Source organism: Sciurus carolinensis, chromosome 3 (genome assembly GCF_902686445.1).
Source record: "Sciurus carolinensis chromosome 3, mSciCar1.2, whole genome shotgun sequence".
Lineage (NCBI taxonomy): Eukaryota > Metazoa > Chordata > Mammalia > Rodentia > Sciuridae > Sciurus > Sciurus carolinensis.
Window position 1 is genome coordinate 22,767,983 of NC_062215.1, and position 288,358 is coordinate 23,056,340.

General features: G+C 40.9%; 7 protein-coding genes, 1 long non-coding RNA gene and 3 other non-coding genes across 29 annotated transcripts in view; 5 read left to right on the forward strand and 6 right to left on the reverse strand.

The window, feature by feature from the left end:
• Positions 1-3,388: 3,388 nt before the first annotated feature.
• Cdk12 (cyclin dependent kinase 12) lies at positions 3,389-80,274 on the reverse strand. Of its 7 annotated transcripts, none has more exons than XM_047543366.1 (18): positions 78,651-80,274; positions 71,526-72,416; positions 61,419-61,595; positions 60,190-60,329; positions 57,054-57,224; positions 53,672-53,861; positions 46,604-46,660; positions 45,892-45,993; positions 39,044-39,121; positions 37,089-37,205; positions 36,507-36,638; positions 34,486-34,697; positions 32,784-33,236; positions 27,913-28,330; positions 15,546-15,649; positions 15,014-15,107; positions 11,081-11,185; positions 3,389-7,100 (listed from the first exon to the last, which is right to left on the reverse strand). In XM_047543366.1, exons 1-15 carry the CDS (start codon positions 79,691-79,693, stop codon positions 15,646-15,648), a joined length of 4,185 nt encoding a protein of 1,394 aa, XP_047399322.1. In that variant the 5' UTR covers positions 79,694-80,274; the 3' UTR covers positions 3,389-7,100; positions 11,081-11,185; positions 15,014-15,107; positions 15,546-15,645. The 7 variants fall into 7 exon arrangements, with proteins under 7 accessions (XP_047399322.1, XP_047399323.1, XP_047399321.1 ...); XM_047543367.1 differs by having other exon boundaries at positions 3,390-6,474; XM_047543365.1 differs by lacking the exon at positions 3,389-7,100 and having other exon boundaries at positions 8,270-11,185.
• Positions 35,919-36,022, reverse strand: LOC124981490 (U6 spliceosomal RNA). The gene has a single exon (XR_007108012.1). It is a non-coding gene; the product is annotated as a U6 spliceosomal RNA (small nuclear RNA).
• LOC124981484 (U6 spliceosomal RNA) lies at positions 41,726-41,828 on the forward strand. The gene has a single exon (XR_007108007.1). It is a non-coding gene; the product is annotated as a U6 spliceosomal RNA (small nuclear RNA).
• A 9,023-nt stretch (positions 80,275-89,297) lies between the features above and the next one.
• On the forward strand, positions 89,298-119,652 carry Med1 (mediator complex subunit 1). The gene is given in 19 exon segments (XM_047545709.1): positions 89,298-89,519; positions 93,201-93,307; positions 97,644-97,722; positions 100,544-100,598; positions 100,704-100,836; positions 101,489-101,517; positions 104,519-104,590; positions 106,020-106,094; positions 107,208-107,281; positions 107,652-107,741; positions 108,914-109,025; positions 109,523-109,651; positions 109,945-110,062; positions 111,116-111,317; positions 113,178-113,273; positions 113,384-113,489; positions 114,893-115,932; positions 115,935-116,294; positions 116,297-119,652. Coding segments are annotated over 19 exon segments (4,755 nt in total). The 5' UTR covers positions 89,298-89,494; the 3' UTR covers positions 118,150-119,652.
• Positions 119,653-122,342: 2,690 nt separating this feature from the next.
• Fbxl20 (F-box and leucine rich repeat protein 20) lies at positions 122,343-221,508 on the forward strand. Of its 7 annotated transcripts, none has more exons than XM_047545701.1 (15): positions 122,343-122,719; positions 174,804-174,865; positions 190,591-190,645; positions 194,026-194,100; positions 196,089-196,183; positions 197,875-197,943; positions 203,513-203,608; positions 205,468-205,594; positions 207,552-207,626; positions 211,353-211,483; positions 213,787-213,847; positions 214,734-214,778; positions 216,969-217,025; positions 218,111-218,323; positions 219,739-221,508. In XM_047545701.1, exons 1-15 carry the CDS (start codon positions 122,672-122,674, stop codon positions 219,844-219,846), a joined length of 1,317 nt encoding a protein of 438 aa, XP_047401657.1. In that variant the 5' UTR covers positions 122,343-122,671; the 3' UTR covers positions 219,847-221,508. The 7 variants fall into 7 exon arrangements, with proteins under 7 accessions (XP_047401657.1, XP_047401662.1, XP_047401658.1 ...); XM_047545702.1 differs by lacking the exon at positions 122,343-122,719 and adding an exon at positions 123,244-123,532; XM_047545703.1 differs by lacking the exon at positions 122,343-122,719 and adding an exon at positions 145,758-145,801.
• LOC124980291 (cytochrome c oxidase subunit 7C, mitochondrial-like) lies at positions 142,722-142,913 on the reverse strand. Its single transcript, XM_047545708.1, has one exon. It carries the CDS (start codon positions 142,911-142,913, stop codon positions 142,722-142,724), a length of 192 nt encoding a protein of 63 aa, XP_047401664.1.
• Positions 217,960-234,088, reverse strand: LOC124980293 (uncharacterized). Its single transcript, XR_007107776.1, has 3 exons — positions 233,966-234,088; positions 218,509-218,647; positions 217,960-218,303 (listed from the first exon to the last, which is right to left on the reverse strand). It is a non-coding gene; the product is annotated as an uncharacterized LOC124980293 (long non-coding RNA).
• On the reverse strand, positions 218,836-218,908 carry Trnav-cac (transfer RNA valine (anticodon CAC)). Its single transcript has one exon. It is a non-coding gene; the product is annotated as a tRNA-Val (tRNA).
• A 14,085-nt stretch (positions 234,089-248,173) lies between the features above and the next one.
• Stac2 (SH3 and cysteine rich domain 2) lies at positions 248,174-261,426 on the forward strand. 3 transcript variants are annotated; one of them, XM_047542816.1, is made up of 11 exons: positions 248,174-248,634; positions 255,184-255,490; positions 256,001-256,098; positions 256,265-256,355; positions 257,506-257,618; positions 257,714-257,786; positions 257,880-257,941; positions 258,342-258,439; positions 259,101-259,152; positions 259,472-259,609; positions 260,147-261,426. In XM_047542816.1, exons 1-11 carry the CDS (start codon positions 248,545-248,547, stop codon positions 260,249-260,251), a joined length of 1,227 nt encoding a protein of 408 aa, XP_047398772.1. In that variant the 5' UTR covers positions 248,174-248,544; the 3' UTR covers positions 260,252-261,426. The 3 variants fall into 3 exon arrangements, 2 of the variants coding, with proteins under 2 accessions (XP_047398772.1, XP_047398773.1); XR_007107572.1 differs by lacking the exon at positions 259,101-259,152; XM_047542817.1 differs by lacking the exon at positions 248,174-248,634 and having other exon boundaries at positions 255,184-255,288.
• Positions 261,427-268,190: 6,764 nt separating this feature from the next.
• Rpl19 (ribosomal protein L19) lies at positions 268,191-273,012 on the reverse strand. Its single transcript, XM_047545157.1, has 6 exons — positions 272,961-273,012; positions 271,940-272,046; positions 270,709-270,831; positions 269,350-269,470; positions 268,902-269,012; positions 268,191-268,381 (listed from the first exon to the last, which is right to left on the reverse strand). Exons 1-6 carry the CDS (start codon positions 272,963-272,965, stop codon positions 268,258-268,260), a joined length of 591 nt encoding a protein of 196 aa, XP_047401113.1. The 5' UTR covers positions 272,966-273,012; the 3' UTR covers positions 268,191-268,257.
• Positions 273,013-275,864: 2,852 nt separating this feature from the next.
• Cacnb1 (calcium voltage-gated channel auxiliary subunit beta 1) overlaps positions 275,865-288,358 on the forward strand; it is a 19,866-nt gene continuing 7,372 nt past the window's right edge. For 2 of the 5 annotated variants that reach the window (XM_047546322.1, XM_047546324.1), the window contains exons 1-10: positions 279,967-280,043; positions 281,654-281,773; positions 284,293-284,415; positions 284,952-285,088; positions 285,302-285,378; positions 285,759-285,913; positions 286,974-287,054; positions 287,478-287,536; positions 287,656-287,765; positions 287,919-288,070. In XM_047546322.1, coding sequence (XP_047402278.1) covers positions 280,014-280,043; positions 281,654-281,773; positions 284,293-284,415; positions 284,952-285,088; positions 285,302-285,378; positions 285,759-285,913; positions 286,974-287,054; positions 287,478-287,536; positions 287,656-287,765; positions 287,919-288,070 — 1,044 coding nt within the window. In that variant the 5' untranslated portion in view covers positions 279,967-280,013. Of the gene's footprint in view, positions 276,175-278,565; positions 278,653-279,966; positions 280,044-281,653; positions 281,774-284,292; positions 284,416-284,951; positions 285,089-285,301; positions 285,379-285,758; positions 285,914-286,693; positions 286,714-286,973; positions 287,055-287,477; positions 287,537-287,655; positions 287,766-287,918; positions 288,071-288,358 lie in introns of those variants that run through there. The other 3 variants (XM_047546321.1, XM_047546320.1, XM_047546323.1) reach the window with 3 other exon arrangements.

Here is a 288,358-nt window from a genome sequence, read left to right on the forward strand (position 1 = left end):
AATGAGAGGTCAGGTGAGAACTAGAGGACAATCTCTTTTGTGCCCCTTGGCCACCCAGATGCCCATCTCCTCGACCTCAAGTCCACCATTGTCAAGACCCAAGAATGGCGATATAGAACATTAACGTATGTCAAGTATAAGTGAGTGGCACCGAGGGGCATAATCTGTTTTTCTAATATGACCACAAGCAGAGTGTTAGAAGAATTAGGCCGACAGCTGCTGGTTTTTCCCCCCTTTCTTTCCCCCCCTCCTCACTCTCCCTCTCCCTTCCTCCTCGGCGTTTGCACACACCAATGGCAGCCGAGCCCTGCTCGCGATTTCTCTTAATCTTCCTCCGCCATCCTGCGCTCTTTCCGCAGGCGGTGCTGCGAAGCCGGCAGAGCCCCGCGTCACACCTTACTGCTCTCTGAGATTGCTCCACAGAGAGCTCAAGGAGATGGCAATTCGGCGCTGATGCCGGCTGGCAGCAGTTGGGAAAGGGGAAGGAGAAGAGAGAGGGAGGAGGGGAGGGGGGAAAAGTTGGCACAGATACCAAGTTTTTCCCTAGAGAGATATGGAGGGGGGGAGTAAGAGAAGAGAGAAAATGACACAGAAAGAAGGAAAAAGAGGGAGAGAGAGGGAGGGTGGGGGTGGCAGAGAGAGTGAGGGAGAGGAAGAGAATGAATGAGAATGAAGTTCTCTCAGACATCCACATGTGGGCATGCCAAGCCCACCTGACTCATGACCCTCTAAAGATCACACCACCCAGTTGGGGTTCCACCTACCACACACACACTCACTCCCAGCCAACCTGGAAGTCAAGAGCAACCCAGGCATGTTGTGTGTATTCGTGAGTGTGGTGTGTATGTGTGTGTGCGCGTGTGTATACGCCTGTATGTTGTCTCTGTTTTGGATCGCAGTAGAATGCAGTATGTAAATGAGATGGTTATTACCGCAATGTTCATCAAGCTGAGCCGAGAAGACATTAATAGCCTGATGAATATGCATGTGAATTTGTTAATTAAGTTAATTATTCTGCTGAAAATGCATTCGTCTTCCAAGGACATTTTCCCAATGATTTTTACATGCTCTAGCCATTAGTCATGCTATATTTTATCAGGGAAATGAGTTTGCTTAAGTTGTAAAAAAAAAAAAAAAAAAAAAAAAAAAAAGGAAAAGAGGAAAAAAGATGGAGAGAAAGGAGGGGAAAAAAATGAAAGAGGAAAATGCACTGAAGTTGAGAAGGGGAAGGCATCTGAGGCTGGCCTGGAGTTGGAGGCCCAGCTGGGCTTTTGAAGCCTGCCCTCGATTTTTATGGGTACCTCACTCTACAATTTTTTGCCCTTTTTTTGATGACAAACTTTTTTTTTCCAGTGCCAAATTTCCAACACATTAATTAATTGTTGTAGCCAATTAACTGTAGTTGTGCAAATGAGTTTAGCACTAATTACCATGCAGTGCCTGTAATCACATAAAAAACTTGCTGAGAGAGAGAAGAGAAAGGAGGAATGGAAGGGAGTAGTGCCAGGAGAGGAGGATCCTGGACTAGAGAAGCAGCCAAGGAGAGGGGACAAGAGGGATCCCAGGATCTCCCAGTTAGGAACCATCCTGGCTCCAAGGAAAGGGACTAATTTTTTTAAAAATATTTTTTCTAGATGTTGATAGACCTTTATTTTATTCATTTATTTATATGTGGTGCTGAGAATCGAACCCAGTGCCTCATACATGCTAGGCAAGTGTCTTACCACTGAGTCACAACCCCAGCCTGGGAAGGGACTATTTTACCAGTCATTTTCTGGACTTCTGAGAGTCAGGAAATCTCAGTGCAGGGAGGAGGAGAAAGAGCCAATAAAGAGTGGTCTCCTTTTGTCTAAGAACTTCCAACCAAAAGTCTAGGAATGGATAGCTCCAGTTGTTTCAGTGATGCAGTGAGTCCCCTATATAATCTCCATAATCCTCATCCCAACTCCCAGCCTCAGTGTTTGTCTCCCCTAAGGCTGGAATTTCAAAGTAGTGATGGGGGCCACTGGAAGAGATGCTATTAATGATGGGCCTATGTAATCTCAGAATGGTTCTAGTGCTGTAAGTGGGGGAAACTGTTATGGATCCACAGCTACTGGGAAAGGCCAAAAGAGCAATGGAAACATCGACTATAAAAAAGTCATCCCTAGTAGGAAGTGGGAGGTAGCAGTCTTTGGGTAATACAGCTCCCAGGAGAGGAGCCAAACCTCCTCTCCAGAGGTTTGTCCCAGAGATTGAGGAACATCATCAAACAATTTCTCCAACTTCTCCTGATCTAGCTGTTCATGATGATGTCAGTTGGAAGAAAAGAGCAGGAGTCATGACTAAGCACTGGACTGGCATTTTTGCTTCCAGTCTGCTTGTCCTGCCTCTACCATGACCCAGACACTGAGCCTGCCCAAGGTGTATGTGTGTGTGTGTGTGTGTGTGTGTGTGTGTGTGTGTGTATGAAGGAACTGTAGCTCCCATTACTGAAAACAACGAAGTGCTATCTATATCTTCATTACCCCTCTAGAATAGAGGGCTTGCTTGTCAAGGACCTCAGTTTCCTCAGACCTCAGAGACATACTCAACTTCACACTTACGAGAAGAACCTTTATCACTCATCCTCTGACAAATATCCAAAGGCTGGATCCTTCCTTCCTCATTCAAGTGTGTGGGAAGATTGTTCAAGGCTCAAGTCACTTCAGACTTGTTCTTATCTGCCTAAAAGGAAACAATTTTGAGGGCACATATCATAGTGTCCCTTGCCCTATGACAGTGCTGCTCTTTTAATCTATGAACCAAAGTTGGCTGTGAGGACCTGAGTTGACTCAGGTTGCTCTGGTGCTCTCCTTGCCTCTCATATCTCTGCTAGTTCTGCCTACACTCTTTCCAGCAACATTTTTCAAGTGTAGAAAAGTCTCCTGCATGAGAAAGTCTAGTGTGGTGGAAAGAGACCTACTATTTTGGGTTCCAAAGTCTTCTTTGCCACTTAACAGCAGGTGATATTGAGGAAATACCATGATCCTCAAGTTTCTTCATCTACAAAATGGAGATAATAGTAGTGCCATTCTAAAGGGATTAAGAAGTTTAATGATTATGAATATAAAACATTCAACAAGTTGGGCATGGTGGTACCTGCTTGTAATCCCAGCTATTTGGGAGCCTGAGGCAGGAGGAGCTCAAGTTCTAGATCAGCCTGGGCAAGCTAGGGAAACCCTGTCTCAAAATAAAAATATAAAGGGCTAGAGATGCGGCTCAGTGATTAAGTGCCCCTGGGTTCAATCCCTGGTACCAAAAAAAAAAAAAAAAAAAAAAAAGACTGAAGATGCTGCTCAGGGGTAAAGTACCCCTGGGTTTGATCCCCAGTACCAAACAAACAAGGCTGGGAATGTAGCTCAGTGGTAGAGTGCCCCTGGGTTTGATCCCCAGTACTGCAATAAAAACAAAACAAAACCCTCAGCAAACCAAGTGAATTGAGCTATTTCATTCATTGTTAGTAAGTACAAAGTGAGAGAACTTTGCTGATGAGCAACTTAGTAATGGTAAAAAGTGTTTATGTTCACACAAAAATCTGTAAATGAATGTTTGTAACAGCTTTATTTGTAATAGCCAAAACCAAATCAGCCCAGATGTCCTTCAATAGGTAAAAGGTTAAACAATGGTACATCCACACCATGGAATAAATAAAAGGAATGAACTACTGATATACACAAAAACTTGGATGGATCTCTAGGGAATTATGCTACATGAAAAGAGTCAATTAAAAATTGGATACTGGATGATTTCATTTTTTATAACTTTATTGTTTTTTATTAGTGCTGAGGGTTGAAACCAGTGCCTCACATGTGCTAGGCAAGTGCACTATCACTAAGCCACAATCCCAGCCCAGATGATTCCATTTTTGAAATGACAAAATTTAGAAGAGAACAGATCAGTGGTGCAAGGGTTAAGGAGATGGGTGGGATAGGGAAATAGGTGTAATAAAAAAACAACATGAGGAATTCTTGTGATGCTGGAACTATTCAGCATCTTGACTGTAGTGAAAGATACATGATTTTACACAGGTAATAAAATTGTATAGCACTTAATATGCACACACACACACACACACACACACACACACACAGGAATAAAACCAGAGAAATTTTTACAAGACTGGTGGATTGCATCAAGGTCAATGTTCTGATTGTGATATTATACTATAGTTTTGCAATATGTTACCATTCAGTGAAAGTGGAAAAAATGTACAAGGGCTTTCTCTGTATTATTTATTTTTTTTATTTTTTTTTTTAATTTCAGGTGTTGATAGGCCTTTATTTTATTGGTGTATTTACATGTGGTGCTGAGTCTCGAACCCAGGGTCCCACACATGCCAGGCAAGTGCTCTACCACTGAGCCACCGCCCCAGCCCCTCTCTGTATTATTTCTTACAACTGCATGTGAATCTACAATTATCTCAATTTTTTTAAAAAAAGCTATGATAAATTGTTAATGCTTCTGCTAGAGATTGGAGGCAGAAGGGGCAGCCCTTGTTTCCACTGTGAAATTCCAAAGAGGAAGTTTAATAAATGTTATTCTCATTAGGGTACATCAATAAAATGATCATAACCATGGGGGGGATATTTGTATCTGTTGACCCAGTAATTCCACTTCTTGGAATTTACCATTAAAAATACATGAAGTTTTATGTGCTCAGATATTCATTGTGGTATTATTTATAACAGTAAAAATATCTAAATGATTTAAAACAGGGGATAAGTTTTATAAATTATAGCACATCTAGGTGATAAAATACTCTATAAACTTCAAACATATTTAAAAATATATCCAATACAATGCTTGGTGCATAGCAGTCACTCAATAAATGGAGTCTGCTTTTCTTTTTTGGGTTATTCTGGATATTTAAAGAGCTAATGTAGGCATGTACTTGACAAACTTTGCCTAACAAATGCTAGTTGTTACTATCCTTCTAATGGCTATATCTCCCAGTTCCATCCTGGATGAAGCTACACTTTTAGGCAGAACAATGGCTAAGCAACAGGTGAGAGTGGCCTCTCTCTTGGTTAGCAAGGCATCGAAATGAGGGAACTGATTTCTTGGGGAATCTGAGTCAAGAAATTGGGGCTACTTCCTTTCCAGGGGACTATATTCCTACTCTACATCATGAAAAAAAATGTGGACATTCTCCCAAGCACATGCGTGTGCATATGCGCACATGTGCGCGCGCACACACACACACACACACACACACACATATATATGGCTATATATATATATATATATATGGCAGTAATCTCAGGGAATCATGGAGTCTTTGAAGCAATGTCATCCCTGCTGACATAAAAGTAACAGTGTTCTACTGCATCAAACACTGCTGACTGGGCACATACTGAGTACCAGGTACAGTCCTAGGTTCTTTACAACATAGTTTTGCAAAATTTTCACAGCAACCTTAGTGGGTAGATGTTTATCTGCATTTCACAGACAAGGAAACTGGGCCTCAAAAGATGTTAATTGACTTACCAAGGCAGCTGGTAAGTGGCAGAGATGGCACTGGAACCTAGGGCTGTCTGCCTCTAAAACTTGTGATCTAACTCCACATACTACATTTGAAGGACTGAAGAAGGGTGCACTGTGTGGAAATCGTGCTGAGGCTGTTGGGAGGAGAGCTGGAACAGTATCCTTGTTCTTCCAATAGATAGAACAGTATCCTTGTTCTTCCTTGGATAGATACAAACTTAACTCTCTGAAGAGAGAAGCAGACCCATTCTAAAGTCTTTCATCCTGTTTCCTTTCTGTTAAAATTCAATCCCTTTTCCTCTCTTCTGTTTCCAGTAAGGATGGTGAATAGATGACAGTACTCCAGCATGAAAGGTCCTAGGTCAGGAGGGCTTCTCTTTCCCTAGCTCTGTTGAGGCCATGCCTAGGATGCTTCAGTCTCCTGGGTCTTTTGGATCTGTCCCAAGGTATTAAACTAAAAGATAAGCAGGAAGAACAAGCAAAAAGCAGTAGCCCAGCCAGACCAAGGCCAGTTTGGAGAATGGTCCTGGAGTCTCTTGGGACCTTATTGCTGGGCTCAGGGTGAAGTTAAGGTGGGCAATTTTTCCCACCAGGCTTAGCAGTGGGCTTCATGTTTGACATCTGCCCAGCTGTAGAGGTCTGGCCAGCATCTCTACAGCCAGAGCCTCTTGTCTATCTCAATATGACATCTCTATAGTTACCTTTCTCTAAGACAGAAAGGAACGGACTGGGGATTCTCCCTCTGTACATTTCCCTTCCTTTTCAATATCACCTCACTGTATTTGGTCCAGGTATAGGTAACCCAACTGGGTGCTTAGAGATGCTCATGGAAAGGAATAATTTTGTCAGGAGGATGCTGAGATCCCAACGCTAGGTCCAAAGGAGCTCTTCCAGGATCTCAAAGCCAGATTGAAGCTCTTTTCTCTTTTTTCTCCACGTGACAGCCAGGAGGGCAACTGGGGCCTGAGACTAGACACATAGAATGGAGGGGTATGTGTTATTCCTCCTACTCTCCTCCTGATTATTAGTCTACCCTGCTGGGGCCCAAGTGTGCTCACTGCTCACTTTGGCTCCCCTTGGTCCATCTACCCTATGGACAGGAGAGAGTTAAAGGCATGGTATGGGCAAGCTATAAATTTCCCATCAGTGTAGGGAAAGCAGGATTGTTGGCAGGGAGGGGGGGCTGGGCTGGGGGGGGGAGGGGGAGCTGGGAAAAAGCCAGGAGGTTGTCTCTAGGTAACAATAAACACTGCAAGCAAGGAGCAGCTGTTACACTTACTCTCTCTGCATCACAATGCTGAAATAACACTAATAAACCAGTGTGCCCAATGCACAGGCAGACATGCATTTAGGGCTAGGACCCCAGTGTACACCTAGGGCTGCCCTCTGTTCCAAGGCCAAGCCATTAATGCCAGTGGATATATCAGTCCTGGCCTGGGTATACTTGTGGAAGGATGAGGACTGATGAGTCCTTCCCACCTCAATGGTATTTTCAGGATCAGGGTAGGATAGCAGAGGCTAAGGATCCTGGGTTCAGATCCTGGAGGCATTCACTGGTGGAAAGAATTCAAATGCTGGTGGTTCTCAGTTGGGAGCTGGGAAGAGAGGAAGAGAGTGAAAGAGATAAAAGTATAGGGAACATACAACTATTTATCATATTCTTTCAGACTGGAGGGGATGAGGTGGCCAGAAATGGAGATAACTAATGGGAGGTCAAAGAAAAAGGAGCACAAAAAGATGTTTCAGAAAGAGGAGGATTGCTGGGTGCTGTGGTGCACACTTGTAATCCCAGTGACTCGGGAGTCTGAGGCAGGAGGATCACAAGTTCAAGGCCAGTCTCAGTAACTTAGTAAGGTCCTAAGCAACTTGACAAGACCCTGTCTCAAAATAAAAAAAAAAAAATAAAAAGGGTTGGGGATGTGGCTTAGGGTTATGTGCTGCTGGGTTCAATCTCTGGTACTAATCAATCAATCAATCAATCAATAATAAAGAGGAGGGATAAGCAGCATGTGGTATAGAGGAGTGATTCTTATATCTCTTCTGGGAATGACTCCCCCCACCTACCTACACCCTACCTGATACACCCAGACTTCCCCTCACAGTGCTACTTTTATACCTAGGGACAGGTGATATGTTGACAGTTCAGGACTGAGCTTTATTATTGGGTCCCTCAGCTTCTTGTGTTCCAGAGAGAGGAATGAGTAGAGTTAGTTCCATCTCCCTGCACAAAAAGTGATTGGTCTGTCTCTTTCTCCAAACACAGCCATCTCTGGATCACCAGGAGCATTTGGGCAGAGGGCCTTCACCCTGGCTGAAAAGCAGAGTCACCAGTAATGGAAGCAACAGAATAGGCAAATGAAAACGGGCTCTGTCATAGAACTCCTCTCTTCTTAGCCCATCCTTCTTTAAATTTAGAGGTCAGGGTGTTTATCATCACATGTCAGTACACCAGCATCCAATATCACTGGTTTTTTCCCTTTGCCAGTTCCAGTCATAGGCCCCCAGGACTAGGGTCACAGGCATGGATAGTTGTCTAGTCTACCTTCTGATCTCTTTCTATGTGATATGCAGCACAGCACCCTATCATCCCAATTCAGAAAGGATAGAAATGTATACTGCCCACCTGGCCTGCGAGGGAAGAGGGCATCAGCACTTTTAAAGACACGTGTTTCTGCACCCCTGCCCACTCTGTACTGACAGCTTGTTCTGCTAACCTAAGTACCCCTAGCTGCTCCTCTCTGGTCCTAGGTGTCTCTTTCTAGGGAGAGAAGAATACTGAGAACAGGTGATAATCCTTTCATGTTCTGATCTCATAGTAGTGTTGTTTTTTTTTAAATAATTTTTGAAAATGTAGAGTCAGCTGGGTACACAGTTCACAGGTGAGGCAGGCAAGTGAGGGCAGGGAGAAGTAGTTGTATACACTTGGAAAGCCTCTCTTCTGGAAGGAACCCAGAGATACTGGGATGCCCTAGCACACATGGATGCCTAGTATTCCCTGTGCAATCCATAGAGACAGTGGGGCAAGAACAACTGGCCTCTCCTAGCATTTCCTTATGGGAAGCTGCTCCTCTGAGAATGTTCAGCTTTTCCTGCACTCTTCTCCCACTTCCCTCTTTTTTCATAGTTTTTTTTTTTGGGGGGGGGGTCCCTCCTAATCTAGATGAGAGGTTTTCATCCACAGAGTTCAGAGTGGGGAGAAGGAGCAAAGAGAATTCTAACAGGCCTGGGCTCCCTTCCCCTCTGTTGTTTTTATGAGCCACCCCCACTGCTGTGAATCACTAGAACCTCAGGCTCTGCTGAGCTTCCAAGCAACCTTCTCCCTCCCACCTCCTCCAGGCAGGCAAAATGTACCCAATGGGCCCCAGAGTCCACCATCTTCTTGCCCATAGGACCACAGTCCTCTTTCATCCCTAGTAATAGTAATCTGTAACACACTGAGAAGAGTGAGCAAAGGAGTGCGAGAGACCACAGCATGTGCTCTGTGCTGGGGCAGAGCGTTGGCTGCCAGCTCCATGGAGCAGGATCACCAGCCAGGAGAGCTGGCACACTCAAGCATACAGCCCCATAGGCATGCAAGGGGAAGCAGGAGAGGATGGGGTAAGTATGCTGTTTCAGGAGCAGGCATCTCCTTCTAACTTCCTCTCTGGCCAGTTTCTACTCCTTGGCCTTTCTCCTTGAGTGCCAATGGACACCATAACATAGCCACCTCTGTCTACCCCTTTTCCTTCCTTCCCCGTCCTCCATAGTTTTGGGAGTTACAGAGAGGAGACCTGAAAATCAGCCTTCCAGGTGTCAAGGTGAGAGGTTCAGATTTTGAGGTCCTTCCCACCAAATCAGTGGGAAAACTGGGAGGAGGAAAGTGGTCCCCCTAGAGTAAAAGTTAAACTCTAGGCCAATGCTGAGCACTGTGACTAGTCCCTTTTTCCCAGAAGGCAGAGAATTCTGGGTACTGCTATCTTTGCCTTCCAAACATTGCACATCTACTCCTCTTCCCCACAAAAGGCTCTGGGCTTCTTCTGGACTCCAGGCTGTTGATCTGGAACCCTTGGCTAGACCTTAGGAATATGAAGTAAACCTGGTAGGGCTGGAAGAAGAGAAGCACCCAGAACCTAGAGTGAGTGCTTTAAGGACCTTTCTGCCCCTTCAATATGCCCCCAATATGTTGGAGTAGAGATGAACAAAGGGTAACAATGAGCAAGAGAAAGTGTGGCTAACTTTTAGAGAAAGCCTGCCACCATCTCTCCTCCCTTACTGCATGCTCTTCTCCATTGCTCTGCATTCCAGAGTAGAAACAGCAGCCACCTAAAAAATCCCCCAAACAATACATACTATGACTGTCCTGCCTTACATTCAGCAGTCAGCTCCACAAGTGGGACTACAGGTCTCAGTTTCCAAATGTTACCTCTCTATCTTGTATCTTTGCAGTCTTCCACCTTATCTCCCCCAACAGAAGACCCTTCCTTTACAGTCCCTGTCACAGTTCTTCCTCTACCAACAACCCTGAGACCCTTGGAAGCAGGCAGAGGTCCTAGAATTCTTTCTAGTCTATCTTGGTGGAATCTGAGGGCCTTCTCATCTTGCCGGCAGTGGAGAAGGCAAAGGATCAGATAGCTGAGGGGCAGATTCTGAGGGTCTAAAGGCAGGTCAGGGTGAGGCTGGGGGCCACTTACAGAGGCAGATCCTGCTCTTCCCCTGGGGCCTGGGTACTAAGCTAAAGGAGAAGACAGTTCTGGGGGGTGGGAGAAAAGATGTGGGGAGCATGGAGAGTGTGGAAAAGTTTCTACTGGCACTGCCTTTCACTTTGTGTCCATCCTTACCCTTACCCCAAGGCAGCCTCATGAAGCACAAAACAAAGAATATTGAATATTTTCAGAAAAGATGGATGCCAAGAAATTTCAACTTTGGCAACCTGGTGGGAAATCCCCCATTCGCCTTCATTCTTCCCTCTTTAACCCTAGATCATGAATAGTGATGGAAGCAAGCTGGCAGGAATGGGGGTGGTTGGAAACTTGCTTTTTTTTCCAGGGTACATCAACTATGTGAACCAGATGGGACTTAACCAAGAGCCCTAGGGTCAGGGCACTACATGAATTCAGGGGCATTTCTAATTCAGCCTTCAGGGCCTTAAATTTGAATTCTAGCTCTGTTCTAGACATTGGACAAGAGGTATAAGACCACCCCTTACTATACTTTTTGGCATAACTTTGTCCAGTGGTTTATGTTATAGCAGGGAAACTTGTGATAAGATTTCTAAACAAGTTCCATATTTATTCTTGATTGAAGGATTTATCTGTAGGTTAAAGAGTTGGAAAAATTGGTTTATTTCCTTCTCTTAGAAGTTATGGTAAAATTCTGGAATGGGGACTAAAGGAAGTCTGACTGATGGAAGCAAGGGAATGGACCTGTGGAACAGGCTTTATGAAGGAAATGTCCCCCAGTAATGCTCCATAGAAGATGTACCTGCCTGACTCCCTAAGTTGCTTCCCAGACTCAGGGAACAAAAACATGAGGCTTCAGGCAATGGAATATAATGTCCTGCTAACTCTTCTTTTGACTTCCCTCCCTCCATACCTACCTTTCCTTTCCCAGTGTTCCCAGGAAATTTCTAAACCCAGGAACACAAAGCAGCTCCAAGACAGGATTCAAATGAATTCCCCTCTCTGGGTCTTGGTTTCCACATCTGTAAAACAAAGGGGTCAGGCAAGAGAAGCTCCAAGTTCCTTTCCTCACAACAGAAAATATTCTCTGATTCAGACCCTAAAAGGTACCAGACTTAGTTTGCATGCCATTTTGCATGTAACTTTGATGGCACTATTTCAAGTCAAATGTAGAAAGGCTGGGGATGTAGCTCAGTGGTAGAGGTTGCCTAGCATGTGTGAGGCCCTGAGTTCAACCCCAAGTATGGGGGGGGAGGAGAAGACATATAGAAATATCTCTGAACTCTGCATTTCTCTTCCCTCTCACCACAGTCTGGTTCCATGGTTCCTAGCTCTTGCACTTTCTCTTTAGGGACCTCAAACCTCTGTCCCCACATTCTGTTCACAATTTTACAGCACTCCTTGGGATAAAAACCCAACTAGACAAAACCCCAGGGGCAAGAAAACAACCTTACCTATTATTCTGGCTGTAATTTTGGGCTCCAGATTTGAGTCAACCAGCACAGTTCCATCCCTTTTGGAGGTCCTGGCAGTTGGGGGGAAATCCTGGCACCTCTCCCCAGCACCTCCCCTCCTCCTCCACCTTGCTATTCTCCATGCCAGAACGCAAAGTGGCCAGTGATTGATGGGCCCGGGTTCCCGGTAACCGCACCCAGTGGCCCAATCCTCCTCCCTTACCCAATCCCTCCCCTGTCCCTATTCAGAGATCAGATTGTCTCATGTTGGTCCCTGAGGTCCCATTAATTAAAAATACATCCAATTAAATGGCAGGTGAAAACGTGCTATTGGAGCTCTACACCCCCTTGCCCCAGCTTGGTCTCTTCACCCCCCAACCCCCCTCCTAAGGCTCAGCTGTGCTTTGAGCTGAGAAAAAAGTGTGGGGGGGGAGAGAGTAGAGGAAGACATAGGGGTGGGGGGTGTGATGGGGGGGCTACTTGAACCTCTGCCAGGGTAGCATGTGCCAGCCTGGGAGGGTGGCACTGTGCCCTGGTGTCTAATTTCTGGAGGTGTGAGTAGGTTCAGTCAGCTGGGTACCCACCTTCATTTCCCTTAAAGGGACAGAGGGCAGTCAGAAGGTGTGGTTAGCTGTGCTGCACTGCTTCTGGGCTTGGTAGGTGAAGGATAGAGTATAAATGATAGAGGGGCCTTAGAATGGTGTGTAATATTAGGGGTTGGGAGGATCTGAGACTTCCATTCTTGGCATATCTCTGCTTATTCCCAAACTAGGAAGAAGATAACAAGGAGTGAGGAGCCGAATGGGACCCAGGTGGCAGGGCATGGCGATGCTCCTGAGTCTAGCTGTGCCTTTCCTGCAGGAAAGCTGAAAGAGGGAGGGAGAGGGAGGGAGGAAGAAGCCATAATTTGGGTGGGAGCAGATGGGTCAGATAGGATCAAATATACAGAGATGGATGTTCATGTGGGCACCATGTCCCTATGTACTTAATGGGAAAGAGGGTTTAGAGGGATCTGTTCTGTTTACCCTTTCTTTAGTGGTAGTGGGAAGTCACCTTGGCCTGGCTGCCTGGCAGGCTGTGATCAGGGCATCTCCCTAGACAAACTCTGACTACTCATGCTCCTCCATTCTTAAGAGCCCCAGCATTTTGCCAGGTTATACACCTGCCCCACCCCACCCCAAGCCCTCTAGCCCCAAGTGATACAAGGCTAATGGGTACTTAGCACTGTCGAAGAGGAGTTAGAGAAGAAGGGGTGATGAAGAGTGGCACTCAGAATCCAGGCAGGAGTGGGGTGCCGACCCAGGGCCCCCACCTGGCCTCCTTGGCAGCCTCAGCACCTCCTCACTTCACTTTAACGCTAATTGGAGATTTTAATCTGCGCTGCTGCTCTGCTCGGGGTGCTGGGGGGAGTGCCAGCTGTGCAGTAATTCCAGCAGCACCGACTGTTTAATCAAGCTGTCCTCCTGGGGAGGGGCCCTCAGGCATTGGGGGAGGAGGAAGAGGAGGACCTCTGTCATCTCCCTGAGCCTATTCAGACTGGAAGAGCTTCATGGAGACCGAGGGTCAATTGTGGGGTCCTCACTTCTATAGAAGCCTGGGGGCCATTTGGCATCACTAGCAGAGGCATGACTTTGTACAGGGTGGGTATGAAGCACATGGACCAAAGCAGCCCCTTTTCTCATCTTGTTTTCTGACACCTTTTCTGGCTCAGAGCCTAGAGGTATCCTGAGTATACTCCAGTCACTCAGGCTGCACACATCTACTAGACTGTCATTAGTTCTTCAGGTCTGTGCTGGAGATGATGGGGTGACTCACTTTCAGTCTCCAGCCCCCCAACACTTTCTCACTAACAAAGACACTTGGAATACTTGTAGGAGATTTTTTCCCCTGAAAACCATAGACACCCGACCCTCTGGGCCAGAAAGCAATTGTCAGGAGTCAAGGGGACAATGGGGTGGACAGCTGGAGCCTGTTACATCCTAAAGGAGAGAGCACCTGTGTGAAGTGCTCAGTGCCTGGAGATAGGGCTTTCTAAGCACAACTGGGAGTGCACTGAGATAGCAGGCCACTAAGGCAGTGTTTAGGGTCTCAAGCCATTTTAAAGGAATAACAAGTGGTTCCAGCTATTCTTCTGGCTCCTTGGTCCTTAGCTCTCAGGCTCTCTGTGGGTGTCTCTGACAGGTCAAGGGTAAAGAGTGCCCTCATCCAAACTATCTGCTAAGGTGTGAGTTTTAATTGGTCAGCAGTGCCCTCGTGTGGCAAAAACCAAGATTGCAGCTACCCAACTGGTAGGGTTGCTTTGAGGAATAGTATATCCTGGTTGACAAGGTTGAGTTGTAAATATTGGTACTCTCTGTGCCATCAAGGTAGCCCAAACATATGTACTACATGACTACTTCCAGGGACATTTCCTGCTTTCTAACATCTGCTTTAGCCCTCTTATCCACCCTGTTTCACTTGCTCCACTTCTAACTCAAAGCATCTGCCCCAGGGGAAGCAGCACCTTCCTCAGCAAAGGTGCTTATTTGGGAGTGCTGTTTGAGCTATCTGGGTTGCAGGTATAAGAGGGGCACTGCTGAGAGAGGAGGCCAAGGGTCAAGAGGAAAAGATGATGTCTCTCCAATACCTAGTAGGCAGGAAGATGTTCTGACCCCCCCTGTCATTCTCTAAAAGCTCCAGAGGGGAGCTGACACCCAAATTCCAGAACAGCAATATCCAATGGCTGATTCTTCCCTACAGTCATCCATTATCCATTTCCAAGGGAGATCTGGGAATAAGTAGAGACAGAAAGACTCTGGGAGCCTAAGATCTTAATCCTGGGAAAGAGACACCAAATAAAACACCTTTCCCTGAAAAGATATAGGTACTCTCCTAATATGTACATCTTGGGCTTCAGACTTCCAGCTCTCAAGAAAAGAATGTTCTATCATTAGACCCTTCCCCTCCAGTATCAAAGATCATCTGTTTACTGGTCCTTTTCCATACCCACCAAATGGGGGGAAATGTTCTGAACTACAGAAAAAGAAATGGACATTTGATAGTAGGAGGGACTCTGAATTGAAGGACTTGGAAGTTATCAAGACAAGGAATTAAGTCTTCTTGTTGGAGGTAATAAAAAACAAAAATACCCCCAGACAAGCCAGACACACTGGCACATGTCTGTAGTTCCAGCTACTTGGCAGGCTACTTAGCAAAGATCGCTTGAGCCTAGAGGTTGAGAGCCAGGCTGGGCAACATACTGAGGCCTAGTGTCAAAAAAAAAAAAAAAAAAAAAAAAAAAGGAATTACTCTCAGAAAGAAATATAGCCCTATTTGGGATTAGGGGGCGCAGGGGGAGCAGCACACCTACCACCAGGGAAGGAGGATAGGGGTGGGCACTGGAGCCAGGTGACCCACCTGCTTTGGGCATTGGGGATGGAGGAAGCAGGCTGCAGGCATCTACTTCTGGTATCTCACACAGTGTTTGGACAGGTGCAATCTCCCACTGAACCTAGAAAGGAGGTGAAAAAGCTGGTTAGAGGAAGGGAGAGGGACAGCACTGCTCTATCTTGACTTGAAGGAATAGAAAATAGCTTTTGGGGAAAGAAGAAGTATTGTGTGTATGATGGGGTGGTGGGTGAGTGGGGCAGTCATTCTAGAGAAGAGGGCTGAAAGTGAGTAACAATTTCAGTATGGAGGAATATCCATTAATGTAGCTGGCCAGGAGGAAACAACAGGAATGAAATGACTGCTAGTGCCAAGAAAGGGAGTCACTCATTCTAGCTGGAAGGAAGAATTTGTTAACCAGAATGTGGTCAAATTAAAAAGCTAAGGAAACTCCTCTGGAGATCTCTGGGGCTGAGAAACTTCACTAAGACCAGAGTGCAGTGAGACTGGGGTATTCCATTTAAAAGCAGATGGTGGCCTCTGATTGGCCTTAGGTCCCTACCTGGCATTTAGTTCTGTGGAAGAGACTGAATTTGCCAGGTTCTGAATGCAAGGTGTCTGATGGACGTCACTGAATTCCTCAGGGGCCACCCCTAGTGCTGTCACCTGTAAAGGAAAATGACATGCTACATTAGACATGACACAAGGGACTAGACACCAAAGAGGGTCTTTGGTCTTTAACCTAGGGAGCATGGGGTTGGTAGATAACAGAAATAGTGGTGGTTGCCATTTCTCCAATTTCTTCAAACCTGAATTCCCCATGAACCTTAAGAATGTTCCCAGAAAGTTGCAACGTTTCCAGATTTGTCTCCCCAGAACAGGCTACCAGATTGATATATAATCATAGTCCCTGTATTCAGAGATAGGAAATTCAACAGAAATAGAAGTAAGGAAACCCAGAATTATAAAAGACAATGGAGGTTAATGGCTCATATAAAGTTTAGGCAAGAAGGTAACTTGGAGGAGATCACCCAATTTTAGATCAGATCACCAGCTTGGATTTGAGACCCTCTTGTCCATCACAGTTTCTTTGAGAAGGACTCTGAGGCACAAAAGGGTCTTGACTATAAAGCAGAAAGGCTTGTAGGACAACAGACTTGATGCAATTTGGGCAAGTAGGTCTATCATACATTTCCCTGGCAGAAACAAATTTGCATGGGAACCAACACCATATTTCCCCTATGCTATCAACTAGGGCATGATGGACAAAAATGTAAAGAATATGTACTGGGATCTGTCTGTCATCCTCATTCATTTTGCAGATCCCCTGCACCCCCTGCCAACCTAGATCCATAACTCCAAGCTGTCCAGTCGTGCCTTTCTCCCTTCAGCATTGTCCTCTCTGCTCATTGGTGGCTCCCAATTTCATATGCTCAGAGAAAGCAAGTGATGGAACTGTGGATATACCCAGGAGGGTTCCAAGAGGGGAAGTGAGTCTCAGTCCCAGAGCAAGATGACTTACAGAACCTGCCCTGCAGATTAGACAACTGAGCATACTATTTTCGGTTTAGCCCACCATGAGGCACACTACCTTCCAAACAACTCAACACTAAAAAAAAAAAAAATTAAAAAAAAAATTAAAAAAGTAAGGAAAGGAGAGGGGAAGAGCCCCCTCTCCACCCACCACGACTTTCCTGTTATCTCAGAAAGTATGTTGAGTTCTCTAATTTATTTTTATTTTTTTTTATAAGTGGTCTAATTTATTTAGTGTCATTCAGAGACCCCCGCTTCTACCTTAGTTTTCTAGAAGATTAAATATGTTTTCTTTCTTCCTTTCTTTTTACTAATTTCCCCCATTATTTTTGGAAAAAAATAAATGCCACGAACCTGTGGTAACTTTTCTGACACCTCCTGCTTAAAACCTAAAAGGTCAGAAGGAGGATTCTTTACAATATAGCTGTATCGTAATGCAAAGGAGTCTGAGTTGAGATTTAGGGTGAATTCCTCTTGTTGCCTTTGAGATTCTATTCCACCATTCTATAGAGATGATGGCTAAGCACTCTGAAATTTGGAAGGATTCTGAGGGCATCAGGGTCTTTGGCTGCGGCTGCCACTTGCTTCCCAATGAAAAGGAACTCTAATAAAAAGTACTTGTACAATTTACATGTCATTGAGATATATCCTTTAAGATATAAATACAAAAAAGTCTAGGTTTTCTATTAATGACTTTTAAATCTACTTTTCCCCCTCAATCTCTGTCCCTTCCCCCTCAAAAAATCTCACAGCTTCCTTTTCTGAGGATGCACAGGGTCCTCAGGACTAGGTGATCTTAAAGTTGGAGGCTCTATATTCATATAGGTTATGATTCTGGTCTCTTGGATCTAGTACTAGCTGGTTATACTAACTGAGATTGTGGGTGAGGCACTGTGCATCCTTAAATCTGTTTCCTGTCCTGTAAACTCAGAGGCTGGATTACATGAACCTCTTTTCTAGCTCTGGCAATCTATGATTCTCTAAGAGAGAAGACACAAGTATCCATGCATCCAAAGTGAAATATTCCTGCCCTTCACACCTCTCTGGACCACAGTAGAGAGAAGGTCCCCTGTAGATGCCTGCCTTTTCTTCTGCAGGCTTAACTGAAGGGACAAGTGAGACCCAGTAGGAGGCCTTCCTTTAAGTGCCAAACCCTTTCTATTAGGAGGAAATTAAGTAAGGAGAGGCTCTAACTCTGACCCTGAATCTTGATAAATAAAAGACAGAAGGCAGGTATGGGGCAGGGAGGAATATGATAAGCATGTCCCCACTTCAGATTGGGCACACTTTCAGCTTTGCCCTAGGGAGCCCCCTGTAAGTAGTAGCTTCTGATCTAACATAACTATGTAAATGGGAAGAATAGGCAAAGGACATGTAAATAATCCACAGCATTGACATCAATGTCCAATCAATACCCACACACTACTGTTCATCCTACTTTAAGCCTATAGGTACCTATAAGAAGCCATGGTGGCGAGGGGACACACCATTCCTGACTTCCTCCTTCCCAAAGTCGAAAAGAAGAGACAGTGAGACAGGAGCTACTTGGCTTCCTATAAATTGTTTTGTCCTTCCTCACAGCTGCAATCAGAAGCTAAGGGCTCCCGCAGGCCTTGTTCTGATCTGCTGCAGGCGATGGAGGGTTTTTGAAACGGAGAGGACTTGGCTGCAGCTCCATTTCAGCTGCCGCTGGGGCTGGCTAATGGGCTCATTCGGGAAGACCCCCGCCTGCCGCACTAAAGAGTCCCCTGCCGACCCCCTCCCCAGTCCCAACCCAATTAATAAATGGGGGCTCCCACTTTATGGCTCTAGGAGCAGGAACCAGAGATGCAAATGACCCCCAGGGAGGGACAGGAAAAGGCCTTCCAAGAATCAAGCCAGAGAATTGTGCATCCACAGGCACATGCTGCCACAGGCTAGTCATATCCCATTTTCAAGGCATTAAAGGGGAAGAAATTGACAAACCAAAACCAAAAAAATAAATTTTCTTTCCCAGATCCAGAGTAGACTAGCCTTCTTGAAGTTTGTGGGCACACCTCAGCAATGGGACTCTCTTGCCTGGTTCTCTAACATGAAATGGGTGGGGTGCAGGTTACACCATCTGGACACACTGCATGCTCCACTGTTCTCCAGGGACAGAGACTCCTGCTAGACTGCAATACTGAACACAGGCACACCCATCAGTTGGCTAATAAATGCTTATTCCTTAAAAAACAAAGCTGCCTCTTGCCAAACTTTCATCATCAGCAGCAGCAAATGTGTCCTGGGATCATCATCTGGAGGCCATCTTTGTCTTTTCCCCTCACATCCAAAACTATGAGCAAGCCTAATTTCTATGGACCCCCTTCTTCTGATTTCCCTTTTCTTAGTCTAGTGCAGGCCTTACTACCTCAGATGTGGGCAAGAACAACATTCTACAGAACTCTGCAGTGGCATAGTCCTTGGCATAAGTTTCACCTCATCATGCTCAATTCTCTGTTACTGTTTACCAAATCAAATTCCAACTCCTCATTCAGAGGGACTGGAGATGTGGTTCAGTGATAGAGCATTTGCCTGGCATCTATCAGGCCCTAGATTCCCCACACCACAAAATAAACAACAACAACAAAAATCCCAAACAAAAAAACCACACAGCTCCAATTCCTCAATTCAGGCCAAGAAGATTGCACCTCCAATATCATTTCCTAACACCCCTTTCCCATACCATCTTAGACAGTCAAATCATTTCCCTCTGCACAAAATACATTTCCATGTCTCCTTGCTCTGTTCACCTTTCTTTCACTTTAAAAGAATTGTTTCCAATTAACTCCACTTTTTCTAATTATTTGCTTTGGCTTCCTCTTGTTAGTATACTCTTACTTTATAACTTGCCTTAATATGCTGACTTAAAAATATGGATCCCCATTCCCCACCCAAGCATAAGACTCATCTCTCACACTTGGCTCAGAAGCTTCCTAAAAGTGGGACCTCCCTTCAACCTCCTCCTACTCCCAGATCTACTATACTCAGAACATAACTCTGCTAATGATTTTACCCCTCCCCACTGAAGCAGTCTTCATGATATAACTCCTGGGATATTATACCAAACAACCAAGAGGCATACAATCTTAACCTGTCCATTTTCAGATTCCTACCTGCCCAAACTTAACACTATTCAAAATCACAAATTGTTTCATGACTTCAAGATGTTATGAATAAACAAAAATCTAAAAAAATAAAAGTACAGTCACCAAAGAAATTTATCTCCTTGATTCATAGTGTAAACGCTATTTTCTCTGAGGACACCTTAGGATGAAAAGGTCTTATTTTGTTCTCTTAAGATTAATCCTATATTCTTGGTTCATGACTTGACTTTCTAGAATGAAAATCAATCTCAGTGCCAAGAGTAAGCTTGCTCACTATCAGACCTGTCTCTGATCATCGTTTTATGAAGTCTCTAGGAATGGAGAAGTTAGTCACCTTTCAATTGTCTGGTTCCTTAGATTAACCTGAATCTCAAATGCTGACTCTTCATTTCCTCTAGGTTAGTCCTGTGTGGTAAGAAAGGAAAAAGTGGTCTACCATTTCTCTTTATCTTCTATATATTGCTCAGAACAATAAAAGGGATGTCTTTTCTTTCCAGTCCTTGGCCTCAAGATGCCTAAGAATTAAGACACTAAAAGTAAAGCCCTTAATACAGTGCCTGACACATAGTAATACTTAAGGTTAATTTGCTTTTTCTTCTTTCTTCCAACACCAGTTTGTCCACCTTTCTAAAATTCTTTTTATACTGGCCAAAGATGGCATTGAACTAAACAAACTAATGTCCTTTTGTAGCACAAACATTCTGGAACTCTGTTTTGTCTGCTTTTCTATGCACTGCCCTCATTCATCAAAAATAAGGGGAAGAGGAATAACATTAGTTTCCAGGTTGACCTAAAATATATAAAGTACTTGGAGAGTCTTAAAACTTGAAAAATACAATTTTACCATGATGACCTTTTCTTACTCCTGAATTATCCTCTTCAACTAGGTAGCTAACAGTGCTAAGCAAATGTCTCACAAGTTATTTGCTTAATATTGTTTATATTCTCTATTTTCTGTAGAAAAAATGTCTTTAAACTATGCCCCAGCTTAAGGGTTCTAGGCCCATCCTCCAACCCTAAAGATAATACTCCTGTGAATCAAGGGTAACTCTTTACTCACAGAGGTACCTTAGTGGAACCTCTAGAGCAATCACCCCCTAAAATTCACTAGCCCAACCATAATTTTTCTTTCCATCCCATAATTTTTCTTTCCATCCCATATCCCTCTCTTTCTGCAGACCAGCTACCAGACTGATCTATTTCTCCCTTCTTACCCTTATTTCTGCCTCCTTATATTGCTTCATTTATATGTGACCTTAGTCCTTTAAAAGAAATTGCAATTAGTGCAAAGTCAAACTTAGAAGTTCCTGAATTAATTAAAGAGACCAGGCTCTTAAGTTTTCTCTAAGTTTAAAATTTTATCCTGTTTTCCCCAGGCAGGAATACATTTAAAATTGCATTAGTATGGTGCAATTTTTTGTCTGTAAGCTGATCCTCACCAAGGATGTTGCTCATTAGGTATTGTTGAAGTTCTGAGACATAGAAGGGAGAAGGATCTCCTCCCAGAGACAATCCATCAGATAGGCCCCTCAGGTAGAGAAGAAACGATCCAAGATCCAGACTTTGTTCTTCACTTAGCTTACAACAAAGTGTTTGTGATCTTTTTAAAGGCTTTTTCATGCTGCCTTCCTCAAGGATGGTTTAGCATAGATAAAATATCCCTTATTGCTTTGGAACTATCAATACTCTCCTTAGTTTACAACTATGCCAGAGCAAGACATAAAAAAACTACTTCCAGATCCAAGGGAACCTATTTCTAAATTAACTGACTTCATGGCTATATCCTCTCATTCCAAAGAAGTATTTTATAAAGCTGAGGACTACATGATGAGAAAACTTCACTAACAATTACCCATCTAGAGGGTATTAAGGACTAACTCCACATTAGCCTCTTCATTGCAAACTCAGATGACTAACTTTTGAGATAAGAGATATGAGAGCAATCCAGTGGTCAAAGCATTTTAGCATCCAAAGTGATTAATCACCAGGGCAAAAAACCCCGTAGGCCTTATCGGTTTTCTCTTGGATATCAGTCTTTTTTTCATCAAGCTTTACTTCCCACAGACACCATCTGCAACTGAACTTAGAAATGTTACAAGCAGAAGCAACAATTTCAGCATAAGGGAGAACATGATAAAGAGGTGAAGGTTCAAAGAGGGGAAGCAGGAAAACTGAAAGGACTCCCTGGCTTCCATGACCAGAAAAACAATCTTTTGTGCCCCACATAACATGAATTAAAAGCTCCTTTCATAGCTCTTGGCTATGAAAGATAGTATGGTTATTTTGCTCTTTTCTACCAACCCATAAGTTGAGGATCTGAATAGATATTTGTCTTCTGAATCACCTCTAAAAGGTGCTTCAAAATGATGAAACAAGGCAGGCGCGGTGGCAAACTCCTGTAATCTCAGGTACTCAGGAGGCTGAGGTAGGAAGATGGCAAGTTTGAGGCCAGCCTGGACAACTTAGCAAGAACTTGTCTCAAAAAAGGAGGGGAGGCGGGGCTGTGGATATAGTTCAGTGGTAGAGCACCCAATCCCCAGTATCACCAAAAAGCCAAAACCCAAAACTAAGACAGCCATAATTAAATACCCAGCAGGATTAAGTAATCAATACCTATGGTAGTGGTTCATCACTCTAGTTGGATGGTGAGTACAGCAAAAACAAGAAAAAAGTGGGTGAATAGGTGAGAGATAGCTACCTACAATTAGAAGTGGTAGAGTACCCCCAATGACTCCTGCAGGTATTATACTCCCCCAAAGTCTTCCAACCCTGACTGGCATACTCTCCCACCTAGAGTGTTCACAAGGCTGTAGAAAACACTAGAGGAGTTCCTCCAGATGAAAAATGCCATACGCTGGACAAGAAAATCTACCAAAGTGCCCAGGAATGCTCACCTTGCCTCTCAGAACAACCAGAACACTTGGCAGTCCCTCTCCCTTGGAATGGTAGCATATTTCCTCACTGACGAATTCCCCCTTGCATTCCACTTAGCCCTTGCAAATAACTATACTGTGAAGTCACTCAAAAGCTAAAAAGAGACAAGTTATAGGGTAATCTTTAATAATAAAAACAAAAATTCCAGTTTAGCACTAAGCATTCACTGTTAACTTCTTTGAGGCAGTGGCCTTACCGTACTAAGGATGCTTATCTGGGAGAACAGTGCCTAAGAAATTTAGGTACTGAAAAGTATGGTTTCCTAATCAGAAATGGCCTTGGGTATGATAAAGAAAAATGACCAGGATAGTTAGGTTCTCGGTCTTTAAGCCCAGATTTGAAAAGACAGCCACCACAATGAAGTGAGAACAATATGAGCTCACATCCCTAATCATGAACTTGTAACATATAGATATAAAACTGGGCTGGGGTTGTAGCTCATGGCAAAGCACTTGCCTAGCATGTGTAGACACTGGGTTCCATCCTTAGCACCACATAAAAATAAACAAAATAAAGGCATTCTATGTACAACTACAAAAAATATTGATGTAAAACTAATTATTTTTTTTCTGGAGACTAACCCAGAACACCCGATTCCAGGAACAGGAACAATCTTGAGCTCTCCATTCTCCTGGGTAAACAGGACATGACTTAACCCAAAGGTAAGGCAACACCAAAACTGAAGATTCAAAAACAAGCTGGCAAACCCAATCAGCAATTTTTAAATTCAACTTCCTCCTAATTCCCCTTGTTCTCGTGTACCCCTTGAACTTGTACAAATTGTTTGCCCCACTTAAAACTTCCAGATACTTATCCTCCTATTCCTTTCTCCTGATGGCTTTTATCTGTCCATTGCCTATTGTCATAACTACCAGGATTGTAGTACAGGAGAAAATTTATCCTCAGTGTTCTAAACCATTAAAGGGTAGGGAAAATAATTCTCTGCTCAGGTGGAGATAGAAAAGATTTTAGAAATAAAATTTTGCTTTTTTGGTATTGGGGATTGAACCCAGGGGCACATAACCACCGAGCCACATCCCCAGACTTTTTTTGAGCCAGGGCATTGCTAAGTTGCTTAGGGTCTAAATTGCTGAGGCTGACCTTGAACTTGAAGATCCTCCTGCCTCAGCCTCCTGAGTTGCTGGGATTACAGGTGTGTGCCAACTTGATTTTGGAAACAATAGGGACTTTAACCTTTAAACAACACTGATTCACTTCCTAGATTGGCAGTGTATCAGGAAATCTCAAGAGCTACTAGGTACACTAATGCCCATCCTGACCCTGCTGTATAACGCCATGGGAACTGGGTTGGGGTGGGATGGTGGGGAACCTGGTTTAAGAGACTATTCTTTGGATCTAAACAGCTTCTTACCAACTTCCCTTGAAGATTGTTGAGCTCAAACCCACTTACCTCTCCTGTCAGGAGGAGTTAGGGTACATGAAGCTCAACTCTTTTGATGGCTTGGTGCCACCAATATTTGTGTAACTGTTTAGTTCTACTTTTAAAAAAAAAAAATCATGTTTTATGAATTTCCCTAACTCTTTTTATTTTTATTTTTTTATTCTCTAGTTTCTAGTCTAGTTTTTTCAAGCACCTCTTCAAAAACCCTGGGAAAGTTTTTTGGTAGTTTGAGTCTATAGCGATTTTGAGACAGAGAACCCCTAAGATAAAGTGGAGGAAAAATGTTCTTTATACACAATTAGATATGCTCAGAAGGTACAGAAATTAGAAGTAAATGCAATGGAGCAAAAGTGGTATAGTAACAGGAAATATTTAATTTTCCAATCTCCACTTTCCATTTTTATAAACTGAAAGAAAAAATTTAATATATTACAAAATATCTGTACATAGACAAGGTACACCCAATGGGGGGGGGGGGGGCAAAAACAAGAGAGAGAAAGGAATACAGTGTCAGGAACCTATAAATCAGGGAGAATGAGGTGGCAACTGACACTTTACTGATGCAGCATTCTCTCTCAAAACCTGCTGGTAACCATTTTAGCACTGTAACTATATATGCATATTATATACACACACACATACAAGTGGTTGGGTGATGTCTATGGCATAAGCTAACAGAAGTCCTACTTACAAATTTGTGCTAACTGCCCTGCTTTAAACATTTAGATCTGATGTTGTTTTCAAATCCTTATGGTTCCTATGGACAGTTGAAGAAAATACTAAAGAAACTGGGTCAAGCAAATTTGTTTTCAAAATCATGGTCAAACCAGTTTTGCCTCTCATTCACGAACAGAATCAGATTTCTCATCTGTTCAAAGTAATGTATTTAATAGACTTAATATCTTCCATGGTACAATAGTTAAGACAAAATCAAAACCACTTTAGAATGGAATTAATCGGATTTGTAACTTTCCAATAGTCAAGTTGAAATTCAGCCAAACCTTTACTTCCATCATGTTTATAGATAACATAAGCTGAAAATTATGAAATACCTTTTCTTCCTCCACACAGATTCCAGGATATTTAAATGAGATCTTTTTCCCCTCTGCTTTTAGAACTAGTCAAAAATTCCCATTTTTTTTTTTTCCCATTTTAGAGGTTAGACTCCCAAAATGGGGGTGGGGGTGAGATGGGACCATACATACACATACACACATTCACACACACACACATACACACACACACACACGCCCTTCCCTATCAGGGATGGGGGAATGGAAGCTTAAGTATATTATTTAGAATATTTGGCATAATTAAAAATAAGGAGTGGGAGAGGGGAGGGAAAAACATTATTGGTGACTGCTGATAACCAAAATACAATGAAAAATATAGAGAATTTTATTCATATTTGATGGGAAAACAATTCTTTTTTTCACTGAACAGATACTTTAAAAAGTATCCTGGGCTCAGCTCCTTTAATCAAAAACAGGGGAGGGGTGCCCAATACCTCAAATTCAAATATTGTAAAATACAAAGGCCCACGTCTGAGGACTAAGTCAACAGACAAGAGGTTTAGATGAATTTTAATGCAATTTACTGATAGTATATCAGTGTGCCTACCAAATCTAATTTGACACACTGGTTTAAAAAGTCATAAGCCAAAATGGCTAGAAGGTTCTCTTATTAATCAATGTTTGGCCCTGAGGGCCAGGCCAGACCAAAAACCAGAGAATAATAAACAAATACACACACCAATATCTACCTATTTCAGTAACAGGGGAAAATAATCTTCATGTACGTATCTGAAGAGGGTTCTTTTTTTCATTTAAGTTTTTTTTTTAATTAATGCACCTTTCTGTCATAAGTAGATTTTATTTTTTAATATAAGAACTTGGCATTGAAACATGAAACTTCACTTTAGCTTTGAAAACTATTCTCCAGATTCTAAAGAATGTTTGCCTTTTCTTTGTAAAAGGGGGTTAACCTACATTTCACAAAGGTCTAAGTCTGTGCAGATAAATTATGACATGTATCTGTTTTTAAAATACTCCATATGCTGGTACTCTTAGAAATGGAAGCCAGAATGAGAAGCCTCCCAAGTTATCCAATCCTGAGAGTTTTTCTCTTTTCCATTTCCTGCTTATGATAAAGCAAAGTTCTTGCCAGGATGTCACATTTTAACCCTTTTACCAAAACCAAAACCAAAAACCAAATCTCTCTGGAGGAAAATCCCTAAATAATTGAAAGGCTATACATGCTGGGATGTGTACATGTCAATACTGTTTTTTCTTTTTCTTTTTTTTTTTTTCACAGTATGCTGTTTTTAAATTATTTTTTAAAAAAGGTATCAGGTGTTGATGTATCTTCAAAAAAATACCACCCTAAACTAGGTTACATTTCCATGTATTTTCAGGATTTTTTTCCTCTTTGACAATATCACAATGCTCTGTTTGAAACTTTTTTTTTTCTTTTTTTGACATAAAAATATATGTGTAAACAATACGCTAACTGCTCTTATTAGCCCTCTAGGTATATGGAGGCATCATCTTTATAACCATAGCTCAGCAGCAAAGTCCTAGGCTGTCCACATTTACAAATCAATTTCCCCATCAGAACATGGTTTTTAAAAAACAAAACATTTTAGAATTGAAGAGTTACAGAGAACAATGTAGGAGTTTGAATTTCCTTTCCTTTATTAAAAAAAAAAAATTATTCCAGGTTCTTGGGCATCTCAACCATTTTTTTCCAAACAAATGCCTCAAAAACAGAGAGAGGGGGAAAGAGTGAAGGAGGTAGAGGAGGAGGGGCCAGAGGTAAAAAGAGCGACAGTGTGTGGGGGGGGAGCAGACATGAGATGGAGGGAAAGAAAATGGACAAAAGGAAAGTAACTGGGCAAGTTTACCTACTTGCCCAAGAATGCCACTTTCTACAACCTGCTTTACGTGCAGGGAGAGAGGCATATCTTTTGTCAAAGTGGAGTAAACTTTAAGGATGAGTAATTTATTTGGAAAAAACTTACAGTCAAGATGCTCAATTGGGGGGGGGGGTGTTCACTTAAAAGCAAAAATAGTGAGATGGTGGAGAGGAAGGAAATATTTATTTAAATCAGCCAGGCCACTGTTTCCCTTCAAGCAAAAGCCTAAGAGCAGTTCAAATTTTGTGAACACTATTCTCTTTAAAGGGGAAAATTCTAATTAAAATTCAAAAGAAACCATTTTAAAAAACAAAAACAAAACCAAAACCAACCGAAAACCCAAAAACTTTAAAAAACCAAAGAGAGCCTCTCCTGAGCCATCTCAAAACAAACTGTTCTCTCTTCTGCTCAAGAAGTGCAGGCAATAAGCTAATATAACCTTTACTTTTCAATTTAATGACCCTCTTCCATTTTCTCTATTATATATCCTAGGCAGAGTTGAAGTACATGTTCCGGTTATAGCCCATCCAGGGGGAACTGGTGCCCACATCATTATTTTCTAAGTCGCCTGCTAGTAGCAAGTGAGCAAGGAATACAACGGACAGCTTTGCAGTAGCCAAATGCAGATGATTACCTCGCTCTGGCAAGTGATTTCATTAAAGGTTCAGAGGACTGGATGAAAAGATGGATAGGGAAGGAATCTTTCAGAACACTGAAGTTTCTGGGTTAGTAAGGAACTCCTCTCCCTCTTCCCCCTCTTGGTGGGACTCTTGTAGGCCCCCGATAGAGTTTTCCATAAGTAGAAGACTGAGTTGGGGCCCCCCAGGGAAGGCTTGCTCCTGAGCTGCTGGCCCCAGTGGTTCCTGGCCCCAGCTCCCCATAGTTTTGTAATTTGGTCTCTGCATGTACCACAGAGTTGCTGCTTCCCTCAGCCTTCAGGAATGGTTGCCCGACCACCGAGTGTAATGCTATGGGAACCCTGGCAAAACGGAGGTCCTGGTCCCCTGGGAACTGCACTGACCCTGTGCCCTGGTAACTGCTGGACTCCCCAAGGTGGCTCACAGAGCCTGAGAAGGTCCTGTTCTTCACCAGGGTCTGGACCAAGGATTCTGTCAAGGCTGGACCAGAGTTGCGTTCATCAGTGTCAGTGGCACTGAACCCTGTTTCAGGCCCATCAGTGTTTCCATAAGTCCTGTTTGGATGGGGTCGGGTGGAGTACTCCATTGGTCTCAAGGCCTGGTGCTCATGTGGCAGGTGGCCAGGAGGCTCTGCTTCAGGCTGGGATAAAAGTTGCAGCAAGGCGGCTGTCACGGCGGGGTTCAACTCCTGGGGGGCGCTGGAAAGATCGCCTTCAACCAGAGGGGGTGGAGGTGGCGGCGGTGGAGGTCCAGGGGGTTCAGGGGGCCTCTTCTCTGGTGGAAGAATGTGAGGAGGACATGCTGTGGAAGGGTTACTTCTTTTAAACACCATCTTAAAAATCACATGTGATTATAAACACAAACACACACTCAAGCACACACTGACACACACTGCCCAACATAAACAAATATCAAAACAAGTAATCAGATATATATAGAATAAAATCTTGGGATCAGGGAATTGTAATTTATAAATAAAACCAAGTGATTAAAGTAAGACAGATGCATTCTGGCCTAAACAGTTGGTGATCAGGTTTCAAACGATTGTCCTGATTTTTGTCTGAGATTTCCTCCATTTCCTTAAAGAACTGTTCTAATATATAAGACTGCTGGCAACCTCCCCATCCCTTTTTGCTGTTGGAGCAAAACATTATTGAAAATAAAGCAGTAAGAAAGATGAGAGGGAACAATATACATGCTGTGGTCACATTTCTAGGACATAATCTTGCTGTACAACAGACACCTTGCATGGACTTGGCTAACACATTTACAAAACATTTGATGATATAAGGTTAACCTGAAATAGAACTTAAAGAATATACAGGAAAATGAGATAAAGTGAAACTTCTCATTACCATCATGTATAAAAATACACTTGCTTCTTGAAACTTCAGTTACCTCTCCCCAACTCATATCCTCAAGAAATGGATATTAACCACCACACTGTCATTCAGTTTACTTACTATGTTATAGCTACTATAAAGACTAAAGTACTCTTCTATCATAATTTTCTATTTTGTTTTCCTACCTTCAACATTTTTTCCATGCTATGAAAAAAATCACTATAGTGGTGTCATGCAGAATGGGTTGCTAATAAACATCTGTTTATCCTGGAGACAGTCAAGAACTTAGTCTTCAGAAATGTATTGAATTGATACTACAATCTGCCTTTAGAAAGGTTTTTGTCTTTCTTGAATCACTTCCCCAGACTTTGTTTTTTCTACTGCTGCCTAAATTTGCCTAAGTTTGGCAATCTTTTGGCTGATAATGATCTCCTGCCTTTGGCAGGAGAGGAGACAAGTAAAATGGTGTGAGTTTGAGGACATAAAACCACTAAAAGAAGTACAGTCAGAACAATGCCTTTAGAGAATGGGGAGTCACTCTGCTGAAGAAAAGGCTTAATATTTTGGATATCTCCCAAATGATCAATTTTTCTTTTCCCCATGAAGGCATATTTCAAAATAAACATAACGTGATTCATTCATTATCTGACCTTGGGATGTAAAGTCATTCATTAGACTATTCAAAAAGTTTTTACTTATAAGTAGATATTTTCGTAGCATATTTACCTTGATTATATTTTGTAAATACAATCAGTAAACAAGTCTGCATTCTGTAAGCATGCAGATAAAAGCACTCTGAAAACACTACAAAATTTTTAAGGTTGTGCAGTATTAGGATTAATCAGGTGCTATATGTAACATACAAGCAGGATGACCAATCGTCCCAGTTTTCCTGGGATTGAGGGGGTTTCCACTTGAAGTGTTAAAAAGAAGACAGAACAGGGATGAGTTGTTCACCTCATATGTAGTACCCAAAGAGTTACTTGTTGACTGACTGGTTGGTTGACTAGGTGGCAGGGGAAAATGAATCTGAAGAAAATAATAGCCATGGAAAATCCACAAATTACAAAGCAGATATCCTGAAAAAAGATGGGCTAAATGCAGTATAAGCATCCATGATTTTAGAGCCTTTTGATGTCAACACTACATATCTTTCCACATACAGATATCAAAACCCTTTTTTTTTTTTTTTTTTTTTTTTAGTGAAAGTGGGCTGGGGGAGTACTGGAAATGAACCCAGGGGCACTCTGCCACTGTGCTATGTCTCCAGACATTATTTTTCTTATTAAGTTGTTGAGGCTGATCTTGAATTAGTAACCTTCCTGTCTTAGTCTCTTGAGTCAGTTCCTGGGATTACAATTGTGTGCCACCATGCCAAGCAGTACCTATCAGTATTAAAAGTATTTCAGCGGGCTGGGGAGATAGCTCAGTTGGTAAAGTGCTTGCCTTGCAAGCACAGATCCCTGGGTTCGATCCCCAGCACCGCAAAAAAAAAAAAAAAAAAAAAAAAGTATTTCAGGGCCTGGGGATATAGCTCAGTTGGTAGAGTGCTTGCCTTGAATGCACAAGGCACTGGGTTCAATTCCCAGCACCACAATAAATAAATAAATAAATAAAATCTCTAGATTCTGAAAATAATGACTATAGCAAACACATTTTTAAAAAATGAAAGTATTTTGGGACTCTACATAGACTGGAACACTTTTTTTTTTTAAATACTGAGGGTAAGCAACTTGAAAAATGCGTAATTGCAAAAGTGGGTAAATCTAAACTTATATTCTTTCAGCTATTCAATTTTTCATATTTCAACTCTGCCTTTTATATAGATGTCTGTTTCTCAACAGAACTAATTTGGGGGAATCAAATTCTTTCACACATATAAAATGAAAATTCTATTTCAAAGTAACAAAGCAGATGGATTGTGAAGAACTATTTAATCAAATTTCTTAAAAGAATTAAAAATAAAGTACGAATTACAAATCATATTGCTCTTAAAGTGTTCATGCTGCCAATCCTTAACAGTTCCATGCTAATGGAGGGAGGTATTAAGTAAATATAAAAAATAACTTCAAAACTTTTGACTCATTGAATTTCAACCATCACCCTTTCCCAACAAGTACAGAATAACTAAACAGTAACCAAACTGATAGGTGTCACCTTCTCTTGTTTACACAGTCTGCCCTCTGGTGGAAGTGCTAATGAACAGTGAAATGGTCAAATAAAAGGCATCAGGAGAAATAAGAACACAGGAGACACTGTAGAGACAACTGGATAATCAAGGGGTGACTACAATAATTATTTGTGGCACTTTTCTACTCTGAGATGTAAATCCAGTGATTTCTAGTCATAGGCCAGGTTTTAATCTTAGTTCAATTTCATCATGTGGTTGATAGTATGTTGGCTCAATTCTGGGTAAATTTCTTTCAGTCATTATATTTAATTTGACCCACTTCTTTCAGGTATTTTGATTAGAGCTGAGTTTTAGGAGGGTGCAGTGGGGGCGGGGGTGTCAGAACCTTAGAGATGAGACAAACAAGATTGCTATTTTTTTTTGTACCATGGACTGAACTCAGGGGGTACTTAACCATTGAACCACATCCCTAGCCCTTTTTTATCTTTTATTTAGAGACAGGGTCTTGTTGAGTTGCTTAAGGCATAAGTTGCTGAGGCTGGCTCTGAACTTGCAATCCTCCCGCTGCAGCCTCCTGACCCTGTTTTAATTCTACATAGCTTTATCCAGTTACTCCATGTCCTGGAGTCTCTTAAAACAATTGGAATACAAAACAAAACAAAAAAAATTTGAATCGTGACAGAGTGGCAAAGTGATAAAGAGAAGTATGAGTACATGAGTTTTAGTTTTTGCCTCTCCTAATAATCAGAAGAGGTACCATAGGTGGGTTTATTTAAACTCCCTGGACTGCAGTTTTCCTATCTGTAAAGTAAGGGGTTAATTTTATTATCTTCCAGTTTTAAAAATCTTACATATGAAAAATAGTTTTATGTATTTGATCTCATAACCAGTGAAAATAAAGAATATACTTTCTGCACCATCCTATATGAAATGTGAATGCAGGACCCTAAAGTTGAAGGTTAGTATATCTCTTCAGCCCTTGTGCCTCTTCTTATTCCCCAATTCATGGGGTCTTCATGGACAGTGAAAATTTCCAAAAAGTTGAAAACACTTTCAGAGAAGTAAGATTTTGCAAATAGACTGTAAATCAGAATTGATTAGAGAATTTAAATATCTTTTCCCTCTAATAAACTGCATGTTATGGTCATATGACATTGAAGTAAAACATTCCCTTTTTCACCCCGCCCCCTCCCCTATAATGCTTACTTCCTGAACTGGGGTCCATTCCATTGTCTCTTTCAGGAACATAGATTTAAAGGAATCATTTTTATATGCTATTTTGGGGGGAAAGGAAATGTATGGTATTAATGATCTACTTAGAATCATTCCCAACTTATTCTTCAGAAAATTAAAATGATATTTTATTAGGGTTTTCTTGTCTGTATCTTCCAGGTAAGACTTGTATCAGCATCCACTCCACTAGAAGTAAAGAAGTACAATCTGATAATGGTTTGTTTGGAAGTGAGATTTTCTAGCACAAGTGGCCACCATACACAGTGGTTCAAGATCCATCACTAGCTATGGTTGTGGTTTCCTTGGGAGGAACACGGGGATTTTACTTACCTACATTCTATGAAGTAGAAAAATAACTGAAAGGTGCTTTGAGAAGTTTTGAAACTTAAATAAAAGAAGCTGGATAAGAAATACATCATTTGATGCTATGTTCTCCTGTAGACTAGGTTACAGAAAAACTGCCTTTTATGTGAAAAAGAAAATGTTAGAGATTTTAAGAGGATCAACAGCACCTGAACTCAATGAGATTCATGACCGGTCTGTTTACCTGCTGCCTCCTCCTGTGGCATTGTGGGAGTTCTTCGGGGCCCCTGTGGCCCACTATTCTTGTCACTGTTGTTTTCCTCCAGGTTGCCTGCTGGCTCCTGGGTTTTCATCAGCTGACTCAAGAGAACTGCCAACATATTCTGCATGTCAGCTGGTGTGCTTGAAGCTTCAGGGGTTGTCTGTTCTGCTGAAGGCAGGACCACAGGAGCAGGAGGTGCCTCTTTCAAAGACTCCTCTGGGGCTATGGACTCTGAGTCTTGCTGCTGGGAAGTGGCTTCTGTCAGGGCACTGATAGATTGGTTCAGGGCTTCCAGCTGCTGTTGCATCTCTGGGTTGGAGTGGATGTTAAGCAGCTGTGCCATCTGAGGGATGCTCAGGTCAGTTTGGCTCTGTAGCAGGTTCAATAACACTGCCAATTCACTTTGATTCAGCTGCTGTGTGATGTCACCAAGGCCTGTGGGGATAAAGTGGAGCCAATGTAAGAGAAGGCAAGGGTCAGTGAAAGGCAGACAAGGGCCCTCTGCCTTCTTCAACTAGCAAAGTGACTATATTATTTAAGGAATAAAGTTTTGTTTTGACTATCTCATTTTTCATGCCTTGAACTATCATGATACCATTTGTCTTTCTTTATAATTTGCTTAAATATATAAGGATTAACTAAAACATCTCTGTATTGTGCATAAAAGTGATTTCATTTGAAGGGCTGGGGATGTGGGACTGGGGATATGGCTCATGGTAGAGTGCTTGCCTAATATGTGAGGTCTTGGGTTCAGTCCCCAGTACCCAAAACAAACCAACAAACCAACCAAATATATATATATATTTCATCTGTATATATATATTTCATCTGAATATATATATTTCATCTGTATTCTCTTTTTTTTTTTCTGTATTCCCCTTTATTTGGTGATACTGGAGGACTGAACTCAGGGCCTCGTGTTTGCTAGGCTAGGCAAACCAAATATAACCAAAGGGTTATATTCCTAGGCCACTTATCTATATTTTTCAAGATCAGTGATTTTCAACCTTTACTACACATAAGAATTTCTAGGAAAGATTTTAAAGTTCAGATGCTTCAAGCTTTATCACTAGAGATCTGGCAACTATTTGAGGGTATTTATTTTTAAAGCTTCCTGGATGATTCTAATGTGTAGCCAATGTTGAGAACCACTGTTGGAGGTGAACGAGGAAGGGAAAGTGAATCAGAAAAAGATCTATGGTTCAGAGAAATTGATGGTACTACAGAAAAACTATTTTGTTATGATATTTCAACAGCTTTAGATAGATCAAATAACTATCTACAGAACTAAATACATTCAGCAATTGTGATTTAACACAATTAGATTCTAAGGTCTTATCAAATCTAATGTAGATGGGATTCTAAATCACATGTGTTATAAAGTCATGGATGAATCCTAAATTTTGCTTATCTAATTCACTGGTTTATATCACACATCTAATTAAGACATAATATTCCTTATTTCAAGGACGAAAAATGGTACATCCTAGACTTTCTGAACCATATATACAAAATTTGTCTTATATTCTTTCCAAAAATGAGAATATCAACCTCTGTTCTATTGCCTCACTTGACAAAAACTAAAAAGACACAGAAACATAAACTCCATTCTCCTTGCACATGACCTTCAAAATCTGCCAAAATGTGCTTAATTAAAGCACAAAGATCCCATTCCAGCACTGACCTATTGCATCCCCAGCCCCAGGCTCCACCTTGCCAGGAGCAGGCTGAGGTGGTGCTGGGCTACTGTTCTTCACAGGCTCAGCACTTGTCCCTGAGGTAGTTTCTTTCCGAGAGGCTTTGGATGGAGGTGGCTCTTCTACCACAACACCACTTTGTCGCTGCCTTCGCCGTTTCTTACTCCACAATTCATGGCAATCCTGCCAGTGAGGGAGGCTGGAAAAGGACAAAGCAAAGTAGTGAGTGAATGAAGGAATAAAGGATTAAAATGGGAAAGCAAAGGGCATAGGAAGTGGGAAGAATAAGGAAAACATAGAAATTAGTAGATAGTAGCAATATATAAAGAACCATGGCAGATGACAGTCTGAGGAAATAAAAGTCCAAAAGCCCAAAAGATTTTATACAGTAGGAAATGAGAATCTTGCTAATACTAGGGATACACCTGCTATATAAACTTCCACGTTCTATATATTGCTCTTCCTTGACATACAGGAATAAAGGAGAACATTATTGGTCAAGTTTCAGCTGGGAATAAATAGAAGGATCAAGATTACTGGCTTCCTAATACCTATAAGTCTAAGAAAGGTGGTGGTTTAAATCTTGAAACCATGTAAATACATCATGATTAAATTACTCTGTGCAAAATCAATTTGTGTTATTTGGTCTGTGTGAACTGAAGATAGTTCCTTCCTCTTCCTGTCCACTAAATTTCCATATCTAGACATCAACTTTTTCATATGTAGGGTTTAATACTATGTATTATTTGATGTATTTCCAGACCCCCCATACTCAATAATGCAAACAGTACAAGTATGTCAAATCTTACTAACAATCCCTATAACAGGAGTTCCCAAATTTCAACAAAAAGCTTAGATATTTCAAGTCACATTCAGTGTATTGAAATTCTAGTCCCATAGATGAAGCTGGACATTTCTTTAGAACAATTGGATTTTATTACTACCTAACTCATGTACTAAAATATTATCCATTTCATTAAGACATGCAATCTTTTTTAAGGTAAGAAAATACCCAAAAAAATCTGACACAAAATCTGTAACACTGTCAGTGATAAATTCAGAGATAAAAGACTTCTTTTGTCTGTAGTGCCAGGATCCAACCCAGGTCTTTGCACATACAAGAGAAATGTTCTACCTCTGAGCTACATCCCCAAGCCTAATAAGATTTTTTTATGTTCCAGAATGTGGGAGATGAGTACAGAATCCCTGGAAATCCCACAGAATATAGAAAGTTCATAGGATTATGATGACAGAAAGACACAAAGACCTTATTTTTCAATCAATATGCAACGACCTGACAGTGATGCAAACTATTTGAAATTAGGACTATTCCTCCAAGTATGAGAAATACATGCTCACCACAGATATAGGTGATTCCAGAAGATAGAATGGTTAAGAACAAAGATAAAAGAAATACTTTTAAAATATGGAATGCTTTATGAATTTGCCTGTCATTCTTGTGAGGGGGCCATGCTAATCCCTGTTTCTTTCCAATTTTAGTATATGTACTGCCGAAGTAAGCACTAGAAATACTTTCAAAGAGATTGTAAAGGGCAATATGCTGGGGATCCAGAGACAAAAAAGATCTTGAATTAAATCTAGAACAAATATGATAGCTAAACCTATTCTTTGGTGGGTTTTTTTTTTTTGGGGGGGGGGGTGAGGGGGACTGGGAGTTGAACCCAAGGCACTTTATAGTTGAGTGACAGCGCCAGTCCTTTTTATTTTGAGACAGGGTCTTGCTAAGTTGCTGAAGCTGGCCTTGAACTAGTCCTGCTTTAGCCTCCCAAGTAGCTGGGATTACTGGCATGTGACACCATGCCCAGCTCTATTCCTTGTTAAAAACAGCAAAACAATCTTCCTTATCAACCATAAAACTCAAGGATTCCTCTATATGTGAAACTTACTTAGCCATTTCCAGTTCTTTTTAAAATCCTATTATTTTGAGTTTCTCATATCCTGAGGTCTAGGGGAGGCTTAGGGTCACTACACAGTTACCAGCACTTACTCTGGAGGAGCCATTTTGCTGAGCTCAACATCTTTAAGGAAGTCACTTTGCAGGGTCTGTTCAGCTGTGCAACGCTTGCTAGGATCTAGTGTCAGCATGTGGTCCAATAAATCAAGTGCTGCTGAAGGAATGCTGTGGAAAGAAAAAAAGAAAGGGTTAAGTCTGCAATGATCCCACTGTTCTCAGACCTTTTGTCAAAAGGTCTCTGAATTTCCAGCTTCATGTAAAACTGAGGAAAGGGAGCTAAAAGTTGGCTAATGCAAGCAAACAGATTTGCTCTCACACAGGATTTAAGAGATGCTACAATCCAGGTTAAAAAAAACAAAAATAACAATGCCTTTCTCTCATTCCTTGAAGATCAAAAGGAAGGACGATGAAGAAATTTATTATTTGAAACAAAGCAGTTTTTTATTATCTAAAGCCTTTAAAAAATATGAGGGCTACGATAAAACTGACATACTGTTTAAAAATAAAAAGTTTGCCAGAGTAAACTGGGACAACGATAACTCCACAGGCCAGGAAAAAGTCAAGTCTTAACACAAATCAAACCAAAATTGAGATGTACATTTTTGCCAAACTCACAAAGAAAATTCTTCTCGCAAACGCCTTCTATATTGCTTCTTCGGTTTCATGGTGTTGAAGTAGGGTAGCTTGATAACATCAGGCCACACAGCTGGACAAGGGCTACCACAGAGACGGCTGAAAATGAAACAAAAAAAAGAGTAAAGAAATGAATCAACATCATGTATTCTGGAGGGTCTACAAACAGAAATTATTACTTTCTATAGTGTGAAAACTCTGCTTATTATATTAAAGGGTACGCAGAAAGGTAAAATATGACCTTACTGCTTTAAGGATAGAAAGAACCGGTTATAAGATGAAACAAAATAATGGCATAATAATCCAAAATAATCCACATATTTGGTTTTAAAAAAATAAGAAATTTCCAGTACTGGGAATTGAATCCAAGGGTGCTTTACCACTGAGCTACATTCCTAATTCCCAAGTTTTGTTTTGTTTTGTTGGTGGTGCTAGGAATTGAACCCAGGGCCTAAGGGCCTATGCATGTCAGGCAAACACCCTCCTGCTCAGACACATTCCCAGCTCTTCCTTTTTCCATTTTATATTTTGAGACAGGGTCTTCCTAAATTGTTCAGGCTAGCCTTGAATTTGCAATCCTTCTGCCTTAGCCTCCCAACTCACTGAAATCAAATGTGTGACACAGCACCCGGAATAAAACATGTTTCTAATCCCTCACACAATTTTCACTACCAATTTCATTCTATTCGGTTAGTATTAAGTTGAAATACCAGAAATAGAGTTAATCTTATATAGTCCCTACAGGAAAAGAAAGAGAACACAGCCTACAAGTGAAAAATCTGATAGATAATTGCGAGTTTACTACATAATAATGAGCTATATATTACCTATAAAATGTCTACATTTACCTGTTGAATTCCTCCTTTCAATTTTATCAAGAGGGGAAAAAAGACTTAAATTTCATTCTAACCCCAGGCCTTCCCTAAATCTTCTATTATAGGTTTTATTTTAGAACTCTTTATATGTCATAAACTTTACTAAACTGAGGTTTTTGAAGGCAGGGACTTATTTGATTTATCTCTGAGTCCAAAAGTTTAATAGAAAGAGCAATTGACTGCATAACAGGCTCAATGTTTCTTTTCATTTCTTTTTTTTGGTGCTGGGTATTGAATCCAGAGCCTCGCACATGCTCGATCACTGAACCACGCCCCCACAGCCCATAAATTTAATGTTAATTTAACCTAACAATCAAACAAACATCTTGAAAATAGCATTCTTTTCTTTTTTCTTTTTTGGTTTGAGATGAAGTCTCACTACATTCCAGGCTGGCCTGACCTCCCAGGATCAAGTGATCCTCGCACCTCAACTTCCTGAGAGGGTGGGACAATAGGTGCCTGGTTAAAAAAACACTTTTATATTATGAAGAACTAATAAAAATATGCAAGATAAGCTGGGCCTGGTGGTGCACACCTGTAATTCCTGCAACTCTGGAAGTTGAGGCAGGATGATTGCAAGTTTGAGGTCAGCCTCAGCAACTCAGTGAGGTTCTAAGCAATTTAGTGAGACCTTGACTCAAAATAAAAAATAAAATAATAAAAAGGGTTGGTTGGATATGTAGCACAGTGGTAATGCACCTCTAGGTTCAATTTCCAGTACCCCACCCCACCAAACAAAGAAAAGGAAAAGTTAAAACTTAAAAATTAAGTGAAGGGTCTAGGGATATAGCTCAATAGTAGGATGCATGCTTAGCATGAACAAGGTCCTAGATTCAATTCCCAGCGCCATAAAAAGAAAAAAGAAATAAAGCTTCCATAGATAATTTCTCTAAGTGAAATACAGTTTCTTTACATACATGGCCTAGAACAAAATAGAAGGTAAATTTGAGCAAAGAGAAAACTTTTACAATCATTTAGTAGAATGAATGGAAAGTGTTAGAAATTAAGAGGATTAGATTACCTATCACACCTGGGTACTCAATAGCACATGCACAGCTGTACCTGATCAGTTCTAGCTGAGCCAGTTCCAGATTGGCTTGAAATATAGGCTTCTTTGTGAACAGTTCCCCAAGGATGCACCTGTAAGGAGTAAAATTGAGAGGTCAGAAGAGAAATCCCTGGAGCCTATTTAAAGTGTGTCTCAATAAACGTTTATAATATTGAACTGTATCTAGTATACTATGTTGTAAACTAGCCCAGAACTTCAGTGTCTGTGTTTCCTAAAACAATACAAAAAAAAAAAAAATTTTTTTTTTCTTACAGTGAAAACAGACAATATTAAGATTTTTAATTTGCCAGCAGATCAAACTTCCATTTGTAAAGGACAGTCCATAAACACAGAAAGGGTGACAATAGTCTTTATTCCTATTATGCCACTGCAAATTATTAACTGAAGATGATTTTACAAGGATGCAGTTTCTATAAGGGCAGTTAAGTTTTTGTCATTAATCTGCTCTGTATAATATGTACTATATTATAGTCCTCTTGGCACTGTACTTGCAAAAAAACAATAATTATCAGCTAGAATCAGTTTTAATATGATCTTCAAGTAGATTATGCTTACACAAATACTTTGCCATTTTGAAAAGGACATTCAAGACTATATGAATGTATTTACATAGTCTCAAAGTATCTCCCTAAAAATTACTTTATTAACTATAAGAGGAAAACCAGTAAGTTTAGTGGGGGGAAAAGACAATGTCTTAATCAAGTGACAAAAATTAATATCACTACTAAAAACAAACAAAATCCATGTAAATACACACGATACCCTAAGAGAAGTATAATATTGCTAATGGTCAGGCACAGTAGTACACACCTATAATCCCAGTGACTTGGGAGCAATTTAGCAGGACCTTGAGCAACTTAGTGAGACTCAAAATAAAATAAAAATGAAAAATAAAAAAAGGGCTCAGTGGTAAAGCACCCCAGGGTTCAAATCCCAGCATAACAACAACAAAAAAATGCTTAAGAAACATTACATTAAAAAATGGGTAACCTAGGCTGGGGATGTGGCTAAGTGGTAGAATGCCTGCTGGCATGCTTGAGGCCCTTGGTTCAATTCCCAGCATTGAGGAAGGAAAAAAAAAAACTGTGTGTAACCTGAATCTATATAGTAGAAGATTTATATTCACCTATAATGCAAATGCCATGAAAAACAAAGAAAGGTTACAAAACTGTTGCAGAATAAAGAGTTTTAAAAATGACAACTAGCCAGGTGTGGTGGCTCACATCTGTAGCGTGAGGAGGCTAAGCTGAGAGGATCACTTGGGCCCATGAATTTGAGACCAATCTGAACAATACAGCAAAACACCATTTAAAACAAAACAAAACAAAACAAAAAAACTAAAAAACCAAGACAACTAAGTATAATTCATGAACTTAGATTGGCATATTCACCTTCCCCACAGGTGCTAGGGATTGAACTCAGAGCCTCAAGCTTGACAAGTGAACACTCTATCACCAACCTATATCACCAGCCCTCATGATCCTAGACAGGACCCTGAATTGGGGGTATTGTTTCTAAGATATTACTAGGGTACTAATAAAACTGAAATATGAAATGTACAGTATTAAATAAAAATAGCTTATCAATGTCATATTTTCTGGATTTGATCATTGTACTGTAGTTATACAAGAGGGTTCCTTTGTTTTTAAGGGCTATACATTAAATATTAAGAGGGAAAGGGCAAGATATATGGAACTTACTTCAATCAAACAAGTCTGGAAAAAATATGATAAAAAATATAAATTCTATGTATTTATGTGTTACATGATATATACCTGTGTGCAAATGTGGCAAGATGTTAAAAATTAGTGTTTCTAGTCAGGCTTGGCGGTGCATATCTATAATCCCAGCTACTTGGGAGGATGAAGCAGAAGGATTACTTGATCCCATGAACTGGGACAACAAGGTAAGTTTCTGTCTCAAAAACAAACAGCCATTACAGAGGCTCAAGCCTGTAATTCCAGTGACATGGGAAGCTGATCTCAGGTTTGAGGCCAATCTCAGCAACTTAGTGAGACCCTGCCTCAAAATAAAAAATTAAAAAGGACTGGAGATGAAGATCAGTACTATAGCAACCCTGGGTTAGATCCCCACTACCCAAATGAACAAACACAACAACAAAATAAGTGACTCTAGGATGAATGAATCTCAACTGATGCTGAGTAAAAAATGCCATATGGGGGTGTATACATTATGATTTCACTTACATAAAACTTCAGAAATAGAAATTAGTGGCAGAAAACAAAATAGTTTGCCTGGAATGGGATGACATAGGTACAAGAGAAGGATTATAAAAGGGTATGAAGAAATTTTTTAGGGATGATCATTATTTTGACTGTGGTGATGGTTTCACTGATGGGTACATTAGATAAAAAACTTTCAATTGTATAATTTAAACATACGCTGTTTATTGTACACTTCAATAAAAAGCTTTAAAATTTTTAGTCTGGGAATGTAGCTTAGTGGTAGAGTGCTTGCCTACCATGTGTGAGTTCCTGTGTTCAATTCCTAGTGCTGCCAAAATAATTTAGTGAATCTGGGCAGGTGTAGGGGGCATATATCTGTAATCCCATCTCCACAGGAGGAGGAAGGAAGAAGATTACAAATTCAAGGCCAGCCTGAGCAATTTAGCAAAAACCTGCCCCAAAATCAAATTTTATTAAAATGGCTGGGTTGTGCTTGCTTTGGCAGCACATATACTAAAATTGGAAAAATAAAGAGATTCGCATGGCCCTGCACAAGGATGACATGCAAATTTGTGAAGCAATTCTTTTTACTTTTTCTTTCTTTCTTTCTTTCTTTCTTTTTTTTTTTTTTTTTTTTTTTTTAGTACTAGGGACTGAACCCAGGGGCACTTTATAACTGAGTTATACCCTCAGCCCTTTTTTTCAATTTTGAGATAGGGTCTCACAAAGTTGCTTAGAGACTTGATAAACTGCTGAAGCTGGCTTTGAACTTGTGATCCTCCTGCCTGAACCACCTGAGTCACTGTGATTACAAGTGTGTGCCACTATGCCCAGCATAGCAATTAAAAGAAGGAGGAAGGGTCTGGGAAAGCAGCTCAGAGGGAGAGTGCTTGCCTAGCACGCAGTCTACTCTGGATTCAACCCTTAGTACTGGCAGTGAGGGGAAACACATCTAGATAAAGGCTATGTAAAAGTTCTATGTAGTAGAACTTACAACTTTTTAACAAGTTTGAAATTATTTCAAAGTAAAATTAGAGGAAAAAAATATACTTTTTGTGTGCCTGGAATGTTTCATTTTTTAAAACAGCATGTGAAAAAAACAATGAATCTCTTCTAACGTGTGTGTGTGTGTGTGTGTGTGTGTGTATGTGTGTGTGTGTTTAGGAGGCATTGGGGACTACTCTACCCCTGAGCTACATCCCAGGCCTTTTTATTTTTTATTTTGAGACAGGGTCTCATTAAGTTGCTCAGTCTGGCCTCAAACTTGTAATTCTCCTTCCTCAGTCTCCCAAAAGCTGAAATTATAGTTGTGTGTCACCATCATGTCTGGTTTGATTTATGCTTCTTTTTTTTTTTTTTCGGTGCTGGGGATCGAACCCAGGGCCTTGTGCTTGCAAGGCAAGCAGTCTACCAACTGAGCTATCTCCCCAGCCCTGATTTATGCTTTTGAAATGAGATTTATTTACAAATATTCACAGACCCAAATTTTATAGATTTATTGTCAAATTCTTTAGCTTGGCTTACTCTGAGAAAGAAAAACAAACAGCTTTTAAGAAATTAGCATGTATTACCATTTATTAATCTCAAATGACAAAAGATAACTTTTTTTCTTCCAATATTCTCTCAAACTTTAGAGATGGAAACAGTAAAATTTAATTCTATTTCCAACAGAACTAAACATTAATTGCCAAATCAAGTTTCAGTGTTGTAGGGAGGCTGAGGCAGGAGGATTCCAAGTTCAAGGTCAGTCTCAGGAACTTAACAAGTCCCTAAAATAACTTAGCAAGACTTGTGGTAAAGCACCCTTGGATTAAATCCCTAGTACCAAATTAAAAAAAAAAAGAAGAAGAAGAAGAAAGAAAAAAAAGTTTCAGTGTTACAACAATTGGAAATAAGAGGATAAAATAAATAGGAGACAAGATAAAAGAAAAACAAAAAAATAGCAAGGTTCCAATTAACATAATTTGTTGTACTAGTTTCTCCCCTGATTTGTACACTGACCTGCTATACTAATTTTTTGTAAAGAACATCCTTTCATAAATTTCTTCAGAGAAACTACCATGGAACATCAAAGTAGTAACTTCACTTCAAAAGTTAAGCATAATCTTGCAATTTGAACTTTAAAGAAAGACTTGTTTTCTACAGTTTCAATTTCTAATTGTGTTTTTGTGTTTTCTTTTAGTTTCCAATCTTTGGGTGGGGAAGATATTCATTATGTAATCAACTCTTTGCTACTGCAGAGGTGACAAGTTGCACAGAATAAAATAATAGTACCAACAGAGCTATGAACTTTCCCCATGCATCTTAATGGGGTGTTAATTTTAGAGCCTAGTTGTGACAATTTAAATGCTAATACTTGCTAAAGCAAATAGTCCAGAACACAAACATACCCAGCTTGAGTCAGTAAAACTTAACTAAAGCTTCTTTGGATTTGGGTAAGCTGCCATGAAATTATGCTTTTTCTCTACTATTCTTTTCAATTTTTTAAAAATAAAACCCCTATCGTGCTGACACTAACAGAGGAAGGGAAAGATTGGGATATGCTATATTATGAAGTTTACATGTCAAAACCATAAAGCATGGAGGTCAAGGACAGTGCATCATACAATATAAGAAAAAACTAACAAACGTGACCCATTTAAAGATGTTTGTTTCCTAACACACAAATTGTGGTCTCTATCATTTTCCATGAAGGAATGAGGACTTTTTAGAGAAATGGCTGATATCAAGTACTGGGCAGAAAATGAACAGGATAAGCCCAGAGTCAGACAATAAGGCAGGTTATCAAAGACTACTATGAAGCCAGGTCCAATAGTGTATGCCTATAATTCCAGACACTTGGGAGGCTTAGGCAGGAGGATTGTACATGTGAGGCCAACCTCAGCAATTTAGTGAGGCCCTAAGCAACTTGACAAGACCCTGACTCAAAATAAAAAATGTAGCTCAGTGGTAAAGAGCCCCTGGGTTCCATCTCCAATATCCAACAAACAAACACACAAACAAAAAACCCCACTATGATTATCAGGAAAACTCAAGAAATAACCTGACAAAGCTCCCACTGGTCAAAGACTAGATAGTTAGAACAGGAATAAGGATAGTAACCATAATCAATTAAAACACATCAAATATGTTTAAATCCAGGAATTTGTAAAATGAAAGTAAAAAATAAAACAAAAATACCTCTCACTGGTTATCTCTGGAGAAAGTAGGAAACTACATCATTATTTTGAAAACTCGTAAATAAGAAGAATTAATCTAAATTTTTCTATGTGGTTTGTACATGGGGTATTATCTTTATATAAGTATTCTAGTAAAGAATGGGGGGGCTGGGGAGATAGCTCAGTTGGTAGAGTGCTTGCCTTGCAAGCACAAGGCCCTGGGTTCGATCCCCAGCACCCAAAAAAACAAAAAAAAAACAAAAAACAAAAAAAAAAAAAGAATGGTATGATGAGAATATTATCATCATAAAATGACCACAAATGAATTAAGGGGTGTGGGCAATGATCATCAATAGTTAATAATATTATCACAAAAAGAGACAATTATAAAAAAATAAACAAAGGCCACAAAAATAAAGAGACTTTATAAAGTGGGGTATGTGTGTAAATTTGCACTGATAGAGATTAATATTTTATGAGGCACTGTTTATAGCTGTCCCCATAATGCCATAATCAAAAGCTACCAATTTGTAATGAATTGCTTCATTATTTTTAAATTATCCACAGATAACACAATCATTCATTGCTTGTTCTCTTATCAGAGGTTCCTATCACTTGCTACCCTCAATTCTGATCTACCACTAATACAAAACTTCTGTTAGAAGTACTCAAAACCACCTGTAAAGTAGTTTAAAAGAGTCAGTGGGTGGTTCAGAATCAATCCTGAATCCACCTACAATTTACAGAAAATAAAAGGGATAAAGAACATGAGAGGGGCTGGGGCTGTAGCTCAGTGGCAGCGTGCTTGCCTAGCCTATGTGAAGCATTGGGTTTGATCCTTAGCACCACATTAAAAATAAATGAATGAAATAAAGGTATTCTGTCCACCTACAACTATGAAAAAAAAGAACATGAGAGAGCTGAGAGTAGTGGCACACACCAATAATCCTAGTAGCTCAGCAAGCTGAGGCAAGAGGATCTCAAGTTCAAAGTCAGCCTCAGCAACTTAAAGAGGCCCTAAGCAACCAAGTGAGACCCTGTCTCTAAATAAAATATATAAAAGGGTTGGAGATGTGGTTCAGTAGTTAAGCACCCCTGGATTCAATACCCCATATGGGAGTGGGGTTGGGGGAAGCATGAAAGAGATAAAACAAACAAAAACATCTAAAAAGGATATAATCAGCAAAATTCAGGGTGTGAGAAGTCTATAGAACCAATTACCTAGTTTCCTGTAAGGAAATTTTAAGGAAACAAAACAAAGAGAGATGGAAGGAAGATGCCTAATTAAAAGACTTGAGATAATCAAGTATAATCTGTGGATCTTTATCATTTGAATCCTAAAAAGACAACTGAGGAAATGTTTAAAGAAAAGGTATATAACTGATATTAATACTCAGTAGAAAAACTTTAGAACTTTAGAAGAATAGCCAAAAGCCAATGTAGAGAGAAAACAGTACAGATCAATATGTGAGTTACAAAGTATGAACAGAACCTTACCCACAGCTCCAGACATCTATGGCTGGTGTATAGCGCTCTTCTCCCAGTAGCAGCTCAGGAGGTCGGTACCATAGAGTAATGACTTTGTTTGTGTAAGGGCGACTGAAATGTAAAACCATCATTATGTAAATTCACATAAGTTTTTGATGATAAATACTTCCATAACTAAATGCAAATAGAAATACCTGCCAATTGAAGATGAAATTTTTAAAACATCACAACCTAAAAGTCTAAAAGTAAACTGGATAGAAGTGGGAGATGAAGAAATAACTTCTATTTCAATTTAAGTTGACTTATTTCAGTCAAGGGGTAATTCAAGAATTGAGGCAGAATTGACTATAAAAACTGAGACAATACATTTAAGTAATTAGGGAACTCTTGACGATTATATTGCAATCTACAGAATATCCAAGAATAAAAAGGATTCTTTTCTATTTGCCACAAATAATTTTGCTATTTTTATTTTTTGAGGCATGGTCTATATTGATCAGGATGGCCTTGAACTCAAAGAGATTCTTCCCACATGTAGTTTTTTTTGGGGGGTTTACTGGGGATTGAACCCAGGGGTGCTTAACCACTGAGCCAGCCCCTTTTTATTTTTTAATTTTGAGACAGGGTCTCACTAAATTGCTTGGGGCCTCCCTAAGTTGTTGAGATTACAGGCATGTGCCACCGTGCCCAGTCCCACGTGAAATTTTGATGACTGTCTCACCTCTCTTCAGAGTTATAGAGCCGAGCAAGTCCAAAATCTGCTAGTTTGATTTGCCCACTGTAAAACAAAAAACAATTATTTTTGTAAACAATTGGCAGTAATCCCCAAACTATACTTGAAAAGTCAAGTGCCAATAACAGAATTAAAAGAATTACAAAACTTTTTTTTTTTTTTTTTTTACAAAAATGAATTTTAATCTCTGTTCTCTCATTTGTATTCTTACCTGTCACTCTCCCCGATTAAGCTAGTTTATAATGCCTCAGGCTTATGTTTTTAATTTTTTACAATTATTACTGCATTTTTGGATTTGATTTCTTAATTTTTTTTTTTTGTTTTTTTTTTTTTTTTTTGGTACCAGGGATTGAACTCAGGGGGCACTCAACCACTGAGCCACATCCCCAGTCCTTTTTTGTATTTTATTTAGAGATAGGATCTCCTGAGTTGCTTAGGGCCTCACTAAGTTGCTGAGGCTGGGTTTGAACTCATGATCCTCCTTGCCTCAGCCTCCTGAGACACTGGGATTATACACATGTGCCACTGCACTTGGCTTTAGTTAATTCTTAGTCAAGGTTTTTTTTTTTGTTTGTTTTTTAGATATGCACGACAGTAGAATGTATTTTGGCATATTATACATATATGGAGTATAACTTATTCTAATTAGGATCCTATTCTTGTGGTTGTACATGATGTGGAATTACCCTGGTCATGTATTCAAATATAAGGATAGGAAAGTTATGTCCCATTAATTCTACTGTCCTTCCTATTCTCCTCTCCCACCCACCTCCCTTCATTCCCCTATCTAATCAACTGGACTTCTATTCTTCCTCTCCCCACCCTCCCAAGTTTTTTGTTTGTTTGTTTGTTTGTTTTAAATATCTGGATAGACCACAGTGCCTAAACCTGCTAGATTAAATAGTTAGTATTGAAAAACAGAATGGGCTATTCTAGATTTTTAAAAATTTAAGGTTGGAGCCTTAAATTCAATATAATTCTTAACTGATTCTGGCTTGAACAAACTAGCTACAAAACACATTTTTGAGATAACTGAAAAAATATAAAATATGAACTGGTTATTAGAAGATACTAGGAAATTTGTCAGGGTATTTAGTATCAAATGTAATGGTGTCTATAATTCACTTTAAAAGAGCTCAAGTAGAAAGATAAACAAATATGGTAAAATACTCATGGTTTAAGTATTAATTATTAACTATTTGTTAGTCTCAATTTTCTTATAACTTTGATATTTTTCATAATAAAAAGTAAACCACAGGGGGTGAGGGTTAAGAATAGAAATGCAGTAGATTAGACAATGAAGAAAGGAAGGAAGGGAAGGAAGATAGGAAAAGACAGTGGAATGAATCTGACATAATTTTCCCATGTACATATATGAAAACAACACAGTGAATCCCACCATCATTAACATCCATAAGAATGGGATTCTATCCCAGAGGCCGGGAAGGCAGAGGCAAGAGGATCAAAGCCAGCCTCGACAAAAGCAAGGCACTAAGCAACTTGTAAAACTCTCTAAATAAAATACAAAACAGGGATGGGGATGTGGCTCAGTGGTCAAGAGCCCCTGGTTTCAATCCCCTATATCCACCCAACCAAAAAAGAATGAGATTGTAACTATAATAAGACATTTTCTATGCTGGTATAATTATATCAGAATGGATTCTGCTGTCATGTGTAACCAAAATAACCAATAAATAAATAAATGTAGGGAAAAAAAGTAAATCACAAAATACTGTAGATATAATGGATTTTTAAAATGAATTAGAGTTATGGCCTGAGCAAACATTTTTATAATGAAGCACCTTCTACCAACATATTGCCAAAGATATACTATCATTTCAGAGGGGTTCTCAAACATTCACCTGGAGAACTTGTTACAAGTTCCAGGCCCCATTCTCACAGAAGCTAATTTAGCAGGTCATGGTTCGTGAATCTGCATTTCTCTCTTTCTCTTTTTTGTAGTGCTAGAGATTGAACCTAGAATGTCATGCATGCTAGGTAAGCGCTGTACCACTGAGCTATACTCCCAGCCCCAGTTCACACTTTTCTAAGGGGCAGAAAAAAGGTTATGCTAGGAGGTGCTCCCCCAAAGTATGAAAGTCTACATTAAATAAACCCTTACCATTTCTAGTAAAGATTATGGACACCTCACCCCAAATATCATTACATCATTATATTTCTAAGTTCAATTTATAAGCAAATTCTGAGAAAAGAAAAAAGTAAAGAGTTAGGGCTGGGGAGATAGCTCAGCTGGTAGAGTGCTTGCACAAGAGCCTGAGTTCGATCCCCAGTACCGGAAAAAAAAAAAGTAAAGAGTTATATTAAAACAAAGAGGGAGGCTGGGCATGGTGGTTCTGTAGGAAGATCACTAAGTTGGAGGCCAGGATTAGCAACATAGTGAGCCCTAAACAACTTAGCAAAACCTGCAAAATTAAAAAGGACTAGGGATGTAGCTCTGTGGTAAAGCATCTCTGGGTTTAATATCCTTACTCCCTTACTCTTGATTCACAAATCAAGGCATACAGAAAGACTGAAAGTTAAAATGCCAACAAATATTTAGTAATGGAAATTAGACCAAACCTAAATCTCATGAGCAGCAAGCATATTTCCTGCTTACCCCATATTAGGTATTAAATAAATGTTTTGTGAATGAAATTAATCTGTTACACAATATTGTGGCAGCATATTTACTATTGCTTTTTTCTTCCAACTAAACTATTAGGGTGATATACACAATAAGGAAGTATTGATAAACTTTGACAATATAAAACAGAAAAGAAATAGGCTATTTATGTCACGAATCACAGGAAAAAGATGCATAACAAGATACAGAATAAATCTGGGGGCTGGGGAGATAGCTCAGTCGGTAGAGTGCTTACCTTGTAAGCACAAGGCCCTGGGTTCGATCCCCAGCACCCAAAAAAAATAAATAGCAACCAAGATACAGAATAAATTCTTCTGAGACCATGGTTTGTTTATTTGTTTGAGGGGGGTATACTGGGGACCGAACCCAGGGACAATTTACCTCTGAGCTAAATCCCCATCCCTTTTTGTGATCCTCCTGCTTCAGCCTCCTGAGTTGCTGAAGGGAGGGCATGCACTACTATGCCTGGTGAGGGTTTTAAACTGCTCTGACAATATCTCCAAGTACTGGATGTTTCCATTTCCTCCAAATTCAGCCCTATCTCCCATTATACTTCCTTCCCTAACTAGCCTGGAACATTGGTCAATTAGCCAAACTATCTTCATAGTTCCTTCACTTGTGACCTTTTTATATATGTAATCCTTAAGTACCTAATGCATGCTAGATCAATGGATAATTTGCCTTCCCTACTCTAACCTAGAGAACTAAACAAAAGCTTAATATAAAAAGCACACAATCTTATATCATTGGTGCCATTCCAAATTGTATATTTTCCCCTCTCAGTTAAGTCCTGAATCTGCTGGTTTAGTCCTTTTACTTGATGATTTCAGTCAGCAACCTCTTCTATTTTGCTTGGCTGTCATAAATCTTTGGCATTCTCCTCAGTGCCTGAATTCATCCCCTACCCTCTCACAGTCAATAACTGTCATTGGAAAAAAAAGTCATTAGAACCAGGTGTGATGGTGCACACTTGTGATCATAGCATCTCCAGAGGTTGAGGAAGAAGGATTCCAAGTTCAAATCCAGCCTCAGCAACTTAACAAGGCCCTAAGCAACTTAGTAAGATCCTAACTTAATGGTTATGTGCCCCTGGGTTCAATGACTGATACCAAAAAAAAAAAAAAAGTCATCAGGTGGGACACCTGTGGCCATGATTCCATGTCTCCTAGAATCTTGCCCTTTTAAAATTATTTTAGTTCTTTCTAAATCTTCAACTGCTCCCTTTCTACTGATTTTCTTTATTCTAGCGTTTACACGTTCAAAGTTCTGCTATCCTTGAAATAAAAAATTTAAAAAATTAAGACATTCCTACTACTTCCTTCCCATCATGTTACACATTCACTTACCCCTCACCCTACACTAATGTCACCTCTGGTCCTTTAATTTGTAAATGCTCTTCTTAGGTCTTAATTAGTCTATATTATCTGATATCCATGACCAGTCCTTTCTTAAATTCGACTATCTTCTACTGATGGCATTTTCTCTTATCCTTCCTCTTTATTTCTCTTAGGTTCCACTTCTGACATTTTTTTATATACTAACTTCCAAATCTATATTGATAGCTTCAATTCCCACATGACCATATGCCTATTAGCTATCACTATCCTAAATACACAATAGAATTCAGAAGAGGTTCACTTTTCATCCTCATCTATCCTGCTCTTTCTTTTGCATTAGTGACTGGTAGTACCATCCATCTAGCTGGTTTCTTAAAAGTTAAGAAATCTTTGAGTTATCTTACTTTCTCATATTCAGTATTCATTCCCCATCTTTTACTCATTTACCCAAGACTACTTACTCATCTATCAAACCCATTCTGTCTACACCTATTAGCAAGGCCTTGGTTAGTTTAAGCACTGACCATTTTTTATGGGGTTCTTGATAGGTCTTCCTGCCTCTCATCTATGCCAGATGGTGATTATTAGTGCCCTTTCTAAAGCAGAAGACTATCTCACCTCTATCTAAAACAATTTGATTTTATTTATATACTTGGGTAATAAAAATAAAAATGAAGAGCATAAGCTCAGCCTTATAGTCTTCTCTCTCTCTGTCAACTGCTCTTTTCTCCTTGCCCTGCTGATACCCTCTCACCATTTTCCCCTGACCATTTCACCCAAAAGTCTCAGAGTTGACAGAATTAAGTGAGCAAGGGTATAGGATTCATATGTCCTGTATAGCAACCTGAACAGGCAGTTCAATTTAGCTTGGAACCTCCTAAGTGTCTACGCTAAGGGAAGTAGGGGACTGGGAGAGGGTCCAACAAGAAAGGATACCAAGCAGAACTGCAATACTTCTTGTGCTGAAACATCCCCCATGAAGGAGGGGTAAGGGGAACATAAGGAAATATACTAATACTATAGGCCAAAAAGCTGCAAACTGATATCAGAAAAAAAAAAATTTTTTTTTTGGTACCAGGGATTGAACCCAGGGGAACTTAATCCCTAGCCACATTCCCATTCCTTTTTATTTTTATTTTGAAACAGGGTCTTGCTAAATTTCAAAATAAAACTAAATTAGTAAGTTTGGCCTTGAAGTTGTGTCGATCCTCCTGCCTCAGCCTCCCAAACTGCTGGAATTACAGACATGTGCCACCATGCCCGGTCATCATCAAGTTCTTTTTTTTTTTTTCAGTAGTCAATGGATCTTTTATTTTATTTATTTATATGTGGTACTGAGTGTGGAACCCAGGGCCTTGCACATGCCAGGCAAGTGCTCTATCACTGAGCCACAACTCCAGCCCCCATTATCAAGTTCTTGATGAATCATTTACTATGGATGTAGAATCACCAACCTTTACCTTTAATGGGAATTGTGAGCCACAGAAATAGAAAAAGAAAGTACTTATTTATTTTATTTTATTTTCTAAGGTGGGGTCTTGCTATGTTGCCTAGACTGGCCTCAAGCTTCTAAGCAGCTGAGATTATAAGTGTATGCCACTGAGTCTGGCTTATGGACTAATCTTTTAACATGTTTAGTCTCATAATAAAGATATATAATTATAATTTAAAATAATGTATTACTCATAAAAAAAAAATGAAACCAACACCTTTCAATGATCCCCCTGTAAGCTCCTTAGAAGGGTATACAATAACTTAAATTGGCTCCTAGTAACCTTCCACCTTCATCTCCTGCTGTTATGTGTTTCACTCTTCTTGTTCTAGTTAATATTGACCTTTTTATAGTTTTCTAGACATAAAATGCCGTTTTCATGTTCAACTGTTTTTGTGTATACAGTTTCATCTGTCTAGGAATTTGATACCTACCCCATTATCATTATTTCTAATAAATTCCAATTAATTTCTTGAGGCTGCATCTTTTCAGGTACTCCCCACTTTAAGGGGAAAAAATGGGCTTAATAAATAGTTACTTGAATAATTTATTTATCTAGCTCCCCTAGTAAACTCTGAGCTACATAGTGTCCAACTATTCCATATGAGATTTTAGTACAAAGTCAGGAGAGTCTCCATTAATCCTGTGTGTTTGGTTATTCCATTTCACAAAAACAGGAAATGCTGGGAGCCAGGAATATGGCTGAGTGGTACAAACTTGCCTAGCAAGTACAAGGCCCAGGGTTCTATCCCTAGCATTACAAACGAACAAACAAAAAAAGGGAAAAAAAAAAACCCAGAAAATATGTCATAGTCATGTCATACTTTTATCTAGGTAATATTTGTTAGCATTTAACAAAAAAGTAAAAACATGATTAATTCAAAATGGACTCAAAACCCCAGCTATCTAAAGAACCAAACAATGCCTTGATTTCAGTGGTACCAGACTTGTTCTTCACCCCTCAATAGGTAGGGATATTACTAAAGGCTAGTGAGTATAATATATCTGATATCACCAATACAGTGTGGGCAAATAATCAGAAAGGAAGAAAGCAGATAAAATCTTCTAGAGAATAGCTGTTCATCACCAGATTCCAGACTGTTTAGACCATTAAAACCTACGAGAAGTAACAGCCAGAGAGGCCAAAAACCAACTAAATCTCTGTTTTCTTGGAAAGGCAGTAACCTCTAAAGGTTTATGAACAGTTAAAGAAGCAGGCATGTTTTTCTTCACTCAACAAGGGGACTATCACTAAGAACCCAATGTGTATTTAAGTTCACTTAAGGTCACAACATTATTTACTGACTATGGCAAAGAGCTCTCTGAATATTCCTATAGGATCTGAGTCATTCCCTATAATGCTTATAAGAAATATCTTTATAATTCTTCTTCTGTTAATTCCTTGCCAATATTGAGTCTGGTGACTCTGCTGATCAGAGTATCCCTATCATAAGAAGTTGTTCCTAATATACAAATATCACAAGTATGTAAAAGGAAAAAACTGTATTACTGGATCTATTTATAATCCCAATTAGCTGGCTGAGAGAGAGAAAGTGCTTGACCTTATTTGGTTACTATGTTACCTGTTGTTCAGCAAAATGTTAGAACACTTAATATCCCGATGCAGGAAATTCTTTTTGTGACAGTAATCCAATCCTTCCATTAGCTGTTTCATGAACGACTTGATATGGTCCTCAGAAAAGTGCACCAAACCAGATTCTAGTAATCCCATTAAGTCATGGTCCATATACTCAAATACAAGGTAAAAGGCACCTACATAACAAGAAAAAAATTAAAAATTAGAAGTACTAGAAGTACTTTTTGAATTTGATCTTCTGATTTCACTGCTCTCTACCTATTTAACTCTTTAAGGGACAACTATCATAATAAGATTGTATTGAGAGACTTTATATGATCTAAATCACTTAGGAAATCACAGACCCTGGGCCAAATCCAGTCTGTTGCGTGTTATAAATAAAGTTTTATTTGTAATTTAACCCTGCCCATTTGTTATATCTTGTCTAAGACTACTTTTTAAAAGGTCTTTACCTTAGTTAATAGGCAGCAACAGGGGCAGTACAGTGTATTTAGTATAAATTATTAGCGAAAGTCAAAGTACTGAAAAATCAAAAGCAAGTTCAATCACCTAATTCAACTTCCTAAATTCAGAAGGAGATTTAATTAATTTATTAATTAATTTTTTTTTTTTTGGTACTGGGAATTGAATCCCAGTGCACTTAACCACTGAACCACATCTCTACGTCTTTTTAATTTTTGAGACTAGGTCTCATTAAATTGCTAAGGCTGGCTTCAAACTTGTGATCCCCCTGCCTCAGCTTCCAGAACTGCTGGGATTATTGGCATGCACCAATGCCTGGCCAAAAGTAGATTTTAAAAGGAGTAAGAAATACACTAAGAGAATACTTATAAACAATTTGAAGCCCACACTATCTTTTCACCCTTGGCAGGGGACATTAAAGAGGCAAATATTGCAACAAAAGAAATACTAGAAATAGATAATGCTCTATCCAGTCTAAAATACTTTTTACTAAGAACATAAAGGTACGGGTTTTGTTTTTGTTTTTCAGGGATCAAACCCAGGGTCTCATGAATGCTACTAGCCAAGTACTCTAACTACTGAGCTACATCCCCAGCTCAAGCAGGAACTCAATCTGGGGGTAGGCTTTAAGAACTCATTAAACTTTGTGAAACAGGATGAAATATTTTAAACATTTTGTTTTTTACTGGGGATATAGGCCAGGGGTACTTTACAAATGAACTATACCCCCCCCCCCCATCCTTTGAGGGTCTTGCTAAGTTGCTGAGGCTGGACTTGAACTAGCCACCCTCCTGCCTCAACCACTTGAATGAATAGCCAGGACTAGAAGTAAGCACCACCATGCCAGGTTTGTAATATTTTTAAAAACTGGTAATTAAAGGCTCAACAGGGACTGGCAAATGTGATTTCATGCATCTTTATGCCATATTTAATGATATGGAAAATTGCTTATGTTAGGTTATATAACACTAACTTGGATCTCAGTTATGTTAAAATAAATATACTATGTATAATGTGAAGTACTAGAAACAAATATACCAAAACGTTAATACTATAGTGATTTTTTAAGGATGATGCTGTTAGGATGGAGTTAAAGAAAAGTGATTGTCGTTTTTTTTCTTACTGTTCCAGATTTTCAATATTTTTACAATCAAATTTTCCATGTATCACATCCATTCATTCACTTTTATGATTTTTTTCAAAATGAATTTAGGTAGTATATAGTAATGACTTAAATAGTACAGAGTAGTATGAATGAAAGTATGCACCTCTCCAGAAACAAACAATTAAACCAATTAACATTTTCTTCTGCATTCTTTTTTTTTTTTTAATATTTTTTAGTTGTAGACAGACACAATATCTCTATTATTTCTTTATTTTTATGTGATGCTGAGGATCGAACCCAGTGCCTCACACATGCCAGGCAAGCACTCTACCACTGAGCCGCAAGCACTCTACCACTGAGCCACAATCCCAGCCCCTTTTTCTGCATTCTTATGGAAACTAGCTATATAATATTTGTATAATCATGAAAAGTTAAATTTACCCAGAAGTATACCTAATATTCTTAATTCTATTCAGATCTAACCTTTACTAATTAACCTATATACGGTTGCATAAACAGCATTTCCTTTTATTTGCTTTCAAACTACTATCAAACTCAAGGCTTGTTCCTCCCCTAGTGCCAATATCCTGTAAGGCTCTGTATACAGGTCAGGCTTAACTTTTTATCTATTACCTTTCTAGTTTTATATACTTCAATCATCTTCTAACATTCCAGAGAATATTCACAGATGCCATTTCTTCACTTGACTCTATTTTCAACTGCCCATCTCTAAGTCTTCTTCAGATTTGTTGTTAAAAAAAATAGGTTGGATGATGTCATGTGTAAACTACTTCAAACATAGGTATGAGAATAATGAATAATTTTCTCAAACACAGACAAAAGTTACAACTCCAAATATTATGATCTGATGAAAAGATTTTTAGAAAATACCTGCACTGAGTAGAGAAATGAGAATAGGGGGAGGGAAGAGGGAAGAGAAGGCAGTGGGGACGAGGATTGAAATTGAAATTAAATCCCATGCATGTATGATTTTGTCAAAATGAACACAACTACAATGTATAACTATAGTGCTCTAAAATTAAAAACAAAAAACAAAAACAAAAACCCTGCTTTGAATTTCTAAACCACATCAATGCAAAATGATGATAAAAATATGGATGCGAAGACAATAGAAAAAAGTGATGATGTATATAACAGAGTAACAGATAAATCTGGTTCTGTTTTTTGTTTGTTTGTTCTACCACTGAACTACAGACCATTTTTTGAGTCAAGGACTTGCTAAGTTGCCCAGGCTGGCAAACTGCCTTAGCCTCCCAAGTTGCTGGGATTAGATGTATGCCACCATGTCTGGATAACTGGGGTTTTAATGTCAGTTACTGTTTTAAACTTTGTAAAAACAAAACAAAACAAAAAACCCACAAAACTTTAAAAGTTGGGAGAGCTGAGGATTTAGTTCAGTGACAGCATGTGCTTAGATATATGAGGCCCTGGGATTGAGCCCCAGAGTCATGTATAAAAAACAAAAGTCTGGAAAAGTTAATTGGAAGATGATCTTATACTGCTGGCTTTATTACATGTTACAGCAGACACCACATACCTAAATGCACATTTTAATACTGAGAATGATGCTTAAAAGTACACAGAGTATACTGATGAAAAATAGACACTATAAACAATCAACACTGTTTGGCACAAACTGCCAACATCTAAATTCTGGAATGGATTAAAGAAAAAAGCTAGACTTTAGTATAACCTGTTAAAAAATTCACACAGGCAAACTAGCTGAGAGGAAAATAAAACTGTCAATCTATCCTGTAGAAACATTATTCTTTGCTAGTACCTTTGTCCTTCTTGAAATCCAGTGCATCTTGTTTATCTGTAACAATTTCCTTCATGTTAACAACACTTCGGTGGATTAACTGACGAAGAATTTTGATCTCTCGAATGGCTGTGATTGGGAATCCCTCTTTCTCATTGTCTAGTCGCACCTTTTTAAGAGCTACTAGTTCTCCTGCCAAAACAAATTTAACATTTTTTATCAACAATCATGAACCAGTATCATCTGCCCTTGTTTGAAAGACACTTAATACCTATTTTTGTTTCCTTTAAAAAAAAAAAAAAAAAAATCTGCCAGGTGCAGTGACACATGCCTATAATCCCAGTGACTTGAGAGGCTGAGGCAAGAATACTGCAAGTTTGAGGCCAGTCTCAGCAATTTAATGAAGCCCTCAGCAATTTGGAGAAACTGTCTCAAAATAAAAAATAAACCAGGCAGGGTGGCACATGCCTGTAATCCCAGCCTCTGGGGAGGCTGAAGTTGGAGGATCTCAAGTTCAAAGCCACTCAGCAACAGCAAGGCACTAAGCAATTCAGTGAGACCCTGTCTCTAAAAACAACAACAAAAAAAGGGCTGAGGGAAAAAAGGGCCTGGGGATGTAGCTCAGTGGTTGAGTGCCCATGAGTTCAATCTCTGGTACCCCCCAAAAAATAAATAAATAATAAATAAAAAAAAGGGCTGGAATGTAGCTCAGTGGTACAGCTGGTACTGAATTAAAGCCCTAGTACCAAAAACAAAAACTGTTTCCCATTCCTTTTCTTTTTTGGTGTTAGGGATCGAATTTACCCTAATTTACCCTAAGAATATACCCTACCACTGAACTACATCCCAAGTCCTATTTTATATTTTATTTAGAGACAGGATCTCACTGAGTTGCTTAACACCTCCCTGTTGCTGAGGCTGGTTTTGAACTCACAATCCTCCTGCCTCAGCCTCACGAGCTGCTGGGATTACAGACATGTGCCACTGTGCCCAGCTCCCTATGTTCTATTCTTTCTTTTTCTTTTGACAGGGGATTGAATCCAGGGGCACTTTGCCACTGAGCTGAATCCCAGTCCTTTCTGTTTTTATTTTGAGACAGGGTCTCACTAAACTGCTGAGGGGCTCACTAAATTGCTAAGGTTGGCCTCAAATTTGCAATCTCCCTACCTCAATCTCCTATGGGAACTATGTTCCTTTCTTGTCAAAGATTTTTTTTTTTTTTTTTTTTTTGCAGTACTGGGGATTGAACCCATGGCCTTGTGCTTGCAAGGCAAGCACTCTACCAACTGAGCCATATCTCTAGCCCTCAAAAGACTTTTTTTTTTAAAGACTTGGAGTTGTTAGTTCAAAATTCAGTTAGGCCTAAAAGTTTGAATTATTAATATATACCAAAAATTAAATATTTCATTTTATATTTCAAGGATTTCTTCCCTTCACTAATAAATACCACCCTACAACTTTTATATTTCCCCTTTGAAAATTTCCAGGAAGCAACCAGATGTGGTGATGCATACCTATAATCCCAGTGATTTGGGAAGCCAAGGAAGGAAGATTCCGGGCTGGGTATAGAGCTCAGTTGGTAGAGTGCTTGTCTTTTATGTACAAGGCCCTGGGTTCAAACCCCAGCACCCAAAAAAAAAAGGAAGGAAGATTCCAAGTTTGAGGCCAGCCTCAGCAATTCAACAAGACCCTGTCTAACAGTAGAAAATAAAAAGGACCAGTTATGGTAGTACACGCCTATAATCCCAGCAGCTTGGGAGGCTGAGGAAAAAGATTTGCAAGTTCAAAGTCAGCCTTAGTAACTCAGTAAGGCCCTAAGCAACTTAAGTGAGATGAAATACAAAAATGGCTAGGGGATGTGGCTTAGTGGTCAAATTCCCCGGGGTTCAATACCTGGTATCAAAAAAATAAAATAAATAAAAAGGACTATGGATATAGCTCAGTGGTATAGTGCTCAAATTAAATTTCTAGGAAGCAACATAATGTTTAGTAGAAACCATAAAAAGAGGACTTTTTTTTTTTTTTTTTTTAATGGTACTGGGGATTGAACCTGAGACAGTCTACCAATGAGCTACATTCTTATTCTCTTTTTTTTTGAGTCAGGTCAGGGAGGGGGTCTGAACTCAGGGGCACTCGACCACTGAGTCACAGCCCCAGTCCTTTTTTGTATTTTATTTAGAGACATGGTCTCACTGAGTTGCTTAGCAGCTCGCCGTTGCTGAGGCTAGCTTTGAACTTGTGATCCTCCTCCCAAGCCACTGGGACTACATGCCTGTGCAACCAGCCCCAACTCTTTTTATTTTTTACTTTGAGACAGGGTCTTGCTCAGTTGCTTAGGGACATGCTATGCTGCTGTGGTTGGCCTAAAACTTGAGATCCTCCTACTTAGCCTCCTGATTTGCAAGGATTACAGGCACATACCTGTAAGTCTGTCAAGAGAAAAAGAATCATTATTATACAGTTGGCCCTCTATATCCGTAGGTTCTACATACATGGATTCAACCAACTGTGGATTAATCCTATTGGGGGGAAATATTATGCCTGTACTGAATATATACAGTATATACTAAATAAGAAATTTTTCTTGTTGTTATTCTCTAAACTCCTAATTATAATAGCTCTTTATATAACATTTACCTTGAATTAGGTATTATAAATACTCTATGGATGATTTAAAGTATACAAAAGATGTGCACAGGCATAAAAGCAAATACCATGCCATTTAACATAAGGGACTTGAGTATTTGCAGATTTTGGTATGGAGAGGTCCTGAAACCAATCCCCCACACCTTCCAGTACTGGGGATTAAACCCAGGATCTCACACATGGTAGGCAAGTGCTCTACCACTAAGCCAAATCCCTAGCCCCACCTTCCCTGCTTTTTCAAAATTTTGAGACAGGGTCTTGCTAAAGTGCCTAAGGTGCCTTCAAAGTTACCTTCAAATTTACAATCCTCCTGCCTCAGCCTCCTGAGTAGCTGGTATTACAGGCATGCATCATGGTGCCTGGCTGTAGTTCTCTTTTGAAAAATGTTATTCTATTAATAACTTTTGGCAATAAAATTAAAAGACAAAATTTACTTTTGCTAAGTCCTCTTAAGACAATTAGATTTGTTAAACTGTTAACCTGACATCAAAACTTTTGTGGCAATATTTACCTGTGTCTTTGTCCTTGGCTTTATATACTTGGCCATAGGTTCCTTCTCCAATAATCCCAATAATATCAAACTTGTCCACACATCGTTTCCCCCAGTCACTTTCTGTTTGTCTTCTTTCTCCATAACGAGGACAACAAATTCTGAAAATAAAAATAGTAAAAAAAGTTATTTTTTACTGTTTTTTTAATGATGACTCCCCTGGCTCCTGTATCATCATCATCACCATCTTCTGTTTGATAGAAAATCTTTAATAAAACATGATATTTTTACAAAATTAAATGTGTGCATAGCTCCTGTATTGTCTATAAATTTTTTATCAAAAAGGTTGAAGTCAAAAGATATAAAAAAAATAGCTTAAAAAAATCTCTCACAGTGGCTAAGAGAGAATTCTGGTTTCAGGAAGACAGGGGATCAAATAATAAGTTTGGTGCTTACTTTCTGATCTCTCTTGAAAACTGGCTTCAATTATAAAATGGGAATAGAATCCCTACATCCTAGGCCTACTATGAAAATAAAATACAAAACTTTGGCAGGAACATATGCTCAATGTGATAACTATTTTTTTTGATAACTATTTTCATTAACAGAGAAATGGTATCAATAAGAAAAGACACAGTTTACACTATATTTACAGTGTGACAATTTATATACTTTTGGGGGGAAAACACACTTATTAATATTTCATTAATGTGTGCATGAGTGGCACCCTGAATTAAACACTGTTAAGTATTAGGAACTCAAAAGACACAATGGGATCATTCTATATATGGATTTGGGAATTTATTACTTTTCTAAAAATACAGCAAGGTATCTGTGGCAGCAGATGCACAGGTTTTCCTAAACAGGCTTTTGTCGGTAAAAATAAGTTAATATACTTCAGGACCAAGCATCGTCATCTTTTTTTGCGGGGAGGAGGGGGGGGGGTACTGGGGATGGAACCTGGGGGTGCTTTATCAGTGAACTACACCCTAGACCTTTTAATTTCTTCTTTTGAGATAGGGTCTCCCTAAATTGCTGAGGGCCTCGCTAAGTTGCTGAAGTTGCCCTCAAAATTGTGATCTTCTTGCCTCAGCCTCCCAAGTTGCTAGGATTACAGGCTGGAGCCAATGCACCCTGCTGGAACCAAAACCTCTACAGTCTTACTGTGTGTGCTGTGGAAGAAATGTTTAAGATTTAGGTACAAAAGTAAGAAAGACAACTATTAAAGACAGATTACTCTAAAAACTCACTTTGGTCTCTTTTTGTATGGTTGCTGAGGTGGTGTAATTGCCTTTGGCTCTGGAGAGTCTGGGGGAGATGGATCCCCACCAGGGAGCTCAGGAGGGAGAGGGAGGTCGGTGAGTAAGTGACGCGTCCTCTGTTCCTTTTCTTTCTTTACAGGTTTTGAAGGAAGAATTTCTTTTGGACTAAATAACAGAGGGGAAGAAAAAGATGGCCAATTATTTAAAGGACATGCAAATAAAACTTCACAAAGAAGGTAATAATGCCTATCTATTAAAATATTTCAAAGATTTTACTTTTAAGGAAAAAAAACCTGCAATGTAACACAAAGAAATAATTTATCACAGCTAAATTTGAATTTTGCAAAAAGATATACCTACGGCATATTAAAGAAACAATAAAAAAAAGTTGATGTATTATTTATACTTTAGCAAATTCTTTCCTCAGTATCTTTATTTAGATTTTATTGGAGATAAAATTTTATTTAGATTTTATTTAGATTTTATTTAGATTTTTATGGAGATAAAATAAAATACAAGAAATAACCTCTGATAGAAAGTACCGCAACTCACAGAATTTACCTAATCTACTCTATACTTTACCAACAAAGATTTAAATGACGAATGAGAGCTCAATGATTTAAAAATTACTTTATTACTAAAGATATAGAAAGAACTTGGAAAAAACATGGAAAGAACTTGGAAAAAAGGAAGTATTTTACAGTGTTTTATAAGAAATATAAGTTGGAAATCAAAACTAGTGGAAAAGGGCTGGGGAGATAGCTCAGCTGGTATAGTGCTTGCCTTACAAGCACAAGGCCCTGAGTTTGATCCCCAGTACCGCAAAAAAAAAAAAAAAAAAACCTAGTGGAAAATATATGAATTATTAAATTTGTTTGGAAACAGAAAGCAGCAACCATCTCCGACCAGACAAAATAACAAATAACTCTCAGACTAAAAATCTGAGGAGAAAGAATCCAAGCAATTATTTCAGAATCATTTAAGCAAATGGTGGTAGAGAACATCACATGATAGCCACCAAATTATAAAAAAAAAAAAAAAAAATCATATATATATATATATATATATATATATCTTTCCTGGAATAAATAGAAAAGTCAGTTGGGGGACCCAATATTTTTCAAACCATCTAAATTTACTTATGAGATTAATTTTGTGCCATGCACACGCTCAGAAAAGATAGAGATCTACAGCACAGCACACTAATTCATGCCTACAAATAAACTGGGCTAGTTATCAATTCTTTACTATTCCTTCAAATTATCAGAAAGTTGAAAAGAATTTGATAAACCTAACAACTCCCCAAGATTCCCTATTTTTCTCATCATGAATACTTTCTAGAACCATAAAAAACTGGCATATCCCCTGTAATATACGGTTCTTCTTTCTTTCTTTTTTGGTTTGGGGATTTAACTCAGGAGAACTTTACAACTGAGCTACATCCCCAGTCCTTTTTATTTTTTATGCTGAGACAAGGTCTTACTAAATTGCTGGGGTTGGCCTCAAACTTATTATTCTCCTGTCTCAGCCTCCTAAATCACTGGGATTATAGGTACATGCCACTGCATCTGGCCCTCATCATAAATCTTTAAAAAGCATATGGCTGCTCTTTGTGTGTAAAATTCTCTTTTCCACAAAAGAATATTATTTATTCAAAATACAAGAACACAATTTCAAGAGCTATTAATTTTTACTAATTTCTATCATTTTAATCCCTTGTAAAGTGGACAGAACAACAGAATGTAAGTCAGTTTGTACCACATCAACTACAACTGTGGTAGTTAACAGAATACGGAATGATCATCTGAAATTAGTAATTATTAATTACTAGTAGAGATGAACACACATCATAATCTATACTCAGACTTTTCAACCATGATGACAAAGCCCATTACCAGAAAACTCTTGAGTAAGGTATTCAATGTAGATTTTTATTTTTTTATATTGGTGATTGAACCCAGGGGACCTTTACCATTGAGCTACATCCTCAATCCTTTTTTATTTTATGAGTGTCTCACTAAGTTACTGAGGGTCTAAGGTGCCCAGGTTAGCCTTGAACTTGCAATCCTCTTGCCTAAGCCTCCAAAGCTGCTGAGATAAAGGTAAGCTCCAGGGCGCCCACTATTGCAATCAGAGCTTTAAAAAATTTCTTCTTGTCTAGCTGGGCATGGTGGCTCGGGAGGTTGAGGTAGGAGGATCACGGGTTTGAAGCCAGCCTCAGCAACATCATCTAGTGAGACCATCTCAAACTAAAAAATAAAAAGGGCTGGGGATGTCAATCAGTGGTTAAGTACCCCCGGGTTCAATCCCTGGTAACAAAAAAAAAAAAAAAAAAATTAAAAAATTTTTCTTCTATAGCTAAGATACCTAGGAAGGAAAATTCATAATTTCTATTTATTTATTTATTTATGAACCAGGGATTGAACCCAGGGGCACTTAACCACTCAGCCACATCTCTAGTCGTTTTTCATACATTATTTTGAGACACGGGTTCTTCCTAAGTTGCTTAGGGCCTACTTAAGTTGCTAACTTTCAACTTGTGATCCTACCGCCTCAGCCTCCCAAGCTGCTGGAATTACAGGCATGTGCCGCCATGTGCGGTATCAGAAATTCTTTATAAATCTTAAGTCCTCATGATTTTTTGGTTCTGATTCACTAGAAGAAAGATAAACATCAAAGGAACTGTGAATTGTCTCACCATTGTTATTGACGTACGTTTAGTACATGTTTTATACATAGGCTTTATTTTCTCCAAAGTTTAATTTATGGGTTCATATAATGAAGTTCACTATGAAAAATGTACATTCCTTCTAAAAAACTACAAGTTTTGCATGTTTATTTCAAGAAGGAATGAGTGTTTGATAGGGCAAACAATATAAATAAAGGTGAAATCCTGTTCAACAAATTCCAATGTACTAAAAATGTTGGAAGTTTAGTAATAGACCTTCAACTACAATACTTAACAACATTATAGCCTTTAGTGTAGAACACTAAGTAACAAGCAGTTTTATAAAATGCTGAAGAAATAATAGAAATAGAGGGTATCTAATACCCAAAGTGGTTACTTGAAGTCAGTCACAGTGGTTTGTGTCTATAATCCTATCTACTTAGAAGGTTGAAGCAGAAGGACAGCAAGTTCAAGGTCAGTCTGGGAAAAGTAGTGAGACCCTGCCTCAAAATGAAAAAGGGCTGGGCCTGTAGCTCACTGGTGAGGTGCCCCTACACTCAATCCCCAGTACTGTAAAAAATAAAAAATAAAATAAAATAAAATAAATCCTTCAAAGTCAGAAGAGTGGTGGCAGAATGGTGGTACAAAACTAGATCCCAGCTACTCAGGAAATTAAAGCAGAAGAATCACAAGTTTGAGGTTACCTGGGCAATTTAGCAAATTCCTGTTGTGTTTTGTTTTGGGGTATTGGGAATTGAACTCAGGGACACTCAGCCACTGAGCCACATCCCCAGTCCTGTTTTGTATTTTATTTGGAGACAGGGTCTGAATTGCTTAGGGCCTCGATTTCACTGAGGATGGCTTTAAACTGATGAACCTCCTGCCTCAACCTCCTGAGCCTCTGGGACTCAGGTGTACGCCACCACACCCAGCTAAAATCCCTATTTTAAAATAAAAAATAACAAGGGCTGTAGATGTCCCTCAGGGGTAGAACATGTGCCACCAGTATCACTGAATAAATAAATAAATAAATAAATAAATAAATAAATAAATAACAAAGGCCCTGGATTCAATACCCAGTCCAACATACAAAAAAGTCATTACTTGACCCAGGTGCAATGGCACATGCCTGTAATTCCAGCACTTGAGAGGCTGAAGCAGGAGGGTCTCAAGGTCAAGGTCAACCTTAGCAATTTAGCAAAACCCTGTTTCAAAAAAGGGCTGGGGTCAGGCACAGTGGCTCACTACTGTAATCCCGGTGGCTCCAGAGGCTGAGGCAGGAGGATCACCAATTCAAAGCCAGTCTCAGCAATTTAGGGAGGCACTGAGCAACTCAGCAAGACCCTGTCTCTAAATAAAATATAAAAAAAGGGCTGGGAATGTGGCTCAGTGACAGTGTTTGCCTAGCATATGTGAGACAGTGGGTTCGATTCTAGGCACCGCATAAAAATAAAATAAAATAAAGGTCCACTGACAACTAAAAAAATATTTTTAAAAAAGGGCTGGGGGGCTGGGGAGATAGCTCAGCTGGTAGAGTGCTTGCCTCGCAAGCACAAGGCCCCGAGTTCGATCCCCAGTACCACAAAAAAAAAAAAAAAAAAAAAAAAAGGCTGGGGATGTGGATGTGGCTCAGTGGTTAAGCACCCTGGGTTAAATCCCTGGTACACTTCTCCCCATCAAAAAAGGTCATTAGTTGAAGATTCAGTACTAGAAAATGCTGATGTATATCAACAGTAGTAGCTCCTGGTTTCCCACTTACACCTCTACACTGGTTCACTTGTGATCATGCTGCATAACACTTGTGTATACTAAAAAAAATAAATAAATAAATAAATAAATAAAAGTGTTGGGGCTGAATTGTAGCTCAGTGGTAGAGTGCTTGCCTAGCATGTGGGAAACGGGTTCAATCCTCAGCACATTAAAAATAAGTAAATAAAATATTGTGTCCATCTACAACTAGAAATATTTTTTTAAAGTGTTAATTTCCTGCTCAAATTTTATAATGTGGATACTATATTGGAATTTGATAGTGAGATTTAATCTTTAGACACTAGGTAAAAACCTGTAATAATTTTTTTTGTTAATAAAGAATATGCAATTTGTGAGTTGGGGTATGGCTCAGTGGTAGAGTGCTTGCCTAGCATGCATGAGACCTTGGGTTCAATTTCCAGCACTGCAAAAAAAAATAAGAATACACAATTTACACATCAACAATTCAAAAAGAATTTAATTTCTCAACAGAGAAATTTCAGTTTTTGTTGTTGGTGTTGGGAACTGAACCCAGACCCAGGGCCTTATATATGCCAGGCAATTGCTCAACTACTGACTTACACACCAAGTCCATTTTTGAGTTTAATAGTATAACCAAGTCCATTTTCAAGTTTAATAATATGAACTACTTAAAAAATGATCATTTATCATCTTCCCCTTGAAGCAGGTTATTTAATAAGTTATTTTAGCCAGGCATGGTGGTCCATGCCTATAATCCCACTGGCTCAGGAGGCTAAGGCAGGAGTATCTCAAGTTCAAAACTGGCATGAGCAACTTGGCAAGACCCTATCTCAAAATAAAAAGGGTTGGGGATATACATGGCTCAGTGGCTAAGCATCCCTAGGTTCAATGCCCAGTATAAAAGAAAAAAGTTATTTCATTAATATTCACAAACCTGTATTAAAAAATTTAGCCAGGTGCAGTGGCAAACACCTATAATGCCAGCAGCTCAGGAGGTCGAAAGCAGGAAGATCTCGATTCAAAGTCAGCCTTAGCAAAAAAGACACACTAAGCAACTCAGTGAGACCCTGTCTCTAAATAAAATACAAAACAGGGCTGGGGATGTGGCTTTGTGGTTAAGTATCCCTAAGTTCAATCCCTGTACCAAAAAAATAAATAAAAAGGTTGGGGATATGGCTCAGTGGTTAAGCACCCCTTGGGTTCAATCCCTGGTATGGGCAGGGGGGGATAGAGATCCTCAAAACAAAAAAAAATCAAAAAGCTGAAGATGTAGCTCAGTGGTAGAGTATCACTGAGCTCAATCTCATTACCAAAAAAGAAAGAAACAAAACAAATGAACCAAGCATATTCTAATAAAATCCTACAGCAAATGTGAATGCTCACATAATCCTTTCGTTTTTTGCATTACTGGCAGTGGAAACCAGGGATACTTTATCACTGAACTATATCCCAAATCCTTTTAAATTTTGATTTTTTAAGACAGTTCTTGCTAAGTTGCAGAGGCTGGCTTCCATATCCTTAGGACCTAATACTTTTAGAGATAAACCCTTAAAGAATAATGCAAGTACACCGGGCATGGTGGTGCATGGCTGTAATCCCAAACTGAGGCAGGAAGATCTCAAGGTCACTTAACAAACCCTGTCTCAAAATAAGAAATAAAAAGGGTCAGGGATGAAGCTCAGTGGTAGAGTGCTCCTGGATTTAATCCCTAGTACTAAAAAAATAAAAAATAAAATAAAATAAATTGATAATGGAAGAAATTTTCATTTCCATTTTTCTATTCTTAGTAATTTACCTATATATGAAAAACAACTAATAATAGTCACATCTTTTAAAATAATAGGGCTGGGGAGATAGCTCAGTCAGTAGAGTGCTTGCCTTGCAAGCACAAGGCCCTGGGTTCGATCCCCAACACTGCAAAAAAAAAATAAATAAAATAAAATAATAACATTGCACTAGGAAATAAAACATATTTTCAGAATCCAGAATTGCTATAAAGTATAGTTTTTTTCACACATATAAGTAAACACTAAATGGTCCTACTTTACCCTTTTCCCCAATCTGAAAAACAGAAATCCCTGTATGACTTGTATCAAAACCATTCTACCTCAAGAAATCTATACTACTCTGACACGATAGGTTCAATAGCTACGTGTGGACTTGGTTAACCAAGTAAACATTTTAAAATGATGATTCTTAGCCACAGATTCTAGCCACTATGTAAATTCATACTAAAATGAAGTTTTTGTGAGTAGACATAGGGTTCCTTTGAATAATGCTCAACTACTTCCTTTCCAACAAAAATGATAAAATCATGTGTCTTTTAACTATGAAAAGTATACTGTGTACCTCAAACAACTTTTTCTACATAAAAAGGTTTTGTTTGGGAGATAGGATTGTAGCTCAGTGGTACAGGACTTGCCTAGCACGTGTGAGTCACTGGGTTCCAGCCTCAGCACCACAAAAAAAAATAAAATAAAATAAAGGTACATATTTTTAAAGAAGATTCTTTTTTTTTTTAGTTCTCAGAATGAAATAGGATTCATAAATACCAAGCAATATTAGAAAGAGGGCTGGGGATATAGCTCAATTGGTAGAGTGCTTACCTTGCATGCACAAGGCCCTGGGTTCAATCCCCAGCACCACAAAAACAAAACAAAAATATTACAAAGAGCATGTAGAAGCCAGTGTGGCGGCACATGCTACCTCAGTACTCCTAGCCACTTAGGAATCTGAGGTAGGATATCATTACAAATTTGAGGCCACCTTGGGTAATTTTGTAAGACCTTGTCACACACACACAAAGAGGGATGGCTTAGTAGCTTAGTAGTGGAGTACCTACCTAGCAGGCACAATGCCCTGGGTTCAATCCCTAGCACAGAAGGAAGGAGAGGAAAGGGGGTTGCGGGAGAAGGATGGGTGTGGAACTCTTCCTTAAAATCAGATTGACAACTACATGAATACTAATAGAGCCATTTTTTTGTTTGTTTGTTTCTCCATTACTGGGACTGAACCCAGGGGCACCCTACCACTGAACTACATCCCCAGCTCTTCTGATCCTATTTTATTTCAGGGGCACTTGACCACTGAGTCACATCCCCAGCCCTGTTTTGTATTTTATTTAGAGACAGGGTCTCACTGTGTTGCTTAGGGCTTCACTTTTGTTGAGGCTGGCTTTGAACTCAAGATCCTTCTGCCTCAGCCTCCCTGGATTATAGGTGTGCACCATCGTGCCCAGCTCTTCCAATCTTTTAAGATATGGATCTCACCAAGTTGAGACTGGCCTTGAACTTGTGATCCTCTTGCCTCAGCCTCCCAGTTCTTGGATTATAGGTTTTTGTACTGTACCTAAAACTCATTTTTTATTGGGGGGGGGAGATAGAGGGAGTAGGGGTGATATTACAGATTTAACCCAGGGGCACTTTACCACTGAGCTGCATCCCCAATCCTTATTTTTATTTTATTCTGAGACAGAGTCTTAGTAAGTTGCCCAGGATCTCCTAAATTGCTGAAGTTGGCCTTGCACTTGTGATCCTCCTGCCTCAGTCTCCCAATTCACTGGTTTACAAGCAAGTGCCACTACACCTGGTCAGAGTCATTCTTTAAAATGTTCTAGAGCTGTGCTTGGTGATGCATGCCTGTAGTTCCAGCTATTTGGAAGACTGAGGTAGAAGGATCACTGAGTCTAGGAGTCTGAGGCCAGCCCGGGAAATAAAGCAAGACCCTGTATCAAAAACAAAAATACCTTTTTTCTTCCTTTCCATTTACTCTACTTACAAAATCAGATTCATGTTTCATAATCATTGCAGTTCTCAATACTCAATGATCTCATTAAAATTAAAATTCCTCTCATCATTTCAGTGTGAATTATATTCTAATTAGCAAAGATTCTACACATTGTTCTTTTGTACCTTATAGGATAACTATGAATTTTTTTTTTTTTTTTTTTTAGTACTGGGGATTGAACCTAGAGATGCTTTACCACTGAGCAACATACCCAGCCCATTTTGAGACAGGGTCTTGCTGAGATGCTTAGGGCCTTGCTAAGTTGCTGAGGCATGCCTCAAATTGGCAATCCTCCTGCCTCAGTCACTGGGATTACCAGCATGTCACTGCACGCGGCCAATGCTAAAATTTTTAAGGGTGGTGAAATATGATTATACTGGAAAACATTACTATTAGCAGAGACATGTTGAAGTATTTAGAATACCATGATAACTACAGTTAAAATAAATGTGATAAAGGCTGGGGTTGTGGCTCAGTGGCAGAATACCTGCCTAGCATGTGTGAGGCACTGGGTTTGATTCTCAGCACCGCATATAAATAAAATAAAGGTTTGTCAACAACTAAAAAAAATAAATAAAAATAAATATGATAGGCTGAGCACGTTGGCACACAACACCTGTAATTCCAGGGACTTGGGAAGATGAGGCAGGAAGAGGACAGGTTCAAAGCCAGCCACAGCAACTCAGCAAGGCCCTATGCAACTAAGAGAGAACCTGCCTCAAAATGAAAAATAGGGCTGGGGATATAGCTCAGTTGATAGAGTGCATGCCTTGCATGCACAAGGTCCTGGGTTCAATCCTCAGTACCACCAAAAAAAGAAAAAGAAAAAGAAAAAGAAAAAGGACTGGAAGGCAGAGGTTATAGTAGACTGCTTGCCTGTCAAGCACAAGGCCCTGGGTTCAATCCACAGTACTGCAAAAAAAAAAAAAAAGGGGGGGGGGGTTGGAGGGGGCTGGAGATGTGGCTCAGGGGTTAAGCACCCTGAGTTCAATCCCTGGTACCAATTCATAAGTAAATAATAAATAAAATAAAATAAATGTGCCAGAAAGTTAATAATTGGTGAACCTAGTATAGGACTGTTAATTATATTCAGTTTAATTTTCTATAGTTATTAAAATTTTTAAAATAAATATACAGAGGTGAGCTGCAGATGTGGCTCAGTAGTAGGATGTTTGCCTAGCATGCATGAGGCCCTGGATTTGATCCCAGAACTGCAAAAAACAAACAAAAACAAAAAAAAAAAGGAAAACAGTGTTGATACTTTAAAAAATCTGAATCAAAATTAGCCTTATCAATAAACCTATGAAAATGGGTGTACTAGGCCTCAACTTCTAATTCTTTATTCCCAAGTAATTATGTCTTAAATATGAACTTTTCCACTGAATATCAAACCTCAAAGGCACTTCCTATTCATAAAAGCAATCTGAAGAGCCAAGCATTTGTGGTTTTTTTTGTTTTTTGTGGGTACTGGGAATTGAATCCAGGGGTGCTTTTCCACTGAGTTACATCCCCAGAATACTTAAATTTTGAAATAGGGTCTTGCTAAGTTACTGCAGGCCTTGCTAATTTGCTGCAGCTGATCACAAACTTGTGTGATTCTCTTGCCTCAGCTTGCCAAGACACCTGCTCAGTCCCATGCACTATTATTATTATTATTTTTGGTACTAGGGATTGAACCTAGGGGCACTTTACCACTAAGCCACATTCCAGTTCTTTTTATTTATTTTTCATTTTAAAACAGGGTCTTGCTAAGTTGCTTAGGGCATTGCTAAGGCCGGCTTTGAACTTGCAATCCTCCTGCCTCAGCCTCCTGAGCCAAAGGGCATTAGTTTTGACAAAGTTTAAAAACAAAAAAAAATTACTCTTAGATCAAGAGGGCTAATTTTTTTCCAGTTAACTCTGGGACTTACCTATCGATATCATCATCTCCAGGTAACAAGGGTGGGAGGGGCAGAGGAGGCAATGTTGAAGTTTTCAAGTGTGGAATAGCAGCTGTTACAGATACTTGAGTCTTCACAGAAACCTGTACAGGGGGCTGAGAATTTGCCTGAGAGGACAGAGTAGATGTCCTTGGATGAGTAGAAGGGGGAAAAGTTGAACCACTAGGAGCAGGAACCTGACTAAATGTTGGTTGGGGAGGAGGCAGAGGTGGTTGTTGTGGAATAGTTGGTAGTGGAGGCAAAGGTGGCAAAGGGGGTGTCTGAGGTGGAGGGGTAGTAGTTGGTAAAGGAGGTGGAGGAGAAGTAACTATGGGGAGAGGTGGAGGGGTCTCCTTTTCTGATGTCTCTGTCTCCTTTGGAGTAACAATCTCCTCTTTCAATGCTATGGGTTTAGAGTCTCTTGTTCCCTGTGCTTTCAAATCTTTAACAACAGGATGCTTCTCAGAGTTCTCATCCAACTTTACCTTCCCTGTATCTACAGAATTTTTGACCTCTGTATTTGAATGTGTTACATTCACCAGTTCAGTATCTGGGGCACATTTTTCCAATTTTACACCTCTGGATAACTTTAATTTAGACTCCAAGCCTGAATCCTTAGCTTCCACTGAACTGTTCTCTTTTCTAGGTAAAAATATAGGTGAACCCTTCGATTCCTTTCCATCCATTTTTGCAGCAGCTGCAGCAGCTGCTCTCTCCTTCTTTTTTCTACTGAGTTCAGCTCCCAGGCTGGAATTCAGTGGAAGCCTGACAGGTGAGATACTGGAATGACGACTTCGTGACCCGGATCTCTTCTTTTTACTATGAGAAGATGAGTGTCTTGAATATGCAGGACTTCTGCTTCTGGACTTCATGGATTTCCTACTGGAAAAGAAAAAGGCAGTTTAAAATGGATAGACTATTGCAATAGACTGGGGAAAGCAGAAAAGCGAAGCTATGGAGAAGTTTAGCTTTTACTTTTTCCCCCTTGGTACTAGGGATTGAGCCCAGGGCACCTTACCACTGAGCTACATCCCCAGCCCTTTTTTAATTGAAATACAGTCTCACTAAGTCACTTAGGGTCTTGCTAAAGTGCCCAGACTGGTCTCAAACTTGCAATACTCCTTTCTTAGCTTCCCGAGTCACTGGGCACACAGCAGAACTATAGTTTTAAACCCATTTTGAGTAAATCCATCTAAAAATAAATTAAGTGCCAGTAAAATAAAAAAGTTTCAGAAACCAGCCCAACTAAAAGGAGCCTAAGGGCCGGGTGAGGTGACATACCTGTAATCCCAGTGGCTCAGGAGGCTGAGGCAAAAGAAGACAAAATTTAAGACCAGCCTCGACAACTTAGCAAGACCCTCTCTCAAAAAAAAAGGACTGGGGATGAAGTTCAGTCGTAAAGAACCCCTGGGTTCAATCTGGAGTATCAAAAAAATGTTTCTCTATAAATCTAAAACTATCCTAAAATATGAAGTTCATTTAAAAAATGGTTAAGAGGAACTAAGTTCTATGAAAACATTTTAGTCATATAACACTAAATTATCCACTATCTATTTAATTGAAAGAAAAAAAATTGATATGCGTCTTTCCCACATTGGAAAAGAAATAGCCATATTCACAAATGCTTACTTTCAGAATTTTGGCTTCAATCTTTAATAAAATGAAAACAGGATAAGATCATACTCTATAATAAAGGCAGGTTATATCAATCAGGAAGTTAAAATTAACTAGCATGCTTCACCAAAATTTAACTTTTCAAACTAAAGGAGCTATTTAATTGGCAGATCCCAGGAAAATATGTTGTTCTTTATACTCTTAGTTTATGATAAAGTTGTGCCCATAGTAAACAAACCCCCAATGTTCAAGTTAGGATTTATAAGTAGACAAATTATAGAAAATGTTTTAGCAAAATAATTCATTAGAAGTTTTCAAAAATATGACAGTTCCAGGTTCTTTTCATATAAAACGACTTCCAATCAACTTTTTAGGAACTCAAAAGGCAAGTTATTATATTATTGAATGTTCAATTAATTTACTTTTATTTTTTAAAGGACGACTTTCTCTCTGGGTTCCTTCTTCCCCCTTTCCTTGGTGGCAGCAACAGTCTTTTGTTTTTTTTTAAAGTTGTCATTGAACCTTTATTTAATTAATTAATTAATTTATATGCAGTGCTGAGGATTGAACCCAGGGCCTCATGCATGCCAGACAAGCCACTGAGCCACAAACCTACCCAGCAATTTACTTCTCAAGGAAGGATGGGGAATAAAATCTGGGACTGTATGGTGCAAAGTATTTCAAGTTGAAATCCCAGTCTCATTAATTCTTTTTGCTTTTTACCAAAGCCTAACCTGCTCAAGCATCAATGTGAGACAAGCAAACAGGGGTCTGAAGATATGGCTCAATGGTACAGCACTTGCCTAGAAAGCAGGAGAACCTGGGTTCAATTCACAGCACCGCAAAAAAAAAAGAAAAAAGAAAAAAAAAGTACTGTACAAACATAATTGCCCATTAGTCTAAAACAAATTGCTCCCATTCCAGATCATCAATATCTCTCTTTATCTGTGATCGCTGGTAAAATTAACATGAATCAAAATGAACAGCATATATGTGTAAGGGAAACAACTCACATGACAGCAGCCATGGTTTTCTTTTATCTATACTCCTTTTAGAAGTTCACTTCAAAAATCAGTTAAAATATAAAATTATTATTGGAATAGGACTAAAAAACAATGACCACATATACATGAACATAAAAAATATTGAAAGTAATTACATAGCTGGGCATGGTGTGTGGTGCACACCTGTAATCCCAGCAAGCTGACAGTGGAGGCTGAGGCAGGAGGATCCAAGTTCAAAGTCAGCATCAGCAACTTAGCAAGGTCCCAAGCAACTTAGGGAGACCCTGTCTCAAAATAAAAAATAAAGCCAGGTGCATTGGTACATGACTGTAAATCCCAGTGGCTCAGGAGGCTGAGGCAGGAGGATCATAAGTTCAAAGCCAGCCTCAGCAAAAGCAACTCAGTGAGACAGTCTCTAACAAAATACAAAACAGGGATGAGGATATGATGTGGCTCAGTGGTCAAGTACCCCTGGGTTCAATCCCTGACACCAAAAAAAATTAAAAGGTTGGGAAAGTGGCTCAGTGGCTAAGTATCCCTGGTTCAACTCCTGATACTAAATATTGAATTTAAAAAAAGGCTGGAGATATGGTTCAGTGGTTAAGTCATATCCCTGGTGCTAAAAAAAAAAAAAAAAAAAAAGTAGTTATATCGAGAATCTACTCACTGTTAAGAAAACTAATACTCCTCTTTGTAAATATTTGTTTGAGTGTATTTTCTACTTAAAGTATACTTGAGATAAAATATTTCTATCCTGGAGAAAATGTCTAAAACCCTAAATGTTAAGTAATGCTAGATACCATGCACAAAATTTAGTCTTGGGCTCAGGATGTAGGTGAGAGTTTGCCTAGCACAAGCAAAGCACTGAGTTCAACCTCTAGTACCACAAAACAGTAATTTTAGTTTTTCAATATGACAATCTTGCTAAGGAACCCTGCTACACATCCTTCAGTTTTGGAACAGAAGCCTATTTTTTTTTTTTTGTACTGGGGATTGAACACCGGGGTGCTTTACCACGGAGCTACAACCCCGGCCCTTTTTTTGAGACAGGATCTTGCTAAATTGCTGAGGTTGGCCTTCAATTAGATCCTCCAACCTCAGTCTCTCTATTCACTGGGATTATACACCACCATACTGGAAGAAGCCTATAGGACAGCTGGTTGGCCATTTGGTTAGTTTAGTAATACAAACACTAGAATTAAGTTCTAAGTCTATCCAAAGAAAAAAGGGGGAGAAGGGACAGCAAATAAGCAAACTATAGGAGCAAAATATAGCCCACAAAACCACATGTACTTTGACCCTGAATTGTTGTTAGATTTCACTCATTTTAAATGATATCACTACTATTAATTATTGCTGATTTAGTGTATGCAGACATTGAATTTATGTTAAAGCACTTACAGTATTTTTAAATGACACTGTTGTATTCTGTTTTTCAAAGAATACAACAGAAGGGATTTGTACATTCCTCTAACTATATAAAAAAGCTGTACTTAACTATTGAGAATTCCAATGAATGAGGAAAAACTTGTAGTGCATACATCAAATATATTTACAAATCAACAAAAAATGTGCATATATTTCTGAATAAATTAATAATGTAATATTTATATTTGCATCCTCTACCATCATACTGTCTTCAATTCTTTCTATATTTATATTTGCCTTTACTGCACTAGTTTCCATTAGTTAGGAGAACTTCCTCAACTCAAGAGAAATTAAGATATGCTGTTTTCTCTAATCCAAAAGGAATCACTTCATGGAAGCAGTTTCTACTGGTACTCATTTTAGCATAATATTTTAATTTAATTTTATCAGTACTGGGAATTAAACCCAGGGGTGCTCAATCACTAGGCTGTATTCCCAGTCCCTGTTTCCCCTTTTATTTGGTACTGGGGATTGAACCCGGGGACACTTAACTCCTGAGCCACATCCCCGCTCCTTTTTATTTTTTGAGACAGGGTCTCACTAAATTGCTAAGGCTGACTTTGAACTCAAGATCCTCCTGCTTCAGCCTCCCAAACTGCTGTGATTCAGGCACACACAGCCACCCCCCAAAGTCCTATATTTATATATTCCAAAGTCCTATAACAGTGAAAATTCTTTCAAGTCTTAAAAGAAATACTCTCTCAAAAAAAAAAAAAAAAAAAACATGTTCTGAGAATTATTTCTTAGAGAGTCTCTAAGCAACCTAGTCTCAAAATAAAAACTATAAAAAAAAAAGAAGTTATAGCTCATTGGGAAAGTGTCCCTGGGTTCAATCACCAGTACCAAAAAAAAATCTATGCATGCCACTTTACAAATGCACACTTAAGACTTACTCATTTTGTTGTATATAAATTTTACCCCTCCCTCCTCCAAAAAGCACTGAGTTCTAGGAAATGGAATACATGCTGAAGTCTTTAAACTGAAGTGTACTGATGCCTGCAACTTACTTTAAGATGAATCAAAAGATGGATTGGTGAAGAGATCAATAGTTATGTGGTAAAATATATGGCAAATACTAAGTGTAGAATCTAGGTGTTAAACGTGAAGAAATCAATAGTTATGTGGTAAAATATATGGCAAATACTAAGTGTAGAATCTAGGTGTTAAACATATAGGTGTTCCCTATAATTCTTTCAACCTGTGTTTAAATTTTTTTAATAGTAAGCTGGGCACAGTATTTCATGCCTGTAATTCCAGCAACTCAGGAGACTGAGACAGGAGGATCAGAGGTTCAAGGCCAGCCTCAGCAATTCAGTAAGATCCTGACTCAAAATAAAAAATAAAGGGTTGAGGAATGTAGCTCAATAGTGGAGCATCCCTGGGTTCAATCCCTAGGGCCCTCCCCTAACAAAATTATAATAAACTGGGGAGAAAATACTAAGGAACTTCAACACTTGACAGACAGGAACTCTGTAATTTGATGAATTCACTAGTTTTTGAATAATTATAACTTTAAGTCAGCAAAAGTTACACTGATATACAAAATACATGAATGAATTTTTCAAATTAGCATAATTTCTTTTCTAGTATTCAACGACATTATCCTCATTCATAGAATTTACTGAATGGGTACAATGTATGATATGCACTTCATATTTATTAATTTAATTCTCACAACAACTCTAGAAATAGGTAATTATTATTTCCATTTTACACATGAAGAAACTTAGTCATGGAGAAATTAAATCATTTGCCAAAGGTCACAAAGCAGTACTGGGATTCCACTCAGTTTCAACTAAAGTCATGTTCTGCTTTTGTAGCTACAAATGAGTTCACAAACAAGGTACATTTCATTGCCTAGGAACCAGAAGAGTTTTCCACAGACAATACATTCTAAGACTGAAATTTCAAACTAACATGACTTTCTTACGAAAATATTTGTGAAGACATTATTACCATATTTTTAGAGAAAAATTTTGAAAACTGTCAGTGGTCACAAGGTAGGTCAATAGTGAAGCTTGTAAAGAAAACCAAATTGGGTTGAGCATAGTGGCACATGCCTGTAATCCCAGCTACTCAGGAGGCTGAGGCAGGAGGATGGAGAATTCAAAGTCAGCCTCAGCAATTTAGCAAGGCCCTAAGCAACTTAGTGAGATCCTGTCTCAAAATTAAAAATAAAAAGGACTGGGGATGTTGCTCAGTGTTTAAGTGCCCCTAGATTCAACCCGTGGTATTAAAAAAAAAAAAAGAAGAAGAAAGAAAGAAAAGAAGGAAGGAAATAAAACAAATCATCCTGGGACCAATTACTTCTAGATTATTTATTTAATGTCAAAAAGAAAACTACCTGGGTCTGGGGTTGTGGCTCAGTGATAAAGTGCTTACCTAGAACGCACAAGGCACTGAGTTCGAGCCCCAGCATCACATTAAAAAAAAAAAAAAAAAAAGCTAAATAAACAAAATAAAAGTATTGTGTCCATCTTTAACTAAAAATAAAAAAAGAAAAAGAAAACTAATCAGGTGAATTTCCTCTCAAATATCCGTTAAAAGATAGGACTCTTACTGTCAATTAGGCAACAAATTAACTTACAGGTTTGGAGATTCAGTAGACAGCACAAATGGTAGGATGACCTAAGTAAAGAGCCTCAAGATAATACAAATGAAAAGTTGTAATCACTCAAGTCTCTAGTCAGGTCCAAGAAAGCTTAAGTACTAATACTAAGGGGATTTTTTTTTTTTTTTTTAAGTCAAGGCAAAGCAACAGAAATAGTTAGATAAGCTCTAAGAACTAATATCAATGCTATGCACTCACCAGACAGAGGCCCATTTTTCTCACACAGCTGAAGATCCCACTACTGGAAGTACCTACCTTTAAAAGCTGCAGGCATGTGAAATCTTTACTTCTCAAATTCTGGGATAAGGGGAGACCAGACTCATCTACTTCAATGATTTGCCAATGGCAAAATGTCTTAAGCACAAACACTTTTGGCTTCAACAAAAGGTTATCATGACTAATTGACAGTTCCTCAGAACCCACCCTACCTCAGGAAGGACTGTTAGACAAAAAGCTCACCTGGGGAGTGGACTCCGACTCAGAGACCGCTTGCTCATGAAAGGGCTGCTTGAGCGCCTTCGACCGTAGGGACTAGGTGATCTCCCGCTGTAAGACCCACTCCTTTCATAGCTGGACGACCGTCTCCGGCTATAGGGACTCACAGACCTTTGTCGTCTACTGTAGGGGCTGGGAGACCGGGTGCTGGACTGATAGGCAGAAGGCTCCTTGTAAGGTGGGCTGATGGACTGCCTTCTTGAGGTACTTCCAGGACTCTTCTTGTAGGAGTCATAATTGCTAGAGGTATGAGATCTCGGGGGACTAACATCATAATCTTGGCCATAAGAAGCTCCTGAGGGGCTGTCATCCTGTTTGGAGCTGTCAGACCATTTCCTGTGGGGACTCCTGGATCTCCGTTTGGGGCTGTCCACTGTTTTGTAACTTTTGGGTGTTTCCCTTTTCCGATGACTTTTACTCCGGTCTTTGTGTCCAGACTTTAGCTCACGTTCTTTCCGGGTCTTCTCCTTATGGAGTTTGGATGACCTGGATTCCTTGCTACTGCTTTTGGATATCTGTGCCTTCCCATAGTCATCATTCTCCTCATTTGAACGCTTTGAACTTCCTGATACTCGGTCCTTCATCGATCCTGACTTGCTGGAGACTTCCTGGTTTTTTTCTTTTTCGGTCTGTTTAGTTTTTAGCAAGTCCCGGGAACGCCTGTGCTGGTGGTGACGATGTTTGTGCAGGCGGTCACTCCGATCCGTTCCACGACGTTCATCATTCTCCCTCCTATCTAATTTGAAGGCCATGTCGTCAGAGAAGGTGTCTGAATCAGAGCTGATGTCATCATACTCCACCAAAGGTTTGATAACTGTACCCAAGGATGCTTCGGGGGTCACCAACCCCATGTCTTTGGAGTGCTTGGACTTATGCCGCTTGTGCTTCGACACCAAGCGGTGACGCTCTCTGCTGTTGGAGCTGCCACCTCCCGATGACGGCTGCAAAGTTCCAGAAGCTCCTCCACTCCCGTCCTTCTTGCCCCCATGTCTCTCTGAATTGGGCATTCCCTTTCCCCTGGCCTTAAGAAGGGGAAAAAGTTCCCCGGCACTCCAAGAGGTAACCCCCACCCACCCCCCCAACCCTAACTCCACGCCCACCAAAGTGCCCCTAGAAGGTGGTGGGGAGGGAAAGGACTGTAGGCCAGGCTCCTCCTCCCTCCCGATTCCTCAGCACCCTCCTACATGAGGTGGGGGGTGAAGGAGCGAGGGAAGAAATGAGAGTTCCTCAGCAGTGGAGTTGAGAGACAACGGGTAGCTCCTCAAGTCTGCACCCCCCAACCCCGCGGAACCAGTCCTCAGGCCCCCGCGCCGGGAGGTCGAGGAAGTAGGTAGCCGACGGCCCGGGGATGTGGGGCCGACTCGGGCTCTGGGGCCCTGTGAGGACTGCGCGGGCCCTTCCCCTACCCGGTAGCCCGGCTCGGGGCGGCTTCCTGTCGCCGGGGTCCCGCGGACTAGATACCTCACGCCCCCTTTGTCCCTCTCTCCTGAGGGAAGCCCCTTTTCTAGCCTTCGCCTCGCCTCAATACCTCACACACACACTCGCTCCCTCACACAGACTCAGTCACACACTAGATTAAACCGAAACGGCACTTGGAGGAGGGGGGAGGGGCAATCTCAGGAAACATCGCGAGAGCGCAACTCTCGCGATACTTCGAGCTTCCCTTTTGCCTCTCCCCACTATTTGATCAAACAACGCGAGAATAGGACCCAAGCAAGAAACGCGTCTCGCAGATTCTCGCGATAAGCTTCCAGCTCCCCATTTGAAGAGAGCTTTACGGACAGAGCTGGCAAAAAAAAAAAAAAAAAAAAATTTATAAATCTGAACCGTATTGGTAACTCATTGAGCCAATACCCCCAGGTTCTGGTGCAAAAGCATTTTACCATACTTTAAAGCAAGCCTTTAGCTATCAGGATACGAATGTTTTTAACAGGATAAGAGGCGAACGTGGAGACATTTCAAGTCTGAGTGTTTAAATAAGCTTCCCACTTTTATCTTTAATTAATTTATTTTTTGCGGTACTGGGATTAAACCCAGAGGGACTTTACCACTGAGCGACATCCCATCCCTTTTTATTATTTTTTCTTTTTGTGGTATTGGGGATTTAACCTAGGGGTGCTTTACCACTAAGCCACTTCCGAGTTCTTATTTTTTACAGTGTGAGAGTGGGCCTCGAAATTGGGATCCTTCTTCCTCAGCCTCCGGAGTAGCTGGGATTCATTCCGAGTGTGCACCACCATTCCTGACCAAGCCATTTAATTTTGAGACAGGTTCTCACCAAATTTCTGAGGATCACCAGGAAGGAACGCCCCCACCCTCCTGCGGAGCTCCCCCAGCCCTTTTTATTTTGAGACAGGGTCTTGCTAAATTTCTGAGTATCCTTCTGCCTCACCCTCCAGAGTCGCCGGGTCACAGGCATGCGCCATCCTGCCAGGCTTGGACCGGAACCCTCCATCCTCCTGACTCAGCCTCCTGAGGCCTTCCGAAACCTCCTGAGTAGTTGGGATTAGGGTCATGCGTAATCGAACCGGGTTTGCTTCCCATATTTATAGTGTATGCTACATGCCAAGCATTTTACTTATGGTATCTCTAATCCTCAGAACTACCCTGCAGGACATGACATCCTCATCAATTTTACAAATAATGCAATCCGGTATTCAGGGAATTTAAATAATTTAGGGTAACAGGAAGTCCAGCAAATGCTGCGGCCAATAATCAAAGTCATGTCTCTGATACTAAAGCACGAGCACTTCTATTGTAAGGCACTACCTCTCTGCACTCTTCAAGTCCAACAGTCTTAAAGTTTGTCCACTTTTAAAATAGTCCCAAGGCTCTTATGGATAATTTAGCCTTTTTTTTTTTTTTTTTTTTCGGTGCTGGGGATTGAACCCAGGGCCTTGTGCTCACAAGGCAAGCACTCTACCAACTGAGCTATATCTCCAGCCCTAATTTAGCCTTTTATGCTCATGCAAAATATTGTAATTATGAATAAGAAAATACCTTACACCAGTCTCTAACTTTTCAAAACTTCACCACTCATTAACCCATTCCTTCTTTGCAATGCTGAAATAGGGCTGTGTAATTGATAAGACGAATGCACAGAGAGGTGACTTGACCCAAGCTTCTTCATTCTTTCCTTTGACAAATTTATATATGAAGAGCTGGGGATGCAGCCCCAGTGGTAGACTGCATATCTACCATACCTGAAGCCCTGGGTTCTATCACCAACACCAGAACAACAAAATAAATAAGCAGAGTGTGGTGGCACACACATGTAATCCCAGTGGCTTGTGAGGCTGAGGCAGGAGGATTTCAAGTTTGAAGACAGCCTCAACAACTTAGTGTGGCTGTAAGCAACCTAGGGAGCTCGTGTCTCAAAAAAAAAAAAAAAGGGGGGGGGGTGGGAGCTTGGGATGTGACTCAGTGGTTAAGCACCCTTAGGTTCAATCCCTGGTACCAAAAAAATAAGTAAATAAATAAATATTTAATATTTGAAACTTCAAGACCCTTTTCCTGTAATAGTACCCATTTAAATAGGCCTTCAAGTAGAATATAGACAGTATATTGTCTCATAAGATAGAAGGTAAATGGGAAATGGGCTGGGGCAGTAGCTCAGTGGCAGTGTGCGTGCCTAGCATGTGTAAGGCACTGGATTCGATCCTTAGGACCACATTAAAAATAAACAAATGCATTCTATCTACAACGACAAAAAAAAAAGATATAAGGTTAATAAATGCTGTAAGAATGACATGGAGTACTGGATGCTCAGAAGTAGTTGGGAGAGAAAGCTTTTTGGGACCAGGAGTGTGACTCAGTGGTAGAGGCTTGCCTAACATGCTGGAAGCCCTGGGTTCTATCCCCAGCACCATAAAAAAAGAAAGAAAGTAGGGGCAATTTATGTAAGCAATTCCAGGAACTGGGAGGGAAGGGGGACCCTGAGACAGGAAGATAGCAAATTCAAGGACAGCCTCAATAATTTAGAGAGACACTTAAAAAAAAAAAAAAAAAAAAAAAAAAAAAAGAACTGGAGATTAGCTCCCTGGTCAAGTGCCCCAAGGTTCAATCCTCATTACCAAAAAATAACTTTTTCATATACTTTATTTTGTATTTATAAGTTCTTTTTTTGGGGGGTGCTAGGGATCAAACCCAGGGCCTTATGCTTACAAGGCAAGCACTCTACCAACTGTGCTATCTCCCCAGCCCCTATTTATAAGTTCTTTTGAGTTATACATGACAGTAGAGTTTATGCATTTACATTATTTAATATTTTATTTACCTATTATATAAATATGGAGTATGTCTTATTCTAACTAGGATCCCTGTCTTATGGATGTACACGATGTTGAGATTCACTGTGGTGTATTCATCTATGTACATAGGACAGTCACATTAGATTCACTCCATTGTCTTTCCTATCGCTATCCTCCTGCTTCCCTTCATTTCCCTTTGTCTAATGCATTGAACTTCTATTCTTCCCCTCCCTGCCTTGTTGTGTGTTAGCATCCACAGATCAGAGAGAACATTCAACCTACCAAAACATAAACTAATTTAAAAAATTAAAAAGGAGGGGCATTTGAGTGGGGCCAGGAAAACTGATAAATTTTTACATGCACTGGGTCTCCATCCCAACTGCCATAAACTGAGCAACTCTCCTCTACCGTGCCCTTCTGCCATGATGTTCTGTCTCACCTCAGGTTCAGAGCAATGCAGTCAGCTGGTTATGAACAAAAAGACTAAGACCTCTGATACCATGAGCTCCAAATAAACCCTTTAAAAAGAAAAAGAAAATCAGTTAATCAGAGACCAGAAAAATATTCTGAATGAAGGTAGAATCCATTCTCAAATCATTCCCTAAGAATGTTCTTTTAACTTTTGCTCTCACTGGTATAAAAAAATTTTTGAATCTAAATGTTGAGTCCATAAATTTTTTAAAATATTGTTTTAGTTGTAGATGAATGCAATACCTTTATTTACTTTTATGTGGTGCTGAGGATCAAACCCAGTGCCTCACACATGTGTCCCTTGACACATAAATAAAGACTGAAATTTTTTTGTTGTTGTTGTTGTTACTGGCAACTGAACCTAAGGGTACTTAACTACTGAGCCATATCCCTGGTCCTTTTTATTTTTTATTTTTGAGACAGGCCCTTGCTAAATTGCTGAGGCTGGCCTTGAACTTGGAAACCTCCTGCCTCCTGCCTTAGCCTCCTAATCCCTGGGATTACAGGTTACGGGCATGCACCACCACGCCTGGCATTAGACTGTAAATCTTTTTAAATATTTTGTTTTTTAGTTGTAGATGGACACAATACCTTTATTTTATTTTTATGTGGTGCTAAGGATTGAACCCAGGGCCTCATGCGTGCCAGGTGAGCACTCTACCACTGAACCACAAACACAGCCCTGGTTGTAAATTTAAAAGATTATTTTCTATAATTTATTTTCTTTTTTCTTTTTGCCATGCTAAGGATGAATCTAGGGTCTTACCATGCCAGGCAAGTACTCTCCAGTTCCTCATGACGGTTGTTTTTTTTTTTGTTTTGTTTTTGTTTTTGTGGTGCTTGGAATTTGAACCCAGGGCCTCTGTGCTTGCTAGGCAAGCACTCTACCAACTGAACTACATCCCCAGCCCCCTCATGACCACTTTTTAATCTTCTGTAAAAATAAAATAAATGCTAACAACAAAAAAAAAAGAACGGGGAAAAAAGGATAGAATTAAGCACTGGAACTCACATATGATAATCCCTTTTTCATTGCAGGAGAGCTTGGGTATAAAGGTCTCACCAATGGTTTGGGTTTTCATTTGTTTTTATTTTTGTGGTAGTGGGGACTTTACCACTGAGCAATATTCCCAGCCTTTTTAATTTTGAGACAGAATCTTGATAAATTGCTAGTCAGGGTTTATGGGACTACAGGTATAAATCACCATGCCCAGATGTATTTTATATTTTTAACATCCTCCATTTTCCAAAATTAGTGTAGATTTTAGATTTCAAGAATCCTCTAGAGCTTCCCTCAGAGGTTAGTTGCTTTCAATTTATCCATTATACCCATTTTGAAGATTGTTCTGTCTTTTTATTTTCCTTTTTTGTACCAGGGGTTGAACCCAAGAGTGCTTTATCACTGAGATACAGCCCCAGCCCTTTTTTTAATTAATTATTTAATTAATTTTAATTTAGAGACAAGGTCTCATTAAGTTGCTTAAGGTCTCATTAAGTAACTGAGGCTGGCTTCAAACTTGAAATCCTCCTCAGCTGCTAGGAAGCTTCTCTCTCTCTCTCTCTCTCTCTCTCTCTCTCTCTCTCTCTCTCTCTCTCTCTCTCTTTTTTTTTTCTTTACTTCTTTCTTCCTTTCTTTCTTTGCGTTGCTGGAGATTAAATCCAGGGCCTTTCAGCTCTTTCATTGAGCTACATCCATAGCTGTGAAAACCTCCCTTGTTGAGTGATATTTCTCTCTTATCTTTCCTTCTATGATACAAAAATAGAAAAACAAAACAAAAAAAACCCCTGAACTAGGGATTAATCCCAGGGGGAGCTATAACCCAGTTATTTTGAGACAGGGTCTCCGTACATTGCTGAGGCTGGTCAAATTTACAATCCTCTTGCCTCAGTTTCCAGAGTAGCTGGGATTAAAGGTGTGTGCCACTGCAATACAAATTTTTCACTGGTGTCCTTTTATCTGCATTTTACAATGAGAAATAACCTCTCATTCTATTCTGTAACCAAAATTTGGTTTGCTCTACTTATAAGCTTTGTAATTTTAAATTGTCTCAGCTAAACTTAGTACAGACATTATTGATTTGTATAAAGAAGTTCATGGGATAGCTGAGGTGGTGCATGTCTGTAATCCCAGCTAATCAGGAGGCTGATGCAGGAGGACCACAAGTTCAGGGCCAGTCTAAAGCAACTTAGCTAGACTGTGTCTCAAAATAAGAACACAGGGTGAGGTTATTGCTTAGTGGTAGAGCATTTGCCTAGCATGTGACAAGCCCTGTGTTCCAAGCCCAGTACCACAAAAGAAAAAAAAAATTCCATTAGAAAATAAAGCATAGCTGTGTATCTAATTGACACTGGCACTTTGCGCATAATAATTAAAAACAAAAATTTGAGTTAATATGATTATGTTGACCAATCATATTTTCAAAACTGAATGAGGTGAGTCCATTGAGGCTTAGGGCTATTTTTTATGTTTATATTATCAGTTCCCAGCCCATACATAGTTAGGACTTCATAGATGTTTAGTGAATGAGAACATTTTGACAATTAAGAAAGGTACAGTATTTTAAATATTAACCATCTTTGAAAATTCTTGCTTGAATAAATGCTCTCTGTATGCCTAAGAGTTGCCAGATTCATATTATATAATATTTATGTTATATAATATCTGGGACATACTTTTATACTAAAAATATTCAATTATCTGAAATTCAAATTTAAGTTAATGTCTAAATTTAAGTTTAAGTTAATGTCTATTTTATCTGACAGCCCCATCAATTTATTCCAACAGCATGTATTAAGTTCATGACAGGTGCCAGGAGCTGTACTGGGCATTGGGGAGATAGCAGTGATAGATCAAGTGCAGCCTGACACTCTAGCAGGGAAGAGAGACATGAAACAAATCAACACATACTGATGATGAAATTACTATTAAGTTTGGGGATCTGGGGTTGTGGCTCAGTGGCAGAGTGCTGGCCTAGCATGCGTGGGGTACTGGGTTTGACCCTCAGCACCACATAAAAAATAAATAAAGGTATTGTGTCCATCTACAACTAAAAAATAAAATATTAAAAAAAAAAAGAAATCTGGGAAGTTGGGGGAGTGGCACACGTCTGAAATCCCAGCAGCTCAGGAGGCTGAGGCAGGAGATAGCTAGTTCCAAGCCAGCCTCAGTAAAAGTGAGGCCCTAAACAACTCAGACCCTGTCTCTAAATAAAATATAAAATAAGGCTGGGGATGTGGCTCAGTGATTGAGTTCCTCTGAGTTCGATCCCTGTTACCCCAAAAAATAAACAAAAAAAGTTTGGGGGAAGAAAAGTTTGAAGTAATTTAAGAGAAGAACTCAGAGATCAGAGAAGTCTTGTTTCTCTTGTCTAGAGGAAGGGCTATTTATTTATTATTTATTTAGTACTGTGGATTAAAGCTGGGGGCACTTTACCATTGAACTATATTCCTGTCTTTTTTATTTTTTTGCTTTGAGACAGAGTCCCACTAAATTGCTGAGGCCAGTCTTGAAATGGCAAGGATCCTCATGCCTCAGCCTCTTGAATAGCTGGAATTATAGGTGTATACCCCCTTGCCTGTCTAGAGGAAGGGATATTTAAATTGAGAACTAAGAAGGCTTGGCTGGGGATGTAACTCAGTGGTAAGAGTACATGCCTAACACTTTAGCAAGGGCCTGGGTTAAATCCCCAGCACCATATGTAAAAAATGAAGGCATTAGTGAAGTGAGGCAGGTGGAGTAGAGACTTCCTAGCAGCTAGAAAGGCTTGTTGAAGGGTCTTGGAAGAGGAAGGAATACAGTATTTTCTTTAAGAGAGAAGAAGCCAATGTGGTTGGGAATTGGCAAAGGAGAGATGTTGGGTCTAACAGAGTGTTTAGGCCCAGGAAAAGATTTGCCGACTAGGTCCAGGTATGGTACTAGGTATTGGGAATTCAGAAACAATGGGTAATTTCTGTCACAGATAATTCACTGTGCAGTGGCCCTAAGGAATGAGAATAAGGAATAGGCAACTGATAAAAATTTGCATTGTACTTTTGAGAGGCATGTTATAGATATATTTGTGGCAGTAAACAATTTCCCAGGTAGTCCCAAAGAGTTATGAAATTTATACTGCTGTACCTGTTCACCTGGACTGTGATATCTGCTGGATTGCTTTGGAGATGTTCGAAATGTGGGAAAAATCTGAGATAGTAATTTACTGCATAAAATTCTTGGAGCAAGGGTGTGATAGTGCCGGCCTGCAATCCCAGCAACGAGGCAGGGGGATCGCAAGTTCAATGCCAGCCTCAGTAACTTAGGGCACAAGCAACTGAGTGAGACCCTGTCTCAAAATAAAAAAATAAAATGGGTTAGGTATATGGGTCAGTAGTTAAACAATACCTGGTATCAAGAAAAAAAAATCTTGGAGGAAACTAGGTAAAATTCAACTTTTCAGCAGTAATTATTTTAAAAGATGTGTATCAGTAAAGTAAACTTAAAAGTAGCCTTAAGAAGATTCACCCCACCAGGTACAGTGGTGCATACCTGTAATTCCAGCGGCTTGGGAGGCTGAGGCATGAAGATCACTAGTTCAAAGACAGCCTCAGCAACTTAGCAAGGCCCTAAGGTACCAGGTGAGACCCTGTGTCTAAATAAAATACAAAAAAGGGCTGGAGATGCAGCTCAGTGGTTGAGCACCCCTTGCTAGCACAGTTGTATTTTAGTCTGATTCTTCAGTTCCAATGGTGAGGAACTTCTCAGCATTACTCTGAATTTCTCTTTGTGAGAATTTATGGACACAGTGATAATCACACATTCTTTTTAATTTCCAGTATAGTGAACAAGTGAAGCTGCTTTTCGTCACTAGGATCATAAAAAAGGAACACAATGATAAATAATAAGTATTAACTGATAGCATTAGTAGCATTAACTGCTACTTATTAGCAGTTATACCTTAATCCAAAATCTCACAGAACTTCAAGAATATTACTGAAGAAATACCATTAAAAAAAAAAAAAAAGGTACTTGTTAGGTCAACCTTGACAGTCATGTTATAGAACACCAGTATCTTTTTTACAATATAATTATTGCTCATGGAAACTTTTTTCCTTTCTTTTTCTTTTTTTCTTATTTTCTTCCTCCCTCCCTTCCTTCTTCTTCTTCTTCTTTTTTTTTTCCTTTGGTGGTGCTGGGAATGAACCCGGGGCCCTGGTATGTGGAGTAAACCCTTCACCAATGAGGTACACCCCCAGCCCAAATTTACTATCTTATTTTTTTTCAAAAACAAGTCTTGCTGGGCACTGTGGGGCACGCCTGTAATCCTAGCGGCTCAGGAGGCTGAAAGAGGAGGCTCAGGTCAGCCTCAGCTACTTAGCAAGCGCTTGTCAACTTAGCAGGCGCTTGTAACAAAATAAAAATACTTTATGAAAATAAAAAGGGCTAGGGATGTGGCTCAATGGTTAAGTATTCCTGGGTTCAATCCCTAGTACAAAATAAAAACAAAAACAAGTCTTTCAGTAAAGAGAGCCAGAGGTTTTTTCTTTTTCTTTCTTTCTTTTTTTTTTTTTTTTTTGATACTAGGGATTAAACCCAGGCGCCGTTTACCACTGGACTACATCCTCATTTTTATTTTTAATCAGAGTCTCGTTAAGTTGCTGAGGGTCAGAGCTAGATATTTTTATTTGAAAACCGTGCCAAAATGAAAATGCAGGTTTAGGCAGAGAGACCTAACCCCACCTGCCCGCAAGTTCAATACTGAGCAGTGTGAGAACTGAAGCAACTGGCAGCTAAGGGAAGGATGGGTTGGTAGAGATCTCGCGTGATATACACCTTAACTAATTTTCGCGAGATTTTGTATCCTTCACTCTTCCTCTATCTCGTAGGATCCTGGCTAATCTCGCGATCCTTGGGAAGTTCCGTTGGGGAAGATGGCGGCGGCCGCGAGCACCCTTCTCTTCTTGCCGCCGGGGACTTCAGACTGAGCATTCCCGGGAAGAGTAGGGACTATTGGCTCCCTGCGTCCCGGGAGCTCGAGTCAGCTTGGTTCCCCTGTTGGTGGTGGGGAAAAGCTTATCTTCTTGTGGCAGACCCAGGCCCTCACCGCCGTCAGGATGAAGGCTCAGGGGGAAACCGAGGGTGAGTGAGAGCAAAAGGAGGGGGCGGAAACAACTGGGGGAGCCAATGTGTAAGAGATGGTGGGTGCCGATGTCCCACGAGGGCCACTTCCTAGAGGGCAGAAAGTCCAGGAGGCGGAATGTGCTTTTTAGGTTATGACCATGTCGTGTTTAATGAATATAGAGCCCCGACTTTGGATGATGGGGACTCCGAACTTTTGTGAAGGTTTTCTGCACAATTAGGGACAATCAGTTTGGCCTGAGGGCACTTTTGACCTAAAGTGGTGGGAGACAGGGCGAGTGAATCTAAAACCTTCGTTCCGGAAGAGACGTCTAAATAACGTAAAAACAATAATACAAACGGTGTGTAAAGTTACTGGAGAATATTTTGGTGTGAGTGAAATGATATTAAAAACTAGCAGTTCCCTAGAATGTCATTGTGCTCAGATCTTATGCTACTGTATATTTGAAAACTGCGCTGGATTTTGTCTTTTCCATTGGAGTAACTCAGAACTGCTGAAAAATAACTTTCCTTTGGAACTTTACTCAGATTCTCTAAATTTCCACGTTCCCGTGTAAATGCTTTCTTAGCATTTGGGGCATACTTAATGCTATAGCTTACTTTTTTCCTCCCTTTGGTACCAGGCATTGAGCCTGTGTTTAAGGGGCTCTTAAACAGTGAGCTACACCTCCAACCCTTTTAATTTTTTATTTTGAGACAGGGTTTCACTAAGTTGCTTAGGTCCTCAGTCCCCTGAGTTCCTGGGATTCCAGACCTGCATCACCACACCTGGCTACAGCTCACTTTATAGTTACTGTTTACTTGTCTTTCATAGTTTACTTTGAGCTTCTTAGATCAGGGACCCTGTCTTGCTCATGTATGTGTACTCTTTAGTGCATAGTAGTTGCTCAAAAAATGTTTGATTTGAGCATCGCAGATAACCAGCAGGCACTTCAAGAAAAATCAGATGTATGTTTTGAATGGGAAGAAGAAAAGTACACTTCCTAGGTGCAAGGGGATAACAAGCGTAAATGGAAACCTCAGGAGGCAGCTGTTTTTGTCAAGTTTTTTCACAGACCAGCATTTATAATTGTGCCTGAGTGAATGACTTTAAAGTGAAAATTGTAGAAATGTGGTCACAACTGTACACTGACTGACACAGTCAAAACCAGTTTTCCAGAAAATGAAAGCATAGAAGGAAAGTTTGCTACCTTAATTCTAATTAATCTATTCATTTTTCAGTACCATCATTAGTTGTTTTTCTGTATTCTTCCCACCATTGACCATGAACTTTTTCTCCTTTTGATATTGAGTAGTAATGCCTTTTTTTTTTCCTTTTGGCAGTACTGGTGAAAGAACCTAGGGGTGCTCTACCACTGAATGAGAGTAGTGATAGAAGCATCCCTGGATTCAATCCCCAGTATTGCCAGATTTTATTGTAATTTGTTTATTTTGGTATTGGGTATTAAACCCAGGGATGCTTTTCTAGTCAGCTACATTCCCAGACCTTTTTATTTTTAAATTCGAGACTTGGTCTTGCTAAGTTGCTTAGGAATGCTCTAAATTGCTGAGGCTGGACTGGAACTTGCAATCCTCCTGCCCCAGCCTCTGGAGTTGCTGGGATTACAGTCATGTAGCACCATGCCTCGTTTATTTTATTTTAATTTTTTGATACTGGGGATTGAACCCAGAGGTGCTTAACCACTGAACCACATCCCCAGCACTTTTTTATTTTATTTTGAGACAGGGTCTCACTAAGTTACTTAGGACTTGCTGAGTTACTGAGGCTCAACTTGCAATCCTCTTACCTAAACCTCCCGAATCATTGGAATTACAGATGTACATTACTCTGCCTGACTTAATGTCTCTTTTAAGAGTATTTCTCATTTTGCATTTCACTAGTCATTTCCACATTTACTTGTCCATACCACTTCCTCACAAAAGTCATCTCAGGCATAGTATGTTTATTCATGTGATAAAATGCCACTGAGTTCAATTCCCCAGTACCAAAAAAAAAAAAAAAAAAAAAAGAATTAGGATTGGAAGACTTTAGAGGTTTGTTTACATGCTTAGTTCAGTCCAGAAGCTGGTCTTTTCTACCTTTCTGTCTTTCTCTTATCTCTGATCTCTGCTGATATCCATCCGTTGATTAGTCATCTCATCTTTTTTTTTCTTCCCACTACTGGGAATTGAATCCAGGGGAGCCCTATCACTGAACTATACCCCCAGCCCTTTATATATTTTTATTTTTAGGCTTTTTTTTTGGGGGAGGTGCTAGGGATTGAACCCAGGGTCTTGTGCTTGTAAGGTAAGCACTCTACCAACTGAGATATATTTCCAGCCCCTTTAGGCAAGGTTTCGGGTTGGGCGCAAACTTGGAATCCTCCTGCTTCAGCCTCGTGAGCCATGCACCACCATGTTCCCCATCCATATAATTTTAATTAGAATTCAAATAGAGCCTTTTTTTTTAAAATCATACTTATAAACCTATCTCTCAAAATTATCACACACAAAAAATTAAGGAAGTGGCTAGGTGCAGTGGTGCACTCCTGCAATCCCAGTGGCTTGGGAGACTGAGGCAGGAGGATTTCAAGTTCAAAGCCAGCCTCAACAATTTAGTGAGAACCTGTCTCAAAACAAAAAATAAAAGGGGTTGGTGATGTGGTCAGTGGTTAATCACCCCTGGGTTCAACTCCTAGTACCCACCCCTACAAATTAAGGAAGTCAGTATTTTCACATGGAAAAGTAACCAATCATAGAAAGGGTAAATTCAAACGTATGCTCAAAATATGTCGTGCAAGGAATTTAATGAATATTAATATGGTTAGGGATGGGCTTTTGTTTGTTTCTTTGTTTTGCACTGGGGGTTGAAGCCAGGGATACTCTACCCCTGGGCTACCTATCACTAGCCCTTTCATTTTTCACTTTGAGATGGGATCTCTCTAAATTGCCAGTGCTGACTTTGAACCTGTGATCCTCCTGCCTCTCAAGTGACTGGGATTACAGGTGTGTACCACTGTGCCCTGTGAGATGCTTGTGTTTTTGGTTCTCATTAGAACTGTGTTCTTTGATGCTCATTATGGAAGACCTGTAATGTATGTGTCTTCTTGCTATCAAAGGTTTCTTTTAATCTAGGTGCACCTGTAGTCCCAGCTACTCAGGAGGTTAAGGTAGAATGATTTTCTTAAACTGATAAGTTGAAGACCAGCCCAGTGAATGAGTCCTGTGTCTGTCTTGTCTCTTTCTCCCTCACTCTCTCTCTGTCTCTCTCTCTCTCTCTCTCTCTCTTTTTTTTTTTTTTTTTTTTTTTTGTGGGAGGTGGAGAGTGTACTTGGGATTGAACCCAGGGGTGCCTGGCTTTAAATTGTTGTTTTATTTTAAGAGATAGGGTCTTGCAGGTTGCAGTGGTGCGTGCCTGAAATCCCAGCTACTTAGAAAGCTGAGGCAGGACGATTGCAAGTTTGAGATCAGAATTGGCCGGCAACTTATTGAGACTCTGTCTCAAAAAGATGTGGCCCAGTGGTAGAGTACTCCTGTTCAGTCCACAGTACCTCAAAACAAATAACTTTATGTGTTTTGAAGTAAATGATAAACTGTTTTAACTGAATTCTTAGATAAAAAATGGGGGTTGCATTTGTAAGAAAAATTGTGGAAGGTCTTGATAAAAGCATTTCTAATAATGTTTTCCAATTTATATTGCAGAGTCAGAAAAGCTGAGTAAAATGAGTTCTCTCTTGGAACGGCTCCATGCAAAATTTAACCAAAATAGACCTTGGAGTGAGACCATTAAGCTTGTGCGTCAAGTCATGGTGAGGATTGTGGTGTTGTACTTAGATAATTACTTAAAAAAAAAAAAAAAAAAATTAAGAAGCTGTGTTTGCAACATGGATTTGTTCAAACTGCTTTTAGTAGTGTGTCTTCAGTTTTATTTATCATAAATGCCAGAATACAGGGATCTTCTGAGAAAGAATGTATACATTTATTCCTTGGTATCTGTGGGGGATTAGTTCTAGAACTTCCTAGGGATACCAACATTCATGGATGTTCAGTCCCTGTCATAAAATAGCAAAGTATCTGTATATAAACGATTAACGTCCTCCTGGATACTCTGAATGATCTCTTTATTACTTAATACTTAACAGGACGTAAATGCCATATAAATATTTAGTGTTTTTTTTTTTTTATTTTTTTTTGTTTTTAAAGTTTGTACTGGGACTTGTGAATCCAAGATTGCTTTACCTGGAGTTATATCCCTGGTCCTTTTCATTTTATATTTTGAGACAAGGCTTGCTAAATTGCTTAGGATCTTGCCTCAAAGTTGCGATCCTCCTGCCTCAGTTCAGAGCTGCTGGAATTACAGGCATGCACCACCACACTAGGCTTTTCCCATCTATAATTGGTTAAATGCAAGAATGTGGAGTCTGAAGATACAGAGTGCTGACTGTGTTTATAAAATTATGTTAGAATACATGGGTCTATTTCATGCAAAGGTGCTAAGAAATACACATATGAGGGACACATCTGATACACTGGGGTGTAGAAATATTCTCTCTCTCTCTCACCCTTTTTTTTTTTTTTTTTTGTGGTCCTGGGATTGAACCCAGGGCATTCTATCATTAGCTACATTTTCAGCCCTTTTCATTTTATTTTGAGACACTCACTAAGTTGCTCAGGCTGTCTTTGAATTTGTGATTTTCATGCCTCAGCATTCTGAAACCCTGGGATTATAGGTGTGCATCACTATGGCTAAGAGATGTTCTTTTTTTTTTTTTTTTTTTCTAATTCTGAAGATTGAATCCTGGGTACTTTAACACCGACTTACATTCCCAACCAAGTCCTTTTTATTTTTTATTTTGTGAGGTCTTGCTAAGTTGCTGAGGATCTTGCTAAGTTGCTGGTATTGGCTTAGAACTTGCAATCCTCCTGCCTTAGCCTCCTATGTCACTGGGATTATAGGTGTATGCCACTGCATCTGACCTAAGAGACATTCTATCAAGCACCTTCATTATGACTTGATATTACCTTTATTGTATTTATACAGTACCAAGAGTTTTTGATTCATTCTTTTTTTTAATACCTTTATTTATTTTTATGTGGTGCTGAGGATCTAACTCAGTGTCTCACATGGGCTAGGCAAATGTTCTACCATTGAGCTACAGTCCTAGCCCTTGATTCTTTTTTTTTGTGTGTGTGGTTGAACCCAGGGCCTTGTGCTTGCAAGGCAAGCACTCTACCAACTGAGCTATATCCCCAGCCCTTGATTCATTTTTAATACAGGAGAACTCTAGGTTTTCACCTATTTACTGTTATCATTTTTTTTTTTTTAATATTTTTAGTTGTAGATGGACACAATACCTTTCTTTTGTTCATGTGGCGCTGGGGATTGAAACCAGCGCCTTATGCCTTAGGCAAGCGCTCTACCACTGAGCCACAACCTCAGTCTATAACCTCTTTCTTTACAGTGCTGTTTCCTCCTTAGTTATTCTTCATTATAGGACTTCTTTAGCCAGTTAAGTGGAAGACGGGGTAGGGGTATGTGGCGATCTGTTTCAAGGCTCAAATGTGGTGTCTTTTTTTTTTTTTTTTTTTTTTTTAATATGTTTAGTTGTAGATGGACATAATTCCTTTATTTTGTTTATTTAGGTTTTTTTTTTAAATGTGGTTCTGGGAATTGAACCCAGTGCCTCATACGTGCTAGGCAAGCGCTCTACCACTGAGCCGTGATACCAGCCCCTAAAGCTCAGTGTTAAAAGTTCATTTATTTGGGGGAGCCCAGTGGTGCATGCCTGTAATCTCAGTGACTTGGGAGGCTGAGGCAGGAGAATTGCAAGTTTGAGGTCACCCTCAGCAGCTTAGTGAGGCCCTAAGCAACTTAGCGAGACCTGTCTTAAAAGTAAAAAATTAAAAGGGCTGGGGATGTGGCTCTGGTTAAGTGCCCCTGAGCTCAATCCCTGGTACCAAAAAAAGGGTTCATTTGTATGATTGCTGTTGTAGTCACATGACATAGGAAACCTTATTCCCACTTTTTTGTCCTTCGTTGTAGTTTTATGGGTATGATCACTTTGTGATTGCTTCCCTTGTGATTTATTAACATTTGTGTATTCTAGCTGGGCCTGGAGGTACTTGCCTGTAATCCCAGCAAAGTAGGAGGCTGAGGCAGCAGGATTGCAAGGCCAGTCTCAGCAACTTAATGAGACCCTATCTCAAAATAAAAAATAAAAAGGGCTGGGACTTAGCTCAGTGGTAAAGCACCCCACCCAGTACTGGGTTCAATCCCCAGTACCAAAACAGAAACAAAAACCAAAACAAAACTTTTCTGTTTTCTGTATGTTATACTTCAGTGTCATTACTCTCTCCTCCCTACCAAATTTTACTTTGGTTTCAGAGTAAATGCATTTTAGTAGATTTAGCGTTTAAAATGATCATATCAGCAGTAGCAGAAGAATTAAATTTGTTGTCAAAAGACTTGAACTTTAGGCAGTAGGTATGTGGCTCAGTACTAGAGCACCTGCTTACTAGCATCTTCGAGGCTCCAGGTTTGGTCTGTAATAATGCAAAAACAAAAAAGAAAAAAAAAATTCCCTTGGATTTGGGCTTGACTCCAATACTTACTACTTGTGTGACATTGAACATATGAATATAACTTCTTTGAATTTCAGTTTTCTCATCAGGAAAATGGAAGTGCATAATGACAATTTGCTTTTCCATATAGTTTAGTTTTAAGGATCCAAAGAGATAGTGGATATCAGAATGTCACATATCTAAATGATTTCTGTAACTGTAAATAAGTGTCTTAAGTGAATTGCAGTTTTTCCAGTCTGGAAATTCAGGGGTAGTTATTTAATGCCCCAGGGCAATTATTTCTTGTTTGAAATATATTCTATAAATGATATTGTCATTAAAGTAACATGAGATAGAGGGTTTCCAGGGAGATCTTAAGGGCCTCCCTTTCCTGGGCTATAAGTTTTTTGGTTTCATAACCATGGCTTCCCTCTGTACTTTTCTGTTGTACAAGTTCAAAAATCTAATTTTGGGGTCAGGAAATGTGGCTTAGTAGTAGAGTGCTTTCCTAGTGCATGTGTGAGGCCCTAGGTTTGATCCCCAGCAACACACACACACACACACACACACACACACACACACAGAAAAGGAAAAGAAAGAAAAATAAACATAACTTTATTCATACATGAATTTTCATCAGCTGGCATACTAACCAAATCTCAGTAGATTAACTTGGAGATCAGAATGCCAATTTATTAACTTATGACAGGATTTATTTTTCTACTTTCCAAAATATTGGTATTCATTGTCCAGAACCTCCTCCTCTATTCAAGATACAAGGGAAGCCAGATTATTAATAAATCAGGTGTTTTATGAGGATGGAATTAGAGAAAAGAGAGATTTATTAGGGCTTGCAAGAAAATCTAAAAATCTTTCTTTGTAATATAAAACTTCACATTTTTGGGGACTGGGATTTTTTTTTTTTTTTTTTTGGTGGGGGCATGGGGACAGGTACCAGGGATTAAACCCAGAGGTGCTTAACCACTGAGCCATGTCCCCAGCCCTTTTTATTTTTTATTTTGAGACAGTCTTGCTAAGTTGCTTAGGGCCTCACTAAGTTACTAAGGCTGACCTCAAACTTGAAATTCTCCTGTCTTAGCCTCCAGAGTGTGCCATCCTGTCTATTTGGGGACTGGGGGACTGGAATGTTTTGCAGATACTTTTTCTCTAGGTAAAGTTAAATTTTTAGCTGGTTGGAAGTCTCTCTTCTGAACTACATATTCTGTTGCCTAGAGTGAATCTAGTTTGACTAAGATTTGCTTGTATTTCTCAGGCTGCATACAGTTTACCTTGGTCTATTTGGGAATTCCCAATTCTTGTGAACCATGTCATTTAGCTGTCTAAATCTTAAGTGGTAGTCACTCCCATTGATTTTTCCTAATTTTTCCCTAAAGCTTTATTTTTCTTTAGATCTGGGAATATTATTTTCTGCTGATAGATAAGACAGCAATAGTTAAGAGGCCGTAGATTGTATAGACTTTATGGACTATCCTAAAATATTATTATCAGGATAATATGTATGTTAACCTTAAACATGGTTGACTTCATTGATTTTTACATCAACTGTTTTCCCACTTGATACAGGAGAAGAGGGTTGTGATGAGTTCTGGAGGGCATCAACATTTGGTCAGCTGTTTGGAGACACTACAGAAGGCTCTCAAAGGTTTGTCAATACCTTTGAAATATACTGATTAAAAAAAAAAAACCCATTTAAGAAAGTCTGTTTTATACTAGAAATACAAATTGAGGTAGGTCAACTTTCTGTGCTATATGTATTTCTTTCATTTATGTATTTGAAATAAGCTCTTTCCTGATTTTTTTTTTTTTTTGTTTGTTTGTTTGTTTGTTTGTTGTTTTGGTAGTGGGAATTGAACCCAGGGACATTTAACCACTGAGCCACATCCGAGCCCCTTTTTGTATTTTATTAGAGACAGGGTCTCACTGAGTTGTTGAGACTGGCTTTGAATTTAGGATTCTCTTGCCTTAGCCTCCTGAGCCACTGGAATTACAGGCATGCACCATTGCACCTGCCTCTTTTGAAACCTTTGTGTGTGATCTTATTTTGGAGGCTGATAGGGACTTAAAAGATAATTAACGAATATATAGGAAGATGAACTTAAAAAAATTTTTTTTAGTTGTTGATGGACATAATACCTTTATTTTATTTATTTTAATGTGGTACTGAAGATCAAACATAGTACCTCATACATGCTAGGCAATTAGTCTACCACTGAGCTACAACCACAGCCCAGAAGATGGACATTTTTTTTTTTTTTTTTTTTTTTTGCAGTACTGGGGATTGAATCAGGGCCTTCCAACTGAGCTATCTCCCCAGCCCAGAAGATGGGCATTTTAACTGTCCAAAATGTTTATGGAAAGTTTTCAGGAGAGCATACATAAAGTTTAAATCGTGAGCTTGATTATTCTTGTTTATAATGACTAATTCTGTTTTGGGGGAAGACATGAAAGTGAGAACAGATTTTAAAGGACTCTGAATGTAGCTCAGTGGTAGAGTATATGTTTAGTATGCACAAGGCCCTAAGTTTAGTCCCAAGCACCACAATGTAGATGTACACACACACAAATTTTGCTCTGATCCACCATAAATGAACACGATTCACCTGAATATTTTTTCTTTAATATATGTGGTAAAATACATAAAAATTAAAATTTGCCATTTTAACCATTTTTAAGTATATAATTCAGTAAGTACCTTTGTTTTTTTTCTCTACTAGAGATTGAACCCATGGGCACTCTACCACTGAGCTACATTCTCCAGTCCTTTTTATTTTTTTTTTTATGTAAGACAGGGTCTTGCTAAGTTGCCCGGGCTGGCCTCAAACTTGGGATTGTCTTGCTGCAGCCTCCCAAGTAGCCTTAATTACAAATGTGCACCACTGCACCAGGCAGTTGTTTCTATCTTATTTTGTTTGTTTGTTTAAATATTTTTAGTTATAGATGAACACAATACCTTCTATTTAGTTTTATGTGATGCTGAGGATCAAACCCAGTGCCTCACACATGCTAGGCAAGCGCTCTACCACTGAGCCACAACCCCAGTCCTATTTGTCTTATGACTGTTGTGAATAATGCTGTGAATTTTGGGCTAGGGTTGTAGCTCAGTGGTAGAACGCTTGCCTACCAAGTATGAAGCACTGGGTTAATTTCTCAGCACCACACATAAATAAGATAAAGGTCCATTGACAACTAAAAATATTTTAAAAAATAATGTCGTGAATATTGAAGTTTTGTGTGTGTGTGTGTGTGTGTGTTGAGGGGGTACTGGTGATTGAACCCAGGACCATACACATGTAGGTAGGTGTGCTACTACCGAGCTACATACTCAGCTTTCCTTTTTTTTCTTGAGGAGCTTGGTATTGAACCCAGGGCCTATTTCATGCCTAGCCCAGGGTATTTGTTTATACATATATACATACATATACCTGTATATACAGACATATGTGTGTACATATATGAATACACATATATACCTGTATGTGTGCATACACTTATTTGTATATGTATATATGTTTGTATATGTCTATATATATATATATAAACACCCCACACATCCAGTGTGTACACACATGCACAATTTTTTTTTGTTTTTTGTTTTGGTACCAGGGATTTATCCCAGCCAGGGGCACTTGATCACTGAGCCACATCTTTTTATTTTTTTTATTTTGAGATAGGGTCTCGCTAAGTTGCTGGGATTGCAGGTGTGCATCACTGAGCCCAGTTGAATTTTTGTTTGTTTTCTTTTTGGTTCTGGGAATTGAACCCAGGCTCTCATGCATGTTAAGTACACTTAAGCTCTATCCCAATCCTCTTTATATTGACTTTGGTGTTATCTTCCTTGTTCTAGCATTTGCAGGTAGGAAAAAGGCTTTTCTTTTCTTTTCTTTTTCTTTTGTAGTTGTAGATGGACGGCATGCCTTTATTTTATTTGCTTATTTTTGTGTGTGGTGCTAAGGATTAAACCCAGTGCCTCACATATGCAAGGCAAGCGCTGAGCCACAAGCCCAGCCCCCCCCCCCCCTTTTTTTTTAAATAAAGAAATGCAGTATTGCTTTATTGCCTAGGCTAGCCCCAAACTCTTAGGCTCAAGCAATTCTGCTTCAGCCTTTTAAGCAGCTGGAACTATAGGCATGCCACTGTGCTTCACTTTGCATTAACATCATTAACAGATAAACGTATTTTCTTTCAGTTAAAGACAACTTGTCCAAAATAAGAAGTAATCAAAAAGGGAAAAGAGGAAGATTAATAGTTTTTCACATAGGTCTTATTTTACTATTATTGCTATCTTTGTCTCACAGTGAAACGTTACCAATGAACTTTGTGTAAATTACAGGTATTTGAACTATTGACTGTGTTTATGGCTTTGGAATGATGTATATACTCTTTAGTATGCTTCTGCCTATGAAGAATAAGACCATTTATTTGGAACATTCTTTGTAATTTCCTTTTTTTTCATGTTTTCGTAGTAACATCTTTACCAGCAATGACTGATCGTTTGGAATCCATAGCAAGACAGAATGGGTATGTAGCCTTATCTGTAGGCAGAAATGTTTAACTTAGTGTTAACTTTGGGTGGCTTTATTTCTGTGTCTTCTATTAATTTTTGTTTTGATTTGTTCCTGCTAGACTGGGCTCTCATCTCAGTGCCAGTGGCACTGAATGTTACATCACGTCAGATATGTTCTATGTGGAAGTGCAGTTAGATCCTGCAGGACAGCTTTGTGATGTAAAAGTGGCTCACCATGGGGAGAATCCTGTGGTATGTGTTGTTGATATTTCACTGGAATCTATGGGGTTTACATAGGAACATTGATTTAAAAATGAATTGTTGGGGTTTAGTTTGGGTATAGGTTTTTTCATGAGCCACTGTAAAGATGATGTGATGGGCTACATCAGTAGCTTTAGAATGAAATTTAGAATAATGTGGGTCCATCTCTGACATCATCCAAGGGCTTTGGAAATAACTGGAAACACCAGAGGAACCTTTTTAATTTTATATCAACAAACATGAGCCGCAGTTGAACAATAAATAAATCATACAGTCCCATCCTTAGAGATTAAAATCAAGGACAGATAATCTGAAAAATCCTTTAATAGAAATGAATGTTAAATGTGTGTAACCAGTCAGTTGGTATAAATTCCAGGGATGTCATTAAAGAGAGTTCCTAATGTTTTAAACAAGCTACTAAAAGTTGATTCCTTTATAAACTATTTCATATATTTTCATTTTTAATTTCCCGCCCCAATCCCATGGTTCACCAAGTAGGAAGAAGCTGCTTTTTGATATCTTAATATAAGGGCCTTCTGTAGTTTTGATATTTGTTATACAGCATGTGCTATTAATAAAAAACTTTTGATGTTTTCAAAGTTGTTATTAGTTTAATGTTTTAATGTACTTTCTTTAATTTTAGAGCTGCCCAGAGCTTGTACAACAGTTAAGGTGAGCAAATAACATTTATATTTCTTGATACTGACAGACAGTCCCATTTTTTTTTTTAAATAGGTTTTTACTATCATGCCTGCACTGGTGTTGAACTAAGCTCAAACTGTTCTCCTGCCTTACCTTTCCAGGTAGCTAGGACTTATAGACATTGCCACTGCTCTTCTTTATAGTTGGTTTTGAGAAAGACTAGAACTTAGTTTCTTGCTATAGAAATTTATTTTTTTGGCCAAGATTTTTTCATTTTGTACCTATTTACTTTCAGAATTAAGTTAGCATGATTTTTAACCCTATTCATTCTGTCCCAGGATTTCAACCTCAATACTATTGGCATTTGGATTGGAAACTTCTTTGCTCTAGGGGCTACCTAGTGCATTGTAGGATGTTTAACAGCATCCATGGCCTCTCCTGTAGTTGCCAGTAGTATCCCCTCATTTTTGACAATCAAAAATATCTCCAGGGACCGGGGAATGGAGCATTACACTTGCCTAGCATGTGTAAGACCCAGGATTTAATCCTCAGCACTACCAAAAACAAACAAATAAATATTTATTTATTTATTTGGTACTGGGGATTGAACCAGGGGTGCTTAACCACTGAGCCACATTCCCAGTTCTTTTTTATTTTTTATTTTGAGACAGAGTCTCCCTAGGTTGCTTAGGACCTTGCTAAGTTGCTGAGGCTAATTTCAAACCTGCAATCTTCCTGCTTTAGCCTCCTCAATTGCTGGGATTACAGGCATGTGCCACTGTGCCAAGCTAAACAAACATATATTCTCAGACATTGTCAAATGTTGTGATGGATGACTAAAATCATCCTGATGGAGAGCTACTGAGCTAGCCTTAGGAATTTTATGTGGAACAAAAATAAATGGAACCTAATCATCAAGTCAGAAAAGGCTTGAGAAAATTTGAGCCTGACTCTTGAAAACAACTTTTCATTTTGATTTTGAGAAAAATTATATTACATATAAGGTATGTGTATAATAATCTGTCAAGGTAAAAGTAGTAGGTTTGAAAATAGTCTTTTATCATCAGTTTGTGGCTTTTCCTGTTGACTTGTTTTTACCTTTGAATTAAGTGAAAATTTCCATGCATAAATATAAGTCCAGGTTAAAATTTTCTGGGAATTTAAGAAAACTGTTATATTAGTTTTGTTTTAAACTTGAAGTACTGGAATACCACATGGGCAATGTCTTAAGAGTGTTAAGGTCAAGGAAAGGAAGTTTTGCACTAAGCCTTCTCAGTCCATAAGAATAATGTGCTTTATAACCAAATTTGAACAAGTTCTTAAAAATTATAATGCACTAGAAAAAAATAACCTTTTGATAATTTCATTGAATCAGTAATTCTGCCAAGGTGTAATACCATCACACTCCAGAAAGAGCCAATATTTCTGGAGAAGTAGGAGACTGTACTAACTTACGAACTGGTGATATTCTAAAGTTATTTTATAAGCCTATTCAGAATTGGTAACCTCAGAATGAATCTTAACCTGTATGTGATGTTTTCATTCACTTAGTATAAATGATTAAGGTAGGGAACATATTTTGTTGCTGCTTGTCTTTTTTTTTTTTTTCCCCGTACTGGGGATCAAACTCAGGGCCTTGTGCTTGCGAGGCAAGCACTCTACCAGCTGAGCTATCTCCCCAGCCCCCCTTTTTTTTTTTGCAGTCTTCATAACACTGTGGATTATAAGTGATCAGTAAATGCTCAGAGCATGTCTGATAAAATGCTTGGGATTATCATGGCTATTTAGCTTTCTAGAGCTTTTTTTCCCTTTAAGTTTGAAAAGAGATGAATTATTGAAATGTGTGGGATTCCTAAACCTACCCACAAGGGCTCATTTGGCTAAGATTCCTAGTTTATCCTTCTTATCATTACTTCTACAATCAGAAACTTTATAAAAATTTATTATTTTTTTAATCATTATTTTTGTGGAGATTGAATCCAGATACTTTGCCACTGAGTTAAATCCCCAGTCTCCCCCTGCCCCACATTTTTTTTTTTTTTTTTTTTTTTTAATTTTGAGACAAAATTTTGCTAAATTGCTGAGACTGACCTTGAACTTGGGATCCTCCTCTTGAGTTCCTGGGATTACAGGTGTGTACCACCACACTTGGCTCAAAATTTTATTTTCTATTGGCATTCAGTCTCGGTTAAATATTCAAAGGAAAGAAAAATGATTCTCTTAAACTAGGTTTCATTTTTTTTTAAACATATTTTTAGTTGTAGATGGATACAACACCTTTATTTTTATGTGTTGTTGAGGATTGAACCTAGTGCCTCATACATATGAGGCAAGTGCTCTACCACTGAGCTACAACCCCAGCCCCCTAGGTTTTGTTATTAGGAGCTAATTAATATGTGAATTATCAGGTCTTTTGACTATTTCTTCCTTTTGACTTTTTTATAAATATATATTTTTTTTAATTGGCAATGGACCTTCATTTTATTTATTTATATGTGGTGCTAAGAATTGAACCCAGTGCTTCACATGTGCTAGACAAGTGCTCTTCAGCTGAGCCACAACCCTAGTCGTCCTTTTGACTTTTATATTGCCTTTTTTTTTTTTAGTACTGGGGATTGAACCCAGGGGTGCTTAACCAGTGGGCCACATTTCCGTTTTTTGTTTTTTTTTTTTAAAGATTTTATTTAGAAATGTGGTCTCATCGAGTTACTTAGGGCCTTGCTAATTTGCTGAGGCTGGCTTTGAACCTGAGATCCTCTTGCCTCAGCCTCCCAAGCTGCTGGGATGACAGGTGTGTGCCACTGTGCCCAGCTGATTGACTTGTATATTGCTTATCAACAGTTTTTCCAGAAAAATGGGGCAGAAAGAGAAAGGACTCTACTTCTTCTTCTTTTAATATTATTGACTTTAAGAAACTTTGGGGTGAAAGGATTAAAGCAGATTATGAAAGTCAATTTTTGGCACTTTTTTATAAGATTGAGTAATACTTATATTTTGTATTCTCTTTCCCTTCTCCCCTAAACTCTTTTAGGGAAAAAAATTTTGATGAATTTTCTAAGCATCTTAAGGGCCTTGTTAATCTGTATAACCTTCCAGGAGACAAGTAAGTAATTGTTTTTTAAAATTTATTTACTTTTTGCATTTTGGAAGAACCAGTATATAAGTCTGTAAGTCATTGTGTGCTTAGAAATTTGCTAACTCTCCTATCATAGATCATTACTGATTTCTATGTGTAGTGCAGTCTGTAGCTCTTTTTTGACTTCTGTGTCTTTTAAAGATCTTTAATATCTGTATTAGTAAGTTATAAAGCCAGAATACAGATTATTTTTCTATCTTTCTTTTTTTTTTTTTTGGTACTAAGTTGCTTGCTTAGGGCCTCACTAAGTTTTTGAGGCTGGCTTTGAACTTGTGATCCTCCTTCTTCAGCCTCCCAAGCTGTAGGGATTACAGGCATGCACAACCATGCCTCACTAAAATACAGTATTCTTAACATGCCTTCAACATATTGATTTCCAGGATGCAAGGAATTAGTTATTGTGGAAATAATAACTTGTTATTTTAAAACTTTTACTCTTTTTAAAATTTTTTTGGTACTGAGGTTTTGAACCTAGGGGTATTAACCACTGAGCTAAATCCCCAGCCCTATGTACTTGTTTATTTATTTATCTTGAGACAGGTTTTGCTAAGTTGTTTATAGCCTCACTAAATTTCTGAGGTTGTCTTTGAACTTGTGATCCCCCTGCCTCAGCCTCCTGAGTTGCTGGGATTACAGGTGTGTGCCACCTTGTCCTGTGTCCCCAGCTCCTTTTATTTATTTTTTTTTTAATTTTTAGTTTGCTCAATATTTTCTTTCTAAGTTGCTGAGGCTGGCTTGAAACTTGGGATCCTTCTGCCTTAGTCTCCCAAGTAGCTGGGATTACAGGTGTGTGCCACCAATCCAAACTTGGTTCTTCTTTTTTTTTTTTTTAATACCTTTATTTTATTACCTTTATTTATTTATATGCAGTGCTGAGGATCAAACCCAGTGCCTCACATGCGCCAGGCAAGCACTCTACCACTGAGTCACAACCCCAGCCCCCATACTTGATTCTTTTTTTTTAATAAAATGTTTTAGGGCTGTGGATGTGACTTGTGGTAGAGTGCTTGCCTAACATGCATAAGACTGTGGATTCAGTCCCCAGCACCACAAAAACAAAAACAAAAAAATCTTGTTGCTTCCAACATGCTTTTGCCCTTTAGGCCTTCTTTCTTTTCTTTTGGTACTGGGGATTGAACCCAGGGGCACTTTACCACTGACCAGCCTTTTTTATTTTTTTATTGTGAGACAGGGTCTTGATAAGTTGCTGAAGGTCATCTAGAACTTGGGATCCTTCTGCCTCAGCCTCCTGAGTTGTTTGGGTTGTAGGGCTGTGCTTTCTGTATCAGTGTGTGTTTGTGTCTATACACATACACCCTTATATATGTTCACACACACACACACACACACACGTACATTCAGTGATTTACTCATTTTATCCTCATCTACTCTCCAGCAAACTGAAGACTAAAATGTACTTGGCTCTCCAATCCTTAGAACAAGATCTATCTAAAATGGCAATTATGTACTGGTAAGACTGGCTAAAGAATCAATTCTATGTGACTCTCGTTTTTTCACCCAGGGGATTATCCTATTATTTATACATATCTATATGGATGTGTATTATTACATTATATATCTATATTATACATAACAAAATACTGTCCATCTGATCATTGCTTTCCCTTTCTAAATGATAATTGTGTTCCATCTTATAAATCAGTATCACTAAGATGTTGTTTGGTATTCCATATGGTTTATCTGAATACTTATCATACTTGGACTCCTATCTGATACGTAGTAGTATAGTTGTAATTTTTATTCACCATATTACATAATGGTGTGTCCTTAGAAATAATCTCTTTATTTTTTTAGATTTTTAAAAATATTTTTTTAATTGTCAATGGATCTTTTATTTCATTTATTTATATGTGGTGTTGAGTATCAAACCCAGGGCTACTACTGAGCCACAATTCCAGCCCAATCCATTTATTTTGAAGGCGAAATATATTTGATATACCCCAATTAAAGGACAGAATCATTAGGGTACTATTATAAGACTTTTTTTTTTTTTTTTTCTTTTTGTGGTGCTGGGGATCAAACCCAATGCATTTTTCATTATAAGGTCTTTTTTTTTTTTTTTATGGTACTGGGAATTGAACCCAGAAGCACTACCTCTGAGCTTCATCATAGCCCTTTTTATTTCATTTTGAGAAATGGTCTTGCTAAATTGTGCAGGCTGATCTTGAACTTGGGATTCTCCTGATTTAGCTTCCCAAGTTGTTGGGATAATAGGCATGGGCATGTACCACTGTGCCCAGTTATAAGACTTTTTTATTTTTTGGGGTTGGGGGCATACTGGAGATTGAACTCAGGGGCACTCAACCACTGAGCCACATCCCTAGCCCTTTGTATTTTATTTAGAGACAGGTCTCACTGAGTTGCTTAGTGCCTCTCTGTGTTGCTGAGGCTGGCTTTGAACTTGCAGTCCTCCTGCCTCAGTCTCCTGGGCTGCTAGGATTACAGGCATGCACCACTGTGCCTGGCACTTTATAAGACTTTTAAGGGCTGCTGTCAGTATCACACTATATACTAAGACTTTCTGTGCCTAAATACAAGCAAACATAGATAATTTGTTTTGCAGGAAAGCAACTAATGCTGGTCCCTTGGATAAGATTCTTCATGGAAGTGTTGGCTATCTCACTCCCAGGAGTGGGGGTAGGTTTTTCTATTAATTATTTAGAAAAATGTCTAATTTTAGTTTCAGAGTCATTACTTTTAATTTCACCTTGGACTTATAAAGATATAAGCAGAAGGAGAAAAATATCAGTTGTTTCTATATTTTGTAATGTGTTCTAAGATGTCAGTACCTGCACTACCCTCCCCTCTTTTTTTTTCCAATTGTGTGAAGTAAATTGTTGCTTTCAGAATTAATACTTAAACTTTTATCATATTTTGCAAGCTGCTTTGGAGCATGGCTCCTCATATCTATGAAACTATTTTCTTGTATGTAGGTTTATATACCTGTGAATTCTGTTCTTTATTTGTAATATACTAAAGATGCAGTAATGATTTTTATTTTTCATAGGTCATTTAATGAACATGAAGTATTATGCCTCTCCCTCTGACCTTCTGGATGATAAGACTGCATCTCCTATCATTTTGCATGAGAATAATGGTAAGTTTTAGCTGTAAATAACTGAAGATTTTGTCCAGTATTTTAAAAATACTTGTAAAATTTGAATGCCCAACCTGCTTGAAATTTTGGTTTGGTACTTAATGAATTTTCTGTCCATACCATTTGTACCTGGTTAAACACACACCCACACACACATCTCTACACATGTGCATATATAAATATGTACACACACAAACTTATATACACACATATATAGTAAAAGCTTTACTCCTTTTTTTTTTTCCTTCAGTACTGGGGATTGAACTCAGGTGCATTACCATTGAGCTATATTGCCAGTCCTTTTTAATTTTTCTTTTTAAGGCAGGGCCTTACTAAGTTGCTGAGGGTCTGTCTAAGTTACTGAGGCTGACCTTACATTTAGAATCCTCTTGTCTCAGTCTTCCAGGTTGCTGGAATTATAGGTGTGTGGTACTTCTTTTTTTTCTTTTTTAATAAAATAAAGGTCGATGAACCTTTATTTGTATTTGTTTTTTATTTGCTTATATGTGGTGCTGAGAATTGAACCCAGTGCCTCACACGTGCTGGGGAAGTGCTCTACCACTGAGCTACAGCTCCAGCCTGGTGTGTGGTACTTCTCCCAGCCTTTACTCATTTCTTTAAAGAGGGGAACAAAGTAGTCAACTTACTAAAGAACTATAGTAATGGATGCTCTTTTCTATTTGAACTTTATTAACAAAAGATGATGAAAAATGGCCTAATACCTCATTTGGCCCCCTTGTAACTTGAATCATTGACTCTATTGCATAATTATAATCATATTTAAATGTGTTCTGAAGTTGGATAAAATAAGTGTCATTAACAAGCCCTTTCAAAAAATTTCTTTCTGAAGCGAGTCTTGGTGGTACACTCCTGTAATCCCAACAAATCGGAATTATAGTTGCTAGGATTACAGGTGTTTGCCACTGTGCCTGGTTCAAAATTTTTTTTCTATATTGTTTCTTATATTATTTACTGACAGAAATTAATAGCGATTGGCTAAAAAGATAATTTCTAGCATTGTAAATTATGTAGGAGTTAGATAAATTATGATAAATTATGATAAATTATGGCTGATATATAATTATATAATGCAGTTTTGATTTTTTTTTAATGTAGTGATCCACATAATTTGTGTTAGTTTGAAGAATATCTTTTTTCTTTCCTATTTCTAGTTCCTCGATCTTTGGGCATGAATGCATCAGTGACAATTGAAGGAACATCTGCTATGTATAAACTCCCAATTGCACCATTAATTATGGGGTCACATCCAGTTGACAACAAATGGTAAGTTAAAAATAATTTTAGAAAAGCAAAGTCCATTTTTTCAACTTTAATACCAGTGTGAAACAATATTTCACTTGGCTCTTACCACTTGAATTTTTAGAGCTTGGCTACTTGTTTTGTCCATTATTTTCCCTTTTGTTCAGTATCTATTTGAATATTTGTCTTCTAAGGTCTACTTATAACCAACATTCTCTGTCTTGAATAAATGTGTTGTTTTAGGTTTGAGTTTTGGTATTGGGTATTGAACCCAGCTCCTTGCCTTTGTTGAACACATGCCATATCACTAAGCTACAGTCTAGCCCCAGGATAAATGTTTCTGAGTAAAAACTTCAGCATTAACAGATAATGTTTCGGAATTGTTAGAAGGGAATTCAAAGAATGACCTTTGATAGACCTTGTAAATACTTGTCTGTGATACATGTCTAACAATAGGTGTTTGGAGTTTTCATTTTCATATCAAATCAAAATCCAACTCTTCCCCCACCCTTTTTTTGAAGGACCCCTTCCTTCTCCTCCATCACCAGTGCCAACAGTGTTGATCTTCCTGCCTGTTTCTTCTTGAAATTTCCCCAACCAATCCCAGTATCTAGAACGTTTGTTCAGAAACTGCAGAACTGCACAGGTGAGTTTTGTTTTTATCATTTTTTTTAAAGTCCTTACCAAACTGCTGGTAAGTTTTGAGCAACAAGAGCTAAAACTTGGTATGAATGTGAGCAGGAAAATTCAAATTCAGTTACCTTGGATAGCTTACAATCTTGTAGACCTCAAAAAAGTACCCAGGGGTATACATATTAATAGTGTTTTATAAATGCTTAATAAGTACTTTTTAAATAAAGGGGTGAATGTAAAATTTGTGAAGGGAAAATTGAACTGTGAACATTTTGATCTTAATGTGATCATTATAATAATCTTTTTCCAGGAATTCCATTATTGAGACTCAGCCAACTTATGTACCCCTCTATGAACTGATCACTCAATTTGAGCTGTCAAAGGATCCTGACCCCATTCCTTTAAATCACAACATGCGATTTTATGCTGTAAGTAAGGCCCTGTGGAGCTAGAATGTTGTAAGTTTTGTTTAGGTCCAAAATCAGAATCTTCCTTTATAGCATTATTGAGGTCTGACAGCTTTCATTTAGATGGCTTGATTGTGATCTGTTTCCTCACTCAGGCAAAAAATTACAAAAGTCTCTGAAACATACCAAAGAAAAAGGTCATGAGCTTCCGAGTTGGGAAATAGAAATGCATATTTCTTTGTTGACATTTTTCAAAGAGAAAAAAGATTTTAATGGCATTCTGAATTTTTATAAGCTTTATAACCAGATGTTAAAAATTCTTATCGTTTTCATTCTTTCAAGTGCCATGAGTTATAATTGAAAAAGTCCTTTAAGTACATAAAAGAGCAAAATGTTGGGATGACTCAGTTTGAAAGGTTCAGAACCTCATGTGGGCTTGAGTTTATCTGAATATTTGATGATATTCTAGGTGAACGGTAGTTCACAAATTCTGGGTACATTGTAATTATAAAGGATGTTTTATTAAAAATACAGATTTTGAGCTGAGTACAGTAGTGCACTCCTGTAATTCAACTACTCGATAGACTGAGTTAGGAGGATCACACGTTTGAGGCCAGTCTGGCAACTTAGAGTATTGTCTCAAAATAAAATTTTTAGAAAAAGGGCTGGATATGTGGCTGAGTGGTAGAGTACTTGCCTAGTATGCCTAAGGCCCTGTGTTCAATCCCATACCACCCACCAAAAAAAAAAAAAAGAAGAAGAAGAAAGTAAAAGCCACAGCAGCTTTTGCCTTTATGGTTTAGAAACCTCTTTAGTATACATTTCTGGGAATCTTTATGTTAGCTAAGTTAGGATCCCACCAGCACAGAGCATTTCCTAAAAAGGAATCCTTTCAGTCAGATGAATAACTGATTAACATTTACCATGTCTGATAGTCAAAGAATTTAATGTGGAGTTGTATTACTTTCCAAGACTTCGCTATACTTTTTGGGCAGTAGACTTTTTCCAGGGTGGTTTGTCTCAGAATACAATGGATTGGTAAATAGCATTCATTTACTTTATTCTTTTTGCCAGGCTCTTCCAGGTCAGCAGCACTGCTATTTCCTCAACAAGGATGCTCCTCTTCCTGATGGCAGAAGTCTACAGGGAACGCTTGTTAGCAAAATCACCTTTCAGCACCCTGGTCGAGTTCCTCTTATTCTGAATATAATCAGACACCAGGTGGCCTATAACACCCTAATTGGAAGCTGTGTCAAAAGAACTATTTTAAAAGAAGGTACTGCCTTTCCTTTTGATATACTTACTGGAAGATGGGAAGTAACTATTCCTGGGGTTCTTGAATTTGGTTGCCCATCAAAACACTGTGGAGCTTTTAAAGCTACAGATGTTGGTTTTCACACTTGGATGAATTGAAATTAAACCTCAGTGGGAAGAGTTGGAAATCTAATTACAACAAATGATTTTGATGAAACCAATGTGTTCAAATTGGCATTGAAACCACTATTTTTTTTGCCATGGTCTTAACTCTTTTTCTAAACCTTGTAATGTAATTGGTTATTTTAAAGCCTGTATATTGCAGCAGGTACCTTGTAGTGAGACAATTTATTGATATCTAAATTTTAGGTTGTTAGGACAGTGTTTTCCAGTATATTTAGTATATTTTAGTATATTATCTATCTCCATTCTTTGGAGAACTTTATCATGTATGACTTTAATTATTTTATTTTTTTGGTAGTGGGGATCAAACCCAGGGGCAATTAACCACTGAGCCACACCTCAGCCCTTTTTAATTTTTATTTTGAGAGGGGATCTAGCTAGTTACTTAAGGCCTTGCTAAATTGCTGAGACTGACTTTGAACTTGAGATCCTTTGCCTCAGCCTCCTGAGTTGCTGGGATTGCAGGCATGTACCAACCAGCTATCATATGGTTTGAAAAGGGAGATCTGTACCCCTTTCTTCTTCTCTCAGGATTGCAAAATTCTGATATTTTTCAAACAGTTAGCTTTTAGATGTTTTTAAAAAATTTTTAATATATTTTTTTTAGATGTTGAAGGGTCTTTATTTTATTCATTTTTTTATATGCAGTGCTGAGAATCGAACCCAGTACCTCACATGCTAGATAAGCGCTCTACTACTGAGCCACAACCCCAGCCCTATTAGATGTTTCCATGTAAATTTTGGCTGCTCTAGCTGATTAAGTTTTTTAACTTGGTCATAAAGCATTCCTATAAAAGTGTATCAGTGTACAAGGTAGGCAAGAAGAAACAGGGAAGGTAGATAGATATCATTTATGGGAATAAAAATTGCTTTAGAAATCAGTAAATTGCTGGGTGTGGTGGCACACACGTATAATTCAGTGACTTGAGAGACAGACAAGAGAATTGCAAATTCGAGGCCAGCCTCAACAATTTAGTGAGGCTCCTAAGCAACTTAATGATTTTTTTTTTTTTTTTTTTTTTTTTTTGCGGTGCTGGGGATTGAACTCTGGGCCTTATGAGATTGTGTTTTAAAATAAAAAAAGACTTGGGGTATAGCTCAGTTGTAAAGCACCCTAGTTAACTCCCCAGTACCAAAGAAAATTTCAAGAGTTGGGAGTAATGACATAGAGCATTTCTTGTGTTTGAATCTTAGGAGAATTCTCCAAATAGCTTCAGGGTACTAAAAATGAGTTTTCACTGGAGAGTAATGGAGCTAACCTTATAGAGTTGCATGATTTTTCCCAAGAAAGTATGTGATCTTTGTGCCTGGGCTACTAGAATGTTTGGCTTAGGAAGTATATATAACTAGAGATGTAGCTCACTGGTACAGTACTCACCTATCAATCACTAGTGCTTAAAAAAAAGAAAAAAAAGGTATCATATATCTTCATCTTAGAAATTTGAAAGTTTAGTTACTTTTTTGTTGCTGAGAAATTCAACAATAAACTGGAATTTATTGGAATCTGATTCCTTCTGTCATCTGTGGTTGACCTAGAAAGAGTGTGTGTGTGTGTGTATGTGAGAGAGAGAGAGAGAGAGAGAGAGAAAATTAGTTTCCAAAAGGGAGGAAAAAAAATTTTACTCTGTATATTTAAGGATTGTTATTGGTTTCATGTCTTATATTTGGTTGTTTTATGAACTTTTTCTTTGATTTTTAGATTCTCCTGGGCTCCTCCAGTTTGAAGTGTGTCCCCTCTCAGAGTCCCGTTTCAGTGTATCTTTCCAGCACCCTGTGAATGACTCCTTGGTGTGTGGTGAGTTGTGTGGGTGGCTAACACCTCTCTTGGGAGCACTTTGATCCCTGTATCTTTGGAAGGTCAGAAACAAATGATCACAAATGTCTCCTATATGTTTTATCTTTCAGTGGTAATGGATGTGCAGGACTCAACACATGTGAGCTGTAAACTCTACAAGGGACTCTCAGATGCACTAATCTGCACAGATGACTTCATTGCCAAAGTTGTTCAAAGGTAGCACTGACCCTTTTCCATCAGAGTCCAATGAGAGTATGTTTTCAGTATTAAGAGTGAATTGGAAATAAAGGAGAAAATCACAGTCATTCCTTTGAATTCACTCTTCTCTATTTTGGGGTTTAAAAGTGATCTAAACTTATTTGTTTTAATTTAATGTCACAATGGAGTAATAGGAAATAAGGTAGGTAATTTTAGGTCAGGCATTAGGTACTTAAAGGTGGGAGACAGTGAAGTAAGATGCACATTTCTATTTTAAAAAACAAATTTTAAAGTGTTGATGGACCTTTATTTTATTCATTTATTTATATGTGGTGCTGAGAATTGAACCCCGTGCCTCACACATGCTAGGCAAGTGCTTTACCACTGAGCTACAACCCTAGCCCCGAGATGCACATTTCTTTCCACCTATCTTGTGCCACTTTTTTTTTTTTTTTTTTTTTTTTTTTTGGGTGCTGGGGATCGAACCCAGGGCCCTGTGCTTGCAAGGCAAGCACTCTACTGACTGAGCTATCTCCCCAGCCCCTTGTGTGACTTTTTAAGAGATATATCATACTAAATGGCAGTGAGAGAATATACTTAAGCCAGTCATCTTCCCAGAAACATTAATATGTAACTTTGAGATTTTTTTTCCTAAAGCAGGAACTAGCAGCCTATTTTGGTAAATAAATTTTATCGGAACACCGATGTTCATTTTACACATCTATGGCAGCTCTTAAGCTAAGATGACAGAGTAGTTGGACAGAACACCTATGGCCTACAAACCAGTACTACTACTGTCCGGTGGGATAAGGAAAGTTTTCTGACTTATGTTGTAGAGCAAAATGTTTTCAAGTATATATTTAAAAAATACTGATTTACCTGGAAAGTTAAAGGTGCTTTCCTTTAAAATAAACAAGATTTCATATCAGCTGTACCACTTTTTACAACAGTGCAACTTTGGGATGATCTAAGCCATTAAGGTTTAGAACTTGATGGATCAAGAGACTTTTTTAGTGGTTCACTAAGAAAATGACATATCACATTAATTAATATGTAATGCCCTAAATGTAAAGTATTCTATTACTGAGTTCCATTATTATTACCAGTTTCCTTTTAGCTCAATATAGAATCTAATTATTTGGACTCTTGTTTGTGATTTGTTTTTGGTATGTTTTCATAAGAGGTTAGCAAGTGCCTACTGGGTCAGTTTCTTTCTAGAATGAATATATCCAAAGCTTTGGCATTTGATAGAGCTATTCTTGCCTTACAGATTACTTGTTTTACCTGAAACTTGCTTATTGCAAACTTGTGATGGCTTATCTAAGTGTCGGGCAAAATTAGAGCCTGTTTTCCCAAATGAAAAATGACTTTCACTCAGCAGCTAGTGCAGTATTAAATGTTTTTTCCATCTTCTCTTACAGATGTATGTCCATCCCTGTGACCATGAGGGCTATTCGGAGGAAGGCTGAAACCATTCAGGCTGACACCCCAGCACTGTCCCTCATTGCAGAGACAGTTGAAGACATGGTGAAAAAGAACCTGCCCCCGGCTAGCAGCCCAGGGTATGGCATGACCACAGGCAACAACCCAATGAGTGGTACCACTACACCAACCAACACCTTTCCGGGGGGTCCCATTACCACCTTGTTTAATATGAGCATGAGCATCAAAGATCGGCATGAGTCGGTGGGCCATGGGGAGGACTTCAGCAAGGTGTCTCAGAACCCAATTCTTACCAGTTTGTTGCAAATCACAGGGAACGGGGGGTCTACCATTGGCTCGAGTCCGACCCCTCCTCATCACACGCCGCCACCTGTCTCTTCGATGGCCGGCAACACCAAGAACCACCCGATGCTCATGAACCTTCTTAAAGATAATCCTGCCCAGGATTTCTCAACCCTTTATGGAAGCAGCCCTTTAGAAAGGCAGAACTCCTCTTCTGGCTCACCCCGGATGGAAATATGCCCGGGGAGCAACAAGACCAAGAAGAAGAAGTCATCTAGATTACCACCTGACAAACCCAAGCACCAGACTGAAGATGACTTTCAGAGGGAGCTATTTTCAATGGATGTTGACTCACAGAACCCTATCTTTGATGTCAATATGACAGCTGACACATTGGATACGCCGCACATTACTCCAGCTCCAAGCCAGTGTAGCACTCCTCCAACAACTTATCCACAACCAGTACCTCACCCCCAACCCAGTATTCAAAGGATGGTCCGACTATCTAGTTCGGACAGCATTGGCCCAGATGTAACTGATATCCTTTCAGACATTGCAGAAGAAGCCTCTAAGCTTCCCAGCACTAGTGATGATTGCCCACCCATTGGCACCCCTGTTCGAGATTCTTCAAGTTCTGGGCATTCTCAGAGTGCCCTCTTTGACTCTGATGTCTTTCAAACTAATAATAATGAAAATCCATACACTGATCCAGCTGACCTTATTGCAGATGCTGCTGGAAGCCCAGTAGTGACTCTCCTACCAATCATTTTTTTCCTGATGGAGTAGATTTCAATCCTGATTTATTGAACAGTCAGAGCCAAAGTGGTTTTGGAGAAGAATATTTTGATGAAAGCAGCCAAAGTGGGGATAATGATGATTTCAAAGGATTTGCATCTCAGGCACTAAATACTTTGGGGGTGCCAATGCTTGGAGGTGATAATGGGGAAACAAAATTTAAAGGCAGTAGCCAAGCTGACACTGTTGATTTCAGTATTATATCAGTAGCTGGTAAGGCTTTGGGTCCTGCAGATCTTATGGAGCATCACAGTGGTAGTCAAAGTCCTTTGATGACCACTGGGGAATTAGGGAAAGAAAAGACTCAAAAAGGGTAAAAGAAGGCAATGGTACTGGTAATAGTAGTCTATCAGGCTCAGGATTAGACAGCAAACCAGGAAAGCGCAGCCGGACCCCTTCTAATGATGGGAAAAGCAAAGATAAGCCTCCAAAGCGGAAGAAGGCAGACACTGAGGGAAAGTCTCCATCCCACAGTTCTTCTAATCGACCTTTCACCCCACCTACCAGTACAGGTGGATCCAAATCTCCAGGCAGTTCAGGAAGATCTCAGACTCCCCCAGGTGTTTCCACACCTCCCATTCCCAAAATCACTATTCAGATTCCTAAGGGAACAGTGATGGTGGGCAAGCCTTCCTCACACAGTCAGTATTCCAGCAGTGGTTCTGTGTCTTCCTCAGGCAGCAAAAGCCACCATAGCCATTCTTCTTCCTCCTCTTCCTCATCTTCTGCTTCCACCTTAGGCAAGATGAAAAGCAGTAAATCAGAAGGCTCTTCAAGTTCCAAGTTAAGTAGCAGTATGTATTCTAGCCAAGGGTCTTCTGGATCCGGTCAGTCCAAAAATTCATCTCAGTCTGGGGGAAAACCAGGTTCTTCTCCCATTACCAAGCATGGACTGAGCAGTGGCTCTAGCAGTACAAAGATGAAACCTCAAGGCAAGCCATCATCACTTATGAATCCTTCTTTAAGTAAACCAAACATATCCCCTTCTCATTCAAGGCCTCCTGGAGGGTCTGATAAGCTTGCCTCTCCAATGAAGCCTGTTCCTGGGACTCCTCCATCCTCTAAAGCCAAGTCCCCAATCAGTTCAGGTTCTGGTGGTTCTCATATGTCTGGAACTAGTTCGAGCTCTGGCATGAAGTCATCTTCAGGGTTAGGATCCTCAGGCTCATTATCTCAGAAAACTCCTCCATCATCAAATTCTTGTACAGCATCTTCCTCCTCATTTTCCTCAAGTGGCTCTTCCATGTCATCTTCTCAGAACCAGCATGGGAGTTCCAAAGGGAAATCTCCCAGCAGAAATAAGAAGCCATCTTTGACAGCTGTCATAGATAAACTGAAGCATGGGGTTGTCACCAGTGGACCTGGGGGTGAAGATCCAATGGATGGTCAGATGGGGGTGAGCACAAATTCTTCTAGCCATCCCATGTCCTCAAAACATAACATGTCAGGAGGAGAGTTCCAGGGCAAACGTGAGAAAAGTGATAAAGACAAATCAAAGGTTTCTACTTCTGGGGGCTCAGTGGATTCTTCTAAGAAGACCTCAGAGTCAAAAAATGTGGGGAGCACCGGTGTGGCAAAAATTATCATCAGCAAGCATGATGGAGGCTCCCCCAGTATTAAAGCCAAAGTGACTTTGCAGAAACCTGGGGAAAGTAGTGGAGAAGGCCTTAGACCACAGATGGCCTCTTCTAAAAACTATGGCTCTCCACTAATCAGTGGTTCCACTCCAAAGCATGAACGTGGCTCTCCCAGTCATAGTAAGTCACCAGCATATACCCCCCAGAATCTGGACAGTGAAAGTGAGTCAGGCTCCTCCATAGCAGAGAAATCTTACCAGAACAGCCCTAGCTCAGATGATGGTATCCGACCACTTCCAGAATATAGCACAGAGAAGCATAAGAAGCACAAAAAGGAAAAGAAGAAAGTAAAAGACAAAGATAGAGACCGGGACCGGGACAAAGACAGAGACAGAGACAAGAAAAAATCTCATAGCATCAAGCCAGAGAGTTGGTCTAAATCACCCATCTCTTCAGACCAGTCCTTGTCTATGACAAGTAACACAATCTTATCTGCAGACAGGCCCTCAAGGCTCAGCCCTGACTTTATGATTGGGGAGGAAGATGATGATCTTATGGATGTGGCCCTGATTGGCAATTAGGAACCTTGGTTTCTAAACATAGCCAGAGAATAAACTAATGATAAGTTTTTATGTAAACCAACAATAAGGGATGAGTCAGACAGGTCTGATTTAAAAATCCTAGAAGTCATGGCTTTGACATCAAGCTGGGTGAATTCAGAAAGGTATATCCAGACCCAACTAAAGAGACCACAGGGTTTGATTCTGGTTATCAAGAATTCCTTATTCTTTTACCAGAAAGCAAATGTTAAAAATATGTGCATAAGAAAGGGAGGGGGGTGGGAGGGATGTAAGGAGAGGGAAGGGTGGGAAAACAATTTTCTGGGAAATATTCATATATATTTTTTCCTCCCTTTTTCCATTTTTAGGCCATGTTTTAAACTCACTTTAGTGCATGTATTTGAAGGGCTGGGCAGAAAATGAAAAAGCAATACATTCCTTGATGCATTTGCATGAAGGTTGTTCACCTTTGGGTAGTTGTCCATTTGAGGCATGGGCAAATGAAGGACTTGGGTCATTTTGGACACTTAAGCAATGTTTGGTGTCTGTTTCTTAGGAGTGATTGGAGAGGGAAGATGATTTTAGCTATTTATTTGTAATATTTTAACCCTTTGTTTTTATACAGTGTTTCTAAATCTATGAGGTTCAGGGTTCAAAATAATGGGAGGTGAAAGAGGAAGGCTTATTTCATGGTAGGGAGCTTGTAGCTTTGCTGATACTTTAGCATCAAGCCCAAGCAGAGTAATAAGTCAGAGCCTGTTTTTGGAGTTAAGTAGAAAAAACAAAATTACATTTTTATTTTAGGTGGTTTTTTCATAGGGTTCAGACATCATAGGAATATTAGGAGTTACCTCCCTATGGAAGTAATGATTTATCTTTTTCCTTTAAAAAAAACTTAGGGTGGCTTTTGGGGATGTAAACATATTTTCAGATGCAGTAAGGTATAATGTGGGATAGCCTTCCTGACCCACTGGCATGAAAACCATTATAGAATTAATAGTTCTCCTATTTCCACAATGTGCCAAAAGTCCGCATTCCAGCATTTTGTTTGCAGGAGAACTGATGCCATTCCTAAGAGCTGGGCTCTTTGTTTCTCTTCATCACAAGGAGGAGTTCAGACTTTAACCACTCCACTGTATGCTCCCTGAGATAAGACAGTGAAAAATTTGCAGCCATAGTTCACTTAAAACAATTTCAAGCTCACTTGAAGTAATGGGGGCCTGGAATGCTAGGTGAGCATGAAGATAAACCCTTGCTACTATGTAGCAACACAATTGGACCTTTTTGAAGAAACAGGTCTGAATCTGGATTCTGGGGGACATCAATAAGAAGCCCTTCTCACAAATATAGAAATCCAGGAGACCGTTTTGAGTGCAACAGAAGTTCTCAGTATTTGGAGGGTTCTCTCAAAATTCTGCGGCCTTACTTTGATTTTGACACCTTGCACTGTGCCATTCCTGATGATTCCATTCAGGATCTGTATCAGCGGGGCAGGCATAATCCCCAGCACAACACTTCTGGATTTAAAAAAAAAAAAAAAAAAAAAAAAAGCCAGGTGATTCATGTGCGTGTGTGTGTGTGTGTCATAAGTGGAGTGACTTCATCAGATGTGGAAGAAGAATTCTATATTCAGCTCTTTCTGCAGGTTGGAGTTAGCATAGAATTGGAAAATCTGCTTTGGCTTTCTTTCCTGACTGTCTTTCATTTCCTCTAGTGTTCTCCCTTTACTGGTCATCAGCTCTCAACAACTCTGCCACTTTTGTACAAGTCCCAACGTAATAAGAAGTAGGAAACGAAACATTGCAAAGTGGAACAAGAAAAGTTATCGGTTACCATATCAGAGTCAAATGTCTTGGGTGACACTAAGGAGGACATGGGCAAGGTGATACCTGAGTGCTTTATCTTGTGATGCTGATACAGTAGCAGCCTCAGACATACAACAGGTTGGATTTCTCAAAAGTTTGTCACCTAGTTTTGAATCCTGTCCCGTTGGTTTCTGCAGGAAAACTAAAAAGTTACATGTTTTTTGAGTTTGTTTTGGGTGGGGAAATCTTGTGGGGAATGTACTGCATAGTATCAGGGGCTCAGCTCCCCCAAGCAGAGCCAACAAATATCAAAATGAGTAAACTGGGAAGCTTTTTCTCTCTTTCTGTCTTCATCCCAGATCAAAGAATCCCGAGTTAGGATCTGGATGAAGGATAAGCCCCTGAATTGTCGATGATGGGCACACCCCACACACTGACCCAGCATCTGAACTTGCTTAACAGGGAGCCGGGGCTAAACTGCTTCACCCTGCCTGAGAACCAGGGAGCACTGCATTTCTCCACAGGGTGGAGGAGAAGAGGCTGAATAAACCAAGCCTGGGACAACTCCCTCCTGTCTAGGTGTACTCATTCTCCTGTTTCAAAAGACGGCAAGGACATGAAGTCAACTTCTACCTTTCTTCTGCTGCTGGTGTCTTATGTATTCTCAGTTTGACCTGATTCCTCTTCTGTCTTTTGGCTTCATGTTGGGGGTTCTTGGTCAAAATCTGCTCTGATGTACATGAAGATTTCAGATTCAAATCCAGTGTCTTAAGTATTTTTGAAGGGGGAGGGGAAAGCAAGTAAGATATAATTGCCAAAACCAGGCTTGAGGTTGGTGACTTTTGAAAAGACTTACCCTTTTTCAGGCGTAGGTCTGAAAATCTAGGGCAGCAATATCATGAATTTTCAGAAGAAACTTTCAGGGAGCCAGTGAGTCATACAGTATCCACAGTTGAGTCATTTAAAGCAGATGTCAGTATAGGAAACATTCACAGTCCCTAGGCAATCTCATTTTCAGAAATTTTCCTCATTTCTGTTCTGCCCCCCATTTCTATCCTGGAATTAGTATCTGGAGGGGGCAGCAAGTATTTACTATTTCAGAAACCATGTTGGGAAACATGCTCAACTTAAGTGCTGAGTTTTAAATTTTGAGTTTAAAAATGTACATCAGGAGCAGTGGGGAGGGTCTTTTCTAAAGAAAATCTTTCAAATTTGATTTTCTGTGTGTATGGCCGTTCTGTAAATACTTTGGGGTTTTTCATTTTTTGAAAGTAGACAAAATCTGTGGGATTTTCCCCCCCAAAACATTACAAAAAACCTGTTTATTTACATGCAAATAAATTTCTTTGATAAAAAGTAATATGCTTCTGTGTGACATTTTAATCTTTGTATAATTTTCACCTGTTCAGCTTCTCAAAAAATAACCAAAGAAGTCAAAAAGTAATGTCTTCCCTAAGTACTCTACATAGGTTCACAGGCATGGATACCTCATAGACACATGAGACCGTTTTACATTGTTTGATTTGTCTCTGGGTGTCAGTTTTTCTGCCTTTTGCAGTTACTACCAAATTGATCAGTCAGTAGTTCTTGCTGGGAGAAAACAGCTCTTAGATGTGACTAAATTTAAAGGCTGTTTTATTACACTGGCGGAAGTGAAGTAAAAACATTGAAAGTATGAGACCAGAGAGGACTATAACATCTAGGTCTGGGTTTGTGGACCCGAGAAGGTTTTCTGAAGCTAGGTTCCTTACTTATTAGGATATAAACGAAAGGTTATTAAAGTGCTTTAAGAGTTGGGTAACAAGCCAGCTAAAATATGCTTATCCTTAGAGATGTGCAGCGCTTGGTGCTCTTAAATGTTCATTTCTTAATCGGATTCATAACAAGCCTGACAGTCACTAAAACTACTAATTAAAAGGGGTGTGAAGACACACTCAACTGCTTTGGGAGCATACAATTAGAAGCAGTATTGCTGCTTCTGCCAGGACTGCTGGAGTTTGATACAGTTTCTAATATTTCATGTTTGGGACATTCTTAATTTTGTTTCTTTTTAAAGGGGCAGCTCAACTTTTGATTTGAGCCTCCGTTCGTGGGAAATCAATCACAAATTCTGGCACCTTGAAGGCCGTAGTTGTTAAAATATAGAGGTATGGTGACGCGGACCAACTTCTACACAATGCGCCCAAGAATGATGAAAGTCAGTTTCAACTGGGCAAACGCTCCCGCCTGCTCGCCCTGACACGCTTGTTTCTCCCGCCAAAGTTGCGTCAGTCTCAGGTTCTCACCAACCAGAGCCCTGATTGGAGGGCTGACAGGCGCTACAGCCCATTGGGCGCCGGCAGCGCCGGAGGGGCGGGGAAGCCAAAGGCCCTTTTGCCTCGCCCGGCCCTACCCCATTGATGCGCGCCCCTCCCCCTGTCGGAGGAAGGGTAGCCTAGCTCTAGCACTGCACCCCCGGACCCTCAGACCTGAGGTGTGGCCTCGCGGCCACCCCCGCAGTCCAGCCGGGCACTCGGCCTCCCCCTGAGCTCAATTAGGCCCTGCCTTCCCGAGCCATGCACAGGGAGACACCCGCCCCGCAGCGGCCCCCCAGGCCTCCCTGCAGCACCCCGTAATGCAATCCACTGGGGCGGGGGAGGTGGTGGCGGCGGCGGCAGCAGCAGCAGCAGCTACGGTAGCGGCGACGGCGGCGGCGACAGCACTGCCCCAATCTAGAGACATCCAGAAAGAGGAGGAAAATGGCTCCGAGCAGGGACCGCCTGCTGCACTTTGGGTTCAAGGCGACAGTGAGTGATAGGGGATGGGAGTTGGGTGGTCAGAAATGATGCGTGAGCCAGGGTTCAGGGGAAGAAGTGACAAGACTAGGGTTTCAGAGGACTAGGCCGAAAGCTCAGGTTCTGTGTGGGTTGGTGCGTGCCTGTTTGCCCGCGGAGGGGAGGGGTTCAGGGCCAAAAGAGGGGGCTCCCGTGCGGTGTGCTGTCCTGCTTTCCTCTCCCTCACGAGTCCACGAGCACGCGCGCACTCGCTCCCGCCCCACATCCCCCCTACACAAACACATAGACACTTAGGCACTTCCCTGCCTCGCCTTCTCCCGGTGGGCTGGCCTGCCTCGGAGGCGGGAGGGGGTCGGGCCGCCGCCGCCGCCGAGCTCCGGCTGCTCGCGGGCGCACTGTCAGGGGCTGCGCCCGTGGTGGGGGAGGGGCGGTCTCGCGCCGCCGCCGCGCGCTCCTCCCCCTCCCCCGGCGTTCCGAGGCCCGGGCGGCTCTGCCCAATGAGGAGCGGCGTTGCTGGCAGGTGGGGAGTGTTTTTGTTTTGGGTTGAAGTTGAGGCTGAGGAGAGAGCAGAGCTAGCGACGAGCAGTCGTCGCGGCCGCGGGAGCCGCGGGAGGTGGTGGAGGCCCGGCAGTAGCCAAGTGGTCTCTGCTGCCCGTCCGACGTCCCCTGCTTTGCCCCTCTGCCGCCGCCTCCCAGTCCCGGAACTCTCGGGCCTGCCCGGGGCCCCCTGTATTTGCACTCCGCACGCCGCAGCGCCCGGCCCGGGCCGCACCCGCCGGCCCCATGAGGAGGGACGTGAACGGAGTGACCAAGAGCAGGTTTGAGGTGTGAGCTCGGGGGGCTCGGGCGACGAGAAAGGCCAGCCCCGCTCTCCTACCCCGAAACGTTCGCTCCGCTGTGAACCTCTTCCGAGCCTCCTCCTTTGCCTGGCGCCGCCACCCACCACCGGCCGGGCTGCCAGCCCTCACTCCCCTTCTAACTACCCGAAAGCCAGCGCCGTCCGGTTTGCCTAGCTCTCCAGGCTGCTCGCCTGCTGCCCCTTCCCACCGGAGGGCCACGGCGGGAGATTAGCCCTGGCGCCCTAATTCCCCCCTCCCCCCAGATCACTCAGTTTTCCATTCTTTACACACCCTTGGCTTGCCTCCTTCCACCCGGCAGCAAAGGCATCACGGCCCCGAACGGTCGGAGCGAGCTTTTTCTTCCTGCCACTTTTCGTGAATCGTTTGCTGTCGGTAGAGCGGAGAAATGACCAGTGAGGGGCCATTTCTCGCGTAAGACCTTGATTTAACTAGGGAAGTGGGGGTAGCTGACTGGGATGATGGAGGAGACTATGGGTTTTCGGTCCTGTGTTGAGTTTGGGTATTGTTCTGATACTTCCTCTTCTTTCCGTTTAGTCTGGATTTTTGTAGCTCATTGTTTATGGGAACCCTTAGATGTCTACGTGCTTTGAGATTGGGACGAAGATCTGAGAGACTTAGAAAATCCTTTTCGGTCTCGTGGTCTCCTAGGAACTTTTCCTCCTCCGCTGAGCGAGGTTTATAGGCAGTCATGGACTTGAGAAATGTGGAGTCTCCATGTATCTTTAGAGACTAGTCACCGGGGGATTCCTTTGAAAGTGAAGTATTGTAACTACTGATGAATAACAATAGTATAATCATGTACAGGAAGATTCATGGAGAGGATAAGAGAGAAAGAAACTTACACAAGAAGAGTTAAATGTTATCTGGCCTTTTTCTGGCAGAGAATCAGGCTGACCTGGGATCACTCAGGGCTCAGTGTACATCTCACTTGGTGTTTTTTCTTCATTTCCACTCGAAAGATGAAATTGTAAGAGGATGAGACAAAAGCTTTAGGAAACTTCGCCAGCTCCGCGGAGGTGGTGAAATATCTTACTTAAGGTCTTCAGTTTAGTCTGTTCATTTCTTTAAATGCTTCTGACGAAAATATTTGAAATTATCCCGAAAGATTAGATAGGATACATTTGGAGGAAGTTTAAATCCAGAGCTACACTATTAAGTTGTGGATGAGAAATGGGGAAAATTAAGGAATTGGTCGCCTTAGAGGGTTTTGTTCTGTTTTTGTTTTTGTTTTGTTTTTTGTTTTTGGTATTAGGGATTGAACTCAAGGGTGTTCAACCCCGGAGCCACATCCCCAGTCCCTTTTAATATTTTAGATACAGGGTCTCACTAAGTTGCTTAGGGCCTTGCTGAATTGCTGAGGTTGGCTTTGAATTTGCCATCGTCCTGCCTCAGCCTCCCCAGTAGCTGGGATTACAGGCATGTGCCACCGCGTGCGGCTTAGAGTTTTCATATATGACTTAATCATGGGAGGAAATATTATTTGGTGTTACTTCAGTAGGATGTTGTGTTGCCCTAATGTACAAAGCTCAATAAGATTAATTTATGGTGGTTTCATTACTGTAAAAGTCTAGAATGTTATTAAAATTACAGAATACACATTTGGCAGTTAACGGGACCCAAAAGCTCCAAATCCTGAAGATTGAGTGGGGCTTAGATAGCCCTTTGCCAGTGCAATTAGTTCTTTTATCATTTTGCAGTTCACTTTAGGTTGTTGAATTGTTGGAAAGAATTCTCTTGTTGGTATGTACTTTAAAATGGCATTGCTATTTCCTATTTTTATGATAGTTTTATAGTTTTATCTGTAGTGGTGGCATACTAAAAATAACAAGAAAATTTATTGCTTTATTAAGTATATTTGTTTACCTTGATTACTATGTAGCAGGCAACTAAAGCTTTCTAAGTATAATCTGAGAAGGTAAAAATAAGAAGGTGAGAAACCTCCTTTTCTTTTTACTTTTGTGCATGCTAGGTAGCACTCTACCACTAAACTATATCGTCAGCCTGAACCTTTTATACTGCTTATGATTACAGTGTTTGTAAGCCAAATATTATTCAATTAGTATGTGAAGTGTTCCATGCCAGAATAAAATGAAAAATGTCTAGATTATCTGTTAAGGAGTTTTTAAAATCGGTATTTCTTAAAACTATTTACCTCTTTATTTATCTAATTTATAAGTAACTCTTATTATTATTATTTTATTTTATTATTTGGTACTGGAGATTGAACCCAAGGGTGCTTAACCACTGAGCTACATCCCCAGTCCTTTTTATTTTTTATTTTGAGACATGTTCTTATAGAGCTGCTTGGGGCCTCACTGACTGTGGCTGACCTCAAACTTGGATCCTCCTACCTCAGTCTCCTTAAGTTGCTGGCATTATAGGCCTCTTATAAAGTAATACATATATTGATAATTTATTGAAAATATTTCAAATATTTACTTTCAATAAAAGATGTAGGTAAATAAAATAGGCTTTTCATGTCTAAAACACGATTTTTTTTTTTTTTTTTAGTTTCAGGTATTAAACCCAGGGACGCTTAACCACTGAACCATATCCCCAGCCCTAAAACATGATTTAAAAAAATTTTTTTTTAGTTGTAGATGGACACAATATCTTTATTTTATTTATTTTTTTATGTGGTGATGAGGATTAAACCCAGTGCTTCACACATGCTATGCAAGCACTCTACCAACTGAGTCACAACCCCAGCCCCAAACATGATTTTTTTAACCTCAGAATTACAGACTGCTTTTTAAAGAGCTGATAATTTTATGATAGTGAATAGTTAATCTGTGAATGAGAATTTTTCTGAGTGCAGGAAATCTTATACCTCACTCTTTAGCAAATAATAATAACTAATTTCAAATAGCAATTAGGGCTAATACAAAAAGCAAACGTTTTGGGGAGAAGATAACTGAAACTTATGATCTATCCATAGTTGATTCATTCTAGTCATTTTATAGGAAATGTTTCATTCAGTATACTTTTGAATGTTGTAACTGAAGGCTGCATGGTTTAAATCTCACACATAGGCCTAGAACTGCAGGAAAAACAATGGAAATTAAAACCAAGAGAGTGGCCAGATATGTAGCACTCTGAAGAATAACCAGAGTAGATGACTGTTGAATAGTTAAAGAGATCTAGAGATGTTGTTCCTTCCTCTGTTACCTTGGCATTAAATATATACAATAAATATCTTTAATATGTTGACAGAGTGTTAAATTGTGTAGTCACTTAAATGAAATTCATCATTCAGATATTTACTGTATTACCTATAATGAACTTTTTTTGCCAATTTTGATAATTTTCTTTCAAATTTAGTGATAGTTATTGAATGGGTCTCACATCCCAGGCACTGAGCAAAATGGTTTACCTCGGTTATTTCTTTTTGGTGGTGCAGGGAATTGAACACTGGGCTTCACGCATACTAGGCAAGTGCTCTACCACAGAACCACATCCTCAGCCCCACTCAGTTCTGTTTCTCACAGTTAAATGTTTTACAGTTGAGGAAAGTGAGGGCCTGAGATGTGTTCAAGTTACACAACTCCAAAGTGGAAGAAACAAGATTCCAGTCTGTATTTTTAAAAATTCCACTCTTTTATCCTGCTCTGCATAACTCACCAAAAAGCCCATAAAATGTGTGGGAATGTGCTTTCCTAAAGTTCTTCATCCAGTATATTTTGTTTTGTAGTTACTCTAAAAAGAATAAGTCTACCCTTCATTTTAAGTGCATTAAATAACATTATATTAACACCCAGTGGGATTAGTGACAGATGTTTAAATATCTTGATTAGCCCTCAGATTCAAGTTTAGAATTTTTTCAGTTGAACTTTTTCTCTTCATCATACTCTTAATAACTCCATTTTCACTCTTGAGGGGAAGTTCTGCTTACTAGGGCTCTTTAAAAAAAACTAACATTTTTTTTTTTAAAGTCATAGTGGTGGACTGGGGTTGTAGCTCAGTGGTAGAGTTCTTGCCTAGCATGTGTGAGGCACTGGGTTCAATCCTCGGCACCACATAAAAAAATAAATAAAGGTAGAAAAAAAAAGTCATAGTGGTAATATTAGCTGACATTTACATATCATTTTAAAATTTAATCAGTGCCTGGAGATGTTAAGGCTCATGTAAGTTAGGAAGCAATATGCTCCAATTTGGGTATTTTAAATCCATGTTCATTATTGTTACCCATTACACTTTACTGCCTTTCTTGTAAATCTGTAATATCACATACATTCTGTAACACTAGGCTATCATAGTTCTTTGCCAGTTCAATTTATCTAAAATAACAGAAGTCATAAAAGGTGGAATGCCAAAAGAAAAAAAATACTACGTTGGGATTTAAGAGACCTGGATATTCATTAATCATGATTTTTGCCACCGATTAACTGGGATTTTAGTTATTTCTTTTCACTTCTCTGACTTAATTTCCTTCTGCAAAACAAGGGAATTAGAATAAATCATTTAAGTACTTTTTGTTCCAGAATCCTATAAATCGTGATTTTTTTCCCCTGGTACTGAGAATTGAACCCAGGGGAACCCTACCACTGAGCTGCATCCCCAGTCCTCCTTTTTTTTAGGTTTATGTTTTTTCTTTTTTGTTATTTTTTTGGTACTGGTGATTAAACTCTGGGGCACTTGATCACTGAACCACATCCCCATCCCTATATTTGTATTTATTTAGAGACAGGGTATCACTGAGTTGCTTAGTGCCTCACTTTTGCTGAGGCCTCTTTGAATGTGTGGGCCTCTTGCCTCAACCTCCCCAGATGCTGGGATTACAGACATGCACTGCATGTTTATGTTTTTGAGACAGGGACAGGGTCTCACTAAGTTGCCCAGGCCAACCTCAAGTTTGTGATACTCATGCCTCCTTCTGATTTAGCCTCCCAAATTGCTGGAATTAGAGGAGTGTACCACTCTACCTGGTTTTGAGTTTGTAGAGACTGACCTCTAGTTGTGATCCTCCTGCCTTAGATTCCCTAGTGACTGGGATTGTAGGTGTGCCCCATCTCACTGGCCTGTTTTTTTTTTTGCTGTTTTTGTGATGGGAGTCTGTATGTTACCCAAGCCAGCCTTCAACTCATGGGCTTAAGTAATACTCCTCCCTCAGCCTCCTGAGTATCTGGGGCTATAGGCACCAACATAGCTTGGACTTGTTTCATTCTTTAAAAAGCCTTGCAGTGGGAGGAGCTGTAGCTGTACCTCAGTGGCAGAGCACTTTCCTAGCCTGTGTGAGGCACTGGGTTCACTGGGTTCAATTCCTAGCACCACATAAAAATAAAGTAAAGGCATTCTGTCCATCTACAACTACAAAAAAATTAGAAAAAAAAAGAAGGCCTTGCAGTGGGAAAGAGTACTAGTAGATTTAAGGAATTTTGTTAACAAAATTTGGTTTGAAAACAATTATCTAATAGTCTTCACTGCAAAAACTTTGCAAAATTATTCTTTTTTTTTTTTTTTGGGTGCTGGGGATCGAACCCAGGGCCTTGTGCTTACAAGGCAAGCACTCTACCGACTGAGCTATCTCCCAAGCCCCCAAAATTATTCTTGATATTTAAGTTCTGCATTCTTTGATGTAATCTTTTTTGGTATTGAAGATTTTCATTCATTGAATCAGTATTTCTGTTAGAGGGTTAACACTTTGTCTTGTACTTTTATGTTTTAATTTTTAAAATCCTTCTATTTTATTTTGCATTATTACTATTATCATCATAATCAGCAGCAGCAGCATCATAAACTGGTACCAGGGATTGAACTGAGGGGCACCTAACTACTAAGCCACATCCCCAACCCTTTTAATTTTTTATTCTGAGACAGGATCTCGCTAGATTGCTCAGGGCCTAGCTGAATTGCTGAGGCTTGCTTTAAACTTGTGATCCTCCTGCCTCAGACTCCTGAGTTGCTGGGAAAAAATCCTTCTATTTAAACTCCATGGTTGTCTTGTTTCAAATTATGGTCTCATTTTTCCTTATAGATTAACAGGTACCTTTGTTATAGACTGAGGATTTCATTCCTTTTCCTTAGATTACTATTTCCCAACTGGTGACAGATTGGAAACTGAGTTGAAAATTTTAGTAATCTAACTAGTGTACTACTGTGGTTTTAGAAGGGTATTTTTAGATGTTCAAAATAAAAAAATTGCGTGACACCAGGAAAATCTAAGGGAGGGAAGGAGAAGATTGCTCTTACGCTGACCAAATTTAGCTGCTTCTGTGTAATTATCATTACATTGTTTTCCTATTCGATCATTCAGACCTTAGTTAATTTTTAGATTAGACCCTCACCCAAAGGTATCCAACTGTGATTTTATAGTTTTATGTCTCAGTGCATTTGAATCCATTTAATAAAATGATTTTATTTTAATTACAACTAACAATAGGCAGTGATAAGTGAATTATGCTGTAGGATTTGCACTTGGCTTCATCTCCCTTAATTATATAACTTTAAAAACAAATCGCACTTTTAGAATCTTTTTTTTTTTAAGTTTTAGGTCATTTGTCAATTCAAATTATGTATTCATATATATTAAAATGTGATATATATGTAACAAATTTCCATTAGCTTTTGAAGACTTTCTGTTAACAGAATGACTTTACTGGGTAGTTATTTTTGGAAAATATCAAATAACTATTGTAATAGGCATGTGAGTTACAACTATAGGTTAAGCAACCTCTTATTGTCTAATGTTTTTTCAGATTGATTTTATGATATTGTTGGCCTTACTAAGCTTTATATCTGACAGTTGTAGTCAGATGAAAATTTAATTAATTCGGTGCATTTTTGTTAAGTTTCTTAAATTGCTAGAAGGTTAAAATCACCTATTAGATCAGGGGCTGGGGAGATAGCTCAGTTGGTAGAGTGCTTGCAAGCACAAGGCCCTGGGTTCGATCCCCAGGACTGCAAAAAAAAAAAAAAAAAAAAAAATCACCTATTAGATCAGGTAGGCAAGGACTTGGTCAAATATAAAACCACTACTGGTGATTTCTTTTTGTTTTGTCCTTAATGTCAGGAATTTTTAGTCAAAACTAAAGAAAGGAAATAGAATTCCATGAAAGTAAATAGTAAATCAATTTTAGGCATTATTTTGGTGCTAAGTCAAAAATTATATCTAATAATATGGAGGTGGGGCTTGGCAGTATATCAGATGCTTGCCAAAACTTAATACAACCAAATGAACCAAATAAAGTACTGTAGTGTTTGTTGGTGTGAATTTCTGATCTACTGGAGAATGCTGGCTGATACAATTTCAGTCATTTCAAAGAGAAAACTGGAAAAGCATTCTCAGTTTTACTTAAAATTTGCATTAATAACATGCCGTAGGTCTAGCTAATCTGGATGCTCCATGTTTGCAGAGTAAGGCATTTTATGTGGCAGGAGAGGTTGGCAAAAAGAAAAGTAAGATTTTTAAAAGACATGTTAAATGTAGAGTTACTGTTCTTATGCATATATGACCCTTTGTTGACAGACCCAAGGAAGGTAATCATCAACTCACTGTATCCTGAATTGCTGCTACCAAGAAAGAACTAGTTTTATTTTGTTTTTCTTCCTTCTTCTTCTTTAGCAATGGATGGAGAAAAGAAAAAGGGTGAAGGCATTTGCATTTCCCACCTTATGAACAATTTAAATGTTAGCTGCAAGGATTTCCAGAGATCTGAGTTAGAATATATCTATCCTCTTTGCCAGGTGTGGTGCCTGGCATGGACTTCTAGTTCCAGCTATTCAGGAGTCTTAAGTAAGAAGATCACTAACGCCCAGGATTTCAAGACCAGCTGGTGCAACACAGAAAGACCCCATCTCAAAATAAATGAATAAATAAATAGGATTGGGGATGTAGCTCAGTGGTAGGACGCTTCTAGGTACGGTCGGTACCAACAAACAAACAAAACAAGACCTCTTTTATCTTGTTTTTGAACCAGCTCATCTGTATCTTTTTTTTTTTCTTTTTTTTTTTTTTTGTGGTGCTGGGGATTGAACCCAGGGCCTTGTGCTTGCAAGGTGAGCACTCTACCAACTGAGCTATCTCCCCAGCCCTCGTCTGTATCTTTTCATATTCTAAGTTTGAAATTAATTTTAGTGGGCTAGGGTTGTGGCTCAGTGGTAGCGTGCTCGCCTAGCATGCATGAGGCCCTGGGTTCCATCCTCAACACCATATAAAAATAAAATATTGTGTCCACCTACAACTAAAAAATATCTTTAAAAAACCTAAAGACTAAAAATATATTTTAAAAAAGAAATTAATTTTAGTAAGAAGAGAAGGAAAGACCATTTCAACAGAATTTTATGAAAGGAAATAATTCATTTTTGAATTATGAAATAAAAAGTATTCTGAACAGGGTCTTGCTGTGTTGCCCATGCTGACCTTGAATTTCTGGGCTTAAGCAATCTTCCTGTGTCCCAAATAGCTGGAATTTCAGGTGTATGCCATTGTGCCTGGCTTAAAAAGTATTCATATACATTTGTATATTTCTGTGCATATATATGTTCTAGTGAAATTCTAGTGTTATGGTACTTATGTGACCTTAGGTAAGTTAACTCTATGGACATCCATTATCTCAATTCTAAGATTCCTTCTACTTATGAAAATTCTGTGATTCTCTAAGGAGATTAGATGATCAATTATTACTAGTGTTCTTAATGTATTTCCAACTTCTAGTAAAGAAAGCCAATTAACCTTTATAATTTTATCTTATATACCGCTTTGGATTTCTGCTTGTTTCTGCCCTGAATTCTGATAAATAAACAAAAACAAAACAAAACAAAAGGCTGACAATGGGAGAAAATCCGCAGTATAAGCAGACAATAACGGTCAATAACATCTTTGCCAATGGAATGAGAAGTGAATGTAATGATTATGTTTTATCCTGGAGTTTGGTGTGCTATGATTTCAGTTTCTTAGAATATATGGAATTTATATTTACATGTAGAATATCTTTAAGAGCATTAGCTTTGGGCTGGGGAGATAGCTCAGTTGTGCAAGCACGAGACCCTGGGTTTGATCCCCAGCACCGCAAAAAAAAAAAAAAAAAAAAAAAGAGCATTAGCTTTGAAGTCTGAGTTTGAACCCTACTTTTGCTATTCAGTCATATATGACCTTGGACAAGTTATTTAATGTTTCATATTTTTCAGTCTCTAAAATGGGTATAATATCTACTAAATTCTGTGGTGATTGTATAGTATTTAGCAAGTTGTCTACCATACAATAAGAGCTCAATAATTGATGTCTATTATTATATTTGTGTAGAAACGTTTGCAAACAGACATTTTCAATATTTTAAATCTTTTAAAAGAACATGCAATTTAAATACAAAATCCTTTTACAAAGGGAGGAGTGCAACTTATCATTTCTTTATTCATCTGAGTAATATGGTAGGTTTATTAAATAAGAACATCTTTGTGTTTTAATCAGTATAGTTGAGCAGTAATAATTTATCAGTGTTTCAATCTGAAGTTTACTCCAGCTGTTATTGTACTCATTGTCAGGCAGATATGGGTAAATGTCTCCTAAGTGGAAAATCTGGCACCAAATTGTAAAATTTTAAGATACTGGATCAGCCAGCTTTTACCCCTAGAACTGATTGTTCTTCTCTGATTTGTAGAAAATGGTTATGATGTGACTGAACACAGACAAGAAGAGATGTATTTATTAAAAAGGGCGGTGTTACTAATACCCTTACTAGGTTTTTGAAAATTGTAAGGAAGCACATGTTGAAAAAATTCATCACAACTTACTTCTGCAACCCACATATAGAAAAGAAAACTGGTATATTTGGAATTCTTCTTGGTTAATTAGAACATTTATTTAATGCTGTAACTTTCCTAGCACATTATCATTAATTGTAACTTCTGGATAAGAGGCTTCATTAATATTCAGTATTCTTAGTCACAGCTGACTCATGTTATACAAAGAAGCTTGCCAAATCTAGATATAATTTTTTAAAGCTCAACAAAAAAATTGCAACTTTACTGAGGTCAACATATTCCTTAGAAAGATTAATTATATTTATTTAATTTTTTTGTTGTTATTTTTGGGAGTATAGTACTGGACTTCTAACCCAGGGTCTCACACATGCTTGGCAAGGACCCTAGAATAATTGTATTTAGATTATGTCTTGAAAGGTGAATTATAGGCCCTAATTGATATAAATTTCATCTGGTCTCTCTTCCAGATGAAAGAGTTTGGCCTATATTTAGGAACCAAGATTTCAGAGCCAGGCTTGTAATCCCAGTGGCCTGATAGGCTGAGGTGGAAGGGCAATTTAGCAAGACCATATCCAAAATAACAGAAAGGGCTCAGAATGTAACTCAGAGGAGTGCCTCTAGGTCCAGTTCCCAATATAGAAAGAAAAAAATTTTTCCCAAAGGACCTAATCTTAGCTCTACTATGAACTCACATTGAGCCTTGGGGAAAACCACTTATCACTCTCTCTTTATAGCTCTTTTTTTTTTTTGTTTGTTTGTTTGTTTTTTTGTTTTTGTTTTTGGTCCTCTCTGAGGGGTTGGGTATTCGAACCACTGCCCTTTCACATGTTAGGCATGCAATGAGCTATTTCTCCAGCTCCTCTTTACAGCTTTAAAAGAACATTTTCAATATCTATTTCCGTATCATAATAGGAATTAGATTAATGTTAGTTAAAAATCAAACCCCAAACTCTTGCTTGTTACTAATACTCCCTGAGTTAAGGGAACATTATTAAGGAGAGATATTTAAAACCAAATTTCATTAATTATTCGTTGTGGCTGGAGCCCCTTCTAGAGATAAACTGGTAACATGGGTGACCTGCAAAGTTGCCAGTAAGGTTTTTGCACAATTCTCATCTCTTGAAACTACCCTATCCTTAGATTAGGAGTAGATCTGGATTTGTGTGTTTCATGTAAGATCCCTAAGAGATAGTAATATCAATTTCTGTTAAAAAAATACTGGGATAGGGATAAGAAAGACTAAGGTATCTTATATTTGCATCCTGAACTCCAAGGGAACTACATTTATATACCATGCATTCTACTTTTCACAAGTTTCTGTCCTGAATATTTTAGTCCTAGAAACAAAGTATAGTATCTGATGTACCGTACTCAATGTATAGGTATTTTATTTACATGATGAAGTACATTCAGTTTCACAAATAAAACTACCATGCCACACTAAGTTGCCAGTAAACTACCAAGAGCAAATATGTTTGGGTTTCATAGCTTATCTGACTTTGTCTAGAACTCAGAAAATCAAAGCACAGAAAACCAAGTTATGCTCTCTCAGTAGGAGTTTAGTTCTGTTTAATTAGCACATACTGTGTGTAAGATTGATAGGCATTGGGTGTATAAAGATGCTCTAAGATGTTATCTCTACCTTGAGGTGTTTGTAATCTAGTTAGGAAGAATTATATGTAAGAAAATAATCTAGTATTGTGGTAAATGCTGTGGTAGATGTATGTGAAAATGACAAAAACCATTTTTCATGAGAAGTCTTCATACTTTCGTGATCCTCACATTGCTTATATGAAAAACACTTTAATGCTTTTAAAGAAAATGAAATCCTCCTCTTGAAAAATATTAGCACTTAGTTGGGTGTTGGGATGCATGCCTTATAATCTTAGTGCCTGGGGAAGCTGAGACAGGAGGATCACAAATTTGAGATAGCCTCAGCAATTTGGCAAGAACCTGTCTCAAAATAAAATAAAAAGGGCTGGGGATATGACTCAGTGGTGAAATGCTTCTGGGTTCATCCTCTGTACAAAAAAAGAAAAAAAAAAAGAAAAGATTGGGTAAGGCGACTGCAAGGCACAGAGTGCTACAGAACTGGAGGAGGCAAGGAATGGAGTCTCTTAGAACCTCCAGAGAGCTTGTGATACCTTGATTGAACTGGCTAATACCTTGATTTAGTTTTTTAAAAATATTTTCTTTTAGTTGTTGATGGACCTTTATTTTTCATTTATTTATTTATGTGTGGTGCTGAGGATCGAACTCAGTGCTTCACACATGCTGGGCAAGCACTCTACCACTGAGCCACAACCCCAGCCCCCTCTATTAGTTTTTAAGACAAAAAATAAATGTCTTGTTAAAGCTATTTATGAATGATTCTGCATAGTGATGTACCTCATATATACCTAATGGAATATCTGGTGAACTCCAGTTTGAACTATCTCAAGCAACAAATTAATGTAGTGTTTTACATATTAAAAAACATGTTCACATTTATGATTTGAAATTAATAAAACTTTTATGTTAGAAGGTATTTCTTTATTATCTTACAAATAAGAAAGCAGGTGCTCAAAAAGGCTGTTATTTCCCCAACATTAAATAGCTAGATTTAGGAGCCATAACTTTTAATCCAGTTTAATCTAGTTTGTCTGTTATATTTGTCCCTAGCATATGATGACTGAGAATGAGTTTGCTGAATTATTTGCCCCTTCTCCCTCACCTTGCCTCCCCATCTCTCTCTCTCTGTTGGGATGATTATCAAAGTCAGGGCCTTGTGCATGATAGGCAGGCACTTTCCAGTGAACCACTCTCCCAACAGTCCTCCTCCTCCTCTTTGTTGTTGTTGTTGTTATTATTATTAGATTATCAGTGATTGAACTAGGGGCCCTTAACCACTAGCCACACTGCCAGACCTTTTTTATTTTTTATTTTGAGACAGGGTCTCACTAAGTTGCTTAGGGCCTTGCTAAATTACTGAAGCTGGTCTTGAATTTTCAATCCTCCTGCCTCAGCCTCCCAGCTTACTGGGATTACAGGCATGCACCTCCACATCTAACTCCCTCATTCCTCTGTTGACCCATAGCAGGCATTAATAAAATATTTGGTTAGAATTGACTAACACATCAGTTTGTGACTATAGAGTTGAACAAAGTTCATGGTGTTGGCATTGCAAAATATAAGGTTTAGACCTATGCTTTGGCATATTAGGAATATCTTCTAGCCAGTTTAAGTAACTCACCTAAACAACCATGCACAAATATTTTGTGAAAACCATACCAAGAAGCAATTTCCTTTCAGATACCTTGCAATAAATCACAGTTGCATCAGCAACTGTAGTGTATTATCCATATCTCAAAACCCTTGAAAAAGAACAAATCCACATCAAAATCAATTGAAGGCAGGAAATAATTAAAATCAGAGCCAAAATGAATGAAATTGAGATTAAAAAACAATTTAAGAATCAAACAAGAAGTTGGTTCTTTTGAGAGACTAAACAAAATTGAATAACTCTTTGCTAGGCTAACCAAATGAAAGAAAAAAACTCAAATTATTAAAACCCATGCTAAAAGGAAATGTCACCATAGACACTACTGAAATACAGAGGATAATCGGAAACTATTTTGAAAATTTATACTTCCAATGAGATAGAAAATCTTGAAGACATCAGCAAATTCCTGGAGACATATGACTTACCCAAATTGGACCAGGAGGATATAGAAAATTTAAACAGACCAATTACAAGTTAGGAAATTGAAGAAGTCATCAAAAGCATACCACAAAGAAAAGTCCAGGACTGAATGAATTCTTGCAAAGTTCTGCCAGATTTTTGAAGAAGAAGTAATACCCATCCTCAAATTATTCCACAAAATAGAAAAGAAGGGAACTCTTCCAAACACATTCTATGAAGCTAGTATCACCCTGATACCAAAACCAAAGACACATCAAGGAAAGGAAACTTTATACCAATATCCTTGATGAACATACATGGAAAAATATTTAATAAAGTATTGGCAAATCACATACAAAAATACATTAAAAAGTACCAGAAATGTAGCTCAGTGGTACAGTACTTGCCTAGCATGAGTGAGACCCTGGATTTGATCCCCAGACCACTTAAAAAAATTGCATAAGTAATAGATTAATGACTTTTTACATAAAATATTGAAACATTTAAGCATGATAGAATTCCCTCTGACACTACCTCAAACTTTTCTCTTTTCTGCCTCTTCTACTTAAAAAAATAAGAATTTAGCATATTTGGAGGCACGTGCCATAAACCCAGCTATTTGGGATGCCAAGGCAGGAGATTGTGAGTTTGAGACCAGCCTGGGCAATATGGCTAGACCCTCATCTCAGAAAAGGATAAAAATTAAATCTATGAAAAACTTTTACAAACTTGGAGGTTACCCTTGCAGAGTACATGTGTTTGGGTTTTTTTTTTTTTTTTTTTTGTACTGGGGATTGAACCCAGAAGTGCTTTACCACTGAGTTACATCTCCAGTGCTTATTTTTTTATTTTGAGGCAAGGTCTCACTAAGTTGCTTGGGGCCTCATTAAGTTGTTGAGGCTGGTCTTGAACTTGTGAACAACTTCCTGCCTCAGCCTCCAGTTTGCTGTACTACTGTGCCCAGCTCCAGCATTCTTATACTTACTATATATATACTAACCCTTTTGCCTTCCTATGTGTTTGCAAAGATTATCATTTGCAGGGGCTGGGGAGATAGCTCAGTTGTTAGAGTGTCTGCCTTACAAGCACAAGACCCTGGGTTCTAAACCCCAGCACTGTGCAAAAAAAAAAAAAAAAAAACAACAACAAAAAAAAACTACCATTTGCAAATCTGCTTGTCTCTTTTATTTTTTATTGCTTTTCTCTTTATTTTTGCCTTTTGTCTTTAAGTGTCCCCATCCCTAGATTATATATTCCTCTGTATTTTTTTATAATATTAAAAAAGTTTTGCTGTTTTCTTAGTCTGTTCTTGGTCACCAAATAAAATACCACAGACTGGGTAATTCATAAACCGTAAAAATTTATTTTACACAATTCTGGAGACTGAAGTCTAAGAGCAAGGTGAATCCTGACAGGCAGAAGGGATGAAAATTCTGGGCAACTCTCTGAAGCATGTTTTATAAGGGAATTAATCCAGTTTATAAGATTGAAGTGCTCACGGCCTAATAATCTTCCAGTATTCCCCCCGACTTTTTCTTTTTCTTTTTTTCTCCTACCTTTTAATACCATCATCATGGGACTTAAGTTCCAGAATTTTGAAGGGATACAAACATTCAGACTACAGAATCTGTATTAATTCTTTATGCCTGTTTTTAATCTACTTGGAGTTTATTATTTATTTATTTAATGGTTCTAGGGTTCAAACCCAGGGTTTTGTACATGCTAGGCAAGTGCTTCACCATTGACCTACGTCCCAAGTGACTTGGAGTTTATTTTATAAGGTAGATTTTAAACTGAACATTCTTCTCATGTTGATGTTATAATACTTTACAGTTCATAGTCTCTTTATTGGTTTTGAGTGCCATTTTTATCATAAAACTAATTAAAATACATTCATGAGTGTATTTTTGAACTGGTTTCTATTCCTTCTATTTTATTGCCGATACCACAATTTTACTCAATTGGCTTTATGCATTAATCTGAGAGAACTGATATCTACACATCTACACAACATTTTCTTTCCCATTCATGAATGTATCATATTTATTTAGCTTTTATCAGCCAAAACATTTTTTTAAATTTTTAAATAAGAGATGGGGTCTTGCTATGTTACCCAGGCTGAACCCATACCTCTGTGGTAGAGCATTCTTTCTGCTTGAACCTTCTGAGTAACTGGGACTATAGGCATGTGTCATTATATCTGGCTCAATCAGAAAATATTTAGTATTCTTCCTTTCATTTCCTACACTGAGGCAGTGGTGTAACTCAGTGGGAGAGTACTTGCCTAGCATGAATGAGACCCTGGATTCAAACCTCAGTACCTACTACCTTTACCACATAAAAGATCCTGTACAGTTTTGTTAGTTTTATTTCTACATACTTAATAATTTTTTGATTTTACAAATGAGTTTTCTTTTTCCTGTTAGATTTTCTAATCACTTAATTTATTCAGCAAATACTTTGAGTGCTTTGTATGTACCACGTATTGTTACAATGGTAGGTTGTAAAAGTGGACAAAATACAAACTCCTGTCCTAATGTACTTTAAAATCTAGTGAGGGGGGCTGGGGAGATAGCTCAGCTGGTAGAGTGCTTGCCTTGCAAGCACAAGGCCCTGAGTTCGATTCCCGGTACCGCAAAAAAAAAAAAAAAAATCTAGTGAGGGGAGATTGACAGCAGATAAAAAGTATATATATAATATGCAAGATGACAATAATTGCTATGAACAAAAAGGGCATGCAAAAAGGGGGTCAGAGGTTGGGCATTGTTCATATTTTATATATAATGGTGAAGGAAGATCTCACTGTTAGATAATGTTTGAGCACATTTAAAGAAATGATGAAGCAAGGCATGTGTTTTCCGGAGGAGAGACCATTATGGGCAAAGTGTAGTAAATACAAAAAAATGAAGATGAGAGTGTCCTTGATGTATTCTAGAACAGTGGTAGGTCAATGTGACCAGAGTATAGGGATGTTGGTGTATAATAGTAGGGATGAAATCAAAGAGTTATTAATGAGAATTGGAGGTAGGGATGGAGAGTAGATGGAGATTAGGGCAGATTGTGAAAGACTTTGTAGACCTTTTAAGCTCTGAATTTTATTCTTGACAAGGTAAACTATAGGGATCTTTGAGTAGATATGGAACATGATATAACTTATATTTTGAAAGCATCAGTCTTGGGCTGGGATATCTTGGGGATGGGGCCCAACTTTAAACTTGAGATTTATTTATGTTTCATATATATACCTATGTATATAGCCTGACGGCATTTTATACAATATTTCTAATGTGCCTGCATTTTGACTGTGGTCATCACATAAGGTCAGGTGTTGAATTTTTTACTTATGGGGTCTTATTGGCATTTAAAAAGTTTTGGATTTTGGAACATTTCAGATTTTTGGTTTAGGGTTACTCAGCCTGTATTTTGAAAGTATGTAAGTGATTGGATTAACCATCATTAGAAAACTGAAATTTGTATGTTTTTTTTTTTTCTTGCGGTACTGGGGATCGAACTCAGGGCCTTGTGCTTACAAGGCAAGCACTCTACCAGCTGAGCTGTCTCCCCAGCCCCTTTAAAGTAAGGGTTGAGAGAATGGAGGGTTGGGAGGCTCCGAACCAGAATCCGGCTGGTTCGTTCGTTTGTAATTTCCATAATGTAACCGTGCTGGGGTCTCGAACCATGATCTCCAGCATGGGAGGCAGCCTCTCTAGGGGATGGGCTATTTCGCCAGCACGAAATTTGTATGTAGATTTTTTTTTTTCTCTTACAATATTGGGGATTGAATCCAGGGCTTCATACATGCCAGGCAGGTTCTCTACCATTGAGCTACTTTCCCAACCCTTTTCATTTTATTCCAGATAGGGTCTCCCTAAGTTGCCCAGTCTGGCCTTGAACTTCTGAGCCTTCTGCTACAGCCTGTTGATTTTTATGTTCATTTTTGTATCCAGTTAGAATATTTTCACCTTTTTAGTGGTTTAATTGATACAGTGATCATTATCTCATAAGAGTTTAGAGCAGAGCTTTTCCAGAACTATAATTTACAGAGGTAGTTCTTAAACTTCAGTTGAAGATCACCTGAAGGTTGGCAAATCACATTCTTTTTTTTTTATTAATATTTTTACTTGTAGATGAAAACTATACCTTTATTTTATTTATTTATTTTTATGTGGTGCTGAGGATCAAATCCAGTGTCTGACATGAGCTAGGCAAGCGCTCTACCACTGAGCTACAGCTACAGCCCCTTACCTTGATTCTTTAATTTGCATTCTAAGAAGCTTAAAGTGTAACACCTATGCTGCTGGTCTGAGTACTACACTTTGGATAATACTGACTTGGACCATAAGAGGTGAATCCCAGCACCACATATATCCATAAGAACAGGACTCTTTTTTTTTTTTTTTTAAACATTTTTTAGGTGTTGATAAGACCTTTTTATTTTATTCATTTATTTACATGTGGTGCTGAGAATTGAACCCAGTGCCTCACACATGCTAGACAAGTGCTCTACCACTGAGCCACAACTCCAGCCCCAGAACAGGACTCTTAACTAGAATTATCCATGCTTGTATAATTTATATCAAAATGGATTCTTTTTTAAAAATACATTTTTTTAGTTATAAGTGGACACAATAAATTTAAAAGAGAAAGCAGTGCTACATTAAAAAAATTAAAAATAAATATAAAAAATTCAAAGGATTGTATGTTTAATGTTTAAAGCAAAACTGTAGCACCAGTCCAACTGCTTGGACTCAGATCTCAGCTCCATCTTTTCCTGCCTATATTTAAAATGTTCTACAATTATAAAATTATAATTTTATTATGTTATATATGATATATGCATTTTAGCAGCTTAAATGATAATGGGGTTTTGGATTTTTTTTGTGTGTGTGTGGTGCTGGGGAATGCAGGGCCTTGTGCTTGCAAGGTAAGCACTCTACCAACTGAGCTATATTCCCAGCCCTGGTTTTTGGATTTTTTAAAAATATTTTTTTGTTGTGGATGGACACAATACCTTTATATTATTTATTTATTTATTTATTTATTTATTTTTAATTTAGGAATAATCCTTTATTATGCCTTAGATGCTGTTACATTCCATCGAAAGTATTTTACTTTTATTCAAACAGGACTAATTACTGTCAGCAGTACAATTATCAATACTAAAATTTGTTTTAAGTTTTAGGTCTAGGGAAAAAAAAATGAAGCTCTCAAATACCTAACATCAGAACTTTAATCTGTATGCACTACTGGTTTTTCTCATTATTAATTATAACTAATGAAAAAAAACAATTAAAATTGTTATAGGATCATCAAAGTAAAATTTTGATTACACTTTTATGACAAATAACCAAGGTGGCCCTTCCCAGGGATAAAAAAACAAAACAAAAAACTAATAATTTAAGGGTATGAAACAAGCGGGTTTTTTGTTTGTTTGTTTGTTTGTTTGTTTTTGGTGTGTGTGTGTGTGTGCTGCTAGGGATCAAACCCAGGTGCCTCACATGGCAGGCAAGCACTCTTCCATTGAGCCATATCCTCAAACTAAAACAAGCTATCATATATAGTTCTGGACTTAAAAAAGAAAAACAAAAAAACTTGGGAATTATTCAAATAAAATAAGCAAACACTCAATTATCTCATTTCCTATTTCAGAGAAGATGCATTGAGCATTCATGTTATTAGTTTATTTACAAACATATCCAGTATGCTATGAATCCAGGAGTTTGATTCATTTTTCAGAGACTGCACCTCTTAAAACATTCTTCATATCTATTAAATGGATCAATTACAACCATCCCTATTTCTTAAGCAGTTGGTGTCTTACTATAAAGAAAGGTGCAGCAAAACCTGATCCAAAGAATAAGGTCATCATAACCAGTAAGCGCCACTTGTTTTCCACTGAAAATGGCAAATTCTTCCCGGGGCCCTCCTCATAGTGGCTCCAACAGACCACCGAAGTAGTGAACCTTTGAATACTCTGTCCCAACATGGCGCTGCTGGGTCCTCTGCGGAGAGCGCAGAAACCGCAGGCGGAAGAAAAGCGTCACTTATTTATTTTTTATGTGGTGCTGAGGATCAAACCCAGGGCCTCACACTAGGCAAGTATACTACCACTGAGCCATAACCCCAGCCCTGGATTTTTTTTTTTTTTAAACCAAGTACATCATTAGCTTTTATAAATATTCAGTGTGTGAGAACCAGTGGGAAAAAACTGCATTACTGAAAGGGAGAGAAGTACTTAGCAAACTGAGGACCAGAATACCTTTTCTTTCCATGAGAAAATTAATCTTTTTATATGTGAATATAAAATTGTGGAGCAACAGAGGAGGAACTGCTTCAGGACCTTCAAGTAGATTAACAAAACCAACAATCAGAAAGACTGACTTTTAGGTAGAGAAGGAAAAACCTAGTGATTTTCAGCTGGTCAAGGGAAGGTGGACTTTGTAGTCATATCATAGAAAACTTCAGAAGGGCTGAAAATACATTTGAAAGGGACCATAAATGTTTGTCCAATAAAACATTAAGGATCTGCTATTTTCTAAATATCTTACCTTTGTAATCCCAATAACCTGGGAGGATTGCAATTTCCAGGGCAACTTCAACAATTTAGACTGTGTCTCAAAATAAAAATGAATAAATCAAAAGGACTGGGATATGTGCTTGCCTCATATGTGTGTGAGGCCCAGCACCACCTAGGAAAAAAAAAAAAAGAAAAGCTTCTAACCCTTTTCTAGTTACTAACATGCAGTACCCTGCTTAGTTGGTGTAAAGTTAATTTCTTTATTAGTTCAAATTTTGTCTGAGATCACTGCTTAAAATGTCTGTACCACAGTTTTCTTATGAAGCAGAGATAAAAATGAATCTTTCTTTTATGAGAGTTAAATAATGAATAAATAGTGCCTACAAAAGTGCTATGTGCACAGTATGTATTCAGTATGTTTAAGTTACTGCTATTGTATGATTAGCTTTCAAAAATCCTAGAGAATACAAGGAACAGAAATGGTGACTTAACTCCTTTTCCTTTACAACGTGTTGTAGAAGAAATTTGGCAGGAAAAATAAAATCTTCATTTCAAGATTAGTTATAATCTAGCACTAAGAATATAGGTGATTGCTGTCCATGACTTTAGAATGAGTATTACTAGAAATAAGAAACCATAAAATCTTTATTTTTAGATTAAAGAAACATTTAGCTCTTCTGTCAGTTAATCTGACAAATATTTATTGTGTGACTTGTCCTGTGTAAGGCACTATGACTGATCTACCTTCTAAAAGCTTACAGTCTAATAGGTTAAAAGAGAATCAACACAAAAGATAGTAGAATGAATCGGATATACCTTTCCAGTTTTCATATATGAATATTTGACTAGTGTAACTCCTTATCATGTACAACCACAAGAATGGGAAGTTATACTCCATGTGTGTATAATATGTCAAAATACATTCTACTGTCATGTATATCTAAAAAGAACAAATAAAAAAATTTAAAAAGAATAAACACAGAGAAATAAAGATTAATAGAACCAAAATCAAAGTGCTATGGATTATAGGGAAGTAAGAGAACATACCCACCTAGAGAATATTATGATTTCTGAAGGGGCCCAAGTGAACCTTCCCTCATTTTTGCTGAAGTTCTGGACAAATGGAGAAAGTAGGAGTGGCATATGGGGGCCAAAATATTAATTTCATTACAGTTGAAACCAGATTGGGATATGGCTTTCAGTATGTGAGCCAAGTTGTGCCTGTTAACTGAAGGCTGTCAGGTAGATTGATGACCCTCACCCCAAGCAGTGCTATACTGAATCAAACTTCACTGTGTGCAAGGGAGAGTCTGACCCTGGAGAACCCTTGTTCAGAAAGGTAGAACTACAAAGCTAAGACAAGTTATGCTTCATTCTTCTATATAGGATTTGCCAGTCAGATAGGTCATTACATCTCAATAAATAAGTACAGAGTGTAACTCAGTAGTAGAGCATTTGCCTAGCATTTCAGTCCCCCATGCCACAAAAACAAATAACCTCTTTATCTAAAATTCCTCTTTATCTAAAACAGGAGTAAGAAAGAGACACCCTGTAAAAGAAAGGATCAGAGAATGTTTCACAGAGGATGTAACATTGGAGCTAAGTATTTGAAAAATGTATAGGTTTCTAGATAGAAGGTATGAAGACACACAGTACAGATGTATGTGACAAGATCTAGTGTAACTGAGCATTTGAAGTTTTCAATTTCAGTTTTGTTAACATTTGGAATTTAATTATTAAACCTGAACATTTAGTTCCTGAACAGTGATTGGCTCATTTTCAAGGATATTCCACATAAAAGGTTATCTGAGTCAGTCCTTTCTGGTTTTAAGACAGCAAAGTAAAATTATTTCCAGGCTCTTTATGAAAATTACCTAAAAGCAGGGTATATAAGATCCATCTTTGAAATTATGAGAGTGAACATAATCCTTCTTGTGTGGAAAGAGAAAATAAAGCATTAGTAAGTGACATAACTGAGGAAAGGAGGTCAAACCCAAGTTCCTATGGAAGAGATTACTGGCAAGAGACAGGTCATGATTTGTCTGAGTACCACAGAAGGCTGGGATAAGATGAAGATACGAGAACAAGGTTGTTTTCTGAAAGTCTGTAATGGGAGACCTCCTCAGTACTCTCTCACTTTACCCACTCTTTGTGGTTGGGCAATAACTATCAGCTTTATGGAGTTTAGGAGATTTTTTTTTCTTTGAAAGAATTGACCCCATGTCCAGAGGAGAATGGAACTAAAATGCTGTGCTGAAAATGGGAGACAGGAACCAAATAAGTGAGAAGTCTACTCTGTTGTACAGTGGAACTTCCATTTTCCTCCCCTCATCCAGTTCCTGAATGCTGGCAGCCAGGTAAAAGATTAGAGCATTTTTTTGCACAATAAGAGAATAAAGATAGCTGCATTTAAAAATTCTGTTTATGCATTAACAGTAATGTGCCTGTGTTTATTTTTTTAAACATATATAAACATGTTTTTGTTATATAAGCAGACTACCTCACAAAGTTATTCATAACCAAACTATAGAACTATTCAGGTTTTAGAAAACTACAAAAACCTGGGATTAGTGAAATGGGGAGGCAAACAGGGAGGGGGCTAACTAATTAAGGCTGCCAACATTTTAAAAATCATATCATAGTGTTTATCTAGCATGCTTGAGTAACCTTGGGTTTAATCTCCAGCACTACAAAATAAAACAAAAACAGGAATGCATGTAGATTTATGAAAAATATCTTCTGTGTGTGTGAGAAAACAAGAGAGACACACACTAAGGATTGAACCCACAGCCTCACACATGGTAGGCAGCAAATGCTCTACCATTGGTTATATCCCCAGCCCCTGCCTTTTTTTTTTTTTTTTTTTTTTAATTTTAAGATAGGATCTCATTAAATTGCTTAGGCTGACCTTGAATTTGGGATCCTCCTGCCTCAGCCTCCAAAGTACCTGGGATTATAGGTATGTGCCGCCATGCCTGGTGAAAAATATCATTGTCCTAGTTTTTTTCCTCTTTGTCTTGGATCACCACTGTTTACAGTTAGGCCAAAGAACAGAGTTATCAAGCCTGTGTTCTAACTCCTAATTTATTCAGACGTTCAATGATGACACTGGCCTGCTTTTTCCTGCATCTGCATGGATTTTAATTTTGATACTTTTTATGTTTAAGAAAAGTTACTGTATATAATCCCAGTGGCTTGGGAGGGTAAGGCAGGAGGGTTGTGAGTTCAAAGCCAGTCTCAGCAATGGGTAAGGCAACTCAGTGAGACGCACTGAGTTCAATCCCAGATAGGTCTATATCTACAGTTGCTTTTCTTTCTTTATTTCCTTTTTTTTTTTTTTTTAAGGTACTGGGGATTGAACTCAGGGGCACTCAACCACTAAGCCACATCCCCAGCCCTATTTTATATTTTATTTAGAGACAGGGTCTCACTGAGTTGCTTAGTGCCTTGCTTTGCTGAGGCTGGCTTTGAACTCATATCCTGCCACAGCCTCCTGAGCCACTGGGATTACAGGTGTGTGCCAGTAGCCCCATTAGACCTATCTTAATCTTAGTAATTCTATAATCCTTATGTAAATTACATTACGTATTTTTTCCTGTTTCTTTTTTTGGTAAGAACCTTAAGTATATCTAGCTCAAGCTTTTTCTTAATATAAGAATCCAGTCTATGTGAGCTGCGGTTGTGGCTCAGTGGTAGAGCACTTGCCTAGTACATGTGAGGCACTGGGTTTGATCCTCAGCACCACATAAAATAAATAAATTAATTAAATAAAGGTATTGTGTCATCTACAACTAAACAATTTTTTAAAATTCAGTTTATGATATTCTTAGTATTGAGAAAACTGTTTGACCAATAATGGAGAGAGCTTACCTCTTTACAAATTTATTAAGGCCAAATCTGTTTTAATATAAATTGTTTCAATTTCTTCTAGGTTGGTTATCAGAAGTAATAAAGAGTTACTTCATTCTAAAGGACAATTCTTCAGTATGTAAAGATATTTGATAAAACCATTATTAACATTCTTCCATTCTAGAATTTTAATATCGCTAATACCTTTTTTCCCCTAAGGCTTCATTTGAGAACCTTTCACTATGCTAGAATCTATCCTTTCTTTTTTTAAAAATACTTTTTAGTTGTTGATGGACACTACCTTTTCTTTTTAATTTTATTTTTATGCAGTGCTGAGGATTGAACCCAATGCCTCATATATGCTAAGGCAAGTACTCTACCACTGAGCTATAACCCCAACCCAGGATCTGTCTTTTCAATGATATTTAGCAGTTACTTTTCTCAAATGTGATGTTAAGAGTTACTATTGATCATCCAAAATAGGATGGTAATTACCTCTTACCTGGTCTTTGCTTCTCATTAGTGTAGCCTAAAGTTTGTTTTTTTTTTTTTTTCTTTTAAAATTTGTTACAAGTCATATAACAAGCTCATGATAAACTAAAACTCAGGTTTTTTGTGAAACCAGGTTTCCTGTTTTGTGTTTAAATAACTGGTAATTGTTTAAATGCAAGATTTTAAAACTTACTTGTCTTTAGTTTCCTCTTGAAACCATCCTATTGGAATATTTTGAATTCTAATCCTATTATCTGATGAATTATTTATGCTAATGAACTTTGTAATCTCCACAAGATTAGTAAATATACTTTTATGATTTTAGCTAAGATATTTAAAACTGTTGCATGGGACTTTTAGATAAACATGGAAGTTTGACCCAATACATCTGGTTTCCTTCAACTAGTACTCAGATTATAATAAAGGAATAAAATCACAGGGACAAAAATGAGTGGAAGAAGAAAGCATGGTAGATGAGAAAGTTGAACTATTCTTTTGAAGGTAGAAAAATGGGTAGGTCTAGGGATGTGACTTAGTGGTAGAGTACTTACCTAGTATGCTCAAGGCCCTGGGTTTGATCCCTTGTACTGTCCCTATCCCCCCAAAAATAAGGAGAAATGGGTGTCAAGTGACTTAGCTAGTAGGAAGAAGCTATACCCTGAGTATTTGCAGAGAGTTCTGTCAGTGAAAACAAGTATACCTAACGTAACCTCCAAAAGGACTCAGGACTCGGTCACAAAATATCTTTAAAAAAAATTTTTTTTTAGTTTTCTATTAATCTTTTATTTTATTTATTTATATCTGGAGCTGAGGATCTAACCCAGGGTCTCACACACGCTAGGCAAGCACTCTGCCACTGAACCATGCCCCAGCCCTCACAAAAGATCTTATGAGATAAGGATAAGCTTATATATAATGTATATAATATATTGTTTATATGTTATAAATAATCATAAATATATACATTTATATAATTTATCATAAATAACAAAATTATAAATTTTATATATAGTATATAAGCTTATATAAGACAAGGATAAGCTGGGCATGGTGACCTGTGCATGTGAATCCTAACTACTTGGCAGACTGAGGGTAGGAGGATCACTTGAATGGAGGAGTTTGAGACTGACAGCTTGAGCAACATAATGTGAGACAAGGATGAGATTTGAGATTTAAAAGCAGGTAACAATTAGAAGTTTTTTATGAAGCGGTTAAGTCTCGTGCATATTCCTACCTCTCCCTATTTCCATTTTTCCTCCGAGGAAATGAAAGTTTAGGATTCTGGATCCAGGAACATCAGATATGTGAAGAGGTTCGAGTATGGGGCCAAGGAAGCTAAGTAAAAATCTGTTTATAGACTGTGGATCATTGAAATTATAAAGAACGTTCATTAGGGCTGGAATTGTGGCTCAGTGGTAGAGCACCTGCCTGGCATATGTGAGGCTCTGGGTTTGATACTCAGCACTACATATAAATAAATAAATAAAATAAAAGATCCATTGACAACTATAAAAAGATTTTTTAAAAGAAGGAAGTTTGTTCATTTAGTGTCTTAACACCATGAATATAGTAGACACCAAGGATAACCAAATAGTTGAGAAAAGCCTCCCAAAAAAGAGGTCAAACAAGCAAACAAAGGAAAAAGAAAAAAAATCATGGCAGGGAAAAGGTTGGGGATGGGGATGCAGTGGGGAGAACGGGTAATACCCTCCGAAAAATGAGGTATTGCATCTTCAGAAGGACAGGGTGTTATTTTTTAGAAATCTTTGAACAGATATAAAATAACTTTTGAAAATAAAACATGTAATAACACCCTCACCCAACAGTAAAATGTTTGAAAGTAGATACATGGAGAACCCTACTATATAGAATTCTCAAATCTCTTTGTCTTTTTATATTAAAATATTCAGTTTGGTTGTCTATAGCATGCTCTAGAGATTTCCTTCCAAATAGATATCCTTTGAAATGCTGACTAATATCAAACATCTACTTACATCATACATTCTTTACTTGTTATCATTATTTTGTGGTGCTGGGAATTGAACCCAGGGCCTTTCACATGCTAGGCAAGTACGCTACCACTGAACCACTTTCCCAACCCTTATTATCTGTTTTGTTTCTAATAGTACAATTATCTCATTTATATGACCCAAGAGCTATAGTGTATTTACTAGGTCTATTTGATATTTCTTTACCTTTTTTCTTTTGAAGTTTTTTCTTCCCTTCTTCTTTAAAGAATATTTGTTTTTATTTAACTTTGTTTCTTTTGGTTCCTTTGTGAATCAAAAGTATAATTTCTGGCATTCAGTTAAGAAATCTAGGGTAGTACATACGAGTTTTTTATGTTATCTAAAGCAGGGAAATACTTTCTCTACAAATAATAGCATTAATATATTAAAATAATGTTGCTTTGGAACTAGTTCCATAGCAGTAAGGTGACTTAGGATGTGCATTTGTGAGTGAAATATAAAATGACTATCTGACTTATGTCTTGGAAAATTCCATGGATTCTGCTAGTTTTCAATTTCTGACATACATACTAGGATTTGTACATGAGGACATGAAATTACTTTTTCTTGATTTACCAATTCTATGACATTTTGGAATCTGGGATTGGGTTAAATGTTTGCTGATCCTGAGTCAAATCCCATTATTGTCTTCTAGTGTCTACTTTTTGATCTTTCATATGTAGTAAGACTGGGAATAGAGAGGAGATGGATATGAAATTATATTGCCACTGTGAATTTTCATTTTTTTTCCTTTTACTTATAACATCAAAAGTAGTTTTGTTAGGGCATGAGACATTTTCAGAATTGAGTAGCACCAGTTCAACCTGAGATCCAATTATATCCAGAAGTTCACGAAAGTTCATAGAGCTCAGAGTATGTTGTTGAGAATGCCAAATAAATAGAGGAAATGCTCAAGATAAATCAGAATAAAAGTGTATGGATAGTCAGTGAAAATTACTTCTGCACTGAGAGCAATGAATTAGGAATGGACATAGTTTTTGGTTAAAGTAAACAAAAACAGAAGTCAGCATAAAAGAAAATTTGGGATGTTGAGTCAGATGTTAGAAGGTGCCAAAGAAGAAAGTTTGACCTATTAAGTAATATGTCTGTTTTCTAAATGTATTCTTCCCTTGATGTTTTTATCTAGAGTTGTCTTTCTTAGGAGATATATTATTTATGACATGGTAATGCAGTGGTAATAGTTTGCTTTTAAAAAGCAGTGCTATTTCTATTAGAGACAACATGTTGGGTGGAGAAATCATATACTTATTTATTTATTTATTTTTTAGAATTATTTAGCCATACAAAACTGTTTTCCTTTTTTAGATTCTGGCAAGAAAATCAACCAATTGGAAAAACATCTGGTGTTGGTTGAGTGAGGGAATGGCATAATCAGTAAAAATTACTTATAAGAAAAAATATTTTAAAAAAATTTCTGCAACTTTAATTCTGATTTTTTTTTAAATAAAAATTCTTACTTTATCTCTCCCCAGAATTTTTCTCTTACTCGCATTTGATTTATGTTAGCTACCTTTGTATGTCACAATTTTTTTTTCAAATCTGTGAAAGTGAGATTGTGAGTCATAAACTTTCAACCTATAGAACCTTTTTTTTTCTTTTGGTACTGGAGATTGAACCCTAGGGCATTAAACCACTGAGCTACATCCCCAGTTCTTTGTATTTTTTAATTTTGAGACAAGGTCTCACTAAGTTGCAGAGACTGGCCTTGAACTTGTGATCCTCCTACCTCAGCCTCCCACGTCGCTGTGATTAACAGGTGTGCATACCATGCCCGGCAAAAAACTGTTTTTGCAGTACTTGCTGTTCCTTAACCTTAAACCCTATAATTTAGTGTCTTAAAACGACGATTAATCCTGGCAGTTCTGCTCCTCTCTCCAAAGTCATTCATGAGGTTGCAGTCATCTGGTGACTTGACTTGTGCTTAAATATCTAAGAGATCCTTTATTATAGTCCAGGGTCTCAGGGGTGCTGTCAGCTTGTTCTCTTTTTCTACATGGTCTCTCATCATTCAGGTTAGTCTAGGCTTTCTTAACATGGCAACAGGAATGATTCAAGAGGGCAAACAAAGCCTTAGTGTTTCTTGAGGTCTAACTTAGAAATCACACAACATTACTTCTACCACATTCTTTTGGTCAGATCAATCATCATGGTCAACCTAGATGCAAGTAATTTGAGGAGCAGCAAGACCATATTGTAGGGGCCAGGGTAGTGCTTAGTGGTAGAGTGCTTGTCTGGCATGTGTGAGGCAATGGGTTTGATTCTCAGCACCACATAAATTTAAAGAGTAAAGGTCCATCAACAACTAAAAAAAGGACTGGGGAGATAGCTCAGCTGGTAGAGTGCTTGCCTCGCAAGCACAAGGCCCTGAGTTCAATCCCCAGTACCGCAAAAATAAAAAAAAATATGTATTAAAAGAATTTCTTTAAAAAAAGACCATATTGCAAACGGACATTGTTACAAGAGATAGGATTTATTGTTGGCCATTATTATTATTTTTGTCAGTGTGTATGTAGTTTAATTTGTAAATATATTTATAAAGAATGCAAAAGAACTTTGAGTACTGTTCTGGATTATTTGTAAGTAGAATGAAATTTTCATTAAGAAAAGCTTGCTAGAGCAATTTTTAGAACAATGGAACTAGACTTATAAAAATTTCTTCTTTTTTAATTGAAATTAATGATTTTATTGTTGAATTAGTGTTTCTAAGCTGTGCTATGATAGATGGGGTTGTATAGAAAAATGAACCTCTTTTCTTCTGCTCTCACATAACAATCAACACAGAAGACTGCTGTGAGCTCAAAAGATGTTGGGATTTCTCCACACTAGCCACGTGATCACTCAGTTCTGTAGTGTATGCACTGGATGTCCTCTGATTGAATTCAGTTTTTTTTTTTTTTTTTTTTTTTTTTTTTTTTGGGTGCTAGGGATCGAACCCAGGGCCTTATGCACTCTACTGACTGAGCTATCTCCCCAGCCCCTGAATTCAGTTTTGATACTGTCTACCTGGAGATAGCATCAGATGAGGAATGCTCAGTCCCCAAACTGTTTCCCTCTCACCCACTCTTTAGATGCTAATTGCAGGTCCTGGATTGTTTTACCTAATGCTTATGACAAACTGGCTATAAACCAGAGTTCCTAGAATCCTTCAATAATTTATTTGAGCAGCTCACAGAATTTAAGGAAATATTATTTACATTTACTAGTTTATTATAAAGATTATTTCAAAGGATACAGATGAAGAGATGCATAGAGTGAGGTATGAGAGAAGGGATGCAGAGCTTCCATTGCTCATTTTGGTTTTGCCGCCCTCCCGGAACCTCTATTCTATATTCAGGGATGCAAGAGGTGTACAAACCCTGTCTTAGGGTTTATGAAGGCTGCATTACAAATGCATGATTGATTCAATTCTAGGATACTGGTGGTCATCTTAGCCTTCTTTCTTTCTTTTCTTTTTCTCTTTTTCTCTTTCTTTCTTTCCTTCCTTCTTTCCTTCCTTCCTTCCTTCCTTCCTTCCTTCCTTCCTTCCTTCCTTCCTTCCTTCCTTTTTAACTGTATTGATAATACTGACCTCAAACTTGTGATTCTCCTGCCTCTGCTGAATTACGACTCCACTGTGCTTGGCTCCATTTAACCTTTATCTCCTTTCCCCTTCTCACATTGTGGTGTGGGTTTGAAAGTTCCAGGCCTCTAATCCATCCTTATTTTCTCCAGTGACCACTTCCCATTTTGAAGCAACCTAGGAGCTGCCAGCCATGAAATCTAATCATTAGCATTGAAAAAGAAACTGTAATTTAGGAGATAACAAGAATTTTAGGAGTTATATACCAGGAAATGAGGAGAAAGACTAAATATTTATTTCACAATATTACATGGGTTTATTTTAGTTCCAGAGACTGAAAGCACAATGTGACTTCCTGTTATAGTTTCTCTGCATTACCAGTTTCCCCTTAACAACTACCAAGCCCATAAACTAGAACTACAGGATGCCTGGTGAGGCATAATTTAATTTTTCCAGCTTTATTGAGGTATATTTGCCTAATAGGGGTCATTATTATAAGATTCTACCACAGTGGACTTCTGGCTCAAAAGATTTAGATTCTTACCACATGTAAAATTATCTCTTCCCATGGTCTTACTGCCAAACAGATTAGTTTGAAGACTTTTTACCTTGTTATCTTCATCAAATTTAGAGGCAGAGAAGGCTCCTCAGGTGTAGTTCTTATATCCAGATATTTATAAATCATAAGGTTAGCTACCCTACACACCCAGCATACAATGGTGTGTCATCATAAGGTGGTTCAAGGTAGTCTCTCCAGAGACAGAAGAGACCGCTACTCAGACCTTCCAGGCTCTTGGCACATTACGGAAAATAATTTAAGGACTCTTCAGGTTTTAGCAAAGCAAAGTAGCTTCATTAGAAAGTCAAAGTGGAAACACACATTCTTAGAATATAATGTGAGCTATCTAGAATCTGAAGCCTTTTTTTCCCCAAGTACTGAGGATTGAACCCAGGAGTGATTTACCACTGAGCTACATCCCCACTCCTATTTATTTATTTATTTATTTATTTATTTATTTATATTTTTTAGTTGTAGATGGACACAATATCCTTATTTTTGTGTTGGTTCTGAGGATCGTACCCAGTGCCCCGCATGTGCGAGACAAGTGCTCTACCATTGAGCCCCAGCCCCTTATTATTTATTTTGAGACAGGGTCTCTCTTAATTTGCTGAGGACCTCACTAAGTTACTGAGGCTGGCCTCCAACTTGCAGTCCTCCTGTCTTAGCTGGGATTATAGGTATGCACCACTGAGCCTGGCTTGAAGCATATCTTTAATGGACCTTCAGGAGTTTTTATTATATAGGGTTAGAAAGAAATGAACAGTGTGCCTTATACATGGAGGACATTATGGTCCAAGACCACTTGGGGGCATGCTTCCCAGCTATCATTCATTTGGGTGTAAGGGTTTTATGTAAAATATAACATGCAGTAGTAAAGGTAAAAAGCGCCCAGTGGGGAGTCTTTGGACTTTCAGTCATCAGAGGTCAAAGAAGACAAGCACAAGAGATGATCCTGATAAAATACAAAGTCTTTGTTAAGTCAGTTTTTGTTTTTGTTTTTTTTTTTTTTGGTAAATGTTAAGAACTGAAAACCTTGTGTTAAGCATGGAGAATTAGAATCTCTGTATTTTACATTAGTGTATTAAATTTTGACCTTAGGAAAAAAACCCTTTAAAATAATTTTTTGAATTATACTTAATCATATAAATTCTCCAGTATTTGTCCTTTAGAATCTTCTGCATCCAATTGTTTACATCCTTGTTTCCCTCCTCCCTTTTCCCATCTTGGAACAATCTAGTTATTTTATTTATAACAATAATCTTACTTTACATGTAAAATCCTTTCTAATCCAAAAATATTCTTTTCTCCTTTTAACTTTCCTTTCCAAAATACATCCTCATACCTATAACTCCTTATTTATTGGTTTTCTTTTGCCTTAACATTATTTCAGTGTACTTTATTTTTTTCTTTTTTGGTACCAGGAATTGAACCCAGGGTCACTTAACCATTGAGCCACATCTCCAGCTTTTTTTTTTTTTTTTTTTTTTTTTTTTTGAGTGCTGGAGACTGAATGCAGGGGCAGTTGACCACTAAGCCACATCCCCAGCCCTATTTTGTATTTTTATTTAGAGATAGGGTCTCACTGAGTTGCTAGCACCTCGTCCTTGCTGAGTCTGGCTTTGAACTCCCAATCCCCCTGTCTCAGCCTCTCAAGCCTCTGGGATTACAAGTGTGTGCCACTGTGCCCAGCTCCCAGCTCATTTTTAAATGTTTTATTTTGAGACATAGTCTCGCTAAATCCTTAAGTCCTCACTAGTTTGCTGAGGTTGGTCTTGAACTTGGAATCCTCCTGCCTCAGCCTCCTGAGTCCCTGGGATTACAAGTGTGCACCACCACACTGAGCTAAATTTATATTTTGAAACAATCCTTATACAGTTCTTTAAAAAAATTACTTTTTTCTTAATAATATATGCATTTTATAGTTTTTTATAGCTTATTTTATATTCTTTGCATGTGTTAATTATAATTTTAACTCTCTGTAATCGTATTGTAATAGTGACTCAGGAAGAAAGCAGTCTTATTGTTTTCCATATGTATCAAAACACATTTGATAGACCCAAATATATGGTCTTATAGATTTCAAGAAGCTAAGAGCTTTTGAATTTATATCTAGTAGTTAATACTTTACTATTTTAACTTACTTATAAACAACTTAGATATTTTCTGTAACATAAATATTGATAGACTTTTTATCCCATTTATAATTTTTTTAACCAGACCCGATTTATAGCTTAAAAAATTTACCTATTTTAACTGTTATTTTTTAAAATTATATTTAATAGCTGTTTTTAGATAACATAAAATTAACATATTTTGTAAGATTTACCTAAGTCATATGAACTAAAAGCATTTGGATATATGTTTTCTTAATTTATGAGAACTCATTTATCCATTAGCCAGTTTGGTACAATATAAACACAAACATACATGTAGACATAACACATTATACCTGCATGTACATAAGCTTACAAAAAATAGAAAACAAAGATTTTATGGCTTTCATGTAGATTCATCATTTCCCAGTTTTCAAAAAGTTAACTGTTGTGATTACCACAGCAAACCAAAATGGAGCCCACAGATTTTTAGAAACCATAGCAAAGACTTCTGTCATGGTTTGATCAGTTTGTAATCCAAATCAGTTTCCAAAATCAAAACAGAGCATGTCACAGATGTCTGTTGTGTGACTCAGTGAGCAATAAGAATGGAAGATTATAGAATAGAGGGCACACACATCGGGGAGGCCCACATAGTTGGGGATGGCCAACTTCAGTGTCATGGCTGACACTGAGGATTGTTCAGGTGGCTGCTTGTTTTCCATGAGGCAGATCAGGATCCACCACACTGCTTTTTATCCCCATCTTTAGGACCCTCTAAAGGGGAAGTAACCCCCCTCCCCACCCACTTCAGTCTGAAGTGAGTTTAGAGTTATCCTTGTATACCTGCTTTTCAATCAGGAGTAGTTCAGTAGATTTTTTTTTTTTTTTACAGTAGAGGAAAAAAGAAAAAGGACGTATAGAAAACTAAAAGCCTTTATGTTAACCTTGGAACTGTAGTTTAAGAATTATCTTGAGGGGCTGGGGAGAGCTCAGTCGGTAGAGTGCTTGCCTTGTAAGCATAAGGCCCTGGGTTCGATCCCCAGCACCCGCCCCCCCCCCCAAAAAAAAAAAGAATTATCTTGAAGCCATTTGCAAGAAATGTTTTAGTCATGTCAGCCAAAAATATTGGTTAGGCCAGGTGTGGTGGTACATGCCTGTAATCCCAGCAACTTGGGAGGATAATGCAGGAGGATCTCAAGTTTGAGTTCTGCCTCTATAACTTAGAGGTCCTAAGCAACCTGGTGAGACCCTGCCTCAAAAAGTAATAAGAGCTAGGGATGCAGTTCAAAGTGTCCCTGGGTTAAATCTATAATACCAAAGAAAAAAGTTCAAATTTTCTCACTTTTCAGCTTATATTGAGGCAAGTGGTATTATAAAAGAAAATCAGCCTTTTTTTACCCTTTAGGTCATCAACCTCAATGGCACCCCAGTTACTTAAAGTGCAACCCAGTGGAGAACCTGCCAGAATGGGTGAGGTGTTAATTTATTTAAGTGAAAAATCTCAGATTGTGCATGAGTTAGAACTTCAACCTTCTTATGTCTGAGAGAAAAAAGAAGCAATTGCTTCTACCTCTCAGAGGGATTCTCTATCACCAGAGGCAAGAGTACTTCTGTGGGCCAACCTCTTGGACAGTATATTGCATTAGAGGTCAGACATTTCTGGATTTGATGAACATTTTAACACCCAGCTATCCTTGGGGCACTGGATCCACTGAACTTTCTCAGTGTCCTGCAGGATCCATCAAATCACATTTTCAGGGTCCTGAAGAAAAAGATGAAAATTGTGTTTTCAAGAAGGTCTAGATTATAATTTGTGATTCTCATTTCTGGTCTCATGCAGGTAAGCACAATTACTCATATGGGTTAACACAGCAATAAAACAAATATCCTGAAGACTTTTCCCCAAATGCTATGAAGAGGGTGTTATCCATTTGGAGATGTCAATAGCAGATGTGTCCTTCTGGTCTAGAGATAAATAAGAAAGAGTGAAAACATACTTCATCTATCATTGGGTAGGACCTTATGGTACCCATCAAAATAAAAAGACCTATAGAAGGTAGAGAATGCTGATGACAGTGATAAAAATGATCTGCTCTCTGTTTATCATCTCAAATGACCCCGTTTAAAATGAGGCAAAGGATAACCACAAGGCATCTCCTCTGTAAGTTATTCTAAATCCTCATATGTAGAATTTCTTAAATAAAATCTGACTAATTCCTCAGGGACATACATTTTTTAAACTAAAGGCAAATGACTTTCAGATATCTATTGGCCTCTGGGAAGGTAAGGCAGGAAAATTTTAAGTTCAGGGTTAGCCTGTATAACTTTTAGAGAGACCCTGTCTCAGAAACTAAAGGTCTGGGGATGTAGCTCATTGGTAGAGCTCTCTAGGTTCAATCCCCAGTATCACAAAATTAAATTAACTTAAAAGGTGGTGGAAAAAAGCCAAGGGGGCCCTTAAAGTGGGATCCCCGCTGATCATGGTCTCCCAAACCTTGGAATATCTTTTTTGTAGGGGGCAATAAGTAAGGAGTGAAGAGAGGAAGCAGCAATGATGAAACTACTGCAGAAGAAGGGTAGCAGACTGCCCGAATAGAAAAGCTTGCCTGTATTTTGAAAATACACAGAGAAGGAAAAGAGGTGAGTATGAGGAACAGGATTACAAGAGAGGATTACTTGCCATTCCCCTAATTATGTAGGGACTGTGTGTTTAGGATCATTTTGAGTGCTGGTTTTGGAAGTCATTTCTGAAGGTGTCATCATAAGGCCAGTCTGTTGTGTCTAGGGTGTGTTCTGCCTGTTTGATGAAACATGAGGTTGCTTAAGACACTGGGTGATCAGCCATCCTGTGTGTCTTCCTAGATGAGCTTATTGAATTCTATCTGACTGGGGAATAGGTTGTGTTCATTTTGGGACTTTTCCTATCAGGCACTTGCATGTCCTGGAGTATTCCCCCCAACTTCTGTACCTGGTCGGGTTGGAGGGAATGAGTGCTTTTTTTGTGTCTTTATAACCAACGTTTGTTGTTTCCCTAAGCTGGAAAAGAGGGAATCTGCAGAATTTTAGGAGGAGGAAGGGAAAGAGAGAGAACATGCCAGTAAACTCTTGCTTGGCTAGGAACTGTGATTCTCAGTCAAACCCCTAGGATGGCCCCATCATCCACATGGTGCTTGGATCTACTTCATATAAGCAACTGGTCCTCCACCCTCCAAGGAGGGAGAGCCAGGACCACATGGGCAGGTTGAAATTATGCTCTGTGACTCAGAAGAAGAAGAGTGCCAGAAAAAGAAGTTGTTTCTTATGAGAGTACAAGTAAGGCACCTCAGGTCACTCACCAGGAATCTACTGTCCTCAGTTTACCTCCTGAGCTGACTTGCCAGATAAATGTCACCATAAGGGGGTTTGAGGTGCTCTCCAGAGGCTGCCCTTAAGACTGACACATCACATGAAGGACACTGCATCAGGTTTTATTGAAGAATAAAAGCTTTATCAGAAAGTGAAAGTGAAGATATACATTATTAGAGCAGAATGCAGGCTATCTCCACAGTGAGATATATTTTGGGGGTCTTAGGGTTTTTGTTTGTTCGTTTTTTTTTTTTTTTTTTTTTTTTTTTTTTTTTTTGGAAAGTCACACTTGCTTGGCTGGTTTTGTCAGTGACCTTAAATTTAAGTACACTGGGCTTTTCTTCTAAAGGTAACTTTGCAGGGGGTGGATATGGGAAGGTATGTGGGAGTGACATCAACCTGATAAACTCAGTTCTTGGATCATGGATCACAAGACATTTATGATGATCTGCTCCTCTCCATGATCTTTAGGTTGAGGTTAACATTGTCTTTTCTATCTAGATAACATTTGGAATTTGCCTGTATTATAGGTTTCTTAAAATACATCTCCTTTATTTTTCATCTAATCTGAAAATACACTGTGTAAGCAAACAGTGCATGCAAACTTTAATCAAAATAAGGCAGTTTTCATCATGAATAAATTTATAGAAACTCTTAAGATTTGTATATTTCTCAGAAATTTGGGAGTGACCAGCCTGGAAGAAAAACAGGGCTAGGAAATAAGTCTGATCATTGGGCTTTTTTAGATTTACAGCTACATTCTCTTTTTCCTTCCCTTCTGTCTGCTTGCTACCCATCCTTAATTCTTGTAGTCTCTCTCACTATTATAGGCATGGAATGATGACAGTAGACATTCCCACTCAAAAAGGATAGGAAGGGGAGGCATATAGCAGTTGTTGGTACATATCAATTCTGAAATGCAAGTGGGTACATGTCATTAGAATTACCTACTCCAGGAGTAAGAAATTTTCCTTCATTTGAGGTTGTCTTCTCTCAGAAATGGTTTCCTAATCCATTGTTCTCTGTAGTTTTATCTCTGCCTTCTGAGAAGTCTTTTTTAAGTTTTTTTTATTGTTGTTAGACCTTTCTTTCTTTCTTTTTTTCTTCCTTCCTTCCTTCCTTCCTTCCTTCCTTCCTTCCTTCCTTTATTTATTTATATGTGGCACTAACAATTGAACCCAGTGTCTCACACATGCTAGGCAAGCACTCTACCACTGAGCCACAACCCCAGCCCTGAGAAGTCTCCTTTTATATAAGAAAAAGTCTTTTGAAGCCAAACACCATTCTCGTTGTATTTACTTTTTATAGAAAGTTGGAGGTTCAGAGACTGATTTTCATTTTGAACTGTACCTTTTAATCCAACTGGTACATATTTCTTGAAAATGTTAACGGAATTTCTATGAATCTGATTTATTTTATTCCATGTCCCCAAACTACACTATCTATAACTAATTTGTTATAATTTAGATATGAGATGTCCCCCAAAAGCTCATGTGTGAGACAGTGCAAGGAAGTTCAGAACTGTAATGATTGAGTTATGAGAACCTTAACCTAATCAATGCATTAATCCACTTGTGGATTAACTTGGCAGGTAGGATGTAGCTGGAGGAGGTTGGGGGTATACTTTTGGATGTTCTATTTTGTCCTTTGTGAGTGGAACTCTCTGCTTCCTGACAGCCATGTTTTGAACTGCTTTCCTCCTCTACACCCTTCTGCCTCACCTTGGGCCCAGAACTCTGGAGTTGCCCAACAGTGGACTAAGACCTCTGAAACTGAGTGCCAAATAAACTTCCTTCTCCAGGTGGTTCTTGTCAAGTCTGAAAAAACTTGACAGATTTCTCTGTACTTTGGGTCCTGTCAGGGTCCTGTGGCATAATTTCCTTAAGTCCTTTTGTCTAACTGAGAAAATCAGCTAGGTGAGGTCTTAAAAGAACTTAAACACTTCTGATCAGATACTTACCCTGAGGGCATTTCTTGAGACTTAATGACTTGAGGAAAAAGAAAATGAAGGATAGTTTTGTTTTCTAGTGGAGTAAGTGCTGTGCTGTCCACATTTCTTCCAAATTCTTTGCAAACTGTGTAGTTTAATCTTTATCTTTAGTATCACTTTATCGTATGTGGTTGATAGAGTTATGGCCTACTGCAGACTTCTCCACAAACTCCTTATTCATAGCATCCTCACCATAGCAGCTGTGTATGGTTGGCTTTTTGAATTGATTGGTTGATGGTTCCTTCACTGATCTCTTTTCTCCCTCTTCTAAACTTTACTTCTCTCGGTAAAAATTGTGCTGTCGTCTAATTCCTATAATTATCCACTATTTCTTAATACTCAGATGGCTTTGTCATCCAAACTAAACCTTGCTTGATATGGAAATTGGTAACTCAGATATAGGATATTGCAATAATAAAACTCTGAAGTGTGGCATTGGCTTTGGGATCAGACACAGGTAGCAGACACAGACTGGGGTAAAGGGTGGAAGAATAGTGGGAAATGCTATTGGAATCTGAAAAAGGATAACCCACGTTATACAACTATGAAGCAACTGATTAAAACACTCCCTGTGGTAACAACTGGTGGTCTGGGTGAGGAGATTTATAGGCATTATTTTGAAAAGGCAAATTGGTACTTTTGTAATTTGAAAGTACTCTTAGTCTGTTTTGTGTTCTATAATAGAAGATCTGGGACTGGGTAATTCATAAAGGAAATATGTTTCTCTCACAGTTTGGGATGCTGAAAGTCCAGGGTTGGGCAGCCTCTGGTAAACTTCTGATGAGTGCCTTCTGACTGTGTCATAACATGGCGAATGGCATCACATGGTGGGATCACCTAGGAAGAGATCACATTTTGAGAGAGGAAGCAAGAGAGCAGAAAGGGGCCAGGTTTACTCTTTTATAAGTGCCCTTTCCACTCCTGCAACACCTAATTCACTGCAGGACACCAGCATTAATCTCTTCACACCAGCAGTCATAACCCAGCCTCCCTCCAGGGCCCCACCTGTTAAAGATTCCATCCCTTCAATATCACTAAATAGGCAACAAAGCTTATACACCTTTGGGGGAGACACTCAAACCATATTGAAATCATAGCAGCCTCTTAATTTTGTGAGATTATGGAGAGGTCTGTGGGAGACTATTATTCTATGTAGCTTCTGTAGCTTTGATCCTCAGCAGCACTCTGGGGACATTTGTTGGTCAACAGGACCAAAATTCAGAAAGAAATCTACATGTAGAGCAGAGGACAAAACAGAACTTGAAAGCCATTCCCTGCATCTGAGTATGGAAAGATTGTTAAAATGTACTCACTGGTGCCTCACTCTACCTTCTAGATCTTACTCCATTTTTGTTTAACTCCTATTCCAAATCATATAAATGAAATTTCTGGGATATATCAGATCTGGCTTATCAAATTGACTCAGCACAGTCTACCACCAAATGACTTTATTTTATTTTATTTATTTTTTTTTTTTTTTGCGGTACTGGGGATTGAACCCAGGGCCCTGTGCTTGCGAGGCAAACACTCTACCAACTGAGCTATCTCCCCAGCCCCACCAAATGACTTTAAATGTTAAAAATTTAAACATTGAAGGTGTAAGAAATCTACCAGCAGTTTTTAAAATTGTTTTTTATTTTGGCAAGGTATGCATAACATAGAAATCACAACTTCAACCAATTTTAAGTGTAGAGGTTGGTGGTATTAAGTGCAATCACATTATTGTGCAGCCTTTACCACCATCTATCTCTAGAACTTCTTTCATCTCCCAACTGAAACTCTGTAATCAGTAAATAACTTCTCATTTCCTCTAACTTAGCCCCTGTCAACCACCATCTCCTTTCCTCTGTAAAAAGTTTAATCATGGGTATGGGTTTGTGGCTCAGTGGTAGAGTGTTCACCTAGCATGTGTGAGGCACTGGGTTTGATCCTCAGTACCACATAAAAATAAATAAATAAAATAAAGGTATTGTGTCCATTTACAACTAAAAAATATTTTTAAAAAATGTTAATTGTGAGGCTGGGTGTGGTGGTGCACACCTGTAATTCCAGTTACTCAAAAGGCTGAGACAGGAGAATCACAAGTTCAAGGCTAGCCTCAGCAACTTAGTGAGACCCTGTCTCTAAATAAAATATAAAAAGGGCTGGGGATGTGTCTTAGTGGTTGAATACCCCTGTGTTCATTTCCCTGGTACCAAAAATAAATAAATACATAATTTTAATTCTGCATATATCAGAATTTCCTTTTTAATATTCAGTATGAGTACATTGTATGTCTTTTGTTCATTTGTCTATGGTTGGATACTTGGTTTACATCTACGATTTTGCTATTGTGAATAATGCTGCAATAAACAAAAGTGTACGAATACCTCTTTGAATTATTTTGGTATACCCAGTAGAGGAATTGCTGGATTATGTGATCGTTGTTTTACTCTTTTTAGGATCCACTGTACTGTTTTCCATAGCACCTGTACCATTTTGCATTCCTGCTAGCAATACATAGAATTTCTAATTTCTCCATATCCTTATCAAGACTTGTTTATTTTCTGGTTTTTGATGTTGCTATTGTGGGGATAATAGCCTTTCTAATGAGTATGAAGTGGTACTTCTTTGTGGTTTCTGTTTGTTTGCAATGCTGGGGATTGAACTGATCGTCTCCCATTTGCTAAGCAGGCACTACCACTGAGCTACATCCCCAGCCCCTCATTGTGGTTTTGATTTGCATTCCCCAAATGATTAGTGATATTGAGCATCTTTTTATATCTTTATTGGCCCTAGTATATTTTCTTTGGAGAAATGTCTGTTTAAGCCCTTTACTCATTTTTTAGTTAGGTTGTGGATTTTCATTTTGTGTTTTATTTCTGAGATGTGGTCTTGCTGTGTTTGCCCAGGTTGATCTCAAACTTCTAAACTCAAGTGATCCCCCTTCCTTTGACTCCTGAGTAGCTGGCACTATAGGCATGTACCACAAATTTGGGGGGAGTTTTGTTTTTTAATTTGTAGATTTTTTTAATATACTCTGGATATTAACTCCTTATTGGCTATATGAAGTGCAAAATACTTTCTCCAGTTCTGTGGATTGCCTTTTCATTTCGTTCATAGTATTTCTGCTAAAAGTTTGAAGCCTAAACTCCAGTCTACTACCAGTAATAAAGGATAGAAGCCAAGGAATCACATCTTTTCCCCAAAGAGCAATGATAAAACTGGACAAATTAAAAAATACATTTCAAGACTGGAAATTGTCCAGACATTTGTCAAACTGAGAAACGTTTATATAACAAAAACTACTGAACCGCTGGTAAGAACAGTGGGAGTCAACAGAGAGTTGATGTGTTTTTTTGCATAGGATTGTTTTGCTTTGCATCATTCTTACCCCAAGAACAGAACAAACCATGAAAACCAGTAGCTGTGCTGCCTGAGAGCTCACTTAATTTGAAGCAGACTGCACAAAAACTTCATGTTCCCGGGCATTGTTGAACTCTCCATGGCCAACAAATGGGGACAATCAGTGTTACAGCTAGTCTGAGCTTGTGATCATGGTTGAAGCAAACAACAGATCAGGTGAATAGATAGAAATCGAATTCTGAGATCCAGGGAACGCGGTAACCATTAGTTAACCTTGATGCCCATGTATCCTTGGTGGTATAGAAGACTTGAATGCACTCATTATGCACTGGAGAGGTCTCTGGTTCTCTAACTGAATGTGAGACATTTTATATGGACAGAGAAGGCATAAGAAAGCCCAGAAGAGAGTAAAATCTGAGACAGATTTTTATACTGCTAAACTTTGAGGCATTCCCAGCCCCCACACAATGGCAAAAAGTGAAAGCCTTATAGACTCTAGATGCTGGAGCACAACCTCTAAACCTCTGATCAACAAGCAATGTTGACCCAGGGACAGATCCTAGGAAACCAGGAAAAAATAAAAAACAAGAATAACACCAGTAGCTGGATGCCTTTAATCCCAGGGACTTGGGAGGCAGAGGCAGGAGGATCACATGTTCAAAGCCAGACTCAACAATTTAGCAAGGCCCTAAACAACTTAGACCCTGTCTCAAAAATAAGAAATAAAAAGGACTGGGATGTGGCTCAGTGGTAAAGCACCTTTGAGTTAAGTCCCCAGGAATCCCTGACCCCCCAAAAAAGAATAACAACAACAACAATAAGGTGATTGATTGAGATATCATCAGCTACATAATGCAGTGGAAACAGACACCAGAATTAGTCCAGGCAAGTCAATAAGCATGAAAATCAACAAAAAACACAAATATCGGCAACTCCCTGGGAAGTGTAAATCAGAATACAGGGTTGTTATATTATCTAAAATGTCATATCTTCAATACAAAAAGTAATAGACATGAAAATAAATAGAAAATGTGATTCATAAGAAAGGACTGAGGGTATAGCTCATTGTTAGAGTGCTTATCTTAGCATGAGGAGGCCTTGTGTTCAATTCCCCAGTACCACAAAAGAAAAAAGTAGTAAACAGAAACTCTGAGAAGGGCTGTGACATTGGACTTCACAGAAAAAGATTTTGAAGCATCTGTTTTAAATGTGTTCATAGAAATAAAACAAATAATTGAAGGAAAGCATGATGACGATGACCTCTTGCAGAGAATGTAAAATGGCATTATAAAAATAATAGAGGACTGGTTAAGTGGTTTAGTGGTAGATCATGTACTTAGCATGTATAAGGCTCTGAATTTTCAATCCCCAGCCCTGCGTTTACATCAAAAAAAATTAAAAATAGAAATAAAATGATAATGGATGAAAAATCACTAGAAGGACTCAGTAGTTTATTGAAGATTGCAGAGAATTGGTGAGCTTGAAGGTTGATCAATAGAAATGATCCATTTTGAAAGGAATGAAACAAAATGAACAAAACCATTATAATTGGATGGTTTCAGGACTAAAAAAGAGTCAGAAAAATATTTGATGAAATAATGAATGAAATGTTCTCAAATTTAATGAAAAACATTGATTCACACATACTAATACCTTAATGATCTCCAAGGGGGATAATACAAAGATATCCACACCTGACTGCATTGTTGTCAAATTCTTTAAACTCAAATACAGAGAGAAACCCTGGAAAGCAAGAAAAAAACAATTCATGATATTCAGGGGAACATCAATATGATTAATACCTAACTTTTTATCAGAAATAATAGAAGCCAGCAAGCAGTTGAATGATATCAAATATGTTGAAAAAAAAGGTTATCAATCAAGAATTCTGTACCACGTAGTAACTGACACCATCAAGAAGGTGAATAGATAAAATGGAAATATTCATTTACAAATCTTGTATCTAATAAGGGTCTTGTATCCAGAATATATGAAGAATTCTTATAAGGTAATAAAACAATCCAATTGGGTACTGAGTTTGTGGCTCACTTACCTAGCATGTGTGAGGCACTGGGTTCAATTCTCAGCCCCACATAAACATAAATAAATAAAATAAAGGTATTGTGTCCATCTACAAATAAAAATTATTTTTAAAAAATCAAATTTTCTGTGGTACGCACCTGTAATCCCAGCAGCTCAGGAGGCTGAGGCATGAGGATCAGGAGTGCGAAGCCAGCCTCAGCAAAAGTGAGGTGCTAAGCAACTCAGTGAGACCCTGTCTCTAATTGAAATACAAAATAGGGCTGAGGATGTGGCTCAGTGGTCGAGTGTCCCTGAGTTCAATCCCTGGTACCAGCCCTCACCCTCCAAAAAAATCCAATTTTAAGAGTAAGGAATTTGCTGGGCTTGGTAGCGCAGGTGTGTAATTCCAGAAGGTCAGGAAACTGAAGCACAAGTATCACAAGTTGCTTTGGGCAACTTAGCAAGACTCTGTTTCAAAGTAAAAAGTGTTGGAGATGTAGCTTATTGGTAGAGCTCATGGGTTCAATTCCCAGTACTACAAAAAATGGTTGACATACCTGGGATGTATCTCATTAGTAGAGTGTTCCTGGTTTCAGGCCCCGATACCGGGAAGGGGTGGAGGGGACAAGTAACATATCTGAATTAGGGATAGGAGTGTAGTTCACTGGTAAAGTGCTTATCAAGCATGTGCAAGGCCCTGGGTCCCATCCCAAGCACCACAAGGAAAGAAAAAAAAAGAAAGATCTTAATAGATAATTCTCCAAAGAAAATGTACAAATGGCTAACTAGCACATAGGAAGATTTTCAACGTTACAAATCATTAGGAGAGTGCAAATTCAAATCACAGTGAAATACCTCAGCACAACCACTAGGGTGGCAATCATTTAACAAAGAGGAAAAAAGCAGGTGTTGGTAAGGATATGAAGAAATGTGAACTCTTGTACATTGCTGATAGGAATGTAGAATGGAAAACAGTTTGGTGACTTCTTAAAAAGTTATAGAAATATATGACCATAATTCCACTCTTAGATCTGTACCAAAAGAATTTAGAACAGTAGTCACATACTGTGAATGTGTATAGTAATGTTCATAGCAATAATATAAGAGCCAAAAGGTCCGAACAACCCAGGTGTCCACTGAGTTGTGAATGGGTAAACAAAATGTGGTATACATACATAGAATATTACTAAACCATAAAAATGAACAAAGTTCTGAGACCTAGAACAATGTAAATAAACTTCAAAACCATTATAAAAAGAGATAAAACTAGGTGTGGTTGTGCATATTTGTAATCCCAGCAGCTGGGAAGGCTGAGGCAGAAGGATTGTAAATTCGAGGCCAGCCCCAGCAATTTAGCAAAATACTATCTCAAAATAAAAAACACAAAGGACTGGGTGTGTAACTATGAGGTAACATACCCCCCGGGTTCCATCCCCAGTACTTCAAAAAGAAAAAGAGAGAAGCTAGTTATAAAAGATCATATACTAGAACAATTCCATTTATATGAAATATCCAGAATAGGGAAATCCTTATGCAGAAAGCAGACTAGATGTTATCTTGGGATATGGGGGAATAGGGCTCAGAAGTATTTAATGGGTGCAGGGAGATGAGAAAGTTCTGAGGAGATGAGAAAGTTTTGAAGCCAGAAAGAGGTGGTAGTTGCAGAACAATATGAATGTCACTGAAATACACATTTTAAAAATACCTTTATTTATTTATTTTTTATGTGATGCTGAGGATCGAACCCAGTGCCTCACATATGCTAGGCTAGTACTTTATCACTGAGCTACAACTCAAGTCTGAATTACATATTTTAAAATGGTTCTTTTGTTTAAATGAATTTCTTATAAAAATGGTTTTTAAAAGAATTCTGTATCAACCGAAATGGTTAATTTTGTGTGTCAACTTTAGGGGACTGAAGGATGCCCAGATAGCAGATAAATTATTTCTGGGTGTGTCTGTGAGAGATTTCTGTAAGAGGTTAGCATTTTAATAAGTAGACAAGATCTGCCCTCACCAATGTGAGTAGTCATCATCTAATCCACAGAGGACCTGTGTCAAACAAGGAAGAAGGGAGAATTCTCTCTGCTTGAGCTGAGGCATCTCTCTTCTTGCCCTTGGACATCAGAGCTCTTGGACTTGAACTGAATTACAGTGGCTTTCTATGAGCTAGTTCCCAGAATAAATCTCTCCCTTCTTCCCCCACCCCACCTTCTGTTTGTTCTATTTCTCTAGAGAACCCTAAAATACTCTGTTATTCAAATATTGAGGCAAAATAAAAACATTTCCAATAGGCAAAAACACTGAGATAATTTGTTGTTAGCGGATCTGCCTTGCATGAACTATGTAAGATTTTTTAAGCTGAAAGGATATGGTACCAGATGGTAACTTGAAGAAAAAACACTAAATGTTAATTACAGAGGTAAATTTAAAAGACTATAAATAAACTTCTTTTATTTTAACTATTAAAAGATTTGTATAATACAGTAATTAAAAATTATAAAGTTGTGTTTATAACTATGTAATGTATAATAGCAAAAAAGGGAAGAAGTGTAGTCCTTTTGTAGCATAGTTTCTGTATTTTACAGGAATTGATTGTTTTTAGTAATCTGAAAGATTATGACAAGATACACACTGTAATTGCTAGAGCAACCATTAAGAAAATAAATACGGGCATTTAAAAAACAAAAACAGGGCTGGGGGATTTAGCTCAGTTGGTAGAGTGCTTGTCTTGTGTAGGGGTGTGTGCCTGCACCTGAGCTAGCCTGGCACACACCCCTATAGTCTTGCAAGCACAAGACCCTGGGTTCAATTGGAAAAAAACCAAAACAAAACAAAACAGTGAAAGAATTATGGCACACTAGAAAATTTTCATTTAAAACACAAGGCAAGTAAAAGAGTAACAGAGGGGCTGGGGTTGTAGCTCAGTGGTAGAGTGCTTCCTAGCACATGTGAGGCAAAGGGTTCAATCCTTAGCAGCACATAAAAATAAGTAAATAAAATAAAGGTATTAAAAAATCCAGAACATTAAAAAAAGAGAAACAGAGTTACAAGAAATATGACATTTATGAAACAAGTAAAATGAGGGATATGTCTAACCAATTTTAAATGGGTTAAGTATTCAGTCAAAAGGCATATTTGTCAGACTAAATCAAAAAAAGATTTAACTTTGTTCTGTGTAGAGGAAATACACTTTAGATTCAAAAGTACAAATAGGTTGAAAGTAAAATAATAGAAAGATGAGGTACTATACTACTTATACTAGAGTTGAACGATCCTAGAGTGAAATAAAAGTTTCATTCACAATAGCTTCAGTAGTACAAAAAGAATAAAATAGTGCCAGATGTGGTGACTGTAACTATAAAACTTGTAGAATAAGATAAGAGAGAAAATCTTTATGAACTTGGTATAAGTAAAGAATTCTTATATGTAGCATCAAGATTCATCTGGGCTCTGTGGCACACTCTGTAATTCCAGCAACTCTGGAGGTGGAGGCAGGAGGATTGCAAGTTTGGAAGCCAACCTTAGGCTAAAGGAAAAGAAGGGTAATAACTATATGACCACTTTGGTTGGCTTTTTTTTTTTTTTTTTTTTTTTTTTGGTACTAGGGATTGAACCCAGGGCTGCTTTACCACTGAGCTACATCTCCAGCATTTTTTATTTTGATACAGAATCTCACTAAATTGCTGAGGCTGGCCTCAACCTTTCAGTCCTCCTGCTTTAGCCTCCAGGGTCACTGGGATTACAACCCTCAATTCTGTTTAATAACATTTCTAACACCCTGAAGATCTTTTATGCCATCAGTAATCAATTCCCATGCCCCTCCTCAGCCACAAGTAACCACTACTTTGCTCAGTATACCTGGTTGGTGCAGCCAATTTGGAAAATAATTGAGCAGTTTCTTCAAAAATTTATTACAAACTTACTGTATGACCCATCAGTTCTCTACTTAAGAATCTATCCAAGAGCAGTGAAAACCATTTTTACCCAGAGATTTGTTGAAGAGTGATCATAACAACATTATTCATAATAAACAAACACTGAAAGCAGTTTAAATGTCTATCAATTAGTGAACAAACAACATAGAATTATTTCATGCATTGGGATTCTATTCAGTAATCAAGTGGAACAATCTTCCCTACAACAGGGAAGAACCTCAGAAACATTATGAAGGGTAAAAGCAACCAGATACAAAAGATGGCATATTGTATAATTTCATTTTGTGGAGTTACATGGATATATGAAAAAAAATCTACAAAGACAGAAAGCAAAGAAGTGGTTGCTTGTGACTGGAGAGGAGCCTGGAATTGATTACAGATGGGCATAAGAGATCGTGGGAGTGATAGAATGTTATGAAACAGAATTGTGAAGATTTCAAACCTTTGTGGATATTCTAAAAATCATTAAAGTTTATGCTTAATGCCAGTGAGTTTTATGTATGTGAATTATACCCCAGTAAAGCTATTTTAAAAATGTTGTATATACATGAAATTACAGGGCAGTGAAAACTTAGTAATTATTATTTTGGGAGGATTGTGCTGAGGAATGAGCCCAGTGTTTCAAGCATTACTTTTTAAAAATTAAATAAAAAATTTAATGCAACTAACATCCATTGAAATGAATGAACCATAAACAAGGTCTCCAAATTTTGTTTCTTCAAATAATTGTATTTTCATTTGTTTATTTCTTCAAATATTTTAATTGTTGTAATGATATTTAACCTGTTTGTGTCTGTACTACAGTCATTCACATCTTTTTTGCCAGGTGGATAACATTCAATTAATTCAGTATTTTTATTATAGTTTTTTGTTTTGTTTTGTTTTTTGTTTTTTGCATGACACTCTACTATAGAGATACAGAGTTAAAAAGCCACAGAAGCCTGCTGGGAATTTACAGTCAAAAAGAGGGATTAGACTACCTCCAGATTCCTACAGTATAAATAAAATTCATTGATTCAGCAATCTCTAGGCACTGTTGATTGCTGACTGTATTGTGGTGAACTAAATAGACAAGGTCCCTTTTCTATGTCTGTATCAAGGACATCATGCCAGTTCAGAACTGGTGTTTAGGAATCCAGGTAAGATTAGGAAAAGTTTCGTGAGATAGTTTCCTCCCATTGATTATATAAGTTCCAGTCTTCAGGACTCTTCATTTTTACAAAAGAGACACGCCCCCCCACCACCACCACCTGCACTAAGGTACCAGGGACACTTAACAACTGAGCCACATTCCCAGCCCTTTCTATTTTTTATTTTAGAGACAGAGTCTCACTCAGTGACTTAGGGCCTTGGTAAATTGCTGAGGCTGCCCTTGAATCTGAGATTCTCCTGCTTTAGCCTACTGAGCGACTGGAATTACAGGAGTGCATCACCATGCCCAGCTAAAATAAAAGAGACCTTTTAAAATCAAAATATTAGCTGGGTGCAGTGGCACACATCTGTAATCCCAGTGTATTGGGATTAATTAGTAGATTAAGTTGCATATGTCGGGGACTGAAATTAAAAGTAGCTTTAAAATCACAGAAATGTATTTTCTCCCATATGAAGTTCAGATATGGAGTTTTTAACTGGTAGTCATTTGTAAAATGGCTTTACTGACACCCTGTAAATATCAGGGTGTTAATCTTTTAATATCCTGTTTAGGACTTATGATTTTGAGCAGCAGGGGTCACTGTTGAACAAATATTTCTTTCTTGTTTCTGTGTTCTATCCACCCTCTTCCACCAATTCTGGCTTTAAAACCCTTGAAATTGTTCCTTGGGTCTTTGTGTACTAAGTGTTCAAATTCGTCATGTTAATAAACTAAACCCCAAAGTATGCTGTCAGATTTGAAAACACTGAAATGCCTAAAATAATGACAAAAAAAAGATTTCTCTCTATATAATATCATTTTGGGACAAGTGGTTTCAAAACTCTATTCCTCAGCTACACACTTTGTAGAAAAAATTAGAATTTTATGTAAGTCAACAATCTATGCAAATATATGACAAATCAAATCATTTAGACTTGATTGTGGGGTTTTTATTTTTGTTTTTTGGTACCAGAGATTGAATTCAGGGGCACTTAATCACTCAGCCACATCCTCAGCCCTTTTTTGTATTTTATTTAGAGACAGGGTCTCACTGAGTTGCTTAGGTCCTCACTGAGTTGCTAAGGCTAGCTTTGAACACAGGCTAGCTTTGAACTTGTGATCCTCCTGTCTCAACCTCTCGAACCTCTGAGATTACAAGTGTGTGCCACCGTGTCAGCCTGGGCAATTTAGCCAGACCCTGTTTCAAAAGAGAAAAGAAAAAAAGGGACTGGGTATGTAGCTCAGTGGTATAACTCGATCCCCAGTATGGGGTGGGGAGAGAATACTTATCTCTGGTTTCTTTTCTTTATTCTCACTGCCCCTGTAATCTTATAGAGACCAGCATCATCTTTTACTCATATTATAATTTCAGTGAATTTCTAATATATCACCTCATTACCAGTCTGGAGTTCAGTTTAATTTCTTCAGGTTCTTCTTCCCTACTTTGTTGTTTCAAATTTCTAGCCTGGTATACAAGTTTCCTCATGATCTAGCCCTACCATGACTTACCAATTGATTCATTAGATTTATTGAGTTCCAGCAACATATCAGGCTTTGTACTCAACTCTGGAAATAAGGCATTTGTGACAACATACTCCCTACCCTCCCAGAGCTTTCCATTTATCTGGAAGGTAGGTTATTAAAATTATTAGCAAATATTTATTATATAATTACTCTTTAAATATCTGAGATGGGGGTAATATATTCTACTCATTGTTTCTCCTTCCCATCTGCTTCCCCTCCATTACTTTTTCTACTTTGAATCTTAATGAACTACCAGGACCTTTTTATATGACACTTTTATATGTTGTTATCTCTTGTTTGTATGTTGTTATTGCTTCCCTTTTTTTCCTAATTAGCTCAGATATTCTTTTAAGAACCAATTTAGATATATCTGCAGGCAGAATTCATTCCTGTCCTTTATTTTGATATACATCTTGTCACTTATCTCTAATAACTAATGAATTATTTATTTGTTTTCTTCCTTGTAGAGCAAGAGCTCCTTAAGGACAGAGATAATATCTTCATGTAATGTTCATTACATGAAGTTGAGGAATTTTTGCAGTACTAATAGCAGGGATGGAATTTAAATTGGCTTTAGTGCCATGTGTATTAACTGATTTTATAGTACTTTTTACTGGGTATATGTATTTGCTTTTTTACATTGTCTTATTAGGCAAGCTTGGATTCATGATCACCTTTGTGGCAAAAGTACACATTGTGAATACTTATGGCAGTGGTTATGAAGCATTATCAATTTTCTACATGTTGTATCTTAAACGCAAAAGAGACTGTTCCAGGTTTCTGAATATCTCCTTGAAAAATTAAATGCAGGCCAGATATGAGCATTTTAAAATAATCACTCCATAGTAATGTGACCTTTTGTAATTTAGTTTTCTTATCTTTATTATTTCTTAAAATTTTTTTAGTTGTTGATGGACCTTTGTTATTATTTATTTATTTATGATACTGAAAATGGAACCCATTGCCTCACACATGCTAGGCAAGCATTGTACCACTGAGCCACAACCTTATCTTTAAAGTGAAGAAAATTGGGACGGCATGAAGGCTAAAAACACTAATACATGAAAAACACAACAGTATCTGGCACATACTATTCTTCTATTTTTTTTCCCACTTATATTTTATTTTTCAAGTTTTACATTTTCCCCCATCTTTTATTGGTACATTATAGTTGTAAATAATGATGGGATTTGTTGTTATTTATTTGTACATCTACATAATATAACAATATAATTTGGCCAATATCACTCCCTAGCACTTTCTTCTATTAGTTCTCTATCTCAAAAGATGGAATGAAGTGCCTCAAAACTTTTTTGAAGCCCAGAGCATCTCTGAAAATACTATTTAGGCTTAAAATACCCAGTATGATTTTTTTAAACCTCTCTCCTGAGAGGATTCTCTCTGAACTATTAAGTTGAATATAGTAAAATGTTAAGTAACACAACACAATTGATGCAGTGATTTTGTTTTTGCAGATGTTCTCAAATAGTGATGAAGCTGTAATCAATAAAAAACTTCCCAAAGAACTTCTATTACGGTAAGTCTGAATGCTAATTTTGGGGTTTTGGGGGGGGATGTTTTTGGGGGATATATATCATTTTTGTATTAAAATTTTTTTTAGATTTGTTGTCAGTTTTCATTTACGTATAGTAGTATAGTGGTTTGTTTCAGTCCCTCTACTGGGGATTGAACCAAGGGCCTCCCCTCAAACATGCTAGTCAAGTACTCTATACTGAGCTATACCTGCAGCCCTTTTTATTTTGGGACAAAGTCTTATTACATGGCCACAGCTGCCTTTGAACTTGTGATCCTCCTGCCTCAGCCTCCCTAGTAGCTAGGATTAGAGGCAAGCACCCACCATTCCTGGCTTGATTTTTTTGTTTTGTTTTGTTTTTGTTCCAGGGATTGAAACCACGTTTGCTTAGGACTAAGCCACACACACAAAAAAAAGCCCCAGCCCTTTTTTACTTTTTAATTCTGAAACAGCATCTCACTAAGTTACTTTAGGACCTCACTAAGTTGCTAAGGCTGGTCTCGAACTTGTGATCCTCCTGCCTCAGCCTTCTGAGTCATTGGTATTGCAGATGTGTGCCACCACACCCAGATGGCTTGAGTTTTTAAATTTATTGATTCTTTTTTTAAGCTATCTTATTCTACATTTTTTAGGTGTGAGTCAGGATATTTGAAAGTTTAATTTAGTAACAGTTTTTTTTTCTAGTTACACCTATATTTGATTTTGTTTACTAATTTACCTTTGCCCTATTCTTGTATATATGGTGAAATAGGTGGTATTGAGACAGGATCTTGCTAAGTTGCTTAGGGTCTCACTAAATTGCCAAAGCTGACCTTAAACTTGGTATCCTTCTGCCACCAAGTGACTTGGATTATAAGCATGTGCCACCACACCCATTTTATACTTATGATTTTACCTTACTTATTTTGAACATGTAGAAACATTATATTTTGGGATTATCCATAACATAAAAACCACCCCCAACTTAAAAACATTTGATTGAGGAATCACCTAAGAAGAAATTGGCTGTTAGGTTGTTTTCAGAATCCCTTCATTATTTGGGCACTTAATCATGACATTCCTTGTTCATTTATGTAGAATATCATGACTGGGAAAGAGGTATGTTCTCTTTTGCAAATGTTAAGAGTTAACAAGTTACTGTGCTCAGGGGCATCAGCTTCTTTGGAGCTATTGCAGTCTAGCTTATTACCAGCCCCATGCCTGCTTCATTGTAGAATATAATTTCTGTTCCATTGCTAGTAAAGAAGAAGCTGGGGCTGGGGCTGGGGTTCAGTGGCAGAGCGTCTGCCTAGCATGTGTGAGGCACTGGGTTCAATCCTAACCACCACATAAAAATAAACAAATAAAATAAACACTTGTCCATCTACAACTACAAAAATTTTTTTTAAAAAAAGAAGAATATTCCTGGCATTCCTAAATATTACATGTCTGAATCCTCTAACTAGATTACAAGATCCTTGCAAACAGGAACTAGATCATATAAATATTTAGTGTCTTATGAAATATCCTATAAATCTTTCACATTGGATTCACTGAGAAAAAAACAGAATTGAATTTAGAATAAATTTTTCATGGAAGTAATGCCTTCTTGTAGATTGTTTATGGTTACATTGTATAATATTGTATCATTAGACTACTTAGAGGCACTGCAGAATGTCTCCTGCACATCTTGAGTAGTCCCAAATTTTTAGTTAAATTTTAGCCCTCTTAAATAGTTGTGTGTTTTGTTTTGTTGTTTTGCCATATTAAGGATCAAATTAAGGCCTTTGAGCATGATAGGCAAGTGCTACCACTGAACTGTACCCCCAGCCTGAGAAATACTTTTTAAATGGATTATGTTCTTTACTATACTATAAGTTGAATATACTAAGAAATGATTTTTTATGAGAGTGCCATTCTGGGCATTAAATATTATTTTATACTATAGTAGTTTACTTACAACTTAAAATATTTTAAAGAAATTACTTGACTTTGGTAGCAGGCCCCACCCTGTTGTGGTTTACATCTTGATATTATATTAATTTTAGATTTTGTTTTCACCATGAAACCCAGATTCCACACTGTGGCTTGCAAGATCCCTCATGATGTGACAATGGAATAACATGATCTGATGCATATTTTTAAAGGGTTAGTCTGACTACTATATGAAACCAGATTCGGGGATAGGAGTGGGGAACAATAAGAAAGTTATTAAAAGAAATTTAGCCAAGATATAAGGGTACTAGAGAAAACAATTTCTGTAATTCTTTAGAGTACAGCACTGCCTTCCTCTGCTCTTTCTAGCTTTGGTTACTATTTTTGACACCTCTATAGTACCTGTTGATGAACTGTAGGTCTTTATTACCAGATAGATGAATCAGATGAAGATAAATTCCTAAATCATCTGCTTTTGTACCACCAACTCCTCTCAAATTCCAGTGACTTTTTCTCAAGGCTGAAGGCAAGTGCACCAAAGAATAAATCCGAGCACCTAACTGATTTTAAAGCTGTGCTTAGAAGCAGGCATTGTGGCAAGTGTCTGTAGTCTCAGCACTTGGGAAGCTGAGGTGAGAGGATCACTTGAGCTCCAGAGTTCAAGACCAATAAGACCTTATCTCAGAAACACCTCTGCTTAGATGTGTGGTTTATATCTCATGTTCATCTATGTTCCATTGCCACATATCCAAGCCTAACATTGATAGAGTAGGGAAATATATAGGGGAGGGATTCTGTGAATATATATGCATTTATCATATATACACAGACATATATGAATTTTCTAATTCTACGTGTTCTCCTCACTCTTCAGCACTGGGCAGAATGAAGAGTTACGTAACTATATCCTAGTACTGCTACTGCCTCTCAGCTTAGCACACTACCAACCATGCCAGGGTTTGGGAGTGGGAATAGTTAGAGATATCTATCCTTTCTAGGTAGTCTTTAGTTGAGTGGTTGGGAAAAGGAGATTGAAGAAAGAAGATACGTGTTTGACTTCTTACATTGGAATACTAGAGATATTTTTTCCTCAGTAACTCTTTTGTCAATGAGAATTTGGTTCTAATTTATATTTATCATACTGGTACTGACTGATGGGTGCACTATAGGTTAAATTGGCTCCTTTCTAAGCTAAGCAGGAAACCTAACGACTATTAGGATTTCTATAGGGAAATGAGTTGAGTTCCAAACAACCAATTCTGAACTTAAAGTTGAAAACAAGTTCCTTATTAAATTGGAGACCAGATGAAATTGATATCCTGTTAAGGAGGGAAACTGACTTAAAAACCATAAAACATACTACTTATTAGTTTACTTAAGTATATAAAACAAGTAGTTTAATATTTGTGTAAATCATGGAATCATTGAGGCCAAAGAGGAAAGAGGCTTTTTTTTTTTTTTTTTTTTTTTTAAGGTACTGGGTATTGAACCCAGGAGCGTTCTACCACTGATCTATATCCCCAACCCTTTTTATTTTTTGTTTTTTTAAAATATTTTTTAGTTGTCAATGGACCTTTATTTTTATGTGGTGCTGAGGATTGAACCCAGTGCCTCACACATGCTAGGCAAGTGCTCTACCACTGAGCCACAACTCCAGCCCTTTATTTTTTATTTTGAGACAGGTTTTTGCTAACTTGCCGAGGCTGACCTCAAACTTTCGATCCTTTTGCCTCAGCTTCCTAAGCCATGGGGATTACAGGTTTGTGCCACCATGCATGGCTGGAAAAAAGCTTTCATAATATTTTTGACATTAAACTGGACAGATAACAATTGGTCAGGGCTGAGGCTGTGGCTCAGTGGCAGAGTGCTTGCCTAGCATGTGTGAGGTACTGGGTTTGATTCTTAGCATATAAATAAGTAAATAAAATAAAGGTCCATCAACAACAAATAAAAACATTTAGAAAAAAAATTGGTGAGTGGTTATAAGTTCAGTTTGGGGCATTTGTAATTTTAACAAATTCATTGATTTTAATATTCCCTTTAAAGTTTAAAATATTTGAGCTGAAGAGTGTCTTGGTGCATTTGCCTAGGGTGGATGAGACACTAGGTTCAGTTCCCAGTACCACACACTCACACAAAATTAAAGTATACAGTTAAAGATGAAACAGCCAGGTCCCTTGGAAGGGAAAGGAAATTGCTGGAAAACAGGGATAGAAGAAAAACTTTTTTTTTTTTCCCACGTGAATGGTACTGGAGATTGAACCCCAGGGGCCTCAAACTTGTGATCTTCCCACTGGGATTAAAGGTGTGTACCACTCCACCAGTGAAAAACTTACTATGCTTTTCTCTTTCTTTTTGATGTTATTTTTGTTTTTTTCATTTGAAATGCCATACTTAACAAAAGTTGCAAAAATAGGACAAAGAATTCAAGTATAGTCCATTTTTCCCAAGTCTTAGCATATTACTTTTCAATAATACAGTTATCAAAACTAGGAAATTAGCATTAACACAGAGCCTATTTACTTAAATTCCTTAACTGATCTAGTGATATCCTTTTTCTGGCTCAGTATCCAACATAGGATTACAAGTTCCATTAAATTGCTATGCCTTTTTAGTCTCCTTTAATCTGGGACAGTTCCTTAAATCTTTGCCTTTCATAATCTTGATACTTGTGAAGACTGGTCAGTTTTATTTGTTTATTTATTTATTTGGTATTGGGGATTTAACCCAGGGGTGCTTTGCCACTTAGCTACATCCCCATTCCTTTATTTTTAATTATTTATTATTTTGAGAGAGGGTCTCACTAAATTGCTGAGACTGGCCTGGAACTTGCAATCCTTCTGCCTCAACCTTCCCAGTTGTTGGAATTACAGGTGTGTACCCCTAGCATTTGTGTATTTTTTAACTAAAATCAATCCTTCAATCCTATGCAGTGGCACCTGCCTGAAATCCCAGCTACTGGGGAGGTTGAGGCAGAAGGATCACAAGTCCCAGATCAGTGTAGCAACACCCTGTCTCAAAAGAAAAAATAAAAAGGACTGGGGGTGTAGCTCAGCTTAGTGATAAAAGCACCCCTGGGTTCAATCCACAGTACCACTAGGAAAAAAAAATTACATTTTTGCTATTCTTTTAAAAATATCACTTCTTTGTCAGATTTTAGTGGAAGTTTTGTAAGTTAATCTTAGAATGTGGAATTGCTTTTATTTGAAATTTGAAAAACTGTTCTTACACAGTAATGCTCTGAGAGGCAGCATTCTTTTTTTTTTTTTCAAGGCAGCATTCTTTTTCATATTTTAATAAAAATTTTTCTGGTTCTTAGGTTGTAGATAACTTATTTGAGTCCTGAGATCTCAGATCGCATTTTGCTGTGAGGTTATTTTTTAGGGGATTTTTTGGGTTTGTTTAACATGAAACAGGAAGATATTGCCAGTGATCCATTTCAACATTATAGCACAGAAGATCTTTGGGTTTTGTTACTTTGTAAAATTATAGTAAGACATTCATAACAGAAAATATAATGGCACAGATTTTAGAGTTAAAGTTAAGAACTTTCCCGGAACTTGGCTTCACAAACAAGTATGTCCACTGTGGAAAACAGCTTGGCAGTTCCTCAAAAAGCTAAATGTAGAAATTCCACATAACCCAGCATTTCCGCTCCTCCATTTAAGAGAATTGAAAATAAATTCACACGAAAACTTGGAATGTTTGTAACAGCATTTTGCATACTAGTCAAAAGTAGAAATAACCCAGTCATCCATCAAAAGAATAGATATAATACAGTATATCCATACAATGGAATATTACTTGGCCATTGAAGGAACAAACTGTAGATATGTGCTATAACATAATTGCTAATTGAAAGAAACCAGACACAAAAGACCTTATTCCATTTATATGTAATATCCAGAATAGATAAATCAATGAAGATAAAAAGTAGAGTAGTGATTGTTAGGAGTTGAGTGGTGGGTGGAAAGTGGAAGGGGTTCTTTTGAGGATAATAAATATGTAGAACTCAGTGGTAGAGTACTGCATAGTATGGGTGATCCCTAGCACTACAAAAAAATTCTGGAGTTAGTGATGATGGTTGCACAACATTGTGAATATATTTTTAAAAATCTTTGAAGGCTGAGGATGTGGCTCAGTGATGGAGTATTGTCTAGCACCTGTGAAGCCCTGGGTTTCACCCCCAGCACCAAAAAAGAAAAGAATCGTGGGGGGTGGGGGAATCACTTAATTATGTGCTTTAGAAAATAAGTTTTAAGAGGGATACAGTGGCACATGCCTATAATTCCAGTGACTGAAAATGCAAGGCCAGTCTCAGCAAGTAAGCCAGCCCTGCAAAGCAGAAAATTGAGGACTGGGGATGTAGCTCAATCGCAAAACCCTCTGAGTTCCCTCCCCATTGCCTTCCAAAAAAGAAGTTAGGTTTTATAGTATGTAAATTCTCTGTAGGTAGATAGATGGATAGATGTAGAGGTAGAAATGTAAATTTTACAACAAATTCTGCCAATATTTTTTAAAAAACAAAAGCCTATGATTTATGCTGATGTGGGCATGTTCGGTAATTCTTTGACCTTATCCCTTCCTTCCTCTCTTCCTCCCTTCCTCCCTTCCTCCCTTCCTCTCTCCCTCCTGCCCTCCTTCCTTTATTCTTTTTTTCTATTTCTGCATATATGTAATAGAGTCTATCATAGAGAAAGGAAGCAAACAAAAATAAGAAAGGCAACAAAATGGGGTTAGAGAAATGAGAAAGAAAAGAGGTGGACATAAAAAACTGAACATGGGCCTCCTATCCACAGGCCTTAAGAGCCTTGATATGGATCCACCCAATTCTTTTGCATCAAGAAGCTGTTCTTTCTGGCTGGGGTTGTAGCTCAATAGTAGAGCACTTGCATGTTATGTGTGAGACGAGTTCAATCCCCAGCACCAGGAAAAAAAGAAAAAAGTTGATCTTTTGAGCCATTACCATGGTGTAGATCCGTTGGCAGGTTTTACAGCTTTTTCTTTTGCCTGGTAGCAATGCTTCTCATAGGATCATTGCCACTTAATGTCCTCAGTGAGGCCTAGATGGCAAGGATTCTATTTAGGGTCCTGTAGCCTCTTCCACTTTCCCTTCCTGTACCATTACAATCCTGGCAGTGAACTTCAGGTGTTTTGCCAAAGTCTTGAATTAAGCCTTCACTCTGCAGGACCCTACACACTGAGGACTTGGCTGACCCAAAGCCTTATCCTACCCTTTCTGATTTAGGTTGTAGCAAAGATTTTGTGGATTTTTTTCAATGGTGATATCTCCTTTCTATGATATTACCATTCCTAAACACAACATGAAGGTAAACTCACAAGTGATTTTTTTTTTCCAGTGGATGATTTGTAGTCATTAGTTTATTAACAGTGAATCCTTCCTGTGCATTTCTTTGTAGTCATTATTTAAGTTATTGCTGGTTACCTCTGATGAATGGGATTGAGGAATGAGTCTTTTCTTGTTCCTACTTTAGGTATTATAATTGTTTGTTTAGCAAAAAACCATATTGCCTAAAGGCAAGGAAAGCAATTGGAAAGTTGTTGCAGTGTTCTTTGTGAGGGTCAATAATAGTCTGAACCCCATGGTCGTGTTACTGAATCTTGAAAGAAAATGGACCGAATTGAGAGATTTTTTTTCCCCCAGTCAAACTTAGGGACTCTGGCATGCTAGGCAAGTACACTACCACTGAGCTATCTCCCCAGCCCCAAATGAAGAGGTTTTTAAGTGTTGAGATTAGCAACGTATTTGTTGATTGTTTTGATATGTGATTATAATGGGGATATTGGGAAGGAGTCAAGGATAATGCCCATGCTCTTTGCTCTCTAGTGAGTGGATGGTGGGAGCAGTCACTAAAATAGAGAAAATAGGAGGAAAAGATTTAATGGGAGGTCAGTAATTATATTTAATTATAATTATAACTCTTTAAAATTTGTTTTTGTAATTGCAAGTTATAAAACCTCCAACTCAAATTGGCTTAAACAATAAGGGAGATTATCTCACATAAAAGGAAATACAGAGATAAACCAAGTAATCGGGTTGATTGGTTTAGGGAATCTCAGTGTCATCATCAATTTTCTTCTTGTGTTCTGTAAAGAACATCATCACCTTGGTCCTAAAGCTGCTTTTCTTTATGGGCACAGGATAGACGCCAGCAAATAATGGATTACGTGGTGGTTGGGATTGTGGCTCAATGATAGAGCGCTTGCCTAACATGTGTGAGGCACTGGGTTTGATCCTCAGCACCACATAAAAATAAGTAAGCAAAATGAAGGTATTGCATCTATCTAAAACAAAATATAGTTTTAAAAAGTAATGGATTACATGTTTCCTTTTTTGTTCTCAAGGGAGAGATGGACTGTCCTTGATGCCCAAATAAAGTTTCTTCTCAAATCTTAGCCAAATAGGTCTAGGTTAAATTAATCACTGCAAGAGGCTTAGGCTAATAACTGGATGAACCTAATATTGATGAGTTGGTCATATTGCTCACTACAGATAGAATGTAGCATACCTAAAGGAATCATGAATATTCTTCAGATAGTCTTCCATAAACATAATTTCTGGGTTTTTGTTTTTACCAGGGATTGAACCCAGGGGTGCTTAACCCTGCTGAGCCACATTCCCAGTCATTTTTTTATTTTTTATTTTGTTAGTTATTATTTTATTTTTATTTATCAGGGTCTCATTAAGTTGTTGGGGCTGGCCTTGAACTTGAAATCCTCCTGCTTTAGCCTCCCAGGTTACTAGAATTATAGGCATGTGCCGCTGTACCCTGCTACCTCTTTCTTTGTAATGGCTGCTAAGTACTGTAGACCATTAAAAGAAGAGTGTACTATAGTTTGCATTGTTTATGATATATATTAAAGTTTTTTCTAGCTTTTTGATTTGCTTTTGTGTTTGTTTTGCTGTATTGGGGATTGAACCAGGGAGTGCTTTACAATGAACTATATCCCCAGCCCTTATTATTATTATTATTATTTTTGAGGCTGGGTCTTGCTAAATTGAACTTCAAATCCTCCTACCTTCACCTCCCAAACTGTAGGGATTAAAGGTATACATCACTGTATCCAGCTACCCTACCGATTTTTTTTTTTAATATAACAGAGATTGAACCCAGGAGCGCTTAACCACTGAGCACATCTTTAGCTCTTATTTATTTATTTATTTTGAGACAGAATCTCACTAAGTTGCTTAGGGCCTTGCTTTGAACTTGTGATCCTCTTGCCCACATCTCCTGAGTGTTGCTGGGATTACAGGTGTGTGCTATCATGATCAGCCCACCAATTCTTACACTCAGATTTCTAAAGATAATTGTCTCCAGAATCAAGTACAAAAAAAATTAGAAGTTAAGGAGTTACTAAATAATAACCAATGTGGAGACAGACTGCTTGAGGAGTGATAGAAGGAATTCAAGTACTGAGCTTATTCCTAAGAGAGGCAAATTAGGACTGGAAGGACTAAGCTTTTATTAGGAATAGAGGAGCACAGTGATTATATTTGTTCTCTTCTTAAAAAAAAAATAATGTCGAAGTCAAGGTGAAAAGCTAACTCTTTGGGATCTTGACGTTTAGAACCCCATTCAGTATTTTGCTTTTTTTGTGGTACTGGGGATTGAACCCAGGGACACTCTACTACTGAGCTACATCCTCCACGCTATCTATCTGTCTATCTATCTATCTATCTATCTATCTATCTATCTATCTATCTATCTATTTATTTATGAGGCAGGCTGACCTTGAACTTGTAATCCTCCTGTCTCGGCTGCCCAAGTAGCTTATATTACAGGCATGAGCCACCTTACCTGCTTCCTTTAGTGTATTCTAGTAACAGAATTGTGATTACTGGGATGTTGTCCTTCATAGAGTATTATGGTTTGGATATGAAGTGTCCCCAAAAAACTCCTGCTAATGCAGGAATATTCAGAGGTGAGATGATTGGATTAATAGAACTCTAACCTAGCTGGGCACGGTGGTACACATCTGTAATCCCAGAGGTTTGGGAGACTGAAGCAAGAGGGTCACGAGTTCAAAGCCAGGCCTCAAGCAGTTTAGCGAGGCACTAAGTAACTCAGCAAGCCCCCATCTCTAAATAAAATATAAAAAAGAATTGGGAAGTGGTTCAGCAGTTAAGCATCCCTGGGTTTAATCTCTGGTAGAGAGAGAGAGAGAGAGAGATACAGACAGACAGACCAAACGACCTGCTGGCTGCCATGAGGGGAGCAACTTTTCTCTGCCACTCTCAAACCTCTATGATGTTCTTCCTCACTTTGTGCCCAGAGCAATGGCTTTGGTCCACTATGGACTGAGACCTCTGATACTGTGAGCCAAAATAAATGGTTTCTAAATTGTTTTTGTGAAGCATTTTGGTCACAGCAACACAAAAGCTGACTAAAAAGCTCCTGGGTCTGCATACATTTGACCACCAACGCAGTGTTTCATGTCTGTCTTTTTTGCTCTCTTTTGTGGAGAGTCTTTCTATTGAAAGGTTACAAAAGACTACTAAGGTGAATACTTGGAAAGCCTCTCACTTTGGCTCCATGTATGTTACCCCCATGTAATATTATATTTATGAATATTACTCAGGGTAAACATAGGAATATTTCGATTATAAAACTCCACATAAAGATTCTGAATAGTGAAAGTCAGGAAAAAGAAACAGTTCAGCAATGAAAGAATATTTGTTGTATTATGTTGATTTATTGTCTTATGAGGTAAATAGCTTATTATTTTATTGAGGTACGTAGATTGAGAGTATATACAGTGTTTTTATTTGGGAGTAGAGTGGGTAATCAATATTTTAAAATATGGTTAATTTACATTAAGAAGGGTCATCAGAATGGTATCAAGTCTGCTTCAAGGGAACTAGAAAGGTACCCAACTTTTCCTTTCTACCATTACCTGCCATTTAGAAACTGAAAAGGGAAAAAAAGGAGATAATCCACAAAAACATAGGAATAATGAAGTGAAAAAAGGGAGAAAGGGAGAAAAACAGAAATGGTTAAAAGTAAAATATAATAAAGGGAAAATAATTAATGTAAAACAGGTAAAGAAAAGATAAAATATAGCAGCTGTATGGAAAAGTTAAAGGTCTTGCATCTGTAGTCTTTGTAGATCAAACTATTTTCTTGGTATTTCTACTCACATATAACATACTAAAACAAAACTTTTTCTTTTTTTTCTTTTTGCGGTGCTGGGGATTGAACCCAAGGCTTTGTGAACTATATTTCTTGCCCCCAAAGTTTTGATTAACCACAGAATGTGGTGTGTTTACAAACCCTCTCACCCAGTCCATCATTAAGTTCTACCCTATTCTCTTTATCTCCTGGGTAATAGACCTGGTCTAAGCCTCTGTCACCTAGACAATTAGTGGTGTTCTCTTAACTGATAGACGTGGTGCCACTTTTGAGCTCTGATAATATGATCTCCCCATAGCTGCTGTACTGATGTTTGTTTATGTCTTTTGTGGTACCAGGGATCAAACCCAGGGCCTCATGCATGCTAGGCAAGCACTTCACCACTGAGCTTTATCCCTTTCCGTTTTTTAAATTTGGAGATGGTCTTGCTTAGTTGCCCCAGCTGGCTTCAAACTTGCAGTCCTCCTGCTTCAGCCTCCCAAATAGCTGAGATTACAGATATGTGCCACCAGACCCACTGTATAATGATCTTTTTCTAATATAACTTAAATAATATCCCTCATTGACCTAAAACCCACCGTTGGCTTCTCTTAGACTTTATAATCCAAACAGTTCACTATGACCATAAAGCCTTCTTAGTTTGGCCCCATCTAACTTTCTGAACTTTGCTCACTATCCTATTCTTTTTTTTTTTTTTTTTTCACTATCCTATTCTTTAAATGGGAATGGTAATAGTACCTATCTTGTAGGATTGTTGTAAGGAGTCATTGCACATGTAAAGACTTAAAATAATACCTGGCACGTAACAACTCATTAAAGGACTGTGGTTCTACTACTATACTCCAACTTCACTGCTTCTTTTAACCCTCAAACAGGCTTTCATCACACATTCACTGTTTCTTTCACGTGGAATGTTCTTTTCCCTAGATCTTGACAGTTCTGTTTCCTTTGGTTATTGAGGTCTAAAATAAAATATGTACTCCTAGAAAAGGCTTTCCATGACCACTTTATCATATTACTTTGCTATTTGATTTTTATTATAGTCCTTACTTCCTAAAATTTTCTCACGTTACTTACTTTATGTCTACCCGCAGCTCCTAGACCATGATCTGCTTAACTTCAGAGATCTAAAACAATGCCTGTAGAAATATTTTCTGAATGAATATGTGAAACTCACCACCCTCTAAGTATGAATCCATTATTTTCCCTCTCTTCACACATCTGGTACTCCTTAGAGAAAGCACATATTCTACATATTCTTATTTCTGTAGATTGCCTACAGATACCTTTTTAAAATTTTTCATTTTATTATTTCACCATACTTGTTCTCTGGACTTGTTCAATGACTTTTCTGTTCCTTGCTGTTATCTTGCTGAGATCACAGGATACAAGTCAGTTACATTTACCTACTATGTTGCCCCTAGTTTAACTCTTCCAGCTCATTTATCAGTTTTAATCAGACCCTCAAATGAGCTGGGGTATACTTGGAGCATATCAAAATATATCAGATTCTAAAAAAGAAGATAAATATGTAAAAAACCATAAGGGAAGTTTTTGTAACCAATTTAGTTGCTATTCCTAGTTTTAGGTTTTTTTCTTTCTTTTTTTTTTTTTTTTGACATCATGCAGATATTTCAATGAAAAACACCTTCTGATTCAAAACTAAAAAATATTTAAAATAGTGTGATATTGGCATAAGACATACTGGCCAGTAGAATAGAATAGAGAACTCAGAAATAAATTCTCATACACATGATCAGACGACTTTTTCTTTTTTAGTTGTAGATGGACACAATACCTTTATTTTTTTCATTTATTTTTATGTAGTGCTGAGGATCAAACCCAGTGTCTCACACATGCTAGGCAAGCGCTCTACCACTGAGCTATAACCACAGCCCAGTCAGTTGATTTTTGATGAAGGTTCCAAGACCTTTTAGTGAGGAACACACAAATGATGTTGGGAAAACTTAGTATCCCCATAACAAAAGAATGAGTTGAATTAGAGATGTAGCCTAGTAGCAGAGTGCATGCTTTAGCATGTTTGAGGCTCTGGGTTCAATTCCCCATACCACCAAAAAAAAAGGGGGTTGGGGGATAAAGTTGAACTACCTTCCACCATATACAAAAATCAGCTCAGTTGATCAAAGACCAACATAAGAGCTAAAGTTATAAAAATTCTTAGAAGAAAGACAGGCACACCTGTAATCCAGGAACTTGGGAAGCTGAGGGAGGAGGATCACAGGTTCAAGACCAGTGTTAGCAATTTAGTGAGATTCTGTCAACAATATAGTGAGATCTTGTGTCTAAGTAATTAAAATGGACTAGGAATTTAGGTCAGTGGTAAAGTACCCCTGTGTTCAATCCCCAGTACCCCCCCAAAAAAATTATTAGAAGACAACAGGGGAAAAAATAAAGAAGACAACAGGGGAAAATCTGATAATTGAACTTAGCAATGATTTCTTGGATATGATACCAAAACTCAGAAAACAAAAGAAAAAAAAATAGACAAATTGAACTGTATCATAATTTTAAGAATTTGTGCATTAAAGAAGAAAATTCTGCAATGAAAATATTTGCAAATCATATGTATGATAAGGGATTATTGTCTAGAATCCATAAATAACTTTATAATAAAACAACAAACAGCCTGATTTAAAAATGGGTAAATGACTCACCAGGCATGGTGTATCACTATAACCCCAGTGACTTTGTGGAGGCTAAGACTGGAGGGTTGCAAATTCGAGACTAGACTCAGCAACTTAGCAGGACCCTACATCAGAATACAAAAAAGTAAAATAAAAACAGCTGGTGACGTAGCTGGTAAAGCACCCATGGGTTCAATTCCCAATGTTGCAAAAAAAAGTGAGGAGGGAACTGAAGTAATTCTCCAAAGCAGATATATAGATGACCAAGAAGCACATGAAAAAAGTACTAATCATTAGAGAAGTACAAATCAAAACCATAGTAAGATGTTCACACCATTAGTAACACTATTTTTAAAAAGTAGTCTTGACAAATACATGGAAAATTTAAGATCATTTATGTACTGCTGGTAGGAATTTAAAATGTTGCAACTTCTATATAAAATAGCCTGATAGTTCCTTTAAAAACTAAACATAATTAATAAATGATACAGAAGTTCTACTTCTGGATATATACCCAAAAGTATTGGAAGCAGGGACAAACAGGTATTTGTATACTCATGTTAATAGAAGTATAATTCACAGTAGCCAAAAGATTAAAGCCAACCAAGTGTCCAACAATAGATATACAAAATCTATAATAGATTGTATAGATTGTACAATAGATTGTATTCTATTGTTGTATAATAGATATACAACAATAGATATACAATGGAATAGTATTCAACCCTAAAATGGAAGTAAATTCTGATACCTGCTACAATACGGATGAATTTTGAAGACATAATGCTAAGTAAAATAAGCAAAACACAAATGATAAATGTTAAGTACCTAGAACAGTCATCTTCACAGAGCAGAAGGTTACATACTGGTTGCCAAAGACTGGGAGAGGGAGTAATGGAAAGTTACTGTTATTTGGATACAGAATTTCAGTCTGGGAAGATGAAAAATGCTTTGGATTTGGTTAGTGGGGATAGTTGTCTTAACAGTGTGAGCAAGTACTTCATGACCCTGAACTGTAATACCACATGTGTGCTCACAGGTTTTTGTTGTTGTTGCTGTTTTTTGGTACTAGGATTGAACAATGGCATTTAATGACAGCCACATTTCTAGCCCTTTTTATTTTTTATTGTGAGACAGGGTCTCTCACCAGGTTGTTTAGGGTTACCTAAGTTGCTGAGGGTGGTTTTGAACTTGTGATCCTCCTGTGTCGGCCTCCCAAGTCACTGTGGTTACAGGCATGTGCCACCACACCTGGCACACATTTTTTTTTAAAGATTGAACATATTTATAACATGCCAATGACTTTCTGTCTAATATAATTATTAACAGCATATTACAAGTTCCAAATATAACTGATAGCCTCTGATAACTAAACAACCAAATTTTGTTTTTTTAAGCTATCCTAGGGAGCTTTTCATACTTCAGGTAACTATGACATAGAAATCTAGCCCCTTTTCTCCAAACTAATGCTTCCTGATCTCCATTTTATAATACTGCAGGTGTCTGTATCAGTTAGAAATCATTTATCATTCCTCAATATGATTGAACTTGTATAGCATTTATGTACATTTTTAATAAAGAAATGACTTTTTTTTTTTTTTTTTTTTGGTACTGGGGATTGAACTCAGGGATACTTTACCACTTAGCCTCAGTCCTTTTTACTAATTTTTTGAGACACGGTCTCACTAAGTTGCTGAGGCTCCAAATTTGTAATCCTCCAACTTAGCCTCCCAAATTGGGATTAGAGGCATGCACGGCCACACCCTGCTAAAAGATTACTTTCTTCTACTATTTTATATGGGCAGTATTACCATTGTAAATTGCTCACATTTTTTCTTCCTTTTTTTTTTTTTAAGATTGATTAAGTTTTTTTTGTTTTCTTGAAAGAACTGCCCGTGTGTGTGTGTGTGTGTGTGTGTGTGTGTGTGTGTGTATGTAATCAGTTATTTAAAGGCTAAAATCAAGAGAAACTACTTTATCATGCAGTGAAGTTTGTCTCCCTCTCTTTTCTTTTTAGGATATTTTCTTTTCTGGATGTTGTTACCTTGTGTCGCTGTGCTCAGGTCTCCAGGGTAAGAATGATTGACATGGTTACAGAGAAACCTCTTCTGATACTAAGGATGGCAGCCTTTGAACTAGGCTAATCATTTATTTTAGGTGTTACTTGTATGTTGTTATGTTTGAAAGGGTTTTGTTATTCCATCTATGCCATACCCTTCCCATGTAATTCTACAATGGAATTCTATATATATTCTATACCTCTAACTCTTCTGTAAATCTTATTTACATAACATAAACAGAATATTTTCAGTGCAGAGGCATTGAACATGCACATTAAAAGGCTACCCTTGACTCAGAATTGTAATGAAATTGTGCTTTATTGTTTTCCTTGTTCATTTGATACAAACACATATACATATAAAAGATTCTCAAGCATTTAATTCTGTTATTTTACCCCCATGTTCTTTCTTTGAAAGATGATAGAATTTTTTTTAATGGTTGCAGAACAAATCACTTTATTCCTAAAGTCAGTTTCTACATTACACTTGACTTTCCATTTTTGTCAGTAAACGTTGCTGTGACAAAATGGACATACATTAATCTTATTGGCTACCACTGATATAAAGGGTAGATCTCTACTATGGAAAAATTGCTTTATGAACTACTTCTCACCACTTTTGTAATACAGATATATGATCAGTAATAAAATGAACATGTACCTACAATTGTTATCTTTTTATAAATTATACACCAGCTTTCTGTTTGTTCATTCATTTAACAAATATTTACTGAGAGCCTACTGTTTACCAGGTACTGATATGTAATATGGCTGTACTATAAAGTATTATGTTTGTCTGTGTAGGTGGGCCCAGATGTCCCTTCATACCACTAGCACCACACTTAAAAAGACAACAACAGCAAGAAGTCTTAATATAGAGAATTTCCCCTTATGTTAATTTTAATTTCTGCATCCTGAAAACCACACTTAATATGTCTGTCAGCCATTTTGGAAAGGACCATGGTGTTTGGATGATTTCTTTTTACACATTTTTATCTCCATTATTTGTGGTCCCTCTAGACATGGCCACTTACAAGTGAGTGAATTTTCCTTTCTAGTCAGAAAGGAAAGGTGAAGGTGAGGTCATCGTTGAGAAACAAAATACGCAGAACAATGTCTAAACCTGTTAGTTACATAGCCTTACCCAAGGAATGTTGACTTAAATGAGTTTTGAGTTATTGTTTTCATCTGCAGGTTCCTCTAACTTCTTAATATATGTTAACATTGAGGAAAGGAAGACACAATGTCACTTTTCATTAAATCTGGAAAATCATACATTCATAGTTGTTTTATTGTTTTTTTTTCTCCCATCCCTACTGTGTTTTGAACCCAAGGGTGTTTTACCACTAAATGACCTTCTCTCCCCTTTTTCTTTTTTTATTTTGAGCAGGGTCATGCTAAATTGTCCAGGCTGACCTCAAACTTGATTCTCCTCCCTCAGCCTCCTGAGTCACTAGAATTAATAGGCATGTGCCACCACACCTAGCATGTTCTTTTTTTTTTTTTTTTTTTGGTGCTGGGAATTGAACCCAGGGGCACTTTGCCACTGAACAACATCCCTCAGCCTTTTTCCTTTTGATTCAGGGTCTCACCAAATTGCTGAGGGTCTTACTAAATTACTGGGTCTACCTTGAATTTGTAATCCTCCTACCTCAAACTCACGTTTCAGGGATTACAGGGCCACTGTGCCAGGTTTATATTCCATTGTTTTCTATGCTTGAAGTTTTTTTTTTTTTTTTTAGTACATACTCTAGAGAGAAATCTGTCATTTATAGTTTTAGTCTGACTTCTGCATGTTTTCTGCTTGCTGGAGAAAGTAGTATCAGGAAATAAGAAATAGCATATCAATCAGAGATACATTTAGCCCAAGAATCTATTAAACATGTAACCTTTAAATATTTTATTTGTTGCTTCCCATGATTAACCACTTAAACCATTGTAAAAATGAAGCAGTAAAAAGAAAAGTAACATTAAATTTCTGAGAAAACTGCAGCTATTTCTATAATTACCACTTGTTTTCCTTCATACCCCGGACATCGCTCTTGTTGATTGTGTGACAATTACCCTAAGGCTTTTAGTATATCCAGAAATTCTTTTTTAAATTTTCAGGGAAATAGCTATAAGTATAATCAATATTAAATCCCTTTTAAAATTTGTTATGGTAAGAGATAATACTCTTAAATTTATGACTCTAATAAAGACTTTTGCGTTTTTTTTTTTGTTTTTTTTTTTTTTGCGGTGCTAGGTATTGAACCCAGGGCCTTGTGCTTGCAAGGCAAGCACTCTACCAACTGAGCTATATCCCCAGCCCCAAGACTTTTGCTTATTAACTTTTTGTTTTCATTTTGTAGTGCTGGGGATCAAACCTAAGGCTTTGCACATGCTGGGCAGGTGCTCTACCACTGTGAACTACACCACCAGCCCAAGGCTTTTATTTTTTTAATTTAACAGGGAAAGTTTTTAAAGGAAAATATAGATTTACAACAAATTAACTCCCCCTGGACTCATTTCTCCCTTTCTTGCCTTTTCTTGTTTAAGATATATGAAAATCTTAAACTTTCCACTGAAGCTGAGTGAGGTGGCCCATACCTTAAATCACAGAGACTTGAGAGGAGTCTCAGACTGGAGGTTCACAAGTAGGGCATCCTGGGCAACTTAGTAAGACCCTGTCTCAAAATAAAAAAGTGTTGGTGTTGTGAATCAGTGGTAGTACATCCCTGGGTTCAGTTCTCAGTATTGTAAAAATAAATGAATAAATAGTTAAAAATAAAATAAAACTACCACTGAATCAAGTTTGAGATGGAATAATGATTGATTGAAAAACCTACCTGACTGAACAGATTGGTAATGAGGAAAACATGAAATACAGAGAAATTATATAAAGAAATGTATAATGTTCAAGTCCCAAATCACCATGTCACAGTTTCAGATCTAACAAGTGATACTATAGATAGTTGATATGTATTAAACAGAGCAGCATTCAATGTACTGTCCCCTTCCTTTGATTTCACCCTCATCTTGTTCCCAGTTTAGGGATGGAGCAGACTTGCTTTTTATCACTTAAAATTCTGTCTCATTTTGAGAATGGAAATTGGAATCTTGCAGTTTTAAAATATCTTGTGGCTATGATGTTTATTACAACCTGCTGTTTCCCCAACTTCCCTAATTTAAGATCTTTTGTAGCCACTAGTTTCTGTACCTGCTCATTTATGATATAATCTCATTGGAGAGTAAAGCATGGATCCAGGATTAAGGCACATCTGTTGGGAGTAATGGTAGGATCTAAGGAATTTTTTTGATCCATTTCAGTTAGTTGGTTGAACTGTGAATTTAAATATTGTTTTTTCTCTTCATTTCAAGTTTTGCTTATTCTGTTTCTTTTCTTCAAAATAGGCCTGGAATGTTCTGGCTCTGGATGGCAGTAACTGGCAGCGAATTGACCTGTTTGATTTCCAGAGGGATATTGAGGTATAATTGTGTGGTGTGTTGTCCCATTTCTCTTGCTAGTAATTATGACATGGGACAGATTAGCCTCAGCTATATAAATCTTATTTTCCCTCAAGAGAGAAACTCTTGTTTTCAAACTTCATAGTAGCCTCTAAAGTTCTTCATGTTTCTTGAATATTTGAGAATAAGTGGATTATTTCACTGAAGTGATACTAAATTACTTAGAACAATTTTAGTCCTGAAATAGTACTAAAAACTTTTTGGTTTTGCAGTAGAAATGTGAACTTGTGTTTTGTGTTTGCTTGTTTTAAAGAAGTCATTTTGTATTTGTTTATTGAAGAACAAGTAGAATTATAACTTATTGGGAGATGATATTTGAATTTTTTTTTTCATTTCATTTTGTGGTACTTGGGATTAAATCTGATGCTTTACTGCTGATCTACATCTCCGATCTTTTTTATTTTTTATTTTGTGATAGTGCCTTGCTAAATTTTCAAGTCTGGCCTCAGCCTCCTGAGTAGCTGGGATTTCAGGTATAGGCCACCACACCCAGCTACACATATTTTTCTTACTTTTTAGAGGTGGGTACTGGGGATTGAACCCTGGGACAATTTACCACTGAGCTATATCCCCAGCCCTTTTTATTGTTTATTTTGAGACTAAGTTGCTTAAGTCCTCATTAAGTTGCTAAGATTGACCTTGAAATTTTGATCCTCCTTCCTGTCTCAGCCTCCTGAGCTGCTGGGATTTCAGGGGTGCATCACCATGCCTAGCAGCAATTCATATATATATATATATATATATTTTTTTTTTTGTGTGTGTGTGTGTGTGTGTGTGTGTATGTGTGTGTGTGTGTGTGTGTGTGTGTGTGTACCGGGGATTGAACCCAGGGGTACTTAATCACTGAGCCACATCCCCAGCCCTTTTTTATATTTTATTTAGAGACTTAGGCCCTTATTAAGTTGCTGAGACTGACTTTGAACCCATGATCCTCCTGCTTCAGCCTCGCAAGCTGCAGGGATTACAGGCACGTACTACCATGCCCAGCTTTATTATTCTTAAGATGTGCCTTTTGGTTCTTGGGGAACCAAAGCTAATAGTTTTTATGGAGAATGGAAAATGAATTAAACCAATATCATTCATTAAATTGTTTTTGCTAGAAACAGGTTTTTTTTTTCTCCTCTTGCTCATCCCCTACCCCCATATTTCATCTGTTAATATAACCTATTCTTTAAAATAGAAAATAAAATGACTTAAGCTCAGATTACTCTAACCTGAATTTAAACTTCTGTAGTCCTTAGTTCTCTCTTCAGAAGAACGAAATAAGAGACTCCTCATAGTGTTAAAAAGATTAAGTGAAAATCTCTCTCTCTCTCTCTCTCTCTCTCTCTCTCTCTCTCTCTCTCTCTCTGCAGAAACAAATTCTCGTAAGGGCCCACTTGAGGAATTTTTATAAACCTTACATGAACCTTCCATTATTTTCACAAGGTGCTTTTAAAATAAAACCTACAAATATTATACTGAATTGTTTTTTGCAATTCTTTGATCTTCATGGATGTTTAGATACTTAAAGCAGCACAGCTCACAGAATCACTAAGCAACCTTTTAAGTGTTCTTTGAGACTCTTGCTAAATGCAGAGTACTATAATAAATATTTTAGGAAGGATACAAAGATAAATGTAGTTGTTATCCTTTAGTAGCTGTGATTTAACCCACGTGGGCAATATTCATGCATATAGTGCCATAAGAGAACTAGAGAATACCATTCCTCAAATATAGAATACTTTACAAATTGAACAAATGAATAAAGATATAGAGTTCAAGCATGTTTCAAGTAGCTTGGTTAATCAGGAAAGTGTTCTCAAAGGAAGTCAAAATTTTCCTACTTAATTACATCTTTGAAACAAGTAGAAACTTTTTTTCTCTTATAATTTGTCAAAAATGAGCATGTATTCTTTACAAAAGCAGTCAGGATGGTCATCTTTTTGTTTACTTGTTTCTTTTTATAGGGTCGAGTAGTGGAGAATATTTCAAAACGATGTGGGGGCTTTTTACGAAAGTTAAGTCTTCGTGGGTGTCTTGGAGTAGGAGACAATGCATTAAGGTAAAAACATAACTGTTTAAAAAAAGTATGCTATTAATCTCTTTGATTCAAGTAAAGAAAAGCACGATCTTACCCAGAAAAAGCTAAAGTAGTTTTTAAATCCCTAAACTATGAAAATATATCATGTGTATATTGTTTATAGCACAGAAATATCAGAAAAGATGGGTATGGAGGCACACGCCTGTAATCCCAGTGACTTGGGAGGCTGAGGAAGAAGGATCACAAGTTCAAAGCCAGTCTCAGCAATTTAGTGAGGCCCTAACTAATTTAGGCCCTTTCTCAAAATAAAAAATACAAAATGGCTGGGGATGTGGCTCAGTGGTTAATTGCCCCTGGGTTCAGTTCCTGGTACCAAAACAAAATAATAGGTAATAGAAAATATGGTTTTAAGAAAAAAATAACAAGTACTTCCCCCCAAATGGCATATTCTCCATCATAAATGATTATTTTAGAGCCTCAAGAAAATTTATTTTGTTTTGTGAATTTTTATTTACTCAAAGATAGGATAAAATTAACTTTGGTGGCACAAAGTTCAATGTTTAAGAATATATGGTTCAGCCAGGGGTGGTGGCATATGCCTAAACTCTTAGAGACTTGGGAGTCTGAGGCAGGAGGATCCAAGTTTGATGCCAAACCAGCAATGTAGCAAGAACCTCAGCAATTTGTTGAGAACCTGTCTCAAAATTAAAAGGACTGGAAATGTAACTAAGTGGTAAAGTACCCCTGGGTTTAATCCCCAGTACAATATATATATATATATATATAGTTTGAAAAAAGCTTACTGTTGAAAATTTATTTATACTTACCAACTACTTTGTTTTATGCTGACCTGTTCTTATTCACAATACTTCTGACGAGAGATGGGTGGGTTTTTTCCCTCCATCCTACAACCAATTCTCTGGTTCTCTAGACAACTGAATATCCTGTGATTCAGTTCAATGCTAACCCTAACCACCCAGAATTAGCTCAGACCCTACAAGCTAAGGACTCAGTGCAAAGAACTGCCTCTATTTCAGATAACAGTTTCAGTCTCATATTGCTATGTACTTCTGATCAGTGGGCTATAAATCAGGAGTTACCGTGGTCCCCTCCTCATGTTTGGTAATGTGCTAGAATGGTTCATACAACTCAGAAAGGTGCTTTATTACTGTTACCATTGTAAAGAATACAGATGAATAGCCAGATGAAGAGGTTCATGGAACAAAATTTAGAAAGGTCCCAAGTACAGGAACTTCTGTCCCTATAGTTGAGACATAAACCAACATGTGATTTATGGTTGTGTTCACCAACCCAGAAATTCTCGAATCCCCATTATTTAGGGGTTTCTATGAAGGCTGCATTATTGTAGGCATAGTTGGAAGACCAAATATTATAGCAAAAGATACTCCTGGGCTGGGGAGATAGCTCAGTTGGTAGAGTGCTCGCCTTATAAGCACAAGGCCCTGGGTTCAATCCCCAGCACCGCAAAAAAAAAAAAAAGATACTCCTGTCCTTTATCACTCAGAAAATTACAAGGGTCTTAAGAGTTCTATGCCAGGAAGAAGGGTTGAAGACCAAATATTTATTTCTCATATTACAGTATCACTGGTACCAGCAATCAGTATTACCAATAACAATATCTTTTTTTTTTTATGCTTGGCATTTTGCCCATTCATTTGAAACTTGTCATTTTTTTTTTTCTTCCTGTAAAGGACCTTTGCTCAGAACTGTAGGAACATTGAAGTACTAAATCTAAATGGGTGTACAAAGACTACAGACGCGTAAGTATTACATGTTTTAGAAGGTTATGTCATTGTCCATATGTCTGGGCTATATCAACCTAACCCATCATGTCCCATCATTTCATTCATGAAACACCTAAAAAACTTAAGTTGAGCAACAAACATACCACCTATGATAACCTTAAAATAAACAAATATATTTTTTAGAGTTTTATTCTTTTGAGAAAATTAGTGATAATATTCATTAGTATTAATATTATTAATATTATTAATGACAGTAAGTTTTGTAATAAGCTCTAGATTATTATTTACAACCTATTTTGATGCACCTATATCAATTTCATTGAAAAATTTGCAGAATTGAAAACTTGGGATTAGTGGGTAAATGAAGATTAATAAATATATTTAGCAACTTTCATCTTGGTTGTATAAAGGAAAAGTATTTTAAAAGAAAAAAGTGACATGAAAGTAGAAGTAGAATAATAAGCTTATCTTGAAATCCTGTCTTTGATATTTAAAATAAAACTTAAAATTTATAGTTGGGCTGAGGTACGTGTAGCTCAGTATGTGGGGGCCCTAGGTTTGTTACTCAGCACCACAAAAGAAAAAATCGTAATCATTGTTGATGGAGGGATAATAATTAAAGACCACAGTAAACAAATAATTCTATGAAAAGATTAAACTCTTCAACACAGGACTGAACAGTTTGTTAATTAGTATTGAGAGCAATTATTAAAAGAAAGAAAATGAGTCACTAAATGTGCTGTGTCACAATATAAAAGAAATTAAACGTGGCCGGGGATATGGCTCAGCTGGTAGAGTGCTTGCCTTGCATGCACAAGGCCCTGGGCTTAATCCCCAGCACCGTAAGTAAGCAAGTAAGTAAATAAGTAAATAAGTAAGTAAATAAATAAATAAATAAAATCCTTCTTCACTGAGATGCTTACATTCAGACATTAGATATAAAAGGTAGACATTAAAAAATTCAATGCAAGGATATACATTGGTAATAATGAATCAAATAACATGTAAATAGTGAGGAAACTGTTGCCCATTGTAGAGGAAAGTGAAGCCATTAAAGAAGCATGTTTACACAGAGAAGGATAAGGGTTGTTGATGGAGTTCTTATTCAAAAAGTCCTCATGAAAAAGATGGGGTCTTTGGAATTATTTGAATGAAAGCAGAAGACCCAAGAACAGAGTACACATTTTTTTATTTCCTTTGTTAAAGTCACAACGTTGTTAACTTTTGATGTAGAAAATAGAGGGGAGGGCTGGGGAGATAGCTCAGTTGGTAGAGTGCTCGCCTTGCAAGCACAAGGCCCTGGGTTCCATCCCCAGCACCGCAAAAAAAAAAAAAGAAAATAGGGGGAGGATATAACTCAGTGATAGAGAACTTGCCTAATATGTATAAAGCCTGTGTTCCATCCCTAGTAAAAAAAAGAATTATTGTAGTAAATATTATTTCTGTAGATTGATTTGAAAACCTTTAATAGGAGAAACAATATACTAACTCCTTCCCCCACTCTTCTTTATATAATAAGATATAACTATAATATGTAATTGATACTTTTTTCCCCTAGGAATCTATCTTATCCAAAAGCCATATTGGCAGAAAATACATATGTACAAGGCTATAATGAATAGAATAAAAATATTTACTGTTTGTAATAATGAATACTGCTAATTTTTTTATTTGTGTTTTCAAGGACTGGGGAAATAGCTAAGTTGGTAGAGTGCTTGCCTTGCAATCATAAACAAGGCCCTGGGTTTGATCCCCAGTACTGCAAAAAAATAAATAAATAAAAAATAAATAAAAATAAAAATGGAAATACCAACCAAAAACTAATAAAATAGAGCCAGGAGCAGTGGCGCATGCCTGTAATCCCAGCTGCTGGAGAGGCTGAGGCAGGAGGATCACAAGTTCAAGGCCAGACTCAGCAATTTAGTGAGACCCCCACCTCAAAATAGAAAGGGCTGAGGATGTGGCTCAGTGGTAAGCACCCCTGGGTTCAATTACCAGTACCCAAAAAGGAAAGGAAAAAAAAAAACAAAAAAAACCCTCAAGCAGGAATGAAGGTAAAGTTTTAAAAAGTTTAAATACTTTACCCAAAAGACAGAAATTAAAAGAAATATGACAGACTATCATGAATAATAATTAGGCAGTATAGATGAAATGAACAAATTCCTGGAAGACATAATTTGCCAAAACTGGCTCAGGAAAAAAAAAAAATGCATATTCTGGAATAGGCTTATAACATGTAAATTCAGTGAGTGATTTAAAACTGTCCTAACAAGGAAGAACCCAAACCTACTGGTTTTTACTGGTGATTTTACTGGTGAATTGCATCAGCTGGTTTGTGTGTGTGTGTGACAGAGAGAGAGAGAGAAAGACTGGGGTTTGAACTGGGGGCACTCTTATCACTGAGTGAGTTCTCCAACCCTTTTGTATTTTGAGATAGGGTCTCATTAAGTTGGCCAGGCTGGCCTGGAAGTTACCATCCTTTACCTTAGTCTTCTGAGTTGCTGGCATTATAGCGCCTGGCATTCCTCTCTTGTTTGAATGAGTTTATTGAGGATTGGCATATCTTCTTTAAACAGCTGATGGCCTGTGCAGAGTGATACACAGAGACTGAAGTCAGGAGGATCACAAGTTCAAGTCCAGCCTCAGCAATTTAGTGAGACTCTGAGCAACTTAGTGAGACTGTCTCATAATAAAAAATTTAGAAAGTACTTGGGGATAATGTAGCTCAGTGATAAAGCACCCCTGGGTTCAATCCCTGACACCTCTCCCGCAAAAAAAGGATTTTGGATAATAACTAAGCAGAATTTATCCCAGAAATAGGACCAAATAAATATTTTAATCTTCCTGACCCATGTAATATGTTAAAACTATGTCAAATACAATTGTAAAATCAGCCATAGACAATACATAAATAAGCACAGCTGTGTGTTCCAATAAAACTATTTCTGGGTGTTTTCCTTTTTTCTTTTTTTTAAATATGGTTCTTTTTTTCATCTTTTCTCTTTTGGAACTGCAGATTGAATCCAGGGTTTTGTGAATGTGAAGGAAATACTTTGCTGCTAAGCTACATCCCAGCCCTTTTTCTTAGTATTTAAGATTTGGATTTCACATAATTTTCACATATCACAAAGTGGTGTTTTCTTTCGACTTTTTTTCAACCATTTAAAAAATGTAAGAACTATTCTTGGTTTGTGAGCCATATAAAAATAGGCTGCAGGAATGATTTGGCCATCATTGAGCCATAGTTTGCTTACCTCTGGAGTAAAGGACAAAAATAACATGATCATCTCAGTGTTTGATGGCCTCCAAATAATCTACACTTCTTGGTATTTAAACCCTTGTGTAATCCTTTCCCCTTGAAAGTTAACTAACCATAGTGACTCATTTCTAACAATAGAATACTGCAAGAGAGATTGGATGATACTTTTGAGATTAGGTTACAAAAAGATTACCATCCTGCTCTGCTTTCTCTTGGGGTTCTGGCTATCAGAGAAGCAAGCTGCCCTGTTATGGTACCTTTGTGGAGAGGCCTATGTGACTAGGAACTAATATTTCCAGCTAATAGTTAGCAAGGACCTGAAATCTATCAAAAATCGAGAATAAGCTGGACTGGGTCCCTGAAGTCTGTTAACAAACACCTAAATGAGCTTAGAAGGGATCTAAACCCAGTTAATCTTTGAGATAATTGCATCCAATGTACAACACCTTGATTGCAGTCTTGTCAGAAATCCTAAATCAGATGAGCCCTGCTAAATTGCCTTTATTCCTGACCACAAAAACTGAATAACACACTTATTGTCTTAAGTGAATTGTTGTAGAATAGTTGATCACACAAAATAGGTAACTATTTATTATTACATACAGAGAGCATATCACAACATCCAACATCCATTCATGGTAAAAACAATTCCAAACCAGGCACAGTAGTACATGCCTATAATCCCAGTGGCTTGGGAGGCTAAGGCAGGAGGATGGGGAGCCAGCCTCAGCAAAAGTCAAAAGCACCAAATACAAAATAGAGCTGTGGATGTGAATTCAGTGATCAAGTGCCCCTGAGTTCAATCCCCAGTACCCACCCCCAAAAAAAAAAAAATCCAAGGAAATTCTCTCAACCCAGTCAAAGGAGTCTGTGAAAAACTCACTGCTAACATCCTGCTTAATGGGTAAAAAAACTGAATGTTTTCTTACTAAAGTCAAGAATAATCACTATACTTTTTTTGGTGCTCGGGATTGAACCCAGAGCCTCTCACATTCTCTACCACTGAGTTACATCCCCAGCCCAACCATTCTTTCTGTTCAGCATTGTACTGGAGGATCTAGCCAGTACAGTAAGTTTTTTTTTTTTTAATGCATATTGATAGGAAAGAATAGAGTAAAACTTTGTTTATAGGTAACATAATTTATAATTCTATATGTAAAAAATTATAAGGAAACCACCAAAAGATGTTTTAATTCATAAACAAGATAACAGGCTCATTAAATACAAGATCAATATACAAAAAAAAATTGTTTCTATACATTAGCAACAAGCAATCCAAACATGAAATAAAGAATTCCAGGTGTGGTGGCACGTGCCTATAGTCTGAGTGACTCAGGAGACTGACACAGGAGGATCTCAAATTTGAGACCAGCAATTTGAGACCCTGTCTCAAAATGAAAAATGAAAAAGGATGGGTATGTACTCAGTGGTAGAGCACCCCTGGCTTGGATCCCAGTACCACACAAAGAAAAAGAGAAAAGTGAACAATAAAAAAGTACTAAAGTATTTACAGGTGAAATAATATGTCTGGTATTTGCATTAAATACTGGAGCAAAAAAGGAGGGGGAGTAAATAAAATAAAAATACTGGAATTTTGTGTGTGTGTGTGTGTGTGTGTGTGTGTGTGTGTTGATGGGGATTGAACCCAGGGCCTTGTGCATGCGAGGCAAGCTACCAACCGAGCTTTATCCCCAGCCCTGGCATTTTTTTAATGTAAAAAAGGCATGAGGATGTAGCTTAGTGTTAGAGGGCTTGCCAAGCAGGCGTGAGGCCCTGGATTCAGTCTAAGACTGCTAAATAATTCACAAAGGATAACTTCTTTTGACCTACCCAATGTAGTTCATTTTTATATACCTTGCAAAAATCCACTTCTTTCCTTACTGCCATATCTCAGTAGATGTTTAAGTAAAAGAGCAGAGGCAAAGCTTTTGGACCTCATATTTGACCATATATAGCAGAAACTTGTTAGCATTCTGCTGTTTCTGAATCTGCAGAGTACACATAGATCTCTTACAGTTCACATAAATATTTTGCTGTTAATAGCTATTGATATTTCCAAATGTAAATGAAGCACCTTCTTCCTCTGATGCAAATTCTCTTATACAACATAGTCCTTTTTTGTGAATGGTATCTGCCTCTTCTTCAGTGGGAAAGATTTCAATATTTATAACTGCTTTTTGGAAGGTATGGAAATTTTACAGTTCTGATATATTTTATATATCACACATGCACGTGTGTGCATTGTATATTTACTGAGAAATGCGTATGATTCAGTAAAGATGTGTTATTTTATTTATTCATTATTTCTCTTTTCTCCATTTTTAGTACATGTACTAGCCTCAGCAAGTTCTGTTCCAAACTCAGGCACCTTGACTTGGCTTCCTGTACATCAATAACAAACATGTCTCTCAAAGCTCTGAGGTAAATTTCTTATAATAAGCATGTTCATTAAGAAATAATTTCTTGGGCTGGGGATAGAGCTCAGATGGTAGAATGCTTGCCTTGCAAGCACAAGGCCCTGGGTTCTAACCCCAGCACCACAAAAAAAAAAAAAAAAAAAAAAAAAGAAAGAAAGAAAGAAATAATTTCTTAGAAAATAACTGAGATGAAATTGGAATTGAAGGTAACTATGTTTTATTCATATATACTATAGTTCCAAATAGGTCTTTTATTTTACCACTTTTCCCAAATTTTAATTACAGGTATATTCAAGTGAAATGACTAGGGGTAGCTAGGATTTCTGAACAGAGTAGCATAGAACAGTTTTAAAGTATTGGATTTTTATAAAGGCTTACTTTTAAAAAAAGAAAAGAAAATGGCCTATGTTATTATAGCTTAATGATTAAAATATGGTTCTAGAAATAGGATATTTACCAGGTACTTTGGGTGAACACAGTCCTTCTGAACTTTTCCTTGTTATCTCATAGCATTGTTATTAGGATTCAACAAGATAATATTAGGCTAAACTATAAAAAGTTGTGCCAATGATAGTCAGCAGTTTTTATTTTATAAAAATAACTTCAAGGCAAGCATGGTGGTATGCACCTATAATCACAGGTACTTGGAGGAGGCTGAGGCAGGCAAGTTCAAGGCCAGACTGGGCAACTTAGTGAGACCCTCTCTCAAAATAGAAAAATTAAAAGGACTGGGGGTATAGCTCTCTGGTAAAGTGCCCCTAGTTTCAGTTTCCAGTACTGCAAAAATAAAAATGTGACTCCTTTTAGATTTTTCTTGTGAATATTGAGCAACATACATATTCAAGACTATTTGCCAGGTAGGGTAATGAGTATGACAATATTTATAAAATGTTTTCATATAAATGATCTCATTTACTTGAAAGCCTTGTGAAGTATATAGAACAGACATTTACAGATTAAAATATATATATATGTATAAAGTTGACAAAAGCCAAGGACTGTTAATGCAACTATGAGAGAAAACTGAATAAGATGTTGTTGCTCAAATAGGAGATAAAGACTTCTAAATGTGTATCATATTACTATGTAATAAGTTTATGATAGGAGTGAGTACCTCAATTTTGGAAGAACATAGAAAGGACTATGGCTAATCTTGGACCAAGAGGTTTAGATAGGCTTCCTAAAGTGACTTCTGTGGAGTCAAAGTATTATGTTGAAAAATGAACTTGAACCTGAATCTCCTGTCTTTATTTTCTGGATCTTTTTGGTAGGCAGGAATATTTAAAAGTTTGTGGATTTTGGGGGCGTGACTCAGTGGTAGAGCACTTATGTAGCATGCGTGAAGCCCTGGGTTCAGTCCCTAGCGCTGGTGGGGAGGGAGGACTTTTGTAAAAGTTATGCAGTGTTCAGTGTTTCTGAAGAAGATGTGCAGTTCTTTCAAGGTCCAAATGTGAAACTAAACTGATAAGGGCAGAAGAGATCAAGATGAAGCTAAAGACAGAAATTCAATACAATATACACTAACTTCAGTCTGCTGGAAAAAATATTGCATAAATGTCCCAGATAAGGAAATATACAGAGCCTTTGCAATTTTTTTTAACTAAAAGTTTAAAAGTTCTCATTGTTACTTGATGGAAAACCTGGGTTTGAATCTGAACTTTTAATGACTCTATAAACTTGAACAAATCAATTTCCATATCCTATCTATAGTCAAAAAAGAATACTGTGCTTTTGTAGTTGTTAAAACTGGATTTGAGGTGACCTTGTTGTTGATAAAAGTTCCACATGAACATCGCAAAAATGAGACCAGTGCCTTTGGAATTGGATGTAGTGATATGCTGTCTCATTTTGTTTTATTCTAAGTGAGGGGTGTCCACTGTTGGAGCAGTTGAACATTTCCTGGTGTGACCAAGTAACCAAGGATGGCATTCAAGCACTAGTAAGAGGCTGTGGGGGTCTCAAGGCCTTATTCTTAAAAGGCTGCACACAGGTAATATTCCATGTAATGCTTATAAAAATCAGAGGAACCATGAGCTTTTTGTAGTCATGACCAAGACGTTTGTCTTGAGGGAAATGTGAGTTGTGTGTATTTTTTAAGATTTTTTTTTTAGTTGTCTATGGACCTTTATTTTATTTATTTTTATGTGGTGCTAAGAATTGAACCCAGTGCCTCACACATGCCAGGCAAGCACTCTACCACTGAGCTATAACCCCAGCCCCATTTGTGTATATTTTTGACCCAAAGATTTTTTTTTTTTTTTTTTTTGGTGGTGCTGGGGATTGAACCCAGGGTCTTGTGCTTGTGAGGCAAGCACTCTACCAACTGAGATATATTCCCAGCCTCAACCCAAAGATATTGCTTATCAAAGATAAAATATTTTCCTAAAATCAAAGAATGAGAAGAATTAACATCTGACCAAAAATAAATTGCAGCAGGGTCAGAGTGGGGTGACAGACTAACACTGAAGGTGTACCATAGACAAGAAGGGTTTCATGCAATTTAATCTGTACCAGAAAGTAAGTTTCTTTACTGCCTAATACTTCAAACCAGTTAGGCAAGTGAAACAGTCCTAGAAATTTTCTCTTGTTTAACCACCAGCCCATCTTTTTAAATATGCCAAGTATGTAGCAACCTGCATTTTATAGTGTTGATACTTACGCCCTCCCAGTCACATCACAAATTCAACATATTTTGTCATTAAAAATTTTATAGTCTTGGGGCTTGGAATGTTGTTCAGCAATAGCTTGCTTGCCTAGTGTGCATAAGGTCCTGTGTTCAATCCCCAGTACTACCAAAAAAAAAAAAATGCAGTCTTGCCAGGCACCGTGGCATTCACCTGTAATCCCAGCTACTTTGAAGGCTGAGGCAGGGAAGGTTGAAAATTGAGGCCAGCCTAGGCAATTTATTGAGACCCCGTCTCAAAAGAAATAGGAAAAAGACAGGATATAACTCAATGGTAGAGTGCTCCAGGGTTTGGTGCCCAGTACCACCTATAAAAATCAAAACACTTTTTTTTTTTTTTTTTTTTAACAATCTTAGTGTTTTACAGTGAGGAAAGGAAAGGAATTGGCCAAATAGCACCTAATGATCAAGAATGGATTTAAACCTGGCATGGTGGCACATGCCTGTAATCCCAGCTGCTTGGGAGCCTGAGACAGGAAAAGAGTCTGAGACTAACCTGGGCAACTTAATGAGACCTTATTTCAAAAGGGAAAGAAAAAAAAAGTGAATTTAAATGTGACTGATAAAGTAGGACTTGTCTCTGTCTTATTTTATTAATGGTATGAAATCCATACTTTGGATTCCATTAAAAATTCCCTCATTCTTTTACCATGATAGGAGGAATTTTGTTGTTCGAAATTGAGCTTTGGATGTATGACTGCCTTAAAACAACAGCTTGAGCTTCTAGTTATTTATGGAATCCTGAAAAATATTGATTGGAATGCATCATTATGATCAATTACTTACCATCTGTTCTCAGCACTGTAAGCATGCCACTGATTTTCCAGCAACAGATAAACATGATGGATTCCTTTCTTGGCTTTCTATCCCCAAAATTTGTTTTTAAAAATCTTTATAGGTGGTATAGAAGTGTGAAAATCATTTTAGCTTGTTAATCCCTCTGCAAAGTACTATGAAGTACATTTAATTTATTAGAAGTAAAATCCATAAGCACTAAGCAATTTTTATTTCATCTTTTCCTTGGTTTGATGATAATAATGTGAAGTTGAGGTGGTAAGAAATAATTTTTGAAAATACTGATAACTCTACTACTAATAGGAATTACTTTGTTATGTGATCATAGTTTTATTATTTCTGGTTCATTTTTCCTTTGGAACTTGGGTCACTATATTGAGAATGTATTGATGAATGTGTACATTCTTAAATCTTTCTCCTTTGAAACAATGTTAATAATAATTTTTTCTTGTTTTTTTAATCTTTTTAGCTAGAAGATGAAGCTCTCAAGTACATAGGTGCACACTGTCCTGAACTGGTGACTTTGAACTTACAGACATGCTTAGTAAGCATCCTTTCCTACAATGCTTCTGTGTTAGTAATTCCTTTCAGTAATATTGTTAAGAATTTCATCAATACCAGTGATTTTTTCCATTACAACCCAAGGGATGCAGTAAACACAAAGATGACTCTTATCTACTTAAGAAAAACTGTTTATTATTAAAAGTAAACTTCAGTATTAAAAATTTATAGTCACACTTTATAACTAATTATTATGTATTAGTGGGTTACACGTGTGGGAAAACACTGACCTAAAACTGACAAACAAGCTAGGTGCAGTGGCAAAGGCCTGTAATCCCAGCTACTCAGGAAACTGAGGCAGGAGGATTACAAATTTGAGGTCAGCTTGAGCAATTTAGTGAGATCCTGTCTTAAAATAAAGAGAGCTAGAGATGTATCTCAGTGGTGAAGTGCCCCTGGGTTCAATCCCCAGTACCAGGAAAAAATAAAAAATAAAAGTTGGCAATCAGTATGTATCCTTTAAATAATTTTTAGGTAATGTCTATATTTGGCACTTTGGCTTGTTCACACGATCAACCTTTTTTTTTTTTTTTTTTTTGGGGGGGGGTGCTGGGGATCAAACCCAGGGCCTTGTGCTTACAAGGCAAGCACTCTACCAACTGAGCTATCTCCCCAGCCCCACGATCAATCTTTTTGTGTCTACCACAAAACACCTAAATTTTACTTAAATAATTGCTGAAACTATTCAGGGACCTAGAACATTGACAATATACTTTAGCTTTTCTCTCTTGGCTGAAAATTTACACATTTATGTTACCTTGGAACAGAAGCCCCTCATAGCAAAGAAAGCAGTTGATAAGGGTTTTCCTTGTGTGTGCTTCTGCTTGTTATATTCTCTCCTTCTTGTCTGATTACGCGTGGAACTTGAAAGTGGTTGTTTATAGGTGATGTTTAAAGGACTACATTGTATGCATTTTAAGCTACCCACCCTTCCACCTTTGAGGAAAGGTACTGATAAGGATCTACTTTGCTCCTAGAAATTGGCTTAAAAGAATGATATCCCTATCTTGTTTTGTTTTGTTGAGTGGGGTCTTACTATGTTGCCCAGGCTGGTCTTGAACTCCTGAGCCCAAGTGATCTTCCCACTTCAGCCTGCCAAATGCTCATACTAGAGGGATACACAACCATACCAACTTTCCTTGTTTTAATTCTGACCATCTGCCTGGAATGGTGACTTGGGAAGCTGAGGCAGGAGGGTGGCAAGTTTGAAGCCAACCTCAGCAGCTTAATTCTGACCATTATTTATAGTGTGTGTGTGTGTGTGTGTGTGTGTGTGTGTGTGTATCATTCTGATAGCCATAGTTGCTAACTATCAGAATTTGCCTAAGTTCATTTATAAAGCTAAAATGTTTACCCTGAGAGAGTAAGCACAACAGTTATAAACATGGTACTATCATTTTAGAGTTCTAGAGGAAAACTGTCCTGTTTTGCCCAAAACATGACTAAAGTACAGTCTTTGACTTTTCGCCTTTCTTGGCTAATTTGAAAACAAAAGTTGGGCCAAGCATGATGGCACAGTCCTGTAATCCCAGTGACTGGGGAAACTGAGGCAGGACGATTACAGGTTCAGAGCCTGCCTCAGCAACTTAATGAGGTCCTAAGAAACTTGGCAAGACCTGTCTGAAAATTTTTAAAAAATGGAAAAAAGGGGTTGGGGATATAGCTTAGTGGTTAAGTGCTCCTAGATTCAATCCCTAGTAATAATAATAGTAATAGCAATAATAGTTGGCTAAATTTTACTGTTTTATTTTATTTACTTATTGCTGGTGATGGAACCTAGGGGCGCTTAACCACTATTTTTAAATTTTGAGACAAGGTCTCACTGAATTGCTTAGGGCCTCACTTAGTTGCTGAGGCTGGCTTTGAACTCACAATCCTCCTGCCTCAGCTTCCCAAGTTACTGAGATCGCAGGTATGTGCCACCACACCTGGCAAATTTTACTATTTTTAAAATTTTAGTTAAGGTACAGGCAATGCGATTTTCCTCACTACTGCCATATAGACTTTTTTCTCTTAAGAGATGGTTTTACTGTGTTGCCGAGCCTGGCCCCGATTCCTTGCAGACGATTGATGCTCCTCAGACTCTTGATTATCTGGGTCTTTGGCATAAACCACCACGCCCAGTTAGACTTTAAAACATAGGAAGAAAGGGGCAGCACAGTCCTACAAATACTTGCTTATATTGTATGTCACAAATTTCATTGTCCTACTGAATCTACATGTTTGATTCCTGCTTGTCTAGTGATAATGATGCATCATATCATTTGTATAGCACTTTTTCAGGGACTTTCACCTATATATAGATCTGATTATTTTATACTGATGACAAATTGTGTATCTGCCTTGGCATCCCTTTTTTTTTTTTTACCCCAGTACTGGAGATTGAACCAAGGGATACTTTACCAATGAAATGCATCCCCAATATTTTGAAACAGAATCTCATGTTGCTTAGGGCATGCTAACTTGCCCAGGCTAGCCTCAAACTTTCAATCCTTTTGCCCCCATCTCCCCAGTAGCTGGAATTATAGTGTGTGCCACTACACCTAGCTCTTTTTTACTTTTTTATTTTGAGACAGTATCTCACAGAGTTGCCTAGGCTGGCCTTGAACTTGGAATCCTCTTGCCTCAGGCTTTTGAGTCTCTGAGATTATAGGCATGTGCCACCAGGCCTAGCAACATCCAGATTTTTTATCTGTATTTGTTTTGTTTGCATGATATTGAGAAGATGCTTATTTAAATGGTGTATATTAAAAGTTGGGTTTTTATTTTTATTACTTTTTGCTATTGTCCTTGCTGTTTAACAACATTGCTTGATTCAATAGTGATGGCAGTGGAGCTTTATTTTAGGCCTACACAGAATTAGGGAATCTGACAAGACAAATTGAAGTGCTGATAGACTCTATCATGTTAGGTATTTATATGTAACTTTTTTATAATAACATCCTTAAATGTGTGTTCTTTTTCATTCTAAAGAATTTGAAATAAAATCATTTAAAAATAATGTAAAATTATATCTGAGTTAAACACAACTATTTGTTTCCATAAATTAGAATGTTCTTTATATTCTAAAAAATTCAAACAGCAAAATGGATGCTATTGTAAAATAGCAACAATCATCCACAGGTGTTTTGTTTTTGTTTGTTTGAGATTGAACCCAGGGGCATTTTACAACTGAACTGTATCCCCATCAATTTTACTTGGGGCCTCAATAAGTTACTGAGACTGGCCTCAAACTTGCAATCCTCTTGTGTCGCTGAGATTATGGGCCTGCGCCACCAGACCCAGCCACACTTTTATTTTTTCCTCCAGCCAGTTTCACTTTGAACTTATAAATATGTTTGTACTGTTAAAATACTGCAGTTCTTGTTTGCTTTCTAGGTTTTAAAATCACTTAATTGAATCTGCCCCATGCTGTTACCGTTCTTAATACTTTAAAAGAATCCATTATAGCTTCTTGCCTTTGTTCTAAAAGTGAACCCAGATTCTCTTGCAACTAAATCAAAAGGAATTGAAAAAAGAAACAAAGTGTTCATTTTGTTTTAGGTTTGCTATCTGATTAATATCATACCTGCCTAGATTTCTTTTGGTGCTTATTTTCACAGAGGTACTGGTTTTCCCTATTTTTCTTCTACTAAATTACTAATATCTGTGAATTTTTTTTTTTTTTGCTCTTTTTTTTTTTTTTTTTTTTTTTTTTTTTTTTTTTTAGCAAATCACAGATGAAGGTCTCATTACTATTTGCAGAGGGTGCCATAAGTTACAGTCCCTTTGTGCCTCTGGCTGCTCCAACATCACAGATGCCATCCTGAATGCTCTAGGTCAGAACTGCCCTCGACTTAGGTAAACATTTCTTCTTTAGCAGCGCAAAAAAATCAAGGAAAAGGAACAAGAGTCTACTTCACCCATATTTATTCTTTGGAACTTTGAAACTTTAATAAGATAGATACTATGAAGTCACTGTCCTTTTAGATGCCCACCTACTTGCTTTGTACCCCAATTATGTGTAATGGTCCCAAAATTCTACTACTTGCTACCCATATGAGAAAAGAAAAAAAAAAAAAAACACCATTTATTTCGTTACTTAAGAGTGAAATACACTGGGCGCGGCAGCACATGCCTGTAATCCCATTGGCTCAGGAGGCTAAGGCAGGAGGATTGAGAGTTCAAAGCTGGTCTGAGCAACTTAGCAAGGCACTTAGCAACTCAGCAAAAAAATATGTAAGAAGGACTGGGGATGTGGCTCAGTTGTTGAGCACCCCTGGGTTCAGTCCTCCTGCCCTAGTCTCCCCAGTAGCTGGACCAAAAAAGTACCAAAAAAGAATGAAATAAATATATTTAATTTATGCTTTCATATAATTCCTTTCTCAAAGAAAATTTTAAAGACTCACCCTCAGGCCATTTATATTGTAGTTATGATGCCAGGTACATAGCAGATAGTATTCAAAAAGAAGAAACAGCTTTATAGGAGGACCTCTTTTGTGCTGATGTTCTTTTAGAACAGCCTTATTTCTCTGTGGCTTCTGCTTTTTGCTCAGATATGGGATTGGCTGGTTATCTAAGAATTCTGTATCAGTGTATAATATACTATCAAACCTATTTTGATTTTATAAGGAGCACATAAGAGTCTTGTAATGAATGGGGATGATCCCCATGTACCTTTTTTTTAAAAAACATCACTTATATAAACTTAGGAGTTAAGCATTGTTTTAGGTACTTTACAAATGTTAATTCATTTAATCTCCATAACATCATATAATCAGTGTTGTTACCATCACTTTGTAGATGAGAAAATCAAAGCACAGAAAGATGAAGTAACCTGCTCAAGGTGTCATAGCCAGTAAGTGCAGGAGCAAGGATTCAAAGCTAGGCGGTCTGGCTCCAGAGCCTATGAAACTACTTTTCTTACACATAATCGTAAAGCAATAAAATTGTCTAAAAAAAATTTAGCTGGTGATAGGCATTACCATAACTGTTGAAAGAACATTTGCCTGCGGTATCAAAATTCCTTCATAGATGATAGATTTATTTTGATCAAAATAAGAATATCAGGAGCTGGGGATATAACTCAGTTGGTGGAGTCCTTGCCTTGCATGCACAAGGTCCTGAGTTCAATAACCAGCATACACACACACACAAAAAGGGAATATCAGAAGTCTAGAACAGAGTACTTCTGAGGAGACAGGGAAGTAACCAGACCTCTCTCTAAAATACTACACACTATCCTTTTTTATTTTAAAGCAATGGTTCTTCAACTCTATCCTCATGTGTGGTTCATTATATTATTAGATTGTAAAGGCTGTCAAATGTGACCATCACAAATTGTGTTTCAGTTAGTTGCTCTCTCATTGAATGCAGTATTCATTTCTACTTACTTTTCAGTCGATGATTTCTTTACTTCAGATTTAATTTTTTGAACTACGATAGTAAATAATTTGTAAGCAAATAAGTTAAGTGTTACTTGGTACCATTGTATGGTACCGGTGTCACCAAACTTTTCACAGAAAAGAGCTACTTTTGATTCCCCAGTGTTTAGTTGGTATTTAGGTTGGTGAGTAGCAGTTGGTAAATAGGTGAGTGGCTGCAAGCCCAGCTTCCATCTTCACTGGCTCCCCTTGGGAGCCTATGGGAGGAAGCAGAAAGCTTTCTAAGTATGGAATTTCATATTTGGGACATACCTGTAAATTAAGCAGTCCCTTCATTACATTATTTAAAAGATATTGAAATCTAAGTGAATCTACATGTAAAACAGAAAGAAAATCTTACTTCAGGAACAGATTAAATAAAATAAAATATTTATTGCCATTTCCTTTGTTTTCTAGGAGCAGGCTGCCCTCTGGGGGTAAGCAGTATGCCATCAAGAAGGCTTTTAATGCATTTTGGCATAACTACAAGCTTCAATTTTATTCCTCTGTGTTCTTTGATTGCGTCACCTTGAAATGTGGTATTTATAGGACCACTTTATGATGACTCCACAACAATAAATAGCAAGATCTGTATATAGACTTGCTTAACTATTAATATCTCTCTATATTATGAAATCCTTAGAGAATAGTAAATTGTTTTCTTAAATTTTGTTTTAATAAAACCAGTTTTTAGGGACCAGTAGCTTGACTTCCACTTTTTTTTTTTTTTTTTTTTTACAGAATATTAGAAGTGGCAAGATGTTCTCAATTAACAGATGTGGGCTTTACCACTCTGGCCAGAGTAAGTGGTTTCTCCAGGTTCCATAGGTTTATTTTCATATGTTTTGTTGGTTATTTTTATTACAGAAGAACAAGCAGCAAGGGAAATGTAGCATAGCAGAATTGGGTGTGTGAGAAGGGGGCATTCTTCTGTAGCTAGTCTCCTGAGCATTCTCATGCTACAGCTACAGGTTTACCGATGCCAGTAAGAAGACAAACTGTTCTGGAAAGGCAGGCATGCATTGGCGAGCATGACACTCCTCCATGAGACTTAAGTTCTCCATAGTTTCATAAGATGATAAATTAAGCAGGTGAAAGAACCTTGGTATTTGGTATGTGACTAGTGGGTGAGAGTAGAGTTCAAAGCCTGGTTTTAAATGGAGAGGCTTTAAGATATTTTCTGTATTCTGAAGATTTAAATACTTGGAATGGTTTATAAATCTGTAAAATAATAGCATTTAAAATTATACTGACTTTGACTAACATTATAAAACAGAGGGAAGGTCATTTGCTTTCAGGTAGATTAATGGAGTTGGATGAAAGCCAGTACACCCAACTAAAGGAGGACATAAAGCTTGCTTCCTTTCTTCCCAAGGAACAGTTTTTATTAAATTATTTATGATTGAAAGACTCTCTGTATTGGCCCAATATTAATGATCAGCAAATTTATTACCTTGAACGTATTTAAGATTTTAGATATTTAAAAGTGGGATAATTGAGAAATTTCACTGTGATCGAAGCATAATTGTAATTAATGTAATAAAATAGAAAGTGACACTAGAATGATACCAACTCTGAAACACTAAGATTTCATCAGTATATTTAATATAGCCTCTCAGTTTTCTGGACTTAAAGTTTTCCCATATTTAAAATGTTTGTACTGTATTGTTTGGTTTTGTACTTTGTAGAATTGCCATGAACTTGAAAAGATGGACCTGGAAGAATGTGTTCAGGTAAGATTTTGGATTTGTATTCACAAATGCAGTGTGATAGAAACTACTTACATAATACATGCACATCAGAATGTCCATTCCTTACCCTGAAATACCTGGCAGCCTTGCTGATTATTTATTTATTGAGGTATCTTCCAGGCACACGAGGCAGACGTGCTCATGGCATAGTGTTAAAAAAAACTATGAAAATACATGCCATCAGTCGTGTTACCATTAGAAGGGACACCCAAGTGTTCAGACCACAAAGCTGTTAAGGTATTTTCTTTTGCCAAGTGCGGTGGTACACTTCTGTAGTTCCAGCTACTCAAGGGGCAGGAGGATCTCTTGAGCCCAGGAGTTTGAGGTCAGCTTGGACAACATAGCCAGACCATATTTAAAAAAAAAAAAAAAAAAAAAAAAAACTGGACACAGCAGAGTATACCTGTAATCCCATTGACTCAGGAATATGAAGCATGAGGATCCCAAGTTCAAGGGTAGCCAACCTCAGCAACAAGACTCTGTTTCAAAATTTAAAAAAAAAAAAAAAAAAAGAACTGGAATGTATCACAGTGATAAAAGTGCTCCTGGGTTCAAACCCCAGTATCCCCCAAAATAAAGAAATAAAAGGAAAAAAATGAAAAAAGAAAAGTACTTCTGTAACTTTACATAAAGATCACTTTTTTTTCTTTTTGTTACTGAACTACACCCCGAGCCCTTGTTCGTTTATTTTGTGTTTTGTTTTTGGAGACAGGGTCTCACTAGATTGTTGAAGCTGGCCTCAAACTGGTGATCCTCCTGCCTCAGCCCCCACAAATTACTGAGATTACACAGGCATGCGACACCACATCTAACCTCTACTTATCACTTGTACATGCCTGAGTGTCTTCTGTGTCCTTTACACAGTGAGTCCTTCTGAATGGATGGCTACCTGCTCTGTCCACCATTTCTTAAAGAGTTGAAGATGAATTTGAAAAGAAGCACTGATTTGCTTTCTGTCCCGTGTATATATATACATGATATATATATATATATATATATGATAACTTAAGAAAATCCCTTCTTCCTCCTGAATGTACATAGTTCACCCAGATTCTAGCAGTGCCTGTCTGCCACCCTTGGTAATATAAATGACTCCCATGTTATCAATTCTGAATTGTAATATACCTTACTAAAATGAGGCCAAATATCTAACCAAATCAGGCGGCACACGCCTATAATCCCAGTGGCTTGGAAAGCTGCAGCAGGAGGCTTGCAAGTTCAAGACCAGCCTCAGCAACTTTACAAAACTCTGTCTCAAAATTTAAAATAAAAAAGAGCTAGGGATAAAGCTCAGTGGTAGAGGACCCCTGGGTTAATTCCCTAATGGTACAAAAATAAATGAGTAATAAAAAATAGGCCAAATATCCAAAAATTTAAGGATGCTTTGATTTTAATTTTTTTCATGGAGCACTTTCTTCTTTTTTTTTTTTTTTTGGTACTGAGAATCAAATCCAAGGGCACTTTACCACTGACCACATCCCCGACCTTTTTATTTTTTGTGACAGGGTCTCAGGCCTCACTGAGTTGCTGAGACGCTTTGAACTTGGAATCCTCTTGCCTCAGCTGCCTCCTGAGTCACTGGGATTATAGGCATGCACCACCACACCCAGCTCAGCACTCTCTTCTGATTGTTTTCTTTGATGTTTCCAAGAAGGTAGAACAAGATCCAGTGAATAGAAGTAACAAGGGGACAGATTTTGATTTATTTCAAAAACAAAACAGAATTTTGAACAAAAGTGTTCAAAGATGAAGACTAGAGCCAGATGTAGTGGAGCACGCCTGTAATCCAGGCTACTCACAAAACAGGCAGGAGGATCACAAGTTCAAAGCCAGCCTGGAAAACATAGTAAGATCTTTTCTCAAAATTTTCAAAGAACTGGGGTTGTAGCTCAGTACTGGAATGTTTGCTTAGCATGCCCAAGGTCTTAGATTCAATCTACAGTACCACCCCCACCCAAAAAAAAAAAAGATGAAGGATAGATAAGAGAAACCTAAATGTGCTCAAGTCTAGCCTGGGGGAGTTCTTACAAAAGAGACTCAGGTAGCCTATTAGACTTAAACCTAAAGATTCTGTTATTTGATTATGTCTAGACTACAAATACAGTCAAGAATGAGGTGTAGCCTGTGGTTTTATTTAGAATTAAACCTAAAATAAACATGTGTTTCTTTCAGATAACAGATAGCACATTAATCCAACTTTCTATACATTGTCCGCGACTTCAAGTATTGGTGAGTTTGACTTTCAAGGTTTTATGTGTCTATTTGGTTTAATCAAAACATAGTACTGCCAGGTGTGATGGTGCATGCCTGTAATCCCAGTGGCTTGGGGGGCTGAGGCAGGAGGATTGCAAATTCAAAGCCAGCCTCAGCAACAGCAAGGCACTAAGCAACTCAGTGAGACCCTGTCTCTAAATAAAATACAGGAAAGGGCTGGGGATGTGACTCAGTGGTTGAGTGCCCATGAATTCAATCCCCAGTACCCCCTGCCCAAAAAAAAAAAAAAAAAAAAAAAAATACACACACACACACACACACAGTACTATAGTTCTGTTTAAAGTAAGATACCAGCTCTTGTTTTTCTCTTAGTGTCTGGCTACCGATTTTTGGTAAAATATGCTTCTCAAAATTGCCAACTTCTAGAGGATCTAGGGAAGACCTAAGTGAAGGGGAAGGTTTACAGGGGGAGTTATCCTAGGTACTACTTCCAGGAAGACATTTTGGTTGACTGTTCTGTATCCAGGTTCATTTGTGGTGTGTTTGGTGGCATGGTCCTATCCAAAATTGGGTCAAGGAAGGGTTCCAAGTTTCTCAAAATCAGAAATTTAAGGAAAATTGATGAGGAGTTATGTATGAGAGGTCACATCTAACAGCTGTCAAAATTGTCTTCAGCTAATTAATTGTTGGGTCATGCCCCTGCACTTGATATTCAGTATGTATTCCAAATATCAGGAAATTTTGTGCATGAAAACTTTGAGCTCTACTTGTCCCCCTAGAGAAGAATAGTGTTGCTTTGAGTAGAGGGTAATTTTTAAAGTTATCTTACTTTGTTTATGAACTAGTTCATAGTCATGTGAATTTACAAAATATATTTAGAAAATTTACAAAATATATTTAGTATCAGTCATTGGTTGCCAAAAGCAGAACCCCAGCAACTGTATTTTGCATTCTTTATTTCATCACACATGGATCTAATGATGGTTCCATAATCATCAAAATCAAAACAGAAAGGTCATCTTTCTGATTTTACACAAGTCACTGGCTAACAGATTATCAGAAGATATTTCAGCATCATTTTTTGCTCTATTTGGCCGCAGAGTCTATCTCACTGTGAGCTGATCACAGACGATGGAATTCGTCACCTAGGAAATGGGGCCTGTGCCCATGACCAGTTGGAGGTGATTGAGCTGGACAACTGCCCACTAATCACAGACGCATCCTTGGAGCATTTGAAGAGCTGTCACAGCCTTGAGCGGATAGAACTCTATGACTGCCAGCAAATCACACGGGCTGGAATCAAGAGACTCAGGGTAAAAATGGCTTCATCACTCTCCAGCTCTGATGTTCTTAGCACCCTTTCTTTTATTTTCCTTTGTTTTCTTTTCTTTTTGTTTTTCTTTTTCCAGATTCAGATTCCTCTGGCTTTTATATTTACTTAGACATTTAGCAAGGAGAAAAAAAATGGAGAGAAAATGTAAGGGTACATAGTTTTTACCTGTGGTTCCAGACGGAAATTTAGTAGAAAAATGCCCACTGAAGGAATAAAGTAGGTCTCCTCCCAGCAGTTTGTCCAGTAATGTCCAGAGCTTAATCACATCCCCCGAGTCAAAAAAAGCACATGCCAGATTTTGGCTCTAAAGGAAAGAAAGAATGTTTGGTTAAATAATAGGAGCATTTTGCCTCTCAGCTATATCCCCAGTTCTTTCTTTTCTTTTTCTTTCTTTTTTTTTTTTTTTAACTAGGTATTGAGCCCTGGGGCACTTTACTGTGGAGCTATATCCTTCGCTCTTTTTATTTTTTATTATTATTTTTTTTATTTTTTTGGCGGTGCTGGGGATTGAACCCAGGGCCTTGTGCTTGTGAGGCAAGTACTCTACCAACTGAGCTATATCCCCAGCCCTCTTTTTATTTTTAATTTTTAGATGGGATATTGCTAAGTGCTTAGGGCCTCACTAAATTGCTGAGGCTGGCCTCAAGCTTGTGATCCTCCTGTCTCAGCCTCCCAAGTCTCTGGAATTACAGGCATGCACCACTGCCCCTGAATCCCGCAGTATTGTTACTATAAAAACAGGTAGCAAACTCAGTGGAAAGCTGTCTGGTTCTGTGAAAAGTGGTACTCTGAAACCTGAGTGAGCTGTTGCCACAGTACCCTTGGGGTCAGAATTTGCCAGTGGGAAATAAACGTGACCTTCATCCCCTAAGTTAGAAGGCAGGTGGGCATGGAAGTGAAGACCTGCAGCACACGGCAGGCAGTCATCCTCTCCATGACTGCTGACCAACCAAAGAGCAGAAGTGGTCGACCCATTTCCTGCTAATAAATGGTGACCATTAAAAAAAAAGTATGAAAGTTATGAGTTGAGCTGAGTATAGTGGTGTACACCTGTAATCCCAGCAACTCAGGATGCTGAGGCAGGAGGATTGCAAGTTCAAAGGCAGCCTCAGCAATTTAGTGAGGCCCTGAGCAACTTAGCAAGACCCTGTCTCAAAATAAAAGATAACTCAGGCTGGGGATGTGGCTCAGTGATTATGTACCCCTGGGTTCAATTCCTGGTACTAAAACAAAAAAAGTTATGAGTTAACTTGATTATTTAGAACAGCATAGAAAGTAACAAAGTTTCTGCCCTGTTTTTATCTCTGTTCAGCCCCTCAGTGTTTTTTTCTCAGAAGCAACATTGTTCTTTCTGTGTAAACCCTCTATCTTAGTAATGTTTCTGTCTTGTTTCAGACCCACTTACCCAATATTAAAGTCCATGCCTACTTCGCACCTGTCACTCCACCCCCATCAGTAGGGGGCAGCAGACAGCGCTTCTGCAGATGCTGCATCATCCTATGACAATGGAGGTGGTCAACTTTGGTGAACTGAGTATTTAACTGACACTTCTAGAGTTACCGTGGAGTCTCTCCAGAGGAAGCAACCCGTGTTCTGGGCAAGGATTACAAAGTGAGGGCAGTGTTCAGATCCCCAGAGCCACACATACATATGCATACACACCCTCACCCACATCCACTCTAGCTCTGTGACCATGGGACTAAAGTTTGTGCTGGCTTTAAGTGGATTGGTAAAACTTAACCATTCCTGTTGGACATGCCCAGAAGAAAATCATAGGCCAAGATAGAGGGAGGGGGCATTCCAGCAAACCCATTGTTACTGCTACTGTGGTTTCTTTTATTTTATTAAAGGGTTTCTTTGGGAATTTTAGAACAGTAACTGCAGTCCTCCAGAGTCAAGGGAAGCATGGAAAAACAACATATGATATATCCAGGGACCAGAAAGAAAATTTATTTGCAACCTAGAAATGGTAACCATCCATTGTAAGATGGCTACAGAGCTTCTGTGCTTCCTGTTTCTATGCCAACATGCTGAGCATGCTCACAAAGAAGGCTTGTCCATTCCTCTTGTGTTTTAGTATTTGGCCCAGAAGTTTCTTAAATGGCTACATTGAAATCACTGTGGTCCAAACATGATTACTTATTCACCCAAATTGTCTTTATCTGTATCATACTTATGCACCTGTCTTCCTTTCTCTGTTGCTCCCTCTTGCACTTTTCTCAGTCTGTCACATCTGTTCATAGTCTGTCTACTCACACTCAACTGTTACTCTTTTGCTCTTTTGTGTTTACAGTTTGCATTTTGGATGATTAGTTGGGGTTATCAAACATTTTGAAAAAAAAAAACATTATCAATAAATATTTTTAATACTAAATTTTACCATTAGGGGACCCTGCCTGAATCTTTGCCAATCTGAAGGGAAATTTTAACAAAAGTAAGAAAAGTTACAAGAAGAAATCGAGCTAAAACTATTTTGATGAAAACAAACTTTGCCTTTTTGTTTCTGTTCTATCTTGTGATGATACGTGATAATTTGCATGATGTCCCCAGTATTCCCCCTACAATTTTTTCCTGTCAAACTCCACTAACTTATTAAAAGAGAAATACAGTTAGTGAAGAGTAGATGAGAATAGATGGTAGATTCCAAAGCAGCCTGAAAGTCCCCACCACCCAAGCTCAGACATTAATGATGAACATTATCATATGTTCACTGAATGTAGGTGTGATCACCTAACCTGTGTCTGTGAGGTTGTTTGGTTTAGCAGGAATGCTGCTAGAGGAGCTGTGCAGACTAGCCAGTCAATTTCTTTTTTTCCCTCATTTCAGCTCATCAGGGATACAAGAATGGCCATATAACACCGACAGTGTCATATCTAATGTTGGTGCCTCAAAGGACCTGATCTTTCAACCATATCTCTCCTCTCTCTGCTCCTGACTTCCTCTGAATAGTGTGTGAAAATAGCCAGGTGAAGGCATTGGGGCAACTAAAAGAGCATCTTGAGAGGAATAGAGTTCAGTGTCTTCCCAGCTTGGTCACCAGACATCAGAGCTGAGGGAAGGAGTTCAGAACCCATGATTCAGAGTCCAAGAAAAAGCCTCCTTCCCCCCGCCCCCCCCAAAAAAAAAATCATTGAGAACGAGGGAAATAAAATTGTTTCTAACACATAAGAAGATTTCTGAATCCCAAGGTTAGAAGCCTTGCGTGATTTTTTAATTGGATGATTTGGAGTAAGGTGTCTTTTAGGACATTAATGTGCAATCCACTATGATCTTAGATCATCTTTTGCATGATCCATGTTATTTAAAGGCTTTTATTTTTAATGCTGAAGGTACTAGTTCTACCAGCATACATAAGAGAAAGTCTGCTTTACTTCTTCCATTGATGTAGAAAATGATCAATGAAAGGGTCCTAGAAGTCTATACTATCCAATATCATTTACCACATTAAATATATTTTAAATCCTATTTTATTATGCCTTTTTAAAAGTTCAAATTTTTTTTTCATTCCTTCTTCCCCTTATCCTTTTTTCAAATTATAAGGAATATTTATATTTTCTCTCTCCCTCTCTCTCCCTCCCTCCCTCCCCCACCTTCTCTCTCTCCCTCCTTCTTCCCCTTTCCTTCCCTCTCTCTCTCCCTCTTGTATTTTTGAGATGGGTTTCTCACTGTTACCCAGGCTGATTGTGAACTCCTGGGTTTAAATGATCATCCTGCTTCAGCCTCCCAAGTAGCTGGGCCTATGGGCTCATACTAATTCGTCCAGCAGGAATACATTTATTTATTTTTCTTCTTATTATTTATGTGGAGATTGAACCCAGGAGATTGAACCCAGGGCACTGTACCACTCAACTATATCCTTAGCCCTCTTTTTTTTTTAAGACAATCTCACTGAGTTGCCTAGACTGGCCTTGAACTTGTGATCCTGCCTCAGCCCATTGAGTCACTGAGATTAAAGGTGTGTTCTCCAGTACCTCACAGGAATATATTTTTTAGAGACTAATTCTCCTGGCTGTCCCCCACACATACAAATATATACATGCACACACTCACTTCCAGATGTGGTTGATAATATTCAGATCCTTAGGTCATTGGTTCAAACAGAACTAAAAGAGAGAAATATTTAGAGGTCATCTGCTCTAAAGTATATCTATTTTTTTAATGCCTGAGCAAATTGACAATAAAACCTAGATCGATCAGTGAATATGGATTTGAATTGCCTGAGTTGAGACTATTAAGATACTTTACTTCAAAGTTTTAGCATCCCTATTATTCACTGATATATCAAAAGTCTTGAAAATGCTGTTTCTCTATGCAAAGAGTGTACCCATATGCAGTTTCTTTAGGCTTACCCTGGTGTTACCTGCTATGAAGGCAAATTTCAGCCCATCTGGGCCAAGAGCAAACATCAAGTGAGAGAGAACAAAAGTCCAGGGGGATGCAACACTGACTTACGGTCAGGCTCCTACCTAGGAGCCTTGTTCTTTCTCAGGAAACTTCAGTCCCATCAAACTTGGAAGAAAATACATTTTTTAAGTTGACTTACACTTCCACTAGCTGATGAATATGCTAGGATTACATGGTAAGTTTTGTCAGGTGGAAAGGGTTCTGATACCAGAATACATTTGTCTCAGCCTTTGGAATACTTTTTTTTTTTCTTTTGTGGTACTGGGAGTTGAACCCAGGGCCTTATGTATGCAAAGCAAGCACTCTACTACTAAGCTACAGTACTTTTTTTGTTTGTTTGTTTTTGTACCAGGGATTGAATCCAGAGGCGCTTAACCACTGTGCTACATCCCCAGCCTTTTTTATTTTTTGAGACAGGGTCTTGCTAAGTTGCTTAGAGCCTCACTAAGTTGCTGAGGCTAGCTTTGAACTTGTAATCCTCCTGCCTCAGCCTCTCAAGTAGCTGGGATTACAGACATGCGCCACCACATCCAGCTCTGAAATGCTTTTGAGAATTCAGAAAAGCTTCATGTAGGAAAAATTTTCCTTAGGAAAAGCTTGTTGGTCCATTTGTCTAATTTCATAGCCACTCCCAAATATGTCTTTTATGATGAAAAAATGCAGAGTAAACAGAGAGAGGAGATTTGGAATAAGTAAAAAACTTCCCTCAAAGCTGTTGCTGTGAGCCTACAGGTGAGCAAGAAGAATTATTACATTGTCTCTGGAGAAAGTTCTTGAACATCCAGATCATTCATTTATTAAAGCCTTCTTCTAGTTTTATCCATTTCATTTTCTGTCAGAGTTTGCTACATCAGTATTTTTACATAATATATTCATCAGCCCCTCTGAAGTGATTCCAGCTTTTTTTTTTTTTTTTTGGTACTGATTCACCTTATCCTTCCTTCCCACACCCATGCTGGTCCTCTATTTAAAGCCTCCATCTCACCCCCAATAATGCTGCTGATTTATTCTCAGATGTCTCCAGTCTAGCTGCTTCTTTGAGTTCTTGTCGTCCTGATTCAGGTAAACTATTGTGGGCAGCCTTAATTTAGTAGCTGTTAGGTGGCTTGGACCATTTTTCACTGGGTGGGTTTTGGTGTTTGCTTACTGAATTTTAATTGGGTTTAAAATCAGACTGTCGTATATGAGAAACAAGAGGATCTGACTTGATTTTTCCAATATTTGGAATGCAAAAGCACATTGTACTTTGGGTTTAAAATGTTTTCTCCTCCTTTCCAGCTTTCATCTTTACTAGATGTAAAAGTATTCCAGAAATTATTTTTGTAAATTTCCAGTCTGATTTCTACATCTATTAAGTTGCTTTAGCAGACATATAAGTCAGAAATTTTACATATCCCTTGTGTCAAATATTTTAGCGGGGAACTTGGTGAATAATTTTATGATGCTTTTTTGTTTGTGTGGCTTTCTAGACTATTTGAATTTGTCAGTATAGCCATAATGCTACAGTGACCCATCTCTTATTACCTTGTAAAGTGCATTGTTATTAGTTTGATAGCCTACTGACACCATAGGGGACTAAACAACATATGCAGTGGAACCTGTCTTGACTTGAAGTTGTTGGGAAGTGTGAGAGTGATAACTGAAGAGGGTGACTTCCTGCCCGCCTGTGTGGACTGCATATCCTTAGGCGGCAGTATTGTTGGGAAAAGAACACTTGTGGGTCATGATCGGTCCTTGGACATACAATGTTTATTGCACTGAACCTCAAAGACTACTCGTACCAATTGCCGCCAGTGAGAGAAAGGGTCTAAAGGAAAGGGTCCTTCTTATGGTGCCTCATGGCTGACAGACTCTTTAATTGGTATGCTCTTGAGTCTGGAGCATTTTACAAAAAGATTCCTCCTCTTTCTGCCTGCCAGTTCCAGGGTCTTTAGCCACCTCAACCCCAGGCACTATGAGTTAGCCAAGTCTCCTGTGAGAGGAAGTATAGAATGTTTGGTTGAAAATCTTGAGGTAGAATTCCTAACCCTCTTAGATCTTGAACCAAAGAATTCTAAAGCAGTAGAAGGTTGAGGGGAATACAAAGTTGGTCCCAGCCTCTCCTTACCTTTCTTTCTATTGTAAATTTTAATTGAAAGAGAAAGCTGATGACATTGTCAATAGCATATAATTGACCCAAGTAATCTGAGAATGAAATTTGACTGTAAATTGCTACATCCAAATTTCCTAACTTAACGTCTTTATTCTCCAGCAAAGTGCATAGGCTACTTAAGCACCAGTTGCTCTAACCCTGCCTTCTTACTTGGGACAAACTTTCTACCTGGCAGAAAAACTACCATATAAGGCAAGTGTTTTGCATGAAGGTCTTCTGCAGCTTCCTGCTCAAGCCAAGTACCTGTCCTACTTGTTCTGTCCTTTTTTTTTTTAAAGACAGGGTCTTGCTAATTTGCCCAGACTTTCCCAAGATGCTTAGTTTACAGGCATGTGCCACCACACCTGGCTTCCACTTTATTCTTAGGAACATTGAATCTGTGCCTCTGAAGCCCTTTGATTCTTAGAAAAGTCAGTATGTATCCTCTCAGCTGAGTCTGAGTGAACTTTAGGATTCCAAGAGAATTACAGTTAATTTTCATGAGAAACAAAATTTGTTGGACAAACTCCTGTGAAATACTAGAAAATGTCCATCTCTGCCTCACATGCTTTTTGCTTAAGCCATTGTAGAGTTCAGTTCACAGATATTTAGTCTCAGTTTTTCTTTAGCCAGAGTAGTTTCTTGCCCTTTTAGGGAAAACCGGGAATAAGCAAACCCTTTTATTTTGTGTGTTTTCCAGTGTCTTATTTTGAAAAATTGGCATGGGCAAATGGTATGAAAGGCTCAAAAGAGAGGAACAAATCAGTTCTAGAACTGGGATACTTTGCCTCAGGATCAGTAGCTGTCCTGAGCTGCCTCACACCTGGAGGGGTTCCTCTTTGTCTGATGAACTCCATGCCCTTGATTGGCATTGAGGGCTTCTTTCTACACCTCTAACTAGATGAAGATTGGTACCCCTGAAAGAAACACCAGGGCTTCCCAGCTGCTTCTGGGCATGGCTTTAGTACCAGGACAAGAGCATGTGAGCAGTAAACTAGAATCCTAACCCTAGGAAGAGATGGCAGAAATGAGGTGTCCAGACATGTATTTCTCATTTGCCAAGCACCCCCCCAAAACAGGGAAATCTTTGAAGTTATGTGTTTGTTTTGTTTTGTTATTTGTTACTGTGGAAGAAGAAAACATTGCCCCACTTGGTACTTACAGTTATTAATTCAGATCTGTGCCACACTGCTGCTCACACATATGTGTTTCTTAGCTTAACCCTTCTTAGCTCCTAAAGTTATTAATCTACTCTTTTTCTCTTATGGCACAAGAGAATGAGACAGAAAATCCTAACTTGAAAAAGTCTTTAAATGGTATGGTTTGGTTAATTACTTTATCTCCCTACCCCAAGACAAATGATTTTCTTTCTTAGTGCTATATAATCTTTAATAAGTGAAACCTTTGCTGCTACTTCCCTGGTTTACATCAAGTTCTTCCCTTCTCAAGAATAGTTTCTTTTCTGTACTTCTCTGATGACTGTTAATTTCTAATGAATACAAAAAGGGATGAACCTGTGATTTCTTCTCCTACTCCCCATCCCACCCCCACATCACACACTAACCCTTAACTCCTGGAGCCTGTTAGCACATGTACAAGAACTGTGGGGCCAGGCTCGCCAGAAGCTTACCATGTTCTTCTTCATGCTGCAGCCCCAGAGCTGGCCCCCAAGGATCTGTGACTACCCACTGCAGAGGGTTACTGTATAGGGAGAGAGGCTTCTTAATTTTGCCTTTCTCCATTCCTGTTTTATCACTCAGCCTTCAGATGCTTCCCACTCTGGCCTCCTTCCTTTTCCTCCTAGGAATTGTTTCCAGTTAACCTGCTGCGTACATTTCCCAGCTGCTCTGCTCACCTTTGCCCACCTTCCAGTGACCCTGAGAGCACAGACCTGGGTGATGTGTCCTGTGCAGAGCTCAGAGAACTGTGAGGACTACCCATGCCTGTCAGACTCTGCTTGAGAACAGAGATGGATGGGTAAATGGTGCTGTTGGAGAAATTCTTATTTTCAAACCAGGCTGCTTGATCCCTGCATCCCACTCCAACCCCTCCCCTAAGAGGTGAAATGCAGAGTGGGTCACACCACTCAATCTGCTCAGGAGCGCTTCAATGTGTGGGAACTGCTGCTTGCTTGTTTCTCCACAGAACCTGCTCCAAGGCCCAGCACAGTCCCTACATGGTGACTTAATACCAGGTTCCATTAGCTGTCGAAGTGACTGGATTTCCACCCAATATTTTTGGCACTTGAGGATTGGGGGGAGTTATTTAAAATAAATAAAATTTGAGGTGGCAGTAGAGGATTCCTTTTGCTTTAAAATCTTTGGACTAAAAAAGAAATGTTTTTATATATAAATATATAAATTGTTATGTAACTATTATTGTTTCCTGTATGTTCTAATTTTGTTTTATGATGTAATTAAAGGAAATAAGCTGTGAAGACTTTTCATTTTCCTGTGGAAATAATCTGACTTGGAGCTGTGATTACTAACTTCCTTGAACTGTAGAACTACAAAGAAACCTAAGGGTGAAGGACTTCTCTTTGGCATCCAACATTTTTTAATACCCTTTACTAGCCTTTCTTCCTTTCTTTCTTTCTTTCTTTCTTTCTTTCTTTCTTTTTCTTTTTTCCAGGCAGGGACTAGCTAATTTGCCCTCATACTCAGGCTGACCTCATACTCAGTCCTCCTGCCTCAGCCTCCCAAGTGGCTAAGATTATAGACACATGCCACCATGACCAGCTACTATCCTTTATTTAATATTTGTTGATTCATTTCATAACCTCTATTTAACACTCTTAGTAGCCATTATTTAATATCCCAAACAACTCTTGTCTTCAAAAAACATGAAAGACATAAATAGAGTTGCCTTAATTAACTGATGGTTAAAATTCAACCTGAGTTCTTTATCTCCTTGCAGAGCATTCATGCTCTTATTTGGACTATAAAGGGATAAAGGTGGACTACTATAATGATTAAACACACAAGATCAGAAGTCAAATTGCCTGCGTTCAAGGCTATTCCACTTATTTCCCCTGAGAGCTCAATTAACTCCTCTGTCTCCTGTCTCAGCTTGCTCTTCATTGATAAAATGGGGATAACAATATCTACTGCATGAAGCTTTGAAGATTAAATCTCATGTTATCTACAATGACATGAAAAACTTTTTTTTTTTTTTTTATACTGGAGATTGAACCCAAAGGTACTTTATCACTGAGCTACATCTCTACCCCTTTTTATTTTGTTTTGGGACAGGGTCTTGCTAAGTTGCTGAGGGCCTTGCTAAATTGCTGAGGCTGGCCTCAAACTTGATGATCCTCTTGCCTCATCCTCCTGAATTGCTGGGATTAAAGGCATGTACCACTGTGCCCAGTGACTCGGAAAACTCTTGAGGAGCCCTGTGGATCCTGCATACGTTACAGACCATCTGGGGCCAACCCAGGCCCTTTGAGAGATATAAGCAGAGGTCTGCTGAGCTGTCCATATTAACTGAGTCAGCCCTGAATTTTTTGGAAGGAAGTACTTTCTAGGTTTTTGGACAGGTTAAGCTGATCTCCCTTTTCCCATTCAGAGTTAATCAGTTCTACAAGTATTTAGAACCTTCCTCCTTCTTAGCCTGTCCAGAGGCCACCTGGTTTAAGATTCACCAAAGATGATTGGTATATAACAACTGAGGTGATCAGTAAGTAATTTTGCAAGTATGTATGAGAATACCTTGGCCTGTCTTCTATTCAAGGTTCATATTAGGTTTTCCCTTTCTGTAGATTTGAAGATTTTCACTATAAAACTTGCAATAGGATGGAAAAGTATCCAATACCATTTATCTTTTTAAGAAAGCACTTATCTCCAAGCATGGTGGCACATATCTGTAATCCCAGCAATTTGGGAGGCTGAAGAAGGAGGATTGTGAGTTCAAAGCCAGTCTCAGCAATTTAGCAAGGCCCAAGATGACTTAGCAAGACCCTGTCTCTAAATAAAATGTGTCATTGTAGCTCAGCATTAACATGCCTTTGGGTTTGTTACCCAGTATGAAAAAGAAAGGATTAGAGCTGGGCATGGTGATAGATGCTTATAATCCTAGTAACTAGGGAAGCTAAGGCAGGAGGATTGTAAATTCAAGGCCATTCTCAACAATTTAGTGAGACCCTCAGTAACTCTCAAGAGCTGGGCATGTAATTCAGTGTTAAAGCACCCCTGGGTTCAGTCCTCAGTACCTAAAATGAAAAGCGTTGGGGATATAGCTTAATGGCAGTACCAAAAAAAAAAAAAAGAAAAGAAAAGGATTAGCAAATTCAACTGCAATTTTTAAAAAGCAAAAGGTGTAGTTCAGTGATAGAAAGCTTGCTTTAGAATGTGTGAGGTCCTGGGTTCCATCCCTAGCATCATAAAAAAGATTTTTTTTAAAAGATTTCCTAGCCCAGAATTGATGCACACGCCTATAATCCCAGGAGGCTGTGGCCGGAGAATTGCAATTTCAAAGCCAGCCTCAGCAATTTAGCTAGATCCTATGCAACTTAGCTAGCCCCTGTCTCAAAATATTTTTTAAAAATGGCTGGGGATATGGCCCAGTGGTTAAGCACCCCTGGGTTCAAGTCCCAGTACCAAAAATAAATATTTAGTGTTAGAGGACAGTTAATGGTATTTCCCAAATCTCTAGAACTATAGTTTTAAATATGCACAGTGATTTGAATGTTAAATGATTTTCTGATCTTCTGGTGCCTTTAGTATTTAGTTTTTGCCTAAACCAATTGGAGAGGAAAGGAATCCAACTGGCTTTATTTTTCTTGGTCCTAGACCATATCCCTTGGTTTTTCCCCTCAGGGACTCCCTAAAACCAACAAAATTGAATGACATATACTTTTTTTTTGCAGTGCTGGGAATAAAACCTAAGACCTCACACATGCCAGGCAAATGCTCTGCCACTGAGCCACATCCCTAGCCCAAACATATACCTTTGGAAATTTATTAATCTAAAACTTTCATAAAAGAGATGAGTGAGTAAAATTTTAAACAAATTAACATAGTGTTCAGCAACCAACACTGCTCCATGGCAAAGCACCTTATGCATGTTGCCAGTTTTTTTGCCCCTCATGTGACCAGCTCAGAAGAATGGGCAAGAGAAGCTTGTCCGGGGTTCCAACCATTGCTCCTGAGCAGAAAGAAGAGTGAAGCTAGAGACTATATTGCCTTAGAGGTGGGAGGCTGGTAAAGGAGGAGGTTTGACTTGAGTGACAGGGTATGATGCCTTTAAACTAATGAAGGGACTCTATTGCCTCCTGCCAGGTATTAGACCCTGGGGAATCAGCTGAGCATTTTAACAAGGCTTCTGATGCACTCACAACCAGGCTGACATCAAATCTGTTGAGGTCAGAACCAAGTAGTAGCCACCTGGATTCTGCACTGAAAGCAGTAAAAGAGTACCAGTGGGATGAGGCAGGTCCCCACCCTCCAAGCAGGCTGCAGTGTATCCACCATAACCAGGTGTTCTAACAATTCCACTTCAGATCCACTTCCTGGCCTCCCTTGTCTGCAGCACTGCCAAGGTAGGAAGCAAATAACACAGGCATTTGAATAACCAGACCACAAGCAGACTGGTCAGAGCTGCACTACCAGGTATGTCCAGCAAACATGCTCATCTGCCTGGTGTGGATGTTGCGGAAAGGGGTGGAGAAAAATGGGAGCCTTATCATTCCCTCTGATCTCAACTAAGAGAATATTGCTTAACAATCTTCTTACGCTATGACAGACACTCCTCTCCCTCTTAACCACTATGTTTCTTCACTACAGCCATAAAGTATGACTCATCCTTAAGGTTCTGAACCACCTGTAAGGGAAACGGGGTCAGGAAGACACTTCTGTCCTTAGAACCAAACAGAATAAACCAGGAAAAAATAAAAGGAAGCTGGGCCTGAGGCAGAGGAGTGAATAGGGCCACATGGGGACTTGTGAAACGACCTGTTCTTTCACCTGGTCACTGAGGAGAATGAGGATATCCCCAGGACCCTGGTGGAAAAAGATGGTGGATCTGAGGGGCTGGAAGGACCAAGAACTCGAGTTTCCCCATCAGCTCCAGAGCACTGAATTCATCCAGAGAGATCTCTTGGTAAAAGCTTGCAGAGGGGTGTGGGGGGAGGCAGGCAGCACAGAAGCAGGATCATTGGAGGTGTGGGCAAGAGACCAACCTAGAGGATACTGGGCATGCCAGGAAAATGGCTACCCCTGGAGGAAGGAAGAGCTGAGGTGACAGCTTTATGTAGTAAAGAGGAGAAAGAGTAAGAAAGAAAAAGAGCTTTCCTTTCTCACCTTTGGGATAGCATAGACTGATAGGAGCTTCCTGTTAAAAGAGAGGTGTGACAAATGAGTGACTAAACCGCAGATGCTAATGGAATGACAGAAACTGAATGGGGTAGGAGTAGAACATAGTGTAATAAACCCATGGAGACATCCTGAAAGGGGAGAGAACTAATCTGGTCATGGAAGGCAGAGTAATGCCAAGAAAAGGTGATCAGACCAGAGAGGTTTCATGCAACCACACCTGGAGAGAGACTTGAACCTCACCTGGTCAGGGTTCTTAGGAACCTTGTCTTGCCTAGAGGATCCTGAGCTACATACAAAGTGATGGATGGACATGGGCCTAGGCCAGGAAAACTGTATTAGCCCTTCATACCTGAACTTAATTCCCACGTCTAGCCTCCATCCTTGAGGAAGAACCCAGTCTCCTCCAAGGCCCCTAGGGAAGGAGGTCACTAAGCAGTTCTTTGGGCACTTAATGCTGGCAATGGGAGTAGGGAGAGAAAAAATTAAGAAAACCCCATTTCTGTCCTCAGAAATGGAGTGTTGCCAGTGGGATGGCCACAGAAAGGTCCCAGGAGCCTAACCTGTTTGTTGTGGGGTACAGTGCTGGGCATTGAACCCACAGCCTTGTACACGCTAAGCATGCTCTCCACCCATGAGCAACACCCCTAGCCCTAAAGCTTAACTTTTCAACCCAGCCTGACAATCTTGCTCTATGACCTTGAACTGGTCACTATCCTCATTGGGCCTGAGATTCTTTCTCTGTAAAAAGAAAGCAGAAAAGTGGTCTTTAAGTTGCCATCAGATTCAAACATTGTATGGAACACACCTGCTAACTGAGATGGTAAGGACCAATGTAGTGGGAAAGGGACCCTTTTTGTCAGTATCCAGCTCTAAGAGTATTGAAAAGGCAGATCTCATCAGAAGCCAGCAGATCTGGATAAGGTCCTGGCGGGTAAGCTTCAACAGATCAGTGCCTGCAGGGTCAGACTGGGCCAGATTAGAGAATGAGGCCTGTGATTAAGTGTGGGAGGCAAGGAACACGGTCCATTATTCTACAAATAACCCTAGTAGACCTAGACATAGAAGTCAGGCTTCAATTCAAATCTCAGTTCTGCCGCTTTGCTAGCTGTATATCCCTGGGTGGTATATATTTGGGCTATTACATGCCAAGGGAGCCTAACAGTGCCAGGAAACACTGCCTTTAATAAAGGTTAATTGAAAGACACACAGTAAGTCAAGACAAAGACAGGCCTTCTGCCTGTGTGTCCCACCCTTGATCCCTTCCAGATGCAAGCTTCACCAATGAAGTTGGCCAGCATCTGGCAATAGCTAGAGAACTGTTGCTAATGCAACCCCCTCTGTGTTTCTGAGATGGAGGCGCCAGGGTTCAGGTCCTGAGGCATAAAGAGGGCTACCCAGGTGATACCTAGAGACCCATGACTGAAAGAAAGGTGGAGGGGAATCAGTCTTCTCCCTGGAGGCTCACAAATCAGAGGCTCCTGCCAGGTTCTATCTGGTCAATTATAACCTGTGGCCATACCAAATGAGGCCACCAGGGAGCAGAGCTGTCCTGTCCTGGAGAGTGAGATGAAGCCTCAGGAGGGCTTTGCTGGGGCTGAGGTTATGGCTCAGTGGTAAAGAACGTGCCTGGCATGTGTGAGGCACTGGGAAAATACAGGTCTATCAACATCTAAATAAATCCATCTAAAAAACATCTTAGAAACAAAAAAAGAGGTGGTTGGGTGTTGGAAAGGAAAGACTCCCAAGGTGCCTAGAGTGAATGGTGGTTAAAAACAATGCCTGTGAGGAACAAAGGTTTAGGGCCTTTGCAGAATAGCATGGCCAAGTGTCCCACGAGGCCTGCCTCTCATTCCTCACCAAGCTTCAGTTGTGCCCCCAGTCCTGCCCTTCCCCCATGCCTGACCAAAGAGTGCTTTTCTTCACACCCCACATCCCACCTTACCAAGGTCAGAGTGGGAGGTTGAGGCCCTGCAGTGAACTCTGGCAGGGTGAACACTGTGGGCACACAACCTCCCTCCAGGTGTCTCTTGAGAGCTAACAAGGTTGAGGCAGGAGGATCACAAGTTCAAGGCCAGCCTCATCAACTTAGCAAGGACTGGGAGTGAGCTCAGCAGTACTGCACTTGCCTAATATATGTGAGGCCTGGGGTTCATGCCCCAATATGAAAAAATAAAAAACTGACAAGGGACACTTGGCTCCCGCGCTGGAGGGAGGTCCCAGCAAGTTAACTGAGAGCTTCGGCACAAAGGAAAAGTAAACCATAACCAGTCTTGGGAGGGGCTGGGCTGGAGAAACAGTCACAGGTAAGCCAGGTGCTCCCTGAGGAGGTTTGCCATGGATGGGTGGTCTGGAAGTATCAGCTCCTGGAAACCTTTTGCAGCTCCCAGGGTGGAGGCTGCCCACAGGAAACAGCAAACCCCTTGGCTGTGGAGTCCTGGAGCAGTCGCAGCCCTTGGGGCTTCAGTAGCCCCACTGTATACCCCCTTTTGCTACCCAACATGCACCTCCAAGAAGACCATGCCCTTGTGGGCTCCAACAGTTGTCTCTCTCAGGCAGGGTTTGTTTCTCCTGGTCAGTTTTCAGTTTCTGGTCAGCTCCTTTGGGCTCCAGAAGGGTGATAAGAAAGCCTCAGAGGCCCTTTTTTTCCCTGCCTACCTTAAACCCATCCCTCTGTGTACAGAAAAGGAGACAGTCCCAAAGAAGAGGCATGGAATGATGACAGTCCACAGCAAGGTGGGGCCAGGGGTGGGGAAAGGGCCCAGGCTGCCCATACCTTGAACACCTTGATGAAGCAACCAGCCAAATGCAGGTGCTCTGTCAGATGCCCCTTGTCCCTGGACTTAAAGCTGTTGATCTGGAGGCAGAAAGGGACACCTTTCTTCTGAGGTGTGAACTCAGGACTGAGGAAATTCCCTGGGGTAGAGAAGAAAGCATGGTAATTCCAGGTCCCATACACTGGAGCGTTTCCACTCTTAACCCTGAGGGTCCCCGTCAGTCATCCCAGCAACTTCCCTTTCTCAACCAGTGGCTATTCATAAAGCCTCACTTTATTAGGTTCTTTCCCTTGTTCAAAATCCTCCAGTGACACCCGTGGTTATAGGAGGGGAAGTGAACTTCCTAGTCCTGGCATTCAAGTACTTTCAGAGTCCAGTCGGGGCTTGCAAGGCAGTCGCTCCCCACCCGTTCGTGAACTCAGCCCACCTAGCCAGTCTACCCATGACTCCAACACAAATTTTCTTCAAAGCTCTTTATAGCAGTAGTTCATTCTTACTGTTCCCTCACCTCCACCCAAGCTCACCTTTTCCCACCTTTGCTGCTCCCACCCGCATCTGTACTCCATCTCACCTCCAGCCTCCTCCCAGCCCAGCGTCAGGCTCACCTGCAGAGAGAAGCTCTCTTGGTTGGGTCCCAGTTGGCATGGCAGCACTTGGTATCACTCCCACAGACAGTGGCACATCTGCTGATGCAGGGTGGCAGGAAGCCAGCAAGATACAGGCCAAACCAGCAAGTGGTCTAAAAGGCCCCCCAGCCCCTCTCTCCTCACTGATATCCAGGAAGTAGTCCCCAGGCTGGCTCTGCCTGCATACACCCCGTTGCTGCTGCTCTGGATACTGCAGGAGCCCATCATGGAACACAGGCACCATACTCTGTGGTCACAGGAGGGTGAGGCCCACAGGTCACAGGGGGCCAGGGCATTTGGAAGCAGGTCCTCTCACCTGGGTAGACCAACCTTCCCACTTTCATTGCCAGAAGACATTGGGACCTCAAATCCCCAGACACTCATAAACTGGGAAACCAGAAAAGTCCCTAGAGACCCTAAGCCTCTGCTTCCTTGTCTGCAAAGTGGGAGAGGTAGTGCCTTCCCACCCTTCCTAACTCTACCCCTTTCTTTGCAGAATGTATTACTGTTTGCCATTGTGTATGATGCATGTAATTTCTTGTTTATCTTAGTAGAATGCAGGCCTCCTGAGGAAGGAGCTGCCGAATCCCTAGCTCAGAACGTTGTCTGGCAGAGGATGCAGGCTAAATTGGTGAGAAAAACTCATGTGTACGAATAACACTGTAAATGTATTTCTAAATGTGTTTGGCTACTTACTGGCTCTGTGTCCTTCAGATACTATTCAACCTCTCTGTGCCTGTTTCCTCAACGATTCCTGCCCACTGAACCATTGTAAGGGTCAAATTAAATAATAGAGTCCAGGGTGTTCTATTCGACAACATCACAGTGATGGCACTGGCTTTCTGTTTGGAGAGACAGTCATGCCCAGCCTTTGCCAGTTCTGGGGAGGAGGCTACCTACCTTGAGCAGCCGGAGGCACTGAGCAGCATCATCCAGCTTGGGGGTATAGAACACCCACACCTCATGGGGCTGGCCTGGGGGAGATTAAGGGACTGCATGAGTCCCACTGAGGGGCAGAGTGATATCTATGCCCTCCAGCCCACGCTGGGCCCTGCTTCTGGAGCTTTCTTCCCCTTCCGTTCCCCTGGCCAGCATACCCTGGTCCACGTAGGTGAGGCAATCCTCCTGCTGCTGCTTCATGGCTGCCGAGGTGGTGCACAGAGCACATACTGGAACATGGGGCAGGGTGGCTCCCCACTGGGCATGTTGGGAAGTTCTTCCTATTTCCAGGAAGGCAAGGGCAGGGGCTCCTTGCCAAGGAGAGGAGGGCACTGCCAGCTTTCTGCCCTGTCCATCCTGACTCTATCGCCAGCCCTTCCCTCCAGGGAACACTGCTTCCTGCAGCAATGCCCAAGTGGCAGCAAGGTCTGAGAGCCCTCTCCAGTGCCCTGGCCTCCAGGAGACCTCGTGAAGATGCTAACTCCAGATGTTTCACTGAATGGCTGCTGTTAATTACTTGGTTTGCAACCCCAAGGCTTGCCTGGTACCCAGCAAATGCCTGAGAGAAACATCCTGGGTGGTCAGTGTGTTTGGGATGCCCCAGGACCTACAAAACTCCAGTGGCATTTTTTTTTCCAGCTCTGGGGATTGAAATACCCACCCCAGCCACCCACATACTAAACAAGTGCTCTCCCACTGAGTTACGTCTCCGACCCTTTTTATTTTTTATTTTGAGACAGGATCTTGCCAAGTTGCCCTAAGATGGCCTCAAACTTGTGATGCTCGTGCATCAGCCTCCTGAGTAGTTAGGATTATAGAACAAACCAATGCCGGGACATGTGACCACTTCCCTACCTCCAAAAAAGTTCAAGAGCAGGAAGACTGTTCCCCTTGGCTTGAGATGGATGACCTTACATATCTGCCCCAATGTTTGACAAGGGACTTCAGAGAGGACAGGGATCTGCTGGAGAGTCCCAGGTACAGTTCCTGAGGACTGGGCCATAGGTACTCTGGCTGATTGTGTCAGAACAGCATCTTAGGAAGGGAATAAGGCCAGTTGGGTAGCATATCAGCACAGCGTTGGGCTGGACCCACTGGGCCTCAGCCTCAGCCTTTATACACAAACCCATGAGAGGGTAGGGCACAGGCTGGGGCTATTTCCTGACTAGGCACCAGAGGTTCTGGGAAAGTCAGGGTCTGCTGGGACAGCCCAAGCTGGAGAGAATCAAGAGCCGATGTCCCATAGCTCCCCACCACCATTAACTGAAAGAGGAGATGGTAGTACAGCAAAACAAAGTCATAAGATGGACACTTGCTCCCCTACTGTCCCTAAGAGGCCAAGAGAGTGAGGGGCACCCTCAAGCTTCAAGATTGCCCCCAGATCCATAAGATACACAGAATCCTGGAGGCTACTGGACCTGGACCTTCACATGACCCCACAAGAGGGACCTGTCCACTCTACCAGACAGGACAAGCAATACACAGCATCATATGAATCCACTGTCCTCCCTGCTCCCCCACTGCCTGATCTCACACACACACACACACAGGCACAGTGGTGACAGGACGTTTGTCCTTCACTGGGTACTAGAGTTTATAGAACACAGTCCAGCTCGCTGTGGAAATACTGGAAGTGGGTGCTCAGAAGAGGGGGCTGCCCAGAAGCTATAGTGGGACTGGTCTCTGCTCCTTCCCTGTCCTGGGGTATGGAACGGACTGTGTTTATGGACAAATACAGCCAGCCCCTGTTCTCACTGTGCACAGACAGCCCAGCCTCCTTTGCCACCAAGGCCCTTGCAGAGAGCAGAGACAGGGCTACAAAAACATGGCCTGCTCTCATGTGACCCTAAGCTATCTAAGTTCTATATTCTGGGAGCTTCTCCCCAGAAAAAGCCAAAGAGGTTACCAGATCCCTGGGCTGGCACCTCTGTCTCCTGGTACCTGGGCCCTCTCCAAAGCTTCTATATTGTCTCAGTCTCTGTGACACCCTCCTCCCACCTTTCTCAGGGTCTCCCCATCTAGTGTCACTGCCTATTCCCAGCTCTCCTTGGCCCTCTGTCAAGGGGGAAAAACCTGGGCTCCAGGTAGAGGGAGCTGCACTGCTTGCAGCCCCCACCCCACTCATTTTGCTCTGCACTCTGGTCAGGCACAGCACGGGGTCTGAGCACCCATCCTTCGGCCAGAGGAGGCTCAGACCCTGGAAGGGTGCAAGCAAAGTGAGGCAGGGACACTGCCCAGACTGCCCGTCCTTCCTTCCTTCCCTCCCTCCCTTTCTTCCTCCCTCACTCCCTTCTCTCCCTTCTCTTCCTCCCCCCCCCCCCTTTTTTTTTCTTTCCTTCCTTTCTTACTAGAAATTGGACCAAGGGACACTGAACCCCATCCCCAGCCCTTTTTATCTTTTTATTTAGAGACAGGGTCTCGCTAAATTGCTTAGGGCCTCCTTTAGTTGCAGAGGCCAGCCCCAAACTTTCGATCCTCCTGCCTCAGCTAGCTGAGCCACTGGGATTACAGGTGTGTGCCACTGCACCTGGCTAGTTCTTTATATTTCTGAATATAGTTTCTCACCTGTAAAACAGGGGCAAGGCCTCCATTCCTGTTCATGTGGCAGTGAGGATTCAAGAAAATCCTGTGGAGTCAAGGACACCCATGTCCTTACCAGAACCTAATTCTGGGGTACAGACATGACAATTTCAGAAACTCCACTCACACAGATCATTTTAAGGACAATTTTTAAAAATATTATTTTAGATATAGATAGAACTTTATTTTATTCATTTATTTGTATGTGGTGCTGAGAATCGAACCTAGTGCCTCACATGCACTAGGCAAGTGCTCTACCACTGGGGCACAATTCCAGCCCTAAGGACAATTTTTGATGCAATTTTTTTCTAATAAATTTTTGGGGTTATTGGGGATTGAGCACAGGGCTATGCACATTCTCGGCAAATACTGAGCTACATCCCCAGCCCTTTTTATTTTTTATTTTTCATTTTAAGATAGGGTCTTGCCAAGTTTCTGAGGTTGGTCTTGAATTTGCAATCCTTTCACCTTGACTTTTGGAACTGCTGGGATTACAGGCATGTACCACTATGCCTGGCTCTAATTTTAATTTTGTTTGGTTTGATTTGGTACCAGAGATTAAACCCAGGAGCACTTAACCACTGAACCACATCCTCAGACCTTTCAAATATATTTTATTTAGATGCCAAGCATGGTAGCCCATTCCTGTAATCCCAGAGGTTCCAGAGACTGACGCAGGAGGATCATGAGTTCAAAGCCAGCCTCGGCAACTTAGCGTGGCCCTAAGCAACATAGTGAGAACCTGTCTCTAAATAAAATATAGAAAAGGCTGGAGATGTGACTGAGTGGTTGAGTGCCCTTGAGTTCAATCCCTGGTATAAATAAATAAATAAATAAATAGATAGATAAATAAATGATTTATTTAGAGACAGGGTCTTGTTAAATTGTTTATGGCCTCACTATATTGCTGAGACTGGCTTTGAACTTGCAATCCTCCTGCCTCAGCCTCCCAAGCTGCTGGGATTACAAGTGTGTACCACCGTTCCTAGCTCTAATTTTAATTTTTAAGGTAAAGTTACAATTTAAAAATGTTAATGGTTGATCAGAAATTTTGGATTTATTTTAAGTCCTGCTTTTCTTTTTTAATGGACTCTTTCTCACCTGAAATGTTCTATCATTTTCTAGGCCTTGACCTAACTCCATCCTAATGACACGCTTTTAGGGGACCCCTAAGACTACAAAGTAACTTTTTTGGTTTTGTTTTTGGATGCTGAAAATCAAAGCCAGGGCTTCCAGCATGCTGAAAGCACACTTTACCAATAAGTACAGCCCCAGGACCACAGTGACTTTTTATCTGTAAAAAGTGATGAAAAATAACACTTCAACATCCTTTTCCTCTCACCAAAATGTTTTGTTTTGTTTTGTGTCCCAGGCAACATTTCAATCTAGAGAACCATAGAGAGAGAGGTCGACACTCACAGGTAGACAGTTGAGAGCCAGGCCTGGTGGTCCACACCTGTAATTCCAGTCTCTCTGGAGGCTGAGGCAGAAGGATCTCAAGTTCAAGGCCAGTCTCAGCAATTTAGCAAGGCATAAAGCAATGTAGCAAGATCCTGTCTTAAAATAAAAAAATAAAAAGGGCTCAGAGGTAAAGTGCCCCTGGGCTCAATCTCCAGTACCAAAAACAAACAAAAAACAGGGAAGCATTTCTTATTCATCCATTCATTCAACAAAATGATACTGAGTGCTACCGTGTGCCCAGGAGTCCTGCCCTCTCCTGAGCTCAGATACCCGTTGCTTCCCCACAATGGAGTCCAGAAGGACTGGTCTCCGAGTTCCATTCAAAATGATGAAGAAAGGAGTGGAGAAGAGAACGTGGGGAAGGATTAATTAAAAGGAAAAAAGTCACGTGGGATTTTTCCGACACAATGAGGCACGGGAAAACACATACACACACACACACGCGCGCACACACACGCTGACAATACCCTATGGCAATCACCTTGTGGTTTGCATGTCTGTATATGCAAATATATGCAGCCCCTCCTCCCAGTCAGTGGCTCTGAGGCCCGCGTGTGTGGGGATCCACAGGGCACTGTGGCGCTCACCAGCGCCCTCTGGAGGCAGACGGCGCGCGGGCCTTGCTCAAACCCTCCACCTACTCCTCGCCGCCCGGCATCCCCGGGAAGTGTCTGTTCCGGAAGGCTCTGCTCCTGTCTCTAACTTGCTGCCTACAGCCCAGTCTCGTGGCGCTTGCTTTCTCCACGCCCTGTCGCTGTGCTTCGTGGTAGTACCGAATCCTGTCGTGGAAGTTATAGATGTGCAGTTCATTCTCTGTCTGCTTTGTGTAATGTCTGTTTTCCCACCGGAGTGGGGATGCCTTGAGGGAAGGGACTAAGCTGCACCAGCGCTGGCGTTAAGCGCATGTTTTCCACGACACACGCTGTGAGTTCAAGCACAACTGTGTGGGCTTGGCTTTCTGAGCCTCATGCTGTAACTACAAAAGGGACAATGTGAGCCTCTCTGCCATGGATAGAGACATTAATGGAGCTCTCTGGAGATGCGTTATCTTTTTCAACATTGTATCCTAGCACCTGATACATTATAGGTTATTTAACACTTAAAAGTACACGTTTTGCGGGGGTTGCAGTTGTGGCTCAGTGGTGAAGAGCTTGCCTAGCATGTGTGAGGCCCTGGGTTCTAGCCTCAACACCACATAAAATTAAATAAAATAAAGGTTTTGTGTCCTTCTGCAACTAAACAAAAATTTTTAATTAAAAAAATAAAAATAAAAAAGTACGGGTTTGGATTGGGGGCAAGTGGGAGAGCACCTACTTAGCCACTTGGTTCAAACAGGCCTTTATTCAACCATCCCCAGTACGGAAAAAAAAAATTTTTTTGTTGTTTCTTTTTGTGATACTGGGGACTAAACCCAGGGGCACTCTATCGCTGAGTTATGTCCCCAGCCCTTTTATTTGATTTTATTTTGAGACAGGATCTTACTAAGTTGCAGAGGCTGGCCTCGAACTTTCAATCTTCCGGCTTCAGCCTCCCAATTGCTGTCAGTGGCACCGGATAAAGTATAGGTTTATTTACGTAAAATAACACATGTAGAAGGTCTGTCTAGTTAATAAACTGTTCTTCAGTGCTCAGTATGACTTCAGAGTGCCTTGCAAACATTCCATCTTGTGTGGCAAATACTATTTTTTCTTCAACCCAGCGGTGCTTTTACCACTCTGACACATCCCTGGCCTTTTTATTTATGTATGTATTTTTACTTATTTTTTTATTTTTGACCCAGGGACTAGCTCAGTTGCGGAGGCTGGTCTCTATATTAAAATACTCTTGCTTCTTGCTGGATTGGGTGGCTCATGCCTGGGAGGCAGAGGCAGGAGGATTACAAGTTTGAAGCCAACCACCCTGTTTCAAATCAAATCAAATAAAATAATAAGAAGGCCTGGGGATGTTGCCCGTACACCATGGGATTTTAAAACAAGTCCCAGGCAATAGTCTAATCTGAAAAGCTAGAGGGGGAGGTCTACCTCTCCTCCAAAGAAAGAGAGACTGAGAGAAAAAACATTTCTCGTTCATTCATTCACTCATTCAACAACACCCAAAGAGGCAGTCTCTGGGGCAGCTTCTTTCTTGGGTACCCCTAATTCTGGTCTCTGGGCCCTGTGGATGAGTTACATGAGAGATGTGGCTGGGCTGCTGTGGTTGTGACAGATGACATGGTAGATGGGTAGGAAACAGGATTTGTGTCTTATCCTAGAGGCCGTGGACTCTGAACAGGCATCCAGCTTGAGTTGGGACTCCCTTGGGTTGAGCAGCCTGTGGAGTGTGCAGGAAGGGGGAGCCCCACAAGCAGAGGAGCCTGCCCTGAGGATTTGGGTTGAACCATCCACTGGAGGAGCTCCTGTCACACTGCACCAGGGATTGAACCCAGGGGCACTTAACCACTGAGCCACCTCCCCAGCCCTTTTTATTTTTTATTTTGAGACAGGGTCTCATGAAGTTGCTGAGGCTGGCCTTGAACTTGGGATCCTCCTGCCTCAGCCTCCTGAGTCACCGGGATTACAGGCGTGCGCCACTGGGTCCAGCTCCCCACTGTACATTTTCAACCACCTTGAGAGCTAGGATAGATCTCACTTACAGATAAGGAAAGGGCTGTGTAACTTGTCCAAGGTCCCAAGCTAGCAGGGAGTGGACTGGAGCCTGAGCCACCTCACTGTCCTGCACACCTACATAATCACCCAAGCCAAGGTACCATACTGAATCTAATCCATCCCCATGGTGCAGCCTTGGCCAGAGCAGCGCTAGGAGCCTATTACTGTGTGTGCGGTGCACTGTCCTTGGGAGGTGATGGGGTCTCCCTGAGACAGGAATGGCTGAGTCGCTCCTCTGTAGAGAGCCCTCCATGGCCCCCAATGGCTCTCAGTACCATTCTCAAACTGGGCTAAGGAAGCCCCTGAGCAAGCATGGCCAGTCTTCTAGGCCAGCAGTGGCACATAATGGTTAGTGCTTAAATAATATTTTGTTAGAAAAACCAATATGGAGTCAAATGTAAGGCTTGCATAAAAGTTTACTATAGAGTTATGTCTTGCTTGCTTTCTACATTATTGAGGGTAGAACCCAGGGCCACAAACTCATGCTAAGTAGGTGCTCTACCACTGAGCTAGAGTCATGTCTTTAAATTCCTTTCAAATTCTCAGTGAACCACTTTGCCTTCTCCCCACTCCCTAGCCCATGGTACCTCTAGATTGTTCCAGCTGGGTTCCAGTGAGTATGTTTGAGAATTCTATTTGTACAGGAAAACCCAGCTTCCTGGCCCAGTGGGTGAGATCATTCATCCAGGCTCTTCCCTCTGTTCTAGAATATTCTAGTCGCCTCTTCCTTATAGTCCATTTGACAGCCTCTTTTTTGTGGTGCTGGGGATTGAACCCAGGGCTTTATGCATGCGAGGCAAGCACTCTACCAACTGAGCTATAACCCCAGCCCCTGACAGTCACTTTTGAAGTATACCCAGGTTGACTCAAAGAGGTTTCTATATCACAGTGCTTCCTGGGTCAGGATTTACAGGAGGACCTTGAATATAGGAACCAATCATCCCTGGTGCCCAGAACCACTCCAAGAATGTGGTAGGATCTCATATCTTGGATGTCTTAATGTAGACCCTCAAACGCCTGGACTCACATGGAGGACATCTAGAGCTGATTCCTGTGTGGTCTGTAGGGGCCAGGCTTGCTGAGCCACAGTTGGGCCCAGATCCTGCCAGCCAGAGACCATTTCCCAAGGAGCCAGCCCTGAGGGAGGAGGTGAAGGCAGGCCCATCCTCTGCCCTGATGCCTCCCAGGATACTTGCACTTCTTCCCACAGTAAGCCAGGGGCACCCTCGCCTCTTACACCAGGCCCAGCTGTGCCCACACTTCATCCACCCTCCTCTCTGTCCTTCCTCGGTGCAGCCCCACCCAGTCTGTGCCAGCCTCTTTTCCAGAAAACGATCCTCTTTGGAGACTCTGAGGACCCACAATGCTCATCTCTCCAAAATTCTGACCCCCTAATCATCCCTCCTTAACTAGCTCTGTCAGTTTGCTCACCCCAAATTGATGACATAACTGTTACCTTGGTAACAAGTACTTTGTGGGTGGGTGGGGGAATGGACTAGAGAAGGAAAGAAGGGTTTTGAACACTCTCAGAGGCATGCGGGGCAGGAAGGGCAGTGAGGACCATGACCCACTGACTACTGTCAGCCCTGTGTCCCACCTCAAGGAGAAAAGAAACAGAAAAGAGGGAACGTCATCTTCCCTGGAGAGATTTTTTTCATTGAACAGAAGGAAACATCCACAACACCATTGTTGTCTCACACAAGAAGAGGTCTCCTAGGGAGCCTGGACTTTGTGGTGGGCAGGGGGCTGTGAGGGTCATGGGGAGGAGGGTGCACACACCAAAGTCCATGTTGTTCCCCTCCAGGAAGCCCCAGGCAGAGAGAGGGAACAGCTCACCCAGGGTGTGTCAGGGACAGGGCCACAGGCAGTGGGAGGGCGGCTGTATGCCAGCAACCTGAGTGCCAGGGGCTGGTGGCAGCAGGGGGTGGGGGCCTCCCTCCAGCCCCTGGGGACCTGGCTGTCCCAGATGCCACCGCTGGGAAGTGTGTCAGGCACTTGCGTAAGAGTCTTCTCTGTATTTCCATAAAATCATAATTACAGCTGCCTGCCATGGGCCTTAGCTCATTAGAGTAGTGTCTGCCTCTGGGGCCGCAGGAGGGCCAGTGGGACTGGTAGAGAAGGCAGGGATGAGACCAGGACTCTCACTGTGCCCTCTGCCTCCCGCCCTGTGAGCTCGGGCCCCATCTTCTCTTCACCTGGAAGATGTGAACCCAGGCTCTGCTCACAGCCAGGGCTGACTACTCCACCCTGGATGCCCTGGTGCTGAAGCTAGCCACTCTTCCTCAGCTAGGGCTGACCTTGATGACCCATGGAACAGACAGGTCTTAGCAGGGCAGCTTGGCTTGGAGGAGTTTCTGGGAGAAAAGATGTCAGTCCTCAAGAGAAGGAGAAGCAGTTTTTCACGTTAGAGAATCTCAACCACTTGGAGTAGAGGGACAGCCCCTAAAGGTCATTCAGACCAGTATTTCTTAATCTTTTGGGGATCTCAGATTCTCTGAAAAGCAGATGAAAGCTCTGAACTTTCTGAGACAGGTAAACCACCTGCTGTCCATTTTCTGTTCTTTCTCCCAGAAAATGTTTATTATCCCCTAAAACCTTACCCAGCTTCAAGGAGTTCATGATTCCCTTAAGCTCAGCCACAAAGTTAAGCATCCCCAGAAACAGCAATAATAATATCCATTTATTGCTGGGGTTGTGGCTCAGTGGTAGAGCTCTTGCCTAGCACATGTGAGGCACAGGGTTCAGTCCTCAGCAAAATAAATAAATAAATAAATAAATAAATAAATAAATAAATAAATATTCATTTATTGTATTCCTACTGGGTCCAGCTGTTTACATATATTCACTCATTTGATATCTAAAGAACACTAAGAGATATAGCCTTATTGCTCCCCCACCTTTGGAACTGGAGATTTAACCCAGGGACACTTAAACACTGAGCTATATCTCCAGCCCTTTTTATTTATTTATTTATTTTGAGACAGGGTCTCATTAATTTGCTTAGGTTTTCACTAAGTTGCTGAGTCTGGCTTTGAACTTGCAATCCTCCTCTCTCAGCCTCCCAAGTCACTGGGATCACAGGCCTGCTTCACTGTGCACCAGCCCCCCCCCCCAACCCCATTTTTGTTTTTGTTTTTGAAACAGGGTCTCACTATGTTGTCCAGATTGGTTTAAACCTCCTGGGTTCAAGCAGTTCTCCTGCCTGGGCCACCAGAGTAGCAGGGACTACAGGCCCACGCCACTGTGCAGCTTTGCCCCTATTTTAGTCCATCTCCTCATTTCTACATACTCTAATCCAGCTCTGCCAATTTGAACAGAAGAAAACCAAAGTCCCTCCAGAGATGAACTCTCTGCCCAAGGTCATAAAATAGGAAAAAGAGGTGAAGAACCCAGGTGAAGACATTGTGCTGGATACTGCACCACACTCAGCCTTGAGGTCATCTGGTCCATCCCTCTGTCTCTTGGCACCCGAGCTCAGTGTACACTCTCACTGGCTCAGCTCTCCTAGTAAGAGGCAAATAGTCCTTTGCCCATTTCTGAGCAAGCCCTTGTACAGTGTGACTGCCCTTTCCCCTCCTGGAGCGCCTGGTCCTCTCTTAGCCTACACCTCATTTCTACCCTCCCAATCTGAGAGAGGACGGGGTCCTCCCTCCCCAGGAGAAGCAGGCCAGACTGCTGCTGCCATCTCTGAGCCACTGCAGTGGGAGTCGTCGGCACTGAGAGCAATGACTCAGACTTAGTTCATGAAAGACCGCTCTGAAACACAAAGGCTGCAGCCAGGAAGGACATCCAGAGGTCATAGGATCCAGCCCCCTGCCTTCTCCATGTTGGCCCCACCTCAGACTTCTAATGCTCAGACCAGATGGACCCAGGGCCACCAACTTCCCTGGCTTTCTTTGGTCGCTGTTACCCCTGGTTCCCCTGGGAATTCTGTCCATGGATAACCTCTTCTCCATAGGTTCTTCCATGGAATGCTAGGCTCCAAATAGTCAAGGAAAGTGAGGGAAAGAAGTCATTTTTCTTCTTCCTGCCTCACAGAAAGCAATGGGAAGGTACAAATTTCCCAAAAGAAAAGGGGGAAGGAAAAAGAAAAAAAAAAAAAAAAAAAAAAAGAACTCTCCTTGGCTGTCTTGGCTGGGCTGAGTGCCATCCTGTGAGCCGCCAGCATGCTCCAGCAACGAGGTTACAATGGCGCAGCCACCATCTTGCAGATAAAGGAATCAAGGCTCTAAAGGATTTTATTACCTGCCTCAGCACACACCCTCAGTGATTCTACAGGAATTGGATCCAGAGGAACCCCAAACCCCATCTCTTTGGGATGGGGGAGAGGGGTATCTCCACAGAAAGTCTCCAGACCAAGAAAAGCTCCTGATTGTTTCAGCCTGGGACAGATACACAGCCTGATGACCCCATCATAGGTGCTCCAAGCACTGTAATCTGAGCTGCCCAGGAAGGAGAAGTCAGGCTGGCCCGAACAGGGCAAGGAGGGGTGAGATTCTTAGAAGGCCGGTACTGAGTGGGCCGCTGGGGAGACTGGTTTGAGGAATGAGCTCAGGGTTCATGGGCTCCACCCCAGCTCCTTTCAGGAAAGGTGAAAATCAGAGGGAGTCTGCAGATGCGGTGGATCTGGAGGGAGAGGGGACCAATCCCCCATAGCCACAAACCCTCACATCCGCCCTTGTCCCACTTCTGCTAAAGACAAAAAAAAAAAAAAAAAAAAAAAAAAAAAAAAAAAAACGAAAACCCCTCTATTCCTAGAGGCGGTACCCTTAGCAGTACTCCAATGGTGAGCTCATCCTTGAGAGGACAGTGATCAAGCGGATGACTGAGGGTGGAGAAGCAGTCAGCACCTGTTCTTCAGGGGTTGTATAAAGGCAGGACCACTGAGTACTATCCCTCCTCTTGCCATCCTCGGCAGAAGGGGAGGCAGACTTAAACCCAGAAGCCTCTCCACCCACACCGAGGGAAGGGATACCTGCAACACCAACTGTCTCTCTCCTTGGACAGGCCAAGAGATGAAGCTGGACCTATTAGTGGAAGGGGCAGAATAAAAGCAGGGCTGGAGGTGAGGGAGTACTTGGGAAAATCGTCCGGAGGAATCAGTGTACCCTGGAAGCATCTTCAGACTAAGCAGGGAATGGATGCTTTGGAAAATGAAGACCACTTCCCCCATGGTTCCTACTCCTGATCTAACTCCAGTCTTGGTGGGATCTTAGGAGGATGCCCCTTAGAGAGGCTTGGGGACTTTAGGTATGAGGACTGAGAGAACCCTTCCCTGCTGAAGTCCAGACACCAAGACTGGAAAGGCTTATAGTTGTCCAGCTCTCCATCCACAAGGATTGTCTGGCCTAGCTTTTGGCCCATTAAGCTGTCTTTTCTCTGCTTCAGAAAACCCCTAGTCATAGTCCAGAGGTATGTATATTTGAAAACAGCCTCTCCAGGGGAGAGAGGAACCCAGTTAATGAGGAGGACGGATTCTCAGTCTTCCTTCACCAGTGCATCTTCTGATCTGCACTATCAGGAAGTCCTTACTTCGATCTCATGCTCAGCCATCTTGCTGCAGCTCCAACTCATTTCTATTTCTGCAACCCCATCCAGACTACTATGATCATTCCAGACTTCCTTCAATCTTGTCACGCCCCCATCCCAGGTTTTTCAGTGTAAAACTACCCCCTCTACTTCTTTACCCCTCAAGCCCCACCCCAGGATGTCAAGCTCCACCCCATCGTGTCGAGCCCCCCAAGACTCCACCCAGTTTGCCCTCCTGGCCACCAAGGCAACCAATAGCTGAGAAGCTTGATTTGCATAGCGGCGCGGGGGAGCAGCGGAGAGAAGGGGGAGGGACCAAGCGACCTCCTAAATCAAAGTTGGGAGGCGAGGACTGGGCGGAGGGGCCTCCGGGTGCCCGGCTGGGGCCGGCGGGGGGAGGGGGTGGGGGATGGGGGGCGGGCGCATAGGACAGCGGAGCGGGCCAGACTCGGACAGCTCCATCTCTCCCTCGTTCGACTCATTCTTGCATCCCCACTTCCCTCCTCCCTTCGCTGCGAGCAGCATCCTCTGCGGACCCTCGGTCCTTGCCACTGGGGTCGTCCCGCTTCCTCTGCTGGGTGTAACTGCCTCCCACTCCCCCGCCACCCCGGCAACTTTCTCGGTCCGCGCCCGGGGGTGGGGGGCTGCTTTGCCTGAGAGGGTTTTTCCTGGGGTTCATTGGGGGACAGTCTCTGGAGAAGGGCTTCAGAGTCCCAGAGAGACGCCTGCCACCCACAGCCTACGCCCGGCTGGCCTGCCGTCGGGTCTCAGCACCCTCTCTGCCCCTGTCCCCTAACCATGACCGAAATGAGCGAGAAGGAGAACGAGCCGGATGACGCGGCCACCCACACCCCTGCGGGAACCGTCTCCACCCTCCAGGAAACCAAGGTAATTCAGGGGGCGCGAGGCCTGGACCCCGCCGCGGTACCCCTACCCCGGGCGCCCTCCTCACCGCGCGCTCCTCTCCGTGGGTTCGGGCGCTTTGGGGTCACCGTAGCTACCCTGGCCCGCGTGATCCTAAGACTGCACGCCGCCACACGCGGGGAGGAGTGGGTTTGAGAAGAGGGGACTCAAGGAGTCCCCAGTCACACGACCAGGACGCGCCAGTGCGCTCGAGATGAGCGGCCGCGCTCTCGCTACCTCCTGGGAGGTTGTAACTCGGCTTTGTTGGAGGGAATCGGCGCAGCGAAGGCGCAGGGAGTGTGTAGCGGTGTGTAGCCGTGCGGCCAGTGTGCGCGCGCGTGTGTGCGTGCGAGGCGCACCCCCTCCCGTGGCGGCCAGGTCTGTCTGCGGTTCAGTCTTGTCTCTCTTTGCCCGTATCTCTCTGAAATATCTCTACAACTGTCTGTGTGTATCTTGGTGTCCTCTCCGTGCGAGTCTCCCGGTTTTTCTCGGTGTCCCTCTGTGGGTTTATCTGAGTCTCTGGGCGTCTCTCTCTGCCCCACAGCAATCTTGCATTCATTCCCCTCTCCCAGCCGGGTTAGACTCGGGGACCAGAGACCGCGACCCGGGATGCGCATCTTCCGAGACCGCGCTGGGGGCTGCGGCAGCTCAGATGTCCACTGCAGACAGGACCCCCCTGAATGTCGCGGCTCCAGGAACTGCAAGAGAAGCAACCCCACCTCCCACCCCGGGACTGGGCCTAAGGGATGGGGGCGGGCCGAAGCAAAAGAAGTCTTTGTAATTAATGAATGTCATAATTAACCCTAATTGTGTATGATTGTTACTCCTGCGAGAATCACAATGAATAAATTATTCCCCAGTGAAGGCAGGCGGAGCCCAGATTCCTGGCACTCAAAGGGATGGGGGAAGGCCATCCCTCACTTTCAACCTCCTCACCTCTAATCTGTCTGCTCCCTCCCCAAATTCTAGGTGCTCAAGAAATTCTGCAGGAAGCAACCTGAGCGGGCCTGGGGATGGGGAGGGAGCCAGGCGCTGTGCCCAGGGTGCCCCCTGTCCCTCCCCAGACTTCAGGTCAAGGCCTCATTCCCTCTCCCTTGCACCTGGTGTTTTGTTCCCATCCTGCTCTGGTTACCTGAGGAGAAGGGGTACAGTGAAGACCAGAAATGGGTGGGTCTTGGGCTTCCTGATATCACTAGCTAAACTGTGACTCTTCCCACTGTCCCTCTTCCTCCTCACCCCATCTTGACCACCCCTCTGAATAGGAGGTTAATTCAAGGTCAAAGTCATCAAGAGAGTGAAGGGATGACGGTGAATAGGGTGGAGTCTCACTGAGGTATCCCACGTAGCTCCCCATCCCTGGACTAGGGGACCCAAGGGGTATCCATAGCCAAATGTTCAGATGCACATGACCTTCTCCTGCCTCCCGAAAATGAGCCTCTTACCTCTGGGACCACAAAGCTAAGTCTGCCTTTGAGATCTAAGTCTATCCAGGGAAAGGAATGAAGTGGTGGGGTGGGAGAATGTTTCTGGGAATATTTGTGCCAACTTCTGTTAGGCTGAGTCCCAGGTCAGAGCCCCACCTGAGTTCCAACTCCCCGACCTACTCAACTGCCCTCTAATCACCCTGGCAGACATAAATGGTCCTCTGCTTGCTTCCCAGGGACCTCCCTCCCAAGGCTTCCCATGCCAAGGCCTGTCTGTCCAGCCCCCACCTCAGGAGCTCCCCAGGACAGGCCGAGCCTGGGCAGTGCTGCCTCAGCAATCCAGCATGCTGCAAGCTCAGCTGTGTGAGGAGGGGGAGGTTAGGGTCTGGCAGATCTCTACCACCCTGCCTCCCAGCCCAAGGACCCTCCAATGTCATCACCCTGGGTGTGAGCCAGGGAGGTCCAAGGGGCAGAGGAGAGAGATTCTGCATCTGACCTGGCTTTTCTGTGCCAGTTCAATTGAAGCCCTGATCTTTGCCCCCATTCAGCCTTAAGAAGGACTCAGAAGTGGCAACTGCTGGGCTGTGAGGGATCAGGGGCTCTTCCACATGGCAGGGAGAGAACTCAGGGACCTTGCGACCTCCCTTCAACCCTAGCTCACCTGACCCAAAGAAGTTTGTGTTTTCAGACTGCAGAGATGGGGAGATGGAAGAAAAGGGAGCTGGCAGCAGCCCACCCGGTTCAGTGTGAGGCAGGAACAACAGGGGACCTGGTGCTCTTCAGGCAGTGAAGCCAACATTCCAGGCTTTCTCATCAGTCTGGTGCCCCCTGGACATTTCTTGCCAGTGGAGTCCAACCTTCTGTTTACCCGAAGCCTGAGTCTCAGCCCTGTACCTATTCAGGGAGCCTCCTAAAGGGCTGACCTCCTCTCTGGGACCCCATCTCACCCTGACACACTAGGTCTGCTATTCACCCCCCTTTGGTGTGCCATCCCTGGGAGGATCCCTCTGTGCCAGCTCCGCCATCTGAATCAGTTTGCTCCGTGTCCACCATCACCCACTGCCAGCTACCTGCCTACCTTTTCAGGAAATGCTGTGAGAAATTGAGGAAAGAAGGGTCCTCAAGGGAGGGGTCAGGTGGGGAAGGAAAGAGGCAGGCCAGGCCATGATTCTGGGAGGGGGTTCAGAAGAACGGATCTTGTAATTCAGATTCCAAGCCAGACAAGTCCAGATGCACTGAGTGAGAATAGAATCTGGGTGGTCCGGCTTGCCAGGGTACGTGGCAACTTCTCCGCATGCTGCGGAATGGGTCCCAGGGCAGTGGAACCACAAAAAAAGATAGCTGTTGGGAGGCAGGCATGGTGACACTTGCCTATAGTCCCGGGAACTTGGAAGGCTGAGGCAGGAGGATCACAAATTTTAGGCCAGCCTCAGTAACTTAATAAGACCTTGTCTCAAAAAGAGCTAGGGGGCTGGGGAGATAGCTCAGTTGGTAGAGTGCTTGCCTTGTAAGCACAAGGGCCTGGGTTCGATCTCTGGTACTGCAAAAAGAAAAAAAAGAATCTAGGGATGGGACTTGGTGGTAGAGCATCCCTAGCTTCAATCCCCAATGCCAGAGTGGGGTGAAATTGCTGACGGGAAGATGGGGCAAGGTTCTTGCAGAAGCTGGGAGTCCCAGGAGCAGGATCACCTGGTCTAGTAAAGTCAAAATGAGGTCTGAGTAGCCAAGCCAAATGTCTCTGGAGTAGACGGGCATCAAGCCATTTGGCAAAGGTGTCTCCATCTTGCCCTCTGGTCACAGCCTTTGGCACCTGCCAACCACCCCAGGTGGCATGTTGTTCCTTCCCACTTCTCTACCCTCCTGGGATCTGTGGCCTACAATGGTGCCAGGGAGTCAGTGGCAAAGTCCAGGCTGCCCTAGTGCTGGGGAACATTGTGTTCCAGAGGCCCCTGGTACCCTGCAGAGGTGACTGTTGGCACTGAGACTGGAGTGGGGAGTATCAGGAAAGGACACAGGCAGGAGAGTGGGAACTTGAAATCTCACCCCACAAGGCTCACGGTTTTGAGAAGGGGAAAATGATCGATGACTTCATGTATCGTAAGGGCTTATGTATCTAAAAGGGAGTAGCTCTTGCTGGAGCCAAGGGAGGAGAAAGGGCTGATAGGCAGAAGTTACAGGGAGCAGGTTTCAGCTCTATATAGGGAAGCACTTTCCAGTGATTGCAGCTGCCCAAAGATGGAGTGACTGTCCCAAGAGAGGTTGTACTTCAAATCCCAGGAGGTGACCAACAGTGAGAAAGTGTTCAGACACCATGTGGCCAGAGCATTACAGTATGATGGGTGGGGACTGCTCTAGGTAGCTAGGTCTTCAAGTCCCATCTACCCCTAAATTCCTTAGTTGACCTGATGGATGAACACATCGCACAGCTGAGGGCAGGTTCGGGAGCCAAGGCAGGGCCCAGAGAAGCAGGATGCTCCTGGGCACTAGGGCTCTGCACAGAGCCACAGTTAGGTCCTGACTCTACTCACCAGGTGAGGACTTACAGGCAAGTGATTTAACCCCTTATCTGAAAGAGGGACAAAAATTGTCACTACCTCAGAGGGTAGCATCAGGATTAATGAGATGCCGCATAAATAAGTGCTACCTTGATTCCAGTGATCCGAGAGTGGCAGCCCCTTGTAGACAAGTTTCTGGGTCAGTGGGTTGGTTTGGCCCCTGAATCTTGTATTGCCCAAAGAGTGTCTAGTCTCCTCTTGGTTGGAGAGAAACTGAGGCTCAGAGAAAGGAAGTAAAGTGACTGCCTTCAGGCAGCAGGTGTAGATTTTTTTTTTCCTGGTACCAGGGATTGAACCCAGCGGCACTTAGCCTCTGACCCCTGTCTGCAGCCCTTTTCCTTTTTTATTTTGAGACGGGGTTTCACTAAGTTGCTGAGACTGGCTTTGAACTTGCACTCCTCCTGCTGCAGTCTCTGGAGCTGCTGGGACTATGGGCATGAGCCACGCCCAGCTCTAGTTCTGTTTTATTCCCAGCACATCTCCTAGTTTTGCCTCCATGTATTCTATGCCTGAGGTCCCTGGACAGAACAGTAGAAGCTTCATCTGCTTCTTGGGGCCCATCAGAGCCAACAGAGCCACACTTAGACCCGCATGGCCCACAACCTGACCTAGGCTGTGTATTGTATTCTAATTCATTATCTCTCTGGCCTTCCACCTCTGCTCCAATGCCCAGGCACCAGGGGCCTGGGGCCGAACTTCTCATAGATGCACAAAGAAGTCCACAGTGCTGTCCAGGAAGTTAGGTTTGGAAGGAGCTAAGCAATTCAGTGTGCCAGACACCCCAGGGCTCTGGCCTCCCAGCTGGCACATCAGGACCAGCCTTGTGCCCAAACATCTCCCTCTGCTTCCCGCTCTGTCTTGCTGCGGGCTGGCTTCCTGGAGGCTGGAGGGGCCATCACTTCCATCCCTTTGGCACCGTTGCCAGGCAGGCAGGCAGCCACAGCACACAGGCTGCCTGGCAGGCCAGCTGGGAACCTTAGCCAAGTCTTCCTGTCTGGAGCCAGGCCTATGGCCCCCTTTTTTATTGCTGGTGGAAAGGATTGGGTAGTGGTAAGGTGGCTTTCAACAGGATGGGAGCGGGCAAGGCTTTGGGTAGAGAGGTCTCCAGATCTTGCTCTGGGCAGACGCAATGAAGGTATGTTCTGTTGAGCAGGGGAAGGAACTCTGGCCTCACTGCAGAAAGGACCCTGCACTACAAACATGGGCTCCACTTAAGATCCCAGTCACAGCCTGGGGAGATAGCTCAGTTGGTAAAGTGCTTGCCTCGCAAGCACAAGGCCCTGGGTTCAAATCCCCAGCACCACAAAAAAAAAAAAAAAAAAAAAAAAAAAAAAAAAAAAAAAGAGAGAGATCCCAGTCACTTGCTTATCATGTATTCAAATGAGATACACTGGCTGACCACCCACTGTGTGATGAGGCCCTGTGGGGGCATTTGAGGTGACAGTGCCTGCCCTCAAGGGGCTTGCAGACTCCTGAGGGGGTGAGAACTAGGTAACAGTAACCTGATCAGAGCTGTAATGTGTCCATACTGGCACAGGTGCAGTGGGAATGGAATTCCTACACTAAGTGAAATTCCTACAGATCTGGCTTCCCCAGGAGGACAAGCAGCCCTTGGAAGGGTATTGAAAAAATAAAGAAGGTATTAATTGGATAAGGCAGAGAAGAAGACAAATACATCAAAGTTCTGAGGCCTAAAGCATGGATGAGTTTGAGAATCCTTGTACACCTGGGCTGCAGGTGGAAGGCATGGGTGGGAAGGATGGGTTTGCCCAAGTTGCAGGACAGTCTCATGGTGAAGGCCTTGGACTGTCCTGAGGGGCCATGGAAAGTCTTTGTCAGGGTCAAGGATTCCCTGAGTGGGGTATGGGTGGACACAAGGCGGAGTGCTGAGGTCCTGAGCGAGACTAGAGTTGTACCTTCTCAGTCTGAACTGAGCCAGGACTGAGGCAGGGATGGGGTGGCTGAGGAATGGGCTGAAGAGATGTGTTCAAGGGAGAATCAGTCTCGAGGATGAGGGACCAGGACGACCACTCTCTCCTCTCCTCAGCCTGCTGGAGAACACAGATGGAAAACTGAGGAACCTATGTATTTTGCTTTACCCCCAAAGAGTTTCTTGGTTTTGTTTTTGTTTTTTAACTGGAGTAAAGGGTACATCCATGTGATAAAATATTGTGTGACTATTAAAAAGAACAATGAAAAGAAAAACGGAAAACTCTTTCAAATCATTTCTGTCCAATTTCACATGACAGCCTAGGTTTTTCCTGAAAAGTGGAAAATCTGGCAATACTGGGCCTTGGGGGGACCAGCAGCGACTCCCTGGCCATCTGATCATCTACCACCATTCCTGATTATATACTTGCTCCACCAGAATCCCATAAAGCTTCATGGAGGACCCTGTCTGGCTCCTGAGGAGGACTGGAGCTCAGGAGTCTCTCTTAGTGCTTGCTCTCCTCCCTGGCCCTCAGCCTCCACTGCTGCAGCAGGAGACACCCTGAAGGGGACCCTGGCAGGGGCCGCCTCCTCCAGCCTCCCACCCACAGCTCCCTCTTTCCCAGCTCCAGCGGTTCAAGCGCTCGCTCTCCCTCAAGACCATCCTCCGAAGTAAGAGCGTGGAGAACTTCTTCCTGCGCTCCGGCTCCGAGCTCAAGTGCCCAACTGAGGTGCTGCTGACGCCCCCAACCCCACTGCCCCCTCCTTCCCCACCACCCGCATCCACCGACAGGGGCCTGCCCACCCCAGCGCCCTCCCCGTGCCAAATCCCACGCCCCCTGGCAGCACTCAAACCAGTGAGGCTGCACAGCTTCCAGGAGCATGTCTTCAAGCGAGCCAGCCCTTGTGAGCTGTGCCATCAGCTCATCGTGGGTAGGTGCCTGGGCCCTGAAGCCGGTGGGGGAGGGGCTGGGTGGGCTTAGGGGAGTGGGCCATGGAACTGCCTGCTGGTGTGCTCCAGCTGTGCGGGACTCCTGTATACTAATGCCTCTCCCTGGGCAGATGTAAGCATCCCTGGGGACAGGGCTTTAGCTCAGTGGTGGAGAGCTCCCTACAAGACAGCAGGGCTCTGGGTTCCATCCCCAGGTACACAAACACACACACACACACACCCCACATCCGGGTACAAAAAAAAATAACTGAAATAACCATCTCTTCTAGCTCCCGGAGGCCCTAAGTACCCCTGGGTTCAAGCCCTCCAAATCCGTGTGGTGGGGTTGGTTGGGTACTGTCTTCACTGACACCTCCACTCCAGTGCCACTCTACACCCCAGATGCTGCGCCCTGTGGCTGCTCCCCATGCCCTGCCTGCCTTCTTTCCCCCTTGTCCATGGGAATGTCACCTCTTGACCAACCTCCCTTGCTGAACCCAAATTCTTCCTAGGAAACTCTAAGCAGGCCTTGCGATGTAAGATGTGCAAAGTCAGCGTCCACCTCTGGTGCTCTGAGGAGATCTCCCACCAGCAATGCCCAGGCAAGACGGTGAGTGGGGATCATGTGTGGTGCCCCTGGGACTGCCCTGCAGGATGGGTGAATGAACCCCTCAAGGCTGGTTCCTTCTGTGGAAGGGTCCCTGGGCTCAGGAAGGGTCAAGTTCTCCAAGGGCTATAACCTCCCCATACCTTTTCTCTGCCTCCTCTTGGCACAGTCCACCTCCTTCCGGCGCAACTTCAGCTCCCCACTCCTGGTGCATGAGCCACCACCAGCTTGTGCCATGAGCAGAGAGTCCCCACCCACTGGTGAGTGTCCCTTCCATCCCATGGCCCCTGCCTCTAGTGGTGTGATGACAAATCCACACATCTCTCAGACGGGCACTTGAGTCACATTGGCACTGCCAATTCTTGGCACTCTTACCACTGCCTTCTCTAGATGTTCTTGTCCTGATGTAGGCTTCATTCATTCATTCATCTAGCCTTCAGTCACTTTATTGAGCAACTATTAAGTACCAGGCACTGTGTTAGACATGAGACACAGCACTGGAAAAGGTAGGGTTTATGGTCTAACAAAGGAGAGAGATAGAAATTAAACAGACAGTCTCACAAATCATTAATCAATTCCCACTTGGGTGAGTGTCTTAAACAAGAAGGATAGGAGCCAGTGCAGTGGTGCAGGCTTGTAATCCCAGCAACTCTGGAGGCAGGAGGATCACAAATTCAAGGCCAGTCTTGGCAACTTAACTAGACCCTATTTCAAAAGAAAAAATAAAAAGAGCGGGAAATGTATCTTTGTGGTAGAACACTTGCCCAGCATGTGTGAGGTCCCGGGTTTTGATGCACAGCACTGCTAAAAGAAAAAAAAAAAAAAAAAAAAAAAAAAAGCCAAAACCAAGACACGGTGGCAGGGGCCAGGAGTGAGAGCAGAAGACTGGACTGTAATGAGACTGTGGGTTCCGGGCCTTGAAGTCCAATTTAGAGTAGTCTGTTGGATTTCCTCTAAGAGAAATAACTAACTATATTTTTTCAGGAGCTTTCTGGCTGCTGAGAGGGTTGGAGGGGCTGGGGCGGAAGCGGGAGGCCGAGACAATTGCCAGGAGTTTAGTAGTCTGAACCAGGCTGCAGGCAGTAGAGATGGAGAGACATGGTCAGATGCTAGGGATGCGGGGAGGTGGCATGAGGTGTGAAGTGACTGCAGGGCTGTAAGGTCTGTGAACAATCAAGGAAAGTCCAGATGTCTGCATGGACACCACGGGAAGACACCATGGGATAACCATGGTAGCTGCCCCTGGGATGGCAAAGGCCAGGAAGGGGCAGGTGAGGGCAAAAAGGGAGCTCAGCCTGGAGCATGCTGAGTGGCTAGTCCCGGCCAGGTGGCCAGGGCTGGAGATGCAGGCTGCAGGACAGAGCAAGGCCATGAGCTGGATGCCAGGTCTTGAGAGTGGACGCTTGGCAGGGACCAGTGGGAAGGTGGACCCGGTGTACGAGACCCTGCGCTATGGCACCTCCCTGGCACTGATGAACCGCTCCAGCTTCAGCAGCACGTCTGAGTCCCCCACACGGAGCTTGGTAATGCTGGGTGCTCAAGGGGAGCCTCAGGGGAAGGGGCGTCTGAGTGTGACAGTGGGCGCAGGTACTGAGCCCACCCCTCTCCCTGTCCCTAGAGTGAGAGGGATGAACTGACTGAAGATGGGGAAGGCAGCATCCGTAGCTCAGAGGAGGGGCCTGGTGACAGTGGTGAGTGAGGGTGGGAAGGAACCAGGGCAGGAGTGGGTGCAGTGGGGGGCCGCTGCAGCCACCTTACACCCGGGCCCACCCTGGCATCTCCAGTATTCACAGCCCCAGCGGAGAATGAAGGGTCAGGACCAGAGGACAGGAGCCCTGGACAGCAGGTGAGCTCATGCTGCATGGCACCTCCTTGGCATTGGTCCACAGGTGGGTGGGAACAGGGTGAGTGAGGGAGTCACTACTCCTGCACTTGTCCTCAGTCCCCAAGGTCAGGCAGTGTCAGGAGGAGAGGCACAGAGGCAGGGGACTCCTCCCACCACCCGCCCACAGCCTGTTGTACCTCTGCTGCTCCCCAAGGCCAGGCAGTTCCAGAGCAAAGCAGGCAGAGGCTGTCTCCCCTCCCTAGACCCTGCAGGGGTGGGTGAGCAGAGCAGGCAGGAGGATCTTCTCCTGATCACTGACCCAGGACCCACTGGGTCCCATATCACAGTCCCCAGAGTAAGTGGGGAGTGGGGGAAGTGAGGGTGTCGCCCACCCATCGCTGACCCGGAGCTTTTCCCACAGGCCCCCAAGGCCCCCCTGCGGAAGGATGTGGGGGCCATGCACTCCTATGTTGCACTCTACAAGTTTCTGCCCCAGGAGAACAATGACCTGGCTCTGCAGTAAGTCCTCTCTGTGGTCCAGCCCTACTGGGCAGAGGCAGGGCTCCAGTCTCAGGACCACTCCCCACCTCGCTGAGCCTGGAACACAAGGATGAGGGGGACCTTCAGGAACCTTCTCCTTGTATACTCGAGGCTGTTGAGCCCAGACAGGAACTGAAGCTACCTGGGATCCAAGAGTGATTGGTGCAATGTCCTGTCTCCTGTCCCCATTCTGGGTTGTCCTGGAGAGAGCCTGCTGTACCAGGTTACAGTGTCCTCTGAGGGCATCAAAAAGCCGCTCTTAAGCCAGGCATGGTGCACACTTGTAATCCCAGTGGCTCGGGAGGCTGAGACAGGAGGATTCCAAGTTCAAGGCCATTCTCAGCAACTTAGTGAGACCCTGCCTCTAAATAAATTATTTAAGAAACAGGCTGGGGATGTGGCTTGGTGGTTAAGTACCCCTGGGTTCAATTCCTGGTTCCAAAGGGGAAAAAAAAAAAGCTGGTACTGGGGATATAGCTCAGTTGGCAGAGTGCTTGCCTTGCAAGTACAAGGCCCTGGGTTCAATCCCCAGCACTGCAAAAAAAACCAAACCAAACAAACAAAAAAAACTGTTCTCAGTTGAGATGGATGTGCACGGTGTCCAGGCACCCCATGTGCTGCCCCAGTCTCTCCTCCTCAGGCCTGGAGATCGCATCATGCTGGTGGATGACTCTAATGAGGACTGGTGGAAGGTGACTTGGCAGGGTGGGGCATGGAGGGAGCCCTCATCCTCACTGGGAAGAAGACCTCCCTTCCTCCAATCACTGACCCAAGCCAAGCCCAGGACCAAACTTTGGGCCTTGCCATTAGTTTGACTCTCTCCTCCTCAACTTTGTCCCTCCGTCTACCTCATGCCCTTCCAGGCCCAGAAGCCATGCAGTTGGGGGTTGGAATAAAAAGAGAGCCCCAGATCTGGAGGGTGATGGCACTAGCTCTGAGTGGGAACTGGGTCTGGAGAAATCAGTTTGAGTCGGAGCTTGTGCTGGGGCTCACTGCCAACCTCATCCACAGGGCAAGATTGGTGACCGGGTTGGCTTCTTCCCAGCCAATTTTGTGCAGCGGGTGAGGCCAGGCGAGAATGTTTGGCGTTGCTGCCAGCCCTTCTCTGGGAACAAGGAACAGGGTTACATGAGCCTCAAGGAGAACCAGGTGAGCCTCTGGGGTCCTGACCTGGGCCCTGCAGGGAGTGTGGGAGAGAGGTGGCAGGGCAGGGCTGAGTGCCCTGGAGGAGGATGCTTGCAGCCTGGCTGCAGGAGGGAAAGCAGGTTAGACATGAAGGGGTGGCAAGGTCTTCCCATCATCCTCTGTTGTGGAATTCAGGCTGGTGGCCAACAGAGGCAGGGACCTGAATGACATTAGAGGCAGTTGGGATAGTGCAAGAGCACTGGACTAGAAGTCCAGAGGCTCGGATTTGAATGCTGACAGCCTCTGGCTTGCTGTGTAACCTTGGTTATCTCTTCTGTGAAATGGTAGTGGAATGGGGCACTGGTATCCTCTGGGTCCTGATCTTGCAGCTGAGCCTGTACCCTCATGGGATCTGCTCCCATCAGCTCAGCTCAGGCTTCATCCACATCTGACACTAGTCCCATCATCCCCCAGGGTGGGTCCCCTGGGGACATCAGCAGGACTGGGGAGCAGGGCTGCAGGTGGTGCCAGGCCTCAGCTCTGTGTGTGTCTCCCGCTCAGATCTGTGTGGGTGTGGGCAGAAGCAAGGATGCTGATGGCTTCATCCGCGTCAGCAGCGGCAAGAAGCGGGGCTTGGTGCCAGCTGATGCCTTGACCGAGATCTGACAGGAGCCAAGAGAACCCAGATGTCACCCCTGGCCCTTGCTTCTGGCTGGGGAGGGGAGCAGGTGCCCTGGCCACACCCTTTCTCCCTCTGTCCCTCTCCTAGGCTCCACCCACCACAGCTTAGGAGCCTTCTACACTGCGGAGGGTTTTATATCTTGGGTGGGGTGCCCTGAGTGGGTTGATCTTCCTGGACTTGGGAGCGGGGAGGAGAAAGTGGGAAGAAATGAGGAAGCTGCAGGTAGGTCCACCCAGTGCCTGGTACCCCCAGTTCAGTTGCCACACTGAGTCCTGCCCTGGGGAAGGTCCCTGGGGAATCCCCTGCTGCATCTCCAGGGAGTCTCCACCTGCCTACACCGCCTTTGCATGCCAGACCCCCCTCTGCTCACGGAGCCTTTGCTTGGGTCTATGTTGTGTCTGCCCCTTTGCAAGTGGGGTGGGGCCTCAGGAAGGGATTTTTCTGGATCCCTCAGCCCTCTATCTGGGTTGAGAGGAGATCCAGGGCCATGGGAGGACCCTGAGTCCACTTGTTAGTCTTGCCAACTGTCACTCAGTCAATTCTCAGGAAAGTTCTGCAAGAATTTCTCCCATTACTTGAAACCCAAGCAACAGAGTGGGGGAGGGCTGAGGTCTAGGAAGTGTGTGACAAATCTGAGACTGTCCCCTCAAGTAGGACAATCACCACAAAGTCGCCTCAGCCTACATATGTCTACAGGAAGAGGGTGCCCAAGAGCAGTCTGGACACAAAAACAACTGAGAACAAGACTGGCTCATGCTTGGTCAATATATACCACTTCACTGACAGGACTCCAAAAGCCCCAGTCACCAGGAGCAACTAGAGAAACCTGGGATTGTCAGTTCCCGTTCCTGCAGGAGCCCCACCCTCAGGGCTGACCTTCCTTACCCCCTTTCCCCAAGGCTTTGCAGGGCACGGGGCTAGTGTTTTACGAGTCCCTTTTCTGCCTGTGTCTGCTCCCTTGTCTTAGACACAGAACCCTAGGAGGAAGAAAGGTTAAGAGATAGACAAGAAAGAATGTCTTGACTGGGTGAGGTGGGGCACGCCTGTAATCCCAGTGGCTCGGGAAGCTGAGGCAGGAGGATCATGAGTTCAAAGCCAGCCTCTGCAAAAGTGAGGTGCTAAGCAACTCAGTAAGATCCTGTCTCTAAGTAAAATACAAAATAAGGCTGGAATGTGGCTCAGCGGTCGAGTGCCCCTGAGTTCAATCCCTGGTACCCAAAAAAAAAAAAAAAAAAAAAAAAAAGAATGTCCTGTTTGGCCACTAGGAAAGGAAGGGAGTAGGAACCCCTGGGATGGACCCGGCATATACAGAGGACCTCCCCTTTGCAGGCTGCTTTTTTTTTTTTTTTTTTTTTTTCTGGTGCCAGCCCCTTCCCCCAAGCTCAGAACCTCTTCTTGTGTCCTTGGTTGCCCCAGCCAATGCCACCCCCATCCTGGGCACAGTCACACTCTCCATGCAGTGAGAGGGACACAGATTTTCCTACCCAGTGGACCCTGTCCCACTCTTCCCCCTGCAGAGGGGGCTCAAGCCACACTGCCCTGTTTGCTGCCACGAGGCCCCCCCAGCAGTACCCCAGGGGCGGGCCCGATGCCCACTGTACACGAGGCTGCATGATGGGTCTGCTGGGGCATTGCTGAGTCCCAGGGCCCTAAGTAAATGTTTCTTGTCCCAGCCTGTCTGCTCTGGGTGTCTGATTGAGACAGAAAGGAAAGGGACAGGGAGTAGGGGTGGGGCCTGAAGGTGGAAGAAGTCGTCGGCCTCTGAGCGGAGGGCGTTGGGGCTGGCACTAACAGGGCAGAGCCAGGCCTCCTCGCTTCCCTGCGCGCAGGCAGCCCCAAAAGGGCGGGTCTGGGAGAGCCGAAAGAAGAGAAGGATGCGGAAGGGGCCGGAGGAGGGGAGAAACGGAGGTCTGGGCACGCTGGAGGGAGAGGGGGGGCGTGGTCACCTTCCGGTTAGCTGCGCACCTGAGTCGCGCAGGGGCAGACGCACACCTAGCCGCGTCAGGACCATCAGGACCTCCAGGATGCGCTTCCCACTCAGAGATGCCCTCGAGACCCACCTACCCTGGCCTGAGAGGGCTCATCACGCATCGAAATCAGCCTTGCCCCGCAGCCCTCAAGACCGAGACAAAGACTCTGGCGACGGGGACAGTCACGGACATTGGGTCCCTGAGATGACTCAGCCGCGCCTTCATCATCCCGAGCCTGGCACCAGGGCTGATGGCGGTGCGCCCCTCCCGGAGCAGCCGGCCCGCCGCCCACCAGCTCTGGCGGAGCGGCCTCCTTCCCAGCTGCCTGCCCGGCAGCGTCACGGCCGTGGCGAATACGTCCAGGGCTATTTTTAAGCGGAGGCTAGCGCTAGCTAGCAAGAGGCAGGCTGCTGGGGTGCCAGGGCAACGCGGGTACTCCGGGCTGCAGAAGGGTGGGGGCTGCCCCTCCTGACAGCAACCCTCCTCCACCTGGATTTGAGCCACAGCTCCCCCCGCCCCCTGAGCTAGGATGACCGGTAACACCAGACCTTGTGTCCCCTCCTTGAGCTTTCTTTGGGTAGTTTCACCCAGGGAAGGTTCTAGAAGTAAGAAGTCAGGGAAGGGAGGGCAGCCCTCTCCCTTCTTAGGGTCCCTTGCCTTAGGAGTGGAAAAAGGGGTCATACTACGAGTTAGAAGGCTTGAAGAGAGAGGAATCGCTTAGGCACGCAGGGGAGCCTGCCCGGAAAATCATAATATCTAATTCTCTTGGTGACCCATCAAGGAAGGCAGTGCTGTCCCCTTTCCACAGATGAGGACACTGAGGCATAGAGATGGTAAGTAGTTTATCCAAGCGCATACAGATTGCACAGTTCAATCCTGCCCTTTTCATACATGGAGAAACGGAGGTCCCGAGTAGGCTAATAATTTGTCCAGGGTCAACCAGCAAATCAGTGGTCAAAACCTTCCTAGAAAACATGTCTTTAGGGGCTGGAGATGTGACTCAGTGATAAGAGTATTTGCCTAGCAAGCCTGAGGCCCTGCACTGAAAAAAGAAAAGAAAAGATGTCTTTCCTCCCGTTTAGCTGTTTCTCCTTCCTAAGGAATCCCTCAATGTTCTAATGGAAACAAAGATACCCTGGGATGCTGGACCAGGGGTTCGATAGTGAGTACCATGCAGTCTAGCTTTCTGCACACGGAGTGTCAGCCACCAGCAGGCAGCTGGTGTGGACCCCCTCCTCCCAGCCTGTTTGCAGCACTGCTGAACACAGCAGCTTTTTCGGGTGGCTGAGTCTCTGACAGCACACTCACAGCCTAGGGGCTGGGAACAGCTGGTGTCCCCACCATAGCCTCTGCCCTCCTCTGTGCCTCCTCTTGAGGGTCTGGACCAGCAACACCATTGGTCTGGGGCAGAGGATGCCCAGGAAACCATTGGCAGTGTCAGCCACTATTTGGCTTGGCAGTCTCTGATCTACACATACTCTTCCTCCTCCCACCTCAGTCTGAGCTTAATCTGGGTTAGGTAATGGTTACCTGGATGCAAGGGATCGGCAGAAAGTGGTGAGTGTCTCAGTCAAGAGACAGGGAGGCCTAAAAGGGCAGAGAGGTGAATACTAGAGGTAGAGGAAGACATAGGACAAGCCCCTCCATGCAATCCCACCCATCTAGGTGGCCCTCTCTCTGTGGCCCCTACACCTTCTTCAGCCTAGGCCAGCTGGGGGACCTGCTGAGAGTACAAGGAAGGCCATATACTTTTCCAGCCTTGACCCTCCTGTGTTTCGCAGGAGCCATCCTAGGTTGTTCCTACCTTAGCCTCAGAGACAGCACCAAGAAGGAGGCTAAAGCCTCCTTATCCCCCTACCTGCTCCTGGCCTCACAGCAGTAGCTATACTCTGTACCTCTGCAGATCCTACTCTGAATGACAGCCTCCCACGCTGGAGACTGCAGAGCTGAAATTAGAAGCAGAGCTAGGTTTTGGGCAATGCTGAGGTTGTGGGGAGTTAATGGCTCCTCTGGGCCTCGGTTTCCTCATCTAGAAAATGAGGGGTTGAATCCAGACACAGTGTGAACACCTGTAATCCCAGTGACTCAAGCCGAGGGAGGAGAATCACAAGTTTGAAACCAGCTTTAGCAATTTAGCAAGACTTTGTCTCAAAAATAAAGAATAATAAGAACTGGGGATGTGGTTCAGTAATAGAGTGTCCCTAGGTTCAATCTCCAGGACTGGAAAAAAAAAAAAAAAAAAAAGAGGTTGGGCTTGCTCAGGGAGTTCATACCTGGGGGTCCATTAACCCCTTGAAAAGGTGTACAAAATTATATGATGGGGACAGTGGTATGCTCTTGTGAGAAAGCATACCATCTGGGGATCAAGAAGCTTGGCATCAAACCCAGAGCCTTGCACATGCTAGAAAGACACTCCATCGCTGAGCTACATACCCAGCACTTTTTATTTTTTTAATTTTTGAGACAGGATCTTTCTGAGTTGCCTAGGTCCTTGCTAAATTGCTGAGGCTGGTCTCAAACTTGTAATCCTCCTGCTTCAGCCTCCTGAATTGCTGGGACTATAGGCTTGTGCCACTGTGTTCTGCTGCCAGGATTATAGCCATGGGCATGAACCACTGTGTTCTGCTGCCAAGACACATTTTAAAACTTTTTTTTTTTTTTGGTACCAGGAATCAAACCCAGGGATTTTTAACCACTGAGCCACATCCCAAGCCTGTTTATTTTTTATTTTGAATTTTGAGACAGGGTCTCGCTAAATTGTCTAGGACCTTTCTAAGGCTGTTTTTTTTTTTTTTTTTTTTTTTTTTTTTTTTTTAGTATGTTTTAGTTGTAGATAGACACAATATCTTTTTATTTTATTTTATGTGGTGCTGAGGATAGAACCCAGTGCCTTGCACGTGGGAGGCAAGCACTCCACCACTGAGCTGCAGCCCCAGTCCCCTGAGGCTGGTTTTGAACTCATGATCCTCCTGCCTCAACCTCCCAAATTGCTGGAATTATGGGATTATGGGCATGTGACACCACGCCCAACTTAAAGTTGTAGTTTTCACAAGGCTTCAGGATCTGGAAGAGATGGTTATTGCAGGGGTCTTTCTCCCTTGAGGTTTTCTGAGAAAACCTCAGAAGATCATGGAAAACCTGGAAGATCATGGTGGATAGAGGTTACATCCAGGACTAGGATGAGGTTCAGAAAGAAGTGAGGTGGGACTGGAGGTCAATGGTAGAGCACTTCCTTCCCTCGCATGCAGGAGAAAAAAAGGGATGAAACTCAAGGTTCCCCAAGAGGTAGCCTCCTCTACCCAATCAGTTCCTTCCCCCTCCACCTTCCAAAACACCCAACCAGAGAATCAACCGAAAACCCATGAGCCCTCAGCCTACACCCACAGCATCCTGCGAGGGAACAGCACCATCTCCTGGTCCAGGGCAGAACCAGTTCCTGGGTTACATCATTCTCTTCCTGGGGTCCTGTCCTCTACTTCTGAAGAGGAATTGGGTTGGGGTGGTTTCCAACAACCTTCCTCTCTGGTTCAGGGCTGGGAAGAAGATGTTCTCACACCAAGCTGGCCAGGACCCTTCCCTTTCTATGTCTCAGCTTCCCCTCTTAGAATGGCAAAGGCTTAAAGCAAGTGCCCAGGGATAAAGCATGCACAGGTTGGTATGGTGAACATGGGAGTCCAGAAATCAGTGTTCCCTTTGCTGCAGGTTCTGGTGTGCATGGGTGGTGGTGGTGGGAGTGGGGAGATCTGGGCATTTCTGATCCTGCCTTGCCCTAACTGAATGAGAACACTGGAGACAGAGCTAAAGGACCCTGCCTTTCCCATTTGGGTGCTGCTTTTTCCCATCTGCCCCATATAGTCCCTGAAAGGTGATGCCCTTAAGTGTTACCCCAAGACAAGAGCTTCTCAGGAGGTGAGGGGAGGTAGGTAACCAGGAGTGGTAAGGAGATGGCCCAACTTGCCCAACTTTCTCCGTCTTCTCCAACCAGAGCTCTTAACTGTGCTCAATAAACTCCCATCCCCATCCCTGTATTTGTCTGACTGACTCCTTCCACTGGACATCTGTCTCCCAAAGCACCAAACCCTCAATAAATCCAAAATTCTTCTAGATACTCTATCCACCCTGATTGGTTTATTCCTCTCAGTAAATTCTTTCCTGATAACTTTGGGCCCTAAAGGAAAGGGGCAGATAGATACTGACCTTGACCTTCCCCCATGGCAAATTAGTCCTAAACAGAAGCACAGCAAGTAACAGTGGGCAAGAATTGAGTACTCATTCCTCGAGGTCTGGAGGCTCATAAAGCTTGAGGCTTGGGGGTGAATTCTCAGCCCCCACCATCAGTGTCTACCAGATCCCTGCTTACTTCAGGCTGTATAATCTCATCGTTTCATCTGTTTCCTCATCTGCTAAATGGAGATGGTATAACCTGACTTCACAATGTAAATTGATGTAAAGTGCCTAACAGTACCTGGCTCACAGATTCTTCACTGAAAAATGTATTGGCAGTTATTAGGACCAGTTAAGAGGGAAAATACAATCCACTTTCTGTAAAGAAAAGATACAAATTCATTGAGCAGACGCAAATTAAGCAACTCACAATGGCTGTGACATAGCTAGGAGAGGAGTCTTTTTGTGCCCTTTATGGTGAGTACAAATCAAGACAGAAAAACTCTTAAAAGGGCAAGAAAGAAAGAAGTTTAGTAATTGGGTTGCTCGTATAAGGTAGCTTCAATTATACCTCAATAAAGCCATGTACAGCTTAGGTAGTTCTAGTTGAAACTAGAAAGGGGTCTTATAGCTTCTGGGATGATGGCAGTTTAGCCCACTTTTCTGAGTCCTAGGACAGTAATTTCAAGTGTGAATCTCAGGGCATAGTTGAGAAGCTTAAACTCACCAATATTTTCTACGGCTCTTAAAAAGAATATGACTCCTTCAGCTAGGCACTGGGGTCCACACCTTTAGTCTTAGCTGTGTGAGGCTGGAAAGTCACTTGAGGCTTGCCTAGTTTGTTTTTGGTACAGGGAATTGAACCCAGGAGCACTTAACACACTGTCATTTCCTCACTGAAGGGTTATGGAAGATAATATTCCTGTAAGGTAGAAAAAAAAACTAGAAAGGTGCAGCCCAGAAGGGAGGAGAAAGTATTCAAGGATTAACCTCCCAGCAAATTCTTTCCTGAACTAAGGGGCAGATAGATACTGACCTTGACCTACCCCCATGGCAAATTAGTCCTAAACAGAAGCATAGCAAATAACAATGGGCAGGAATTGAGTACTCATCCCTTGGGGTCTGGTTTTAGCCTGTACAACTAGCCCATGATGGTCAAAGCTGCGTGTGCACAGCTTCCAATAATTACATCCTCATTGTATCCTATAAAACCAAAGACCCCTCTGTAACTGATGGCTATTTTCCCAACCGGAAAATGTGCCCTGACAGTGCCTAAGTCGGCAAATGAATAAAAGCTTCTCTGAATCCATTGAGGTCTGCATCCCGTCCTTTTGAGCTTATACCCGCCCCTTTCAACAGGGTCTCACTAGGTTGCTTAGAGCCTCAAGTTGCTGAGATCAACTGGCATGTACCATGTCACGATTAGCTAACAGTGTTGTTCTTTTGGTTCCATGTATTGAACCCAAGGTCACTTAATCATATCCCCAGCCTTTTTTGAGACAGGATGTTGCAAAGTCTTTAAGGTTGGTCTTGAATTTGCAATTCTCCAGCCTCAGCATCCTGAGTTAAAGGGTAGTTTTGAGACTTTCTTCTAAGTTGACCCCATATGCCACTAAAGTAACTGTCTCATGGATGGAGGGGGTTTAAGTTTGACTTGAGGAAATGGCCTTAGTGGAAGGAAATGAAGAAACAGAACAGGCCTCTTGGATAGGGCCCACATTCCAGGCTCTACTGTGGATCCAAATTGTGAAGATTTACTGAACAGCTAAAAATTTCACATAAAGCAGAGTAAACAGATAAAGCTTGTTTTTATTTCAAGGACTGAGACCACTATGTACAGACACAAGAGGGGAGCTTTATTTCTTGGTCTCTTCCTCCTTGGACAGAGTCTTGATGATCTCTTCCTTCTTGGCCTGTAGGCGTTCCTCACGGCGCTTGCGTGCCTCCTTGGTCTTAGACCTGCGGGCCTCAGCCTGGTCACTGGTAAGGGTAAAGAAAAAAGATGTGTCAGTTTTGGAAAAACAAGATGCTGGGGAGACAGAAGCACAGTCCCAAACTTCTAAACTTTTTGAGCTAGTCAGCCTGAGAAACAAGTTGCTGGGGCCCCCAAAAACCCTTGCTTCGATAAACCTACATCCCCAACAATCACGGGCAGGTGGGTATGGGTATGTACAGGATGAAGGAGCCCACACCTCTAAGGCAATAGCTGTATTCCTGCATGTGAGTTAAGAAGTCAGTCATCAGCACATTTTATCTCAGAAAAATCCTTACAATGAAGGTCATAAAATCTGCCCCTATGATACTAGGGGCAATTCTTTTTGGTACTGGGGGGTGCTTTAATACTAAGCTACATCCCTAAGGCCCTTTTTGTTTTTAATTTTGAGACAGGGCCTTGCTAAGTTGCCAAGGTTGGTCTTGAATTTGTGATCCTCCTGAGTCACTGGGAATACAGGCATGTGCCACCACACTCAGCCTAAGGTTAATTCCTGAAGAAACTTACGCCAGGAGCTTCTTGCGGGCCTTATCTGCCTTCAACTTGTGGATGTGTTCCATGAGAATCCGCTTATTTTTGAACACATTCCCCTTTACCTTCAGGTAGAGGCTGTGATACCTGCAGGGTTAGGGAGCAAAAGGTTCAGAAGTTGGTCCCTATTAGCTTGTAGAGTTCCTTTTCTCCTTTCTATTGTTGTAGGGGCTACTTTCCCCAAACCAACACTTTTTGTGCAGTTCTGAGACAGAAAAGCTTGTATGGAAAATAAATTCAATTCTTGGGTTATTCCGATGCATATGGGAGAACAAAGAAAAACAGACCAGGGGCAAACTTGCTATCAGACTCCCTCTCACTCTGTTGAGAACTCTGCTTTTCTTCTCAGTAGAACAAATTCTACTCTTTCAAAGAATAAACCATCAAATGGCAAATGGGGCTTAGGTCAAACAGGGGAGCTCACATGTGACGGTCAATCTTCTTAGATTCACGGTATCTCCTGAGCAGCCTACGCAGAATCCGCATCCTCCTCATCCAGGTTACCTTCTCCGGCATTCGAGCATTAGCTGTGCCCTTTCGCTTACCTACGGGTAAGATGAGTTAGGAATCAGACATTACCTAGGCCCATCATAGCTCAACGTGCTTCAAGTTGGTTACGAGAGCCAGCCGACAGGGTTTTACTTCAATTCTCACAATTTCATTTTAAATAGTATTACTTCCATCTTATACATGATAATTCTAAATATTAATTTCTTTCATTTAGCAATAAAGTTTTCTGGTGGTACTGGTAAACTGAACCTAGGGACTCACGCATCTTATGCCTGTACTCTACCACTAAGTTACACTTCCAACCCCATCATTTAGTTTAAAAAAAAAAAAAAAAGGTGGGGGGGAGTGTTGTATTGGGGATTGAACCCAGGGGTTGCTTAACCACTGAGCCCCAGCCTTTTTTATTTTGAGACAGTCTTGCTAAGCTGCTGAGGTTGGCCTTGAACTTGTGATCTTCCTGCCTCAGCCTCCTGAGTAGCTGGGATTATGGGCATGCATCACCACACCTGGCTTACTCACTCATTTTTCAAAAAGGAAACGTGAACAGGCTAATCACTCCCCATTCACTTCATGCAGAACATGGATATGAAAGGGTATGTCCTGAGCATTATGCTGGAAGTTGATTTCATCTCCTTAAATCATCCTAACACCAAACTGGAAACGGACTGGTTGTGCACACCTGGAATCCCAGAGGCTCAGGAAGCTGAGGCAAGAGATCACATGTTTGAAGTTAGCCTCAGTAACTTAGCAAGGCCCTGTCTCTAAATAAAAAAATAAAATTCAATTCAATTCAATTAAAAAAAAAGGGGGGGGGGGCCCACTGGGGATATGGCTCCATGGTCAAAGCACCCCTGCATTCAATTCCTAGTACAAAACAACTCACCAAACAAACAAAACATCCTGTCACTACAAAGTGGTTTTATGGTTTTCAAATGCCCAGAAGAACCTTTGGCATAGGGTAGGGACTCAATGTGACCTCTTTCTATCAAGAATACCATTAACTCCAACGCTAGTGTCAACTTGCTTATTTGCACACAGGTAAAACCCAGAATAAAAATCATATAATAAGAAAAGGCAAAGATGAGACAGAATATGAAAAAGAGTCTAAATGTATTTTAGTCTAGATTTCAGCATCTTATTTGTTTATTTGCAGTGCTGGATACTGAACTAAAGGCTCCCAACATGCTAGGCAAGCACTCTACTACTGAGCTACAACCCCAGCCCTGAACCTATTATTTCTTAAGTTGTAGAGAAAAGGGAAGACTATGCTTACCTATGCCCATATGCCTGCCCTTCCGGCGAGCCAATGTATTTTTCCGGCATCGAGCCCGGGAATGGACAGTCACTGGTTTGCGGATGATTAGCCCATCTTTGATCAGCTTCCGGATCTGCTGACCTGGAAAAGCACAAAGCACCAGGTTATGGGGGAGTGGGGGGGACTTGGCAGGGGGGTGAGGACACTGCTCAGATCGCTGGCTCAGTGGTGGAAAATGGTGGAAACACTGGAATGTTTATTTTTTGGTAATAAAGGAGACTGAATCCAAGATCTCCTGCACGCTAGGCAAGCACTCTATCACAGAGACTACATCCCAGATTTTTTTTTTTTTTTTTTTTTTTGGTACCAGGAATTGAACCCAGAAACTCACAATTATCAGGGATTGAACTCATTTAACCATCAAACATCCCCAGCCCTTTTTTATTATTATTTTTTTAATTTAGAGCCTTGCTAAGTTACTGGGGCTGCCTTCGAATCTGTGATCCTCCTGCCTCAGTCTCTGGAGTCGCTGGGATTATAGGTGTGCACCATTGAACTCAGGTTATTTCTTACTCTATTTTTTTTTTTTTAATGCGGTGCTGACGATTGAACCCAGGGCCTTGTGCTTGCAAGGCAAGCACTCTACCAACTGAGCTATCTCCCCAGCCCCTATTTCTTACTCTTAAAAAACATTTCTACCTTTTAAATGTGCCACAGCATACTAAAAAGAATGTCCCTGGGCTGGGGAGACAGCTCAGTTGGTAGAGTGCTTGCCTCGCAAGCATAAGACCTGCATTCAAATCCCTAGCACTGCAAAAAAAAAAAAAAAAAAAAAAAAAAAGTCCCTGATATGTGGAAGTGTGCAGGTAACCTGCAGTACTTTCACCTGTTTAACTGCCATGAATAATCATATAACAGATCTATTCTAAGTTTGAGGCCTCAGGTCTTCCCATTTGTACTCCTTTTCATCATCTCTCTAATCCTCAATGTTAGAGTACTATTGTTTCCTTTTCGGAAAGCTCCATGTGGCTATAAAACAGACTATGTGCTTCAAAAATAGTTTATTAATGTAATATTGGATGGTTCCACCAAGTTCCTTCAGGCAAATGGCATTAAGGCGACCCTCTGGTATCTCCATATTTTTGAGTCCTCCATTTTATAGGTCCCTTAGGTTTGTAAACGGTTAACATTAACCTGATGCAGAACAAGGAAAAGGTGTGGGAAAGGGAGGGAGATCCCAAATACTCACGAGAGTTGGCATTGGCGATTTCATTGGTCTCATTGGGGTCCAACCAGACCTTCTTTTTCCCACAGCGGAGGACGCTGGAGGCAAGCCTCTTCTGCAGCCTGAGCATACTAGGACATACAGTAAACCATTATAAGGCTATGATAGTCATTCCTCAACAAAAATGAGACTCCCAAGATCCGTCCTCCAAAGTTTTTTAATATCATGAAATACAACATACAAAAAGTAGATGGAATACATACATTTAGTATTAAGGGCAAACCCAACCCCTTCAAGACTCTGCCACCCACACATACTCCAAATAACATTCTTCACCAAATCAAGATCTGTGTTAAAGCCATGTGTGGTTCAAGTGGCCACCCCGGGAGAAAATTTACGTCCAAACTATGACTTAACCTCTCTGTGCCTCCCTGTGACTGTTAAAGACAAACCTGGAATGTTGTAAAAAGCATTTGAAATTCAGTATCTGGGGCCAAGGGAACTTGACTGTAACGCAGACTGCGTACCTAGGAATGCTGACATATTCCTTTACTTTCTGGGCACATTCCCTAGATTTCTCACAGTAGTAAGCTACGTTCAGCCATCCTCAGAGGTTCCTCTTGTAAGCAGAAAACGGGGCGACAAGCATCAAGGGGCCTAGCCTCACTCTGAGAAGTGGGAGGCCTACGGCTTGCCCAAGGTTTGTCCCACGTCACATGGTAGCAGGGATCCGCTTGGTTCCAGGTACGCCCAGCATGAGTGTCACTGCCTAGTTCCCTCGACTACCCTCGCCATACTCGCGTGGGTCGCCACACGTGTGGGGCCTTGCGCCGGGGATAGCCCTTTCCCGGCTCTTCCTAAGACGCTCCCCCACCCCCATCCTCTAGGGACCGCGGCCTAGTGGGCTCCGGTCTACTCCGAGCTCCAGGACCCGCAGCTTCAGAGCCGCCTCCATCTCCTCTTCCCCACCCGGGGCTGCAGTACCCAGGGCTAGAGACCCCAGTCAAACGACGTCAGCTCAAACCGGAGAACTGCGCGCCCTCACCTCATGGCTGCGGCTGCGACAGCGAAAGGAAAGAACTCGCCCTGACCTGGTTTGTCCCATTATCTGTACAGGGGAGAGCCCAAACGCCACTCCATTTTTGTTCGCATTCCTGCCAAGTCACTTCATCTTCTGTCACCTCAGACCCACTTATATCCTTAATAAAGACCTGGAATAATAAAATTATAATATTAAGAATCGGTTTTAAACTTTAAAACATAGATAATATACATCTTCGGTGGGGAAAAGTGGTACAGTCCAACTTCCTCGTAGACATGCGCAGTAAGAGTTTTAGGTCACGTGAGTACCAAGCGGCCGGAAGTCATGTTGGGCGTGCGGCGTGCGGCGTGCGGCGTGCGGCGTGGGCGGGGGGGGAGGGAGTTAAGTTTTTTTTTTTTTTTTTTTTTTTTTTTTTTTCTTTTTCGCTCGAGTAGCCTTTTCTTTATATGCGTCCAGGTTTCTGTGGAAGGATATTTTAGTAGAAGAGGGAAAATTAGGAATGAAGCTAGAGACAATAGTGACGACAGATTGTCAAAGGCAATTTCTTATCCTTATTCCACTGGATCGCTGAATAGATGACTAAAAGACATCAATGTTTTTGCGGCACTGCCGGTCCTTTATCTGTGGGTGCCTCAGTTTTTCCTCTGTAAAATGGACCATATCTCTGTATTTCTGTTGTCCAGTTGTGAATTCACGTGAGGTCAAGTTTGCAAAGAAAGACATTAAGACAGTAAATACCTTAGGGCTGGAACAAGACTTGTTTGGCGCACACTGTTGTGTACTGCAGCAGGCACCGAGCCCTTGCAAGTAGTGCACACCTGAGAAATACCGCGTTGGCTGAGTGAAAAACTGCCAAGTTTGGAGGTGTCCAATGGCTCTGGATATCCTAAGCAAAAAACTGAGGAGAGTGTTCTGAACTCAAGAATTCTGGCTCCCAACTCTTTTGCTTGGTTCAAGCTGCTCAATCTTTCTTCTGAACTTTACATGGTTGCTAAATAAATACATAGACGATTAAAAGGAGAAATAAAACCAACATTTATGCTACTGCATCACAACACACATTTTTTTTCCCTTTATTTTATAGTCAAGGTAACATTTGAAACACAAGTTCTGATTGCAAAGCCCATGCCTTCCCTGTTATGCCAGGCTCTCTTGTCCGCAGTGAGCAGGTGGAACCCTGCCCAGGGTTGCAGGTGTGCATGGAACAATAGTACTGCTGGTCTACATCCTCATTTACTGTTCTCCCTCCCCTAAGGTGATGTGATCAAAGAAATAAGTGGCCGTTCATTTGTTAAAGTCAGCATATTACACAGCCTCCCCTCTAGCACAACACTGCAAACTAGTCTTATTTTAGGGACACTTGACCTAGGCAAGTCTATGGTCTATTTCTCAGCTCTCTATGGAACAGAAGAGGTATGAAGTAGGGAAGAAACGGATTCTCCTGTCATGACTGGCACCTTAACAGCATCTCCAGACACCCAATAATCCCGGGTGACAAAGCTCCACAGTATCAGAAACCTCATCTTATATCATGCTAAGTGAACTAGGCCAAGCCCAAAAAAACAAAGACCGGATATTCTCTGATAAGTACATAACGATATATAACGAGAGGCGGGTGATGAGGGGAAGAGAAGAATGAAGGAACTTTGGATGGCGTAGAGGAAAAAGGGGTGGGAGGGGGAGAGGATGGAAAAACAGTAGAATGAAACAGTATTACCCTACATATATGTATGCTTACATGAATGAATCTACATTGTGTACAACCACAGAAATTAAAAGTTTTACCCCATTTGTGTACAGTGAATTAAAATGTGTTTGTAAAAATAAAAAATATTTTAATTAAAAAAAAAGGAAACTTCATTTTAAAAGAGAGGAAACAAGGCTCAGAGATGTGTTGTGATTTGTTCTGGGCCACATAAGGAGACAGAGCCTGAACCAAACTGGCACTGAGGTGTCAGAATCCCCTACTCCTCTTCACCAGTTATGATGGGTGGAGTCCAGGCCTTGCATATTTATGCCCATTCAAGGATAAAGGGAAGGACTGGGTTTGTAGCTCAGTGGTAGAGCAAACTGGGGTTTGATTCTCAGCACCACATAAAAATAAATGAATAAAATAAAGGTCCGTCAACATCTAAAAAATAGATTTAAAAAAAAGGATAAAAGGAGAGCAACTCTGGGTCAAAGGTCACAAGGCCTATGTTGGCCAGGCTCTCCTTGCTCATCTTTATTTCTTTCTCCTCTTTCCTTTCTCTTCTAGGGAACAGAGAGTTCACCAAGTTTCATTTCTGGCTTACTGGAAAAGCCTGGGAGAGCCTAGGAGCTGATTAGTTCAGTAACATTCATTAGTCCTTGGGATTTCTTCTTGTCTCTTTGGGGATCTCCCGTTGGACAATTCCCTGATCCCAGATACCAACAGCCCCAGGGCCAGGTCGGAGAGGGAAGGGCCACTTTGCTTGGTTCAGAGTCCTGAGCCCCATACTGGGGAGAAAGGAGTTAAAGTCAGGTCCCTAGATCACCAGGACCGGGAAGTTCTGGTGGCTCAAGCCATAGAGGGTAGGGGAGACCCGTTGGCAGAATGGTTCAGGACAGAAAAGGGGGCGCTGCCAGTCATGCCAACCTGCGCTTCGCTCCCATTAACGTTTGGCAAACACTGGTAACTCCTCCTCTCCGCCACATACACACCTCCCACATCCCAGGCCGGTTTCCCCCTCGCCCCTCGAGAGCGGCCTTCACCCTAGGCCAATCGAAGGACAGCAGTCGACCTCCAGAGTGCGGAGGGCTCACCCCCGCCGCTGCCCTCCCATTGTCTGAGTGGAGCAGGCGGGGCGGCTGCGAGGGGCGGGGCCGGAGGGCGGAGGGAGGGAGCAAGGGAGGGGCGGGGGAGCAGAGGGGGCGGGGGGAGATGCTGAGCCTTCAGGGGCGGAGGCGGCGGCGGCGGCTGAGGTAGAGGAGAGAGCCCGAGCGGGGAGCCAGGCTAGGCATCGAGCGGACGGCCAAAGGCCCGGCTGGGTGGCTGGAGCCGGTGCTGGCTGCGCTGCGCTGCGCTGCTCTCCCCTCCGCTCCGACGGCCTCTCCCATGCACTGAGGGCGCCCGGCTGGGCCGGGCCGGCGGCCGGAGGGGAGGCTCCTCTCCATGGTCCAGAAGAGCAGCATGTCCCGGGGCCCTTACCCACCCTCCCAGGAGATTCCCATGGAGGTCTTCGATCCCAGCCCACAGGTGAGGTGTGGAGCCGGCCCGAGGGAAGAGGGCCGCACCCGCGGACCTTGGGGTCGGCTGGAGGGACCCCGGAAGGAAAGGGTCATAAGCCCGGCGCTTAGGGGAGAGGGGTGCTCGGGCCCCCTCCCCCTCATTCTTGCGGGTTAATGATTGGCCCGGAGTTGGGCTGCGGTGCTGGGAGGGGGCGGGTGGGCTGCCTGTCACCCTCGCCTCCTCTCCCCCGCGTCACGGTCCCTGCTGCTCGGGTACCGGCTCCAGTGGCTGAGGTGGGGGTGTTGGTTGGGGGATCTGGGCCTTGAGAAGGGGAGGTTGAGGGAGGCTGGAGATCGAACCAGGCAAGGGGGGCGACGCAGAGCACGTTTGGGGGAGCCGGGCGGGTGTGGGTGGGGCGGAGGTGGCACTGGGAGATGGCAGAGGCGATGGTCAGAGGGCGGTGCCAACAGGCCTTCCAAGCCTCAGACCCTGGTCCTCTAGGGTGTAGAAGGGTCCATCCCTGGCCCAGGGCCCCCTCCAGCCACCTCACTCCATCTGTATATGGGACCAGTTCCCCTCTCCCTGACACCCACGTTGGCTTATCCCTCCTCCGCAGCCCCGAAAATGCCTCCAAAGTTTGGAAAGTTGGAAGGATGCCAACTCACACTCCTGGAGGGGCGGAAGCTGTTTTAACTGGGGGAGGGGATCTGTTGCCCCATCCACTGGCACACTTTTCCCATGCCCCTGTAATACTCCTAGGGAGGGACAATCTTGGGAGTGGTGAATTCCCATAGAGTGACCAGCATAGTCTGGGTGGTCGTGCCAGGACATTTCTCTAGGACATGTCCTTCCCCAAGGATGGCATTAACTCTTGTATTGCTGTGGCCAACCTGGAACAACTGTAACCACCACAGTATTGTGGTTGATGGGTGTGTAGGGGGGTCAGGTCAGACCTAAAAATACCTCTATCCTCCACCCCAGGCCCCTTGGAGCCTGGGAGGCAGCTGACTAGGGCCTTCCTTTCAGCTGTCCCCTGTCTCTCTGAGCGCCACTCCCTTTGCCCAGCCTGAGATGGTGGTGGTAGCGTGAAACTCTGGGGTTCACTGTGGAATCTTCTTAGGTTTGTAGGGAACTGCAAAACTTCTTTGGGTATATGTCCAGTTTGAAAGAAGAGGAGGGGAGGGAGGATCCTGGAAGGGTTCCCCAGGTGTTCTCTCCCATCATCCATCTTTCTTGTACCCATGTCCCCAGAGCCAGAGCTGCAGTCTGGTCTTGGCTTATCTAGATTCTTTGGCTTAAGAAAGTCTGGGTTGGAGTCTGGGGGCAGGGACTTGGAGGTCTGAGCCCTCCATCATTCTGCCCATTCTGGATTGGACTGGGGCTGAGTGTTTATGTTGAGTTGGGGGAGGGTGAAGAAGCAACTCCCTCTTAGGAGGCTGGAGATACCTGAAGACTTAACCTGAATGTGTGGCCACCTGACTAGTACACGTCCCACCCAGGTCACCAGCTCAGTCAATGAGGCCACCAGCCTACTACCCCTGGGACCTGTGGGACTGTGTCCTAGGCTTGCCTTGGGGAGGAGCCAAGGAGCCTTCAGATTGATGTAGTCACGTTGGTACCATGAGTATGGGACATGGGCAGTGGCAGCTGAAGGGTAGAGTGGATCCCTTTTGCCCCTTTGGGGAGCAGTATGGCCACTGATTGTGAGGAGAAGAGCTGAGAGAAAGACCCTCCAGGGCAGAGATGGGAGTGGGGAGCAATATGGGCTCCCATGAAGGCAAGCCACAGTTGGGGTTGGATGTTTAAAAATATGGTTCCCAGAAATCTAGCTCTGGGCCTCTAGGAGCTCAGAGCTGCCATCTCCTCCCCACTCTGGGGGAAGAGAAGAGTTGGGCTCAAGGGAGAAGCCAAGCTGGGCCCTGGTTCAGTGATCCCTCTTCTCTCTGGAGGCCATTGGCACACTCAGACCCCTCAGCTCCAGCTGAGGGGGTGTGGGAAGGAACTTCCCCGGCTCTCTCCTCCACCCCCCCCAGCACTGCAGGCAGCCTCTCCCTTCCCTGGAGGCCTCTGCAGCCTGCCCAGCATCTTAATTAGCTTTGCTGCCTAATGAGCCTCCTGCTTTTCAGGCCTCCCCTTCCCCAGCTTCTAGGTTGTTTGGGGGGTTTCTGTGTGTGCCCCCAGGCTCCTTGCACTATTCCCTAGGCATGACTGTGCTCTGGGCTCTCTCGGCGGGATGGGAGACCTTTTCTCCTCTTGGGCTGTACCACCTCCAGAAGAAGATACAGGGGAGTGGGGGTGGGGCTGTGCGAATCAGAGACCGATATTCCCAAGACTTGGCAGTAGCTGTGGATCTGGTGGGTTGAGGGTTGGGAAAGGTCCTTTTCTGATTCCACTCTTGTTCCTTCCTGGCCTCTCCAGGGCAAATACAGCAAGAGGAAAGGACGGTTCAAACGGTCTGATGGGAGTACTTCCTCAGATACAACATCCAACAGCTTTGTCCGCCAGGTAATGGGGAGGCTGGGCTGAGAGGAGGGAGGTGGCTGACTGGTGGAGGCCAGCACTGGTGAGCTGGTCTGCGGCTTTCTCTAGGCACCCTTCCCCGTGTCATTTGTCACCTGCCTGGAACCACCCCAACACCCCGACTCCTCATGACCTCTCCTGGATATGCTGGCAGCTGCACCCACTGCCTCAGCCCACGCCCCCGCCCAGCCCCTCCCCCAGCACCAGGCACCAGCCCCTGCTGCCTGCCTGCCTGCGTCATCTCATTCAGGGACAGCCTGGCCTGCCTCCTTCTAGCTTGCTTCGGGCTGTCACCCACTCCCCCTGCCGGCTGTCTGCTTCCATGTCCTCCCCCAGAATCTGTGACAGGGTGGGGTGGAGGCAGGTGCTAGGAAATGAGGAGCTAGGGCATTTGGGTCCTTGGAGCCTTGTTTAGGTGGGGGTCAGAAACGAGTTCCCCACATCCAGTCGTGGCTCTCTTTAACATTCAGAGAGAAAGTGTGATGGGGATGGCGGGAGGTGTTTGATTCTAGAGAGGACTGTGGCCCAGCACCTGTGACTGAAGGGGATAACTGAGAAAAGCTTGCTGGCTCTCCTGCGCTCAGTCCAGAAGCTGCCACTCTCCTCTTTTCTAATTCTCAACCCTGGGCCATCCTAGGCTCGGGAGAGGCAGTGAGGGAGGCGTGTGGTTGCTATGACTACTGAGTATCTCAATAAAGCCTGATACCCAAAACAGGCGAGAGGGGCTTGGAATCAGACAAGGAAAGGAGTGCATTAAAGAGATGACAGGCAGGGCACATGAGGGCAGAGAACTGTAGGGAGGAGGAGTTCCTTGGAGGTGAGTTTGCTTGGGGCCAGGAACAAGAGGGTAGTGGCAAGATTGGAGTGAGACCCTTCTTTTTGATTCTTCTGTCTCTACACTTGACATACATGGGCTCAGGCCTGATTTGGGAGATTCAGAAGGGAGGGCTTCGTCCAAGCATCTCCTAAGTACACAGACAGAAAGTCCTTTCTTCAATCACTCCCTCATCCCTCCTGTTGCAGAACTGGGCCAGGGCCAGGGCCAGGACTGGAAAGAACAATGGTGTGTTTTGTTGCCTCTCTTGGAAGATAAGAGCTTGGTTCCTTCAGTATTTGGTCAGCCAAGGGGGTCAGACCCCAGCCTCCAATACTTCCTCCTCTTAGCTCCCAGCTCTGACCCCAGTAGGTGGCAGGAGTGGGGGGGCAGTCCTTGCCACATCTCTGAGCTAAATATACCCTAGCAGTTTGCACATGTAGCAACTCTGCTTGTAACCTGAGCCCCCTGGGGGGACGGGCACTTTGGGCCACCCCTTAAGCCAGTGGGGCCGGGCACTGAGGGCGCCGGGATGGAGGCGCCCAGCCGGACCCTTGTGGTGGTGAGCTGGGATGGGGTGAGGTAGTGGGTGGGTAGGACAGCCCTTCAGGAAAACTGGTAGAGGGCCTCCACGCCAGCCTGTCTCCTTGCCTCCTCACTGTTTGCCATCTCCCGCCATTTCTGGGGTGTGCATACGTGTGTAAGTGTGTGTGTGTGTGTGTGCATTTGTGTCTGCAGGTGCCTTGGGTCAGTGAGTACCTCTCTGCCTGTCTATCTGCTTCTGTTTCTCTGTCTCTCTGGGTGTCCGTCTCCTTGGTTGAGTGCTCCCATCAGGAGGGATGGAATGGTGGCTTAGCCGCTTTTTCCTCTCCCTGGCTTGTGTCTCTTTCCTAGCCGCTTTGTAGTGCCTCTTCATACCCAGGCTACTCTTTCCCCTGCAAATCTCCCATTTTTATGATTTGACTGGGAAAAGGGGTGGGCACCTGTATGACCAGGGATTTCTGGGGAGATGTAGGACTTTTTCTTCATTCTTTCCTGGGTCCCCTCCATACCAAGCCAATGGACATTCCCAGCCAAGTGACCTTTCATGCCCTCAGGAAAAGTCCCTCATCTCTCTGCAGTCCTGCTCCTTCACATTCTCTCCCACCCTGTTGCACCATTCCAGAAGTCACACTCAAATCCATAGTCCTGTCTCCTATCCTCACATGCCTCCCACCTACAGGGACACAGACCTGGCGTGGCTCCCTGGGTGCATTTGGTTATGCACATGCCATAGACACACCTTCCCAAACACACTTGCCCTGGCATTTGTGGTGCACTCATGAATCAGCATGCTCATGAACTGGACTATGAGGTCTGTATGGGCTACATGTGTCTCACACATAGGTGTGCACCTCTAGAGGAGTCCTTAGTGCCCCGGGTTGGTCAGAGTAGTCAAAGCTAGTTTCCTGGCACACCCAGACTTCTGAGCCTGCCTTAACCCTGGGACCTAGATAGGAAAGTGTCTGTCTCATATTCTTCTCTTTAACTTGCCACATCTGCCTGTGCCACCCCTGAAATCTCGGGTTCTGTTTTGTATCGTATGCGAGATTGAGGGTCAGCTTTGAGTGGGGTGGCCTGATTCAGACAGTGCCAGCTAGAGGTAGAGGGCCACAAGGTGGGAGTCCTGTCTTCACCTACTCTTGAGCAGAAGATAGCAAAAATGCTGTTGACCCTGTCATGCTGAGCAGGCTGCCCACTGGCAACAGTGCAGAAAGCCAGGCCTCAACTGGTGGCTGCAGTCCCTGGAAGGAAGGCCACTGGGCTTCTGCTGATTCTCCTCGGGCAGTGATGCTGGGGGCAGGGCAGGAAAGGAGGAGCAGGGAGTGGAGACTCAGCCCCTGGCATTTCTCCCTTGTGCTGTGCCCCTATCAGGTTCCCACCCCTCCCAGGACTCCAAGCAGCTGTCCTTGGACATGCCTTAACCCTCTGCTTGCTGCTGTCACTCTTTCTAGGGCCACGTTCTTCCCATGGGCCTGTAAACCTTGGCATCTTCCACCTCATACTACCCTGTAGGCTTGTGGCATCCTACTGGGCCTCAGACCTCCATGATGGGTGGTACCTTCAGGCCTTCCTGGTCCCCAGGGTGAGGGGAGAGTGCATTGGCCCTGAACCAGCCCCGTCTGCTTTCAGGGCTCAGCAGAGTCCTACACCAGCCGCCCATCAGACTCTGACGTGTCTCTGGAAGAGGACCGGGAAGCTTTGAGGAAGGAGGCAGAGCGCCAGGCATTAGCTCAGCTTGAGAAAGCCAAGGTGAGCAAAGATGAGGGGAGGGGCTGTGGCATGATTTCTCCCACGCCGGGGTCTCAGAGAGCCTGGACAGACCCTGGATCAAGTCTTAGCTTGGTCACTTCCGGCTGTGTGTCCTGAGACTCAACATGCCTTGGTTCTTCCCCTGTATAATGTGGGTATAATACCTGCCTCCTTATACAGTATGAGAAGCGCCTGATAATGTTCCCACATGTGATAGGAACTTGACAAGTGCTGAAAATATCTGCTTCTACTGGGCATGGTGGCTCACGTGTGTAGCCCTAGCAACTTGGAAGTCTGAGGCAGACGAATTGCAGATTCAAGACCAGCCTCAGCACTTTAGTGTGATCCCTCTTTTTAAAAAAGTGGGGGTGGGGGGCTTGGGGATGTAGTTCACTGGTAGAGTGTCCTTGGGTTTGATTCCCAGTACTACACAATGAATGAATGAATGAATGAATGAATGAATGAATGAAAGAAAGAAAGGAAGGAAAAGAAAAATGTCTACTTCCTGGAATCAAACTTCTTGAGTTGGAATCTCAGCCTGACTTTTTTTTTTTGGTGGGGGGTACTGGAGATTTAACCCAGAGGTACTTTACCATTGAGCTACACCTCCAGCCCTTTTTATTTTGTATTCTGAGATGGGGTCTCACTAAGTCAAGGAGACTGACCTCAAACTTGTGATCCTCCTGCCTTAGCTTCCCAAGTGGCTGGGATAACAGATGTGCATCACTGTGTCTGGCTTCCACCCCGACTCTTAATTGCTGTGGATATTAAGCTAGCCACTTCTTTTCTGAATTTCAGTTCCCTTATCCATTAAAATGAAGATACCTCTTTTTGCCGTGTTGTTTTGCTACCATAGTGGTGCACATGAATGTCCTGGTTAATGCTCTTGGGAACATCAACAACGTTGGGAAGAAGGAAATGCTAGGTTCTTATTAGGTCCTACTTCAAGGTCATCCTCTGGTTTCTAATTGTGGTGATGAAGTGAGGTTACTTTGGAGATTTAAAATTATCGATGGTCATGGAGCTAGGAAGATTGTGAACCCCCACCCAGCAGGTTAAACAAGTGTGGAGTGGTCGGCCTCAGATTCAGTATGTGGTTCAAAGATCTAGAAAAATGGCACAGTGATGTGTGTCTCTAGTCCTAGCTATTCAGGAGGCTGAGGCTGAGGATCATTTGAACCCAGGAATTAGAGGCCAACCTGGGCAATGTTGCAGAACTGTCTCAAAAAGAGAAGAGAGGAAAAGAGAAAAACGGCAGCACGATCTGCTTTCATCAGTTTGATTTCATTGTTCTGACAACCTCAGCTGACATCCTGGACCACAAAGAAGCAAAGCGAAAACACATAGGAGGGAAAATCCTGGGATTCTTTTTCTAGTGATGAAATACATACATATAAAAATTAATTAATTAATTAAATGAAGATAATAACAGTAATTCATAGGAATTTTGTGATGAATAAATGAGATAATGCATGTGAAACCTGTAACAGTACCAGGTATACTAAACAGTAGCGACTGTCATTATTACTATTATTATTATTATTATTATTATTACTATACTATTATTATTATTTTGTGGTCTTGGGGATTAAACTCAGGGACACTTTACCACTGAGCTACAGTCTCAGCCCTTTTTGTTTTTTCTTTTGAAACAGAGTCTTGCTCATTTACCAAGGTGGGCCTTGAACCTACCATTCTCCTGCCTCAGCCTGCTGAGTTGCTGGGATTGCAGGCATGCACCACCAAGCCTGGCCTTGCCCTTCTTTTATTTTAAAAGTTAGCATACATAATAAACCATCCAGTGTGTGTGTGTGTGTGTGTGTGTTGTGTGTGGTTGTGTGTGTGTGTGTGTGTGTGTGTGTGTGTTATTAGTTGTAGATGGACACAATACCTTTGTTTTACTTATTTATTTTTATGTGGTGCTGAGGATTGAACCCATTGCCTCACACGTGCTAGGCAAGTGCTCCACCCCTGAGCTACAACCCCAGCCCCAATTTGTTTGTTTGTTGGTTGGTTGGTTGGTTGGTACTAGGGATTGAACCTAGGGGTGCTTTACCACTGAGCTTTATCCCAACCCTTTTTAATTTTTTTTTTTTTTTTTGAGACAGGGTCTCACTAAGTTGCTGAGGCTGGCCTCAAACTTGTGATCTTCCTACCTTAGCCTCCCAAGTTGCTGGGATTATAGGTGTGCGCTGCCATGCCTGGCTCCTCCAGTATACTCTTTTTTTTGGGAGCGGGGTACTGGGGATTGAACTCAGGGGCACTTGACCACTGAACCACATCCCAGCCCTATTTTGTATTTTATTTAGAGACAGGTCTCAGTGAGTTGCTTAGCACCTTGCTTTTGCTGAGGCTGGCTTTGAACTCGAGATGTTCCTGCCTCAGCCTCCTGATCCACTATATGTTTTAATGAACGAGTCACAAAGCAAACATCTGTGTAATCCCTACTCCTGGCAGGAAGTTGTATAGTACAGTATAGTTTAACTCTCTGGTGACCCTCACCTGTGTGTTTCCTCTAGACCAAGCCAGTGGCATTTGCTGTGAGAACAAATGTCGGCTACAATCCATCTCCAGGGGATGAGGTACCTGTGCAGGGAGTGGCCATCACCTTTGAGCCTAAGGACTTCTTACACATCAAGGAGGTGGGGAGAGTGCTCGGCATCTGGTGAGAGGGCAGGGATTGGGTACCAGGAGAGGAGCAGCCAGAGCACCAGTGGGGAAAAAAGCCTCTGAGTTGAGCAGAGCTGGGCTGAATCTGCTGTGTGACCTTAGATAAATTTCTCCACCTTTCTGAGCATCTAATTTTCCATTGGCAAATGGGTGACCAAATACTTAGGTCACGAGGCCGATTTATCATGAGGTCTCTAACTAGAGCAGCAGTGTGTCAGGGCCTTGGATGTGCATTTACTTCTACTGTCTGTCTGCAGCAGGGTGGTCCCCAGGGAGGGAGGAAGTGGGGGACTCTCACCTCCTTTCCATGACCAGAGAGAATGCTAGTTTCAGAGTTATCTTGAGACTTGGAGGGCTATCTTCAGAGGCTGGAGTCGGGTGGGCACCTTTAGGGGTGCCATCCTCCAGTAGAGTAGGCAAATCTGGGGGTTCCCACAAAGGGTGACTGCTGGCTTGCACCTCCAGTTCTCCTTTTGCTCTCCCCCACCCTACCTGCTGTTGTTTTCAGAAATACAATAATGACTGGTGGATCGGGCGGCTGGTGAAGGAAGGCTGCGAGGTTGGATTCATCCCCAGCCCTGTCAAACTGGACAGCCTGCGCCTGCTTCAGGAACAGAAGCTTCGCCAGAACCGGCTCAGCTCCAGGTATCTGGCAGGGGGCGGGCACTGCCCACCGGGTTCCAGGAGAGGCCATTGGCCAGGACTAGGCCTCAGGGCTGACTCTGACCCCAAGGGCACAGAGCCGTCACCATGGGGACTGGAGAACTCCAGAGGGTGCAGCTTGTACAGGACAAGACTCCCCCATGCCCACGCCCACCCCTGTGCTCACAAGCTCCGTTTGCCTCCCTGCCCACGCAGCAAATCAGGTGACAACTCCAGTTCCAGTCTGGGAGACGTGGTGACTGGCACCCGCCGCCCCACACCCCCTGCCAGTGGTAAGAGATGCTGCCGGCCCTGGGGTTGGGGGGAGCTCCTGGAGGGTGGTCTCCCCACTGTCTCGACCTCTTTTCCCTGTAGTAGGGGCACCCCAATTCTTAGTCCCCAAAACACATGCAGTAGCACCCCCTCTATGAACGATAGGGTACCCTGCAAGCTGGGCCTGTCTTGTCTCTCCTCTCCCCTTTCTTTGGTAGCTCCATCTCTCTACCTGCCCCTCCCCGCCCCTGCCCCCATTCATTTCTCCAACCCTGTTCCATTCACCTCTTCTTCTTTCTTTTTTCCCCATCCCCATCCCTGTGTTCTGTACTGTGTCTCCACGTCCATCTCACTCCTCTTCTCTCACCTCCTTCCTCCCTCTCTTCTGACTCCTGTCCAGGTAATGAAATGACTAACTTTGCCTTTGAACTAGACCCCCTAGAGTTAGAGGAGGAGGAGGCAGAGCTTGGTGAGCAGAGCAGCTCTGCCAAGACTAGTGTTAGCAGTGTCACCACCCCGCCACCCCATGGCAAACGCATCCCCTTCTTTAAGAAGGTAATTCTTGCTGGGTTCTTAAGAGGGGATGGTCAGGGCCCAGCTTTTGGCAGGGAGAGGGGGCTGGAGTGGGTCCAGATGTGGTGTTAGCCTGTCCTGTGGGCTCAGAGCTTTCTGTGGAGCTGGAGGGGTGTGTGGAATGGGCACATCCCTTTCCACACACAGCCCCGCTCTGGCCCACCCCCAGGAAGGGTTGATTCTTGCCCTTGGAAGACTGCCTACCCTGAGGAAGCAGGGTCTGGTGGTAATGAATCCTGACCTTTGCCCTCATTACCAATGGAATGGAATATTCTAACGGATACCTCCACTCTGGCTTCTGAGAGGAAAATTGAATGGCATTCCTTCTTTGCCCTTTTCTACTTCCATTGGTGGGCACATGAGGGGCTGACTGACTCAGAGCAAGATAGTCAAGGGAACCCTTAAAACGGACAGGTTGATATGCACTGGGGACAGGAGGTGGGCACCAAATTAGGGACTGTCATTTTCTCCAGTTCTTTTCCAAGACTCAGAAAGGGGGGTCTGATCATTACCAAGTTCACTGGACTGCCTGTCAGTCCTGCTCCAACCCTGGTTCAGGACTACCTCTGGCTCCCCCTTGGCATGGGGACCCGTCCCCTCTCTCTGGCTCTGTCTGTCACTAACACGCATGCCCTGTTATCTCTCCTCGTCTGCCCGCTCTCCCTCCCTCTCTTGTCCTGGCTCCTTCCTTGCCCTCTGCCCCTGCCTGGGTGCCCTCCCCTCTTCCTTTCCCTCCCCTCTCCTGGCAATCTCTGGACCCAGCCAAACAGAAGCAGAAGTCGGTGAGTATCACAGCTTTCTGTGTCCCCTCTCCCACACCTGGGATGAGCTGGGGGACCTTCTAACACCCGTTCCCATATCTGCCTCCCTTTCCCCACCCTTCCTGGTTCTCCATGGCCATCCCTACCCATCCTCACCCTGATCCCCACATCTGGGCTCTGGGACCAGGGGGAGGAAAGGATGCATGGGGGAAGCTTGGAGGCTGGAAGAGAGGTTCTGATATCACCTCCACTCTGGGATTTCCCCTCCCTGCTTCCCTCAGACAGAGCATGTGCCCCCTTATGACGTGGTGCCTTCCATGAGGCCCATCATCCTGGTGGGACCGTCGCTCAAGGGCTATGAGGTAGGAACCCTAGAGGGGAGTGGGCCCGGAGGAGCCCAAACCTCCAGAGAAACACCATAGGAATATCTTCAGACTACAGAGAGATCCCCCAGAAGGGCGGCCCAGATCCCCAGGGTGTCATCCCTAGAGGGCTACAGACCTTCAGAGAAAAACTCCAGAGGGGCCTGACCCAGGGGAGACCCATTCAGAAGGGCCTAGTTCCCTGAAGAAACTCCTGAAGAGCCCTCCCAGAGCCCTACCTAGAAGGACTTTTGGAATCAGAGACTGCATGGGAGGCCCCTCAGACCCAAAAGGGACCCCTCCACAGAGGTCCCTTCATCTCAGGAATTTGAAAAGAAAGTAAAATGCCCACCAGCCCAACCTCCTGAGTGGCTTTAAATGCCTAACTTCTCTTCCCTCCTCCCTCCAAACACCCAACCCCAGGTTACAGACATGATGCAGAAAGCTTTATTTGACTTCTTGAAGCATCGATTTGATGGCAGGTAAGACCCTGGGAGCCATCTCCCTACACCCACCATGGCTCTCTGCTGCTGGGAGGAGAAGGATGTCTTGGGACTCTTGGACTGAGGGTCCCTGACTCCTTCCTCCTCCCTGTCCCTAGGATCTCTATCACACGGGTGACGGCTGACATTTCCCTAGCTAAGCGCTCCGTTCTCAACAACCCCAGCAAGCACATCATCATTGAGCGTTCCAACACACGCTCCAGCCTGGGTGAGCTGGGCCTGTCTTCCTTACTCCCCACTTCAGGGCTGCACTAGGGTAGGGTGAGGGGTGGTGGGTGGGAAGACCAGAGGCGTTCCCTCCACCCACTGCTTCCTGGGGGCTGCCTTACATTCCCCCTCCCCATGCCTCCGTGCCCCCAAGCTGAGGTGCAGAGTGAGATCGAGCGGATCTTCGAGCTGGCCAGGACTCTTCAGTTGGTGGCTCTGGATGCTGACACTATCAACCACCCGGCCCAGCTCTCCAAGACCTCGCTGGCCCCCATCATTGTTTACATCAAGATCACCTCTCCCAAGGTGGGTGCATGGTTTATAAGGAGTGTTCCAAAGCTGGGCTGCTCAGGACTCTTCTGCTTCTTACTACCTGGGTGACTTGATCCCCGTGAGCTTTGGTTTCTGTATGAGACTATCGTGCAGATATCGTGAAGATGCTTACCACGATGCAGGCACAGCACTGCAGAGGGTCTGCTACAATACACCTCATCATGTGTTAGCTGTGATTAATATTATTAGGGTCATGTAGGCCAGTCCCCAGTCTCCACTTTGGTTAGCCTACTGTGATTGTACCAGAAAACTGAAAGAAAT

What these genes read in the sequence shown, in the direction of transcription:
- Cdk12 (XM_047543362.1), bottom strand. Translation starts at nt 79,693, where the DNA reads ATGCCCAATTCAGAGAGACATGGGGGCAAGAAGGACGGGAGTGGAGGA. An exon ending in GGATTTCAAGAAGGACAAAG is followed by an intron (nt 53,862 to 57,053) that starts GTACTAGCAAAG and finishes CTTGTTATGTAG; the next exon opens with GTGCCTTTTACCTTGTATTT. An exon ending in TTGCGAGAAGAATTTTCTTT is followed by an intron (nt 36,639 to 37,088) that starts GTGAGTTTGGCA and finishes TTCTTTCCACAG; the next exon opens with CATTCCTTCAGCAGCACTTG.
- Fbxl20 (XM_047545701.1), top strand. Translation starts at nt 122,672, where the DNA reads ATGGCTCCGAGCAGGGACCGCCTGCTGCACTTTGGGTTCAAGGCGACA. An exon ending in TGAACTTACAGACATGCTTA is followed by an intron (nt 207,627 to 211,352) that starts GTAAGCATCCTT and finishes TTTTTTTTTTAG; the next exon opens with CAAATCACAGATGAAGGTCT. An exon ending in ACCTGGAAGAATGTGTTCAG is followed by an intron (nt 214,779 to 216,968) that starts GTAAGATTTTGG and finishes TGTTTCTTTCAG; the next exon opens with ATAACAGATAGCACATTAAT.
- LOC124980291 (XM_047545708.1), bottom strand. Translation starts at nt 142,913, where the DNA reads ATGTTGGGACAGAGTATTCAAAGGTTCACTACTTCGGTGGTCTGTTGG.
- Stac2 (XM_047542816.1), top strand. Translation starts at nt 248,545, where the DNA reads ATGACCGAAATGAGCGAGAAGGAGAACGAGCCGGATGACGCGGCCACC. An exon ending in CCACCCTCCAGGAAACCAAG is followed by an intron (nt 248,635 to 255,183) that starts GTAATTCAGGGG and finishes CCTCTTTCCCAG; the next exon opens with CTCCAGCGGTTCAAGCGCTC. An exon ending in AACAATGACCTGGCTCTGCA is followed by an intron (nt 258,440 to 259,100) that starts GTAAGTCCTCTC and finishes TCTCCTCCTCAG; the next exon opens with GCCTGGAGATCGCATCATGC.
- Rpl19 (XM_047545157.1), bottom strand. An exon ending in AATCGCCAATGCCAACTCTC is followed by an intron (nt 270,832 to 271,939) that starts GTGAGTATTTGG and finishes GTGCTTTTCCAG; the next exon opens with GTCAGCAGATCCGGAAGCTG. An exon ending in GGGCAGGCATATGGGCATAG is followed by an intron (nt 269,471 to 270,708) that starts GTAAGCATAGTC and finishes TCTTACCCGTAG; the next exon opens with GTAAGCGAAAGGGCACAGCT.